Genomic DNA, 288,358 nt, shown 5'->3' with positions numbered 1-288,358 from the left:
TATTGCAAGCATCGATGGTCTAAGTGCATGTTTGACTGATCAGGACAAAGAAACTGCATTGCCTGCCGCAACATTAAAGCAGATTGCCTATCTCTACCTTCCCACTCAGATACCATTAAAGGAATTTACTATTCACGGATTTTTAATAACAAAATTAAATGAATAAACTAAAATATTAAAATATCAAATGAATATCACAGGATTATTGCTATAAAAAGACTTGCTGTGTTGTATTGATATAAGCTTATGAATGTAGACTTCCAACAACTATTTTTGAACTAGTGTTACAGGTAACCAATACATTCACCATTTTCCCAGAAAAGTAATCAATTTTCTAATTTCATTGCATCAGAAGATACATTGTCAGGAAAAGTTGCCATAGTTTTGAGAAGCTTGCCAAATTCTCTGCTGTATTTGATAGCTGCCCTGTTCACATTGATTATCATGAAATTGCTTATTATATTCAAGGCACATGAAGTACTGGGAAGACTATGAATTTAGTAGACCTTTCCATCCAGCAGTCAACTAATCTGTCAATATTCTGCTGGGTGGGAACTGAAATAAAATAGATATTCTAATAAAGTTCTATTGTTAAATTTGGCAGGAGCTTACTTACTGGCATTCCCTATTTTGCTGGACTCTGATTCCTCTTCCTCCCTATAAATAATGGTCCCACTATATGACATGTTATCATCGACTCAAGTGCAAATGTTTGCCAATGGTTACTGTGCAAACACAACTAAAGAAGCTGGCATTTGTGTAATTGTACTCAAGCATGAGTTAATATCTTCAGGTGGGGAGAGAAGGGATTTACAAGAAACATCATGATAAGTACTAGGAATAATTTAGGGATCTGGTGTTCCCACAGCCCCCAAGTCCTTACAATGGGCAATGGGTGAGCCTAGTTAGGATGACAAATATGGTGAGCTTTCCCCCAATTGCTTTGGTAGCTTGTCATGAATCTTGAAATGGATAAAACTGGACAGACCATCTTGCATTGCCTTAGGTACCGAATTTGTACACAACAAAATCACTCTCAGTCCAATCAACCTCACAAATTCCTCCTCACAAACACCTCGGCATTGGTGTCTAAATTGGAAAAGTTGTCCCATAAACAAGTGAAGCAACCACCTAACAAAGTTGTGCTCACAGTGTCACACCTTACAGATAATATTCCAGAATCCTCCATCAGAATCTCTGGACACATCCTATTCCACAAGCGGGAAAGACTACAAGAAGGGCAGCACAGTGCTATACAGAGATGAGGGAGTGGCCCCTAGAGCTCACAACTTTGACCTCAGAACTCACGAAATCTCATGTCATCAGGTCAAACACGGAGAAGGAAAGCTCCTCCTGATTACTGCCTACCATCCTCCTTCAGATGATGAATCAGTGCTTCCCCCATATTGAACAACACTTGGAAGTGGTGCTACAAGTACAAAGGGCATAGAAATTACTCTTGAGTGGAAGTCTTCAACGTCCATCATCAAGATTGGCATGGAGGCAACATCACCAAGTGACCTGGCCAAGTCCTGAAGGATATACCTACCAGACTGCGTCTGCAGCAGTTAATTATCAAACCAACATGAGGGATAAACCTACTTAATCTGATTTGTGGCAAGTAACATTTGCACCATGAAGGTACCAGGCACTGAGCCCCTTCAACAAGCGAGAGTCTAACCAACTAATCTTGAAATTCGTTGATGCACATGCAGATGTAGAGTACTTGGATTTCTAGAAGACATTTGATAAGATGCCACATTAAAGGCTACTGCACATGATTAGAGTGCACAGGATTGGGGGTAATATATTGGCATGAAAAGGGTATGTCTAACTACCAGAAAACAGAGAGTTGGCCAAGGTGTTTTTGGATTGGAAGTCAGTGGGGTGCCACAGGAATAAGTGCTCCAATAGAGACTCCAGTGGAGTCATATTCAGTGAGGCTGACCAGAAAGGAATCAGCAGATTTTGTCTTCTCAAATGTCAATACTCAGATTGAGTGTAGATGCATAGTCCCAGAATTTTTTATGATTCCCTGTCTAAATTGAGATTTGTAACCAAATGCAAAGACGTTTTAAAATATATTTGCTTGTAAATTACTTGGCTTGACCACATAGGGATATTTATGCTGGGAAATTAATCACTTCTATTCATTGCATATGCAGAATCAATAGCAAGTGTAGTTAAGTTACATGTGGTCTAACCAAACCCCAGTTTGAAGCTTTGCCTAATTGGGTATGAAAAGATCTCTCTTGTAACTTTCTACTTATTAAGCATCCATTTCATTGTTATTGACCTCACTGCTCCATAATTTAGCAACAATATTACATAGTATAAAAAAACCTAATAGAACAAAGCATTTCTACACAGCAAAACAAACTACTTAAATGCATAAACATGCATCATTTACTTACTTGGTATTTGCAAGCCTGATTTAAAAAAAACAAACCAAACAACATATCCTCATTTTAAGACCACATTTATACCTGTCATTTACTGAAGCCAGTGACTCATGCAAGTATAGTATCAAGTGTACAGCTATTCCTTCTTACTATTCATTCCTTTTGTACAAGTAACAGGCTTGATTTTAATTGAGGGCTAATTTTGGATTGGTAAATTTTGGCATCAAATCAAAACTTACTGAATGTAGCAAAAGAGAAGCATGGGTTATCTTAGCTCCAAGCTTCTTTTAATTGTGGATTATTCCATGTGAAATATGTCTTGCATCCCAGAAATCGGCATGGGCAAACTTGTTTGCACTCCCTATATGACAACTATATCCTTCCTTAGGTAAGGAAATCAAAACTGCACACACTACTTTAGGTGTGTTCTCATTACAGCCCAATAGATTTGTAATAAGACATTCTTGTTCCTGTACTCAAAACCTCTTGCAATGTAGGCCCACATACCATTTACCTTCCTAACTGCTTGTTACAACTGCACGTTTGCTCTCAGTGACTGGTGTACAAGGACACCCAGATCCCATTGTACATCAATATTTCCCAACCTCTTGCTATTTAAGTAACAATCTGCCAAAATGGATAGTTTCAGATTTATCCACATTAAGCTACATCACATGCATTTGCCTACTCATTCAACATGGCTTAATCACCTTCAAACCACTTTTCATCTTCCTCACAACTCACTGTTCCACCTAGTTTTGTGTGGTCAACAACCTTGGAAATATTACATTTGGTCCCTCATTTGAATCATTTATACATATTATGAGTAGCTGAGTCCTTGATCCCTGTAGTACACCACTAGTCACTGCCTGCCACCACAAAGGCAACCATTTATTCCTACTCCGTTTCTTGTCTGTCAACCAATTTGCAATGCATGCCAATATATTACCTCCAATCACAAATGCATTACTATTGCACACTAACCTCTGACATGGGGTTTATCAAAGTTGTTTTGAAAATCCAAATATATGGGTGACCATCCCTTGCACCCCCAGCGGGTTAGCCTTTCAGCTGACTTACTGCATTAACTTACTAGTTTTCATGTCATGCCCACCGTAGCATCAGCTGGCCTCTGATGCCAACAAATATAAATGAGATCCAGTAGTTAAAATGCCCCAAGCTTACTCAGGAAATCCACTGGGCACCTAGTCTACCCAGCCACCATCCGCCTGAAACATGCCCTGATTTAAAAGTGATTCTAAAATCACAGCAGTTTATAAATGAGCACCCTGCTTTGTTAGCAATGGAGCAGCCCAAAGTAAAAGTGCTCACAAGAAAATCTCTGAAGAAAAAGGCAAAAGTGTTTTCCAAATTAAAGCAATAACAAGTGCAATTCACTCATGTAATAATATTTGTTCTTGGCTATATAAGTATTTTTAAATACAATTTAGTTTATGGGAGTTTTAAACAGTTTTTTTCCATTATTGTGCACTGCCCAGTCCATCACAGGCTTCTCACTTTCTTCCATTCAGTCCATTTTGTGGTGTGTTGCTTCATGAAGGCTAATAGTATCGTAAAGGATGCCTGCAGCCCTGGCCATTGTCTTTTCTCTCTTGTACCTTCTGGGAGAAGATACAGGAGCTTGAAAGCCTGGACGACCAGACTTAAGAATAACTTCTTCCCCACTGCTCTCAGACTTCCGAACCATTCACGTCTTTCACATCCCCTTCCTGTGGTGCTGCCATGTTCTCGGACTCTTAATTCTACCTCCATTATTAATTCCGTTACTGTCACTTCAGCATTCATTTTTGCACTGCTTCAGATTGCACTACGATCTTTGCACCATTCTGTTGTTCTGCACTTATTGCTGTATTTATTGTTGGATTTATTATTACCATCTATGGTGTTTATTCTTTAAGCTTCATGCAAGCAGGGAATTTTATTGCACCTTGGTGTATATGGCAATAAACTAACCTGAATCTGAATCTGAATCTGGTACTTATCTGACTCTTCCTGATTTGTTTCCCTGCATGATATAAAATCTGTCTGAATTTAATTAAACAAAAGTGAATGGATTCTGTAACTGGTCAGCTAGGTTACTGGACTGTGACCAAAAGCAAATCCTTTATTTTTCCTGTTGTGTTGTTAACAGTTTGCCTGTATTCTAAGAAGCTCTTTCGACCTTTCAGGGTAACATTGGCCTGCAGTGTTGCTGTAACAGGAGGCAGCATGATATTCCCAGACTTTCCCAAGCTTCCCCAGTGATCTCTGCTATCTATGTTGTATTTTTCTAACAGACCTAATCAAGTTAACTGACAGCTCATGGTTCTGGAGAACCATCAGTCATCATTTGTCCATGGCTTAGCTTGTCTCAAACTGATTCATCTGACCTCCTGCCCTGCCACTGGATTTCGCAGCACTGATGTGCTGGAGAGGGGGAATTGATACACATGGCATCTGCTTCCTCAGCTTTATGCAACCCCATTCATTTGAGTGGAGTCGCTGATCCTGTGGAAAGGGGTAAGTGAAGGTAAGCGTTTGAGTTATTTTACTTCATTTTAATAACTTTAATTATTTGTTAGTATTTTAAGGTGTTTTTAATAGATGTTATTTTTTAAAATTATTCCTATCTATTCAAATAGTTTTTGAATTCTCTGACTTTTTGGTTGTAGAAGGTTAGCTTATTTGGCCCTTTGTAACCAGAAAGGGATAGTCTAGGAGAGTGGGCTCAGTGGGCGGTGAGTCTGAGTGGTGAGCCAAGTCCAGTATGACCTGGCTCAATCCCAAATGTGCATTGTTTGACTATCCTTATGTCTAAACCAGACATGGAACTTCTTCTGTGCTCAGTTGTGAGGTTCTGTCAGTGAGTATACAGTCATATTTCCAAACTATAAATTCAGACTCACGAGAGAGAATGGCAACAGAAAAGGTATGTTGCAAATAATTCCTCATCTGCTACCTGAAGTAAAATAACTTTCCTGAAAATCTCCTGGCTAATTTTAAGTCACAGGATGTGGCACTGCCACAGGCATTTGTGAATATTTTCCTGGCATAAGATTACACCTGTGATTTGATGGATTGGGCTTCTTCTTGTTGAAGTTTTGTTTCTCAACAATGAACAAGTATAGGAACGAGAAAGCTCACAAAACATTTGATTAAATCTCTGAATCGGCAAACAATTCAGCAAGTACAAATAACTTAAATAAAGTAAATAAGGTAATTGGAATGGAGCTTATTAAAATTAATATAAACAATGTGAAATCCTGATTGTGGAAGAAAAAATGGATGACATAAATACACCATGAGTGATGTTTGAAGTGATTAAAAATAAAATTAAGAGATCTGGAGATTTTAGTCGACTACCTGGTTGAACATAATCAACGCAAAGCATCCATGGCCAGAAAATCAAGGGAAGATGAAGTTAATCTGTGTGGTGCACTGATTCGCAAGACATGAGAGACTCATTCAAGTGCTGGAGAAGTTCTGTAAGGAGACATGAGACTTCTTGAGATCAAATGACTTACTGATAAGAATAGTTGTGCTTTTCAGTTGTGAAAAGAGGTGACTTTATACCAGGCAGTAAAATAATTGAAGCAAATAAATCCAGAGCAAAACTTCAAATAAAATCATGATAGTAGGAAGAGTGAACTTGGATTTGAAAGGCAAATTAAATGACAGTATCTGGAATTTCATATAGAATGGTGTTGCTGTTAGTAAAGAGGAAGCAGGACGATTAGATGCTGTGATTTAAGGCTGGAGAGATGACTGAGAATCCTCCTGGATAGTTGAGTGGGATGAACCACATAGCTTTCCTATCTTGTAATCTCATGCTGCTGCAGAGACAGAACTAAACTTGTCTAACAATTTATCCTTCTGGACAAAGCACAAGTAATTAGATTTTTTTTTGGAGCTGCAGACTGCTCAGCCTGGATTCTGTGGAAGTGAAGTGAACAGGTGTCACCAGAGAATGACAAACCAAGTACCTTTTAAGACCTCACTGATGGCCATGAGGCAGTTAATTGTTGAACTGAAATACCTAAAAACACTTGATGTCAAAACAATTTATAAAGTCAAGGTGATTTGTGGAAATGGTGAGGAATGACTCTTATTCTCCATTTTGGCTGCACTGGGGCCAGCCATTTCAGTGTAATGCTGGAGTCTTGAATGAAAAATTGCAAAGAGCAATAGCTTTACATTGTATTGATATAGAATTCCAATTCATGCAATTTTGCAAAGAAATTTACATACAAATACGTGCATATATCAGTCTACCACCTGACTTTTGAACATTATATGCATTTAAAAAATAATAATACCTTAAAATGGTTACCACCTGGAATTTTGAATGACATGGTGGGGTGAATTTTACCTCTCAAAGAACAGATGAATTGGTGATAGCTGAGTTGTAGAAATTTTAAAAATCTCAATTCTGGCCTATAGCCACCAGCCAGATAGTGGCATCTGGAAAAAAAAGTAGAGGCAGATCAAGGGTTAGGGGTGGCTTCCTAATTCTCTACTCTCCCACTGCTTCTGAAGGTTTCTTAGCATTGGATGCTGTCTGGCCTGAAGTGCTTCATGCCTGACTGGAAGTTAAGCTAGTCAGTCATGCTAACCTCCTGTATGGGAGGCCTAGCTAAAAATTAGCATGGCATAGAACCATAGAACACTACAACACAGAAAACAGGCCATTCAGCCCTTCTAGTCTGTGCCGAAACGTTATTCCACTAGTCCCATTGACCTGCACCCAGTCCATAACCCTCCAGACCTCTCCCATCCATGTATTTATCCAATTTATTCTTAAAACTTAAGAATGTGCCTGCATTTACCACGTCAGATGGCAGCTTGTTCCACCAGTGTCTGAGTGAAAAGGTTCCCCCTAATGTTCCCCCTAAAACTTTCCCCTTTCACCCTAAAGCCATGTCCTCTCATACTTATCCCACCTAATCTAGGTGGAAAGAGCCTATTCGCATTTACTCTGTCTATACCCCTCATAATTTTGTAAACCTCTATCAAATCTCCCCTCGTTCTTCTGCGCTCCAAGGAATAAAGTCCTAACCTGTTCAACCTTTCCCTGTTACTCAACTCCTGAAGACCCGGCAACATTCTAGTAAATCTTCTCTGCACTCTTTCAATCTTACTGATATCCTTCCTACAGTTAGATGAGCAGAACTGCACACAATACTCCAAATTTAGCCTCACCAATGTCTTATACAACCTCACCATAACATCCCAACTCTTATACTCAATACTTTGATTTATGAATGCCAGGATGCCAAAAGCCTTCTTTACAACCCTGTCTACCTGTGACACCACTTTCAGGGAATTATGTATCTGAACTCCCAGATCCCTTTGTTCCTCCGCACTCCTCAGTGCTCTACCATTTACTGTGTCTGTCCTACCTTGATTTGTCCTTCCAAAATGCAACACCTCACACTTGTCTGCATTAAATTCCATCTTCCATTTTCTGGCCCATTTTTCCAGTTGGTCTAGATCCCTCTGCAAGCTTTGAAAGCCTTCCTCGCTGTCCACAACACCTCCAATCTTAGTGTCATCAGCAAACTTGCTGATCCAATTTACCACATTATCATCTAGATCATTGATATAGACAACAAACAACAATGGTCCCAGTACAGATCCCTGAGGCACACCACTAGTCACAGGCCAGTAGTCTGAGAAACAACCATGGATTAAGATACAGGAAAACTCTGTTCTGAAACTGTACTCTCTCTGCTCCTGCTCAGAAAACAACCCCTGTTAGTATCACAGCAACTTGTTTCTCTCATTTTGTGTATTTTCCTCAGATTTCCAGCTTTTGCATTTTATAATTATTTTTATTTACATTTTATGCTTGGAAGAAGACCTTGGGAGAGTTGTGCAATAGGCTATTGATGTCGTCATACTCGATGCTTTGCATTATTTTCCTTGGTCAAATTGCTTTGTCATCTGTTATCAATAGCTTTGAACTTAACACCAATTCTGGAACTTCTGACTCCCATGTAGTTCATGATCTTTCATCTTTCCTGTATTTCTTATGGTGAAAGAAGCTGAATTTATGTTAAGAACGTTTGGCTCTGGAGCTTCTTTAATGGATTCCCTTGGCATCTTGTTAGAATATCTTTCAATCTGAACGTCAATAGTTAGCTTAAAAATACCATTAGTACTGTGAGTCATACAGTTCATTTTTGCCTTGTGCTGAATGCTGATATCAGGTGTACATGCAATGCAGAGGCTGGTATGGTTTTGTTGCCATGGTGACTGGGAGCAGGAAACTTAATGTGGTTGTGTTATTCATTTTGGACTGTGTGTGCAGCCTTTGAAAAGCTGCTGTTAAGATTCATATTGTTAATGATAATATCCACATATTAAGCTTAACAAGCTCTCTTCTCTCCTTTCCTTGCTATAACCATTGCAGGGGAAACATAAGGGCAAATACTTTGAAAGCAAAGTGATTGGTCATCCCCAGGGACACAGGAGTGTTATCTGTTCCTTCTCTTTCAGTAACAGGTTTTAAAAATGGTGCACATGTTAAAGGTGAAAGCAATTAAGTATTCTGATTTGAAACTATTATCCCTAAGATTACTCTTCTGTGTTACAATTGTGATGGAACCAAATAGTTCCTTGAGGAGCATTTGACTACTATTCAAAGACTTTATAACTACCAGGTTGTAGAATTTCATTTTTACCCTTGTGGATGAACAAAATTTATTGTCCAATTTTGCCTTCAAGGCAAGGGGAAGTACTTCCATCTGATTATTTTGATATTTATGATAGATTCTCAAGTATCATTGGTATCACTACCACACATTGAATCCACCAATAAATCATAACAATATAGTATAAGGGCTAGCCGCTTCCAACGTCATGTAAAAGGAGTATTGGATGCATCTAGGAAAATTGAAGGCTTTTAAATCCTTGAGCCTGAATACTCAATTATTTGTCAACTCCTTGCTTCAGGTGCATACTTTAAACCTTTCTATGATACTCATGGCTTACAGGGAAGTAGCCTGATCTTGCAACAAACTAGCTTGAGCTCAATGTCAGAATTTACCATCCTTACAAACCAATCTTTATTCCATGCTAACACTTTTCCCCCATATCATCTTCTATTATACACCACCCTTTTATGTGGCACATTGTTAAATGCCTTTTAAAAATCCAAATACCTTACATCTACAGGTTCCCACCTATTGACATTGCTTGTTACGTTTTAAAATTTGTCAAACATGATTTACCTTTCATGTTTCCTTGGTTTGATTACATTGAGCTTGTCTAAATGATTAGCTATTACTTACTTGATTATAAACTCCAGCATCTTGCCAACAATAGATACTAAGCTAACAGTTCTATAATTACCTGTTTTTTTGTTGTCTTCTTCCCTTCTTGAAAATGGAGTCACGTTTGCAGTTTTCCAATCCGCTGTCACTTTACCAGAACTCAAGCGTCAACCAATGACTCCACAACATCTGCAGCTGTTTCCTTTAATCCCTTGGGTGTTGGCCATTGGGACCGGGTGAGTAGTCTGCTTTGAGTCCCATTACTTTTTCCAATACTTTGTTTTTTCTGATAGTGATATAAGTTTTGCCATACTGTTTGAAGCTAGTTCATTAGATAACTTTGAGGTATTTTCAGTGTCCTCCACCATGAAGATTGATGCAAAGTATTGATTTAACTTATCTGTTATTAATTCCCCAGTCTTGCTAGGGGTCCCACACTTACCCCTCTTCTATTTCTTATACCCATAGAAACCCTTGATGTTTATTTTGATATTATCCAAGTGTTCCCCTCCACTATTCTTTCCAGACCTGTCAACTGATCCTTTTCCCACCTTTCCTTTCCCTCGCAGAACTGGGACAGGATTCCCATTGTCCTCAATTTCCACACCAGCAGCCTTCACGTTCAGTGGGTTATCCACCACCTCCACTACGATGCCACCATCAATTTCCTTCCCTTTCCTTTCTCAGCATTCTGAGGGACCTTTCTCTCCATTACAGTCTGATCCATTTCTTAGTCACAAGACCATTCTGCCCCACCATGGCTTCCTCCAGCAACTTCCAGTGCACTTATTATGGACATTATACATACAAACACATGAATTGTGTGCAATACTAAGCTAAGTGGCCCTTCGAACCTGTTCCACTATTCAATGGGATCATGGCTGATCTGATTTTAATCTCAGCTCCACATTCCCACTTCTCCCTGGTAACCTTTCACTCCCATGCCTATAAGAATTTATCTACCTCTGCCTTAAAAATATTTAAAGATTCTGTTTCCACCATCTGTGGAAGAAGTGAGTTCCAAAGATTTGATCTCTGAGGAGAATAAAAAAATCTCCTCACCCCTTTCTTGAATGGTGACCCCCTTTTTTAAACAATGACACCAAATTCTAGATTCTTCCATAAGAGAAAACATTCTCTTCATATCTACCTTCTAAGATTCCTCAGAACCTTATACGTTTAAATTAATTCTCTTCTCACTCTTCAATTCCAGCAGGATCAAGCCTTGCCATCCAATGTTTCATCATAAGGATAGCTGCCCATCTGGGTATCAGTCTATTAAACCTATCAACAGTTTTCAACACATTTCTCCTCTTCCCCCACTGTCCAGGGTCTCAGCCAGAAACAGTGATCTGTGCTTCTTGCAACTCAGTATAAAATTTTTGTTGCTCATGATGAAATTTCCCTTACATTGGACAGGACAAATGCAGATTGGATGACTACTTTATGTTATACCTTCATCCATCGCAATTAAGGCTCAGAGAATTGATTTTATTCGAGCAGAGTAACTTGATTTCTCAGGTCTCAAGCTACTTAGATTTTGCAGACACAAGAGACTGCAGCTGCTGAAATCTGGAGCAAAAAAAAACAAACTGCTGGAGGAACTCAGCAGGTCAGGTGGCATCTGACAGGGAAATGGACCGTCAATGTTTTGGGTCGAGACCCTTCATCTGGACTGGAAGATAGAGGGAGATACCCAGTATAAAAAGGTGAGGTGAAGGGGTGGAGCAAGAGCTGGCAAGTGATAAGTGGATTCATGTGAGGAGGGCTGATAGGCAGATAGAAGAAGAAAAAGTGGAAGTAACGACAGAGGCTGGGAAGCGATAGGTGGAGGCAACAAAGGGCTGCTGATGATGGAATCTGATAGGAAAGGAAGGTGGAGCATGGAACCAAATAAATGAGGTGGGGTGGGCAGATGGGAATAGTAGGAGAAGGGGACCCATTGGGAGGAATGTGTGAGTGATGGGCAGATGGTGTGGATGGAGGGGTGGAAAGAAACAGAGATAGACACTCTTGTGTTTCCTTTCACCTGTCTTAAGCCTTGGGACAACGGTTGAGGAGGGAGGGAGGGAGGGCGTTTGCCCTCTTATTGTCATTAGCTGAGGTGTGATTTCTCCAGTATGGTTAACTTGTTCCACTTAACACATTCAGAGACCAGCTATTAAGATAAACTGACAGAGATTTATTTTCTAATCATGTGTGGATATAACATTTAAGTTAGCAGCATGGCTCTAACAATGAGGAACAGTCATCTGGGTACTAAACCATTTTGGCCAGGTGGTAGGTGCAGAACCACTGTTAATTCTTCAGCTTGTTTTTGTTCGACTTCTATTTGACTTCTTGTCTACTTTGAGCTAATCAGAATGTTAGACCACAGTCAGTATTGATTTGTTCCAAAAATCTCCTCTTCTTCCCAACTGTGCTGACTGAAATCAGCTGCTTTATATAGAGCCCTACCTGCATCACATGGGAGAGGGTCAGCAGATTCTTATCCTGGGCTTCACTCAGAAAGGTGGGTCAACCTCTGCCATTCATTTCTTTGTTTCCTCAGCAGATCTGTTTAGTTTTGTGCTAATTCCAGCTCTGTTACTTGTTCTGCAAAACTTATCTTTCGTTGTCTCAGCTGTTTCCTTCCATTACAAGTCTTCTTGTTACAGTCTGTAATTAAACAGCACATCCACATTTTACTGCATTCCCGCAAGAATGATAATGTATGCACAAAAAGTATTTTTAACCTCCTGTTCTAAAGAAAATGCCCCCCCAACACCATCAAAAGTAAAGAAAGATTGGCTGGGAAATTGAGCAAAGGTTCAGATTGCAGAAAAAGCGGAACTGGAAGTGGATGGCAGAAAAGTTAATGAGAATTTAGAATTAGACAAAACAAAAGGAAGATGGAGAAAAAAAGCTGAACTGCACTAATGCAAGGAATATAGTGAATAAGGTAGGCATTTGATATTGTGGCTATGATAGAAACAGGGCTTAAAGAAAGGCAGTACTGGAAGCTTCATGTCCCTGGTAACTGAGTTTTCAGATGAGGTAGAAAGGAGGGTGGGGGACACAATTGTTTAAAGAGACATTAATGGGTGCATGCAGTGATGAAATGTAAGAAGAATTACTAAATGACACAATATGGGTTGAAATAAAGAACAAAAAGGGGCAATCACATGGTTGGGATTGAGGCTGAGGGAGATGGGCGACTAAATTTGTAAGCAAATTTCAGATCAGAGGTTTAAATTTAGTAGTGGTGGTATATTTCAATTACCCTAATTTAACTTGATCAATGTGAATGATATATAGAGCACAGAATTCCTAAACTGCATTCAGGAATACTTTTTAATCTGGATGTAGCAAGCTCAGGAAGAGGGGGAAAATTCTGGATTTTACTTCAACAAATGAAGCTGGACACGTGGAAGCATTTTCAGTGGGAGAGGTTTTTTTTGTAGCATTAATCAATTTAAATTAACATATCAAGGAAAAGAACAAATATAAGATTGGTATTGGTATTGGTATATTATTGTCACTTGTACCAAGTACAATGAAAAAACTTGTCTTGCATACCGTTTGTACAGATCAATTCATTACACAGTGCATTGAGGTAGTACAGGGTGAAAACAATAACAGAATACAGAGTAAAAACGTCACAGCTACAGAGAAGTGCATTAGAAGTAAACATTCTAAACTGGAGTAAGACCAAATATATTGTTGAACAAAAGTGGATCAGAAAAAGCTATTTGAAGATAAATCAGTTTTGGAGCAATGGGAGGCATTTAAGAAGGGAGATTCAATGAGTTCAGGATGAACATGTTCCACTGAAGAAAAAAGGCAGGACTTCCAAATCCCAGACCACCCTGGCTGCAAGGATAAAAAAGGAAGTGTATGTTGGACACCAAGGGCTTAATATAGGAGAAAGCCCTGGAAGAGTGTATTAAGTGTAGGAATGAAATTGAAAGGGAAATTAAGAATGTAAAGAGGGGATATGAAAAGTACTCGTAAGTAAAATCAAAGAAATCTGAAGATGCATTGGAAGAACAAAAAACATAACATGATAATGAAAGAAAGAGTAGGGCTTATTGGGGACCAAAAAAGATAACCTGTTGTGGGGGTAGAGGATATGGATCAGGTTCTTCATGAATATTTTGTGACTGCCTTCCTTTGGGTCTGGGCAGGTAGTGAATGAATCAATACATGGGATAGTCCTACTTGATCTCATCCTTGCCAATCTACCTGCAGCAGTTTCTTCTTTCCATGATGGCACTGGTAGAAGGAATCACCACACAGTGATTACGGTACAAAATTCTGTATTCATATCAAGGATATGCCCCATCATCTTGTGTGGCACCACAATCATATTAAATGGGATAGACTCAGAACAGATATGGCAGCTAAAAACTGGGTCCCCGTGAGCTGCTGTGCATCGCCATCAGCAGCAGAAATGTACACCAGTACAATCTGTAACCTTGTTTCCCCGCGTATCCCTTGCTCCACCATTAGTACCAAGCCACGGTACTGATCCTTGTCCAATGAGGAGAGCAGATGGGTATGCTGGGAGTAGTATGAGACATACCTAAAAATGAGGCACCAACACCAATGTCTCATGAATTTGATTGTATTTTTTGAAGAAGTAACCAAGAAGGTCGATGAGGGAAGGGCAGTAGCTGTAGACTATACAGACTTCAGTAAGGCCTTTGATAACGTTCCACATGGTAGGCTGCTATGGAAAGTTAGGTCACATGGGATCCGGGGAGATTGGATACACAATTGGTTTGATGGTAGGAAGCAGAGGATGATAGTGGAAGATTGTTTTTTGGACTGGAGGCCTGTGACTAGTGGTGTGCCTCAAGGGTGGGTGGTAGGCCCATTGCTATTTATCATCTACATCAATGATTTGGATGAGAATGTACAAAGCATTGTTAGTAAATTTGCAGATAACACTAAAATAGGTGGTGTTGTAGACAGTGAAGAAGGTTATCAGGAAATACAGCGGGATCTTGATCTGCTGGATAAGCGGACCGAAGAATGGCAAATGGAGTTTAACTCAGAAAAGTATGAGATGTTGCATTTTGAGAAAACAAATCAGGATAGGACTTTCACAGTGAATGGGAGGGCCCTGGGGAGTGTTGTAGAATGGAGGGACCTAGGAGTATAAGTACGTGGTTCCCTGAAAGTGGGGTAACAGGATGGTGAAGAAAGCTTTTGCCACACTGGCCTTCATCAGTCAGGGCATTGAGTATAGAAGTTGGGATGTTATGTTGCAGTTGTACAAGATGTTGATGAGGCAAAATTTGGAATATTGGTGTCAGTTTTGGTCACCCTGCTATAGGAAAGATGCCATTAAACTGGAAAGAGTGCGGAAAAGATTTACAAGGACAATGCCAGGATTTGAGGGACTGAGTTATTGAAAGACGTTGAGCAGGTTGGGACTTCATTCATTGGAGTGTAGGAGAGTACAGAGTGATCTTATAGAGGTGTATAAAATCATAAGGGACATGCAGTCTTTTCCCCAGAACTGGGGAATCAAGAATTAGAGGACATAGGTTTAAGGTGAGAGGGGAGATATTTAATAGGAATCCAAAGGTCAACTTTCTCACCCAGTGGGTGGTCTGTATATGCAATGAGCTACCAGAGGAAGTGGCTGAGGAAGGTACATTAACAACATTTAAAAGACACTCAGACCAGTACACGGATAGGAAATGTTTAGAGGGATATGGGCCAAACATGGGCAAATGGGACTAACTTAGGTGGCATCTTGGTCAGCATGGATGAGTTGGGCCAAAGGGCTGCATGAAAAACTCTATGACTTTCTGACATGCTTAAGCTTCAACACAGAACTGCATGTGTGCTAAACAGTGTTAGGGATTATTCTGGAGTTATGAAATTATGGATAGCAGATATTAATTAAAGTGAGAACACGAGACACTACAGAAGCAGTTTTTGGGAAGTAAACCTTGTTCACAATTTAACTTTAACTGTTGCTTTGGGGTGATTGAAACCAATCACTGGGTATGGAACACTCTGATTCTATACCATTGAAACTATGCAGGGGAAGACAATAGATGAATGTTCATGTTAACTGGTGCTCATTGAAAACTACAGGACGAGATCAAGGAAGGCATTAAGTGGCCATCTCCCATATTAACGCATTGTTAAAGGCATATCCCTGCCACTTAATGCACAATTCAGGATAGGTCTGTTTTGTCACTTAATATTCTGGCTAGTTGTATATTCATGGCGCCATCCCTCAACACTGTAACAAATTAGGTACATTTTGGGTGTCTGGAGTTTGTGCTTAGAAGCCCTTGGACCAGCTACTAGTATTTGAATATTCAAAGGGGTTCTGCTAGTAAGGAAGTGCTCCCATTGTAAATATGTAATTCTGCACAGTTACCTGTCTACATTCAAAATGTTAAAGTTAAGTAGGTGATTATAGCCATTGAAACTGTAGTTAATTGTTTATTATTGCATTCATAAAGTATAAAACATTGTGTTGGGAGAGCTGGATTCTCTCTCTCCAGTAGATCTGTTGTGTGAATAAAGACTTTTATATTTCCCAGTTACAGGTTCCATGTGGCTCAGTTTTGTCAGTCACAACAAACAGCAAACACAGCATGTCATAGACAGAGCTAGGTGATCCCACAACCACTGGATCAGATCAGAGCTCCGAGATCCTGCCGAATCCAGTATGGACAATTTTGAACAGTGATTGGGAGGAAGAAGCACCAAGTATATTCCCATTTTCAATGATGGCAGGGCCCAGCAACCATCTTTGGCCAGAAGTGCCAAGTGAGTGATACATCTCAGTTTCCTTCTGAGGTCTGGAGCCATCCCTCAACACTGTTACAAAGTAGGTATATTTTGGGTGTCTGGAGTTTCTGCTTAGAAGCTCTTGGACCAGCTACTAATATTTGAATATTCAAAGGGGTTCTGCTAGTTAGGAAGTGCTCCCGTTGAAAACATGTAATTCTGCCCAGTTACATAAACTACCATCACATAAACTAACTTTCAGCCAATTTGATTCACTGCATGTAATCCCAAAAAAATGCCTGAGATTGCTGTTGGGACTAGATAACATCCCAGGTATAGTGTGGAAAACCAATGTTCCAAAACTAGCTGTGCCTATACCAAGCCATCTCAATGTTGCAAATACACTGGCACCTATTGGACAATGAAGAAGATTACTCAGCTATGTTCTAGTTGCAAAAGGCAGGACAAATTCAACCTAGCTAATTAGCACTCAATTAGTTTACTCTCAATCATCAGCAAAGTGAAGACAGCACTATCAACCTCTCCAATAACCAACTCTTGATGGCCAGTTTGGGTTTCTTAAGGACCCCAACAGAGCCTGGTACACGCTTCGATAAAGAGCTGAATTCCAGAGATGAGGTGAGAGCGATTGCCATTGACATCTTTTTGACTGAATATGGTATCAAGGAGCTCCAGTAATACTGAAGTCTCTGGGCATCAAGATGAATATACTCCAATGATTGGTCATACTTCACACAAAAAAAAAGATGACTGTGGTTGTTGGACAGTGTTCTTGGCCCAACCAAACACTTCATCAATAACCTTTTTAAAATAAGTTTCGAAGTGGGAATGTTAACTGGTGATTGCACTTTGCTCAATTCCATTTGCAATTCTTCAGCAAAAGAAGCAGTCCATGCCTACATGTAGCAAGTCCTAGACAAAATATAACAAGTAACATTCATGTCACAAAAGTGTCAGTCATGAGAGAGAGATAGTGAGTCTAACCAACTCAACCATTGTTATGCAGTGAATGGTTAAGGTCTGGGGTGTATTACCAGTGGTAGCTGAGCATGGTATGGAGGGCTGATTCACTTCTAGTGTTCAAAAGGACCTGGATGGGTGTCTCAAAGGAAGAAAATAGTAGCACTATGGTGTGAGGGCAAGTGAATGGAGCTAGGTGGATTGTTTTGTTGCATTGAGCTGGCATGGGCTGGATGGCTTGAATGGACAGCTTGAATCACCAATCACTGTTGGGTGATTCTGTGATTCCTCTTTAGTTTGGTCATAATCTCTCCTGGCATCCCATCATAGGTCTTGCCTTTTGTTGCATTTTATTTTTTGGCATTTGTAGTACTTTCTAACTGTCCATTATTTCCATGGTGGTTCCCTAATTACTGGAATCACTAAGGAACTTTAGGATCCTTTTTGAGTTTTTGACTGAAACTTCCTCTCTGTTGCATTGAAAGGACAACCATTGCTAATAGTCGTTTTTGCTCAGTGCTCATCCAATATTGCAGCCTTCTCAATGCTCCTGTTCGACCACTGACAGAAAAGTATTCAAAACAACTGCACTAACAAGTGACATCAGTTTACACACTTCAGAAGAGCATTGGCAGTACTCAGCCCAATGTGAAGCTGGATAAGGTTCCTTACAGAAGAATAGTTAAGGAAGGAGATATAGTAAGAAGTAGGATATCCATGAAAACATTCAAAGGAGATGATAACCAAAAATATTATACTTATATTTAGTGGGATACATTATCAAAAGTTCAGGAAAATGTGATTAAATGTACAATAGTATGTGTCAAAATGTTCACTGCACTTGAACTATATATTAAAATGTGCAAGTTAGAGTTATTTAGAACTTGACATATTCTAAACCCTTTGTGAAACAGACAATAACTGAAAGTATAAATGCTTGAAAAAAAAAGCCTTGGGGTGTTCTTTTGTGAGTGTTTTAAAAGGGTATTCTGGTGACAGTTATTGTTATAGCAATAATGAATAATTCTCTGGAAACAAGTTAGATTCTTTCAAAGGGTCTGTGATTGCAAAATTGTAATAAAAGAAACATAGTTGGTGCACTGATGAAATTTTTGAATCTTTACAATATAAAACACTCTGAGATCTGCTGGGTTATCATTTAGTCATTCAGGCTTCAGCCAGTAGGAAATATACAAAAAGTATAATTGTACATTTTGGAATTTAAAAGCACTAAAGTTACTTTATTTCATTTGTCACAGCAGCAATTTAGTTTAAGGTACTCTGGAGATAATTTCAAATGAAAAGAAAATTGGATAGAATATGAAATGGACTGCCAATTCACCATGGTGTATTTTATACTACCAGAAATAACAAATTTCAGCAATTCTGTGTGTTATTTTATGTTATTGTACATTGTGCCTTTTACATCATGAGTACACTCCGAAGTGCTTTACAACCAACAAAGATATTTTGAAGGGCTGTCTCTGTTTCAATGCAGTGAATTTTAAAGAAATAATTCATACTGTTCAGGTTGATCCATCCATGGCTGACTGAACAGGTCATGGATAGTACTGGATTAAAATAAGGGGCTTAAATAATGTTACCAAAATTAGTAAACCTGAAGATTGGGAGAGCTTTAGGGAATAGCAATTAACCCCAAATAATCATAAATTTGAAGAAAAAGTAGAATATAAGATAAATCACCAAGAAATATTGAAAAAAAAGATTGTAAGAACTTCTACAACTATGTGAGAGCGATGTGATGAGCAGAACTAAATGCATGTTCTTTAGGGACAATGTCAAGAGAAATAATAACGGGAAATAAATAAATATTTTATATTTGCCCTCAGTGCAAAAGAATGAAAAGGATGAACTTGAAGTAATTAATATCAACAAAGAGAAAGTACTGGATAAATTTGGAAAACTGCAACCAAATAAATCCTCTGGATCTGCTAGCCCTTATCTCAGCGTCCTATAAATGGAGACTACAGAAGAAAACAGATGCATTTAGTGAAGATCTTTCAAAATTCCTCAGTTTATGGAATAGACCCAGAAGCTTTTAATGTATGTGGAACATGTAGCTATTTAAATAAGTAAGGTGACAGAATTTAGGGACCTGCAGATCTGTTAGATTGGCATCAGATATCAGCACTAAAATCAGATATCATTAAGGATTTGGTTATAAGGTGTGTAGAAAATATTTTGATTAGGCAGGATCAACATGAATTACTGAAAGAAAATTTGAGTTTGATAAACCTAGGGGTAGTTTTTGAAGGTGTAAAGGGTAGAGGAGGAAGAACCAGTAGAACATAGAACATAGAACATTACAGCACAGTACAGGCCCTTTGGCCCACAATGTTGTGCCAACATTTTATCCTGCTCTAAGATCTATCTAACCCTTCCCTCTCACATAGCCCTCCATTTCTCTTATCATTCATGTGTCTAAGAATCTCTTAAATGTCCCTAATGTATCTACCCCCACAACCTCTGCTGGCACTGCGTTCCATGCACCCACCACTCTCTGTGTAAAAAAACTTACCGCTGACATCCCCCTTGTATCTTCCTCCAATCACCTTAAAATTATGTCCCTTGTGTTAGCCATTGTCCCACTAGGAAAAAGCCTCTGACTGTCCTCTCGATCTATGCCTCTTATCATCTTGTATGTCTCTATCAAGTCACCTCTCATCCTCCTTCTCTCCAAAGAGAAAAGCCCTAGCTCACTCAACCTATCCTCATAAGACATTCACTCCAATCCAGGCAACATCCTGGTAAATCTCCTCTGCACCCTCTCTAAAGCTTCCACATCCTTCCCATAATGAGGCAACCATAACTGACCACAATACTCTCAAGTGTGGTCTAACCAAAGTACTATAGAACTGCAACATTACCTCGCGACTCTTGAACTCAATACCTCGACTAATGAAGGCTAACACACCATGCGCCTTCTTAACAACCCTATCGACCTGCGCGGCAACCTTGAGGGATCTATGGACGTGGACCTCAAAATCTCTCTGTTCCTCCACACTGCTAAGAGTCCTGCCATTAACCTTGCATTCTGCCTTCAAATTCGATCTCCTGAAGTGTATCACTTCACACTTTACCGGGTTGAACTCCATCTGCCACTTCTCAGCTCATCTCTGCATTCTATCAATTTCCTGTTGTAATCTACAGCAACCTTCTATACTATCCACAACACCACCAACCTTTGTATCATCAGCAAACTTACAAACCCACCCTTCCACATCCTCATCCAAGTCATTTATAAAGATCACAAAGAGCAGGGGTCCCAGAAAAGATCCCTGCCGAACACCATTAGTCACCGACCTCCAGGCAGAATACGTTCCATCTACCACCACCCTCTGTCTTCTATGGGCGAGCCAATTCTGAATCCACACAGCTAAGTTTCCCTGGATCCCATATCTCCTGACTTTCTGAATTAGCCTTCCATGAGGAACCTTATCAAATGCCTTACTAAAATCCATGTACACCACATCCACTGCTCTACCTTCATCAATGTGTTTTGTCACATCCTCAAAGAATTCAATCAGGCTCGTGGGGCACGACCTTCCCCTCACAAAGCCATGCTGACTGTCCCTAATCAGCCTATGTTTCTCCAAATGCCCATAAATCCTGTCTCTAAGAATCTTCTCCAATAATTTGCCCACCACTGAAGTAAAACTCATTGGTCTGTAATTCCCAGGGTTATCCGTACTCCTTTTCTTAAACAAAGGAACATTTGCAACCCTCCAATCATCTGGCACTACTCCAGTGGCCAGTGAGGATGCAAAGATCATCACCGAAAAACAGGAATCTCTTCCCTCGCTTCGTGTAATAACCTTGGATATATTGCGTCTGACCCCAGTGACTTACCATTCCTAATGTTTTTCAAAAGTTCCAGCACATCCTCTTCCCTCACGTCGACATGCCCTAGCGTATCAGCCTGTCATATGCCATCCTCACAAACATCAAGGTCTCTCTCTCTCTGGTGAATATTGAAGCAAAGTATTCATTAAGGACCTCCCCTACCTCTTCCAACTCCAGGCATGTTTTCTCTTTTATGCTGGTCCTAACCTCACTCTTGTCATCCTCCTATTCTTCACATACGTGTAGAATGCCTTGGGGTTTTCCTTGATCCTACTCACCAAGGACTTCTCATGCCCCCTTCTAGCTCTTCTAAGTCCATTCGTAAGCTCCCTCCTGGCTACCTTGTAACTATCCAGAGCCCTGTCTGATCCATGCTTTCTAAACCTCAGGTAAGATTCTTTCTTCCTCTTGACAAGATATTCTACATCTCTCATCAACCACGGTTCCTCCACTCTACCATCCTTACCCTGCCTCAATGGGACAAACCTATCCAGAACCCCATGCAAGTATTCCTTAAACAACCTCCACATTTCCGCTGTGCATTTACCCAAGAACATCTTTTCCCAATTTACGCTCCCAAGTTCCTGCCTAATAGCATCATAATTCCCCCTCCCCCAGTTAAATACTTTCCCATATCGTCTGCTCCTATCCATCTCCAAGGCGATGGTAAAGGTCAAGGAGTTATGATCACTGTCTCCAAGATGCTTTCCCACTGAGAGATCTGAAACCTGATCAGGTTCATTGCCTAGTACCAGCTCCAGTACAACCTGTCCACATACTGTGTCAGGAATCCTTCCTGGACACACCGAACAAACTCCATCCCATCTATCCCCTTTACACTAAGGAAATGCCAATCAATATTAGGGAAGTTGAAATCACCCATGACAACAACCCTGTTATTTTTGCACCTCTCCAAAACCTGCCTCCCGATCTGCTCCTCGGCATCTCTGCTGGGGGGTCTGTAGAATACTCCCAATAGAGTGATCACTCCCTTCCTGTTTCTGACTTCCACCCACACTGACTTACTGGATGATCCCACCAGGACATCCTCCCTTTCTACAGCTGTGACACTGTCCCTGATCAGCAAAGCCACTCCCCCACCTCTTTTACCTCCATCCCTGTCCCTTTTGAAGAATCTAAACCCCAGAATATCCAGCAGCCATTCCTGCCCCTGTGACAGCCAAATCTCTGTAGCGGCTACCACATCATAGTTCCACGTACTTACCCTTGTTCTAAGTTTATCAGCCTTGTTCCTGATACTTCTTGCATTAAAGTAGACCTACTTCAGCCCATCCAACTCATTGCAGTTTTGCCCTTTCAAATGCCCATCCTTCCTCACAGTCTTTCTACACTCTGCATCTACTTGTACACTAAACACACCAACCTCTGACCTATCTCTCTGATTCCCATCCCCCTGCCAAACTAGTTTAAAGTAGATGTAGTAAAATCATTATTTCGAACAAGACAAAGTCTAACCGCCTTCCCTTGACATTCAATGCCATTACTATCACCACTAACCCTGAATCAACATTCTGGGGCTGCAGGGTGGGGCAGGCCAGACATAAATAATAGGGTTCCTACTGTGGATCAGAGGCTGAGCATGAAATGAATGACTTACCCCCTGGCACTCCAAAGTCTTTCCACCATTCACAAGTCAGGAGTGCAATGGAATATTCCCCTCTTGTTTGGATAAATGCAATTCCAACAACATTGAAGAAGCTTGATATTATTGAAAACAAAACTGCCAGTTTAATTGCTACTGTACCTCATTCCTGCTAAGCATTCATTCCTTCCACCATTAGTGCACTGTGGTTGCAACATAGACTCTCTACAAAATGCACTTACATTACTCACCAAGGCAACATCAGCACCTTTCAAAGCCTCAGCCTTTGCCACCAAGAAGTACAAGGGCAGCAGGTGCACACCATCACCTGCAGGCTCCTCTTCAAGTCATTTTGTGAATCTATGATTTGTTTAGATTCTCCTGAAGGCACACCATCTTGACCTAGAAAAATCATTCCTTCATGGTCACTGGGTCAAAATCATGGAACTATCTACTCAAAAGCACTTTGCAAGTATGTTTACCAGACGGACTAAGGCAGTTCAAGCTGGTGGCTCACTGCAGCTTTCTCAAGGGCAATAAGTACTGGACTTGCCAATGATGTTGACATCCTGAAAAATAAATATACTAGAAAAATGCATGGAGCACCTGGACCATATTGTGCAATGACTCCTGTCCTGTTGAGGCATTTAAACTTTTGTGTGGGCATTTGCACTGTGAAGTGGTCCTGCTTCTCTGCTGTTTTTGATTGAATTGTGTTGCTTGGTGAGCTGTTGTGAGTTGGGTTTTGCAGAAGATGCCCATGTTTGCAAGGGATGCCTCTTGTTCCTCCGCAACCACTTACAAGTTGGGAAGTTATCCACCAGCATTTAACTGAAGCCTGGGAGTTATTGTAGATTACACCTGATTTATAGCATTTCCAACTCAGCTCCCTTCCTGACCCACTAGGAATTAAAATTATACCCTTCTGTCTAGTTAGCAATGCACAATGTTCTTAATAAACCTGTATAATGATATACAACATACCAAACAGCTTGAAATGTAGCAATCCTTACTGATGCTTGAACTTCCTTAGAGCAATAAACCAACAAACTCATCATTCATGTGAACATCAGAGAGATTGTTTTTTTTCAGAGGCTGAGTTCAGCATTTTTCTCTTATATCTCTGAGCCACTTAATCATCGCAAGAAGTACCATTGTAGATGTACACTAAGCAAAATGTTTAGGGCTTGAGGACGTTTTATATTTAATCAATGAGTATCAATAGAAAACTAATGTTCCATATCAATTACTTTGTTTTATTCTCCATTCTGTTCTATATTGCTGACTTTAATCAGCAGCACTTGATCAATTAAATTAACACGCAAAAGTCCAGTCAACCTACACTCTGTGATTTTGTACCTGTGATTCCGCAATTACAACAGTAGCTTCAAGAGATTCTAACCAAACATACAGTGACTCCACACAATGAGCGAGATGCAACCATAGATTCACAGAATGGTTACCTCACAGAAGGGGTCATTCAGCCTACTGAGTTCATAATGCATCTATGCAAGTGAAATTTGACTAGTCCCGTTCAACTGCTCTTTCCTTACGGCAAATGCTTCCATTGATGAGTGATTTTGGTAAAGTGGATGGATTGGAGAGGCATGAAGTTGTTTTCCTTGGAATGTTCCAAATCTTATCCAGATCCCTGTTGATTGCTCAAATCTGCCTCCATTATCCCTGACAATGCATCTTAGACCATAATCCATTGGTTGTGTGAAACAATTTATCTCCTTGCCACTTTTGGTTATTCTGCTAATCATCTTCATTCTATGTTCCCCAGTTCTTGATTCCTCCACCAATGGGAACAGTTTCTTCCTATCTACTCTGCCTATAGCCTTCATAGTTTTAAAGTCCTCTATCAAATCCCCTTGCAACCTCCTCTATTTCAAGGTGAACAACCCCACTTAACCACATAATTAAAGTCCCCCAACCTTGTAAATATCCTGGTAGATCTCTTCTGCATCCTTTCTAAAGACCATACAACTTTTTAAAAGTATGGTGTCCAGAAGTGAACACAATACTCATATTGTGGCTTAAAAAGTGTTTTATAAAGGTTCATCAAGACGTCCTTGCTCTTATGCTGTATGCATCTATTTATGAGGATCCCAATATATTTTTAATCACTTTCTCAACCAACCCAGTCCACTTACAATGAACTATACATATATACCCCAGATCCTTGTGTTCTTGTCTCCCTTTTAAAATTATAAATTCTAGTTTATATTGCCTCTTTTCATTCTTCCTACCAAAATGTAACAGTTCACCCTTCTCAGCATTAAATTTTATCTGCCTCCTATGTGGCCATTCCAGCAGTGTATCTCTGTCTCCTAAGTTTATCACTATCTTCCCCACAGTTCATTAGGTCTCCACGATTTTTGTCTTCTATAAATTTGGAAATTGTGTTCTGAACATCCAAGAAAATCAGTGGTCCTCATTTAGACTCCAGAAACAATCTCTCACTATCAATCTTTGAGGGAAAGTATTGAAAGTGAGGGAATAAGATCCAGAATAATATTAGTAGAGAGTCTGGGAAAGGACTTATCCTTCTTAACTGTGGTTTGCCTCAAGGCACAGAGAGAAACAAAAGGCAAGAAGAACATTTTTAAATGGAAATCTACAAAATTCATATGTATAATATCTGTTAACTTCTGCCTTTAGTAATCATTATTTGATGAGAAAACTGAATGTACAATGAATTCATAAATGCAAACCATAATGAATTCAGAGTTTATATAATTAAATCTTTTGCATTAAAATCTTTAAATGTCAAAGTTTTTCACCTTGCTTAGATGTGTTCCACATTTTTCAATTGAGCTTTTTTTTGTGTTTTTGTTTAGTCTTTGTTAAAATGATTCTTTTTATTAACTCCAACAAGGCATCTGTTCTTCTGCCTAAATGCCATTCTTTAGCAAACACACACACACACACACACACACACGTATTCATCCCCACACATGCCATGCTTTACTACACAATCCCCTTCCTCACACTACCATTTCTGTTCAACCCCGCCTTCCTCATAGAGAGGTCAAGCATGCAAAGATAGCCTAATGTAAAGCTCATGCAGAATCCTTCATTTGGGTTAAAAAAGCCACTTCCACAAGAGGGGTCCTTTGTGAGAGCAAGGCTTCTTCAGTGCTCTCTTCCACATGGGCAGAAGGATCACTGAGATGCAAACCTCTTCTTGAGCAGAGGTTGTACCTGATCAGCCAGATGTACTCACTAAACATTATGAATTGCAATTACTACATTGCCTTTGGATTGATCAAAGGTAGATATCCTTGCTAACATCTGTGCTGCTTCATTTCCATAAAGCACCTTACAAATGCAACTATCTTCTGTATTGTTATTATTTTGTTGCAAAGAATTCTCATTAGCACTGTTTAAATGTGCTCTTATTTAAGACAAATAACACAGTTCAGTGTGCAGAGATAAGTCACATTGGTGTGGCAGCTGCTGGGATTGCTGCATATCCTACAAAGTCTCATCTAGAAAGATTGCTGATGTTATGTGTGTCATATGAAGGTGTTTGAGCTATATCTTAATTATGACTCAACACGGAGTGTGGCTTTCCCCTTAAATATTATACCCTCACAACAGTGGAGCACATGATTGTGAAATAATTGGATGCATGCCGTAACTGCCCTGCCACTTTGGCAATGAATACTTATGATCTCCCATTCAAAGTTGATTAGAATCTCACAATTCTTCTTCACTGCTTGTTCTGCTCTTAAAATATTTATCATTGCCATGCTGAGGGAGATGCTCCTCTGAGAGGAAGGCAGGTATGGGGGAAGTCACATGGTGAGATAAACCATCTGCTCTACATGCCCCCATATGTGGGGATCAAAAGCAACAGGATTTGAGCAGCACAGTGGTGCAGTCACTGGAGCCGCTGCTTCGCAGTCCGAAGGGCCTGAGTTCAGTCCTAATCTTGGGGCTGTCTGTGTGGAGTTTTCACGCTTCCCTGTGACCTCGTGGGCTTCCTCCAAGAGCTCCAGTTTCCTCCCTCATCCCAAGGACGTGTGGGTTGGTAGGTTAATTTGCCACTGTAAATTGATTGCCCCTAGTATGGAGGTTAATGGTAGAATCTGGGGAGAGTTGATGAGAATGTGGGGTGAATCAAAAAAAGGATTAATGTAGGATTAGTGTAAATGGGTGTTTGATGATCAGTGCAGACTCAGATAGCCAAAGAGTCTGTTTCTGTTCTGTAGGTCTATGTGATTCTATGACTCTGGGATTAGGTGAGATAGTGTTAAGGAACAGTGACTGCTTGTGCAGAAAAGGATGACACCATATTGAACACATGCAATAGTGAACTGACTGCAATGAGGAACTAATAAAACTTATATTTCATTACTTATGCCCCAATGTGAATCTTCAAATGGTCAGTTAGTGCAATGGTTTAAAATTAATTCATTTGGAGTTTCATAAGGGATTTCTGACTGCTAATGTCTGTGTGTGGTCTTGAAATTTTAGCCCTTCAATCCATCTTCCTACTCCTTCAAAACCAACCTGATCAACATGTTCTGTGCATTATCCTCAGCTGTTGTGGTTACAATGCTGACTAGCCTTCAATGATGTTGAGTAGCATTCTAAAGGGTTCAAGATGTGTAGTGCTGACCTGGGGAAAGTCTATCTTGGATAGAACTTGTTGCTTAAGCAAGGATCCTCTCATTAGAAAATACAGAGGTTGTGTATCAAGACATTTATGTTATACGGTTGGGAAGCATTTCTTGACACGTTAAGTTCAGTATATGTGGTCCGGCACAGCAGGATGTAAGGTGAGTTCTGCAATCATCTGTGTCCTTGAGCTGATTTTTAATATATTTTGTAATAGCTAAGGCTGTAGGGTAGAGAGGGTTATTTGGTTTGCATTAAGGACTATGACTTTTTTTGCAGACTCCATATGAGAATTGTCTCCGTGTTAGGGAGCCCCTTATATACTGTGCAGGTAATGCCAGCCTCTTCTGCTCAGCTGGGAGATGAGGCTGAGCAGGTTACCTCTCTGGGAGCTTTCTCCTTCTCTTGCTCCTGCTGCTCTCTAGGCTCTTCTTCTGAGCCCTCAGGCTCTGGGTCTCCTTGTACTTCTTCCTTCAATCGTGGCTCCTGTCTTTGAGTGGCAAGGTTCTACAGTCTGCAGCACAGGATAATGAGGTCTCCACACCTGCTTGGTGTGTGCTAGAACTCTCGCTTAATCTTTTTGCCACCACCATCACCGCCCCGTTCTTCCTCCCTGGACAGATGCAATCAACAAACTTATGGTACTTTCCATTCCTAATACTTTGGTGGCCCTTGTTATAACTGCGCTCAGATGCTGTAGTTGGAAAGCATACTGATACGAGTCAACAGGGAGTTGGGGTAACCTTTGGTTCCATGATCCGTCCCTCTTCACAGTGCCAGCAAAAGAAGGTATCCTGGGAGATGGACACCCTCATGATGAATGGGTCACTTATGCTTCCCAGAGTTATAATGTTTACCATCAGGTAATTCTTCTCATGATCCACAATGACAGTGTGTGGAAATCTTTCCTCTTCATAAAAATGTTTGGGATATCAAGGGAACCTTATTGGCAATCTGGCTGCCTGTACTCATGAGAAGCTGGCAATTTTTGGGAATCTTAGCGCTTGCCACATGTTCCTCACTGAAAGCAAAGTAGATGAAATCATTTCTGCATAAGATAGGATAGGTTAAGATAGGATATCCTTATTAGTCACATGTACATCCAAACACACAGTGAAATGCATCTTTGCGTAGAATGTTCTGGGGGCAGCCCACAAGTGTCGCCACACTTCTGGCGCCAACATAGCATGCCCACAACTTCCTAACCCATACGTCTTTGGAATGTGGGAGAAAACCGGAGCACCTGGAGGAAACCCATGCAGACACAGGGAGAACGTACAAACTCCTTACAGACAACAGCCGGAATTGAACCCGGGTCACTGGCGCTGTAATAGCGTTACACTAACTGCTACACTACTGTGCCTGCATGAAGCATGAAGCTGTTCCTGGGTGACCTCTCTGATGCAGAGGTGAGCAGCAAGTTGGGGGGGATGGCTGAATCTGATCGCTTGGAAAGATACTGTGGTGATGATGTTGAGAGTAACAGTGACCTTGACCTCCACGGAGAAGGCAGTCCAAGCATGAGAGCTTGGTTAATGTCTTCCTGTGAAATGTCTTACAATCAAGCCATGAGCTTGTTCATCAGAGAGGACCAAATAAGATGTGGTATCTCTGTAGCTCCCCAGGAGTAGGCTCTTCATAGATGGCCTCTGGTCCTAGATCCACCCTACGTGGCCGGTCATTGCCAATCCATTGCTCTCAGAAATGGATTACTACCTGTTATGTCACTGAGGCACCAAATGAGTGATTACCTCGGCAGCTCTCAATGTTGCAGGAGTCACTGGAGTAACTGGTGGATATGAAGGTCTTTATTCATCACAACAAGCAGACATTCTCTTAGAGACCCTCTCAGCAGAGTCTCCCAAACTCAAAATCCATCAAGTTTTTATACTTTTAAGATCAATGCTAACAGTAGGTGATTCAATACAATCTCAATAACTACAATGACATTGTTTACTTCAATATTTTGTGTGTGACAAATAGTTCCATTGAAATTGATGTTTACAGTGGGAGCACATTGTAACTGATAAGATGCCCTGAAGGTTCAAACACCTTTGTTGGGACAAACTAATTCACACAGAAGGTCTAAAGGCTTTTGAGGACAGAGAACCAGACGCCCAAGATTCATGTTGTGAGGGCTGACTCTTTGAGTACACAAATATCTCCATTATTGATAGAGCAGATATACCTTTGACCATGTTTGGTATGCTAACTGACAAAACTTAGTCTGGTCTCCCAGCCCTCCTTGACCTCTGGAAGAAGATTGCTAAATAACTTAGCTGTAGGTGCCTTAGGTTGATGTAGGCCAATTAAAATAGACCCATTGTCTTATGTTTGGCTGGTGCAGACAAGAACTTCTCATGGCCCCATCACTTTACAAACCATATCTTGAGCAGCCAGCCCCCTGCTGTGGGCCAGCAGCCTGTGCTCTGTAACCCTCCTTTAATGTCAAAACTGATTACTGCTTTTCAGATAAGATATCTTTATTAGTCACATGTACATCCAAACACACAGTGAAATGCATCTTTTGCGTAGAGTGTTCTGGGGGCAGCCCACAAGTATCACCACACTTCCGGCACCAACATAGCATGCCCACAACTTCCTAACCCGTTCATCTTTGGAATGTGGGAGGAAACCGGAGCACCTGGAGGAAACCCATGCAGACACAGGGAGAACGTACAAACTCCTTACAGACAACAGCCGGAATTGAACCTGTGTCGCCGGCACTGTAAAGCGTTATGCTAACCGCTACACTACTGTGCCTGCCCTACTTTACATTTAAACAGGTTTTTTTTTGAAGTCTGTTTGGTTCTTGTTTGTGTTAATACCTGCTATCCCTATTCTGTAACCCCTAAAAGATGTCCCATGTCAGACAATTCCCTAACAGCACTCTATAGGAGATGTCAGAACAACCTGAGGCTATCTTTTCAGGTCACCCAACGTCAGTAGATTGTCCCTATAACAGTGAAAAATACAACAAATCACCATGATTTTCTCCAACTTCAAGTAAGACATCTCCACGAGGGTTGTGGTGTGGAGTTACAGTTTATTACCGTGTGAATAGTGACATCATTAGATGCGTCTGATGCCAGAAAATGTCAGACGCACGAGTGTCAACTGCAGCTGAAAGTGCCCAGCCCAGTTTCATGATTTCATCCAAAAAGTATTGATAGCTCAGATTACACAGTTGGACAGATTTTTGACTGCAGAGTGCTGAGGAAAAGAGTATCGAACTATTTTCCAGGCTATAGAATTACATTAGTTTTATAGCACCGACAAAGCCATTTCACCTAAACAGTCTTTCCCCACTACTTTTGTTCCAGATGAGTCTCCTTCCTTCCTATTTTGAATTTAAAACACTGAAAGGAAATGCAAATAGGAACATGTGACTATTCAGCTATTGATATTCTGTATGCCTGTAGTTCTATTTAGTTGTTCCTGGCTTCAAAATGGAAAAGAATACATCCACAACATTGTCTTCCTCAGTAGCTGTTTAGTGCACCATTAATTTATAATGATGTCCTTCTTCCTCTCTTCTTTAGTCTTGGGACTAGAACATGAAGGAATCAAAGAAGCTGCCTCCAGGTTTTAAAGATTGGCTTGGATTTAATAGTTGGTGGTAAAAGGATGGTGCTCAGTGCTGACCTTGAAATATTTAGTAGGCTCTGATCCACTGATTTCCAATATTCCAACTTGACTTTCAGACATAAACCTAGAGGGGATTTGTGTTGTCCAGGAGCAGTGAATCCATCAATCAGACTGAGCAGATCATCAGTGCAAAATATCTCAGAGATAACAAACCAGTAAATAAAATATTTTGATCATGCTCAGTCTGAACTGTCACTTGCATGTGCCCCTACCATAACAAACCACACTGATACCCACCTTTCTATCTTCAGCAGACTTGGATGTATTGCACTTGGCCCCCTTAACTAAGTTATTGATATAAATTGTGAACAGCTGGTAATCCAGTGCTGATCTCCGTGGCACCCCCTCAGACATAGCTTCCTACTCTCTGTCTTCTGTTCATTAACCAATCCACTATCTATGCCAGTCTTATACCCCCATCCCATGTGTTCTAACTTTGTTTCATAACATGTGTGAACCCTTATCAAAAGCCCTCTGAAAGTGTAAACACACCCCATCCACTGACTCGCCGTGATCTCTTCTGCTAGTTGCAATCTCAAAATCTTCGCATATTTGCCAGGCATTGATCTACCTTTCATGACCCTTGACTCTGCCTAACCTTCTTATTTTTAAGTGCTATGTATCACATCCATAATATCATGGTGTCTTCGAACTAAAGAGTGGAAGGTGTAAACAAAAATAGTAGGCAAATCTCAGAGAAGGGCTTGTGATGGGACCTTGTGATGGGCTGTAAATCAGAAGGTTGATCAGGACATAAGCTGGGAGTTTGAAGTTTGTTTGGGGCTTGTGTCAAGGGTTGGAGGTACATTTGGATTGCTGCATAAACAATGCTACATGGCTTAAATTCTAGGCTACTATATTTAAATATCATTTCTGAATATCTGTAGGGAATTTCAAACAAAAATAGAAATGCTGGAAGAATTCAGGGATATCCATATAGGGAATTTCTTCTGGTTTACTCCTGCATTAGGTTCATTACTTTGCAGAAACCCTGATAATATGCATGATAAAATGCCAGCAGAAAGAGAACAGCTCTAAGAGTTTTCCTGACCACAATCTCTATTCCACACCTGTCAGCTTTAAGAAAATAATACCTTCATCTTCAACAATAATAAAAAAAATCCCTCACTATCAGTTTGATTTTGTTCTCCTTGAATACCGCTTTCTGATGTTATTATGTTTCTTTCCTAACATGATATCTGCTACAGTGTGATTTGCATATTACTGAATCTGAAACCTTATTTTGTGGAGCTTTTCAGTGCAATTTCAGAGTACATCAAAAATACAAAACAAACAAGCTGCACAAATTATTGCTGAAGAGCACTAAATATTGTTAAGCTGGGATCAATTTTGCTTGGCTAATAAAAATAGAAATGCCATTAGTGCACTTAATGTATTGTGCAAAGCAATCTGCTGCTTAATCAGCCGTCCCGGAGTTTGATGCATGGAGACCACTAATAAATTGTCATATTGCACCTGAAATCAAAAATGTGCAGGGCTAGGCATCATTGTATGGAATCACTTGATATTTCACCCTGCTGCAGTGTGGACTTCAAGTGAATCACAGAATCACATTGTACAGAGAGGGATCATTCAACCTATAATGTTTGAACAAGCTGTTCGATTGGAGTCAGAGTCATACAGCATGGAAACAAACCCTTTGGCCCATTGAGTCTGTGTTGACCATCAAGCACTCATTTACACATTTTCTACGCTAATCCTATTTTGTTCTCCTCAGATTCCAATCAACTCCCCCCCAGATTCTACCACTCACCTACACACTAGGGACAACTTACAGCGGCCAATTAACCTCCCAACCTGGGATGTGGGAGGAAGAAGCACCTGGAAGAAAACCCACGCGGTCACAGGGAGAAGGTGCAGGCTCCACATAGACAGCACCAGAGGTCAGGATTGAACCTGGGTCTCTGGAGCTGTGTAGCAGCAGCCACTGTGCACAGTTTTGTTCCCCAGGTCCTTCTCTATATCCCCGCAAATTTCACTGCTTCAAGTGTAGGTACAATTTTACTGCAAAAGCTATGAATGAACCTGCATCCTCAACCATTTTTAGCAGGACATTTCGGATCATACAACCTGCTGCATAAAAATGCAGCTCTGCTGGGTGTGCTGCACAGGACCTCAGGAGCCCTTGGACTCCAGACCGCCTTTGGATGGCCGCCCCACGTAAAACAACAAATTACTAGATTAAGTAACAACTGAGGATCAGAGGGATCTTGGGGTCCGAGTCCATAGGACACTCAAAGTGGCGGCGCAGGTTGACTCTGTGGTTAAGAAGGCATATGGTGTATTGTCCTTCATCAATCAGGGAATTGAATTTAGGAGCCGGGAGGTATTGTTGCAGCTATATAGGTCCCTGGTCAGACCCTACTTGGAGTACTGTGCTCAGTTCTGGTCGCCTCACTACAGGAAAGATGTGGAAGCCATAGAGAGGGTGCAGAGGAGATTTATAAGGATGCTGCCTGGAATGCGGAGCATGCCTTATGAAAGCAGGTTGAGGGAACTCAGCCTTTTCTCCTTGGAGAGACGGAGGATGAGGGGGGACCTGATAGAGGAGTATAAGATGATGAGAGGTATTGATAGGGTAGATAGTCAAGAGGCTTTTCCCCAGGGCTGAATTGGTGGCCACAGGAGGACCTAGGTTTAAGGTGCTGGGGAGTAGATATAGAGGAGATGTCAGGGGTAAGTTTTTTACTCAGAGAGTGGTGAGTGCGTGGAATGGGCTGCCGGAAATTGTGGTGGAGGCTGATACGATAGGGTCTTTCGAGAGACTGTTAGATAGGTATATGGAGCTGAGTAGAATAGAGGACTGTGGGTAAGCCTAGTAATTTCTAGGGTAGGGACATGTTCGGTGCAGCTTTGTGGGCTGAAGGGCCTGAATTGTGCTGCAATTGTTCTATGTTCTATGTTCTAACTGGCAGTCTGTATGACAAGCTTCAGGACATTTGGTTGAGCTTATTCTAAACCCTGAGGTTAGAGTTCATTTATTCTCAGCAGAAAGTGTGACTGCCTATTTGGGTGATTCTGGGCTCCTGTGAAGCACACCCAGCGGGGCTGGATTTTTATGCAGCAGGTTGTATGATCCAAAATGTCCTGCTGAAAATGGTTGAGGATGCAGATTCATTCATGGCTTTGACAGAAAAATTGTGAATTAATTGGGTGAGACTATGGCAAATATATTTCAGTGAAGTCATCAACTTTGTATCTTAACAAGAAGTAATAATTCCTAAATGATAAAATGCTTGGAACAGTGGAGGTTCAGGAGACTCACTGCCTGTGCAATAGATCACTGATATTTGATGGACAGAACGATAATCAAAAAGACTATTGAAATACTGGCTTTTCTTATCTAGAGGATTGAAATGCGAAGAAATGTTATCGATACAATCATTCAAAGCCTTGATAGGACCATTCCTTGATTAGAGTTAGTTGTTTTGAGCTCCAAAGCTTTGGAGGCAGCTATTGGCCATGGATGGAGTGCAGCATACCATTACCATTCTAAAATCAAGGTTCATATTTAAAAATTTAGAGCTGAGTTTTCAACAGTGAAGTTTGAAAACATTTCTACACAGAAAAGGTGATGGATGTTTGGAACTCTTTTTTAAAATCATAAATTATTGCTGGGTCAAATTTAATCTTTTTGTCAACCGAAGGGAATGAATCATGGGGCGAAGTAGAGTCTTATTGAATGGTAGTGTAGAACTAAGGCCCACTCCTGTAGTTAAATTCTGTAGGACATTCGGGAACTTCTGGTCTCTTAATAGCTGCCTGCACTAAATTTGTCTCCAGGCTAATATCCACTTCAGTTTTAGCTAGGTTCAGTCCAGGAAATAAGTGACAATTAGAATAAAAAAAATAACAGAACAGGTGAAGCATACACCTGGGTAAGGAAGTGGTATTGAAACAATGGGGCAACAATAAGGAAAAGATACCAGTCTGAGATCTCATGTAATCCAAATTTCAACTTCAAATGTCTCCAGGAAGCCATTGGATAAACAACAAAATCTCTCACACTTTTTTTTGATATGGAAGTTGTACTGGATGAATAGAGGACTGTTAATTGTCTGTTCAAGGAGCGGTAAAGTGATATGTTAGGTAACCATAAGTGAGCCAATAGTTAAAATGTAGGAGGTCATAAACGCCTCCATGACATCCTCTTCAATTTTCTGAAGAGGAGAGTGTGCAATCATTTTAATCTGCAACTTTATGCCTACAATGCTGGAAGCTGTCATGATAGTATTGTTGGGCTGATATTGTGGATAGCATCTATCCACAATAACAGCCCCGATGTCTCAAAACTGTGTAGCAGGATGGCTGGTTAAAGATTAGTGTTAATCCTCACAGTATTGCTTTATGTCTCTAGTATGGCATTTGTAGAAAAGCAGAACAAATTTATTGATGTCTACAGAAATATAAGAACTGTGAAAAGACAAGACGTAAACAAGTTGATAGTTCATTCATCTCATTAATGTTCGTATGGCATGACTAACTAAATAATACCAACAACAGCTTTTCAAAAATAATTCATTGTCTGTGAAACCACTTGGAGTATGCTTTAATCCAAGTTCTTTCTTTGCCTGTAGGTTGCTATAATTTCTGATTCAACAAACAGAAACCTATGCATTATTGCCATTGGATTTTTTTCCTGGTTTCTTACTGCTGCTTTTCTACCGTTGAGCAGGCATCAGGAATATATTTCCATCAGCTCCACTCTAGCTGTGTTAAAAGCTCCTGAAACTACTGACTAGAAAACTACTTTCCGTATCTCCCCTATGGCACAAGTTTAATCCTTCTGAGAAAGAGAAAGGGATCAGTGATGGCATTAAGTGTGCAATCAAAAATTCTGGATACTATAGCAAAACATCATGCTGTCCAAAAATGGGGGTTGGTGGTGGGGGAGCGGTTCTAACCGATCATCATTCACTATTTGAGTGTTTGGTGCTAACAAATGAAGTTTAAGTAAATCTTTACATTAAACTGTACCTTCGAAAGTCAACAACTTGCATTTGATAACAAGCTCAGTTCTAATACTAGAGAAACAAAGGACTGCAGATGCTGGAATCTAGATGAAAAACACGATGATGCTGGAGGAACTCGGCAGGCCAGGCAGCATCCATGCAGAAAAGCAGGCAGTCAATGTTTTAGGTCAGGACCCATCTTCAGGACTGAAGATAGGAGAAGGGGAAGCCCAATATATAGGATGGAAAAGCAGAGCAGTGATAGGTGGACAAAAGAGAGGAGGCGGGGTGGACACAGGGTGGTGATAGGTAGATGTAGGTAAGAAATAGTGATAGGGAGGTGTGGAGGAGGAGGGGAGAGCAGATCCACTCTTGCTAGGATGCTATCCCTTTTTCTCAATTTCTCCACCTCCGCCACATCTGCTCTCATGATGAGGCTTTCCACTCTAGGACATCTGAGATGTCCAACTTCTTTTCTAACCAGGGCTTCTCCCGACTGTGGTCAAGAGAGCTCGCACCTGTATCGCTGCCATTTCCCATACCTCCGGTCTTATCCCCACGCCTCCCAGACCCAACAGGGATAAGGTCCCCCTTGTCCTCATACTTCATCCCACCAGCTTACGTATCCAACACATCATTCTCCGTCACTTCCGCCATCTTCAACTGGACCCCACCACCAAGCATATCTTCCCCTCCCCACCCCTTTCTGCCTTTCACAGGGACCGCTCTCTCCGCAACTCTCTCGTTCACTCCTTGCCCCCCAACCCATCCTGCTCCCACCCCGGGAACTTTCACTGCCCCTGCCACAGGTGCAACACTTGTCCCTACACCACCTACACCACCTCCATCCAGGGACCCAAACAGTCCTTTCAGGTGAGACAGAGATTCACCTGCACCTCCCTTAATATCATCTACTGCATTCGGTGCTCCAAGTGTGGCCTCCTCTACATTGGTGAGACCAAACGCAGATGAGGTGACCATTTTGCAGAACACCTGCGCTCTGTCCTTAACCGCGACCTGCATCTCCCTGTTACCAGTCACTTCAAGCCCCACTCCCACACTATCACAGATACGTCTGTCTTCGGCCTCCTCCACTGCCAGGAGAATTCCAAGCACAAACTGGAGGAACAGCACCTCATTTACCATCTTGGAACCTTGCAGCCTATCGGCATGAATATTGAATTCTCCCACTTTAGGTAATCCCCACCCCCTTCCCCACAAACCGCCCCCACCCCCCCACCATGCTTCTTCTCTTCTTCCCTTTCCTAGCCTCTTTTGTTTTCTCTCTCTTCTTACCTATTACCCATGCCACGGTGGATCTGCTCTCCCTTCCCCCCCTCCTCTGCACCTGCCTTTCACTGTCTCTTACCTGCATCTACCTATCACCACCTTGTGCCCACCCTGTCTCCCCTCTTTTGTCCACCTATCACTGCTCTGCTTTTCTCTCCTATATATAGGACTTTTCCTATCTTCAGTCCTGAAGAAGGGTCCTGACCCGAAATGTTGACCGCCTGCTTTTCTCCACAGATGCTCCTGGCCTGCTGAGTTCCTCCAGCATCATCATGTTTTTCAGCTCAACTCTAATAACTTGAAATGATTGCTCCTCACATGAGCTGAGGTATCACAGGTTATCCAGTTAGCTAGATGTGCAGTCACCCAATGGATTGATATGTACAATCCTCTTCTTTGGAAAGAGTACAATATGACCCTTGGAGTCAAAAGCAAAATACTACAGATGCTCCAAATCTGAAATAAAACAGACCGATAAGAGGTCATTAAGCTAAAACATTAACTAATTTTCTCCTTCCATGGATGCTGACTGACCTGCTGAGTATTTCCAGCATTTTTTGTTTTATTTCATTATCATCTAGAGGCAAAAAAATTGGTCATCCCAAGAGCCATAAGCAAAACATCTTAAATGGATGCTGTGAGCATGCATTAACTTCATGGTTCCACCTAATAAGATGGCAAGTTGTAGTCATAAAAGAGGCCTATCCCTTTACAAACAGAGCAGCAATTTTAGAATCCTTATCCTTGTTTCCATTGTGGCCTTACCCATCCCTGTCACTCTAACTTTCTGAGATGCCAAAAAAAGATACTACAGATGCTGGGAATCTGAAATAAGAACAAAAATATATCAGAAATTATTAGCAGTTGCTCAACATTTGCGGAGAATCAAAGTCAACACTTCAGGCTCATGACCTTTCAGTTTTGATGAAAATTTATTGGCATAAATGTTTATACTGTTTCTCCCTCCACTGCTAACTCTCTAAGGTAACTGCACTCCTCCAATTCTGGCCTCTTGGTCATCTTTAAATGGAAGCATCCATCATTGGCAGACATACTTTCAACTGCCCAGGCCCTAAGCTCTTGTAACTTCATCCCTAGATTTCTTGACATCTACACATTTAAATGGCCATCTATCGTGGAACATGCCTAACAATCTTCTCACCACCATATTTTATATGTAAGTTAACATTTTTAGTATATCTTGGACCACCTGAAATCTCACTATCACAATTACAATCATATTTCCTTTCTTTTGCTCTCTGCCTCCTTCAAGATACTTAAAAGCAAGATTTGTCATCTGCTCAGTTTCTCCCTATATGACATGATTTTAGGTTGTGTTCGATAATGTTCATGTGAAATGTCTTGTACTCCTTTACAATGTGAAAGATATAATAATTGCAAGTTGTTGTTGGCAGCTATCAAATTATGTGTGACTTTAGGTTATTATGAGTGGTCTAGTGCTTTGCAGACTGCATTTCAAATCTGGCAAAATAATGAGGGCTTGACACATGCACAGCACAGTTTTTTTAATGGGCATATATTATGTTAGTAGATAGGTACAGGAATATGTGAGAGAATACATTTTTGGAAGAAAAGCCCATAAAAATATGTCCAGAATTTATTGATATTAAGGATGATGAGAATTAAATATTCAAGTATATAATTCCTTAAACTGTTCTGAAGTAAAAAAAAACAAATTAAGTGAAAGAATGGCAATCTGATCATAACGCTGTGATAGTGAGATTCCTTGTGGTCGTAGATCTTCAAAAATGCTAATTAAATAGCAAAGGGGAACCTATACATATAAATATGGTCATTAGACCATAGTTTGGAATGTCCCATCACAGAAGGAAATTTAAAGGTATAAATGGGAAGAAATCTACGTCAATTAGGTTCAATGGAACCAACTTACAGAAGAGGAATAGAACATGCTGCCATTACTATATGGTGCAGTTAGCTCTTTAAACTGGGGATGAATTTCTATGTCAAGTACTGTACATCCTCAGCTTGATTTCTTTGCTGAGAAATTGGTTATGAAGAAATACTTGATGTAGTGGAACTATTTCACTTGAGGAAAAAAGGTTAAGAATAGTATTGATTGAAGATTTTGTTGAAATTATGAAGTGCTTTGATTGATTACTACTGAAAAAATATTTCCTCTGACTACGGAATATTGAGGGAATTGCAAAGTTAAAATTCTCAACGGTATAGACTGATTTGAGAGAAATATCTTAACCCAGTTAGTGTTAGCATGAGATGTCTGATACCACATAGAGCAATTGTGGTGATTGGCATGGGGGAAGCTGGGAAAAATTATTATGTACAGAAGAAAGAAATTGGAGAGATTATGCTAATAGTTTTAGATGATAATAGGAGAAGGTCATGTGCAGAATAAACACCTGGTCAAGTCAGACAGTCCAAATAGTATCCTTCAGTGCTGCAAATTCTTGTACTTCTATATTAGCTCTCATTTTCCAATGCGGGATGAACTAAGTTAATGACATTCACTGAATTAGTCACTGTGTAACTAATATAGTTGCTGTACCTGACACTCTTTGGAGGATTTCCATCAACCATAAAAATGAGCATGCTCCTCAAGGCAACTTGCTTCAATAAAATCAGGCAGCTCTGTCTAATCCTCCAGTCATGCTGTACAGAAATACGTGTTTAATGAAAATACTGTTTCGTTTCAAAATTGCAAGAGCTCATTAAGAACTTATATGCATTGGACTGGAGAAACCTCTTGCAGGTAAAGATTTGAAATTATGTCAATTAGTCAAAAAGCATGGAGTCAGCTGCCATTGAACTACTACAGCCGCCTACAGGTGTGACAGAAGAATGAGAAATTTTGAGCATAGTGGCAAAATTTGCCAAATTGTGTTCATTTTTGGGAATGTCAAAGTCTAGGGTACAATTTGCCACACAGCTCCAGGGATCCAGGTTTGATTCTGACCATTGCTGTTATCTGTGTATCAAGTTAACTGTAAATTGTCCCTGGTGTAGGTGGGTGTCAGGAGAATTGGGGTAGTTGATGGGCATGTGAGAGAGAACGGTTTACAGGGATACAAGTGGGGGAATGGGATTGATGGTATTGCTCTGAAAGTAGCATTGACTTAATGGGCTAAATGGCCTCCTTCTATGTCATGAGAAACATGAAATCATTAAAGCCATTTACTAAGATGCTCTCAGAAAAATTTGGTTAAGAAAAGAGTCTGGAGAAATGGGATTTAAATTCAATAGTGAAATTTGATAGAGATCTGATAATGAACTAAATTGTGAAATAGTAGCTGGAACACGCAGCAGGTCAAGCAGCACCTGTGGAAAGAGAATTAATATTTCAGGTCAGAGAATCTTTGTCAGATGAAGGGTCTTCGACCTGAAACTATTTATTTTCCCACAGATGCAGCCTGACCTGCTGAGTATTTCCAACATTTTCTGTTTTTATTTTAGATTTCCATCATTGGCAATTTTTTCTTTTCTCTTTCCGTATATGTTGTTTCACCCACCATGTGTTTCTAGGATTTTCTGTTTTAATTTCATATTTCCAGCATCTGCATTATTGTTCATGATTTTCACTTGTGAACAATTTGCATTAAAATACAAAATGTTCATCTCATAAAGAAACTTCATTGTTTTGTAGGAAATATCTCCACATGTCCACTGTTCATTTCCTGTATAGTAAAAAAATATTCCATTCAGATATTCAAGGGACTTTCATGAGTTCAATTGTAATTTGGGCTTGAAATGTCAGGAGTAATTTTATGAGTTGTTCTTGCTGGAAAGATCATCATATAACCTTTGCCCCAACCCCAAACCAATAATGGGGGTTCAAAATTGTGTCCGAAGTTTTCCAACTGTTGATGGCAGCATTTACTTGGATTTCTGTCTTGTAACACTGACTGGCAAGGCTTCCTGCAGATTGAGGAAATTCCCTATAATATTTCATCAAAGAACATAATTGGTATTTCCAAAATTCACCTTGTGCTTTCATTCATACTATCTGCAAGTATATTCTTATTTGGACAATGTAGCTTAAATCATGCTCTTTTCAATTACATATATAGTTGGAAGCCACCACTTCACCAACTGAACTCACACCAGTGTGATTTCTGTCTGGTTGGAGTCAGATATCAAGTTCTTTTCAAGCATCTATGACATAATGAGGACCTGACTGCTATTTTTAGACTAACCTGGCTGGAATGCATAGTATCAGCTGGTGACATGGCTGAAATAAAGCTAAAAGGTGAGAAAATCAAAAGAATTGCATGTGCTGGAAATCAAACAAAAACAAAAATTGTTGGAAGCTCTTAGCAGCATCTGTAGAAGGAGAGACATTTAATATTCCAGGCCTTGGGACCCTTTGTTAAAATGTTTTTCCTTCCATAGATGTTGCCTGACCAGCCAAAAGGTGAGGCCTGTTCCCTTCTGGGTGGCTGGAAGCACTCCAACCCTATAGAGTAGCCTGGGAAACCACTGCTGGCATTGATTTGTCTACGGATAGTACATACCCAGCATTCTCTGGTCTTATACTATGGCAGAAGCTGGAGTTGGCATGCTGACCCAGAGCACTTGCTGACTCGATGGGCAACCAGGTCACCAAGTGCTGGATCTACATGAGGCTGTTGTGATCTCCCAATGTAATTATAGTGGAATCCCAAATATTTTAACTCTGTTTTTCCAGGTTCTCTGCCAATCTTTAGCTGAAGTCATAGTGGGAGATGAAAATCTCTTTAGATATTTTAGTCTGATATGAGGACTGTGGAGTTCAGGAACCTTGATCGTTTGAGAATAGGAAGCCTGCATTGTGATCCTTCATTTTTGAAATGTATTCAACTTTAACAAATCCTCTGAAATTTGTTTTCAGACATCTTTTATTGAGATATAATACAGCATGCTGATGAAAGCAATTTTAAGATCTAACTGTGATTAGAAGAAAATTATCTACCATAACTTCCATCCTTTGTCAGGTTAGTGATGTTCATTAAATTCCACACAATTCTCTGCAGCATATATTGCTTTTGTGACCTTTTTGATTAATGAATTCAATTCATTTTCATATCACTTGAGTCCTTGGAATCAATTTTATTTTGAAGGAGAGGAAAAAATGTCAAGCATGAATTTCATCCAGAGGTAAAATAACTTTATATACAAAATACAGATGGGTACTCAACCTTTGCAATTGGTTAAAAAAAGGAATATGACAACAAAAAAACTGCACATGCTGGAAATCTGATATAAAACCAGAAAACCGGCCATATAGAGTCTCAGAGTAATAGAGTCATACAGCACAGTACAGGCCCGTCAGCCCACAATGTTGTGCTGACATTTTATCCTGCTCTAACATCTATCTAACCCTTCCCTCCCACATAGCCAACTATTTTTCTATCATTCATGTGTCTAAGAGTCTCTTAAATGTTCCTAATGTATCTGCCCCCACAACCTCCGCAGGCAGTGCGTTCCATGCACCCACCACCCTCTGTGTAAAATACTTACTTCTGACATCCCCCTTATACTTTCCTCCAATCACCTTAAAATTATGTCCTCTTGTGTTAGCCATTGTCGCACTGGGAAAAAGTCTCTGACTGTCTACAGTAACGCTGAGTAAATTCCAACACAATATTGAAAAGTGGTCCACAATCCTAAGCAAAATGGATAAGTTTAAACTTTGATGGTAGGCCATTTCAACCACAAGTGGTCAATGTGAAATTGTGAGATCTCCCACTGAAATCCCAGTTGCATGGCAATTGAACCCTTATGGTAGTGAAGGCTTTATATCAACTTGTGCAAGTAAGCACTGAGCCCGGTGGGTCTTCCAGGCTGAGGGTCATTTGCATGCTGGCAGTGAACTCCTTACGATATTTGTATGTTCACTGGCAGAAGGCAAAGTGCACAGGAAGATTAATGAAATCAATGTGGCCAGCTAGCTTATTAGATATTAGTGATCTACTAAGAAGGAAAGAGCTTCTTCTCCATCTGTGTTAAACCGATCAGCAGCCAATGACATCATACCATATCGGTCAAAGAGGCCAAGCCAAGGTTTGAAACCTGATTATCTATTTATTTATTTTTGCATTGGAAAATGACCTTGAAATATTGCCTGTCACTGATAATGGACAATTGGATTGTAAGAACATAGGTTTTTACTTTTCTCTAACATCTCATCCTAGGTTTAGAACGACAGGAAATGCAACAGCAATATCATACATTTATATAGCATCTTTAAGTTAGTAAAAATCCAAAGGCTCTACTGCCTTATCTGTATATTACCTTGTATTCCTCTGTGTGAACCCATGATCGTTACCTCATCATTCCTTCTTTTGCACTATTTCTTTATTTTGTAATTTATAGTAATTTTTGTTTTTGCACTGTACTACTGTTGCAAAACAACAAATTTCATGTCATATAAGTCAGTGATAATAAACCTGATTCTGATTCTGACATTAGAGTCCTTCCCACTGATACCAAGCTGCAGTATGGTCCCTGGGAAGAGTGGAACACCATTCACTCTGCAATGAAACATAGGATTTTTTTACATGCACACCGGGAGGGCAAAGCAGACTTCTGTCTGCTGCCCCAACCCCAGAATTGCAAGGGCCTGGTTCTCTCCATGAGCCTCACTAAATATGTGGAAAGGGGTGCTGGCAGGATATATTCCACCAAGAAGGGAGTTGATTCCACAGAGGAAGACAATTGGCTGATACTGTTTGGAGCATCTACTGTAGAAATGAAAGCCCTCTGAAGGAGCCTTAAGCCTGCTGTACAGCTTTCACTGATGGTCTTTGGTTAAGGGAAGGTTCTACCATCTAGGTACTTGGTCTATGTAAGAAAGATCTCCTAAACAGCAGCTGGAAGTACTCTCCCCAGGAAATGCTTTCAGGTTGATTCCAGCCGTCTGTTGGGTGGTCCATCCGAACTACACTTTCCCTAGCCTGCCTAAAGTATTTTTGTTTATCCTTTGAAATAGATTGTCTCTTAAGTGTTAACTGTTAAAGTAGTGCTGCCATTCATTGACATCTAGTCAGTAAGCTATGGTGGCTTATTGCTGGATTGAATTTTCAGTACTGAACCAATGTTACTGGCAGGGTTGGTTGTGTGAGTAGAATCATGGTTCTGAAGCCTGAGGCCCCGGGGTTGTAGACTGCCAGATTGCTTGGACTCATCTGTGGTCTAAAGAGCTGAATTCCAGAGCTGACATGAGAGGAATTGCCTTTGACGTCAAAGCAGCATCTGACCAAGTGTGGAATCGAGACACCCTGGTAAAGCAGACATAGATGGGCATCTGAGAAAAACATTCCAGTGGTTGAAGTCAGACCTCGCATAAAGAAAGATGATCGTGATTTTTGGAGGTCAATCATTGCAACCCCAGGACATCACTGCAGGAATTCTCCAGGATAGTGTCCCAGGCTCAAACATCTTTAGCTGCTTCATCAATGATCTTTCTTCCACCATCAGGTCAAAAATGCAGATGTTCGCTGATGATTGCACGATGTTTAATTCCATTCAGAATTCCTTCAAATATAAAGGTCCATGCCAGCATACAGCAAGACATAGACAGCATTCAGGCATGGGATGATAAGTGGCAAATAATGTTCACTTCATGCCAATACAATGACCACTTCTAACAAATAGTCTAACTACATACCCTCAACATTCAATGGCAATACCACTCAACACCAACATCCTGGGGGTGTCATCTCTGGCCTGATGCCTAATTAGATTGGTTATATAAATACCATAGCATAAATATGAAAGCATGGACTGAGTAATCTGTTGAGTAATCCACCTCTTTATAGTCCAAAGGCATTCCACCATATACAAGGTACAAAACAGGATTGTGATGGAATATTTCACTTTTCTGGGTGAATGCAACTCTCAAGAGGTTCAACATCATTCTGGACAAAGCAGCCCACTTGATTGGTGCCTTATGCACCTAAACATTCATCTTTTCTACTACTAGCATATTGCAATAACTGATCTAGACAATGAGGATACTCCGTCAGCACCTTCCAACCATATGACCCTTACCACTAAGCATCCTGGCTCTCATCTCTACACAGCATCCTGACTTGGAAGTAGATCAATATTCCTTCACATAAATCCTGGAGCTCACTAATCCAATTATGCTGTTGAAGTATATTCCCCAGAAGGACAGATGGCAGCAATTAGAGAAGGGCAATAAATTCTGACCATGCCAGAAATGCTTTCATCCCCAAAATATATATCATTTTTAAGAAAATTACACCTCCTACTCCGAGGGCCACAAAAATTAATTCAACACCTACACTAGTTGTTCCTATTGACCTGTGTAATGCAGAATCTCACCAGTTCCAACCTAAAATTGCAATTATACAGTATTTGTTTATACTGTAGAACCCGAATTTCCATATTAAATGAGCCTATCACCTGGAATAAGTGGGCGTCTGCAAGTCATGGTGGTAGGCCTTTTATAAAATAGATCCAGCTCACAGCACTGATGTTAATAGGATGGTAAGGCACCTAAACCCATTTTGATGTAATTGCTACTCTATGAACTCTCATGCCCATAATAATGTATTGAGCTACACTTCATGTTCTGTGAAAACTTCCAAACACTGCAAAATTTATAGTTATCAAGTAGATTTTTTTTGGGGGGGGAGCGACTTCAGATATGAATGTTATCAAAAATTCTATCTGTTTTAAATTGAGTCATAAGGAGAACAGTGCTGTTTGGATGTTGAATTAAATGAGAATTTATGTGTGTAGCTTCATAAACTTTATTAGATGCATATTGCTGAGTAAAGTGACTAAAACAAACAGTGCAGAACATTCTTGGGGAGAAATATAATTTAAGTCATCGTAGCTTTTATGACAAAGGTGAAGTCCTTTGATCTTTTGGACATTACTTAACGCATACTTTCCTCTTTGATAATTGTGGTTAAGCAAGAAAGATGAGCTGTCAGAATTAATAATTTCCAAACACCAGAGGAAGTCAAAGTGCCTCATTTGTCTGTCATGTGCTTGCTCTGCTTCTCTTTCCATCCAGATTTCTTTGTGACAGATTCTTTAGGCTTAGTCTATTTCTATTTCAATGTACTTGGTAATCTTTACTAAATTCAAGACCACACTTGTGATTTAATCTCAGAGTCACGCAAGGTTTTTGACAAAGGGAATTAACCACGAAACTGGAATATAGTCAAAAGGAACTAATGTGTTCAGGTGGAGTATAAAAGCCTCTGTGACTTCCACTCCATTACTCTACTTTTTCTTAAAGAAGTATGATTTTTTTTACAACTTTTATTGATACATTCATTTATATATATATTTCATTTTCTAAATTAACCCCAAAGCTTCGAACATGGGAAATGAACTCACACTCTCCTGATTATTAGATTAAATCCCTGAAATAATTTGGCCAGTTATGTAATCACTGCATTACTGCACATCCTGTCTCTATAATCTGGTACCCGTGAGTTGTCATTCTGTATTTATCCCTTTTATCTGTCCCATGGCTAGGTTCAATTGGGATATTCCCTCAAGTAACAATAATCTGTTACAGACATGTAACATGAGTCCAGATCAAGGGTCTCGACCTGAAATGTCGACTGTCTATTTCCCCCCACAGATACTGTCTGATCCGCTGCGTTCCTCCAGCAGTTTTTGTGTTGCTCCAGCTTCCAGCATCTGCAGTTTCTTGTGTCTCCATTGTAAATCATATGTTATTTGCACTTTAATGGGTTTTATGTCTGAGAAATAGCTTCTCAACCTCCTTCTCATGTTGTTACCTCTAGAGTCCTTAAGGACCTAATTTTACGCCTTTCCTATTTCTCATCACCCCTCACTGACATCATTGGAAAATATGTCAGGTTCTGTACACAAACTGAATGACTCCCAGCTCGACCTCACAAGCACCTTCCTTCACCTCCCTTTGCCTCTAATCTATTAAACTGTTTGTCCGACATATGGCACTGAATGAGCAGAAATTTCCTCCAACCAAGTTTTAGGAAGATTGAAGCCATAACTTTTTGCCCCTGTCAAAAATTCCATTTCCATCTGCATCTTATTCTACAACTTGGGAGTGAATTAACCTTCCTGAACATGAACTCAGGTTTGGAACCCACATGTTTTCAATCAGATGGGCTGTTGTAATGCCACTTGTTTCTCCCTGTGCTTCAGCATACCTACTACTGAAAATCTCATTCACACCTTTGTTCCATCCCAATAACCTCCTGGCTGGCCTTACAATTATAATTCTCTGCAAACTGGAGCTCAATCAAAAGTTTGCTGCCTGCTTCTTAACTCACAAAAGTCCTCTTCACCTATCACCCCCATGTTTGTTAGTTTACATGGCTCCCAGTCTAACAGAGCTACACATAAAAATTTCCATCCCCATGGACTTCCCCTTCCCTGTCTCTGTAACCTCCATTCCCATCATCCTCCGAGGCCTAGAGGATGATGGAATGGAGGTATGTTCCTCCAATTCACCCTGGAGGTTTGTTCTGCCGATTCTGGCCTCCTGCATATGCCCAGGTTTTTCCACCATGGGCGGATGCGCCTTCATCTCCCTACACTTATTATATGAAATTTCCTCCCTACACTTATTATATGAAATTTCCTTCTTAAATCTCTTCATTTAATACTTCTTTAAAATGCTCCATGGAGCATACTTTGATTAAATTCCATCTTAATATCTCCCCCGTAGCCTAATGTTAAATTTTGCCTGATTATGCTCTTGGGAAGAACATTGGGATGTTTTAGTATGTTAACTGCACTTTAAAAGTATTACAATAACAGGTTTAGGTCTTCGAGGACATTCTGCTTGATACTAAAACTTTGGTGGAAGAGTTTGAGTACAATAGATAAGTAGCCAAAATTAATTAATCTGAGTCATTAGATAATTAGCAGGAGAACTCTTGTGGTAATTTTACCTTCTATTAAATTCTAACAAAAGCTTTAGGTGAATAAAACAAGGATAGAGTATAAAAAAGCCAACAATTTTTAAGGGATATTTCTACCTATCGCAAAGACATGATTCTGTAAAACTCTTGTCAAATTGAGGAAACTGCCTCATATGACCCATTGATATAGTATTGCTCCTACCAAAGCAATCCCATTAGTCCATTTGTCTAGTTGTTTCCCTATACCATATTTTTTTGAAGAGCCTGTCCAATTTCTTCTTGAAACCCCGTTTTACTTCATTTCCACCACCATTAGAGTAAGTAAGTTTCATATCATAACCACTCTGTTTAAAAAAAAGTTTTTTCACATCTCCCCTTATATCTTTTGAACTATGATCCTTGAGCCATTTTGGCGATGAGAATATTTTCCCTCTACTGAATCTGGTCATGAAGGTATACACCTCAGTCAAATCTCCTCCCAAATGTCTTTACTCCAAGGAGAACAATCCCAGCTTCTCTATTTGAAACTATAGCTGAAATCATTCATCCTTGAAACTATTCTAGTAAATCTTTTCTGCTATGTTCTAATGGCTCTAGTGAGGCTTAATGCAAACTTTGAAACACTATAATATTGGTTCAAGAGCTTAATTGAAATTGAAGTTTGTATAATGACTTTGTGTTTTCATGTAATAATCTGAGAGAGGACGAATTACTCTGCATCCTGATAGGGAAGTCTCAGAATTAGATGCCATTTGTGTTAAACATGTTCAAGATTGTGCTGTTTGTTGGCACTTGATATGAGGAGTATGAGGAGTCAAAGTCAAAGTCGAGTTTATTGTCATATGCACAAGTACATGTATGCTGCACAGGTGCAATGAAAAACTTACTTGCAGGAGCATCACAGGCACATGATATCATATAAGCAGCATTCTTAAGAAAAACATAAATTAGACATATTTTTACAAGAAAAAGCACAATTAGAACAAATAAAACAAAGTCCATTTTAGTGTAAAGTGATCTTAGTGGTCATAGTGTTGCATAACTGTAGTGATTAGGGTTGTGCCAGATGGTTCAAGAACTGAATGGTTTAAGGGAAGTAGCTGTTCTTGAACCTGGTGATGTGGGACTTCAGGCTTCTGTAGCTCCTGCCCAGCAGTAGCTGCAAGAAGATGGCATGAACCTGGATGGTGGGAATCTTCGAAGATGGAAGTTGCCTTCTTGAGGAGCGCCTCCTGTAGATACTACCGATGGTGGGGAGGGATGTACTTGCGATGTATTGGGCAGAGTCCACTACACTCTGCAGCTTCTTGTATTCCTGTGCATTAGAATTGCTGTACCAGACCATGATGCAACCAATCGGGACACTTTTAACAGTACATCTGTAGCAGTTTGTTAGAGTGGTTGGAGACAAGATGGACCTTCTTAACCTCCTAAGAAAGTAAAGGCGCTCGAGTGCTTTCCTTGTGACTGCATCTATGTACAGGGCCCAGAACAGGTCATCTGATATTTAATGCCCAGGAGTTACCTATTTGATAGTAGGGGAGCAGTCTATTTCAAAGACGTAAACCATTTCAAAGCAGTCTAACAATATAACAGAGTTAACAAAGGAATCTTGCCCACATAGAGTTGTGACATTCAAAAAATAAAAATTAAATAATTGTGCAAAACATAGCAGAAAAGTAGATGGCTTCCATTTTGTACATTCTAGTTCTTGTGCAGGCCAGGCATATCCACCAGTCTATGGTTTCAGACACTCACATCCTTAAAGTGATTTTCTCATTTGTTACAGCGTTTTGCATTTTCTCATTCTTACATCTCTCAGTGTTGACAGCCATTTTCAATTAATTGAGATTGAATTTTGAGCACTTGGCTCCTTGTGTTTGTCTACCCATCGTTTTGCTTAAATATTTAAAAATAGTCCATTCCAGTTTCATCTTTGCTTTCAATGTTTGCTTTCATTTCCTTTGTATCCCTATGTGTTTATGATAAAATAAAATTTCATTCTGTCTTATTCTCAAATGTATCAATCTTGTCAGGCTGATGCATTTATTAGCGTTCTTTGAAATTGTTCAGCTGTTCTCTATATCTTATTCTCACTTTTATGCTCTTCAGCCTATTACCCCTTTGCCTGAGTATTAATTGGTATTTTCACACTGTTTCTCTTTGTAACGAGCTTCAAAGCTTTCAAGGTTTCCCTTATTAGATTCACAAAAATGGTGTCTCGTCATTTATACCTGACAGCTGCAGATAAGAGCTAGGCTGTGCTGCACCAGTGAGTTACAAATAGTTCTCTAACTTCCTTCTGCTGCCTCAAGGCGTCAGCCTAGGTTATAGAAATACACAGCAATATTCATGAGAGACAGCAGTTATGTTAACTCAGTATTTTTGCAATTTCTGAAAATAGGTCCTCAGCTTAATTAATTTTGAGCTATCATTGTCAATGGTTGCAGAACATGTAAAGTCAACTTTTTTCATTGAGCTATTCAATGTTAGCTATTTTTATTGTCCAAAAGGATTTTCACCCAGTTGGCTAGATTATATTTCTTTTATTAACTGATCTTTTATCTTGTCCATTTTGCACTCATGCCATCAAACCTGCAGGCAATTCAAAAGAGCCTTGAGGCAGCTCCCTGGGGTCTGAGGAGTGAGTTATGGGGAAAGACTGGAGATTAGGCTTTGCAGTCTTGTAAAAGGCGAGAGAAGGGAATGTGTTATTACCTATTATGTAAGCAAAAGGGGAATTCAAATCTGCAGCAAAAGTAAACCAGACAGTAGGGCAGAGAGCCTCAGGTTTAAATGAATAAAAAAAAATACAGTTTTATACTTAATATCAGCAAGTTATTTCACATAAAAGGAAACTAAACCGAGGAATTGCTTTCGGGTCATGGGGGAGAAAATATCTCTCTGACTTCAGAGCTCAGCCTTGTTACTGTGGTGGAGCAGACAGAGCTCTGTTCTGCATCTGTGCTATACTTGGTCAGGGACTACTTGAGGCTGAAATCTGAAGATTTGTATTCCCCAGTGAAACACTACTCACCTTGCAGAAAACACAGACCATGAAAGCACACTATAATTTACTTGCTAACATTACAAAATATCAATTGGAAGATTCTGGCCTCAGGCTTTTCTACACTGTAATGTTTACTGCTTCCACACTATGCTTTAGCCTATAGCAGTATATATAATATAACAACCCAGAATTTGCAGCAAGCAGTGAAGTGATGGTGATTTTCACTGACCTGAAATGAAGATCCTTCAAAGATCTAGCAATGTCTTGTGATGAGAACTTCTCCCACTCCAACACCTCCCTCTGTCAGGCATCAGTTCATCAGAATCCCTGGTGCCCAGCAGCTGTAACATTGTCAAGCTGGCTGAGCAGTCAATCACATTAAGTAATTCCCATAGTCAGCAAACACAGGAGCAATGGTTAAAACATCATACAAAGTGCTAAATAAATCTGAAAAATACATGTTTGATTCAAGTTGAATCTGTAATATAAATAAAAGTCATTTTTTTCTTCTCTTTCGTAGTTCTTCATATTTTAAAGGACTCATGAATAGAAATTATATTCTGCATTCATACAATTAGTTATTCTCCAGATAATTTGATAAGATAAGTTCAGATATCTTTATTGATCACATGTACATCAAAACACACAGTGAAATGCATCTTTTTGCATAGTATTCTGGGAGCAGCCCGCAAGTGTCGCCACGCTTCTGGCGCCAACATAGTATGCCCACAACTTCCTAACCCATATGTCTTTGGAATGTGGGAGGAAACCAGTGCACCTGGAGTAAACCCACGCAGTCACGGGGAGAACATACAAACTCCTTACAGACAGTGGCCAGAATTGAACCTGGGTTGCTGGCACTGTAAAGCATTACGCTAACTGTTACACTACCATGCCTGCAATGACTTAGAATGCCATGGGTCTTATGCAGTTAAGTTTCAGAGGGATGCATAAAAAATCACATCAGTTCAAGTGACTTCTGTTTAATTGTCCTAAGGAAGGCTGCAGGGTGATGTACTTTGTGAAGGCACACGAGGTTACCAACAGTAGCTTCAGGATTTTCAGCTTTAAACTATACATGGTTCAAAAAAGTTGCCATTAGTTCCACAACATAAAGATGTTGAACAAATGTAGTTTTGTCATCGTTACTGGTTCAAAGCCAATGGGATAGGTGGAGTTGTGGAGTTTGAGGGGAAGGTGGGCTCATCCTGGCCTATAGTCATTGGGTTTGTTCCAACTGCCCAAACACTCCTAAAGTATAATTTGTATAATTTTCTCCCCAGGCATGAGAAATTGGCTCCAGCACTGTTGCAAATAAAAGCCTTTGGAAATTAGTTATACCCTTAAGAGTGCTCTGTAAATCTATAAATAAACTTGACTCTTTAAATCAATGTGTGTAATGAAGATTTTCCACACAAGAACTGATGATCTGTATTGGACATACCATTGGTGTGCAGCGCACCAGAGTGTTTCATATGTGTTGGTAGCTATGCGGAAGACCTGGCCTGTGCTCTCAGTAAGGCATACATTCCCTCTTGTGAGGAAAGAAGAGATGAAGACTTTTGTTCATTGATTTTAATAGCCAATTGAATTGGTGGAAGAAAATTTTGCTCTGAAATCTTTGTACAATGAGACTTTCATGGCAGAAGTTACAAAGAGAACATTTTCAAAATAATTATTCTCTCACATTTCTTGAGCAAGAAATCAATCTGCTCGTTCTTTGATTAATCCAGTTGTGGAGTTACTTAAATTCTTATAACATTGGTTCAACAGGAAATTCCTCAAACTAATTTTTAGGACTGGGTCAATGGTTTCTGTGACATTCCAACAGCTTTGTGGTTACAATCTCCAACACCAGGATTTTATGTCTAGTTATTTCTTTGGATAACTCTATACAAATTTTCTACTTTTTGAACTCTGATTCTCTTGATTATTAAGCCAGGCCCCTTCATTTCAAGCTCATAACTGCAACACCACCATATCTGTGATGAAATATAGAGAAAGCAAGTTAATTCAAGGTCAGTAGATATCTTCAAACAATGTTGGACTTATGCCAAGTAACTAATTACTTCCCATGAGCTGATTTATTTTGTGCTTAAAGGCAATAGTCACAGAGGGTGATAAGTGGGTTGGGAGACATGTTTTCTCTAAAAATGTCTCTAACTGAACAGGAATGTACAATTGTAGAATTAATTGTGAGATGGGATACTCTTGGGGGCACAGGATCCAATAAGGTTGGAAGAATTCACAGGTTAATGATAATATTTATACTGTTGAAGTAGCTTGTTCAATTCTAATAACCATTTCAAGCAATAAATTGCTTTTAGAATGCAGTTGCTCTTACTTATGCAGTCCAGAAGCTTATTCTGTTCATACGTGGCTCAATTCACTGTAGAATAATTTAGGAATTACATTTTTCCTGTGGCCACTGTTGGTTGAAGGAAAAGTATTAGCTAGGTCACTAGGCCAACAAGCTGTTCTTCTTACTGGAGCAACCTTTAGACACCTGGATCAGGAGCTCAATCCCATAATAATCTGATCCAGAGCACTATCAACTGAGCCAAGAAGACATTCAACCTGTATATTTGTTACACCCATGTATCCACATGTTCACACATTTATTATTCTTAATAACTGTATGTTCAGGGGGAGTGTTTGCATTTGTGGTGCACCTTGTGGTTGTGATTTATTTCAAAGGTAATCCCTTGCTCCAGCAATAAGCCAATAATTTTAGTCTTTTCACAACTATGTATTTAAGAAAACAGAAAATAAACTCTATCTAGGTCTATATTAAATTATAAACATGAAATAAGATATTGGTTCTATCTGAAAAATATCTTCAGGCAACAGTTTAATTTTTGGGTTGCTCTGACTCTTGGTGTTATCACAGGAATTTAATAAGTAAATGTGCAAAAATGGTGTTCAGAATATGACAGAACACTTAAGAACTCCATCAAACAAACTATTCCTAGCCAATACCAGTGAAAGCAAGGACCGCTTTCATGTCACATAGCACTATTGCCTTCATAAACAACAAAGAAAAACATGATGTTCAGTACAAATCTGCCTCAGTATGCCTCAGTATTTAATTAACTAGTGACAATCAAAAGTTATAATTTTGCAAGGAGTTCTAGAAATAATTACCATTTCTACTCAGTAAAAGTTCAATGTATGATAGATGTAATATTACATCGAATAATTAAAAACATCATGACAAGTATTGAGGAAATCAGTGGACCTTTTAATTTGTGCTTCGAATGAACTTTGAATCAATTATTATTTCAATATTCTCAACAAATGAATCAGATCATGTGACTTTCGTCTTTTGTTCTTTCTTGGACATTCCTGTAGAAGAGATGAGTGTAAAAGCTGTTAAAGACCTTGCCATGTGTAAAATCAATAGCTGCAGAAAATAAAATACAGCAAAATATATCAAAGTTATTGAATGACATATGCTATCTCCAGCCAAGGGGACAAGTGAACCTTTCCTTTGCAGAGATGTATACAGTCCCTAGACACAAAGCAGAGGAAAGAGGTGGTAACCTGCTGTGTTGGGTCTTTGCTCCCTTTCTGTTGTCCCGGGATATTCTCAGGCTCACCCTAGAATGGGTGAAGCAGTTATCCTCGAAGACAATGCAGCATGAAGCCAACAGAATGTACCAGAGTCCCATCTAATCCCACAATATTTATTGCAATGTTTATCATCCTCCTGAACATTCATTGCCCTCTTAACCTTTTCCATTTGTTTTATTACCTCCCCAACACCCCCATACAATCTCTGCTGGTGGTTTTATAATTCCATTTACCCTGTGGAAGTAAATTTGTTTAAACCCCCTAATAAAGTACATAACTTACAGTCACATATTCACTTGAAAGCTGTTTCAATTCATCATATGCTGATTCCAGTCTGCCAGGACATTGAGGTCCCCAGGCAGATTTAACTATCATTCTCAAAGAAATTTTTGAAAATTCCACAACTTTCCCTTGCGAAATATTTCCATGTTTTATTGATTTTTTTAAAAATCACATTTGTACAATATATGAGATTTCTAAAGATTGTATTCACTGTGTTTAAAAATGACTTAGGCGATGGGATCGAAAGCCACATATTCAATTTTACAAATGACACAAAAAGGTTGCATTGTAATCAATGTAGATGAAAGCATAAAATTACTGAATGGTATTAATAGATTAATCTCTTAGACAAAACTATTACAAATAGATTTCATTGCAGATAAATATGAGGTCATCCACCTTGGGTCTAAAAAGGATTAAACAGGGTACTTTCTAAATGGTGAGGAAATAAAGGTTCAAGCTCAAAGCAGTGGAGATCCATGTGTATAGAGCATTAAAGTGTCATGGACAGATAAGGAAAAATATCAAATCAGCTAATGGAATGTCCTTTATGTCTGGAGTACAAGTGACTAGAAGTTACGCTATGGCTGCACACACCCCCGGTCATCCATTACTCTGAGCAGTTTTGGGCACCTTATATTGGGACGGACATAAGGACCTCAGAGGAGAGTTTACAGGATTATACTTGAACTTCACTTGTAAAATTACAAAGAGAGAATACAGAAAAAAGGGAATCTGAAAGATTAGGTAATTGTTATGTTTGTTCTTCATCAAGACACAAACTTCACGTGGGTTTAACATCCGAACATTTTATTAACCAACACCAGACTGGTTAATGCTTTTCCCTCTCTTTTTACAGCCACTTCCTGTTCCCCCCATGAGACCACTTGCATTGCCTACTGGGAACTGTAGTTCTTTATTATAGCTATGTAATAACACAGTAATTTCATTTTGATTTTCCAAAAAAATATAAGTGGGGGCACCGATAGGAGTGGAAAGAAACAAATTTTGCTGAGAGGGGAGTGTAGGACCAGGGATCCTAATCTTAAAAGGAGAGCCAGGTCTTTCAGGAATGAAGTGAGAAAACATTTCTACATGATAAGAGCAGTGGAAACTTGGAATTCTATTTCACAAACTTGAATTGATGCTGGGTTAATTGTTAACTTTAAATTTGAGGTTGAGAGATTTTTGATAACCAAGATATATTAAAGAAAGCAGGGGTAAAATGTATGTGGATTTAGGTCAAAAAGCAGCCAAGATTTACATTGATTGACAGCCTAGGCAGTACCATTCTCATGTTACTCTGCTCCTGAGTCTAGATAACAGGAAATTCATGGAATAGGGAAACTTGGAATTATTGAATACAGTGTTGTAAATAAGGTAGGTGAGCTGTTGACACAACACTGATGTAGACATTACATACTGGCTTCCACAATGGACATCCGGGTGATAAGACATCATCTATCACTCCAGATATGATGGCCCAGAAATCCAAATGCACAGTGCATGTTTTTTATTTTATGTGGTATGTGATTGAATTGAAGTGTAAAATCAATCATAGGTTGAAATTCTCTTCCTAGATTACACTGCCTGCACCTAACAGGACATTGAATTGCGTACACAATTGTGCCTGCACATTGTGGATGATGAGCAAACAGCAGTAATGTCGTAGAATGCATGTTTGATTCTGCTGCTGCAACACTGGAGCATGAATTTGTGACACAGAACAATGTATGCCTTGACCAATTAAAAGTGGCATGCTCCCGCAGTCTTTAAAGGGATAGATCTCATCTGCATTCTTGTTAGAGAGTTGGTAACTGATGTAAATCGTGAATTCAGCTCCAGAACGAGATCACTCAGCACTATTTTTAGTTGTTTGGAACCTGGGACCAACTTGATCCTCTCCAGAAACTCCCACCCAGGCATTCATCTCTGCCACAGCACCCTATGACCAACTGTTGAAGAAGCAGGGTTGCTTCCTCCATCATCTATCCTAACAAAGTGCAAGTAAGATTTATGAGTGTGTAGCCAGGACTCGAGGGCCTGAGTTATAGGAAGACATTGGGCAGGCTAAGACTTTACTCATTGGAGCATAGGAGGCGGAGGAATTACCTTATAGAGGTGTATAAAATCATGAGGGGCATAGACAATGTGAATGCACACAGTCTTTTTTCTATTGAAAGGGAATCAACAACTAGAGGGTATAGGTTTAAGGTGAGAGGGGAAAGATTTAAAAGGGACCTGAGGGGCAACTTCTTTGTGTAGAAGATGGTGTGCATATGGAATGAGCTGCCAGAGGAAGTGGTTGACACAGGTATAATGACAACATTTAAAAGGCACTTGGATGGGAATGGTTTTGAGGGATATGGACCAAACACGGGCAAAAGGGACTAGCTTAGATGGGCATCAAGGATGGCATGAATGAGTTGGACTGAAGGGCGTGTTTCTGTACTGCATTACTCTATGACTCTATGACTCAATAATATCACACCACAACAAATCAGTTCATTAGAGGAACAAAGGACTGCAGATGCTGGAATCTAGATGAAAAACACTATGATGCTGGAGGAACTCAGCAGGCCAGGCAGCATCCGTGGAGAAAAGCAGGCGGTCAATGTTTCGGGTCAGAGCTTCTTCAGTCCTGAAGAAGGGTCCTGACCCGAAACATTGACCACCTGCTTTTCTCCACGGATGCTGCCTGGCCTGCTGGGTTCCTCCAGCATCATAGTGTTTTTCAAATCAGTTCATTACTTCTAGCAGCTATTTCTCTTGAGTAATGCCATTTTGGGAGTTCCAGCCATGGTAGGACATGGTCAGGTATGCTCCTGTTCCACGCACGATTCCTGAAATCATACGTAGTCAACATGCATCACTTTCCAAAAGTCCTGAAATCCACACTGGCTCAGCATGTGAAGCAGGGCAAATGCACAGGCATAAAAATCAAACTACTGAAGCCTGGATGAAATGGGCTGTAGGGCTCTTGCACAGTCCCTTATGTAGCCTGTGCTTCTATAACTGTCTAGTTTTACAGTTTTATCTGATGTTGTTGAAGGATCTAAAACCTAGAGAAAAAGGGTGCACTGATAACCTGAGTTCAAGAGAAATATTGTAGATTACATTAAGAATCGATAGCTAGTGGTCTGCGCAAGAGAGAGGAGACATGAATGCAGACACAGGCAGCATCATTGTCCATTACCTCAAGATGACTATTAGCCCTGGGCATTTTACTCTCATCAGATGCTTCCATAAGCTTCCCTTCAAATGGGTCTTTTTTTCTGCCCACCCCTTTCCCTTTCTCTAACTATAAAAATTGAATTTAACTATTTTTTATATAACTGAGCACCCTTTCTAACTATACTTGCTCACTCGAAAGGGGTGGTGGGTAGAGCACTCCAGATATTTATACCGCCACTGAGTTTCAACAAAAGAAAGCAAGATGGATAAGAAGAGCAATTGGTTAGTTTGAGTGACAGCCTAATAGCAAATCTGATTAATATCCATTTCAGGGTATGCACTGAGGGGCCAGCAGAGGCAAAGGCCTCCCAATAGGTACGTCAAGGGTGCATGCAAATAGGCATATGTTTCTATTTAAAGTGCCTCTCTAAAAGCAATCAAATTTAAATTCCTGCACATGACTTTAATGCAATTGGTTTTTGAAACAGGGAGGTGTTTACTGCATGTAGGAGACAGACCAGACTTTACTTTTCCAGTTTTTCTCAGTCCATCCTTCTTGTGTCTCTGTTTTTGTTTGGCAGAGAACCTGGATGAAAATAACCACGAGCTTACATGTGAAGGTTATAACCTTGTAGTTATTTGATTCAAATTACCTTGTTTAACTGTGTATGAAGTGAAGGTTGCTGAAACAGGCCTAATGACGTGTATTAGTAAAGTTACTTCTTTCTCAGCATCTTGTCTTGATTGATAACTTGTACTTCCATGTCTGTTTCCATTTTATATTTAATGTACCATACCCTCTTTTTAAATTTGGTAACATTTTTGAGTGTCATGGTAAGACTGATGGAAAATCCCAACATCTAATTATACTCCCATCAGCACCTACTTTGAACTTCCAGGTTGAAAATCAAAAACATTGCAGATACTGGAAATCTGAAATAAAAACTGAAGATGCTGCAAGCAGCCCCCAGGTCAGGCAGCACTGTTGGGAAGAGAAACAGAGTTAAAGTTTCAGGTGAAGACCTTTCAACAGAACTGGGAAAGAGAGAAAACAAGTTAATGTGCAGTGTGATCACTAAATTCTAATACAGGAGACATGGATAATCTCAAATTTTAATTATCCTCTTGCTCTAATCCTAATACACAAAGGAGCCACAATATCAGTAGGCACCCACAGCTGAAACCTCAGCATCTTTTGGATCTTTTGGATTTGTTTTTAAATATTGATTAACTTTCAATGCATGGGCATCACCAACAGGATCAGCATGTACTGTGCCTGCGAAGTTGGCCTTTTTCTTGAAATGTTGCAAATTACTTACAGTATAATGGTTTTGATACATCTGAGAGGCTTGCCTTTGAACTGAAGGGCAATTTAAATTGAGATACGTTAATGAAGGATTACTGCTGAATTTTTGACAACCTCAAATATATTACAATAACTCCTAACAAAATAAGAAAATGATGTATAACTAGTTAAGCCATTGTACTAGTCAACACACTACTTCTACAAACTCCCGGGTTACTAACACTACCAGTGAATTGATTTTCAGTGTCCACTTCAGTTAAATAGAGTCAATTAGAGAGTTACAGCATGGAAACAGGCCCATTGGCCAACCAACCTTTCACCGACCATCAAGCACTCATTTTAAATATTTCTCATTAAGTATTTGCGCAAAAATGTATGATTCAGGTAAGTTGGGAAGAGAATTTCTCTATGCACTTGCAATCAGAGTTGATTTAAATAACACTGAAACAATCTACTTAAATCTATTTAAAAACATATCTCTTTATAACTACAGCAACAGAAGTCATAACCAAAACTATTGCTGTCTTAAAATAAAAGAAGGGTAATTTCTCCAGCAAAGTGGACTGAGTGGATAATAATTTCATATATATTGTGCCCAAAACTACTCTTAGTCATTTATAGCAGGGCAGTCTCTAGGCATAACTGATAAGAAAATTCCTCCACCAGCTTCCTTCTGGCCAGGAATAATGTTTTTGTTATATCCAGCTGATAATTCATTCCACGTATTTAACTTTACAATAAAGTAACAAGATGTGTGCACCTGAATTCATGCCTTCTAATTGGAAAATAGTCTGCAGTAATTGGGAAGAAGAGAATAAAATATAGTATGGAATTATGTCAAAAAGTACAAAATAAAATTTATAAACATCTCTATTGAATCATGGGTGATATTATCACTGGAAAGTAAGATAATTGGGTCCAGTTGTTAGGATGTAAAGTCATTTGATATTGTCTGAAACAATCAACTTTGATGCATCCAATTCAGTGACCATACTGATGTAATACCAGGCTTTTTAGGAAATATAGTCTCTTCAGTGATCTATTTCTGACTACAGCATAGTTAAATCAAATATTTATGTTTATTTTCTTGTCATTGTTAAAGTAAATCAAATATCACTGGAGTTAACATTGAATGTTAATAATTCTTTGCCAAACATTCTTTTGTTTTTTCCATTACATGAAAGCTAAATTGAACAGGTTCCTATCAAAAGTAATTGCTGCTGTATTGACTCATTCAACCTTGAACTAGTCAAATATCTTGTAAAAAACAGGATTGAATGGCTAGGTATAGACTCCAAAAATCAAATACTTAGCAACACATTTTTCTCTGTGAAGAATGGTAGGTTGTAAGTGGAGATGTAAGATCAGAAGATTGTTCTGAAGTGTTAATCAATGAAAGTAGATTCAATAGGTGGAGGTGAATCTTTGAATGGATATAATCAGTCTTTCTGTGGATAGGCTGAATGGCTTCTACTTGTTTTGTGATTTCCTATGTTTCCACTGTTGCCAATAATTAAACACTTCTTTAGTCAATAAGAACATACACACAGCAAGTTCCATTTCACATCAATGCTAATGGAAAGCATGTATGGGGAACACAAGGATAAAGATAACAGTGGTGTATTCCTATTTGTTAACAATCAGAATTCTTAGTTTGTCTGCCTCACAACCTTGTGAGCACAGTGAGGGTTAGATTTTGTGGGGAACTACCAGGTACAGCAAATCTAACATTATCCCGCAATATCTGGCTCATTGTGTACTCACAAGCTTGTGTTACAGACAGATCAGACATTTTGTGTGCAGGATAAGCAGAAATACAATTTTGTTATCTTCAGTTAGTGTCAGATAGTTTGGGGGTCCGGAGGCAGAGCACAATATTGTGTCACTTCTTTAGTACTTGTGGTGGGGAATTTATGCAGACAGTTCAGGCTAGGTTTCCAGTAGCTTAGGAACACCAATTCCATTCACTTGAATATAGAATAGCTGGAAGGGACAAAGGTGAGTTTTGGTTAATTTACATTTGTTTTACTCGTTTTAGCTTATTTGAAATGTTTTAGCTATTTTTAAGTGTTTTGGTTTTTTAATCATGTTTACATTTTTTATTTTAATAGCTTGTTTAAATTTTAATTGTTCTGGAATGCTTTGGAAGGTTTCCCAATGTCAGAAACAAAAATGACAAGCTTTGATAGCTTTGACGGCCAGTTAAGCCGAAGATGTGAGTTAGCTGGCTGTCGAAGCTGCCATCAGCAGTCTTGTGGGTAGGATACATTCTGCAACCCCACCACCTACCTCTTCCCAAATTCACTAACCCTTCCCCACTCCACCCAATTACACAGATATGGTAGATATACAATGCAGAAGGTTCTGTCATGTCTCAGGACCCTGGAGCTGAGAATGGAAACACCTTCATCCAGTAGGTTGTTCTTGGGAGACACCGGTATGGACTTCAGGGTTCTGGTCAGTGTGTAATGGGCAGCTTGCCAATGTGCAGGAACTCGGGACATATCTTTCCATTGAGTTAATTTGAGATAAAATGAAGGTGACAACTTTTTATTTTATCAGTCCATTTTATACTTTGAGTTTATGAACAATTCCATAATTCTCTGCAACCAGTGGAGAAGACGTACACACAAGGATAACCAGCCTGAAAGGTAGAATAAGAATGTAGTCCTCATTTTTCAATGTGACAGCTCCCTGCCGAGAGTACAGAATTATCTCTTATGTTTCTACCAAAGAAGAAGCATTATTATAATTAGAACAAAACTGTGACATGCTGGTGTACACTGAAGACTCTGTAATTTGCTTTATAATCACTTCTGTGATTGTAATATTTTGAAGAGCACATGAAATTCAGGAGTTATTAAAACCTATTACCTGAACATAAATTGTGGAATTAGCAAACACAATTGTGTTTGTTTTTATATGTTTAAAATTCTGTAACTAATGGATGGGAAATTACAAACTGGTGTGTGACAGCCTGGTGACGTGCGTTGAAAGCATACATCAGGCATGCAGGCAGATCATTGCTATCAGCATATGTGTTTCTGTCCGTACACAGCTAACGTTGTATTCCAGGGACCTTTTGGAGGGTTTATAAACCATTTTCAAGAAAATGCCTTTCTCCATGAAGTTATTCATTTTCATAGGTGTGTTAGGGTGGATCTTGATTTAGTGCAACTTTAGAAAATATGGGACAGCAAATTGGCAGCCTAACTTATATCCCTGCCCTTTGCATCTTGATGAAGTTGGTGGAATTAAAAGTTGAGAAAGTTATAAAATCTGCTTTACAATATCAAACAAAAAATCAAGATCTGCCCAATGTACTCTCCAAAATCTATTCACTGACTTCAGAGGCAGATCATAACGCATTAATGCTACTGACTGGGAATAATTTTCCTGATGGAGAAGATTGTGGTTGACAAAAGAATGAACACAAGAAGAATTACTTTGTAAAGCATCATTTTGCTGATTTAAAAAAAATAGTGTAATCTTAGGGAGAACTTTTAGCTGCAGTTGGATTTGACAGTCATAAATTTATTAAACTCATTTCTATTAACTCAGAATTGGCATTTAGCTGTTGTCAAAATGCATTGCACTCTTTACATATTTTACATTAATTCCATTAACATTTTCAAATTTCTTGGCTCATTAGCAGTTTTGAATTAAATTCAGCATAGTTATATCCTTGTTCGAAATCTTTTTGAAGTTCTGTTGTGATAGAGGTTTGTTGTGATAGTTTATATATCGCTCAGTGTCAATTAAGTAAATTGGCTGGGCTTGGTTCTTTTGAGTAAGTCTTGCTTTAATTTGTAGTGTGTCATTTGGTTTGATTTATAATGACTCACAATCAGTATATTAATGGTACTGATGCAGGGTCTTGACCCAAAATGATGATCATTTCCTTGTCTACACAAGTGCTGCTTGACCCGCTCAGTTCCTCCATCAGTTTATTTTTTGCTCCAGATTCCAGCATCTGTAGTCTCTTGGGTCTCCATCCATGGAACATGTCTTTATACATACACTCATGAAATGGATTCATCCCCAGTTGGTGGTACTAAATGTCCAATATAGAAGCTTTTACTGAATCAAAACATGAAGAACAACAATTCATATTGATGTAGTACTATGAAAGTAGTAAACTACTTCAAACTACACTTCAAGTGAGGGTTATCAAACATATTGCAGTGGACGATAGCTGAAAATTTGGTCAATAAACTGGGTATTTAAAGGGAGAAGGAGATACAGAGAGATCAAAAGGCTTAGAGAAGACAGTTACAATTCATAAGACTTGGCAGGTATCTCTGAAGGACCATATGGAGTATGGAGATACTGAGGGTCAAGACATAGGGGGATTTGGAAATGAGAGTGAGAATGTTAAGATCAAGATATTCATTAACTGAGAGCCAAAAAGGATAAGTGAGTATGAGAAATTTTTTGTCTCAGAAGATGTTTAGCAGAAATTTAATGACTTCAAATTTACTGAGGGTATATAAAGGTGGAGTTGGGTAGCCTGGAATGAGATGATTTCATCTAGTCCAGAGGTACAAAATGTAAAGATGGGGGTTTAGGTATATAATACATGGAGCTAGTTGGTGGAAGTGGGTGATGTTGTAAAGGTGGAAGTCTGTGGCCTTCATTACAGCATCGATATATGACTGGAACCAAGGTTGTGAGCAGTCCAACTTAGTGTCAGATGGATTTCAAGTATGGACTTGGTGGCTAGGGAACAAAGTCTATGGTGCTGCATGAAGACTCTGGTTTTGTTTTCCCAATGTTAGGTTGGAGATAGTTTTTAAGTAGCCAGCTCTGAACGCTGGACAAGCAATATAACAATTTGGAAGTAGCAGTGAGTTTGGGGGGGGGGGGGGTGGCAATGAGGTGGAGCTGGTGTCCCACTTTTGTGGCAACTGATTCTGTTTTTTGGAATCAGTTGCCACAACAGTGGGACACCAGCTCAGGGAAAGAATTTAGAAGAGGAATTGAGCCTTTGGGGAATATCCAAGGCAACAATGAGCAATCAGGAAGATCAATCCAAAATATGACGCATGGTTCTCATTGCAAGTTGGCAGGTTGGCACCGCCTACAAGATGTATCCATCCCACATCTTCCTTGAACCAATAATCCAGAGGACCAGAGACCTGAGTTCAAATCCCACTATGACAGTTGTGGCATTTAAATTCAGTAAATGATCTGAATTTATTTTAAAAAAATGGTCATTTGGAATGATGATCACAAAATTATTGAAATGTTGTAAACAACAGCCTGATTCATTAATATCCTTCAGGGAGGAAATATGCCATGGTTACCTGGATCTGTCCTACTTGTGGCTCCAGCCCACCACTGGTGTTGACTCTGATATGCCATCTGTAATGGACAATGAGCCGCTCAGTTCAAGGACAATCAGGGATGGGCAATACATACCGGTTTTGCCATCCATGCCCAGATCTGGATAGATAGATAAATAAATAAATAAATAAATAGGTTCTGAAGCTCTGAAAGAAGAGCCAGGGAAGTTTTGTTCCCATCAACTGGATAACTGTGGAAAGACATTACAAAGATGTACGGGTAGGTTAATTTGGGTTTAAAATGGGCGGCGCGGACTTGTTGGGCCGGAAGGGCCTGTTACCACACTGTAAATAAAATTTAAACTTAAAATTTAAAAATTTAAAGATTTAAAAGTTTGGTGCAGTCTTTCACATCAAAGGCTGCAGACAGACAAAGGCTGTAAGGATTGACTTGGAGGTTGATGGTGGTGGAGGGATAGATTAAATTTATTGCAGCTATTGAGTATGTTTGTGACCTTGGTGAAAGCTATTTAGGCTCAAAGGAAGAGGCAGAGTCTAATTGGAGAAACTGAATCAAGGATTTTGGAAAACAGACATGAATTTGGGTTGACCAAATTCTTAATGTTATCATTTGACAAAGTATAAAAGATTCAATAGTTGGTGATATATGCACTTATGGAAATAAAAAAATGGAGCACTCTGTCATAGATGTTAATATTATAATTGGAGAAGAAATATTTCTCTGGTCTGTCTACATTTCCTTAAATATGCTATGAATAAACTGCATCTGAGCAAAGCACAAGGTTTCATTAAGGCAAATGATCCACACCAGGTAAAAACAATTTATTAAGATAATGGATTTCATAGAAATAAATCTTCTTATTAAAATAAACCTGCAGCAGTGACTCAGACTGAGCAAACTCCAGTGTATAATTCAACTTCCAATTTCTTAGTTGATGGAAATTGGTTTCACAAAAACATACAAAAAAAAGTCACTATTTTTTTCAAACAGTGGAAGCAACTTGCATTTTGAAGGTAACTTGCCAAGTAGTTTTTTTTGCTTTTTTTTTTAATTTCAGAAGGCTCTGAACAGGTTCTTGCATTTCACATGACATTTTTCCATCTGTCTGAGTTAAAAAAAACAGCACGTCAATACCGTACTATTTTAACAGCTTTTCTTCTGCATAATTTTAAGTGTTAATTTATTCCCAAGGGGCCTAGCTGGCCCACAAATTGCAAAATGATGTGTTGTCATTGGCTGATAAATACTATCAAAATTCCACGGACCGGAAGGAACATGCCCTCACATTAACATTCAGATGAAGAGCAGAGTAACTGGGTATTAATAGAACTCGATCTGATTTATTGCACAATGTTTGCAAGTTGTATGAGAAGTGTGACTGTGCGTTTTAACTCTTGCACCATCTAAAACAATGAAGAGACAGAGTGCAGGAAGGAGATAGAGAGTCTAGTGGCATGCTGTCAAGACAACAACCTTTCTCTCAATGTCAGCAAAACGAAGGAACTGGTCATTGACTTCAGGAGGCAGGGTGAGGCACCCGCCCCTGACTGTAGCAAATGTGCTTTGGTGGAGGTGGTTGAGAAATTCAAGTTTCTAGGTGTAAATATCACCAACAATTTGTCCAGGTCCAGCCACATGGACGCTACAGCCAAAAGAGCACACCAATGCCTCTACCTCAGAAGGCTAAGGAAATTTGGCACGTGCCCGATGACTCTTACCAATGCACCAAAGAAAGCATCTGATCCGGATTCATCACAGCTTGGTATGGTAACTGCTCTGTCCAAGACAGCAAGAAATTGCAGAGAGTTGTGAACACAGCCCAGTCCATCATGCAAACCAACCTTCTCTCAACTGTCTCTGTCTTCACTTCCTGCTGCCTTGGGAAAACAGCTAGTGTAATCAGAGAACCCCTCCAACCCCGGTCATTCTCTCTTCTCCTCCTTATGTCAGGCAGAAGATACAAGAGCCTGAGAGCACAAACACCAGACTCAAGGTCAGCTTCTATCCCACTGTTATCAGATTCTTGAACAGACATAGAACAATGCAGCACAGTATGGGCCCTTCTCATACGTTACCTCTCATACATTAGAGGATGAACTCTTGATTTCCCAATCTACCTCAATATGGCCTTTGCACTTTATTTGTCTACCTGCACTGCACTTTTCCTGTAACTGCAATGAACCATTGTTTAAAAGTGTTGCTTGTAAAAAGGAGAAACCTCTTTGACAATATTCTGCATTCTGTTTCCTTTATACCACCTCGATGCAATTACATATGGCATGATCTGTCCTGATGTCACACAAAACAAAAGCTTTTCACTGTATCTTGTTTCTTATTGTCACTGTGACAATAATAAACAAACACCACTGCCTTAATACTCTGTTTCTTTGAATGATTGGATAATATCTTTAACAAAAGTTACCTCTTTTAATTTAGCAACTAGAATTATAATGCAGATATTTACCTATGATTGCAATGTTATGAACTAATTTCCCATTCTGAGTGATCCACTAGTGACAGAACAACTTCCAAGTAAAAATCGAATCTGGGCATGTGGTCCTGTATTACTTAAATCTTCATTTCAGACCAAGCTAAATGTTGAACCAACCAGCATTATTTTTTGGGATTCCATGCAGAGAGTTAGAAGTTCAAAAGGGAGAGCAGGAAGTACACTCACATCTCTTGCTGGAAATGTGCTGAGTGAATGCTGTGTATGGTGAAGATAAGCAGGAGGTGTCCTCAAGTACATTCTGAATAATAGTGTGGTATCTTGACAAAATTGGGGATGGGTGGTGGAGTGCAACGGCTACAGCCTTCTTGAGGTACCACTCCAAGACTAGTTTGCCCTAAGGACGCCAAAGTTATTATGGCCACATTCAAACAAATCAGTCCCAGGAATTGTTTGCTATAAAGTATAGAACTTAGATGAACAGCTAACACCTCTTCCTAAAATGCATTTAAGCACACTCTCGGTTGCCAACTTCCTAAACTGTAATTCTCCCTGCTGGCATCTGACGACCTAAACATTGACCTTCAACTCCTACCCATGTTAGTCCACAGTTACTGCCTTGATTTTTCACCCTTGGCTGCTAATACTCTTGACCTGACCTCTGATCAGCCATGCTCCCAACCCCCTTATCGCCAAAGTTTCTAGCCTTCATAATCGATCTGCGAAGTTCCTACCAGTGTGTTAGTACAGGTGGTCACAGGCATTTTTAAGAGAATAGAAAAAAATTCTCACTAAGTAACATTATGGTTCAGTGACCCATTGTTTAGAGGTGTTGCTTATTAAAAAGAGAAGCTTCTTTGACAATAAGGACACTTAATTTAGACTACAGTAGTTGTTATTTAAGAATGTAAGAAAAGAAATAGAGACAGAAATAGGTCATTTGGCCCTTTGAGTTGGCTCCACCATTTGACAAGGTCATGACTGATCTTTTGCCTCAATGTCAAGAGTCTGCACTATCCCAATATCCTTTATATATGAACAGAAAGTACTGGAGAGAGTCAGCAGGTCCAGCAGCATCTGAGGAAGGAGAAACAGAGTTGGATTTCAGACCCTCAGGATGTATATCTCTTGATTTCCTGAATATCTAAGAAAAGATATCTTTGATTGAATTCTATTTTGAATGAAGTCAACTATGGAAACTCCACAGTCCTCCAGTGCAGAGAATTCCAAAGATTCGCCATCCTCTGAGTGAAGAAATTTCTCATCAGCTCAGTCCTAAACTGCCTAGCCCCTACTCTGAGACTTCTCAGTTGGAGAAAGCATCCTTCCTGTATTCAGCATGTCAAGCCCTGTAAGAATTTTGTAACTGGAATTTGAGACTGATTTGGTTTTCTTCCAGATACTTTTTCAATTTAACCTCTCACATAACCTCAATTTACTGATTTAGTGAATTAAGTTTTAGCATGTGGTGTAAGAAAATACTACAGAGGAAAAAATTGAATATTTTTTTGACATTTAACATCTGCTGTGGGAACCTTTTTCAACACCCTTGTGACATCAAGATAACAATTCTCTCCACTTGCACCCTTTGTACACATGGGCTCAAATAAAACTCATCTGCAACTGTCTCAATTTACATCATGTACCAGTCACACATCACTCAACAATGCCTTGTTTCTATATTTTTCATTTATTTTTACCCCTCTCTAATCTCTATAAACTCTTCCAGATATAGCACCCTCCAAATCTACACCCTTGCCCCCCTCCCATTGTTAGCTCTTGATCAGCCCTGAGTTTAATCTTGGATATCTTGCCCTTGGGTCTGGAATCCCTGACTTCCAATCTCTCTCTACTGCTTTAAAAGCTTCTTAAAATTAATCTATTTGATGAAGCTTTTGGAAACCTGTCCTCATAGCTCTTTATGGATGTTAGTGTAATATTTTGTCTGATAATGATGTTGCAGAGTGCCCTGGGATATTTTGCAATGTTAAAATTGTTATATAATTGCAGTTGCTGTTGTTGTTGACCTTTCAATGAAATGGGCCTTTCACAAGTCCCAATCAGCAAAATCATTAGCATGTAATTGAAATGCAATCAGAAGGTAGCTGTAGTGGAAGCACAGTCTAAATGATTGCATAATCTGTTTACATTCATTTACATTAAGTTAATTCTGTCACCTCTTCCTGAACAAAGACTATTGAAAATGTGCACTGCATATCTGATCTGACGTCACATCATGGGGAAAGAACAGGACATTAGTGGAGAATGAGTACTGGGATCAGGATGCATGATGCATCTTTGTTCCTTTGTTCTGGTGCAGAATGCACACAAAATTTATGCTTCCACCTCTTATCCTGATTTCTGCAGCCAATTGATTCCAACAACCCCATTTTCTGTCTTGGGTCCAAATGTAAACTGGAAGAACAGCACTTCATTTTCCGTCTTGGGGCGTCACAGCCTATCGGCATGAACATTGAATTCTCCCACTTTAAGTAAACCAATCCCTCCCCCCCCCCAACTTGGCCCTTCTTTTCTCATCTCGGCCCAAGCTCTCTTTTCCTCCTCACCATTTTCATCTCTCTCCCTTTTCCTCTCCAGCCCTCCCCCCATGCCGCCTGCCTCCTTACCTTTGACCTATCCCCTGTTGGATCTGCTCTCCCATCCTTCCCCTCACCTGCCTATCACTATCTCTTGCCTGCATCTACCTATCACCACCTTGTGCCCATCCCGCCTCCCCTCTTTTGTCCACCTATCACTGCTCTGTTTTTCCCTCCTATATATTGGGCTTCCCCTTTTCCTATCTTCAGTCCCAAAGAAGGGTCCTGACCCAAAACGTTGACTGTCTGTTTTTCTCCATGGATACTGCCTGACCTGCTGAGCTCCTCCAGCATCTTGTTGTTTTTTTTCATCTAGTTTCCAGCATCTGCTGTCCTTTGTTTCTCTAACAATGTTTACTGCCTTATGACATGTCCCTGGGCTTGGCTTCCTGAACTGTCAGCAATAGGTGAAGTTAGCTGGCACTGACCGATACCTTGACCTCCTAAAGGAGAGATGCCCAGTGCCTGTAAAGAGTGATAAATGTCAGCTCAGAGTTCTGGGGAGGTTGCTATGGCAGATTATGAACAAGAGTGGGATCACTGACTTTCAGATGTGGTATTGGTATTGGTTTATTATTGTCACTTGTACCAAGGTACACTGAAAAACTTGTTTTGTATACCAATCGTACAGGTCAATTCATTACACAGTACAGTTACAGTGGTGATGGACTCCCTGGTTGATGAGGTGGAAAGGAGGAGAGAGGTCTTTTTTTTAGCAGGGTCCCAGGAAGTCCCCCAGATGGATGGTCAAGCAACAACTTGGAGAAAGTTGCAAACACTCAAGATCAGAAGAGAAGCCACAAGGACATGAGTCAATGGCTCCAAAAGATCATTAAACACCTAACTGTGTTCAAGATAAGTGAAGATATCAACAAGTTCCTAATCCTGCAATAATGTCCTTACGCACAGCTTCATGTTATATGCAGCCAGAACCAGTATGACAGTCAGGACTCCCACATGACATTGACATTTTTCATCTCACCCTCACACATTTGATATTACTCCAAACCTTGTGCCCTCATTTTGCAGCTTTGTTCACTGTAATATATTTCAACCATGAAATGCATATCACACCAACAAATGATAACACACTCACTAATACACTTCCTTTTCCCTTGCTGGAGAAGATGCTATATAAGCAGTCCCAACAGCAACAGATCAAAGTTCACATGGACACAAGACAATAGCAGCAGGAGTAGGCCACCTCGCCCTTCAAGCCTGCCCCATCATTCAATACAATCATGACTGATCTACTCCTTCTCTGTGCCAGATCAACAGAGCTTTCAATACCCCAGTTTTTCAAAAATGCATCGACCTCCACTTTAAACAATTCAAATGGGCCGGCTCACACCCTGGAGCACAGAGTGCTGGCTACTACTGGAGCAGCTGCAACACAGTCCAGCAAGCATCATTGCAAAACCAAAATAGATGCCAGTATGCTCATTCCTTATCTTCTTTTTTACAATTTAATTCCCCTCCTCCTCTAATTTACAAGCTGCTGACAGTATTTGGTATTTGTTTCTAATGACGTTCACTATTACCTTGTCCTTTACTTTTCTTCTTTCCAAGAATGCTTATCTTGCCAGGCAGCAGCAGAGTAGCAAAAGTAAAGATAAAGGAAGCAGTTGCCCTCCCTCCCCAACATCCCCTCACTCTCCCTCAGCTTGCCATTCTTAGCCACCCTGCCGAAATGCCGAAGTGGTTCAGAGACTAGTTTAGAGGCAGGGTCTGTGCACAGTGAATCAAGGGGATAACGGTGCTGGCTCCTTGAAATTTAATCTCACGTAATTGGCAAGCACAGTAGTGTGGCAGTTAGCATCACATTATTACAGCGCCAGCGACCCGGGTTCGATTCTGGCCGCTGTCTGTAAGGAGTTTGTACGTTCTACGTGTCTGCGTGGGTTTCCTCCAGGTGCTCCTGTTCCAAGTCAGGTTGCTATTTGGTGAATGTCCCTTTAAGGCACCTGGACAGTAGAGTAGTAGTGTGTGTGTGGTGTCATCAATACAGCAAGACTAATACGACATGCTGGCTGTTTTGCTCAGTGAGAGTCGAAGTGAGTCGAAGAGAGAGAGAGAGAGAGAGAGAGAGAGAGAGAGAGAGAGAGACTGACTGCTGGTCTCCCTAACAATGGATGAAGAACAATAGCTGTGTCTGTCACTACAATCCATGTATGGATTTTTGGAGCAAACGTCAAACCCTGTGGGGACCTTTTTTGAATTATTTTCAAAATCTTTGATTTGGTGACTAAAATACAGACATTGGCTGACATTGTTACATTTCAAGGGTTTTTCCTTGTTTTTTTTATCAAACAGCTTCGGTTTTTGGTAGTGGGAGTAGATTTTTTTTATTTTTAAAATATTTCAATTTTTCCTTTATTAACTAACTATTACATGTGATTATTAATTTAGAGTATTGAGATCTTAAGTTTGATTTAACACAATGTATTCAGTAGTATTTTTACTCTTTTTTGATGCATATACTCTGTATTTTTTTCATGGATTTAAAAAAAATATTGTAAAAGATTTTTGGAGCAAACAAGTGGAGTCCACTTTGTCGTTAACCTGTAGTGGGAAACAGGTATTTCTGTGGATGGCCACGTATTGAATGCCTTCGGGGTGGCAGGCACTTGGAACAAAGCAATGGAGATCATCGGAGATTGAGATGTCGTATGGGTTCCATCGTGAAACATGTGGATTTCGTAATTTCTCTCTACGTTCTCTCTACATATTCTCTTCAGTCAATGGTGGTTTTGCAAAAGCCTTTGCTCATGTTTCACCTGATGACTTGCTGAACTGAACTTTGAGAACTATTCCTAGACTTGGAGTTTGGGAATTTGCCACACACACACTTTGGGTTTAGTTTTGGGGATTATGTTTGATATCTGACGTTTTTACTTTTCTTACTATTACAAGTGGTTATTAATAAAATAGTTTTTAACACTTGTACATGGCTCGCTGTGTTTCTATTGTTGCTGGTACGTAACACTCCGGTTTTCTCCCACATTCCAAAGATGTATGGGTTAGGAAATTGTGGGCATGCTATGTTAGCGCCAGAAACGTGGCGACACTTGCGGGCTGCCCCCAGGACATTCTAGGCAAAAGATGCATTTCACTGTGTGTTTCAATGTGCATGTGACTAATAAAGATATCTTATCTCAATACAAGTGCTCCCGAGGACTCAGATGAGGACTTCAGGGAGGCAGCCTGTGGAAGTCTGACAGGCATGCACAATAAATTGTGCATTTGCAAGCTTGCCTGAATGCATGGATGGAATGTCCAGGGGTGTGGTAGTACTTTGCTCCTGCCTGTATATGGTGTTGTGTGGAGTCTGCAGCCCATTCCTCCTGACGTGGAAGTGATGACCAGCTCCGTTTTACCCGCGTGGACCTAGTCACCAGAGAGTATCTGATGGCCAATGTCTCCACTTCCATTGTAGCATGAGCTGCCACTCAGCATCGAGTGTAGAGGTGAACACTTTGATTGATGCTGCCAAGGGTCAGGGTACAAAGGCTGAGGGTGTCATTGGGCCTCCAGCAATTTGTCCCCTAACTGGCAAAACTGAGCATTAATCCATAAAGCATGTATCAGCTGGAGCAGAACTTGGTCACCAACCCACTGAAGCAGAGTCCCTATAGGCATTGCTGCTGGCTCAAATGGCTCCCCCTGGACAGAGCTCTTACCTCCTTCCTCCTCCTCCTCCTCCCTCTCTTTCTCTTTGGGCTTTCTTCTCCTTGGTGGCCTCAGTGAACAGACACTCTAATACATCCATTTTTGCCAATATGGATAAGGTAGAGAGAACTATTTAGAACATAAAACATAGAACAGTACAGCACAGGAACAGGCCCTTTGGACCACAATGTCTGTGCTGACCATGATGTCAAATTAAACTAATGCCACCTGCCTGTTCACGATCCATATCCCGCCATTCCTTGCATGTTCATATGCCTGTCTAACTGCCTCTAACACCACCCAGCAGTGCATTTCAGGCATCTACTACTCTCTGTGTAAAATCTTACCAAGTATACAGTGGCATGCAAAAGTTTGGGCACCCCTGGTCAAAACTTCTGTTACTGTGAATAGCTAAGCGAGTAAAAGATGACCTGATTTCCAAAAGGCATAAGGTTAAAGATGACACATTTCATTAATATTTTAAGCAAGATTACTTTTTTATTTCCATCTTTTACAGTTTCAAAATAACAAAAAAGGAAAAGGGCCAGAAGCAAAAGTTTGGGCACCCTGCATGGTCAGTACTTAGTAACACCCATTTGGCAAGTATCACAGCTTGTAAACACTTTCTATAGCCAGCTAAGAGTCTTTCAATTCTTGTTTGGGGGATTTTCGCCCATTCTTCCTTGCAAAAGGCTTCTAGTTCTGTGAGATTCTTGGGCCGTCTTGCATGCTCTGCTCTTCTGAGGTCTATCCACAAAAGCTATCCTCTTTTCATCTTCAGCTTTTTTACAAACGGTGTGATGTTTGCTTCCGGAATTTGCTGGTATTTAATCGAATTCATTCTTCCCTCTACCAGTGAAATGTTCCCCGCGCCACTGGCTGCAACACAAGCCCAAAGCATGATCGATCCACCCCTGTGCTTAACAGTTGGAGAGGTGTTCTTTTCATGGAATTCTGCACCCTTTTTTCTCCTTTAAACCTTTCCCCTCTCACTTTAAAGCTATGCCCTCTATTTGACATTTCTACCCTGGGAAAAAGACTCTGACTATTTATCTTACCTATGCCTCTCATAATTTTATAAACTTCTATCAGTTCTCCGTTCAGCCTCTGACACTCCAGAGAAAACAATCCCAGTTTGTCTCTCTTGATAGCTGGTACTCTCTAATCCAGACAGCATCCCGGTGACTGTCTCCTGCACCCTCTCCACATCCTTCCTGTAAAGGGATGATCAGAACTACATGCAATAATATGATCTTAAAACATCATCTTAACTTCAGGTAGAGTCCTTGCTAAAGTTGGAACTATTTTACCTCGAGAGACAAAGCAACTAGTACAATTCTCGCTAACCAACTTTACTTCCAATTAAACAATAAGCTTGTATTTCACTGAGGATACCTTTGACACCACAGGTGGCTGGGAAGGGATGGGATAGGAATGACTAACAGAAGCTTTAGTTCAATTGCAGTGGTCCAATTTGCAGCACGAGAGCCAAATCAGCCTTGCACAAAAGTTTACATCACTGGCTGCCAGCCCCACATACACCTGACCTGGGTGTGTGATAATTGTGCTACTGTGCTGACTAGTTGGTCAAGCACTGTGAGTTGTGCTGTAGCAGGGTGTTGCAATTCAGTTGAGCAAATGGAACCAAATTGGCACTTTTAGCTAGGGCAAACTCATTATCATGGAGCCTACTTTCGAGTAGCAAGAAATTTGACAATACTGCATCATCAGATACAAATATAAATTTAAATATTATAACTATATCTATCTTTTTCTCATGTTTTCATACATCGAAATATTTGACCTTGTTGGATATTTGTCTGCATCTCTACAAAAATATTCTACACCATGTATTTTGCTGGGATTTTGCCAATACATTAACATTCAATTTTTGCTATAGCTCTTACACAGCCTAATGGCGTTTTCAGATGAGTCTGCTACTTAGTAGGGGAGCTACTTACAATGTTGATCTTTACAAGAGATGAGACGGTTTCATTTATCATCATGTAAACTCAATCATGGTGATATATGTGTTGAGGTATCCCTTCAGCTGGAAATAATCCTTCATATGCCTCAGAATTCTGTTTTAATTAGTTGAGACAGAAACATATTTTGTAGATTTTTTTGGGACAGCTGTAATGACTACAAATACACTGATGTCAAGCAACATCCAATACAAATTGTCTGATTGTGATGAATGCCATGCACAAAGCCTGGCGTGAAAAATTCTGAAATTAATGTGCAATAAAGTTAACATATGCAAGAGCACATGCAGTCAATTTTGAAAACAGAAACAGAAGATACTTTAGATGCTCAGCAGGTAAGTCTGCATCCCAAAGGTAAAGATTGATTAACCTTTCATTTAGGTTCTTGTCTGGACAGAATTAGTTAGTTTGGAAATTTAACTCTTTTGTAGTTTTTAGATGCTGATTTATCTGAAGGGAAGATTTCCTTTCCCTGCTTTGTGTAACAAGTTTATAATTTGTCACACATATTGTCCAAAGGGAATCCATGTCACATTATATATTCCATTTTTTATATGTTGTGTTTCAGATTCCTAGCTTTAGCATTTTTTTTTCTCTCATGAAGTAACAACTATATTCATTTCCTGAATTCTTTCCTTTGTTTTACACACCATGACAATCTTCAGTTTATGTAAGTGTTCTTGCTTAACCATTCACAGGTGGCTCTCCCAATCACCTGGTGTAACTTCAGTTGGAGATTGCCAAAATCCCTGGAGAAAAAAGAGGAACTTCAACAGATCAGGAAAAAACCTTGGATAAATTGATAGCACAGATACTGATGGAGTGCATTAATAGATGCTAATTCAGAACTTTCAAGTGGTGAATTATTTATAATCATATAAAGAGGATAATCAAAGGAGAGCCACTTAGATTGATCACACTTTCAAGCTCTTTGTCGTCTTGTTGGTTATGGTACTTCAAGAACTCATCATGTTATCTTTTAATAAGATGGGGTCTTTAGCCTCCATTATCATTTCAGGCAATGAGTTTCTGATGCTCACCACTCCTTGAATGAAAAGATTTCTCCTTAACTCTCCTTTATTCCATCTGACCTTAAACTTACATCCCCTGGTCATTGACTGCCCTGTTAAGGGAAATAAGGAAAATAAACCCTTCCTGTTGGATCCACTGAGATTCTTATAATTTTGGATATGTTCCTCTAGGTCTCCTTTGTTCCGAAGAAAACAAAATCAGCCTCACGAGTCTCTCCTTGTAACTAACATTCTCCAGGCTTTGAAGTTTCTAATTAAAATGTGCACACCAAAGTTGCTTTCTACTTTCATATTAAATTCTCCTAGCAATAAACAGTATTGCTCCATTACCTTTCCCGATTATTTGCTGTACCTGCATGCTAGCCTTTTGTGAATCATGCACTAGTGCACCCAGATCCCTCAGCACCTCACACCTCTGCAGTCTCTCACCATTTAGATAATATGCTTCCTTTTTTATTTTTCCTCTCAATATCACATGTTCCCACATAATGTTTAATTTACCAGATCTTTGCCAACCCATTTCACCAATCCGTATCCCTTTGAAGGCTCCTGATATCCTCTTCACAACTTACTTACCTGCCTGTCTCGTGCTGGAAAAAGTGTGCTGAAATCATGTTGTGCCATTTACCTCTGTCAGTCTGACCTAGTGTAGGTTGCATAGCGGGAGTTGTTGTATAATCATTATGTAATGAGACCAGTAATCCAAAGGACTTGTCTAATGATCTGGTGACTTAAGTTCAAATCCTACCACAGCAGCTGGGCAATTTAAATTCAGTTAATTAAATAAATTTGGAATAAAAAAAAGCTGTTATCAGTAATGATGACAATGAATCTGTTACTTGTTAAAACCGGGTTTGCCAACGTCCTGGTTTGTCAACGTCCTTCAAATATTGTTCTGGATGTCTTGTCCTACATGAAGTTAGAGGTCATTTGTCATGAATTACAAATAGGAATAGGTTGCTAACAAGGTCACTGACAAGGGTGAAGTTTAATGAACCATCCCTTGTAAAAGCATGAACAAATCCCAGCAATTAGTTTCACATACCTCTCCATGCTGTACATCCTTATTGCTCACTAAACAATAATCTCTGTCAATCACAAGTAAGCTGTGTCCCAATTCACCCTCAAATACTTCCCAGATACTCAACTAAAAAAGCACAGGCTTGCTCACTTGCTCACTTGCACACTTGCACACTTGCACACTTTCCTCGCTCTTGCAGAAGAAGATTTCATACAGTCAGCAGCAACTGACTGGAAGCATTTAACACAAATTTCAATGACTCATTTGCCTAATAGAACATTGCTGGCCACTACTGGACGAACTAGCACAGAGTGTCTGGCCAATGGCAGCACAGAGATCATTAAGGATAACAGTGGGCTCATGTCTAAGTTAACTTCTCATATCATACTTTTCCATGTCTCACAGTCTCATCTGATTTACAAGATACTTGCTCCTCTCCTCACCACCACTCTACCCTATAACCAGGAACTCCTAGAACAGAAAACAGAAGGCAGGAAAAGATGAACAGGTCAAGCAGTGTCTATGCTGGCAAAAGGTGACTTCAAATGCATCATCAATGTGGCTGGACAATCTGGCAGTGCAGACAGTAGACTGGACAGCAGCTCCAGACTCCTAATAGAGACGATTAAAGATGCAAAGTTGTGTGACACCTTCAGCACTCCTGCAGGTGGAGCTCAGCCACAACAAACTTGGACTGGACCGGACAGCCCGGTACGGTCCCAGATAGACTCCCTCTTCGTGTTGAAGGCAATCTGGTCCAATCCATCGATGTTAGGCCACTGACTCCAGAGAACATCAAGGAACTAAAGAGGGATTACACAGGTTGGAGAAGCCCCTCTTTGACTCTCTGATTTACTGGTGGGATGCAACTAAGGAGAACATCAAGAGGTTCTTCATCCTCAAAGGTGTTCGGAAAGCAAGACAGAGTCAGAGGGAATTGTGCCAACTCCAGACAGACATGCAGCATCTTCTCCTTCTGCAGTAGAGGGAGCTGGATGTGAGAGAGGAACTCTGAGAGTTGAAGCCAACAAGCTGCGCTCTTTGTCTCTGAATCCTCCAAGATCATCTTCAGATCCAGAGTCTGATTTGTGCTCACACCTCTTCTTCCGAAAGGTTCACAGAGGGAGCTCTGTGATCCACAGCCTTAAGGAATAGGATGGCTCAATAACATCCTCACAGACAGACATATTGAGGATCTGCAGATCCTTCTATGCTGGTCTGTATGACGGGTAGGTCACAGACAGCACATCCTCCTAGAACTTCCTGTCCTCGATCATGGAAATGTTAGATGATAGCAAGCGGGAGAGTCTGGATCAGCAGCTGTGCCTGGAGGAGCTGACTGGCTCCATCCTTTCCCTTGGCATGAATAAAACTCATAGAAGCAACTGCTTACCGGCAGAGTTGTACATAACTCTGTGTGCTTGGCTCAACTTGGATGGGCCTGGAACTGCTGCAAGTATAGAATGCTATGCTTCTGGCTGGCAGCATGTCAGAATCCATGAGAAAGGGCATCATTACCCTCATCAACAAGCAGAAGGGGGAGAGGGAGGACATCAGGAATTGGAGACCCATTTCATGATTAAATGTGGATTATAAAATCCTGTCCCAGGCCTGTGCTAACTGGGTCAAGTCCTAGAGCAGACAGGTGATCCACCCAGACCAAACCTGTGCTGTACCAGGCAGGAAAATGTTTGACAGCCTTGCATTGCTCAGGGATACCATTGCCTGCACGCAGGACAGAGGGGTGGGTGCCTGCTTGGTCAGCTTTGACCAGGAGAATGCCTTCATCAGGATATCCCACACATACATGATGGACGTGCTCTCCAAAATGGGGTGTGGGGAGGGGATCAGAAATTGGATCCAACTGCTCTATAAAGGTATCGGTAGTGCAGTCCAAATCAACTGCGTGGGTGACAGATGGCTTCCCCATCAAGTCTGGAGTCAGGCAAGGTTGTCCGCTCTCTCCTGTCTCATTTGTGTGTTGCACAGAACCCTTTGCCAAATCCATCAGGAAGGACAAGATCATAAGAGGGGCGATGTTGTCAGGCAGTGGAGGCACACAATTAAAATCCTCCCTGTACATGGACAATGTCACTGTCTTCTGCTCAGATTCATGGTCAGCTCACAGACTGATTAGCGTTTGCGACTAGTCTGAGTTGGCACTGGGGACCGGAGTCAATCGCAGTAAGAGCGAGGCCATGCTCTTCAGTAACTGGCCCGACCGATCTGATGTCCCCTTCACCGTCAGGTCTGATTACCTAAATGTGCTGGGGATCTGGTTTGGAGGGGCTGAGGCATGTAACAAGAACTGGCTGGAGCAGATTGGGAAGGTCAAACAAAAATTTGGTTTGTGGGAACAGCACACTCTGTCAATAACTGGGAAGAACTTGGTCATCAGGTGCGATATGCTCCCAGGACTGCTGTACTTGGCGCAGGTGTGGCCTGTTCCTCGCTCCTCTGCCTCAGCAATCATCCGGGATGTCTTCCAGTTTATCTGGGGGTCCAGGATGGAGTGAGTCTGAGGGGTCACGATGCACAAGTCCACTGAGAATGGGGTCAAAAGTGTACCCAATGTTGCCCTCATCCTGATGACCACTTTCATGTGTGGCTTTGTCAGTCGGTGTGTGGATCCAAAGTACATGGGCACTAAGTGTCACTACATGCAGAGGTTCAACCTGTCCCTGGTGTTGGAGAAGAGAGGCCTGGCCCCATTACTGCGGAACATCCCAGTCGGCTGGATGTTGCTGCACTCCCTGTCCTTTGTGGAAGAGTTCTTCCAAGTAAACACCTTTGACCATGTCCATCAGGCAGCGGTCAGCATGGAACGTCCTGCAGACACTGCGGGACAGGGACTCTATTGATACTATATGGCGGTTCCCTGAACAAACTGTCTAAACCATCTGGCAGAATGCCTCATTGCCAGATGTCACCAACAAGCACTAAGATCTCGCTTGACTGGCAGTGAAAGGAGCCCTCACAGTCAGATTGGTCCTGTACAGATGACATGTCATCCCCAACGCACTCTCCCCTTGGGACGGTTGCGGTGAGGAAGAGATGGTCACCCACTTCTTTGCAGACTGTAGATTTGCCAAGAGGGTGTGGAGATGGATGTAAGGGTCTGTGTCTCGGTTCATCCCCAGCAGCTGTGTAACAGAGGACTCTCTGATCTACAGGCTGTTCCCGGGGACACACACTGAGACAGTCATCAAGTGCTGCTGGAAGGTCATCAACTTGGCGAGAGACACTCTTTGGTCTGCTTGAAACTTGCTGGTCTTCCAGCACAGCGAGATGTCCATAAGGGAAAGCTGACGACTGGCAGAGTCCAGGCTGCAGGAGTATATGCTGAGGGACGCACTGAAGCTCAGTGCAGCCAATGTTAAGGTTCTGTGGGGAAGGACTGCAGTCTAGGCTCCTTCCACTACCGCACATGGAGGGGCTGAGGTGGGTGGGGAAGTCCTTCAAACAATGAAAGGGTGTATCACCCGGGGGCCACAGAAGTGGTTATGGTGCTATAGTTTTTTACTTTTGGAAAGTTTACACTACTGAATGTAATGACCATGAAAGTCAACCATCCCTTTGCCTCCGCTGATGCTGTTTGACCCGCTGAATTCCTTCAGAAGTTTACTCTTTGCTCCAGCTTCCAGTGTCTGCAATCTCCTGTGTATCCATTGCTGAAACATCTGTGGATGCCACCGCAGATTGGAAAGATAAATCTATGGAGTGAAGTGTTAGGCAAAGCAGAAAAGTAGACAAGGGAATTGGAATTGGTTGGAATTGGTTTATTATTGAGATACAGTGAAAAACTTAGTTCTGCAAGCCATCCATACAGATCATTTCAAAACATAAGTACATCAGCATAGTACAAGGGGCAAGCAAAAACAGAATGCAGAATATAGTGTTAAGGTTACAGCTACAGAGAAAGTGTAGTGCAGATGGACAAAAAGGTGCAAGGGCCATGACAAGGTAGATGGTGAGGTCAAGAGTTCATCTTCAATATACAAGAGGTCCGTTCAAAAGTCTTATAACAGCAGGATAGAAGCTGCCATTGAGTCTGGTGGTGCGTGTTTTGAAGCCCGATGGAAGAGAGGAGAAGAGAGTATGTCCAGGGTGAGAGGGGTCCTTGATTATGCTGGCTGCTTTTCCAGGGCAGTGTGACATGGTTACACCTTTGATTTGTGGGAAGTGAAAGGAGTCAAAAGAGAAGTTGTTCAGGGTAAGAACAAGGTCAGCCAGGCAGATGAGAGTGTTTGTGGAGCGGAACTGGTTGGATCTTTGTTGCAGAAAGAAGCAGAGAACTCTGAGACCCTTCTGAATGGGTATGAAGGCGTATAAAGACTGGATGTCTATCATGAAGATGAGGTGGTGGACGTCAAGGAATCAGGTAGAGGGCATATGAGGTGTCCTGGATGTAGTTGGGAAGGTACTGGACAAGGACAGTCAGGATAGAGTCAAGGTAAGAAGTAGGCAAAAACAATGGGCCTACCAAGACAGACCTGCTTGTGGATCTTGGTTCTCTTAAAATATTGTTCCTTTCTGAGGTGCACATCAGAAAAATCATTCCCAAATATTCTTGTTAATAGGTCCTCCTGTCTAGGACCCTTATCCCCCTTTTCCTCCCATTTTGAGCATGTTGCCCTTCACTGCTTGCCCTTGCTCATTCCCCCTATTCTGGACTCCTAGGGAATTGCCACCAGTTCACCCATGTCTGAGAGTATTTTCTCTACTTTTCCTCTGCTAAACCAGTTCATGAGACTACTAATCGGCCCTGAGGACTTAGAAAAGACTAACCTGCAACTCACACCAACCAACACTCTGTAAATCAATTTACACCTAACCCAAATTAATTTGTTCCTTCAAATGGCACAGCCATGGGCTTTTTCCTGCTGCCAAACACTGAATGCTGATTGACATCACAATCCATCCAATCCACACAGAGGATTATTCTTACAACATGTAAGAGCATTGCATGAGGCAATGTCCTTCCCAACATGGCTGGTGGCATGAGGTAAGCTAAAAATGTGTGCACATGCCCCATACAAGAGGTGGGATGAAATATGGCAGCACCCGTACAACTGGGGCTATGGAGCTGAGTTTCAAACCCAGCCAACCATTTTTGGATGGTGCTAAAGCTTTGCTCAGTGGTGGACCTATTCTAAGGGCAGTAATTTTACTGGAATCAGACAAGGATCAAAACTAATCAGTTTCTCAGCAGATGATGGCCTGGGATTGAGCCAGGCAGGTTAAATTTATTAACCTTAATGACAAATGAATAATGATCCTGTTCTGTGCACCACAATGGCTTCCAGCCTGCTGCAACCTTTACTGATTTCTACAAAATGCGTGCCTATCGTCCCACGGATTTCAGGTTTCATGACACTGCAGGTACATGTTGTGGTCGGTGTAAACCCTTTCTTGCACCATGAAGCTCAGACCATTTTGAATCCAATTCTCATTGGTGACCTACAGACCTTAATTTATAATTTAAATCTGTGTTAAAAAAATCATTCACATGTTGGTAAGAAAGTAGATTAGTCACTTACCAACCTGGCAATGAATTTCCACAAACTCCTTGCGACCCGGGTTCAATTCTGGCCACTGTCTGTAAGGAGTTTGTACGTTCTCCCCACGTCTGCGTGGGTTTCCTCCGGGATTTTTTTAACACAGATTTAAATTATAAATTAAGGTCTGTAGGTCACCAATGAGAATTGGATTCAAAATGGTCTGAGCTTCATGGTGCAAGAAAGGGTTTACACCGACCACAACATGTACCTGCAGTGTCATGAAACCTGAAATCCGTGGGGCGATAGGCACGCATTTTGTAGAAATCAGTAAAGGTTGCAGCAGGCTGGAAGCCATTGTGGTGCACAGAACAGGATCATTATTCATTTGTCATTAAGGTTAACATAGCATGCCCCCCACATTCCAAAGATGTACGGGTTAGGAAGTTGTGGGCATGCTATGTTGGCGCCGGAAGCGTGGCGAGACCTGCCGGCTGCCCCTAGAACACTCTACGCAAATGATGTATTTCACTGTGTGTTTCGATGTACATGTGACTAACCTTATCCTCTCACCTGAAACCTATGTCCTCTGTTTTTGATACCTCTGCTCTGCGAAAAAGATTCTGACCATCTACCCTATCTTTCTCTCTTGTGATTTTATTTATTTCTATCTTGTTATCCTTCAGCCTCCTTTGCTCCAGGGAAAACAAGCCCAGCCTATCAATCTCTCTCCATAACAAATATCATCCAATCCAGGCAACGTCCTGGTGAATTTCCTCTGCACAATCTCCAGCGCAACCACATCCTTCCTACAGTGTGGCGACTACAACTGCACACAATACTCCAAGTGTAGCCTAACCAGTATTTTGTAAAGTTGAACATAATGTCCCAACTTTTATATTCTATGCCCTGGGAAACAATATTAAAGCAGAAACGTAATGTCAGGACTTTCAAAAGGCATGAGGGCAGTTTATGTTATTGTGTAAGGCCTTAAGGGATCATCTAGTCCCAGCAGATTGGGTGAGGTTACATATTTGTATCTGTTTAATGAATCGACAAGCAGGTGAACCCCATGGTGAAAATGGGATTCCGCCCGCATGAAATTTTTCACTGCAGAGTACAGAGGTGGTGCTTTGTATCCTAGTATAACGAATGAAGAATCTACCCCATTATGTCTGTGTTCACTTGCTGTGCTACAGACACCACTGCATTGGGTTTTATGATCACTCCCCGGTGCTTATTGCTGTGAAAAATAAATGGATGCTTGAAATATCGCTGGTGATATAAAAGCATGAATAAAATTGCTATTTTGTTTTTGTTAGTTGCACTTACATTATCCTGCATGTTCTCCAGAGGTTTTCCTTTGGTCTGCCTTAACCCAGCAAACCTCAGTGAGCCATTATGATGGTTTGCAGGATGAGCTGGAACTGCTGTGTTCTGCCAATTAACCAGCTGTTTTAGAGCTGATTGGCATATATCCTGGGAAATCATTTCCAGCTGTAGTCAGAGCACTTCTCAGATTGCCAGTGCAAGTTTCCACTTCTGCACCTTTTCCATAAAATTGTTATAATCTACTGTATAGTTCTTTTTTTACTCAAAATGCTCATTAACCATAGGTGCATTTGGTAGGCTAAAGTTCACTAATCTTGTCTGCTGAATTCTGGTGCTTTTACTGCAGTGGGAGGAGCCCCATGCTGGGGCAGCATGTTTGCATTTCATAAATCTCATGACTACAAAAGAACTAATTCAGTTTATTATTACAAATTCATAAAATTCATAATAAACATAAAAGAGAGCAGAAGTAATTTTCTTATGAGAGGTTACTGTTAAGCTTAGAAATTTACTGTCAATGATATTGCAAGTGAGGCACTTGGGTTTAGAACTTCTTTGGGTAACTCCAACTTTGCCATTGTAAATTCAACAGAAGAATGGAAGAAACACATGTAAATGGGAAGCCCATTGTACACCTGGTGAAATCACAGTGGTTGAATAAGGAATTCTAGGATTTAATAGCCTGGTATTAGAAATGAATGGCAAAGTGTTTGCACTCACCACCACATTTGGATAAAAAACTACCCACATTGATCTACCAATCCATTTTCCTGAATCCTCTTGCCCTCAGCTGTCAGTCAAATTGAACTCTGATATGCAGCCTCAGTGAAGCCATCAAATTGGCTGAGCAACCAACAGTATTAAGAAATTCTCACAAACCACATACCAAGAAAAAATACACAATGTTTATTTAATACTCCAAACATTTTATATAGCTATAACAGCATCACATTGCATAATGAACTCTCTTAGAGCTACAGGTACACAAATAATACAGCATGGAATAAATATTAGAAGAATGTGTGATTAAAACAACATATATGCATATAAGAAATATATATATAAACTTTAAAATGAAATTTTGTTTTTATTATTTTGAGATCCACCTTTGTAAAATCTATCTGAGGAAATTATAATCCATGTGCAATTGACTGACTGCTTACCATTACTTATAGATTAATATGCCATTAAAAACTCACTATACCATGCAATAAAGGGTAACATTTTCAGGGTATCCTACAGTGAGAGTAGTTTGTAAAGACTTAATATTCTCACCTATACACTAATTACTATTGATTGCGTTGGAGACAGCTGAAGAACAGTTTGGCCTCTGAAGCAGTATAATGGAAGCACTGATAGCAGCCTCTGGGATTTTGGCATTATACACATGCCTGTAAATTTTGATATCGGTGTCATTGAGTGCTGAGAGTTTTGTTGTTGTTACAATCACTACATCCTGTCATTGAGTTTGCATTCTGGGTCTCATTGTACTGATATTAACGTCGGCACTGTATGTATATTTTTACATGGGTACAGTCCTCCACGAGAAAAGCAGAAAATCATTAATGTGTTAACATGGGTAACCTTTTGCCCATGACTTTTAACATATTTACTGTTCCCAGCATCTCCTGGATTTTTATAGTACATATTCCTTTTAGAAAAATGTTCAGCCATTAAGTAATTGTATAAATCATAATGGATTTTCTATGTATCAGGGAAGCCAAGAGCTCAGTGATTACCAGTATTAGCATCTAAAGGCTATCCAGCTAACTGACCTTTAAAATTCCATTACATAAAAATACAATTAGCGCCTCTTCTGAAGTAGGTGAACTTCAAGTGAATTTTTTCTGAATTAAATTTGCCAAGAAGTTAAAGAGGTAATTTAACAAACTTTTTTTGTGTGTTTATCAATGACAAATTATTGGGCACCCAAACACCACCATGTAATTTCTGATGAATTCACACAAATAGATTGAAATAATAATAAATAATAGTAACATGAAGTGAAAGCATAAATATCAGCTCTGCTTCTGATCTAAGGAGACTGGGAATTATTTACTTTAACAACATGAGATATAGAGCAGGAATCGCCCTTCTGTCCCTCATGCTTGCTTTACCATTCAGTTAGATTACAGCTGATCTTTTACTCCAGTTGCTACTTTCCTACACCATCCCCATGTCCCTTCATTGACTAATTATCCAAAAATCTATCAGTCTTTATCTTGAATACACTCCGCTGCCCACTTGGATACTCTAAGTTATAAATAGCCTCTGAGGTTGCCAGGACATGTTGGGTTACCCTGTCTTTACTGCAGGATGTCAGCTTAGAACTAAAGTTGAAGGTTCCTCTGGCAATGGCTGCCCAGAGGACTGTGAAACAGCTGATTTGCATTTCATTTGTGCAAAGCTGTACAGAAGTTTTGTAGTCAGCCCATAGCTTAACACTTTCTCCTGCCAATGACCAATAAATGGAAGTAAACTAATCACCACAGAGAATTTACTGTGTTACTTAATGGTATATCACATTTGCAGTTCATGTGCTATTGCAGGACTTTTAAATATATTAGGACCAATCTCAGAATAGATTGCCAAGTATTCAACAACATTTATTCTGAAAATTCTCTGAGGACTACATCTGTGCCATATGGACATTTGCAACATTGGTTCTGAACAACAATTGTGACTTTAAGGCTCTCATCCCTTTAAGGATTGTGTCATGTGATCAATTGCTCACTTGGCTGCACCAAGGTTTATAGATGTTCCAGACAGTCTGTGAAGTGTCCTACAGGTATCTGTCTGCAGATTCTGCAATGAACTTCATTAAGGTTATGAACTCTAAGTACAAATATTTTGCAGAAATGTCATATAAATCATCTGGACAAAGGAGGTGCTTGGCCATTAGGATTCTGTTGAAGGTCCCCGTTATCTGCAGGAAGAGTGGGAGGAGGCCACAGGAGCTGATGCAGGAGAGAAGGACATGAGGATGAAGAGATGGTGTAGCATTTTTTCACTCTCCAGGTATAGTACATCTGTACTTCCCTGGACTGCTTCTTCCAGGCCCTTCATTGCTATGTCTGAGAACCCATGTGGTCTCCCTAAAGGAGAGAAAGATTTACCTTTGTCTGTGTTGAATGAAATTAGAGGGCATAAGGGTAGGAGGTTTCAAGGGGATCTGAGGAAGAATGTTTTTCACTCAGAGGATAGTTGCAATTTGGAACACATTGTTTGAAAGGGTAGTGGAGCCCGGTACTCTCACAACACTTAAAAAGTATCTGGATGAGCAATTGAATCACCAAGGCATAGTTTATAGATGGGACTAGTATAGATAGGTACTTCATGGATGGGGTGGGCGGAAGGGCCTGTGTCTGTGCTCTATGTGCACTATGATGTTATTTGCATAATACTTCTTGGTGCAGGCCATTCCCAAGTGCTGTACAGACAATATGATATCATTGTCGTAAAGTAATAAACAAGGGAAGCAATCGGCACACAGCAAGCTCCCACAAAGAGTAATGCAGGAATAACTAGATTTTTTTTGTGTTATGTTGATTGAGAGATAACTAACAGCCAGCACACCAGGGTTAACTCACCCACACGCCTTCAAAATAGAACCACGGTGTATTTCATGCCCACCCAATAGAGAAGATAGGTTCTCATTTTAGTGTCTGTTTAGAAAGCTAGCACCTCTGTTAGGACAGTAGTCCTTCTAAGCTTCATTGATGTGTCCAGCTGGATATCCACATTCAAGTCTGTGGACTTCTGAAGCTATCCTGCAGTGTGCCACTGGCACCAGTCATTTTGTTTACACAAATCAAAGGCCACAAACCTTGACAAAGGCCCCATTTATGAAACATTCTGTGCAGAATGCATTCAGCTGCTTCAAGGAAAACAGGATCTTCATGCAGTCTCAACTTGAATGCTGCAATAAGAAGGGGAAGTTTAAAAATTATATTCCACTGAACCTGGAACCAGGAAGTCCAGGAATGCTCATCCTAGACCACTGCAGTGGCAAAGACCATTGTTCCTTGCTCAGGTACATGTAAGTGCTCTCCCCATTCCTAGTCACTGCACCTGCCTCCCCCTTCCTCTCAATCACTTGGGATTCTTGTTTGAATCTCTCCAGTGTTTCAACCCTTCCAAAGTACAAAAACAACTCTTATGATCGTTATCATTGCCACATTACGTAATTGTGGCAGATGCAATCTGTCTTTCCTCGTTCTTCTCAACCCATTTTCCATCTTTGATATGGTTCCCCACAACATCCATTATCCTGGTGGGCAGGGCTGCACACACTGGATTTCTTTCTTATCATCCATTTGTGGCCAGATAATCGAAGGCTTCTCTGTAATGCAGCGAAACCACCTCAGGGATCTGTCTTTGGCCAACTCTGTTTCTCTTCTGTGTTGTGCTCCTTAGCAACATCATCTGAATACAGTATCAGCTTTCACGTGTAAATTGGGACACCATCTTAACCAAAAGCAGAAAATTCACTCAACAGGTCAGGCAGCATCTGTAGAAAGAAAAAGAGTTCATACATTAGATCAAACACCTCTCATTTCTGTTTTTTCTTTACGGATTTCCAGCATCTGCAGTTTTTATTTTCAGCGCTATTTTACTTGGCCCTTACACAGTGTTTATCAATGACAAATTGACAGTTGTCCAAACTACACCGCTAAATGAGCAAAAACATCCTTCAGTTAAACATTGGGAAGACCATATCTATTGACATTGATTTCTTTGTGCCTCAAATCCCCTGCCATCAACTTCATTCACTTCCTGGATATCTACCAGAAACTGAGCCAAACTGGAACCTTTGTTCTATGTTTGACGTGAGCTCTCAACTGCATATTCCTGTCATGGGTATCGGTTTATTATTGTCACTTGTACCGAGGTACAGTGAAAAACTTGTCTTGCATACCGTTCATACAGATCAATTCATTACACAGTGCATTGAGGTGGTACAGGGTAAAAACAGTTACCACCTATTTCCATCTCTGTAACATTGTTTGACATTGCTCTTACCTCAGCTTGTCTACTGCTGAAATCCATGCCTTTACTTCCTCTAGTGTGGACAGTTCTAAGGTTCTTCTGCATTGCTTTCCTCCTCCTACCCTCCACAAACACGAGTTCAGCCAACACTCTGCTGCCCATGTCTTGCACACTCCATCCACTCATTCTTCCACTACTTGCTCACCTACATATGCTTCCAGTCAAGAAAACACTGCATTTTAAAATTATGCTAGTTTTCCACTACCTCCATAGGGCTCTCTCCTTCCCTCCTAATCTCCTCTAACCGCTAACCTTTCAAAAAGTTTGCATCTTCCAATTCTGGCCTTTTGATTATCCCTGATTTTAATCACTCCACACGGGTGCCTGTTCCTTCTGGTACCAAGGCCCTTAACACTGGAATTCCCTTCAAGTCTGCCTCTATTTCTTCCTTTAAAATGTTTCTTAAAACTTATCTTTTTGATCAGGTTTAGGGTTAACTGGCTGTATATATCACTTTATAACTCAGTGACTTGCGATATTAAAAGATAGTGTACGGATTGTCAACCCTTGACCCTGACAATCACCTCTCCTTTCTGAGGCTGGCCACATCAACCCGAGGCCTGTCATTGAGATCTGAGTCGCTGAGGTGCCAGAGGCGTCAGTAGGTGTCTGCAGCTTGCCAGCCTGCAGTATCTCATTCCTGCACCCTACACATGCCAAATGGCTGCTGTCAGCCAATTTCCAGGCAGCCTTCTCCTTGCTGATAGATTCCTGTAACACCCTTAACCACAGTTCTGGGATCAATCTCACAACTCTGGGATAAGTGCCATTTTACCCCGAGGATTTATCCATTTATTCTGAACTCTTTTTAGCTCTTTTTTTTTGTTTTCACTTATTCAGGTTTAGTCCCCCAGCCTCCAAATGCCCTCAGTTATAGAGTGGTGGGAGGATCCATGCTTTGCCATTAAATTTGTACTGAGCACAAAGGCGTTGAGAATTGTAATATGACAGCTGGAAAGGAAGTTGTATTGTGTGAGCCAACAGACAGGAGACCTGTCTTCTGATTGAATATCACATCCACACCGTGAGCAGAATCAAGTGAGAGTTTCCCTATGCATTGCTTCCTGGTTATCTGATCAAATACAAAAGCATGCTTTAAATGTGCCAAGTGGGCAGTGGATAATCCATGTCACACGGATACATTGAATTCATTTTAAAGGAAAAATGTATACGAATCTTGACCCATTTCTTTATGATTACCCGGGAAAGGATTTTACAGAAAGCTTGCTTCTACTATCAGTAATGGTAGAATAAGTTTAGGTGTTTTTCAGTGAGATCTAATTCAATCAGTTCATAGGAGAGCTGCAAAAGTCAGCCTCCAATTTGATTTAATGCTTCACAAAGTCTTAACTGTTCAAATGGAGCTCCATGGAAACAAGTTTATTTTTTAGATTAGACTATTATTGAGAAACATTAATTTTACATGACACAAATATTGATGATTAATTACCATATTATCAAGCCTGTTGTGTGGGAACGTACATAATGCCTTTTCATTTTAGTTCTTCACATCCTGCTCAGGTGTAATTATGGGAAGAATAAATAGAGAAAATACATTTTCTTGTTTGACACTTTGTATTTGTGATGTGCAGTGGCGGAAAATGAATATGATGTCCATAAACCTGAAATGCAAGAAACATTTACACCAAGAGCTGTGCCATGTTTTGCACTGGCTTTTTCCAAATGAATATTCAATAAATTATCTCAGTACTCAACAGTTTATTCAACTACTTGATCAAGATATTCAAGTGCTAACCTAGAATATTGTCTAGTGTCTTAAATTATATCTTCTTTGTATTTTAAAAGCCAAACTTTTAACAGCTGTGGATTACAGTGTAGTAATTAATAATTTTTATCTTTCCTGGTGTGGAAGTGACCAGATAAGAGGGATTAGCCACCACTTACACTCAAACAAATTAAAATTATAAATGTTGAGTTATAAAAGGAACCAGAGAAACAAAGGACTGCAGATGTTGGAATCTAGATGAAAAACACTATGGTGCTGGAGGAACTCAGCAGGCCAGGAAGCATCCGTGGAGAAAAGCAGGCGGTCAACGTTTCAGGTCAGGGCCCTTCTTCAGAACTGAAGATAGGGGAAGCCCAATATATAGGGGGGGAAAAGCAGAGCAGTGATAGGTGGACAAAAGAGGGGAGGCGAGGTGGGAACAGGTTGGTGATAGGTAGATGCAGGTAAGAGATAGTGATAGGCAGGTGTGGGGGAGGAGGGGAGAGCAGATCCACCGGGGGATGGGTCAAAGGTAAGGAGGGAAAAAAGAGGGTAGATAAAAGGGGGAGAGGCTAGGAAAGGGAATAAAAGGAGGTATGGGTGTGAGGTGGAGGGGTTTGTGGGGATTACTTAAAGTGGGAGGATTCAGTGTACATGCCGTCAAGCTGCAAGGTTCCAAGACGGAAAATGGCATGCTTTTTCTCCAGTTTGCGCTTGGAATTCTCCTGGCAGTAGAGGAGGCAGAGGACTGACATATCTATGATGGAGGAGGAGTTGAAGTGACTGGTAATGGGGAGATGCAGATCGCAGTTATGAATGGAGAACGTCTATTCTGCGAAATGGTCACCTAGTCTGCGTTTGGTCTCACCAATATCATTTTAAATTATTAAAGGAACCATATAATTTTAAATTGTTGGATCCGTAAATATATTGTCCATTTACTAAATGTATGTTGTAATTGAAATTTTTGCAACCTGACCATTGATAATGTTGCCTTGAATGTCTGTAAACAGTAAGCATTTCACGCAAGTATTTAACTGGCAGTACTTTTGTGATGGTGCACATGGGATATTAGCCTCTATCCTGTGGTTATCTTCCCAAATGTCTCCCTTTGAGCCAAGTGATTGGAGCCTTCATTCAGGACTCCTGATAATGTGAAATAGCAGATACCAAGAGGGAAGTTCTCTGGCAGTTCTTGCCATAACTAACTGGTCAATATTTTGCAACTCACTGACATCCATCACTCAACCACATTCATTTTTGCCCAGCGACAAATTCTTGATATGAAGATATTATGTTAATATTTCTTAGTTTGCATAAAACTACCAGTTAAATTTGTAAGGGAAATGCATATTAAAATTGTGTTCCAGTTACTTAAACAGCAAATTATGTTTAAAATTCCTCAAATACATTTCCATCTTTAAAAGATAAGCTTTCATTTTATAAGCTTAATGTTTGAAGAATATCCGGCCATGAGTTTGTATTTAACATTGTAATAAAACATCTTAATAGCATTATTTTTGGTTATTTAGCTCTAATTTGTTTTTATTTAGTTTTCTTTTCCTTTTTATTCTTCATCCCTTTAGTTACTCTCCTTTCAACCTGAGTCCAAGGTACATACTGCTGAGCAGTCTGTAAGGATGTTCTAATGATGGCTGGGGAAATGAATTACAGGAACATAGAGGGTTTATGGCAAAAAAAAGGCCATTTGGGTCATCATGTTCATGCTGCCCAATGGTAGAGCTTTTCAGGTTACTCCCACCTCCTAGCTCTCAGTCTGTACCCTTAAAGTGACCCTTCGAGGTACCTTTTAAATGTGATGCAGTCATCTGCCTCCACCACCCTTACAGGCAGTGTGTTCCAATCCACTGCTGCTCCGGTTAGAATTTTGTTTCCTCAATTCTGCTGTAATTCTTCTACGAATTAACTGAAAACTAACACCCCTAAATATCAACCTCTCTGCCAAGGAAAATCGGCCCATAATTTTCATCCTGTTATAAGCTTTTATAATTTTGTAGATTTCAAATAAATCTTCTCTCAGTCTCCTTTATTACAAAGGAAATAACTGCAGCCTAGACAGTCTTTTCTCATTACTTCAATTCTTCAGTCACAAGAACACCCCCCCCCCCCCAACAAGGATAGAGTTCCTAATTCTGGTGAGATGCAATCTGCACAGATCTTATCTCCATCAGGAACATGGAGCTCTCCCTCTGGCACTACTTCATCTGCCATGTCTTCATTTGCACCATAATCTTATTTCTGTACTCACACAAGAAGACACAGTAAGAATCCTCAAATCCTGGACCCTCAAACCTTCAACATGATCATGGCTGATCTGCCCCAAGCCTCAATTCCTCCACTATGCCAGATCCACATAGCACTCAATTCCCTGATTTTTTTCCCCAAAAATGTATCTATTCTCTCTTGGGTTCCCTTACCTAAAATGTGAATGTTGACCTTGAGCTGTTCACTATCGTTGCTCAGTAAACTTTGCAGTTGTTCAGTGACATACTTGACCCTGGTATCAGGGAGGCGACCCTGAATCAGATTGGTGGGTTTTCTCCAAGATGTCTGATTAAAAATTCAAAACATTGTTATTTGTAAGAAAGCTCATGAATGAGTGCCTAAGAACCTAAGAAATGAGAGCCATTTGGTCCTTTGGGCTTGCTCTACCATTCCTCCACTTAGACACCCTTTTCCTGCACTATCCCCATATCCCTTATATCCACTGGTATCCAGGAATCTATCTATCTCTGTTTTGACTGAACTGAACGACAGAGCCTCCACACTCCACTGGAGTATAGAATTCAGAAAATTCATCATCCTCTGCATGAAAAAGTCTCTCCTCCTGTCAGTACTAAATGGCCAACTCCTGATTCTGAGACTGGTTTCACACTCCTCAGCCAAGGGAATCAGCCTCTCTGGCTCCCTGTTGAGCCCTGTAAGAATTTTGTGAATTTCAATGAGATTTCCTTTTGCTCTTCTAAACTCTAAAGAAAACGGCCTAATTTTCTCAATCACTCTTTACACAGCAAATCCAACGACCTTAGAACTGGTCTAAAGAATCTTTGCTGCACTCTTCCTCTGACATCAATTTTTCTTTCAGGTGAGGAGACCAAGATGGTAATACAATGCTCCAGATGTAGTCACGTCACATAATTGCAGTAAGACATCTTTGCTCAGAAATGTTCTTGTACTCAAAACCTCTTGCAATATAGGCCAAGGTACCATAAGTGTTCCTAATCACTTGCTGCACCTGCACATTGACCTTTAGTGATATGTGGACAGTACCAGTTCCCTTTGTATTCAACAATACTCAATCTCTCACCATTTAAAAAAAATACTCTGCTTTTTTGTACTGTACACAAAAGTAGAAAACTTCACATTATATTTTCCCACGTTACGTTTCCTCTAACATGTTCTTAACTATTCACTTAGCTTGTCTATGTCTTCTCGAAGTCTGTACTCACAATCCCACCTAATTTAATATCTTTAGTAAACTTGGAAATCTAATATTTGGTCTCCTCAGCCAAATCATTGAAACAGATTGTGAATAGCTGGGGTTCAATCGATACCCCACTGGTCATAGCCTGTCGATGTGAGAAAGATCTCTTTATTTGCACCCTTTGCTTTCTGTCTGACAATCTATTCTCGATGCATGTTTGTATTATCACCCCCAATTCCACGTGCTGTAAGCTTGTTGACCAACCTCCTGGGTGTGCCCTTATCTATTCTACTCGTCACATACTCAATGAACTCTAGAAGATTAGGAAAGCATGATCTTCCTTTCATAAATCCACTCTGACTCTATTCAATCCTATTATTCTTTTCAAGGTGTTCTGCCATTAGATCATTTTCAGAATAAACAGTGATTGGTGGAATATGCAGCACTCTGGCCTTGATTTTGAACAAGCTGTATGTCTGGAACAGGGAGGGGTGATAAGGAAGATTCAAAAATTACAATACATTTAATATTTCTCAGCAATTACCTTGCCAGTCTGATGGATGATCTGCGGCCCTGCTCAGAGAGCTTCACCAGAGGATCATGTCTGAATTAGAGCAACCAAGGATGCAGGTAAGCAGAGCTGAGGTGCAGATCAACTTTGGCTCAATAGAATTGCTGGTTTATTATTATTGGTTTATTATTCTTTTCATGCGTACTGAGATGCAGTGAATATCTTTTGTTTGCGTGCCATCCAAGCAGATCATGCTTTACATGAGTACACTGAGGTAACGAAAAGCAAGACGGAATGTAGAATATAGTGTACAGCTACAGAGAACGTGCAGTGCAGGTAAACAAATAAAGTGCAAGGGCTATGACAAGGTAGGTTGGGAGATCAAGAATTCACCTTCAGCATGCGAGAGGTCTGTTCAGGAGTCTGATAACAGCAGGATATTTGGAATTGGGAATTACTGGAAAGGCTCAGGGGCTGATTGACCTGGCCCTGTTCCAGTCACAAAGGTGACCAACCAAGAACAACAAGAGGATTGCAATAGTAAGGGAGCATCCTACAGGGAAATTGTCAGTTCTAACTGGCCATGTCATCAAATCTCACTTCAGCTTGCAATGTAAGGCCCAGGAAGCTGTTACCCTGGGAATCTGATTAGCTCATCTTGAATGATGCTATTGAACTTTTACTTGTTTCAGTTTTTAAATATTTAATTTTATTGCCAGTTTAAAAAATAACTTGAAAGGAAAGAGGTAATTATGAATGTTTTTTAGCTGAGACATCAAACCAAGTTCCATTCTGCTCCCTCAGGTGAATACGAATTCATTCCCTTGTTTCCCTGGTGAACTCTGCAATTTTTTGTCAAAACACAGCTAGCAAAGGACTTTTTTTCAAAGAATATGTTCTAAATGTTTTCTGTATTTCTGCAGTGTCCTTCTGATTTCTCTACATCTTGGGAAAGTGATGATTTATACCCAGTTTAGGCTCCAGGGGCTCTGGCAGAACTTTGTATTTTGGCTCAGCAAAGAGTCATCTTCGAATTAAAGACAAAATTTGTTCCTCAGAGTTCTCTTTATCCACCACTGCAGTTTTAAGGAGTATATTCTTCCCTAGAGAAGTAACTTTCTGCTCAATTTAAACTTTTTTTTAGTTCAATTCTAGGTGCAGAAGAGCTATGGTAAACAGAAATGTATTAATAAAATGCCTTTCATATCCCTTCCAAAGGATATCAAAGTGCTTTATATCCTTTAAAATAATTCTGTAGTGAAGTCACTTTTCTAGGAAACACGTCAACTAATTTCTGCATGCCAATTTCTCATAAATAGCGATGATCAGTTAATCATTTTTTTAAGAAATGTTGGTTGATGGAAAACATTGGCCTATCATTTCTTTTGAAGTAGTGCAATGGGATCTTGTGTATCACCCTGAGGGAAAAGACAGGGCCCTGATTGAATGTCTTATGTGAAAATCAACACATCCAACAATGGAACAGCTCTTCACCACTGTAGTGGAGGAACAGGCTGGTCCTTTGTGCTTTCATTGGACTTCAACCTGGAACATGCTACAGCCTTCAGTAGTGTTCTTCTGAAGCTGTCCTGCTAAAGTCGTGGAACTCTTAGTGGGTTATTGGAAGAATTCACCATCATCTTTGTACCTTTCCCCACCCCTCCACTGTGACTACACCCCCCCCACCCCCACCATCTCCATTGTCCATCCACATCATCCTATTGAAGTTTAATTCTTGTATGTCCCTTTTACTGACCAGGATGAGTTCATCTAACTCAGGACAGACTGAGGATTGAATGATGCCTAAAAACTTGTGTACACAACAAACACGGCTTAGTCTATGCATCCATATGGACAGATTGCCGATTCAACAGTAGTTAATGTATGGGTTGAAAAAAGGGAAGGCTGAATAATGATTGGGCTATACGCTGAAGCAGGGTTGAATTGATATGGCAAATGAACAGGTTAATTATCCTGTTATCCTATTAAATATAGCTTTAACAGGAGAAAGAATGGACCGCAGGCACTTCTGATATAATGTACTTCGATTATTCAAGAACTAAAATCTGAAAAATTTAAAACCCAGTTGTATGATTAAATGTGCAGTATTTTTTTTCTTATTCCAATAATGTTTAAATTTAGTTCCAGATAAGCTTGCAGAAATCTGCATTTAGATTGGTTCATCTATTTATTACAATCATTATGCTTATTTTTCTGCCTAAAAATAGATGTTCTGTGGGATTGTTTGAAGCTGAATCACTTACTTATTATGCAGTCCCTACTGTTGCTCTGACTCCCTACACAGAATTTGGCTGATAAGTAATGAGCATTGATTCACCTAGGGAGAAATATAACTTCAAAAATAGCTGTGAGGTGCTGTCAGGTTGCTAGTTATAGAACAATTGCTGATTTATAGGGTACCGTGAGGGAGAAATTGGACCATGCCAGAAGATGTGACAGTAAAGGAACAGTGATATACGTCTAGGTCAGACTGGTGTTTGACTTGGAAGGAACTTGTGTGTGGTAAGGTTCCTATGTGACTATTGCTCTTGATCTTATAGGCTGAAAAGGTCACAGGCTTAGGAGGTGCTGTAGTGAAAGTCTTGGTGAGTTCCAGCAGTGCATTTTGTAGAATGGTGATGGAGAGGGTAGCTGATTCAGATCCCACTACTTGACCTGATCAGGACCGAGGAGCACATGCTGTCAAATCTGGAAGCCATGGACTTGCTGACTATTCAGACAGCTGGCATCCTATCCCATGCCAAATCTGGTGCAGAATCCACCCCTTTTATTTCAATGGGGATTCTTGGGCTCTGGGTGAGAGACAAACAGGAAGGTAAGGAACAGTTTAATAAATCCTTTTGCTTCAGTTTAAGATTGTAATTATTTCTAAGCATTCTAATTTAATGTTACTACTTCTGTTCTTTTTAATAAATAACTTTTAATGTAGTTCTTTTATTCAGTTGTAACACTTTTTAAAAGTCTCAATGAGATATAAAAACCTATTGAATAATACATCTAGCTTTTACAGCTTGCAGAGGTGAGCTTTGTTGTCTCCTCAGTGCACCATTGGAGGTGGTGCTGCTGCTCAGACAAGACAGCTGTTCAGTCCAGTGAGACTGGGCCTTCATACCACATCAGACAAGACTGGGGTTGGGGCACTGGATTAGCACCATCTGGCCCAGTGCTTAAGGCAGAAAGTTAGGCGCTGACTAAGTGGGCTGATTCATCCTGGTTGAATCAAATCCTTCATGCGCTTTTGAAGTTACACGAATCTGAGACTATAAGCATACCTTTGGCACTGTACTGAAGTGTCAGCTCGGAGACTTGGGTTCAATCCTGAACTCCGGTGCTGTCTGTGTGGAGGTTTCACATTCTGTCTGTGACCATGTCGGTTTCTTCCGGATGCTCCAGTTTCCTCCCACATCCAAAGATAAGTGGATGGTAGGTTAATTGGTTGCTGTAAATTGCACCTAGTGTGTAGGAGAGTGATTAGAATCTGGGGAGAGTTGATGAGAATGTGGGAAGATTTAATGTAGGATAAGTGTAAATGGGTGTTTGATGGTCGGCACAGACTCAATGGGCTGCAGGGACTGTTTCTGTGCTGTATCTCTTTATGACACTATGACTATTTTGTGTTCAAGTCTCTGGAATGGGACTTGAACTCACAACTTTCTACCTCAGTGGGAGGAGTGCTATCTTGTTTCATCAGAGCGGTAAGCACAAGATCACATGGTAACAACCCCAGTCCAAGCACTAGCACTTGTTAGATGATATAATTGGTCAAGTGAGGGATCACAAAGATATCTGCTCACCCATGCCATGAAAGCCACCACTGCTGGACACTTCACTGCCTAACCTATTATCTCCATCAGCCTGATCCCCAAATCTCAGTGACTTTAGAAACGTTACCACAAGAAAATCAATGTCAAAGCTCACAAGGCAGCTTTTCTCAGACAACCTCTCAACTCCCAGCTTAAAGGAGCTGTAAAGTGTTGTTAGTCTAAGAGCTGTCTTGAAGTCCATCATTATTGGTACCTGTGAAGATACTCTTGGCTTCTCTAAGAAGATAAACCAGGACTGGTTTGGTGACAATGCCCAGGAGATTCAAGGAACAAATTATCCACAAACATAAGGTGTTGGTGGATTGGAAGCTCTATCACCCTTCAGGGCAGAGGTCCAGCAGAAAAATCCTGACCTAAAGAACAGTTCAGGGTCAGAATCAGGTTTATTATTACTGACATATGTCGTGAAATTTGTTGTTTTGTGGCAGCAGTACAGTGCAAGACGTAAAAATTACTGTTACAAAAATAAATAAATAGTGCAAAAGAGGAATAACAAGGTAGTTTCCATGGGTTTATGGACCGTTCAGAAATCTGATGGTGGAGGGGAAGAAGTTGTTCCTGAAATGTTGAATGTGGGTCTTCAGGCTCCTGTACCTCTTCCCAATGGTAATAATGTGAAGAAGGCATGTCCTGGATGGTGAGGGTCCTTAATGATGGATGCCACCTTCTTGGGACACTGCCTCTTGAAGATGTCCTTGATGGTGGGGGGGGGGGGAGGTGAGGGTTGTGCCTGTGATGGAGCTGGATGAGTCTACAACCCTCTGCAGCCTCTTTTGATCCTGCGCATTGGAGCCTCCATACCGGGTGGTGATGTAACCAGTCAGAATGCTCTCCACCGTACATCTGTAGAAATTTGCAAGAGTCTTTGGTGACATACCAAATCTCCTCAAACTCCTAATGAAGTAGAGCCACTGTCATTCCTTCTTCATGATTGCATCAATGTGTTGGGCCCAAGATAGATCCTCTGAGATGTTGACACCTAGGAACTTGAAGCTGCTCACCCTTTCCACTGCTGACCCCTCAATGAATACAAATGTGTGTTCTCCCGACTTCCCCTGCCTGAAGTCCACAATCAATTCCTTGGTCTTGCTGACGTTGAGTGTGAGGTTGTTGCGACACCACTCAACCAGCCAAAGTATCTCACTCCTGTATGCCTCCTCATCGCCATCTGAGATTCTGCTAACCACAGTGGTGTCCTTAGTGAATTTATAGATGGAGTTTGAGCTGTGCCTAGCCACAGTCTTGAGTGTAGAGAGAGTAGAGCAGTGGGCTAAGCACGCATCCTTGAGGTGCGCCTGTGTTGATTCTCAGCGAGGAGGAGATGTTACTACCGATCGGCATTGACTGTGGTCTCCCAATAAGAAAGTTGAGGATCCAGTTGCAGAGGGAGGTACAGAGGCCCAAGTCTTGAAGCTTGTTGATTAGTACTGAGGGGATGATGGCGTTAAACGCCGAGCTGTAATCGATCAAACAGCAGCCTGACCTATGTATTGCTGTTGTCTAGGTGCTCCAAAGCCGAGTGGAGAGTCAGTGAGATTGAGTCCGCTGTAGACCTGTTGTTTCAGTGGGCAAATTGCAGGCAGGATTTAATTCTAGCCTTTACCAACCTCTCGAAGTACTTCATCACACTAGATGTGGGTGCTACTGGGCAATAGTTGTTGAGGCAGCTCACCCTGCTTTTCTTGGGCACCGGTATGATTAATGCCCTTTTGAAACAGATGGAAACCTCCAACTGCAGCAGTGAGAGGTTGAATATGTCCTTGATGTTCTGACGTCGGCCTCTGAGCCAGAGATCACAGGGTCGCCAGGTGCTGTGGGGATTCGCACAGGTGTAGTGTTGTTCTCCCTTTCAAAGCGCGCATGAAGGGCATTGAGCTCATCAGGGAGTGAAGTGTCACTGCCATTTACGCTGTTAGGTTTCGCCTTACAGGAAGTAATGGCATGCAAACCCTGCCACAGCTGTCGTGTATCCAATTGTGTCTCTAACTTCACACAGAATTGCCTTTTCGCTCTTATGATGGCCTTCCCTAGGTCGTACCTGGACTTCTTGTAGGATTTTGGATCACTGGTCTTGAACGCCACAGATCTAGCCCTCAGCAGACTCTGAATCTCCTGGTTCATCCAGGGATTCTGGTTTGGGAAAACTCAGTATGTTCTCGATGGCGCATACTCATCCACACAGTTGGTGAATGGAAAGAGGGCAGGGGGCTCGGCAGCTTGTTGTCAAGGCCATCCATGGCCCAAACACCCAAGGTCTCACTTGACTCAGAGTCAAGAACAATCAATGCTCATTGGTAAGAACTCTTCAAAGACCTTCTCAGTCATAACCCTGTTCTTGATGTGAACACATGCAACTGTCCCACAGCGGTTTATCCAGCCAAACCTACTGCTGTTCCTGACCAACAACATGGAAAAAGTGATATCCCAACCAAAAAAAGTAATAAGCCTGTGGGAACAGAGGGTACTTCCACTGAAGTTTTAAAACTTGGCAGTGAAGAGCTTCAGTCTTGCATCCTCAATCTCATCGTTCACATGTGGCAAGAGCAGGGTATACCAGGTGACCTCCGAGATGCTGTAATTGTGACCATCCTCAAGAAAGGAGACAAGCCTGTATGTGGGAACTATAGAGAGGTGACTAGCACAAGGAAAGTCTCTGCCAGGGCCCACCTCAACTGCTTCCTCCAGTGGACCAAGAGCTGCTCCCTGAAATGCAGTGTGGTTTCTGTCCACTTAGAGACACCGTAGATATCATCTTCACCATGGGACAACATGAAGAAAAATGCAGGAATTAGGACCAGCTACTGGTCTTCTGCCACCTCACCAAAACCTTTAATTCCATTAATTTGTCTTGTGTTCTGGTGGAAAAATGGGAAATTTGTCTGCCCACTGAAATTCATCTTCACCTTATGTTTGCTCCTTGATGCTGTACAAGCTGCAGTATTAACCAACGGGTCTACAACAGATCCAATCACAGTGAAAACTGATGTCAAACAAGGAGGCATCATTGCTCAGACACTTTGCTCAATCTTTCTCACTGCAACATTGCACCACACCTCCAACACACTGGGAGTGGAACTAATCTTCAGAACTAATGGGAAACTGTTCAATCCATGGTGATTAAACTTCAGAACCAAGAACATCAAGGGGGCATCTTGTCATTTGCCTTGATTCTCCACTGATCATGTAGCCATGGATATAAGGGCAAGATTGTGTTGGAAGCAGCAAGTGATGATGATTGAAGGTTCTGTTTCAGGAATCCATTGACGGTGTCCATTACTTAATGAGTGATTCTGTGGCCCCTTTTCTAAGAGCGCTCTGCTCTGGTTGTTGGAGCCCTGATTCCTGGGGCAGGATTCAGTTGTAGAGAGGATTGCCTGCATTCCCCATTGGTCTTGTGCTGCGGTGGGAATGTAACAGAAGTAGCTGACTGCCTCAAAATGAACCAATCTGGTGACCTCCCTGGGTACAGAGCAGTGACTGTCCTGGAATATTTGGCAGGACCAGCCCTCTTGGCCCTAGACCTTCTCAGCCTCGACCTCCAGCTGCCTCTTTAGTTGAGGTATCCTTGCCTTTGGGCCTTCCACACCACCTCCCAGTCAAGTGGGATTTCCACCTCAGGAGATCCCTTGTGTCTCAGCATTCAAAAAAAGACGTCTTAACTTCTATGAAATAATCACTCATCTTTAAGTCTAATGAATCTGCAGACCTCCCAATCACACTCAAAGAAACCTGCAAATAATTGAGGTTCCCCTTAAATGCAGGACTAGTGATGGTGTTTATGGCACGATCTTCCAGCTGTTGAGACCAGGATCCTCGTGCAGATTACTAGGTTGACACAGTGAAGGAGTCCAATTAGCATCATATGGGAAGTGACTTCATCAGTGACTTCCTCTGCTTTGGAGACCTGATACACGTGATACCATATTGTTCAAGGTGAATGAATTTGGTGGTGAGTCACCTTCTTGATTGGAATTGGTTTATTATTGTCACATGTTACGAGATACAGTGAAAAACTTTTGTTTGTATGCCATCCAGACAGATCATTCCCTATAAGTACATCAAGGTAGTGAAAAGGAAAACAATGCAGAATATAGTATTACAGTTACAGAGAAAGAGCAGTGCAGGGTGACAAATAAAGTACCATGCCCACATCAAGATAGATTGAGAGATCAAAAGTTCATCTTTAGCACATGAGAGATCTGTTCAAGAGTCTGATGACAGCAGGATAGAAACTGTCCTTGAGCCTGGTGGTTCCTGCTCTCAGGCTTTTGTATCTTCTGCCCAATGGGAGGGGGGAGTCTTTGATTATGTTGGCTGCTTTCCTGAGGCAGTGGGAAGTATGGACGGAGTCAGTGGAGGGGAGGCAGTCTTTGTCATAAGGGCATGGTTTCGGATAGTGACTTCTATTAATTTGACCCATTAATAAAGAATGATCAATGACATTTTTTCAAGTTGGAATAATGTAGAATTTAAAAATGAACATGCAGATGACAGTAGTGTCAAATGTGCCTGCTATCCTCCTTTTACATGATGTAGTCACAGAAGATGGTGCTTAAGTCCTAAACCTATATTATGACAATGGAAGAAAAATCAGCTGGAAATCAGCATGGTCCTCTCACTTGCTTTACTCTTTCCTGTCTAGAATGATGAGAGTTTTCAGTCCTGGTGATAATGTCAAGAAGCCAGCACAAATAATGCAAAAGTTAAATATATCTTGCAAATATGTGGCAAGAAATTTGTGCTTCTAAGCTTAATCCTTTCATGACTTCAATGTTAAGGAATATTGCTGCTGAATATCTGTGCTTTTTCATCTGTAGATCATCAGTGGACTCCCAAAACTGAGGAAAAATGCTTTTGTGATGTGATCGTTTCCCAAATTAACTCCTACACATTGCAGATTTTTGGCATGCAGACCTATACGTGCACTCAGCTCTGTAATAATGGAAGTCTAGATAATAGTATGATGCTAATCTTGCTCTGTCTGCTTACCCATGTTGAGAGAGCTGGGAAAAGAAACATGAATATTTCAACACAGCAATATTGTTGAGAGCTTTTCCCTTAATTTGTGCTTTGTTTTCGGAAATATCCCTAGTGGTTTCAAATAAAAAGCAACTATTAAGATGTGTTGGTCTTAATAGTTTATTGGTCATTTCCATCTTTATTTTAAATTTGTTTTTAAGAAGTGAATGCACAGAAGAGAATGACTTCAGTGAATCGCTCAGTTTAGTCATTTGGTGGGCTGGATTAAACTGAGCAAATATATAATCAATAGCTGGGGTGCTTCATTGAATTTAGTTTTTTTTTAACAGTGTTTGTGCTAATCCAATTTCCATTCACTGCTTGGTTCAGTAACTCCTTCATGATACTTTCTGCAATGAGGTTATCCGTAAAGCAGAATAAGAAAATGTTATAAATCATTACCAATTTTTCAGGAGCATGATTGCTTCCAGAGCTTGTCAGTGCAAGACACCATCTTTGATAATTGCATTTGGTTGAGAAAAATACAATAGTTAAAAGTAAAAGCTCATGTCCCCTTAAGAAATCAATATAACCTTGACAGTTAGGTCACTCATGAAGACTACACTACCATGCCTGCCTAGGACCACAAGAAACTACAGAGAGTTGTAGATGCAACCCAGCACATCACAGAAACCAGCCTCCCTCCATGGACTCTGTCTATACACCTCACTGCCATGGTGAAGCAGCCTGCATAACCAAAGACCTCATCTCCCTGGGTCATTCTCCCTTCTCCCCTCTCCCATCAGGCAGAAGATACAGGATCCTGAGGGCACATACCACCAGGCTCAAGGATAGCTAGTCTACCTCACTGTGATAAGACTATTGAATGGTTCCCTTGTACGATGAAATGGACTCTTGACCTCACAATCTACTTTGTTGTGACCTTGCACCTTATTGTCTACCTGCACTGCACTTCCTCTGTAGCTGTGACACTTTACTCTGTACTGTTACTGTTTTTACCTGTACTACCTCAATGCACTCTGTACTAACTCAATGTAACTGCACTGTGTAATGAATTGACCTGTATGATTGGTATGCAAGATAAGTTTTTCACTGTACCTCGGTACAAGTGACAATATTAATACCAACATATGCTGGATTTTGAGCCTCACGTCACCTTCATTGCTAAGATCACCTTCAGCTCTCACCAGAGAACTGCCCAGGTTTATCTCCACACTGACTCTCCCAAAAGGTTTAGAGATTTTCAGAGAAAATGAGAAGTACCATAATGAAGCCCAATCTATTCATTCATGGGGCAGTTGAGAGAAATGCGCTGGTTCTCCATTTGATCGAAACACTTTGCCTCCACCTGACTCCTGCAGTGAACAGTATTACCAGTAGTCTCTTGCCATCTAGATACAACCCCCGACACATGCACACTTACACACACTCTCACACTCACACATACAACACATACATGCACACATAAACACACTAACACACACACACACACACACACACACACAATGATTGGAAGAGGAATAGGCTTCGGCTCCTTAAGTACATATATGAGCAGTACTTAATGTCCTTGCTCCGTATACCTTGATACTTTATCTAATTAAAGCCTGTCAACCTCATGTTGAGAACTTCCTGTGACCCGGCATCCTTAAACTTTGTGTGAGAACTTTTCTCTGATTTAATTATTCAATGGCTTAGCTCTAATTTTGCTCACAAGTTGGGCACACATCACATATAACTAAACCTTTGCTTCTCCCCATTCCTGAAAAAAAATATACGCAAGCACACAATGTGTCAATATGAGCTCTCCAAGGACATTCTAAACCTCACATAGGATTCCACTGGTAACCATCCCCTCACATTGAATTTCTGAATTTACAATAACTATCCTTGTTTTTATGAAAACCTACAATGTGATAAGAACAAATGGATGACTGTTGGCCTTTCTAAAATTAAGTAAAATTAATTTGGGCATATGCCAATTGACTGAAATTTGATTATTTCTTATCATAATTTGTAATGTGATTAAACCAAGAACCTTACCTGCTTTTATTAGCAAAGAACCAATTAGCATTTATCTTAAAAAAAAAACTCCTGAATGTGAGCAGTCAGCAAAAATATATGATTAAACCTGTCAAGTGAAAATATGTTGACTATAATTTTAATTTTGTTACTTCAATTTACTTTTGCTTATGACAGCACAGTGGTGTGATAGGCATATACATCTGTTGAACAAAGCAATGTGCTCATGAGGTTATTATAGCATATTGTGTTTGTGAAGCAATTTATTAATTTTGTTCCTATAGCAAAGTTTGCACACCCCAGTAAACTATGCTTAAAGATTAGTTTATTTTAATGTCTTAAAGGAGCTCTTCATGGCTAACTTCGTTTGTGCATGGCGTTCTTCTCTGACTAACATGATAAAGTCAAGCTCTGACATTTTACTGGTACTCCTGTTCTTTTTTAAATATACATACACCAGTTGACAGTGCCACAGTTTTAATTAATGGCTTGTTGCCAGCTGAAGGCTGGAAGCCACATAAGCTGGTGGCACAGCTGCCTGAAGTCAGCCAGCAAAGGAAATAAGTGAAAACATTGCCATCACCAAACATGCCACCTGGTTCAGAACCATGTCCACTGTCCTCAGCAGATAGTCAAACCAAGTCTAAACACTATGACAAAATGTTGCTCAACATTTCAACATCAAAAGCAACCTCTTGAAAAGTGGAAACAACTTTTTACTTAAAACTTTTTTTACATATTTCAATCTTGACAGATATTTTATCAGCATAATGCATCTCGCATCTCATAATCATGACATACATTTAAGGCAAAGATGGCCTAATTCTAAAAACAAAAGAAGGGGCAAGAAAGACTTGCAACTATATAATACTTTTCTTGAACTTAGGCCATCCTAAAGTACTTAATAGTCTATGAAGTAGCTTTGAAATCTTGTTATGATTATAATATAGGAAAGAGTTCATAGGCAGTTCTGTGATATTGGCCAGATAATTTGTTGTTAATAATGTTGGTTAAGAGGTAAATATTGTCCAAGACACAATGGAGAATGTGCCTGTTCTTATTAAAAATATTTCCAAAGCATTTTTTTGAATCCAACTGAGTATGCAGACAGTGAAGTGGCATATTGAAAAGATGGCATAGCCTATGGTCCCACCATGCTGCTCAGTGGGGTTTGCTTAGATTTGGTATGATCATGGCTGGCACCTAAGCAAAGGATTAAAATTGGAGGGAGTCAGGAGTGCAGAAACCCTAACCATATATGTAATAGGGCCTGCAAGCCATCAGCAGATAGAAGTGTATGGAGAAGAGGAGAGGATGGGGGTGAACTAATAATAGCATGTTAAAGTCTTACACAATTACATCAAGAGTTCCTTGCTGTTGTACTTCACTGAAGGACAGTATACCCTTTGCATTTCTCACTGGTATTTTATGTTAACTTCTGTGCATCAGTGCAAGCAGACACACATCCTTTCTGCATAGTAATATTTACTATTTTCTCATCTTATATAAAAATTATTTTAAACTTTTCATTCCAAAATAAATATGCTCAGATTTCATCACAGTATAACAGCAAAGCTACCTTCTTTCTCACCAACTTAATTAGAGTAATTTCTTTGTAGAGTCTTTGTGCCCTGGTGGGCGACTTCCTCATTTACCTTTGTGAGAGGGGCAGTCATTAAGTGAGCCACCAATTCCTGCTCAAAATGACCACCACAGAGTGAAAGAGGAGAATATTATTCCATCATAAAGGTCAGAAAGATGACCTGCATCTCTGCTAAAGACCCAAAGCAAAAAGAAACTTAAGGGATTAAATTAGGGTGACCAATCTAATGGCAGTGAAAAGGGTTTCATGTGTCTGGTGGAAATTATGAATAAGTGCGAGGAGTCCATAGCTTGAGACTGTATGCTATTACATGACAAGCTTACCCTGGGAAAATAAAGGTAAATTTGTATAAATGTATATAATTGACAGTGGGAAAAATGTAAAGTAAGAACATACAAATGATGCAGATAGTAAGAGAGAGCTGCTTTCCTCTGCCTTTAGCTGACACCAATGAGCAGAAAATACTCTTAATATGTCTCAGAAGCTTTCCTTCTCCTCTGACATGATGGACTCCTGACTTCATAATCTACTTCGACATGGCATTGCACCATATTGTCTGCCTGCGCTACACTTTCTCTGTAACTGTAACACTTTATTCTGCACTCTGTTATTGCTTTTCCCTTGTACTATCTTAATGGAAATGATCTGTATGGATGTCCATTGTACCTTGGTACATGTGACAATAATAAACCAATTAACTAATTTAAAGGCTTTGTCTTCATTCAGAAATAGCCCCTCCATCAGGTATCCAAAACACTACTCCACACCTCCCCCCCCCCCCCCCCCCCCCCATTAATGTCATCAGGGTCCCAAACCACTATTTTAACTTGATAATCAGTGCATTCTAGGTTGTGACCAGTTCCACGGACAAGGGGAGTGGTGGGTCCTGCTCTGGGGTCCATCAAAGTACACCAAAGTGAGAGCTAGCTCAACATCGCCAGCATCTTTTTGCAGTTAATGAACTGGTTCCTGGGCTTATATCTAGCAAGTTGCACCTGAATATGACTTTGATACCCAGCAGCTTGCTAGTATTCATGAGGCCAGTTTGCCATTGAACTGGACAACTGGCCATTTCTGTTTGCTAACAAGTCACCTAAAATTCAAAACATGGCTTATAGGAGAGTAGTTCTACAGTGACTTCCCAATATCCTGTGGTAACTTTAGTGGAAATTGCAGAAAATTGACACGGATCGTTATTTACATTTCCTCACGAGTGTTTCTGCCAACCTCCAGCTGAAGACAAGAAAATAGGTTGAGAAACCTCTGTGGAAATATGTATTGACCTGACCTTTCATTAACCTGACCTTTATTGACCTGACCTTTATTGATGAAATGTTTGGTACAATCAGCAGGGAAGACCTTTGAAAGGTCAGAGCAAAATGTAAGTGAAAATAAAAAATACTGCAGATGCTGGAAATCTAAAACAAAAACTGAAAATGCAGGAGTTACTCAGCAGGTCAGGCCACATCTGTGGGAAGAGAAACTGTTAATGTTTCAGGTCGAAGACCTTTCGTCAAAACTGAAAAGGGTGACCAGGGAAATAAACTGTAAACACGAATACCTGGTCGATGAGTGAATGGGAGCAGTTTAGAGAATGTGAACAGGGACAAAGGACACAGACACCAGTCTTGTTGAAGTCCTGATGCAGAGTTTCGACCCAAAATGTTGACAATTCCTTTCCTCCCACAGATGCTGCTTGACCTGCTGAGTTCCTCCAGCAGATTGTTTGTTGCACGTAGACAAAAGAACCTGGACAAAAGAATGTAGAAATTGCAAAATGCAGCACAGGAGGACATGGCCAGCTTTGATGCTTTCCCACAATAGCTGCCTGCACTTGTGGAACAGTGACAGCACTGGCCTATCCCTGTGCCTGAGATGTCTCTTTCTCTTTCATGACTGCTATGTGGAACGTGAATAGAAATGTTACGATTGGCATGATTTTACCCAGAAATGGTGACTAGCTTGATTTACTCCAGGTAAAATTACTCTTTTTTTAAAAAAATGCAATGCCAAACACTCCAATTTCCAAGCTAATGAATAAATTACCCATGGAATTGTCTACTGTTGTTAACAATCCTTGGAATCATTTTGAGCTTTGTTATTTGGGTGAAAACCTAATGGTTTGATTCACTTGCTAAAGTGCTCACTTAATTATTGAATAGTAGGTTTTATTGGAATGAAAATTCCTGGGTCCTATGTCTACTGGGTGGCATGTTCCGGCCATGTGGCATGGCCTACATTAACTCCACACAAAACAACACAGATGCTCATCCTCAAAACTCATCAAGATTTATAATCATACACAAAAGCACTACAATATATGAGCTGTACATTGCTTGAAATCAATGGAACAAAACTTTTGGAAGCCTGTGATAAAGTGCAGCTGCTGTAGGTATTCCTCAGTTTTTGAATATTAAACTTATGAAATTTTGCTATAATGCCATTTACTCTCTGGAGTAGATATCTTTGCTGCAACTTTATGTTTACAATATACGGTATATTTTTCACTATAACAAATGGCACATCTTCCTCTGCCCAAAGCAATATATTGTACCAGATATCCACCCACATGCTTGGACAAGATCTTGCTTAATAAATCATTTTACAGAAATGCACCAAGGTTGAAATTCTATCCCAATTTGTTTTACTTCCAAGTTACATGGTTAAGCACTTGAGTTCTGCAGCTGTACTGCTTATAATGCTGAGCATGCTACAGAGAGATGCAATGACTTCTTTCATTGTGAATGCAAGCTTATTGAAATCTGACTGGAAGCACAAGATTGCTGATTGAGTTTATCATGTGTGAAGTAAACAATGGAGGTAGAATACTGATGAAAAATTTAGCAGAGGGATAAAAGTAGTATGGTGGAAGAAAAAGTAAGATTTGATGGAAATTTGTGTAAATTTTAGTTGTAAATTTTTGACAATATTATTTATTTCAATTTAACATAGGTGGCATATGTCAAACACAATATACAATTTCTACCTTGCTTCTTTTGTAATTATCAGTCATTCTGGTGTCTAATCCGTTTCAATCCAGAAATTTCAAGGATTTCTAGTGCTTTCCTTGAGAATTAACTGACTTTTTGAACAAATAAAGAAAAATAGAAGTAACATTTTGAAAATGCTGGAAATCTTAAATAAAAACATGTAATGCAGAAACACTCGCTAGATCAGTCATCATCAGCAGAGAAAGAAATAGTTAGTTTCTTAGTAGCTAATGCTTAATCAGAACTGAATTGGAATTAAAGGGTTTAAAACAAAATCACACAGTGGGTGGGATTTTTCCCATCAATCTGCTAGGCATACTTTGTAAGCATATATCAACAAATTGCTTAAACTCTTTTGTCCACTCAGATGACTTAGCTGAGAATGCTGAAGTAAAGAATATACCTCTGTTATTTCTCAAATATTTAATATTGAATCCACTAGTAATGAGCTTGCAGTAAAGATTTTAATGGCTGGATGATCATGGCGGTGTCTTCAAAGATGGCAAAGTTCCATGCTGGGACCATAAATGCAAAACATTAAACCCATATTAAGTGATTTCATTATAATCTACTTTAAATAGCAAAACAGGTTTTGCTGCATATTTACTGCAGAGGAAAGCAATTTCTGTAGCATAAGACAGGAAATATTTATTTGAAACAAAAAATCTTATTGAATCTTAGTGATATTACTTCAGATGGTTAGTTTTTTTGTTCCGATGGATTCATTATTAGTGGGTACTATTACTGAGTTGTCAACAATTATGCCAGTGAGATTAACCTGACAACTGACTTTTTTCTCATGACCAAGAGCTGCAAAGAGTTTGAGATATTCCTTGACATTATTACACCCCAGTACTGACTTTGGGGCATAACTTTTGAATGTCTGCCTTCAGGGTGAACCTTATTGAAAACTTAATTTGCTGTCAAAACATGTCAACAGTCATAAGTGTGGCGAGTATGACCCAAGAGTTAGTTTATTAAAGTTTTACACCATTTTATGCAGTTCTTACTGGATAAGGGAGGTTAAAATCCTAGTGACACAAGATACTGCACTGGAATCTGGAGCAAAAAAACTGCTGGAGGAACTCAATGGACCAGGCAGCATCTGCGGGGAGGCAGAGGGATGGTCTGAGAGCGTAGAGGGGAGATGGCCAGTATAAAGAGGTGAGAGGGACGGGTGAAGCAGGGGCCGGTAAGCGATGAGTGGAACCAGGTGAGGAGGAAGATGAGGGGCAGATGGAGCCACGTGTGGGTGTCAGGAGGGCTGGAGTCAGGGAACAGTGGCTAGTGGGTAGTAGGTAGAGACAGAAGAAGAAAGAATAACACAGAAAAAAATTACACATTCTCGCAAGATCATTAGGTAGGTCAGGGCAAGCTACAGACCACTGAATACACTATTCTTTAATAGACACACACGCTAACCTTTTACTCCATATTTGCCCTCTCTTACACTATGTCCTGCTTTCACCCCACTATTTACATTCCACCGTCTCCATCCTCCATTCTGTCAAGCCTCAGAATACCTGAAAATGACATATTTCAGTATCTGGGCGAAGGCTCTGTGGTCTGCCAGCTTATTGGTATTGCTGGCATTCTCTGCAATGTCTCATGTAGAAAGGCTGCTGACATCATGCATTTCCTGCCAACTAGCCTGAGGTCAGCCATAATTGCCATTAGCCAGTGATGGATGTTTTTCAAATAAAATGGTTCACTTCACTGCAGTGGAGCACATGATTGTGGATTAGTGTGAGTGATGCCGCAGCTGTCATGTAATCCAGGCAAAGAATGAGTATGACCTTCAACGTGGCATTGATTCCCACCTTGGGAATCTTCTTTCCTGCTTGGTCTGTTCTTACAATGTTTATCACGGCGATCTCTGAGGGAGGAATCCCACAGAAGGCTGAGGAAAATGAGCATGGTGAGATGGAACATATGCTCACTCTCATCTGTTCTCCGGGAGCCTTCCTTTGTGCGCAGAGTTGAATCTGACAGAAAGAGGTGAGAGAGAGCATTAGAGAAAAGTGATTGCTTGCACAGGAAAGAGAAGCACTGCATTGATCACATCCAATTGTGATGCTTCTACTACTGACATTCATCAGTTGTTTGCCATTCCATGCCTTGAAATGGTCACTGGGAGCTCTGTGAGGGATTTCTCATCACTGAGTGAGTGTGAACTTCATTTGCTTGAAGTGGTAGCCCCGCAGTGCATCTCCCTATCCAACGCATGCCAGTCTTACTAATTTATCACTTCACATTACATTGGCTACAATGATAGGGAGCCAACATCAATGTTGGAGGTTGGCAGAACTACTAGAGAGGAAATGTAAATAATGATCCGTGTCATTTTTTGTGATTTCCACTTAAGTTACAACAGGATATCGGGAAGTCACTGTAGAAATACTCTGCCGATAAGCCATGTTCTGAATTTTAGGTTACTTATTAGCAAACAGAAATGGCCAGTTGTCCAATTCAATGTCAAGCTGCCCTCATGAACGCTAGCAAGCTGCTGGGCATCAAAGTCGTGTTCAAGTTTTAACAACTGATCGCACTTGCAGAGGGGAGATGCACCAAAGAAAGCGTATTTTGCTCTGAGATCAAAATTCTTTAATCAAAGTGCTACTCATCAAGAAAGACAGTAATGTTGAAGCAAACCATTTCAGTAATTAGATCAAGCATTCATTCATTCATGTGGTGTTGAACCTACAAAGTAGCAAGTGAGGGAATGTTATGTGCCTGATTATTGGTGTAATATGCTTTTCTTAATGAGTAATGTGTGGAAAAGTTTGCATTTAGATCTATATTTTTGCAGTTTCCTTGCATATAGTGTTGGTCTATCACAGAGTTCCTTATATCCTGTGAAGCCAATGCCTGCCTGCTTTGCTGGGTAATGCTATGTTGAGTCGTTTGCTCTGGTACACTTTGCCTTCTTGCTCCTTGCTCCTACTTCTCATGGTCCCCAAGCTCTCAGTCTCCTTGCTTTTCTTCCCTTGGAGAGATTATATAGCACACAACAGACAATAGTGAAGTCTGCACACATCTGCTTGGCATTTACTGCAAGGTGCCCTGGATTGATATGTATATATCAAAGTTTAATTTAGAAGAGGCTTGTGCCACTTTCCACTGCCATCCTGGCATCTTTATGTCTCTTGTTGTATCTACGCTCAGCTATGTATGTAGTTGGAGAACACACTGGTTGTCCTTATCCCCAAGTGTCCAAATCCAAGACAGGGCTGATGGAAAGGTCTGACAGTGCAGAATCCCTCAGGATGAATGAATCATCCATGCTTCCCAGAGACATTGCATTCATCATCAGGAAATTCCTCTTGTGACCCACAATTACCTACACATTGAGGGAATGGAATACTCTCCTGATTGTAAAAAGATCTGCGTTATTATTGGGATCACTTACGAGCACATGACTGCCATTAATGGTGGGAAGTGTAGGACAAAGATTTCCCTGCTGACCTACATTTGCCCCGGCGATTGAACTACTTCTGACTGTGCAAGAATCCAACCCAAGGATTTAGGAAGTGGCAACAAACCCGAGTTTCTTAATCTGTTTTGATAGACCTATAGATGAGAGTGACAGATTGTAGTGATCTTATAATGGCTGAGACTACTATAAACCGAGATCATCACTCAGAAACATTTTCAGGACCAAACTTCTTTATTTCTCTGCAGAGATAGAGAACTCTGTTGTTATCCCGACTTGCTGTTGGCTACAGCTGGTCAGAGACCAAGGGAGCCTGTCTGTACATTGATTAGCTAACAGTTTTATACAGTTCGAGTACGTGAGAGATGGGGGTGTTCACATTTCGTGGCGGTCCACAATGTCTACGGCAGTTACTCCTTAATCTGTACTTCTTGTTATCCTCAGCTACAAGGATATCTGCAACGGCTTGCTGACAAGTTCTTATCAAACAAGGACTTGTTATTCTTTCTGTACACATCCTGTTATCCTTACATTGTGTGTCCATACCCTTACTTCTGTACACCATCTTTTTCAGCACTTTTTAAGCTTCTTGTGGCTCTAACCCTGAATTCTTAACCCTTTGAGCCCTTTATTTTACAAAAATCTCATCACACCGTCTGGGGGGGGGGGGGGGGGGGGGGGGGGGGGGAGGTCAGTCCAGTGATGAGGCATGACTTCTGGTGACTGACCAGGTCACTCTTCCCGACTGCAATACTCTAGTGGCTGAGAGATCTTACTTTTAAGGTGATGCCTTGCTAGCTGTTATTAGCTGTAATTGCAGCTTCTTTGATTTTTCATTAGAAGTACACACTCCCTCCTCCCTTGGCTTGAGCAAACAGGAATTCACCCCAAATTACCCACCCCACTAAATCTTCCTGATATTTTCTGTTATTTTTTGATCTGATTTCAATTCATTACATTGTCACAATTGGGTTACATATTAAGTAGAAAAATAGAATTTTAGTTCTTCCCATGGTTACAATAGAATTATATTTCGGGTGGGAAAATACAATTTCTGTTTCCCTCCTTCCCCCCACCCCACTCCTGATTGTACTCTCTTTATTTTGTTAGTTTGTAGTAAAAGCAATGAAATTTCATTCTGTGAACAGACAGAAGAGCTGTTTAATGAGTTTTATCTCAACAAAGATCTAATCATTAATACTTCCAATAATTATAGAGATGAATTTAGATTTTTTGGAGCTCAAGATTATTATTGTGTTTTGGATGTCAAAATCTTTTTGGCAGTAAAATCCTGCAGGGATTGAAGGTAGAAAAAAGAGGGTTGATTTGAGCAAATGAACGTGACCTACCTCTGGTCTCTTTCATCCCACGGGCCATACAGTTTGAGTGCCCCTTGGCTTCCTCATGACATGTTGAGATATTAGCTTTTGGATGCTTTCTGCATATGTGGGCCACAAACAACTGTTTTCGTACACCTGCCTGGCCCCATGAATGTACAATTAGCAATGCAGATATAGTCACAAAAGACAATTATGTTAGCAAATCCCAGTGCCCAAGGTGCCACCCAATCTCACTGAAACCAAAGTAGATGAAATAATTGAACATGGTGCCTTTGTGACCTTTCCGGTACTGTGGTGAGCAGCAAATTGGGAAAGATCTGTTGCAGCTGCTTGGAATGTTTCAGTGGTGAGGAGGTGGAGAATCAATGTGACCTTGACCTCCACTGAGTAAGCAGCCCAGAGACAAGAGCATTGCTGAAGGTCTTCCCACAGAATGCTGCTGATGTAAGTGATGGCAGCCTGCAAATACATTGGACTCAGCCCAATACATCACTGGCACATCCCTTCCCAGCGTCAGAAGTATCTACATGAGGCGTTGCCTCAAGAAGGCAACATCTATCATCAAAGATCCCTGCCATCTGGGCCATGCCATTTCTCGCAGCTACCATTGGACAGGAGGTACAGAAGCCTGAAATCCCACACCACCAGGTTCAAGAATAGTTATTTCCCTTCAACCACTTGGTTCCTTAACCAACTCACACAATCCTAATCACTAGCTCAGTATAGCAACACTGTGACAACTTTGCACTACAATGGACTTTTTATTGTTCCAATTGTATTTTTTCTTGTATAATTTTGTATAATTTATATTTAATTTAGATTTTTCTTGTCAATGCTGTGTATCTGACACCATGTGCTTGTGATGCTCCTGCAAGCAAGTTTTTCATTGCACCTGTGCATACATGTACTTGTGCATATGACAATAAACTTGACTTTGAGTTTGTTAAAGAGTCATAGAGGCACAGAGAAATACAGCATGGAAATAGGCCCCACGGCCCACAGAGTCTGCTCTAACTATTAAACACCCATTGTTTTTAAACTAATTCTACTCTAGCCCAATTTATTCTTCGCATATTCCCATCAACTCCCCCCAGACTCTACCACTCATTTACACACTCGGGTTAATTTACAGCAGCCCATTAACCTACCATTCCGCACGTCATTGGGATGTGGGATGAAACCAAGGCACCTGAGGGAAACCTCCATGGTGCCAGGGAGAACTTGCAGACTCCACACAGGCAGACTGGATCCCTGGAGATTGAGGCAACAGCTCCACCAGTGGTGCCTCTGTGCCCATTCATCAGAAAAGCCCCTTTCTTTGACCTGGGTTTCTCTACAGGCTGTCTGGGAGTAGGATCTTCAGAGGTTGCCTCTTGTTCTGAGGTTGCTGACTCACACCGAGTATGCATACATAAACATAACAACATACCCCATCATGGAATGCTGCAATGGAATGAGTATCGCAACAGTTAAGTTCTGGAGAAAATATTCTCTTTGAGTCTAAGCACACTCTATGGTGGTGCCTGAGCAGCTTGAAGTCAGTTCTAGAGTTGCCCAGTTAAATTTCCCAATGTTAGCAAGAAAAGCAACAAACTATCATTGTTTCCTCCTAATTCGGATGAGACTGGTCTATGTAATGGGAAACTTTAAGCTTTGGTCTATGACAGGACAGAAGTGGGTATTGTATACTGAGGTCATTTGATTTGCATATGTTTCTTGGAAATCTCCTCTTTGCGTCATTGTGAGCAGTTGTGTCCTCAGCATACAGTGCCTTGAATTCCATTGCTGAGCCCTTTCACCTCTCCTTCTTTAACACAACCTGTGAAACCATCTTTTTGAGCATGCCTTTGGTCAACCTAATAGTTTCTAAGCTTTATTCTTTCCTCATGACTCTTTGAAATATGTTAATTTTTTTTTTCTATTTTTAAAGGCACCACAACTTGCTGCTGGAGGTGAAACCTCAGGGCTGTGTATGCATAGATACAGTTTGTTTTATAGGTGGAAACCATATGCGTGTTTCAATGCAGTAATTGTAATGGCACTTAAGGAAATGAAGGGAAATAAAATAATGTATATGCACCTGCGTTAATGTTAGAGATTCTTGAGATAAGAATGCACCTGAATTTGAGCGTGATCTGAAACCACAGCAAGGCCCTAATAGTCTCGCGACTAGTTGATGAAGCATCAGCTCTCTGACCCCACTTGTACATTACTAGCGAGCTGTAGCTGAAAATCAAAGATTTGCAGGAAGTCTATGGCCGGACTACCAATGTTGGGGATAGTGGGGAGGGTGGTGACATGATGATTGGATGGCTTAAACACAGGCTGTAAGGCTTAAGGTTATTCCAGTGGGAGAGGCAAGTGGTAAAGTGGTGAGTTCTGTCTGGCCACGTCTTGCAATTTCCACATGGAGCCAGGATTATCTATGATCGAAGTGAGCTGAAACTTAGTGAAGTCGTAAAAAATATTGTTTAAATCAAGAGGCTAGAAATTAATTTAACATTCAGATTTATTCAGAGTTCAGCAAATGGTGGTGGTATTCATTTTCATCAGGAGTACTTGTGATAAACATTGATCTTTTACTGGGAAAGGTCTGTGAAATAAACTAATCTGCTGAGAAATCTCAAATAGCATGAGATCGAAATGTATTTATAAAAATCACTTGAACTCAGTGAGTCAATATGAGATGGTCAAGATCCCATGTGATGTCTAACAAAGAGGGAAAATGGAATTGGAAGAGACAGTTCACAAATTAAAAATAAATTGGACAAATTTAATGTCAACAAATGTAAAGAACTGTTTATTGGTAGAAAGAATGGGTTATAGATTTCTCAAATGAACTGGCAGCCTGTTTAGTCTTTTCTTCATTGAAATCATTGCCTGTTCAGAGCTGGTTATCTCATTTTACTGTTCAGATGCATTTATACTTCAGGTAAAACACCCTAATGATGAAGCCAAACTAAACCTTTAAAATTTAGAAATCTCATTGATAACGAACACACACCATCATCAGTAAAGCCACTAGAAAGTTGGATAAATCAGTAGAATACAGATAAAACAGTGGTCAAGTTATGTAGTGCTCGAGTTAGACCTCAGCTATACTGTTACATTCTAGTTCTTGAGGTGACAGGTGATACATTCCAGGGTTGAAGGCAGTGAAACGAATAATCAAAAGATCGATCTCCTGTCAAAAAATTGAGGAAAAGTTAGGATACTAATGGGACTCACTCCATACTTTTTCAATTTACTGACACAGTTTATTTGCAATATGTATGTTGGTGGCATAAGTTGAGCATAAATATGGTTGTTCCTTTTAAACATAAATTCATTCTCCTTAAAGGGCAGCTGTATGCCATTCCTAGCAAAAGGAGAGGATCTGAATCAATGGTCTATACAACTATTTACAACTCTCATTTTCAGACTCATCTGGCATGTTGAAATTATATTGGAATTAAACTTTGCACAGATCTTTGTGGCAGCACCATGAAATGCTCCAGGACAGACTATGTATGCTATGGAAATGTTTACTGAAATCATTTCTGGAGCCAGTGGGAAGTATTCAATGCTCAAGACTGGACACACAAGGAAGGAATGGATGACATCTGAACAGAGCAGAAAAGGACGTTAGGCTAAATGGCCTCTCAATTTCAAGTCTGTACATGAATTGATCCATCTGCAAAGATCTAAAGTGTGGATGGGAAGAGAAGGTTCACTGCCTCAAATGTTCACTTTAAATACCAAATAAAGTTTGCTCTTTTGGAAAATAATTGTGGAGAGACGTTTGGTTATTAGTGCTGGGAGCATATGTGACTATTGGACATTGGTTGCACTCAACTCCTGAGAAGCTGGCTGAAGCAATATTACATATGGATGACCTAGGCCATTCTGCTACAGTAGGAGAAAAAAGTTACCTGAAGTTATAGAATTCGACATTGAGCTCAGAAGGCTGTGACGTGTCCAGATGGAAGATGAAGTGTTGTTCCTCAAGCTTGCACTAGGCCTCATTATAACAGCACAGGGGGACACAGACATGTCAGATTGGGAGTGGAATGGAGTATGTAAAGTGGCATATGTTTTCCTTAGCTCCATGAATACAAATATCACATTTTATCTGTCTGCACCAAGCATCAAATCATTGTTTCCCTCACCATGGCCTCTAACCTCATGTTTTCCTACTTCACAATTACTTCTTTACCAAAATGCATAGGACAATTCTGACAAACTATTAATTCAGATTTTTGCATCCCATAGAACTTCTATCGTCTTATTTCAAAACTGTTTTTTCTTCACTCTACACCTATGGCTCTTCCAACACATTGCTCTACCTTTAACCATTTTCATTTTCCTGATCGTAACTGTTTTCTTTTCACCATTTCCAACAGTCACCTCTGAACCTCCATCACTAGGAAAACTTATGCACCCTCACGTTCTTTCTTGAACTAGAATTCAACTAATCTCCTGTCACGATTCTGTGCAACTGAACTTGAGCCTACTTAGAACAACTTCTCCTTTGAAACTTCCCACAAATAGAATGTGTTGATATGGAAATGCCTAATGATCCTAGCTAAGCCTACCAGTCCTTGGAGATACTTGGGAAATTGTTACTTCCAATCTTGTACAGGTTTCTTCACTGATATCTTTTGGAAACTGTTGGTGCCATTTTCTTCTCTTGATCTGAACTGGTGACTGTATGTTTAGTTGCCTCCTTTGCTATTTTTCTTATAATCCATCTGTGACTCTTCCCTTTCCTTCCTCAACAGTCCCATCTTTATTTCTGGAGACCAGCTGCCCATAAATGCAACCCTTGCCATTTTATATCCTCTCTTAATTCTACTACTAATTTAGCATAATGTCTTTGCTGCTCTTACTGCATCCTTCGATACATTGAGGACAACAATTGGAGATTAAATGATCCCGTTGGTGAATTTATAGAATTGTTCTGGCACAAAGGAGAGAACAGCACCACCTTCAGTCAAGATGAAGGGTCTCGACCTGAAATGTCAACTGTCCATTTCCCTCCACAGATGCTGCCTGACCCGTTGAGTTCCTCCAGTGCTTTCTGTGTTACACTACCATCTGCAGCTTCATCCTCAAGTCATGCAGCATCCTTACATGGAAATATATGACTGTTGTTTCATTGCTGCTAGGTTTAAATCCTGTAACCACCACCCCCCCCCACTCCAAAGCACTGTGGGAGCACCTTCACCAGAAGAACTGGTGCAGTCCAAGAAAATCACTCACCATTACCTTCTGAAGGGCAATTAAGGATGGGTAATACATGTTGCCCTTTATAGTGATGCCACATCTGAAAAAAATGAATAAATAAAAATAAAATTTGAGGTCCCATTCTCCTAGGCTTTCTGAACTGTCCTGGAATTAATTTATCTCATTTTCCCGTCCAACACCCTTTTGAAAGTCCTAGTTGTTTCCACCAGTCTTTCAGACAGTGAGTTCCAAATGATGACCACTTTGCATAATGTGGCATTTCCAAAAGAATCGTGACCCTGAGCTAGCCACTTTAATTCTCCATCTCACTTTTCTTTGAAGAGAGCCTCCAACACAGTTCCAATTAATCTTAATGCAAGTTTGAGGAAGAGTTTCTCATTTTACTGCAACATGCTCCCTAAGCCTTGTTATCTTTGCCATGCATGATCCCTTCCCTGCTATAGCCTTTTGTTCTTCTGTATCTCATAATCACTTAATTTTTTCCTGTTCTAGCATTATTTCTGTCATTTAATCTCTACTATCCTCCCATTTGCAGATCTCTCTCCTTTCCTCATTTCCTATCTCATTTCCCATATTCTTGATTAAATCCTGTTCAGCTCTGACACCTTCCCATCAGCAGCCTAAAATGACAGGGGACTTTTAATTTGTGTGCAATCAGAATTCACATATATATCCCATCAAATATTGTTCTCCATTGACTTTAATGGAGAGTAGAATTGGGCTATATTTAAAACTAGCTTTGAATCCAATCATGTCAGCAACCCAACCAGAAAGTTGGTTTTTGGCTGGCATGCATTGTGGTTCCCAATCATGTATAGACTGTTATTCAAAGTATTAATGCTGACTGAAAAATATTTATGCATGTTTACATTCTAGTGTACACATTTTGACTGAGATTACCTTCTGCCTAATGGATTATTTCTATTGTGTTCTTCTCCTGGTGGGTAATCTTGCTTTTATTGAAAGATTTCTAATGTAAACCCTTGATCATTGTTTCTGGTTCATAATGGATTAATCCCATAAAGCTGTTACGGTCTAAACCTCACCAGTTGTCTATAGTTAAAATGGAGAATATCTCTTTGGTCTTAAATCATGTTATTTTAGTCAGCCAGCAAAGCAGAAAATTAGCATTTGTGGGAGAGGTACTTTTTAACAACATCAGTTATGTAGATGACATGTAAATCTGTAACCTGTGAAACATTTATACTTTTCAGTTATTGCATTTAATAAAATAAAGCTTCAGTATTTTTGATGCAGTACCAGCCACCAAGGATATCAAAGATAGGAGCTCTGTTCTAATTGATGAGTGGCTAAAGAATGCTTTGTTCATGGGTTAACTGAGCATTACATGGGACTTTTCAAAGTTATAAGGCAAGGCACTTAATGTATGATTTTATTGATGATAATGTGTTTTATTGCTGCATGGATTTCATTTGGGGAATTACATTAATTAATGGAAAATGGCACTTACAGATAAATGGTACAGAGTAGTCAAACCAGCAGTTCTTCCAGAAGTTTTGCTGAGGAATGCAGAAATCTATGCTGGAGGTGAACAGGATCTAAAGATACGACTACAGAATTCAAGTAAAGTACCGTGAATGGTAGAAATCTGAAATAAAGTAGAATATACTGGAAATAGTTAGCAGATCTGAAGGGAGTTACTGTTTCAGTTCAAGAAACTTTGTCAAGACCAGAAAAAAATAAAGATAAATAAGTTTTAAGATGCAAAGTTGAAGGAGAGGAAAGAATAGCTAGTAAGTATAAGGTTGGAAGAAAGGAGAGATTAACAGGTTAAAGGGTAAGAGTACAAGCTAAAATATATAATAAATAGGAGGAGGTAATGAGATAAATAAAGCAGATGTAAATGGGAATAGCTAAATTATTACCTGAAATAATTGAACTCAAAATGCAGCCCATGCCAACTCCATTTTCCTACTGCTTGTGTATAGAACGTCAGAACAGACATGTGTTTGTTGTGGGCTCCAATCAGTGCAGATTCCCGACCATTTCAAGAACCACAACAGATAGGGTTGATTAGTAGAAGAACCATTGCAAATAAACATCGGTTGGAATTCAAAGTACAATATTTCCAGCAGCTAACTGTGAAACCACATAACCACATACTTTTGCTACCTGCTCCTCTTCCATGTTACTGTATTGTTTGCTAGGCCATTCCTACAGACTCTTTCTACATAATTCCTTTGGTGAGCTTAATTGATGGGCCTGCTTACTGCCTATTCATGTTTCCATTCATGCCATCTTGGGACATTGTCACACATTTTGGTGGCACAGTAGCGTAGTTGTTAGCATAACACTATCACAGCGCCAGTGATCGGGGTTCAATTCTAGCTGCTGTCTGTAAGGAGTTTGTATATTCTCCCCATGACTGCATGGGTTTCCTCCGGGTGCTCCGGTTTCCCCCCACATTCCAAAGATGTACAGGTTAGTAGGTTAACATGGGTGTAATTTGGCAGCGCAGGCTCGTTGGGCCAGAAGGGCCTGTTACCATGCTGTATAAATACATTTTTTTAAAAAAGGAGAAAATATTTTTGAAAATGCTTTTGCAAAAAGATACTGCCATTCTGTTTAGAGATAGATATGCAAGCATATTAAACAATATGTATGTTTGATGCACTTGTGAAAACTTAACATTAAAATATTGTTCTTGCTCAAAGCCATCATTTTTATAGTTTCCACATCCATGATTTCTGGAAGTGTGAATGACTGATGAGAGAAGGTGTAGACTGGGATAATGACTTGAACACATCTTAATTCATTCCCCTTAAAACAGACAAAATATAAACAAAAATTCCAAATGTCAAAAGCATACATTCTAATGAGAAAATATCCTGGTCCACTGGTCATTTATAATTAGGCTTTCTATGGACCCACTTAAACTTCTCAAGGCCCTTGCCTGACTGTAGGTTAAAATAAAAGCTCTGAGAAAGCTCTGAGACAGTCTGAAGGCAGTCAAGTAAAACACTAAACCTCAATTTCTAACCACAAACATTTCATGTTAGCTCAGTAAAGCATGCATTATTATGTCCAATTGGCTGAAATTGTAGCCACTTGGTAAAAGTTAGTATGACCCAAGGATGGTTGAAAACACTTCAGAGCTGCTGAACAGCAAAGTCACTGACGTTTATGAACAAATGTAGCAGCCAATTTGAGACTATAAGGAGAAAGTTACCAGGTCACCACTTTACCAATGTTGATTAAGGGATAAAATGTTGGGCTGGATATTAAAAGAATTGCTCTCCTTTAAACAACCACCTTAGCAGCAGTGGCCTTGATTTAAATCCATTAATGAAACGTCAGCTTAAATTATGTCGTGGGGTCTTGTAATGGGACTGTGGATTGACACCTCATTCCAATTCTAAGAACTTCCTTAGGGTTTATCACACTGCACTGGTGAAACTTCGGACACTGGTAGAAGTGGGATTTCTACTGAAGTTGCAGAACGACAAAAGCTTTGAAGATATAAAGTAAATTACTGATGTTGCTGCAAAACATAGCATAAACAGAAAATGCTGGAAGCATCCAGCAGATAAGAAAACATCTGCAGAGACGAAGCTCAGGCTAACGTTCCAGGGCCATAACCTTCCTTCAGAACCAAGAGATCTTCCAAATGAGTAGGTTTTCTCTTGATTATCTGTTCATCTGTAATAGCCCCAAGCTCTGCCAAAAGTTCAAGTAACTGAAATGCTGAATGTACCTTACCCTCTCCACTGGTGCTGCATGATGTGCAGAGTGCTTCTTACTTATTATCTGGTTGCCTAAGAACATAATTAAGGTTCCTGGCTCCATTATTCAAGATGCTATTTCAAATCTGATATTAAAACAAAACCTCTGCTATTACCTGTTCTCATAGCTCGGCTGACGTTAACCACCCCTTGATATTATTTTGAAATAACCACAGTGTCCTCATGCAGCCCAGGGAAGTAATACCCCTTCCACCATGATTTGTTATCTCTTAGGTCTTCAAGAGGGCTGGCGTTGAAACGCCACGTTTGTTGACAATGCAGCAGAACTGTTTTCAAAAGCATTATGTATATCAGCTTTGGCACATCTGATGAACGTGCTTATGTCTTTTATTTGGTGATAATAATGATTAAATATTTATTTGGTGTTTATTAGTAATGTGTAATGCTCAGGTCACTTTTTGAGAATGCAAATCATCCTAACCAGTAAAATTATTGCAAAGGTACATTTTAGTACTTTGCTTTTTGTTATTGAACATGATGCGATGCACTCCAAATACATGAAAATGACCACAGTGGATATTTGGGGTCAGCACATAGAACGATGAAAGATTAGGGCTTATAATTTAGAACAGCTCAGACCCTTGAGTTTCAATGGAAGAAAGACAAAAGCAACATGCTTGTAAGACATTCTAAATAATGAAAGAGGTGGAGGAGCTTTTAAAATCTGCTTATTGTATTTTTTTTGCTTGGAGAGTGCTGGTCTAAGCAATGAACTGAGGCCGTTCTGTACATCCTTTTCAGCCTGTCTCGATGGAAGTACTTCACATGGCTATTACAAACATTAATGTAATGTATTTGTATCTAAATTTCTTCAGAATAGAACTGAGTAGGCATTAAAGTGGAGATCAGAAAGTGAGCTACCAGAAAAGCAGGAACACCAGAGCATATAATGATGGGATTGATGTTGATAATGTCAAATGGCAGTTAATGCACAGATGTGAGTCAGCATAATCACATTAAATAAATCTAGCCTTTGGAGAGCAAAGGCAATTAAAGGAAGCAGCTGTATGCAGTGTAAAATGCAATCTGTGCCCAATGTGCAATGTTACAGAACTTTAACAATGATTATTAGTTGGAAGGTTTATCGTGCTTTTCTCCTTTATTGGTGAAAGAATATAACTGCTTAATCTTTCTGTGGATGAGAAGAGAAAATTATAAATTTACACAATGTTTAGTGACAATTTATTTTCATAAAAAGCAGGATACCCGCTTCCTTAAATTTACTTTATTTAAATAACTGTTGGAGTGCAATGAAAATAACATTGCTGCCCAGTTGCACACATTGTCCAGATGAGTCTGAACTTACTTAGAAAATAATGAAATCTTGTGCACTGTTTGGGTGAATTTTTTTGCAGGATATCCTTTAGAGGCTAGAATTTTCATATATTCTCATAAAATGATAGAATCTAAAATAGTTGAAACACCAGTCAGAGGCAATATAACCTGTCAAGTCTGTCACTCATTATAGAATAATCCAGTCAGTCCTATTCCCCTGCTCCTTCCACATAGCCTTGAAAATCTTGTCTTTCCTTCAAACATTTGTGCAGTTTCCTTTTGAAAACCTCAATTGAACCTGCATTCAGCACATTTTCAGGCAATTCATTCCAATCTTAACTTTTTAAATCTGTGGCCACTTCTCCCTCTTCTTGTCATCCCCAGATCTTTTGTCAGCCTCTTTCTTTCTTACTTATTATGCCATTCAGCCCATGCCAGATCCCAGGTGAGTAATCCTATCAGTCCCATTTCCCCTACTCTTATTGTCCTCTAACTGGGCAATTTATTCACTCTCACGTACTTATCAGCTCTCCCTTATGATACCCTCATTTACTTAACCCAAGGATTATTTACAATGGCCATTTAATCCAGCAGCACATCTTTGGGGTATGAGAGTAAACTGGAGCACCCAGTGAAATCCCATGTGGTCACAGGGAGAATGCGAAAACTTCACACAGTCAGCACCAGAGATCGGGATCAAATGCAAGTTACTGGTTCTGTGAGACAGCAACATAATCTGCTGCACCTCTGTGCACTCTGTGTCCTTTAGTTTTCAGCCTTTCTCTCAATGGGAACAGATTCTCTCTACCCTATCTGAACACGTCTTGAGTTTGTACAACTCTGTATCCTTTCAGTCTTCTCTGCTTCAAAGTGAATGATAGTAGATTCTGCAATTTACCTTCCTAACTGAAACCTCTTTCCCGTGAGCTTTGCAGTAAATGATTTTGCATTCAGAAAATTTCTTGCTGTTTTTGCAGTTCCTCTGTTAAAGTTAGAGCAGATGAACAGGAGAACTCCCACTCAAATGTGGTATTTGAGCTTGACATCTAAATCCACATTTCCATAGAGGACAACATAAGAAAATTCAAAAGTAAGAACAAAATAGTGTTGGAAGCTCATTGCTCCAAATAAATTATTGTAGATTGTCAAGATTAGGAAAGAATTAGAACATAGAACACAGAACAGTACAGCACTGTACGGGCCCTTCGACCCCCGATGTTGTGCCAATCCATATAAACCTACTCCACGATCAGTCAAACCCTTCCCTCCTACACAGCCCATAATCCTCCATTTTTCTTACATCCATGTGCTTATCTAAGAGACATTTAAATGTCCCTATTGTATCAGCCTCTATCACCACCCCCGCAGTGCGTTCCAGGCACCCACCACTCTCTGTGTAAAAAAACTTACCTCTGACATCTCCCCTAAACTTTTCCTCCAATCACCTTAAACAGATGTCCTCTGGTATTGACCATTGCTGCCCTGGGAAAAAGATGCTAGCTGTCCACTCTGTTTATGCCTCTCATAATCATATATACCTCTGTCAAGTCGCCTCTCATCCGCCTGTGCTCCAGAGAGAAAAGCCCTGGCTCACTCAACCTTTCCTCATAAGACATGTTCTCTAATCCAGGCAGCATCCTGGTAAGTCTCCTCTGCACTATCTCTAAAGCTTCCACATCCTTCCTATAATGAGGCAACCAGAACCCAGCACACCATACGCCTTCTTAACCACCCTATCAATTTGCACAGCAGCTTTGAGGGATCTATGGACGTGGACCCCAAGATCCCTCTGTTCCTCCACACTGCTAAGATTCCTGCCATTACTTGTACTCCACCTTCAAGTTCGATCTTCCAAAGTGTATCACTTCACATTTCCGGATAGAACTCCATCTGCCACTTCTCCACCCAGCTCTGCATCCTGTCTGTATCCTATTGTAACCTACGACAACCTTCTACACTATCCACAACACCACCAATCTTCATGTCATCTGCAAACTTACTAACCCACTCTTCCACTTTCTCATCCAACTCATTTATAAAAATCACAAAGAGTAAGGGTCCCAGAACAGATCCCTGCGGAACACACTAGTTACTGACCTCCAGGCAGAATACGTTCCATCTACTACCACCCTCTGCCTTCTGTGGGCAAGCCAATTCTGAATCTACACAGCCAAGTTTCCATAGATCCAATGCCTCATGACTTTCTGGATGAGCCCACCATTGGGGAACTTGGTCAAATGCCTTACTAAAATCCATATACACCACATCCACCGCTCTACCTTCATCAATTTGTTTTGTCACCTCCTCGAAAAACTCAGTTAGGCTTGTGAGGCACGACCTGCCCCTCACAAAGCCATGCTGACCGTCCCTAATAAGAATATGCCTCTTCAAATGCTCATAAGTCCTGTCACTAAGAATCTTCTCCAATAGTTTGCCCATCACTGATACAAGACTCGCTGGTCTATAATTTCCTGGATTATCCCTATTACCTTTCTTGAACAACATTTACGATCCTCCAATCCTCTGGTATTAGTCCTGTGGCCAGGAAGGACGCAAAGATCATCGTCAACACCCCAGCAATCTCTTCCCTCGCTTCCTGTAGTAACCTGGGTATATCCCATCTGGCCCCAGTGACTTATCTATTCTAATGTTTCTCAGAAGCTGCAACACTGCCTCTTTCTTAACCTCAGCGTGCTCCAGCACATTAGCCTGTTCTATGCTGACCTCACATTCATCTAATCCCTCTCCCTAGTGAACACTGAAGCAAAATTTTCATTAAGGACTTCCCCTACCTCCTCTGCCTCCAGGCACATGTTTCGCCCTTTATTCCTGAGTGGTCCTGTCCTCACTCTTGTCATCCTCCTGTTCTTCATGTACATGTAGAATGCTTTGGTTTTCCTTAATTCTACTCGCCAAGGCCTTCTCATGTCCCCTTCTAGCTCTCCTAAGCTCCTTCTCAAGCTCCTTCCTGGCTACCTTATAATTCTCAAGAGCCCTATCTGATTTTTTCTTTCTGAACCTTAAGTATGCTTCCTTTTTCCTCTTGACTGAATGTTCCACATCTCTTGTCAACCATGGTTCCTTCACCCTACCATCCTTTCCCTGTCTCAGTGGGACAAACCTATCCAGAACCCCATGCAAATGGTCGCTAAACAACGTCCACATTTCTGCTGTTCATTTCCCTGAGAACATCTGTTCCCAATTTACACTCGGAAGATCCTGCCTAATACCACCATAATTAACCCTCCCCAAATTAAATACTTTCCCATATTGTCTGCTCCCATCCCTGTCTATGGCTATGCTAAAGGTCAAGGAGTTGTGGTCACTATCTCCGAAATGCTCGCCCACCGAGAGATCTGAAACCTGACCAGGTTCATTGCCCAGTACTAGATCCAGTATGGCCTCTCCTCTACTCGGCCTGTCCACATACTGTGTCAGGAATCCTTCCTGGACACACCTAACAAATTCTGCCACATCTAAACCTTTTGCACTAGGGAGGTGCCAATCAATATTAGGGAAGTTGAAGTCACCCATGACAACAACCCTGTTATTTTTGCACCTTTCCAAAATCTGCTTACTTATCTGCTCCTCAGTGACCCGGTTGCTACTGTGGGGGCCTATAGAATGCTCGCAATAGAGTGATTGCTCCCTTCCTGTTTCTGACATCCACCCACACTGGCTCAGTAAACGATCCCTCCATGATGTCCTCCCTTTCTGCAGCTGTGATACTATCCCTGATCAGCAATGCCACTCCCCTCCCTCTTTTACCTCCCTTCCTATCCCTTTTGAAACATCTAAACCCCGGAACATCAAGCAGCCAATCCTGCCCTTGCAACAGCCAAGTCTGTAATGGCCACAACGTTGTAATTCCATGTACTAATCTATGCTTTAAGTTCATCACCTTTATTCTTAATACTTCTCGCATTAAAGTAAACACATTTCAACCCATCCAACTGACTGTGTTTATGACCTACCCACTGTCAATCCTTCGTCACAGTCTCTGCACAATTTTTAAATTTTAAATTTAAATTTTATTTACAGCGTGGTAACAGGCCCTTCCGGCCCAATGAGTCCGCGCTGCCCATTTTAAACCTAAATTAACCTACCCGTACGTCTTTACAATGTGGGAGGAAACCGGAGCACCTGGAGGAAACCCACACAGACAAGGGAGAACGTACAAACTCCTTACAGACAGCGATGGGAATCGAACCCTGATCGCTGGTGCTGTAATAGCATTGCGCTAACTGCTACACTACCGTGCTGCCAAACAGTTACAAAAATTTACAATGCATCTACCTTTACACCAACTGCTCCATCATCTGACCTAACACTCTGGTTCCCATCCCCCTGCCAACCTAGTTTAAACCCTCCCCAACAGCTCTAGCAAACATGCCCGCATGGACATTGGTTCCTCTCGAGTTCAGGTGTAACTAGTCTCTTTTGTAGATGTCATACATTCCCCAGAAGAGATCCGAGTGATCCACAAATCTGAAACCCTGCCCCCTGCACCAACTCTTCAGCCATGTATTCGTCTGCCATATCTTCCCATTCTTACCCTCTCTAGTGCATGGCACAGGCAGCAATCCAGAGATTACTACTCAAGGAGTCCTGCTGTTTAGCTTCTTCCCTAACTCCCTATATTCCTTCTTGAGGAGTCATCCCTTATCCCAGCTATGTCATTGGTATCAATGTGTACCACAACTTCTGGCTGCGCACCCTCCCCCTTAAGAATGCTGTGGACTTGATCCGAGACATTTCTGACCCTGGCACCTAGGAGACAACATACCATCTAGGAGTCTTGTTCTCGCCACAGAATTTCGTGTCTGTTCCCCTAACCAGTGAATCCCCTATCACTATCGCTCTCCTCTTCTCTCCCCTTCCCTTCTGAGCCACAGAGCCAGACTCAGTGCCAGAGACCCGGCTGCTATGGCTTTCCCCAGGTAGGTCCCCCGCCCCTCCCACCTCCCCCTCTCCCCTCCCCACTCAGTATCTGAAGCAGTATACTTGTTATTAAGGGGAACAGCCACAAAGGTATCACCTTTTTGAGGCACCACCTCTTAAAGAAGTCCTTGATGGCAGGGAGGGTTGTGCCCATGATGGAGCTGGCTGAGTCTATAACCCTCTGCAGCCTCTTTCAATCCTACGCATTGGAGCAACCATACCAGACTGTGATGCAAACAGTCAGAATGCTCTCCGCCATGTGTCTGCCATTTGGTGACATACCAGATCTCCTCAAACTCCTAATGAAGTAGAGCTGCTGGCGTGCCTTCTTTGTGATTGCATCAATGTGTTGGTCAACGTTTTGGGTCGAGACCCTGCATCAGGACTCTTAGTTGTGACCAAAGTTTGATTTGGAAGCAAAAATGCCTCCTGGAAAAGAAAGACCAAAATGAGTTCATCCACTTTCCAAGATCTGCTGATAAAGTTAATCTTAAAGGAGAAATTCATCTTCTTGAGAAGACTTTGAATGGTATCTACTGCCTTAAGCTTGAATGGTTCTGGATATAGTTTGTTGGTCATTGATGAGCTATTGTTTGATGCTGTTAATCCATTATTCCTATGGGAATTATTAATAATTATTTTAAACACACCAAAGCTCATAGTTGGCATTATTTCTGAGCCTCCCACTAGGATCTGCACATATCACTCTATGCTCATAATCACATGGGCTGTAAAATCAGGCTCAAGGACAGCTCCACTCAACCTCCTGGCTAATTTATTACATTACTACAAAGCTTTTATCTTTGCAAAGGTGCATTCTTTCCACACTTTTCGAACTTCACAGCAAGGGAAGTGGGAGTCTATTTTTGCACGGTCCAGTGCACAGAACTCTGTTCTCCCAAGATATGTGGGACTTTTGTAGCCCTGCAGGATAATGTTTATGTGAGCAGTTGCACTTTACAATCGACACATTACCACTGTGGTGTGACTGTAAGCAAAGGCAATAACAAACTAAATCACTTCTCCGTGGAAATCAGGTAGTCTTTATTAGTTTTCTTTTTTCCAGAATTTTCAGCTTGACGCATTTTGTGTTAATCAGTTTTACCAAATCCTTGGGACAGATCCCATTTGCCTCTTATGACATATCCCACTAATGTTTTCTGTCCACTCAATGCAGGCAAATTAGTCAGCCAGCAGTGTCTACATCACAAGGAACAGAAAATGAAGGCCTGTCCACAGACCTAGACATTTGCTGGCAGAAGGTATTCGCACTATTTCCAAATGTCTTCAACGATCAGAGACATTTGGAGAATATTTAAATATTCATATTAATAAAAAAACTAAAATAATGTTTTCATTTAAGAACATTCAGCTTTTGTGAATTAATTAAAAATGATAATAATTAAAATAGAATGTAAAAAGCCATTTATAAACTTCATTTATGTAGTATATTTGAAGACTAATGTAACCTTAAGAGCTGAATACACTAAGAGATATGACTTTCGATAAATTGTTGTGCTACAACTAATAGTTGGCACTTGACTGGGCTTCAGGAAAGCATATTTTGTTTGCAGCTCTACTTCTGTCATTTACCTTAATAAACAGCATTACTAAAGAGTTTACAGACACTACAGTGGGGAGGAGGATGGGGTGCTACTGCTTGTGGGAGTAGGACAATGATCCTTTGCAAGGTAAATATGGAAAGAGGTTCTCTCAGTAGAGCAGGGATAATAGTAGGCAGTGGATGTGGAAGATTTGTTGGCAGACTCGAGAAATGAGCAGACTCAGCAATTTGTCCTGTATATAGAACAAGAGGAAGTATTGCTGGAGGGCAAAAATATCTTCAAAATTCTGGTGAGGAAGCACAACAGAGCAACACGGCCACACCAAAAAAAAAGGTGTTATTGTTGCTGGTATTACGGCCAGAGGCAGGAGAGAGATTGATGAGTTCATTAGTATCACAAACCATAAAAGAGGTCTCTTATGCGGGCATTGTAAAGACACTGAACTAATATTTTAATCCAGTGCTTTCAGAGATTCTTGTAAGTTACAAGTTTGGTGCACGCAAGCAAGTACCAGAGAAAATACTTGGTGAATGTGCAGTCAGGCTAAAGACACTGACAAAAAGGTGAAGTTTCCTGACCATTTTAGTGTGAGGGCTGTGGGCCCACGTAGTGTGTGGACTGACAAATGATAGAGTTTAGGCAAACCTATTTGACACGCTGGACTTTAATGTTCAAGGGAACGTGTAGGATTACTACCTTAATGGAGACGGGCTGTAAAATTATGAGGTAGTTTCACTCAGTGCATGATTCCAAGGAACACACAGAATAAGCCCACAGAGATGGGGATGGCGTGGTGTTCTTTAATGCAGCCAGGTTTTACAGGTGCTACAAGCGGGTCAGCAGTAAACCAGTCGGTCACTTGACTGCCAAAGGTGAGAGGGCTCCAAATCATGTGGGCGCAAAAGGTGAGAGGCTATGCCATGGGATAGGAGCCACTGGCCTCAGAACACCTATTTAATAAGGTCTGGGGCTATAATTGTCACAGAGTTGGGAAAATTGCATAGGGGAGTAAATCCCTGAAAAAACTGCCTGTTGGTAAAGATTAGGTGTTTGAGGAGATTTGATATGTCACCAAAGACTCTTGAAAATTTCTACAGATGTATGGTGGAGAGCATTCTGACTGGTTGCATCACTGCCTGGGATGGAGACTCCAATGTGCAGGATCGAAGGATGCTGCAGAGGGCTATAGACTCAGCCAGCTCCATCACGGGCACAACCCTCCCCACCATCAAGGACATCTTCAAGAGGTTTTGCCTCAAGAAGGTGGCATCCATCACTAACAACCCTCACCACCCCGGACATGCCCTCTTCACGTTACTACCATCAGGGAGGAGGTACGGGAGCCTGAGGCCCCACACTCAACTTTTAAGGAACATCTTCTTCCCCTCCACCATCAGATTTCTGAATGGTCCATGAACTCATGAACACTACCTCATTGCCATGAACCTATGAACTCTATCTCATTATTCCTCTTTTGCCCTATTTATTTATTTTTGTAACTTATAGTAATTTTTATGCCTTGCACTGTACTGCTGCCGCAAAACAACATATTTCACGATATACGTCACTGGTAATAAACCTGATTCTGATTCTGGTAGTCTCTTTTTAACAGGAATGCAAAAAGGCAAGGATATGGAACAGTCCCACTGGGGAGTGATTAATAAACAAGGAGGTAGAGGTAGAAATGGCCATGCCTCATAACAAGAAGAGTACAATTAAAGCCACCTTATTGATTGAAAAGCAATAATATTGATATTGTGTCAAATTGGTTGTCATAGAGCAGGCCGTCTATCAGAAACACCTGAACCACTTTCCACTCAGGCAGAAGCAAATTGTGTTGGGAACCTACACACGAAGGGTTCTCTGAGTTATGGGAAAGCTGGGGTTGCTTATAGAGACAGATAAGTTGAGTTATTTATTGTAAGTAATGGGCTAAGAGCATACACCAGTGATAGATGGGACATAGACTGGATTGAGTCAGTCAACCAGAGGGGCAATGTGCTTGAAGGGATCATTACATTGGGCAGTAAAGAGATCTAGGAGCCACACATGCTTTGGAAGACAAAATAGAAAGGGAAAGTGAGAGGACTTGACTTGGTAACTTCAAAGGATACTGGGAAAGAAGGAAGGTCTGGCCTCTACAGGGAGTTAAGGTGGAAGTCAGAATGTGAGACAGACAGAAAGCAGAGTCACAGAGTCATAAGAAAGAGTCAAAGAAGAAGTTGTTGTAATTGAGTTCATGGTTTCTAATAATGTGTCAAAGACAACACATAATTGTAGCTATTATAGGAGTTATTAATAATTTCAATAAGACTTATTAATTGGTATTTAATGTTAACAGGTGATGCTTAAAGGTAAGTAATATAGTGTACTTGTAGCTAAGCATAAATATGAATCAATTATGTCAAGGTAACAAGCACATTACAGGATGTGAGATCAGGTGTTTATTATACCTATCTGAAGATGTGATCCACTGGAATTACTGGTGCTTGGAATGGATATTTCCGAGATGCTAAGTACTGCTTGTGTGTAAAAAGCTTTGTAATTGAAAGGATTTAGAGACTGAGTAGTTGCATTTGTGGTTAGATTGGTAACATATGGGCGGCACAATAGCACAGCTGGTTCAGCTGCTGCCTCACAGCACCAGAGACCTGAATTCAACCTGGGTGCTTCTGTGTGAAATTTGCACATTGACTGCATGGGTTTCCTCCGGGTGCTCTTGTTTCCTGCCACATCCCAAAGACATAGGTTAATTGGTCATTGCAAACCGCCCCGAGTGTGCAGGTTGAATCTGGAAGAAGTTGATAAGAATGTGGGGAGAATGTAGGATTAGTGCAAGTAGGTGGTTGATGGACGGCGTAGACTCAGTGGGCTGAAGGGCCTGCTTCCATGCTTTATGACTCTATGACACTCCAGGTAAATATATAACTTGATATTCCCAATGATTTTTAACTATAGGCATCCCTGGGTTATGTATGGGTTTCGTTTTACAAATGTCCATAAGTCAGTTTTATCCATAAATCTGAAAATATGTCTGTATGTACACCAAATTACCCAATATGGTAACAATATCTCTACAGTATTGAGGTAGATGCAACTGGTTCTGGAGATACTGCTGAGGTGGAGGTGACTGGTTCTGATTTCTTTTCAAACTTTTAAAAAATCTTAACAAGCCAAGATTGAACTGTGAATTTTTTTCTTTTCTTCTAACATTTCTTTATAGCATCAAATACGCTCATTGACACGCCTACAAGCCTTGGTATATCTTGCTAAGTGAGGGTCTTGCTCTTCTAGCATGCCAAACCTTCTTCATATTTCTTCAAAGCTCCAGCCAATCCTTTTGTAGTGAATCTCTTTTCAGCTTCTGGGATTTCAACTTCTTGTTCTTTTTCTTCTTCTAACAGCTGCTTTTCCAGTTTCATAAAGTCTTCATCGCTTCACTCTTCAGCATGAGAATCAAGCAAGTCAGTAACATCATCCTCCTTAATCGCAAAATGAAGTTGATTACCAAGGGCCATCACTTTCTCCTTCACATCTTCTATTGTCTTGGAAAAACCTCCAAAACCATGAACTAAGTTAGGGGAAAGTTTCTTCCATACACCATTCATATTTGTTTTCTTTATCTTAGCCCACACATCTGCAATATTCTTCACTGCATCATAGATGTGACATCCACCATCATGAAGTGCTTTGAGAGGCCGGTCATGGCATGCATCAACTCCAGCCTCCCAGACAACCTCGACCCACTGCAATTCGTCTACCACTGAAACAGGTCCACAGCAGATGCCATCTTCCTGGCCCTACACTCATCTCTGGAACATCTGGACAGTAAAGGCACCTAATTTAGACTATTGTTAATTGACTACTGCTTTGCCTTCAGTATTATAATTCCAAGCAAACTCATCTCCAAACTCCTCGACCTGGGACTCAACACCTCCCTTTGCAACTGGATCCTTGACTTGCTGCCTAACAGACCGCAATCAGTAAGGATGGGCAGCAACACCTCTGCCACGATTATCCTCAACACTGGTGCCCCACAAGGCTGCGTCCTCAGCCCTCTACTCTACTCCCTATACACTCACAACTGTGTGGCCAGATTCTGCTCTGACTCCATCTACAAGTTTGCAGATGACACCACTGTAGTGGGCCAAATCTCAAATAACAATTAGTCAGAGTACAGGAAGGAGATAGAGAGCATAGTGGCATGGTGTCATGACAACAGCCTTTCATTCAGTGTCAGCAAAACAAAAGAACTGGTCATTGACTTCAGGAAGGGTAGTGACGCACACGCTCCAGTTTACATCAACCGTGCTGAGGTTGGGAGAGTTGAGAGCTTCTAGTTCCTAGGAGTGAACATCACCAATAGCCTGTCCTAGTTTAACCATGTAGATGCCGTGGTCAAGAAAGCACACTAGCACCTCTACTTCCTCAGGAGGCTAAAGAAATTTGGCATGTCCCCATTAACCCTCACTAATTTCTATTGATGCACCATAGAAAGCATCCTATCCAGAAGCATCACAGCTTGGTAGAGCAACTGCTCTGCCCGTGATTGCAAGAAACTGCAGAGAGTTGTGGACACAGCTCAGCACATCATGGAAACCAGCCTCCCCTCCATGGACTCTGTCCACACTTCTCGCTGCTTCAGTGAAGCAGCCAACAGAATCAAAGACCCCACTTACCCTGGACATTCTCTCTTCTCCTCCCTCATTGGGCAGAAGATACAAAAGCCTGAGAGCTTGTATCACCAGGCTCAAGGACAGCTTCTATCCTGCTGTATTGAGACTATTAAATGGTCCCCAGTACGATAAGGTGGATTCTTGACCTCACAATCTACCTCGTTATGGCCCTGACCTTATTGTCTGCCTGGACTGCACTTTCTCTGCAATCTAACAGTTTATTCTGCATTCTATTATTGTTTTCCCTTGTACTAGCTCAATGCACTGATGTGATGAAATGATCTGTATGGATGGATGGAAAACGAAGTTTTTCATTGTACCTCGATACATGTGACTATAATAAACCAATTTACCAACATTGTATGACTTCCCAAATTCCCTTAAATTCTTGCCTTCTGCTGCACTGATTACTTTAATAGCTGGAGAAAATGTCTTAAGGAGGTAGTATGTTTTAAAACATGCAATTACACCTTGATCCATTGGTTGGAGAATAGCTGTTGTGTTCAGTGGCTTACATAACCTTGACATTTGGCTGAAAATCATCCAAAAATGCAGGATGCCCAGTGGCACTATCGAGAACCAATAAAATCTTGAATGACAAGTTCTTGGAAGGGCAGTATCTCTGCACCTCAAGAGCAAAATGATTCACAAATCAGTTTTTAAAAAGGCCAACGTCACACAAGTTATTTTGTTGGATTTCCAAATGAGAGGAAGAGATGCCTTCTGAAGTCCTTTCAGAGTCCAAGGGTCCTTGGACAGATATGTCCTTGGACAGACACAAGGGTCCTTACGGACATCTCGCTATGCTGGAAGACCAACAAGTTTTGGGCTGACCAAAGGTCGTCCTTCACCAAGTTGATGACCTTCCAGCAGCACTTGATGTCTGTCTTGGTAAGTGTCCCTGGGAAACAGCCTGTAGATCACAGAGTCTTCTGTCACACAACTGCTGGAGGTGAATCAAGACACGGACCCTTGCATCCGTCTCCACACCCTCTTAGCAAATCCAGAGGTTGTCGGTGCCAGCTCCCCCTCTTATTGCCTGTGCATAGGTACAGGCACATTTTAGACAGGCCTTGTAGAGATGGCCTGCCTCCCCACACAGGTTGCAACTTTTACTTTCTCTGCATGTGCGTTAAACGTGCCGTGTTATCTCACGCTCCTTCTGGCTGGGGAGGGTGAAGAGTGGCTGCGCCTTCAGCAATGACAGCGGAGCCTCACTCCCCCTCTCCTGAAAGTTCTGTAGCATCTTCTGCCAACCCGCCAGGTACTTGAAGTAACGTCAAAGTACCTGTTACCTGGGAAGTCCTGGAGGCAGTAGATGTCCTTCAGCTCAAACTTTCAGCACTCCAGTAGGACCTTCTTGATGAAGAGGTCCCTGGTGAAGGGATTCCCCTCGCTGAGGTCCTTCACTGCCACCCTGACAGTGTTTCAGATCCCATGTCCTCCTCCTGAGGCACTCATCCCTGCAGCCATCCTGATGGAGCTGATTGGTTATAGCATGTAATTTACTGGAAAAGGGTGTTAGAATGGTTTCTCAATCAGCATTAGGATCCATCCCTATATCAGCAGGTTAAGCTCTCATCAGGCAGCCACTTGATTGTGAAGAATCACCTTTGTCTTCCTTCTTCAACGTCAATGTTCGAGTTCACCCACGAATCTATCTCCGTGATTACCGTCCTGGGACCTCGGCCCTCCTGATCACTGATGATTCCCTGCCAGGTAAACATTTTATCTTCCATTATGAAGGTTTTCCTTTGTTTACATGCACTACCATCACAATAATCTTTTTTGCTTTTGGGAGGCATGGTAATGGCAAAACACTGTAATAATTATACAGTACAGTGTCTGTAAAGATATCCAATATGACGCTTTAGAGATGACTGGTGTTCGTGCTGGAGCTCAAGTTGCATTGCCGTCAAGCGTTCTCATTCTCCCAGCGCGCAAACAAAACTGCTTCTGCTGTTCGTAGGAATGTCGGACTTTTGAATTTCTGGGAGCTCATTTGTATGTAGGGGTTTCCATAAATCGGGCGTTCATAACCCAGGGGCAGCCTGTAAATGGCAAAACCGTAACTGGAAATAGTTAAATTCTTTGAATGATGTCTTCTTTTTTAGTTTCTTTCTGTACTCCAAGCTGGGAAGAAATACAATGACCTAAATGCACTCTCATTTTCTGACAGATACCTTAGAGAACTGAAAATTCCCATCGACACAAATCTTTGATCCTGTTCCTTGGATGACAAAGATGTTCCATTGTATCACTTTGCTACTGTGACCTAGGTATAAAATGTTGCCTTGGTCCAGATGGCGAGGGCCAGTTGTTAATTGAGGCTGCTAAGCAAAAATAAATTAACACAGCATCTGTGATCCTCTTGGACTGGAGCCCATGCTCTCAACAACAAAGCAGATCCCCACTCACTCACACACTTCCTGATATAATTTAAAGCATCAAAAGACAAACTTACTTACTTTGTTTGATAAAACATACTGAAAATGTGAGGGGTAATTTTCAACTTACATCAATGCACAAAACTGCCATCACGGGAAAGGAAAATCAGGTAATTTTTTATAAAGTATGTCCGACCACAGTGCTGATTGTATGCTCTGGTGGTAAATTGAAAATTACTTCCCACCCCTCCACTCCTGTCTCAGCCCAGCATTCATTTGTATCTGTTATAATCAGTTTAGATGGATTTCCTTGAAAGTATAAATATTGATTAGCTTTACTGATTACAAAAAGAATGATTCTTTTATTTGGTCAACACTGGTCATTCCTACTCCTGGCTACAATCTTGTACCTCCGGTCACTGTAATTGCCAATGGGTGCCATCAATGCCACTGAGCATCTTCCACCTCCTGCCCCCTTCCTTTCCTGCTTATTTTTTTAATGAAAAAATTTCAGCACTTTTGTCCGTTGATGGCCATAAATATGTTGGCATTGTCCTTCCATTATGCAATGAAGGAAGCAGTATGTTTGTACAAACTATGACAAAGGAGGAGTTATCAGTTGCATCCAATGCACTTGCTGGAAAAGAAGATCTCGTTTCGTTGATCTGATTGAACTCTTTGAAGGAGTCATTAGTGAATGACGAGAGCCAACTTAAACCAGTCTTCCTGGATTTTTGGAGAGCTTTTGATCAACTACCTCTCAATGAAATTGCAACCTAATAAAATATGTCAGTGCATGCCTCAAGGAGAAGGTTATCATTATCGCCCATGGATCTATTTAAAGACTGGTTACTGCTTGACCCATTGAGATCAGTGTTGAGCTTTTCCTTATCTTCATTTAATAATATAAATGAAGTGCTGAGGGAATGATCTGGGATGACACAATTCATTCCTGAATTTTCATGAGGCTTCTGCCAACTTCCTCCTTTATTACTGATACAATTTCTCCGCAGGTTTCACTGATATCCTGAGAACCTCTAGATATTCCAGGCACCTGACTCATCCCTTACTTGTGAAACAACTCAATGGAACAAGGTAACAATATTGATTAAATTAACTTTTATTTCATAGAATTAAAATTGAATCCAACTGAAGAAGGATTTAGTGTAAATATATTAAACATGCATAGGAAAACTTCAACTACATAATATTTATCACAGAGGAAATCCTTAAAAAATTTTGTTTAAGGATTCACTGGGATAACAATTTTTCCTCAATCACTTGCATTGAATGTGTAACACAAGGTTCAAAATGTAGTTCACATAAAAAACACGGTTTCAATGAAGTCAATGGGTTGCCAACTGAGAAGCTTATAGCTCACTTACTGATGTTAATGGCTCCCGGGCCAGTGATAGGAGCAGAAAAGCGTACAGGAAGGAATTCTACTCTGTTGTTGCATCAACCTGCCTTCCTTATATGAAATATGATTCAAGTGTCCTTGTGACAGAACCTGAAGATCCGATGTTTACTGCTATAAGTTCTCTGAGGCTCTACTGAGGGTTGCTTCCAGAAATGTGGAAAAAAAGCATGCTCAATTATTCATTCTTTTGGAATAAAAGCAGAAAGTGCTAAAACAGTTAAACAGGTCAGGCAGCATTATGTGAATAAAGAAACAGAATTAACATTTCAATTTCTTCAGAGCCTGAAAATGAGTCCAAAGTCAAACCCAGCATATGAAACAGTTTCTTTGTTAATCAGTTCTGCAATTTCAAAAGCAATGGAACTAACAAGATCATATATCCATTCATGAAGAAATGGTTTATGACATTTGATATACTTAACAGAAAATTCTGTATTCAGAAATGCAAATGTCTGTGTTTAAAAGATTATACACCATGTGTAACAAAACTTGACCAATTGTTGATAAATTAATTTTTGTTTGCCTTCAATTTACCTTACTATTATTCACAGAATAACACTGGAAATAAAATACTACTTAACTTTTTAAAGTTTAATTTTTTGTATTGTATCAGGATGTACCTTTGCTTACCTAGAATGAATAATTTGATTACTCACTCATAAATTAAATAGAAAATAATAATATCTCATATCTTGCTTTCTCTTGGAAAATGCTGGACTACTTGGAATAGAACTTATGATTACTACTAAATTAACTTTGAAATTGCCTGATTCAATGGCAGAAAATATTCCAAGCCGTTACAGTGATCTAAGGTTATAGAACCATAGAACCATAGAACAATACAGCACAATACAGGCCCTTCGGCCCACCATGTTGTGCCACCCTTCAAATCACACCTAAGACTATCTAACCCCTTCCTCCCACATATCCCTCTATCTTAAATTCCTCCATATGCTTATCTAACAATCTCTTGAACTTGTCCAATGTATCAGCCTCCACCACCACACCAGGCAGCGCATTCCATGCACCAACCACTCTCTGGGTGAAAAACCTCCCTCTGACATCTCCCTTGAATTTCCCACCCAATACCTTAAAGCCATGTCCTCTTGGTTTGAGCATTGGCGCCCTGGGAAAGAGGCACTGGCTGTCCACTCTATCTATTCCTCTCAATATCTTGTATACCTCTATCATGTCTCCCTGTGAGCAATTAGGAATCTGCATTCAGAGGCAAGGAAGGCTCCTCCTTGTGATTAGTGTGTCTGGGAGCAGCAGAGTTATTTATCAAGTCTCCTGCAGTCAGGAGTCAGATCCCCAGTAGCAATCAATCCTGAATTAGTCAGTCCCTTGCACAGGGCTCTCTGTGTGCACAATGTCACACTGATCCATAGGGAGCAATCTTTCACAGGTAGAGTTAAGGTGAGTATTTGGACCAGAGTAGAGAATGCTTTTATGTGGAACTTGGCCGAGGTTCACATCACCTGAGAGTGCTGGATGCACTCTGGCTGCTACCCTTGCAGGAACAAGTCACACGCCATCCCCAAAGTCCGAAGACTGCTGAAGCTGGAGATCTGAAGTAAGAACAAAAACTGCTGGAAACCCTCAGTGGGTCAGGCAGCATCTGTGGATGGAGAAAGGGAGTCAACGTTTCAAGTCAAAGACCCTTCATCAGGTAGGTCTTTGTTGTCTGGTTCCTCAAGCTGGAGCATCTGAGACTGCAGGACATTCTCTCCAGATGTGGGCTGACCACAGACACATGGATAAGGAGGAGCAGCAGGTCATTCAGCTCTGTGAGACTGCTCCTGTTCAGTACAATCATGGCTGATCCTCTAACTCAGTACATATTCCTACTCCCTCTCCACATCTCTCGATGTTCCTTGTGTCTAGAAATTTATCTTCCTCCTTCTTAAATATATTCAGCCCGGCCTTCATATTTCCGGAGAATTCCACAGGGTCACCAACATCTGAGGGAAGAAATGTCCCCTCAATGCTAAATGACACCCTGGGGGGAAATCCCTCCCTATGACCAGCCGTTGAGCCCTGTCAGAACTTTGTACATTTCAATGCGATCCACCCTGATTCTTCTCAACTCTGCTAAATACTGGGCTAGTCGGTTTATGCAAGAGTCTCACCATTCCAGGAATCACTCTGGAGAACTTTTGTTGTTCTCCCTCTATGGTCGCTCTATGTCAAAATGTAAGGCCTCGACCTGAAACATCAACTGTCCATTTCCCTCCATAGATGCTGCCTGAACCATTGAGTTCCTCCAGCGCCTTTTTTGTGTTGCTCTATGGCAGGTATACCTTGTCCCAGGTGAGATGAGGTGAGAACGTCTTTTACTGAGAGCTTTACAAACTCTTTGAATGCTCTCCCTCACTGCCAGTGGATGCTCAGGGTGCTCAAGACCAAGACTGGTGGACTTTGCACTGTAAGGGAAACGGGATGTGGGGATCAGAAAGGAGAGGGCGTCAGATGCAGGGTCAGGCTGAAGGGGCTCAGTGTTCTCCAGACGTCCCGCCTCAGCCTTTATGTTAATAACACGAACAACATTGTCCATCCACACAGTAAGTTTTGGGGATGAGAGCAGGGAGGAATAAAGGAAGAAGAACAGGTGCATTCTATGGCAGGTGCAGTCCGTACGCACTGAGTGCAAGAAAGGCTGACTGGAATATTTTTGACAAGGGAATGTGGAGGAGTAACTGCATTTACACCAATCTCTGGCAGCTGGTGAGCAGACACGTTTCACCAAAAAAGCTAATGGACAGTTGTCCTTTGAAAGGGGTTGGGATACAAAAGTGAGGGATTTAAGATTCACTTGTCAGAATCCATGTGGAGAAATGCACTGAATCCTGGGCACCGATCCTGAAGGAACATTCTGGGACCCAATATAACACACCTGGACTTAAAGAGTCACATGGTCGGGTCACTTAAAGTTGGTGTGTGCTCTCTCGAGTTTAGGAAGTTATGTGGAGATCTGATCAAAGTGTTTGAAATGATAAGGGGATTTGTCAGAGAGAAGTAGTTGCCCTGCTGAAAGTGACAAGGAAATGGGGTTGTGGTGTTAAAATTAGGCTGAGGGAGAGACATCAGTGTCTCTGGGAACTCCTGAAAGACCTTCCCTTCACTACCTGAGCTCGACAGCGGACAGCCCCATTCCCCACTAATTTTCCCTGTAAACTTTTCTCCCCACACTCCCATCACTTGGCCCTGGATTCTACCACTCACCTACACAAGGGGCAAATAACCTACCAACCTGCTCATCTCTGGGACATGGGAGAAATCCAAAACACCCAGGGGAAACCCACGGTCACAGGGAGAATGTGCAAACTCCACACAGACAGCGCCGGAGGTCGGGATCGAACCCTAGTCTCTGGAGCAGACGCACTACCTGCTGCACCCCTATGCCTTCAAATCCACTCCGGGGACTTGAGCACAAAACAAGCACACACTTGCTGCCTGTTTGATCTTTCAAGTATTGGTATTGGTATTGGTTTATTATTGTCACTTGTACCGAGGTACAGTGAAAAGCTTGTCTTACAACCGGATCGTACAGGTCAGTTCATTACACAGTGCAGTTACATTGAGTTAGTACAAAGTGCATTGATGTAGTACAGGTAACCCCTGCATTACGGCCGATCAGGTTATGGAAATTTGCCTTTAGAGAATTCACAAATCACGACCCAAAATCCAAGATACAGAATAACATTCACTCACACAGAATTTATGAGAAAATAATAAATAAACAAACATAACATTTATTTATTTTCAGCTCACGGTTCTTGACACGTGCGCAGATTACATGTTATGGAAAATCATGATACCGACTTTTTCGAGGAACAGAACGCCCCATAATGCAGAGGTCACCTGCATGATAAACCAAGGTCCTGCACATCCTCATTGGTTGTTACAAAAGATCAAGAAAGGTGATTCCCCATCTCCTGGTCAATTACTGAGGCAGAGATATCTGCAATGGGCATTGAGTACAATAGACAATAGACAATAGACAATAGGAGCAGAAGTAGACCATTCGGCCCTTTGAGTCTGCACCGCCATTTTGAGATCATGGCTGATCCTCAACAATCAATATCCTGTTCCTGCCTTGTCCCCATATCCCCTGACTCCCCTATCTATAAGAAACCTATCTAGCTCCTTCTTGAAAGTGCCCAGAGAATTGGCCTCCACTGCCCTCTGAGGCAGTGCATTCCACAAATTCACAACCCTCTGGGAGAAGAAGTTTTTCCTCACCTCTGTCCTAAATGGCCTAGCCCTTATTCTTAAATCATGCCCCCTGGTCCTGGACTTCCCCAACATCTGGAACATATTTCCTGTCTCTATCTTGTCCAATCCCTTAATAATCCTGTATGTTTCAATCAGATCCCCTCTCAATCTTCTCAATTCCAGCGTGTACAATCCCAGTCTCTCCAACCTCTCAGCATAAGACAGTCCCGACATCCCCGGAATTAATCTCGTAAACCTACACTGCACGCCCTCTATAGCCAGGATATCCTTCCTTAACCCTGGAGACCAAAACTGTACACAATACTCCAGGAGTGGTCTCACCAGGGCCCTGTACAAATGCAAAAGAATCTCTTTGCTTTTGTACTCAATTCCCCTTGTAATACAGGCCAACATTCCATTAGCCTTCATCACTGCCTGCTGCACTTGCTCATTCACTTTCAGTGATTGATGAACAAGGACTCCTAGATCCCTTTGTATTTCCCCCTTACCTAACTCCACACCATTCAGATAATAATCTGCCTTCCTGTTCCTGCTCCCAAAGTGGATAACCTCACACTTATCCACATTAAACTTCATCTGCCAAGTATCTGCCCACCTACCCAACCTATCCAAATCACCCTGAATTCTCCTAACTTCCTCTACACATGTCGCACTGCCACCCAACTTTGTATCATCAGCAAACTTGCTAATGTTATTCACAATTCCTTCATCTAAATCATCAACATAGATCGTAAACAGCTGCGGTCGCAACAGCGAGCCCGGTGGCACCCCACTGGTCACGGCCTGCCATTCTGAGAAACATCCATTCACCCCTACCCTTTGTTTCCTATCCGCCAACCAGTTTTCTATCGATGTTAATACCCACCCCCCCAATTCCATGAGCCCTAATTTTACCCATCAATCTCCTGTGCGGCACTTTATCAAATGCCTTCTGAAAGTCGAGGTATACAACATCCACTGAATCTCCCTCATCTATTTTCCTGGTTACATCCTCAAAAAACTCCAGTAGATTAGTCAAGTATGATTTGCCCTTGGTAAATCCATGTTGACTTGACCCAATCCTATCATTGCTATCCAAATATGCTGCTATTTCATCCTTAATAATGGACTCTAGCATCTTCCCCACCACAGATGTCAGGCTAACTGGACGATAGTTCCCCGTTTTCTCCCTCCCTCCTTTCTTAAAAAGTGGGATAACATTAGCCATTCTCGAATCCTCAGGAACTGACCCCAAATCTAACGGACATCGGAAAATGATCACCAGTGCCTCCACAATTTCTAGAGCCACCTCCTTTAGTACCCTGGGATGCAGACCATCTGGACCTGGGGATTTGTCAGTCTTCAGCCCCATTAGTCTACCCATCACCATTTCTTTCCTAATGTCAATCCACTTCAGTTCCTCTGTCACCCTTTGCCTTTTGTCCATCCTTACTTCTGGGAGATTTCTTACGTCTTCCCCCGTGAAGACAGATCCAAAGTACTTATTAAATTCGACTGCCATCTCCCTGTTTCCCGTAATAATTTCACCCGATTCGGTCTTCAAGGGCCCAACATTGTTCCTAACTAACTTCTTTCCCTTCACATACCTAAAAAAGCTTTAGCTATCCTCCTTAATGTTCCTGGCTAGCTTGCCTTCATACCTCATTTTTTCTTCCCGAATTACCTTTTTAGTTAAATTCTGCTGCACCTTAAAAATTTCCCAATCTTCTATCTTCCCACTCAGCTTGGCTCTGCCATACTTCTTCCTTTTTAACACAATGCTATCTCTGACTTCCTTTGTCAGCCACGGTGGCCCCTTTCCCCTCTTTGAGTCTTTCCTTCTCTGGGGAATAAACTGATCCTGCACCTTGTGCATTATTCCCAAGAATACCTGCCATTGCTGTTCCACTGACAATTCTGCTAGGATGCCCGCCCAGTCAACTTTAGCCAGCTCCTCCCTCATGGCTCCATAGTCTCCTTTGTTCAACTGCAAAATTGACCCTTCTGATTTGCCCTTTTCCCTCTCCAATTGCAGATAAAAACTTATCATGTTATGGTCACTACCTCCCAATGGCTCCTTTACTTTGAGTTCTCTTATTAAATCCTGCTCATTACACAGCACTAAATCCAGAATAGCACTCTCCCTGGTCGGCTCTCGTACCAGCTGCTCCAAGAATGCATCCCGGAGGCACTCTATAAACTCCCTTTCCTGAGGTCCAGTACCAGCCTGATTTTCCCAGTCCACTTGCATATTGAAATCCCCCATAACTACTGTGACATTACCCTTGCCACATGCCAACATTAACTCACTATTCAGCTTGCACCCAATATCCATGCCACCGTTCGGAGGCCTGTAGATAACACCCATTAGGGTCTTCTTGCCCTTACAGTTCCTCAGTTCTATCCACACTGACTCTACTTCTCCTGATTCAATGTCCCCCCTTGCAAGGGACTGAATCTCATTCCTCACTAACAGGGCCACCCCACCCCCTCTGCCCACCTTCCTGTCCTTACGATAGCATGTATACCCTTGAAAATTCACTACCCAGGTCTGACCTCCCTGCAGCCATGTCTCCGTTATCCCAACAACATCATACTTACCCATTCGTATCTGAGCTTCAAGCTCCCCTACCTTATTCCTGACACTCTGTGCATTCAGATATAGGATTTTTAACCCATTTCTCCTCTCTCCATTCGTATTAATGTTCCGAAATTGTGTAGTTCCTACCTGTCCTCTACCCTCCATCTCGCTATCCTCTCTCTCATTCTGGATCCCCTCCCCCTGCAAATTTAGTTTAAACCCCCCCGAGCAGCATTAGCAAACCTTCCTGCAAGAATGTCAGTACCCCTCCAGTTCAGGTGTAAACTGTCCCGTTGGAACAGATCCCATCTTCCCTGGAACAAATCCCAATTATCCATAAACCTGAAGCCCTCCCTCTCGCACCATCCCCTCAGCCACGTATTAATCTGCCTAATCAAAGCAGGGAGGTCTTGCTCCAACTGTACAGGGTATTGGTCAGAACAGTTTTGGTTTCCTTATTTAAAGAAGGATTGGAGGCAATTCAGAGGACATTGACGAGGATGTTGTGACAAAATATTGAGCGGTTTGCTTGTAGTGAAAAGATTCAGAGATGATCTTATTGAAATGTATAAGATTCTGAGGGGACCAGACAGAGTAGATGCTGGGAGGAGGTTTCCCTTCTTGGGGGCATCTGGAATCAGAATGTCCCAGTTAAGACAGAGATGAGGAGGAATTTTCTTCTCTCGGGGGGCTGTAAGTACTGGGAATTCTCTGAGAACTATAGAGATAGAGTGATTGAAGACATTCACGGCTGAGATAGGTTCTTGGACTGTTGGGAAATCCAAAGCTATGGGAAACAAGCGGGAAAGTGGAGCTGACACCAAGATCAGATCCTTCAGGATGTTATTGAATGAGCAGGTTTGAGGGGCTGAATGGCCAACTCCACTCCTGTTCCTAACATCTTAAAGCAGATTATCTGGTCATTGTCACATTGATTATCTGGTCATTGTCACATTGTCACCTATGTTGATAAGAAATACCAAAGTACTTACATACTAAGACAAATAGATTCAGAAAAACATGAAGTACTGAGGAGGAGGCAGAAAGCTTAATGTAGAAGAAACAGTGGCAAATTGGAAAATTCAAATAGAAGCCTAAGCCTCTGTAATATTGAGATTTTGCAGAGAGTAATTATCATTGTAGATTACTGAAAAAGAAAGAGGATGTCATATTGATTAATCCCTTTAAAAAGGAGTTGGTGAATATGTAGATCAGAAACACTAAAAGCACGGTAATGATGGGCACTTTTCTTCATCCAGACATAAATTCATCCAGACAGCCATCACCTTTCTCCTCTCTAATTGCCTTAAGCAGGGAGTGGGGAACTGCCACCTTGAACTACCACAGTTCACATGGTGAAGATTCTTCTTCCAGTGATCATGGGTATGGACATTCAGGATTTTGACCTGACCAATGACAAACAATATATTTCTTTGTCAAGATGATGCGTGATCTGGTGGGTTGGAAGGGGGTGTGGTAATGAGGGAGGAACAAATCTTGGATGTGATGTTTCCATTCATTTGAGATATTTAACAGATCTGGATAGAGAATGACCAATATTTGCTGCTGACATGATCAAAATTTGTTGTAAGTCTTTAACAATCAAATAACAAATGTTTAATATGGATCCATAAATAATCTAATACTCTGCCATTTATATGCAAATATTACATGATTCTGCCTTTTTCTCTTTATTTAAATTAGACTCAAATATATCATTTAATCATTGGGAAATTAAATAATGCTGAGAACTACTATGCAGGCTAAATTAACCTTAACAGCTATGAGAACTTAATAGGAGCAATTAAAGTAATTACATAAAAGGGATAGATTTCTCCTAATGCTAAACTGCATTAGTCATCCCTATCCAGCTGTTTTGTCTTATTCCACTAACACATCTATTACTTAAAAAATATAATACATTTAAACAGTAGGTCACTGCCATTAATATAAATTCAGTTGAGAAGATGTGATCATTTGAGTTGTAAACCTTTGCTCCTTCCAGAGATTGGAGGACACAAGATGATTGGTATGCTCAGAGGTCCTGCATAACAATGAGTTATGTATGAGTTATCCTCCTGTTTGAATATCCTGATATTCAAACAGGAGGAGTAATTGCAGGAATTTGAACACACCTTCCTCACCATTTTACAGTGTTAGATGACTGGACAGCATTTTACACAATGCTGTAAATGCTCATTCTAAGCACACACAAAAACCATCAGGAATAGTTGGCATGAGTTTAGAAACAATAGATCATGTTTTACTAATCTGCTAGTATTCTTTAAGGATGTCACTAAATTAGTGGATGTGGGCTATCCAGTGGATATAAATCACTTGGTTTTTCTGAAGGCATTTAAAGAAGATTAAAGGTAATGGTATTAATGCAAATCAAGCTTGCTGGACTGAAACCTGGTGCAACAGCTGAAAGCAATAACTAAAATGAACAAAGGTGCTATGAAACACTGATTTGTGGATTTACAAGTGGATCTTTTCTGATTGCCCTGCTACTAATTTATTCCTGAAGAATGTGACATTCATTTAGCCCTACAAAACATTACCAAGCCTTGTGGCTACTTGATGAGGGTGAAGTTAATAGCACTGAAAAGAGCTGACCATATTTAATATTGGCATAACAAAACTCAAAGAGTGAAGAGGTAATCCGATAATCTAACATAGCAGTAATGTGGCAAGTGTATCCTACCTAGATAGGTAATTTTATATTGTTATAAATAGAAAACCAGAAGACTCATTTGTGTTGTGTTGATTAATGCTTTATAAAAGGAGTTGGGTGAATGCATGGTTTTGATCAGGAGTGAAGATACTATTGACAAGCACAGCAATGAAATAAAAATACTCTACAGAACGTTGTCATGGTAAAGAAATCCCTCCATTTCCTAAATGCTGCAGGGTTGTCGATTCCTTTATAAGGAGCAGATTCCTAATCTTGCTACCAATAAGGAGCAGAGGAAATTTTCTCCTTTGTGAGTATGTTTCCCATTGTGACTGATGAGGTTGAAATCTCTGGAATGTCTCTATTTAAGATTGAATAAAGTGTCCTTTAATGATAGTTTTGTGAAATCTTTACTATATTATTTTCTTATACATTGAATTATTACTTAAACTGCTACTGATGAAAATGTTGAAAACTTGCAGTCTATTGGAATCATCTTCAAACCAATTTGTAATTATAGAGCAGGGTATCTCAGGATGGGGGAACTGTGGAATAGTTCTGTGGATGAGGTCAGTCATGATCCTCATGCCTGTGGAAATGATTGGTGTATTTGCTGCACATTCTTCAGGTGATTTCAATCTTAATGAGTATCTGAGGTAATGGAACACCTACTTGCACATTAAAATGAACAAAAATAAGCCAATCTTTTCTCTTGGCTTGTTTGGCCATTCCTTTAGGTTATAAGTGCATTGCATCTTAACTCTGCTTATCTTTTTCTGTGATGCATCCATACAGTCTTAGAAATTTCAACTGATACAGTTTTTAATGTCTTTTGAGAAGATAATTCTGGACTTCCTCTTCCCTATTGCTTCGAAGAAATGTTTCCAGGTGCCTCTCCTAATCTCGCTAAATAAAGATTATGGGCCTGGAAATTCTGTTGTGCTGTGCGGTGTTTCTGTGAGTGATGTAATCAAATTTCTTTGTTTTAAGGTGATAGTTACCTAACTCACTCCATCCATGAAACACAAAACATTCCAGTGCACTGCGTGTATGTCGTTTCTGGAATGCGATGTGAATGGAATCAATGCTAACTTGTTCATGGCATTAGCACCTGTGACTGGATTGTGCTTTCCCCCAAGCACAAACATCCCTGGGGACACACACTGGGAAGCTGGTTTCCATATGAGGTATGGTGGGTACAGCAGACTGGCTGAGAATAAATGAGTTGTGTGAACTCTCCAGATGCATGACATTGATCAAGAGAAATCATTTCTCATGGTCCCACATGAGTTGACAGGGAATTACAAAACTGCATTCACGCATCAAGTTGATCACAGCCCCGGCTTCAAGTAAAAACTAGGAGTGCAAAAATAAGGAGTGCAAGCTGCTGTAATGACTACTAGTGAGGCACTTTGGTGACTTCACTATGTGTTATCTCCTGGCAGTGGATGCTCTGTGGTCTCACTGGAAGTGCAGGTCTGGTATCAGGAGCTCGCCAGACATGGTTGAGTTCACCAGAAAAGAGAAAGACCTTACTTCAGAAGAGTTTGTGGAAGTTATGCTCTTATCTCTTGCTCTTTGAGGAGCACCATATGCAGAGGCTAGTGTTCTCAAAATATTAGATCTCTGTGACCTTCAGCCAAAGACTTATGACTACACTGCACTTCCTGTAAAGGTCAAAGTCCTCATCCCCCAAGTTGTCTTGACACCAGTCTATTCCAGGCTGTTCTATGTCACCAAGCTTCCCAATTTGCTGCTGACAAGAGAAGTGCGAAGGTGGATTTTTGAGGCTTGCAGTCTTCTCCAAGTTACAGGGAATAATTGACTGCTCATCTGACAGGCCAGGTCCCCCAGAGAACCTATTGTTCTGCTAAGTCAGGAGAAGATTTTCTCTTGGTCAATGCCATATGTTTGGAGACTGCTTGTGGCTCCTTTTATTCATTCAAGGGATGTGGGCTTCGCAGGCTGAGTCAGTATTTGATTGCCCATCCTTAATTGCCCTTGAGAAGGTGGTGGTGAGCTGCTGCCTTGAACCGCTACAGTCCTTGAGGTGCATGTATACCCACACCACGAAGACTGCAGCAGATTGAAGGCCAACCCTTCATCAGAACTGGGAAAGGGAGAAAACGGGTCAGGTTGGAGTTGTAGAAAGGGAGGAGGTGGGATGGCTAGGACAAAGGAATTATATCTGAGGCTAGAACTGTCATGGTGATAAGATATTGATAAGGCCATTTGATTAATATGTTAATGAGGGCTATGTGTGAGAGAGAGAGAGAACAAAGAAACATACAAAAGCTGTGAAGTTAAGGTCAAGGGTATAGTAAGTGACCAGCAGATCGGGTAGTGTTAGTGGTGAGACAAAAATTGGTTACTATTACAGAAGAATAACCTACAACAGACCTGGCTAGATGTACTTTTTTATCTGTTTTGTTTCCACTATCCAGGTACCCAAATAGTACTTAGTGATGAAGCAACAATTCATCTAGATTTCTTCCAATCAGCAGTCAATGTTCACCACGTGGTCCCCTCGACAATGGAGAAACCAAACGATTGGGAGAATGCTTTGAGGAGCACTTACATTCAGTCTGCAGGGATGAACCTGAACTTATGGTTGCCTGTCACTTTAATTCTCTATCCACTCCCACTCTGACCTATCTGTCTATGGCCTCCTGCATTGAACTAAAAAGGCCAGCCTAAGCCTGAAGAACAACATCTCGTCTTTCATCTGCACATGTTGTCGCCTTCTGGGCTCAAAATCAAATTCACCAATTTCAGTTAATTTGTTTCCTCTGTAAGAGAACTGGCCAGTTTTGTTGCAGGTTATCCATCTGTAATGGTACCTCAGCTTTCTCTCTCCACTAACACTGTCTGATCTGCTGGGCATTTCCTACAGTTCTGACCTGGTACTTCACAGCTTTTAATTGGTTTTCTCTCTTTCTCTAGCTCTCCAATGAAATAGAGATACAAGAGATTACAGATGCAGGAATCTGGAGCAAAAAACAAACTGCTGGAGGAACTTGGCAATGCCAACTGTCCATTTCCCTATACACCTACTGCCTGAACTGTTGAGTTCCTCCAGCAGCTTGTTTTTTACCCCCAGTAAGAAATTTGATAGTGTTCTCCTGGTAAGATTAAGTTATGTCAATTTGAACCAGTGGTGGTCATGCTCAAGAGTTGTGCTTCAGTTTCAATATCATGTTCGGAGCAGACAACCAGTGCTAACCATTGTGTTGCATGCCTTAATGTTCAGCTGTATACTTCAATCTACAGCGTGTCCAGCAAACAGCTGCAACAAACCGGCAATAACGACAGGCAGGCCTGCACCACTTAAAGGAGAGATGGGGTTTCAATGCAAGTAGTGGTGGAAGTTATTCCACAGATCAGGTATCAGTCCAAAAATTTGACCATTATGGAGTGAACCCCACATTTCTCCAACATGGAATCTGAGGCACTGGTGGACAAGGTGGAGAGGAAGCCGTCCTTTATCCAGGTTGCTGCATGATTCCCCCAAGGCTTGTAATCAAGCACCCAAGAACAGCAGAGAGAGTGAATGTCAGAGGTCGGACTGCACTTTCTCTGCAGCTGTGACACTTTACTCTGTACTGTTGTTGATTTTACCTGTACTACCTCAATGCACTCTGTACTAACTCAGTGTAACTGCACTGTGTAATGAATTGACCTGTATGATCGGTTTGCAAGACAAGTTTTTCACTGTACCTCGGTACAAGTGACAATAATAAACCAATACCAATACCAAGGACATGAAATCCAGTGCAGGAAAGACCTCACATGGGTGATCAAAGTTAGTGAAACCACTTCATCTCCTATCCCTTAAATGTATCATTGGTCCCATGCACTACACAAAGTAATATACTCCATCATTCCCTGCCAATCAGGACTCTGGCAAAGTATTCAGATCCTCGGCCTCTTCTACCTATTGCCTCTTCCACCTATCACCTCGCAGCTTATTACATCTTCTTCCCTTCCCCCAACCACTACCTTCCCCCTCTCACCTGGACTCACCTATCAAGTGATATCATCTATCACCTGCCTGTGTGTGCTCCTCCCCCTACCCCCACCTTCTTATTCTGGCTTCTGCCCTCTTCCCTTCCAGTCCTGATGAAGGGTCTCGACCCGAAACGTCGACTGTTTATTTCCCTCCATGGATGGTGCCTGACCTGCTGAGTTCCTCCAGCACTTCTTGTGTATTGCTTCAGATACATCCAGCATCTGCAGAATTTCTTGGGTCTCTAGTATTTAGATTACTCATCCAACACTACTTCAACCCTTCCACCCACATCTCTCAGCTTCCACAAACACTAACCATACTTTTCTCTATTACCCATGGCAGGTACATTACTGAGACGCATTTGATTGCATTCACTGACACATCTCCCTCTCTCTTTTGGGAAAAGGCATCAAACAATCCCAGCAAAGACCAGTATGTCCTCAAGAATTCACCACCCTGTAGGAGAGAGAGAGCGTCCATCATAAATCGTGCTACAATTGCAGAATTAATAACCATGGACGTCATTGAGAACACAGTAGACAAGGATGCCTCTAACTCACTCCAACATTCCACCTTTCCCTTATCCTACAATCTCTTCTGGTTTACAAGCCATCACATGTTGGAAGCATGTATCTCCTACTTCTCCACTTCCTGCTCAGCTAACCTCCCAACCCTGAAAATAAACCCACCCTTGTGCTCTTCTCCTTCAGAGAACCAAGAACTCCCACATAACCAAACAAAAACGGTCAAGTAGCAAACAGTGGAAGAGTGGACACTGCCACTTGATGTAGCACTGTCAGACTCACCGGATGTAATTTGGAAATTATCTTAGACGTAGGATGTGGATGTGACGAATCACTGAGCACAAGCACATTGCAGCCAGGCCAGGGGATAGGATAACCCAGGTGCCATCGCTCTGGAAGAAGAGATACGTTTGCCATCTAAATTAGTAAAAGCTGTTCTATACCAACAGACAAAATGTAAAGCAAAATCAATATGTGGACTGGACCAATGTTAGATAACAGGCAACTGTGTAGATAAGCTGTCCTTCTCATTCACAGTCACAGGAAAAAGCACATGGGACAAGGGAAATCACAGGAATCAAAATTATACATTTCTAATTATGCAACATGGTTGATAACTCTTTTCCAAAACAGTTATAGACATTTCATTTAAAAATAAAGCTGATTTTACATCATTCAGGTGGTGCAGTCTTTGAAGAGAAATATGAACTTGGGAAGGACAGCAGCAGCATGGGACAGGTATTTTCTATTTTGTTTTAGGCAACAAAATTGAGGACATAGAAATCACATTACTGCCTCATGTTCAAAGAAGGGGCCCGGATATTCTTCAGCACTGAGAAAAGAGTTAACATGAATGAGTTAATAGCTTATACAAGAATAATGAAGAAAGCAGCCTCCTACAGATGATGCGAAGCCACAGCAGGAGGAGTAGGGACACAGAAAGCCAAGTTGGAAACCTATCCTTAAGGGTAACTATGGTGGTGACCGGTGAATAAAATGGAGCATTTGTTAGATTTTCGTCGCCTGAGCTTATAGTAATAGTTATATTCATTAAAATGTTCAAGTTGAATGCAGAATCTTTTTTGAAAAGATCAGGGGATGAAGACACGTGGGTGGAGTAGGGTATGCTACGACCTACAAGTCATCCCTGGGTTACAAATGCCCGACTTATGAACACACCAACACACAAACAGGCTCCTATAATATTATATTATAGGGGAGGACACCAGCCTCCCCTCCTTGGACTCTGTCTTTACCTCTCGTTGTCTTGGTGAAGCAGCCAGCATAATCAAAGACCCCACCCACCTGGGACATTCTCTCTTCTCTCCTCTTCCATCGAGTAGAAGATACAGGAGCCTGAGGGCACATACCACCAGACTTAAGGACAGTTTCTACCCCACTGTGATAAGACTATTGAACGGTTCCTTTATACAATGAGATGGACTCTGACCTCACGATCTACCTTGTTGTGATCTTGCACCTTATTGCACTGCACTTTCTCTGTAGCTGTGACACTTTACTCTGTACTGTTATTGTTTTTACCTGTACTACATCAATGCACTTTGTACTAACTTGATGTAACTGCACTGTGTAATGAATTGACCTGTACAATCGGTTTGTAAGACAAGCTTTTCACTGTACCTTGGTACAAGTGACAATAATAAACCAATACCAATAACAATATTGTTAAATTCAGAAGTCTGACATATGTACTAATGTCTGTTCCTATGAACTGCAGAACTCTCTCCACTTATAGTAATTGTTCTTTCTTATCAGTTTTATAGGCTGTTGATGCCATTCATTATAACACCATAGAGGTATGGTCACTATATCAAGTGATTTTTGTGTATTTTCTGACTCACGGACAAAATCAACTTCTGGACGTCTGTAAGAGTGGAACCCGTTCATTATCTGGGAACGGCCTGTATAGCCTTAACAGTTGATTTATTGTGGGCAATTTCTGCACATAAATTGCTGGTGACACTGGGATTATTATTGTGAGTATGCTACATAAATACTCTCAGGATAATAGGTGTCCAGCTGAATTTTGAAATGAGTTATCTCACCCTGTTTTCATTACTGTGCTGTGACCTATACACTGCTTCTGGAGTCATTGCACTGAGAACATATTGTGGCTAGCCATCTTCCTCTATTTCAAGGCAAGGTATGTCTGCAGTCAGACAGATAAGTTTGGAAGTACCATGTGGACCATTGATGGATCGTCAGCTGTAGATAAAACTTCTCCAAGAATGCCATATAAAAGGTAACATATATCTTTGTAGATCATGTTAACCCAAGGCTTTGTCTGAAGTAATTGTCAACCTGTGCAAAGAACACAAATATCAAATAATCTTTGTGGTATCTTCCAGCGGTAATCTGATCTGATCTATATGTGAAGATCTTCGGACAATTCCATTTATTGTGGTCCATTTTTTTTCTCCCATCCACTTGGAATTGATCTTTGAACTCATCCATGGAAGTCATTAATTGAGGCACATGCAAAGTGACTGCCTGTCTCATACAAGGAACCCTCTTGAGGATTAGGGGTTTATTCTTTTTATAGGTACCTTGCAACTGAGGTGCAGGTAAATAGTTTGCCAAATATCTTCTCATGCAATGCACACCATTCTTTTCATTCTGTGCTCCAACCACTGTGGCAATACTGTTTGCTTGAGAATGGACATTGAGGTACCTTAAATTTGAATACAATGATACAACACCACTGGTATTGTTCAACCAATAAATTTTGCTGAAGAAATGTGAAGAGGAAATGTTCTCATCACAGTCAGCTGTTGTCCCAATTTTTGCCAACTTGCCTGGCGAGAAGCTGGTAGAATGGAACACTCAAAGAAGTCCTGTAGGTGATGATGTGTTTGTAACAGCTTGCAAAGGGAGAGTTTCCCTTAATTTCTCTCTGACTGTATGCTGATCCTCTCCTACCTGTTGTTGCTGTGGTTCTAACTCCTTCCATGCCAGAAAGCCCTCAAGCAAAGGCCGCACCCTCCTAACGCAGACCAGGACTTATCCAACCTCCTCTGAAGAAATAAAGGCAGGTAATATCAGAAACACTCAGCAGGTCAGGCAACATCTGTGGAAAGTGAAACAGAATCAACATTTCAAGTTGAAGGCCCTTCAATGGAACTGGGGAAAGAAAAGAACAAGTTAGTTTTAAGTTGTAGAGAGGGTATAGGAGGGATAGGTAGGGACCTCCACTAGGGCAAGGACAGGATTGTCATGGTTATAAACTGTTGGTGAAGCCATTTGGTTGAGAGGTTAATGAGAACATGCTCTCCCATCCTTTTCAGATGACAGCTGCGGAGATATTGCCTTTTTCCTTTTTCTAGGTTCACCTTTTCTGTCTTGGTGTTTTTTTTAATTTGTGCTTGGCATCATCATCCTTTTTGTCATTAATCTCTCGTTACAGAACATAATTGTTTCTTCCTTCCTTCTCCATTTTTCCTGCCTCTGTACTTTCTTCAAATCTTTGTTGTCTTTTGGCTGAAACCTGGACCTGCAATCCAAGGAATTTTAGGTAGCTGGGTGACTGTCAGGAGAAGGAAGGAGATAGGCAGGTAATGCAGAGTGCCCCTGTGGCTGATCCCTGAATAAGAGGTATACCGCTTTGGATACTATTGTGGGGTGTGACCTACCAGGGAAAAGCCATGGTGACCAAGTCTCTGGCACTGACCCTGGATGTGTGGCACAGAGGAAGGGGAGAGAAGAGCAGAAGTAGTGATAAGGAATTCCATAGTAAGAGGTGCAGACAGGAGATTCCATGGACGTGAAAGAGACCCCTGGATGGTATGTTGCCTCCCGGGTGCCAGGTCAAGGATGTCTCGGATCGGGTCCACAGCATTCTGAAGGGGGAGGGCAAACAGCCAGAGGTCGTGGTACATATTGGTACCAATGACATAGGTAGGAAAAGAGATGAGGTCCTGAAAAGGGAATATAGGGAGCTAGGTAAGAAACTGAAAAGCAGGACCTCAAGGGTAGTAATCTCTGGATTGCTGCCTGTGCCACGCACCAGTGAGGGTAAGAATAGGTTGATTTGGCAAATGAATGTGCGGCTGAGGAGTTGGTGCAGGAGGCAGGGTTTCAGATTTGTTGATCATTGGGATCTCTTCTGGGGAAGGTATGACCTGTATAAAGGGCCAGGTTGCACCTGAACTGGAGGGGGACCAATATTCTTGTGGGCAAGTTTGCTAGAACTGTTGGGGAGGGTTTAAACTAGTTTGGCTGGGGGATGGGAACCAGAGTGATAGGTCAGAGGTTGGTGCATTTAGTGTACAAGTAGATGCAGAGTGTAGAAAGACTGTGAGGAAGGATAGGTATTTGAAAGGGCAAAATTGCAGTCAGTTGGATGGGCTGAAGTGTGTCTACTTTAATGCGAGAAGTATCAAGAACAAGGGTGAAGAACGTGGAGCGTGGGTAAGTACATGGAACTACTACGTTGTGGCCATTACAGAGACTCGGCTGTTACAAGGGCAGGAATGGCTGCTGGATATTCCAGGGTTTAGATATTTCAAAAAGGACAGGGACGGAGGTAAAAGAGGCCGGGGAGTGGCTTTGCTGATCAGGGACAGTGTCACAGCTGTAGAAAGGGAGGATGTCCTGGAGGGATTGTCTACTGAGTCACTGTGGGTGGAAGTCAGAAACATGAAGAGAGTGATCACTCTATTGGGTGTATTCTACAGACCCCTCAATAGCAGCAGAGACACTGAGGAGCAGATAGGGAGGCAAATTTTGGAGAAGTGCAAAATAACAGGGTTGTTGTTGTGGGTGATTTCAACTTCCTTAATATTGATTGGCACCTCCTTAGTGTAAAGGAGATAGATGAGGCAGAGTTTGTTAGGTGTGTCCAGGAAGGATTCCTGACATAGTATGTGGGCAGGCCGACTAGAGGAGAGACCATACTGGTCCTGGTACTAGGCAATGAGCCTGATCAGGTGTCAGAATCTCTCAGTGAGAGAGAATTTTGGGGAAAGTGAACATAACTCCTTGACCTTTACCATAGCCTTGGAGAGGGATAGGAACAGATGATATGGGAAAGTATTTAATTGGGGGGAGGGGGAAAATTATAATGCTATTAGGCAGGAACTTGGGACCGTAAATTGGGAACAGATGTTCTTGGGGAAGTGCACAACGGAAATGTGGAGGTTGTTTAGGGAGTACTCACATGGGGTTCTGGATAGGTTTGTCCCGTTGAGGCAGGGTAAGGATGGTAGAGTGAAGGAACCATGGTTGACGAGAGATGTAGGACATCTTGTCAAGTGGAAGAAAGAAGCTTACCTAAGGTTTAGAAAGCAAGGATCAGACAGGGCCCTGGAGAGTTACAAGGTAGGCAGGAGGGAGCTTAAGAATGGACTTAGGAGAGCTAGAAGGGGGCATGAGAAGTCCTTGGTGAGTCAGATTAAGGAAACCCCAAGGTGTTCTACATGTATGTGAAGAATAGGAGGATGACTAGAGTGAGGGTAGGACCAATCAGGATAAAAAGGGAAACATGTTCCTGGAGTCAGAAGAGGTAACATGTGCCTGGAGGTCCTTAATGAATACTTTGCTTCAATATTCACCAGTGAGAGAGACCTTGACGTTTGTGAGGATGGTGTACAACAGGCTGCTATGCTAGGACATGTTGATGTGAGGAAAGTGGATGTGCTGGAACTTTTGAAAAGCATTAGGATAGATCAGTCACCAGGGCCAGATGGTATATATGCAAGGTTATTATGGGAAGGGAGGGAAGAGATTATTGCACCTTTGGCGATGATCTTTGTGTCCTTACTGGCCACAGGAGTAGTGCCAGATGATTGGAGGGTGGCAAATATTGTTCCTTTGTTTAAGAAAGGGAGTAGGGATAACCCTGGGAATTACAGACCAGTGAGTCTTACTTCAGTGGTGGGCAAGTTACTGGAGAAGATTCTTAGAGACTGGATTTATGGGCATTTGAAGAAGTATAGGCTGATTAGGGACAGTCAGCATGGCTTTGTGAGGGGCAGGTCGTGCCTCACGAGCCTGATTGAATTCTTTGAGGATGTGACACAGCACATTGATGAAGGTAGAGCAGTGGATGTGGTGTACTTGGATTTCAGTAAGGCATTTGATAAGGTTCCTCATGGAGGCTCATTTAGGAAGTCAGGAGGCATAGGATCCAGGGAAACTTGGCTGTGTGGATTCAGAATTGCTCACCCATAGAAGACAGAGATGGAGCGTATTCTGCCTGGAGATCTGTTCTGGGATCCTTGCGCTTTGTGATTTTTATAAATGACTTGGATGAGGATGTGGAAGGGTGGTTAGTAAGTTTGCAGATGACATGAAAGTTTGTGGTGTGGATAGTGTAGAAGGTTGCTGTAGGTTACAACAGGATATTGATAGAATGTAGAGCGGGGCTGAGAAGTGGCAGATGGAGTTCAACCCGGAAAAGTGTAAAGTGATACACTTTGAACGATTGAATTAGAAGACAGAATACAAGGCTAATGCAGGACTCTTAGCAGTGTGGAGGAACAGAGGGATCTTGGGGTCCACGTCCATAGATCCCTCAAGGTTGACTGCGCAGGTTGATAGGGTTGTTAAGAATGCATATGGTGTGTTGACCTTCATTATCAGGGTATTGGTTCAAGAGCTGTGAGATAATGTTGCAGCTCCACAAAACTCTGGTTAGACCACACTTGGAGTATTGTGTTCAGTTCTGGGTCGCCTCATTATAGGAAGGATGCGGAAGCTTTAGAGAGGATGCAGAGGAGATTTACCAGGATGCTGCCTGGAATGGAGAGCACGCCTTATGGGATTAGGCTGAGTGAGCTAGGGCTTTTCTCTTTGGAGCGAAGAGGATAAGAGGTGAGTTGATTGAGGTGTACAAGATGATAAGAGGTATAGATCGAGAGGGACAGTCAGAGACTTTTTCCCAGGGTGAAAATGGCTCTCATGAAGCAGCACAATTTTAAGGTGATTGGAGGATGGTGTGGTGGGGATGTTTTTTTACACAGAAAGTGGAGGGTGCGTGGAACACACTGCCAACAGTGGTAGTGGAGGCAGACACATCTTAGATAGACACATGAATAATAGAAAAATGGAGGGCTATGTGGAGGGAAGGGTTAGATAGATTTTAGAGCAGGATAAAATGTCAGCAAACATTGTGGGCCAAAGGGCCTGTATTGTGCTGTAATGTTCTATGTTCTATGAATGACCTACAGCTGCGTCTCCCAGCTGATTATATCCAAGACCTTATGTCAGCATTGGTGAAAATCTAGACCAGTGTATTCCCTTCCTGGCTGTGCCCGTTGGAGACAAGTGGTTGGACAAGGCAGAAATTCCACATTAGAACGCAGACTCATGAAATGATGCTCTCGATGTAATGTGGTTTGATTTTTCCACCATATTTTTTCCAACTCCATCAGGAGTTTCAATTGATTGGTTCACAATAGACTACGTAACATTTGGGCTGAGAAGAGTGGGGTCTGCAACTCCTTGCTTCCTTCTACGTTTGGCAGACATAGTTCTCATAACAGGAACAGTGCCACTCAGAAAGTAGAACTCCAGTATCACTGATCAGGGCTTTGTGTCTCACATGGTTGTTGCCTCATTATTTCTCCCAGATGCAGTAGTGATTTATTCTAGGAGCCGGATACAGGGAAAACATAAGCTGTGTCATGCAGTGTTAAGTTCACTTTTATAATAATCATGGAGTAAGTGCAGTTCCTTTTAACTAATGCTCATGGAATGGAAAAAAAAACTTGTGGAATATAACACCCCATTTATTAAAATTTCTTCATAGGGAGAAAAATAGCCTAAGTGTTTGACAAGTGTCATTGAAATTCATTTCCTTCAATGATCGTCAAGGATCCTCTTCAACAAAAACAAAAGATTTCATGAAATAAAGGCAATTATTCTGTTCAATGGCTCAAACCAAGTGTTATGTGTCACTAAATGAAACAGACAAAGGAATACCTACAGGAGCTGAGAAACGCTTCCATCCATTTCTCAAAGAGAACTGAGTTTGTGCCAATCATTGTACAGAGGAACAAGGCAACAATTTGCATTTTACTGCTGCTGTTGACGTCTACCAGAATAATTGGACGATAAAGTTGTTACAATGTATTTAACTCAGAAAGTTTTGGAAATGACACCAGCTCATGGAAATTAATTGTGTGCTTCATGGTGGCTGCAGAGTGCACCATCCACAAAATGCATTGCAGTTACTCATTCTCAACCTGTGACCTCTACCATCAAGAAAGACAAGGTATCTGACACCTGGAAACATCAATACTTGTTAGTTCCCCTCCAATTCCCTTTGACTCTCACCAACTTTTACTGACGCACCATAGAAAGCATCCTATCAGGATGTATCACGGCTTGGTATGGCAACTGCTCTGCCCAGGACCGCAAGAAGCTGCAGAGAGTTGTGGAAACAGCCCAGCGCATTATGGACACCAGTCACCCTCCTTGGACTCTGTCTTTACCTCTCGCTGTCTTAGTGTAGCAGCCAGCATAATCAAAGACCCCACCCACCCAGGACATTCTCTCTTCTCTCCTCTTCCATCGGGTAGAAGATACAGAAGCCTGAGGGCATGTACCACCAGACTTAAGGACAGCGTCTACCCCACTGTGATAAGACTATTGAACAGTTCCCTTATACAATGAGATGGACTATGACCTCACGATCTACCTTGTTGTGACCTTGCACCTTATTGCACTGCACTTTCTCTGTAGCTGTGACACTTTACTCTGTACTGTTATTTTTTTTACCTGTACTACATCAATGCACTCCGTACTAACTTGATGTAACTACACTGTGTAATGAACTGACCTGTAAGATCGGTTTGTAAGACAAGCTTTTCACTGTACCTCGGTACAAGTGACAATAATAAACCGATACCAATACCAATACCAATTCGCACACCATCCTAACATGCTGATTCTTCATTGCTCTCAGGTCTAAATTCTGAAACATCATCACCAACAGCATTGTGGGAGTACTTTTCCTGGAAGGTCTATAGTGGATCACCACTGTATTCCCAAGAGCAGCTATGGATGGGCAATAAGAAGCTGGCCTTTTCTGGGATGTCCACATCTTGTAAATGAACGAAAAGAAAGATCAGGTTAAATTTCAGTTTGTAAACTCTCCAGTTTAGGGTAGCAGTGAGAGATAAGAATGAAAAGCAACAAACAATCTGCAGGAGGAACTCAGCGGGTCGAGTAACATCTGTGCGAGGAACGGAATTGTTGACGTTTCGGGTTGAAACCCTGCATCAAGAATGAAAATCTTGTGGAATTCCATTCTGTTCAGATACAGTCAAGCTTAACATTTTAGAGAAACAACAAAATGCTTGGGGAACTCAATGGGTCAAGCAGCAGCTGTGGAGGGAAATGGACAGTCGACATTTTGTGTTGAGACCTTTCATCTGGATTGATGATGGGTCTTGACCCGAAACATCACCTTCCCATTTACCCTCACAGATGGTGCTCGACCCATTGAGTTCCTCTAGCATTTTGTTTGTTGCTCCAGATTCCAGCATCTGTAGTCTCTTGTGTCTCCTTAATATTTTAGTCTCCAAAGCTCAGTTAGGAACAGATGGGAATCTCATTATCATATTGTCTGGAATCAAATGAACAGCTCCAACCCAATTGGTATCATGGACATGCTGTTCATCAGGCCAGAGAAATCTGGCTTCAGACAATGGAGACAGAAGGGGCCGCAGATGCTGGAATCTGGAGCAACAAACAATCTGCTGGAAGATCTAGTGGGTTGAGCAGCACCTGTGGGAGGAAAGGAATTGTCGATGTTTTGGCATGAAGCCTTGCATTAGGACTCAACAAGGTTAACTGATGTCCTGATGCAGGGTTTCATCCCAAAACATCAACAATTCCTTTCCCACCACTGAGTTCCTCAAGCAGATTGTTTGTTGCTCTGGCTTCAGACCATATCTTTGGGCAAACCTCTCGAATGTAGGCCATTTAAAGGCCTACCTGGTTTCATTAGACCTGTTAAATTTTCTTTGTGTAAGTTTAATTTGTTTCCTTTTTGTTCCCGGCAGACTCTTGCTATTAAAATGAATTACTATTACTATTCCTTCTATTCTGAGACTGTGTCCTTTAGTCCTAGACTCTCCAACTACTGGAAATGTCCTCTCCATGTCCACTCTATCCAGGCCTTTCAATATCTGGTAGGTTCAATGAGATGTCCCTTCATCTTTCTGAACTCCATCGAGTACAGGCCCAGAGACATCAAATGCTCCTCGTAGGTTAAGCCTTTCATTCCTGCGATCATTCTTGTAAACCTCTTCTGGACCTCTCCAGGGCCAGCACATCTTTCCTTAGATATGGGGCCCAAAACTGCTCACAATATTCCAAATGTGGTCTGACCAACACCTTATAAAGCCTCAGTATTACATCCTTGCATTTATGTTCCAGTCCTCTTGAAACGAATGCTAACATTGCATTTGCCTTCATTACTATTGACTCAACCTGCAAGTTAACCTTAAGGGAATCCTGAACAAGGACTTTCAAGCCCCTTTGGCTGCAGAAAGCAGCACTTGTAATTGTAGGTTAGTTGTCAATTGATTCCTTCTGGTTGTTGCTACGAAGCCATGATTCTGGAGCCTTTAAATTTGTTGAAGTTTTTAGGGACAGGAATGGCAAGTGCTAATTGTCTTCAAGTCCTTTGCACAAACTGGCTTCTTCAACTCACGGGGCATTAGCAGGTACTCCCCCTTAGCAAGCAACATGACTGGCACACAGAGCAGGACAAGCCGCTGCCACAGGTTAGAGGAGGAGTGGGGGAAGGCTTTGTGCAGGAAGTTTGATCCACCCAGGACACTTGGGGAGCAATTCTCACACATGAACGTCTTTCGTCAAAGGTTCACCGAGGTGCACCAAGACCATACTGGTTGCGACCTGCTGCCTGTAAAGTCAATGACACCTGAGACCCAGGCAGCAGACACTGCCACACCAACCTTTACCTGATGAAACCTTTCTTTTGTATATTGCATCAATGCAGAGAGCAGAAGGGTAATTGGTTAAGGCCAGGGCAGAGATGTGGGAGTGGGCTGTGTGTTTGGAGGGTAGAGAGTGATCAGGAGATCAGTGGTTGGAAGAAACAGGTCAACTGCAAGTGCTGAGTTGGGGAGTGAGGTACTGTGGAGGGGAAGTTGGAGTAAAGGAGAACTGGTAAGTAAATAACTCAAAGGCACTGTAGTGTAGCGGTTAGCATAACGCTATTACAGTGCCGGCAACCTGGGTTCAATTCCGGCCATGTCTGTAAGGAGTTTGTACGTTCTTCCCATGTCTGCGTGGGTTTCCTCCGGGTGCTCCGGTTTCCTCCCACATTCCAAAGCCGTACTGGTTAGGAAGTTGTGGACATGCTATGTTGGTGCCGGAAGAGTGCCGATACTTGCAGGCTGCCCCAGAACACTCTACGCAAAAATATGTATTTCACTGTGTGTTTCGATGTACATGTGACTAATAAAGATATCTTATAAAGAGGACCTTCCTGAGTCAGGATACCAGTGCTGTCCTGCGGCCTGCTTCACGATGTGTCCCCTTAATTCACACAGAAGCAGTTTGCATAGATGCTATTAAGGCCTACTTTCATCATTGGTACTGTGCCAGCTAACAGGGGTCACTCCATTTCAAATGAAAATCCTGAAAGTTTCACGCAGGACATGCACTTCACCTCACTGGATGTTTGCTCGTCTGTGGATCCCCCCAGTTTCTTTGAGTTAAGTGGCAGATGCACAGGGGAACTGAGAACAGTCACAGTATGCATCCAATTTTTAATCATGTTTTAATTTTCGTGGAAATTGAATCTCAATCTAATCTGAGGCAAGTTTGCACCCTGAGCTTCACTGCAATCTGCCTCCTTCTCCAGTCACAGCTGCATCTTCAGAGCAAGGTAACAGCTGTTGTTGCCTGTATTGGTTAAGGTTACCATGGCCATAGATTTCAATGCTTTAAACTCCTGATATCCTAACAGTTCACATGATGCCTTTCATCCAAGGCAAGTCCATCTGAACTATAACAACAAGCCAAATGGCAGCCATTAGGTGACAGATGGTTATATAGAGATACCCCGGCTCATCGCTGTGGTGAAATGCCTTTCATTATAAGTATGGGTGACATACTTATAATGAAAGACACGTTGCTTTGCCAGTTTAGTAGAATGCAGGCTCCCGCCATGCTGCAACAACAATTTCATAGCCCGGACTGCTCTGGACGTCCTTGTGATACTCAGCACTGTCTGTTGACATTTGTGGCAGTCTGCTGCTTGCTGCACCACCTTGTCACCACAAGGACTTAACTCTTGCCACCTGTTAACTGCGAGCATCTCCAGAGGAGGAGGAGGTTAAGGACCAAGAGGTGGTAGGAATTCAAGAGGCAACAGAAACAGTCTGGTCACGTTCTCTGCAATCAACTCATCTGAATGCTAAACCAGCAAATACAAACATCATTCCCCATTCATTAACAGTTCCTCATCTCTGCTGCATTGCAGCATCAGCTTCTTCACAATGCCAAAATAAGAGCCAAATGTTCATGAGAATCCCAGAAATAATTTATGAATCAAGACCTGTCAACGTGCAGAAAATGTCAACTAATCAACCTTTAGCATTCATGAATGCCTGTTTCCTCTGTGCCTTTCTCTGTCCTACTCCGTTATACAATGTTGCCTTCAGTGTCTGCAGTATGGCTTGTGGAACGGTGCTGATTTTCAATGCAGAGACTGCAGCTGACTCAGAAGGCATGTGTCGTGTGGATGTCCGGGTTTCTTTGAGTTGAGTGGCAGATGCACAGAGGAGCTGAGAACAGTCATGGTATGCATCCAATTTTTAATCGTAAAAGGCCCAGCTTGAATGGCACTTTCTTGGAATGAAAGTTTGGTTTGTTGATGCGCAGGCCCTAGCAGAGTGGCAGATATTGGAGAATTCCTGAGAAACAGTGCAGCCAGTGCCATTCCCTCACTGGTTTTACAGGTATTTTAGCAATCCTGTTCGAGGACAGATTGCTGGACTGATGTAACCGGTCCAAAGCCCTGACTGTTATTGGTGTTCAAATGCATAATGGGAGTAGGCTGAGCTTCAATTACAGAACTTGGATATTGGGTAATGTTAGCTGCAATGGAGACTGAGGCAATGGTCTTCAGCAGCTGCAGGATGGTTGGGCTTGCTCGTGTTGAAATGGAGCTGGCCAATTCTTCTTGCTTGGTGGCTCAGATTTTGAACAAAGGTATGTACAAGCATGGAACTGGACTCCCCCATGCTCCTCAACATTGCACACAGTCAGGCTTGCCAATACATTAACTATTTCACTGTGTTTCTCCATCAAGATAGTCATCTGAATCTTTGCTGACGGAAGTTGTGTTCAACCTTGTTTTCGTTGGAGGTGGTATCTTGACTGTCCGTTTTCACTTTCTGGCTGCAACTCGCTATCCCTAGTAACCCACCGCATAGCTATTTCTTCTTGAGCTTATCTCTGTTGAATCCAGAGTGTCTGTTTCTGAGTTAGTGGCTCAGTATGTTAGATAATGCAACTGAGTACCTTCTTCCTCCTCATTATCTTGGTGCTTGGCTGGATTTGCTTGGCCAGATGAGAATTCTTAGATATCTGGAAAGAGAAAGGACAAAAGTCGAGTTATAGTAAGAGGATGGGGTGAGAGATTGTGCATTGTGAGGGAAAGAAGTATCTGGTCTTGCTGACAACTGGATCTATTGATTCTGCAATGGCCACCAGTTGTAGTGAGCACTTTCTTCCAGGGCAAAGAGTTGTTTCAGGCACATTTAATCCCTGCCAGACTATTGCAAATGTCAGAAATTGTGCCCAATCTTGTTCTGGTGGGGGTTTTAAGAATTAAGTCCACAGTTAAATCCACAGTTGCTGAATACTCACTGTTCTGAGAATTAAACTGGGATCTCACTATTTGGTGTTCCCTTTCAAATACATACAAACATAATTAAACATGTGGTGGATTATGATTTCTTCCTTATTATGTAGATGCATCTGCCCATAATTATAAGCCATTGATATTATTATCAGATACCAGATTATCTTTAATAATTTTCCCTCATTTGAGGCCCTCCTATAAAGAGATCTCATTCAAACTGATTGCTATGACACAACAATTAATGATCCATTGGACAAACTGTTATAAAGGCAATCTGATCCAAGTGTAGAACCCATGCATCTCAAATGTTGCATGTTGAATCGTTTAGTATGGAACATTATCTGAACACAATGTGATTAACTAATTGAATAGGTGTGGATGTCATTTGTTGAATTTGGAAATGTCAAGCATAACACAGTTGCAGAAATGTGAAAACAATTCTTATTTGGAATTAATGAAAAAAAAAACACATTTCATTTTATAGGACCACGTAGTGCAGGCCTGTTGCCATCACTCAAGTGGATATTAAGAAGAATTTCATGTCTTTTCCATAAGAACTGCCCATGTGATGTACCTTTCTATCCTGAGTGCAGTAGTTGAAAGAACAATATTCCTCATTATGAAATGATGGATTTCTTCATAATACGTCAGAGAGTTTGAAAAAACTTGGCTTAACAGAGCAAATAAAATGTTGATAATTTGTTATCTTTAGCTTGTATACAGCTTGGAGCTTACAAGATTTAGCTTCATTAATAAACTTATGTAATTAAATATAAATTAATCAGACACATTATGATTTTAAAACTCAGCGAATTATATAATTATCAGTTATGATATCATCAATATCAACTAATTTGGTAATTTGATTTGTATAAATTATTTTTGCCCCAAGTATCTATTATCCTGCATATAAAACAAATTACAGAGCCATAATATGTTTGTTGAATAGATAAGTAGGGAACTTCAAACATCTTTTGTCATCTGACTTAAGTCAGATGATTAAATTGGTGACTGGAGTAAAGCTTGGTTGCAATTTATCAAATTTGTGCATAACATGGGATAAATCTTAATCATATTGCTGAGACAGTGCTTTAATTAATCAGTGGGAGACAAACGTAGTAATAGTAAAAGCTGAGCCTTAAAAATAAAATTAAGGTGTGCTCACATTCATTAACCAGTGGACTGCCGTACCACACAATTAGGTGATAGACAGAGTGACAAGTAAATATAAAAGTTATGATAGGCACACTTCCCCTTCATGCAAGCTGGAGAGCTCTAAAAAGCAGTTTCTGTGAAGCACATCGTGTTAAACTGAAATTTTCCACAAGCTTCTGATTCCTGATAGATATATGTCAAGCAGTCCCAAAGCCATTTATTGGAAAGTTATATGAATAAAGTGATCACATGTTCAGGTTAAGGAATAAGATAGAGAAGAAAAGAAGAACAGGAGACATAATTGTGCAAACCCAGATCCCAACAGCAACAAGCTCATTCAGGTAGCAATACAACACAGCCACACCATGCTTCAAGCTGCCACTTCCTGCACTCCACTGTTGAGTTTGCACACTTGCTCTTAATCTCAAACCAGAAAAAGACAAATAGGAATGTGAAATAAAACAGATAATAAGAGTAGATTCTTTGACTCTAAATCCAGAGGAGTATTACTCAGATTCAATTATTCCAAATCTTTCATATTAGTTTACCATGTATTCACATCTATGTAAAATTCAGAACATCCCGAGCCTTGATGTCTGTATCATTTAAACTGTACCATCCCACTCATCTATCACGCTTGTTAAGGTACAATGGCTCCCAGTCCCAATGACATCAAATTTATGTTCCCATCCTTGTAATCAAATCCCTCCATAAACTATTTTTAGCCTTACAACCCTCAGTGCTCCATATTCCTCCACCTCTGTGATCACCCATTCCCCTACCTTATTTCCTTCACAGACGTACATTCAGTCACTACGTGGGCTAAACTGGACAGTGATGGGAACTTTCCCCAGAATTATGTTGCAAGATTTACCTGTGCTTGCTTGACTTGGTTCAGGTCAGGCATGAAATCTGTGCTGCCTTCTCAACAGTATGATTTTGATGACCAGCCTGCATCAACCAGGCTATTGATTGCTCCGGTACATCATCAAGGCACTCAGATTCACAAGTGGCTAGCCTCATTTCAAATTGGTTAGTATTGAATAAGGCCATCATGTGCCTAATTTTGTTAAGCTCAACAATTTCAGATAAGGATCTTGGCATTCCCATTTACATGTCTCTGCACTTCATTTTTCATTTTTAACTTCTCCTGTAATCATCTTCTTTTCTCATGTACCTTTGGCCTTATTGTCTTCAATCTTTCCTGAAATTCAATGTATCCGACATATGAAGATACATATTAGCAGGAGGAGTAGCCCACTTGGCCTCGTGAGCCTGTTCTGCTATTTAATGACATCATGGCTGATCTGACTGTAACCTCAACTCCACGTTCCCATCCAGCTGTAGTAACCGCCACCCCCTCCCCTCACGTTTATCAAGTATCTAACAGTCTCTGCCTTAAAGGTATTTAAAGACTCACTGTCCTTTGAGGAAGAGAGTTCCAAACACTCATGAATCTCGAGAGAAAATTTTCATCCCATCTCTGTCTTATATTGGCGACCCCTTATTTTTGAAGTGACTCCTAGTTCTATTTTCACCAACGAGAGCAAACACCTTCACCATTTCCACGCTGTCAAGATCTTTCCTTGTGTTCTGTCCATCCCTTCCCCTTCCTTCACATCTTCAACCAATGGTATTTCTTTAACTATTTCTGATGCTAACTGGTTGTCATCAACCTTTGTTTTTTTTCTCTCTCTCTGCTGAGGGTCTAAGGCACTAACTGTTTTTCATTCTGATTTCCAACATCCATCAAAATTTTGCTTTTGCTGATTAAGGTCGTATTTACTTCCAAATTTGGCACTGAGAAATAATTCAGCTGTCAAAAAAATAATTTCATAGAATATTACAACATGCACAACATGAGGTCTTAAATATTCAGCTGAAACAATATTGATGGAGTATTTTACATTTAATTGTCCAGACCAGAGCTATTATTTTACCCATATAAACATAAGTTGCTGACTCAGAAATGCAATACTTTTAATTTTGTACTTAACTGGTCTTTAGGTTCTAATCTGAACCACCTGATAAACTTTTACAGCAAAAGTCTCAGACAAATGTTGAACTGTGGACAACAATTTTCTTCACTATATAATTGTCTATTCCACAGCTCTAATGTATTAACTTGGTAGCTTTTTTATTACTCTGTTAATGTGATTGGTACTTTTGGCACTAACCTCATTCTGATGCTGCTCTCATTAATGCTACAACAATAAATCTTGCTCAATCAATAGGAATTACCATTATGAAGCACCATATATTCCAGAAGCAATTATTCATCATTTCTGTAAATCAGACTTAATTTCAGCAAAAGCTTGCATAGAATGATAAATTATCTCAGATAATTTTGAACAAGGGAAATGATAAGATACAACTTTATCTACCCAAGTCCTCATTTGTCATTGACTGCTGCATTTATCGTTCATGATTCAGATTCTGGCCTTTATCCCTTGGCTAGAGAATGTTCTCACATCCTGTCCTCAATAAAAAAAATCATAAAACTTTGTGCTAGATTAAGTTTTTATGCTTATTCAGAATTTATGAATCAGGGATTAAGTGGCCGGCCATAACTCCTGATTAAATGTGCCTGAGAGTTAAAGAACAATTTTATGAAATCAAGTTGCCAATGGCAGCCTCCTGGTCTGACAGCACAGACTTGTAAAATTAGTCTTCAGGCTCAGCTTTGAGAACATTTAAATTTTAAATTCAGTTGTCCCATATCTTTTTCCCCCAAAGTTCTGGAAAATTTAGTTGATTAGCACCAATCCAATACCATATATAATTGGTGGAATCCAGAACATCTGGGACAGACCTCCTGCTAGAAATTCTTCTACTGCTTTTTAATGGTATTAAAATATCATCGCAGGTCATCCTGTTGTTGTTTATGGATGTCACATAAAGATCATCAATTGCAGCATAAGTTTCAGCCTGGCATTTTGCTTTGAACCCTAATGATCCATTGCAAGTTCTCACAGTTTCTGGCTGGCACCCAGCTTTATAGGTGCAATCTTTAGAATTGGCTCTTAAATAAACCTAGCACAATACAAGAGACATTCTTCCAACTGCAGGTGGGTGTTGTTACTGAACGAATAGATGCTGTGGTGATGGAAAGAGGTTGGGTGAGTGCTTCTGGAGGGTCAGAAGATCCTGGAAAGACTGATGAAAAATAGTGCTTGGAGTGGTTTTTCTTTGTGTGTGAGCCATGGAGATACGCTGGGACTACCAAGCAGGTGCTTCTGACAGGAAATTGTCAAGGAAGTCCTTAAGACTATGAGTGCAGTTCATAAAGGCCTACACTTTGGGGAAGCCTGCTATGGAAGTAAGTGCCCCTCCTCATTCCACCTGGTCCTGTTGCCTAAAGGAAAAGTAGGTTAAATCTTCTTGGGAACAGTGCCTGGGTGGCTTTCCTAATGCGGCGGAGAGCAGCAAACTGTAAAATGTCATTTGAGTCTTTGCCCGTTAAGTAGCACTCTATCAGGTGAGACAGCGTGAAAACCTCGTTGTTCGATGAGTAAATTAGATCTATCATTTATCAGAGCAATGAGGTCGAAAACCTCACTGGTGACTAATTTTGCATGCTGTGCCACTGTTGTCATCATTTCCGTGAGTGTGGCAATGGAATACCTATCACGTACCTGTTCCAAATCTGGCGGCTCACTGTGAGGAAAAACAAGTGGAGATATCAGGTATGAAGAACCAAGATCCTTGTGTGGCTGCATGGTTCCACATGTCAAATGCAAGAGCAATGGATTGCTGTCTTACTGGATTTGCCTGCAGGAAGCAGTGTCGGTGGAAGCAAAGACAATTGCTTTATCACTCAAATGGTCGTTGGCGGAGAATATACTTTAATGCACCACAGTCCTAAAAAATTGTAAATGGTACCTTTGTGCTTGTTTTTAAATGCCCATTCTAAAATATCAGACATCATTTGCTTCTTTTGCTTCCTGTTCAAAGACTTTCAGGATGAAAATACATGTAGGGTGAAAAGCAGTACTTGGTCAGAGAGAAAACAAAATCTTCAGTCTCAAAGAAAGAAATATGTAGTTGAGCCATCTGTATGACAGAGGAACAAGTGGATTTGTACAAGCTACAAGTTAGAATAATTTATCTGTTTTGAGTCTTACCCTAGTCTGCGAAGAGGTAATACCCAGGGATAATGCCCCAGTATCTAAAGGCCAATGAAGAGACATGAAAGAAAATGGCAGAATTTAAACCTGCCAGCATAGTACAACTACTATACAGAGACTCGTGCCAGGTCAAGGCCCCAAGTAAAATGCTGGCAAGCTTTTCCATCAAGCTGACACCAAAGTACTACCAGCAAATATTAAGCCCTCTGGCTTTTCCAAAAAACAAATAATGCAGGGATTGAAAATCTGAAACAAAATGCTGAGACGCTTCAAACACTCAGCAGATCAGGAGCAGCATTTGTGAAAAGAACTGACAAGTTAACTTTTCTGCATAAACCTTTCTCAAAACCTTTTTGTATCAAAGGTTATGCCTTAAAGTTCTTTAAATGTTTGCGGAGTATGTTTAAATAATTCAGCAGTGCATGCATTCAGCTGCAAGTGTCCTCAGAACACTTTTGCTGAGTTTATCCTATGATGTGGGAAACTGCATTGACCTTGTTAGCTACCTTTCATCGTGTCCACACCATCCTTTAGAAGAGCTCCACTCAGGGCTAAGGTTATTGGATATCCTCCAGCGGCATCTCGTCTTTCTTCAGTTCTCAGTTCCGTCATAAGGATGACCAGCCTCCACCAAAGTGAAGTAAAAGTAAAAAAAACCTTCAGAAGCTGGAAATCTGAAATAAAAACAGAAAATAAAACAGAAAATTTTCAGGATATTCAGCAGTTCAGGCAGCATCTGTGGAGAGAGAAATGGTTCTGATGAAGGGTCACTGGCCTGAAATGGTGACTCTGTTTCTCTCTCCACAGTTACTGCCTGATCTGCTTAGAATTGCCAGCACTTTCCGTTTTTGTTTCACCAAAGTGAAGGTTCTGCCTCCCTTTAGTAGATCAGCTTTTGAAGGATTACTTCCCTTTCTATTCACTGGTGTTTATCACAAAGAAGTCAACATGCTGCAAAGACTGTTCATTGTTTTTCAGCTTTTTTCTGGCAATTATTTCTACAGTTCTATGTTCTATGTTCTAATTTACTACTACACATTAATGTCTGTAGTATATGTAAAAGCCATTGAATAACTTCAATACATTCAGTATCCAGTTGTGACCAACCCATTACTCTTGACTGAGGTTTATTGTCAAAGAAATGTACAGTACATTTCATATTTCCTAATGACATAAAGGAGGCCATTCAGCCCATCAAGTCTATGCCAGCTCTCAGTGAACAATCTCATCAATCCCACTCCCCCATTTACTTCCCTCTAACCTATTCTCTCATTATAAATCCACTAACACACCCCTGATCTTCCTGCCATCCACCCACACTCAGGGAAGTTTACAAAGGCCAATTTACCTAATAGCCTGCATGTCTTTGGGATATGAGCAGAAACTGGAGAACCTGGGGGAAACCCAATTGGGAGAAATTACAAACTCCACACAGACAGTACCTGAAGTCAAATCGAATCAGGGTCACCAGAGTTGTGAGACAGCTGTACTACTTGCAATTCCACCGTGCTGCTCAAAAATTAGCAATAGATCCATCATTTGTAGTGAGATTATGATTATGGCTGATCATTGTAATCTGATGATTTCCAAAAAACTTTGGCAACGCAATTCGAGAAATTGGAAGGATAGACAGAAGAGGAAGTATCATTTGTGCAATAGTGATTGATGTCTTGCAATATAATCTTCATATTATAACTGGAATGAAGATAAGAAAAATAATAATAAACAAGGGATTTAACAAAAAATGTTAGGTTGTACTGATCATAGTTTCTAATCTTTATTGGTATTGGTATTGGTTTATTATTGTCACTTGTACCGAGGTACAGTGAAAAGCTTGTCTTACAAACCAATCTTACAGGTCAATTCATTACACAGTGCAGTTACATCAAGTTAGTACAGAGTGCATTGATGCAGTACAGGTAAAAAAAACAATAACAGTACAGAGTAAAGTGTCACAGCTACAGAGAAAGTGCAGTGTAATAAGGTGCAAGGTCACAACAAAGTAGATCATGAGGTCATGAGGTCATAGGTCATAGTCCATCTCATTGTATAAGGGAACTGTTCAATAGTCTTATCACAGTGGGGTAGAAACTGTCCTTAAGTCTGGTGGTACGTGCCCTCAGGCTCCTGAATCTTCTACCCAATGGAAGAGTAGAGAGAATGTCCTGGGTGGGTGGGGTCTTTGATTATGCTGGCTGCTACACCAAGACAGCGAGAAGTAAAGCAGGAGCTCTGGAACAATCCCTTCAGTAAGTCAGCTTTTACGATGCAAGGTGAAAATGTACTTCCATGATTAAATTTAGTTTAAGGAAGTTGTAAGCAGATCGTATCCTGAAATTGTCTAATTACGTGTTTTTTTTTAAACTTGTTTCCAGCGTGCCATTTGACCTGCTTGTTGTGTTCATGATAACTATTGCTTTTTGTGCCTCATTGGCTCTTAGCTGGCAGTGTTCTGGATTTCATCCAAATTTGGTAGTTAAAAGTAGTGTCAAGCTCTGTCCTGAGTGAGCTGGTTTATGAGATTCTCAAGATCACTGTTACACTCAGCACCAGGCCTAATTACAACCTTGTTTTAGGCATGTATACAAGGGTGAATGTCAGACAAGGGGGAAAAGCATTTGTTCTCATTGTCAAGGCAGCATTTGGCATGAGTTGGCCTGAAAAACTGAGGTTAAAGAAAGTTAAAGAACAAGCCTTTCAGCAGCTCCAGTCATACTTGACCATCGGTTTAATGCAGTGCCCTTGACCAAATTTTTTTCCATTGGATCATTCCAAAGAAAGGGAATGGGACTGTGATGATTCCATACTGTTCAGTTCCAGTCGCCATTCCTTCGAATACTATCACATGATGGGAAGTATACAGAGACACTGGGAAAAATACAGTAAAGATGTATCAAGACTGAGGTATAAAGATGGACTGAATGTTGTTGGGCTCTTTTCTCTGGAAAAGAGAAGACTACCAGGTTACATCATGGCAGGAGGGCATTCACCCATTGGGTCCATGTTGCTTTCCAGCAGGACAATTACATCAGTTCCATTCCCCCTCCTCATTTCCATGTAGTCCTACAACTTGGAGTCATAGAACAGCACAGAAACGGGCCCTCAGCCCAACTGGTCCACGCTGAAGAAGAGTCCCATCTAAGCTAGTCTCATTTGCCCACGTTTGGCCCATATCACTCTAAACCTTTCCTATCCATGTATTTGTCCAAGTACCTCTTAAATGTTCCTAATGTACTTGCCAGCCACTTCCTCTGGCAGCTCATTCCATATACTGACCACTGTCTGGGTGAAAAAGTTGCCCCTCAGTTTCCTATCCCCTCTTATCATAAATCTATGCCCTCTAGTTCTTGATTCCCCAACCCCGCGAAAAAGACTGTGCACATTGACCCCACTTATGCCACTTGTAATTTTTATACATCTCTATAAGATCACCCCTCATTCTCCTACACTCCAGTGAAAAAAGTCCCAACCTGCTCAACCTCATTCTCTCTCTCACATGCCATCAACTCCTCTGAAACTTTTGCCACTTACCTACACTAAGGGAGAATTTGCAGTAGCCAATTCACCTTCCAGCACACCTTTGGGAGGAACCCAGAGTTGCTGGTGAAAACCCACACAGTCAACATGCGAACTCCACACAGGCAGCATCTGAGGTGAGGGTCAAATCTTAGTCCTGGAATGGTGAGGTAGCAATGTTAACTGCTGTGCCATCATATTGCCCTTGATAATGGTTTCTGAGTGAATATGAACAATTATGTGAAAAGTTGCAAAGATTCGAGATTGAGAGGATATTTCAGTTTATGGAGAAAAAATAAACTGGGCACAATAAAAATGAGTTCGTCATTTAAAATCCAATCACAATCCAATCATAATTAAGTGAGCTAGTTGCTTAAATTCCAGTCGGATCCAAGTTGAATGTCTTTACTTGGATTGGTTAGAAGGCAAAACTTGTTACCAATAGGACTGGTTGAGGTAAGTAATAGAGCTACAATTAAGAAGAAGCTGGATGATAACATGAGAGAGACAGGAATACAGCACATTATGGTGAGGAGAGAAGGGGCCTTGTGGGGAGGATGGCAACAGTTGTGCAGAGCGGTTTGTTTCTGTGCCGTACGTTCAGTGTAATCTGCAGGATACTGTGCTGTAGTTCAGGAAGATTACATTAGCAGTACCTGGTCCTGCCATGATCCCACTCACTGAATGGACATAGCCACCAATATGGAACCTCCAAGTTTCCCTACAAATTACATGCTAATATGACATGGATATAATAACACACTGTATTTTATATAATTCCCTTAATTTCCAGTAACCAAAGGCACTTCATTGAAGTATAAAGACCACAATGGAAACAAAGCATGAAGCTGAATCATTAGGAGATATTATGGCAGTCTACCAGACACTTGGTCAAAGACATACATTCTCTATCTAGTGATGCAACCTCATCAATGTCCCTGGAATACCCTACCTAACTCTATTGTGGCAGCAGCATTTTAAGGCTTCCCACCAGCTTCTCAGGGGAATCAGTATAAATGTTGAACAGGAGTATTTATTGATGTTACAGGAATAATAAAAAAATGTAATTCTGCCATGATGCACCTTCACACTTGAAGCTCAGTGGAGGAGAGGTTGCTGAAATGTCTTGTTTTCCCAATGGAAAAGCAACAGTAAAAACAAATGAGTAACAATGTAGGAAATTAACTTAATTTAATCTAAAGGCACCAGCTGCAAAAGCAGTGACCCAGAAGACCACCTTCTGTTGAATTAGCTCATGTACGGAAAAAGTTCATGGTAGATTTCAGTATTTGAGAGCTCAGTTCTCAGGACCTTATTTTTTTTCTGTCATGTAAAGTTTTTAAAATAGTTTTGGGTCTCTTGGATTAGGAAGAGGAAATTTCATTCAAGTTTCCTACTCTTAATTGCTGACAATTGCTGGGTTTAGGTGGTGGAGTTGAGGTACAGGAGATGCTATCATGAATTAGAAGGAGCAAGAGGAGTGTTACATCTAACTGATGGATGTGAGGGGGAAAGAGAGAGAGAGAGAGCCAAATTTGGGAGGGGATGACAGATACCTCTGTGGACAGATACACAAAATTGCAGAAAATTCACTGCCTCCACATGTTCTGGGAGTAGAATGCCTCGGTGGGTGAGGAGGAGGAAATTGGATAAGGACAGTATTTTAAAACAACAGATACCACTTTTTATTTTCTCTTTTATTTCTTGATTAAAATCCAACAGTTGTAACTATTAAATTATTATAAATTTGCAATATATTTTCTGGAGCTGTCTGCTTGGTGATCTTGCTCTTGCTATGCACCATTTGGTGTCACTAGAGATAGGTGTTTGTGTCTGTGCGTGTGGGGGGGGGGAGGGTGGGGAAGATGGGCTCTGATAAAGAGCACTTAAAGAAGTAACTCTATAATTCTAGCTTTCTTGTTTTCCTTCTGGCTGAGAAGATCCAAAGAACAAAAAGAAAAGGTATAAGGATCCTATATATTCATATAATTCTAAGACAAAATAGTTAATTATATTTTCCTGATGAGAGAATATGTGGTGCAATTAGGAGAAAGTGGTTTTAAACTACAAAGCAAATCACTCATTCCCAAATAGCAAGGAGAGAGCAATTTTATTAAAAGTGACTTTCATTTGCTAGGCATGTCTCAGACCCCTGTAGGTATTTAATCTTGTAATTTTATCACTCATATCTCCCTCAGACATTTATTTGTGTGTTTTATTTCTTTCAATGGATTGAAGGAACGTTCCCCGCTTAAGTGATTCTGACAATGTGGCGTGTATTGCACCAGTGATTGGGAAAGTATGAACCAGCAGTCACTGGCATTCCACTTCTCAATTTAAATGAATGATAAGTCACGCATTGCATGCCTGTCGTTTCTGGAATCAGCACTTACTGTAAACATTGCCCCTTAGCTACGGCACTAACCCACTGCGACATCAGGGTATTCCCAGTCAGTATGGGAATAATTATTTGTTTTTGCATTAGGACCACTTTTGAGTTGGTTGATTTTTGCATCTAGTTTGCTGCCTTATATCAATAGCCACCAATTCTCACTGCTTTAGCTTGAAGAGAATGACCATTTGATTGAGGTCTACTGGAACAGTGGAACTAGACCCCATTAACTCCTCAAGAGGGAATTAGATACATATGATGAAAAAACTGTCTTAAATTATTTTAACTATAATTAACATGGTAGACATTAACATTCGAATTATTTGGTAAGTGCAAGAATATATTCTGTACCATTTATTATGGAGTATAAATGGAGTTTAATCCAGATAAGTGTGAGGTACTGCACTTTGGGAGGCCAAATGTAAGAGGAAAGTATAGGGTAAACGGCAGGACCTTTTGGAGCATTGACGTACAGAAGGATCTTGGGATACATGTCCAATCACTCTGTGAAAGTGATAACACAAGTAAATAGGGTGGTAAGGAAGGCATACGGCATACTTGCCTTCTTCCGTTGTGATATTGAGTATAAAATTCGGGAAGTCACCTTGCAGGTGCATAAATCTTTGGTTAGGTCACACTTGGAGTATTATGTGCAGTTCTGGTCGCCCCATTGCAGGACAGATGTGAAGGCTTTGGAGGCGGTGCAGAAGAGGTTCACCAGGATGTTGCCTGGATTAGAGAATATTAGCAATAAGGAGAGATTAGACAAACTTGAATTGTCCTCTCTGGAGCGACAGAGACTGAGGGGTGACCTAATAGAAGTATATAAAATTATGAGGGGAATAGATAGGGTAGACGGTCAGATTCTTTCTCCCCAGGGTGGAAATATCAATTACTAGAGGGCATAGAATTAAAGTGAGAGGGGGAATGTTTGAAGGAGATAGGCAAGGCAAGTTTTTTTTAAACACAGAAGGTGGCAAGTGCCTGGAAGATGCTGCCAGGGGAAGTCGTGGAAGCACATACAATAGCAAAGTTTAAGAGGCATTTAGACAGGTACATGGACAGGCAGGAAATGGGAGGGTATACACAATGTGCAGGGATTAGTTTAAATTAGCTTGATTGTCAGCACAGACATCATGGGCCGAAGAACCCGTTCCTGTGCTGTACTGTTCTGTCATTATGGATCCTTCTTTAAATTATTCTCAAAGATGATATTTCTGTTTATATAAGTATTATCATTACTGTTGTAATTTGAAACCTCTCCTGTCCTCTGTGACTTAACTAACCTTATCCTCAAAAGGATGTGTCTTATAATAAGTAGTTGACTGAATAAAGAAGTGATGTTTCCTCCTTATCAGGTGATTTGAGGTCTGCATTGCTTCATGTTAAGTGTGAAATGACAATCATTTTGAACATCTGTTTCACTTACTATCAATAACCTAAAATTCTTCAGTGATATCACATTGATGAGCAGAATAAAGTTATATATATTTTATCACCTTGAATAATTGTTCGAGTAAAGTGAGCAGAAATATCTTTCACCCTGTTTGAAATCTTTATTTATCTTTCATTTTCTCTCCCCCCCCTCTCCTGAGGACATTGATTATCTAATGAGTATAACAGTTTGCTATTTAATATCTTGCTAATTAGCTATTATTTCTGCATGAAAGGCTAAAAAAAAGGTCGATGCACTCAAATTGCAGGCAGTTAATAGATTTCTTCATATATAGAAGGCAGATGTAATTGATAATGACAGGGTTAACTCAAAGTCACCAGGTAATTGTTTACATCATCTTAAAATTTTGAAGGAACCTTTCTGTGTGCAACTCATATTTTGGAATGTTTTTCTCTTGACAAATTCACTGTTATTCTTGCTTCTGATCAGATTGAATAAATATTGAGCAAACATTGAAATAAAAATGACTGCCTAATTCTTCCTACCAGTACTAAACGTCATGAGTCAATGATCTGTTCCAGTAACTTCTCAGTTTACTTTATCTCAGGATGTTGCTTTGTTTCCTTGCTGGCTTCAGTTGTTTCCATCCAGTTCTGCTTTGACAATTCACATCAAGCTGACATATAACAGAATAAACTTCTAAATATTATTCACTTGATTGACTATCTTGCTCTCAAACTCCCCCTTTTTCTTTCTATAAAGTCACCGTTGCTTCCGATCTGCAATTGATTGCAATGTATTTACATAATATTCTAATGCAAGGTACTTTATTTGTGGTTAAACCTGTCTGAAGGAAAAGATTTTGCAATATATGTAATTATGAGCAATAATTATTGCTTTAAAGCTGTAAACCCCTTAAGGATTGTGTTCTGCGACTAATAGCTCTCTGGACTCAATAATATCTGCAGAAAGTCTGTGAAAAAACCCTTGAGTAAACTGCACATACCTTGCTTGAGCTCCCTGTGTCTCCTGTGTATTAGTGTATACTCCTTGATCATCTTTTGTTAGAGATTAAGATCTCCCTAAGAACATACATCAAGGACAGATAGCCGAGAGTTACAGCCATCGAAAGTGACAAAGGCATCAAGGATGATGAGTGACCACACGATCATTGATAGAATGAGCCTGACAAGCTCTTGATTGATTGTGGCAAGAGAGATGCAGATTTCAGCATGGGGGGAAAATAACGTAGTGTCTGCCAAACTTGTTATGAAACAGAAGGTGGAAGTGAAAATTGAAGTGGAAGTCAGTTTTAAATGGCAGTCCAACCCTATACTGATTATATTCAAAATCTTGGTAGTTGCAATAAAGGAACCCTTTAATTTATACATTGAACGGATGGAGAATTTTTTTAGGGCAAACAACATGTTGAAATGGAGGGCGAAGGCAAAAATGCTCAGAATGAGGCATACGTGAATGCAAGAATATGATCCTGTTCATAGAACTAGGGTCAGGCACTTATGTGATATTGGCAAGCTCACTGGCGCTGCACAGAATGATCAATGTCCCATTTAACAAATTAATAGGAACAAGCTGCCAAACTATTTGAACCCAGTGTCACTGGTGATTCTGGAAATGTGTAAGTTTGGAACCCATAACCAGAGGTCAGGGCAAACAATTAGCGATTATATAGTCATTGCAAGAATCCTGTTACAACATTGCAACTTTGGTACATTTCTGAATCATGTGCTGCAAGGTAAGTTTGTGTGTAGACTTAATGATGAGCTTATTCAGTTTCTAAACACACAAGCTCTTAACACTGAAACTGACGTACCAAAGAGCTAGCACAAAAAGTAAACTGCTGGAAGAATTCAGCAGGTCAAGCCGCATCCGTGGAGGCAAAGGGAAGGTCGACGTTTCAGGTCGAGGCCCTGCATCAGGGCTAAGACTATAGAGGGAAGATAGCCAGTGTGTGCAAGTGAGGAGGAGGTGTGAGAAAGAGGCTGGTAGGTGATAGGTGGAGCCAGATAAGGGAGGGGTGATAGGCAGATGGAACCAGAAAGAGGAGGGGATAGGAAAGGTGAACCAAGGGAGAAGAAACCCAGGTGAATAGGTAGTGGGCATTGAGCAGACTGAACCAGGAGAGTAACGACTCTTGGTAATGAGGGGGAGGAATGGAAAAGGCGGTGAGAGAGAGAGAGAGAGAGAGAGAGAGAGAGACACACACACACACACCCTGGGTGGACTGGTAGGAGTGGAAAGGAGCAAAGGTGTTGTGGTTTACCTGAAATTGGAAAATTCAATGTTCATACCATTGGGCTGTTGGCTACCCAAGTGGTATATGAGGCATTGTTTGTTTAGTTTGTGTTTGACCTCACTGTGGCAGTGAAGAGGGCTGAGGACAGATAGGTTGATGTGGGAATGGGAAGGGGAGTTGAAATGAAATGCAACCAGAAGCTTAAGATGGTTGTGGATGGAGTGCATGTGATCTGCAAAAGGGTCTCCTAGTCTCCTAGGCCACATCTTGAGCCCTGATTGCAGGTTGGAGGAGATACATGTGGATCTCTGCCTCACTTAGAAGGGCTGTTTAGGTCCCTGAATGGTGATGAGGGAGGAAGTGTAGGGACGGTGTTGCATCTCCTACGGTCGCAGAGGGAAGTGCCAGAGGGTGGGTTAGGGTGGGTGGTAAAGGGATGAATGGACCAGGGAATCATGGAGAGAGTGGTCCCTGCAGAAAGCAGGGGAGAGGGTCAGATATGACTGCAGGTGGGATCCCGTTGGAGCTGGTGGAAATGGTGAAGGATGAAGTGCTGGATGCAGAGGATAGTGGGGTGTAAGATGAGGTCCACCTGGTTATAATTGCCTAATCCCTACCCTCCCCCCCCATCATTACCTGTTTCCAGCTATTACCTACCAGCCTCTGTCTCAACGCTCTCCCTCCCTCACCTAGCTCCATCTGCCCATCACTACCCCACCCTCTGCCACCATCTGGTTCCACCTATCACCTACCAGCCTCTGTCTCACCCCTCCTTCTCACGTCTATATATTGGCCATCTTCCTTCTACATTCTCAGTCCTGATGCAGGGCCTCGACCCAAAATGTCAACCATTCCTTTGCCTCCACAGATGCTGCTTGACCTGCTGAGTTTTTCCAGCAGTTTACATTTTGCTCCAGGTCCCAACAACTGCAGTCTCGTGTCTAAATAGCTATGTGGAAAGCTTTTGAGCATGTGGTTAGTTATTGACAGAACGTCAGTGTAAATGTGGTAAAGAGAACAATCTCAGGAGCAATGGCAGGAGCTCTGAGGTTGGGTCCAAGTCACATGAATGAATGGTGCGAAAAGTAGTTTTGGCGGGAAATCCTGTTACCGTTGCAATGGGAATCATTCAGTACAGATGTATCAGTTCAGACAGACCAGATGCTATAGTGCTAGAAAAAAAGGACACATAGACTCTGCTGTGGCTATCAAGAAGTGTATCATTGGGAGGAAACAGTCACAGTAGGAAACCACTTTAAGGATTGTTTCCTGTAACTAACTGTTCTCTGGGCTGCAACCATGTGTGTAGAAAGTCCCAGAGGCAGTAAGAACCTTTGAATAAACTATATAGACTTTGAGCTCCTCTTGTCTCATATATACTAGTCTGTACACTCCACAAAAAACTTCGTTAAAACTCACCAAGTGCATATATTATAAAGATTTACTGCAATATCCTTACTAAATTAGTTTATGGCATTTTAATTTATGGAGAGGTTTATTTGTTTTTTCCTCTCTGTAATGGTGTATTTTTCTCTTTTAAGCATCATTACTCTTTTGTGCGTGGTGTATAATAGGGCCGATATTATAAATGTGTGTTCCGAGCAGATGAGGTTCAACACTTTGAGAATAAATTCAAATTTTTTTCTCAAATGCAGCATCACATTTTCACAGTGTACTCTGATATTTGGGATTTTTATTCTGGGATAGCCTCTAGGGAATTTGACCAGCATGTGATCTCAGAATAGTATCTTCCGAAAACTCTCTTTCTTTGCTCTAACCTCTTTTTTTTATTTCCTCTTTCTGCCTTTTCCAAATATTTTTTATTAACTAACTTTGGTAGAAAATCTAATTATGAATAAACTTATTAACAGAAATATAAATATCAAAGTTTGAGAACAAAAGGCTTTTTGTCTAAAGGGCACAGCTATCAAAGTAAATAATTTGTTACTGACCTTAAATTATCCTCACTATATATCTTGAAACATTGGACTTGTGACCCAAGCTTGAAGTGAGATAATTTTAAAATGGAAAGAAACAACTGCTGAAAATCTGAAATAAACACACCGATTATCAGCCAAATCTGTGCAGAGAGAAACAGATATAAAGCTTGAGAATGATGGCTACCCTTGGTAAGAGATGAACTTTCATAAGAAAAGTTATTGATTTAAAAGGTTAATTGTTTCTCTTTCCACAACTGTTGCCTGGCTTGTCGAGCCTTTCCAACAATTTCCATTCTTATTTCTGAAAGGGGTCAGACACCGTGCAGCCAACCAGAACCTTCTGCCTGGTTGGAATTGAGGTAACATAGAGGAGTGATAAAGGATGATTGTGTTATGCCTACTGTCAGGAAACAGGCAAAGGTTGGCATAATGCACTGTTTGTGGTCCCAAGTAAGCTGAAGTACTTCTGATTGTTGAAGGACTCAGTCTGTAGTGAATAATCCCGGGCACATACCATAATGACAAAAAAATATTAGTTCATTTGTTTAAATGAGGGTCTTAATATTAACTCTTGAGAATATGATTGCTGTCTGTGCTCCAGAGATTTTGGTTCCCTTCTCTACATTAGTTACTACAGGATGGTCTTGCAGGGTTGTCCCAGTCTGAACGAATAGGAGAGCACCAAAGAAAGAAAATTAAATGTGGGTTCTTCTGTACTGCTGTGAAGCTGAGTGTTACTCTAATTTATATGACAACTTTTATTTGTGGAAATTGGTCTTTAAATGAGTCTAAAGGAGTTTGCAATGAAATCAGTATTTAACCATATGAATGAATCAATGGTTAACCACATGGAGTCATAGAGTCACACAGCATGGAAACAGGCCTTTGGCCCAAACACCATGCCAACCAAGAATCCTATCTAGGCTAGTCCCATTTGCCCACATTTGGCCCATATCCCTCTAAACCTTTCCTATCCATGTACCTGTCCAAGTGCTCTTAAATGTTGTTAATGTACCTGCCTCAGCCACTTCCTCTGGCAGCTCATTCTATATACAGAGAACCCTCTGGGTAAAAAAGTTGCCTCTCAAGTTCCAATTAAATCTCTCCTCTCTTACCCTAAACCTGTGTCCTATAGATCTTAGTTCTCCAACCCTGGGAAAAAGACTGTGCGTGTTCACCCTATCTATGCCTCTCATGATTTTATACACCTCAATAATATCACCCCTCATTCTCCGATGCTCCAATGAATGAAGTCCCAACCTGAATACCTCAGTCCCTTGAGTCCTGGCAACATCTTCGTAAATCTCCTTTGCACTCTTTCCAGCTTAATGGCATCTTTCATAGAGCAAGGTGACCAAAACTGAACACAATATTCCAAATGCAGCCTCAACAACATTTTGTACAACTGCAACATAACATCCTAACTTCTATACGCAGTGCCTGACTAATGAAGGCTAGCGTGCCAAAAGCCTTCTTCACCACCCAGTCTACCTGAGATGCCACTTTCAGAGGACCATATACTTTTACTCCTAGGTCCCTCTGTTTTACAATGCTCCCCAGGGTTCAACTGTTCACTGTGAAAGTCCTACCCTGATTTATCTTCCCGAAATGCAACACCTGGCACTTATCCAAAGTAAACTACAGTTGCTATTCCTTGGCCCACTTACCCAGCTGATCCATCTGGGCCACACCATCTTCTCGCAGCTGTCATTGAGCAGGAGGTACAGGAGCCTAAAGTCCCACACCACCAGGTTCAAGAGCAGCTATTTCCTTTCAACCATTCAGTTCTTGAACCAACTGGCACAACCCTAATCACTAGAGTTTAGCAACACTGTGACAACTTTGATCACTTTTCGCTAAAATGGACTTCATTTATTTTGTTCTAGTTGTGTTCTTTCTTGTAAAAATTGTGTTTGGTTTATATTTTATTTACGTTTTTCTTGTGAATGCTGCTTATATGATGCTATGTGCCTGTGATGCTGCTGCAAGTAAGTTTTTCACTGTACCTGTGCATACATGTACTTGTGCATACGAAAATAAACACAAAGATCCCACTGTAACTCCTGATAACGATCTTCACTGTCTACAACACCACCTATTTTAGTGTCACCTGCATACTTGCTAATCATGCCTTGTACATTCTCATCCAAATCATTGATATAGATGACAAACAGCAATGGGCCTACCACCCACCCTTGGGAACATCACTAGTCACAGGCCTCCAGTCCAAAAATCAACCTTCCAATATCACCCTCTGCTTCCTACCATTAAGCCAGTTGTATATCTAGTCATCTAGCTATCTCTCTGGATCCAATGTGATCTAACTTTCCATAGCAGCCTCCCATGTGGAACTCCATCAAAGGCCTTACTGAAGTCCATATAGAACATGTACACCTCCTGCCCTCATCGACCTTCTTGGTTATTTCTTCAAAAATCTCAAATTCGTGAGACATGATCTCCCACGCACAAAGCCTTGATGACTATCCCTGATCAACCCCTGTCTTTCCAAATACATGTATATCTTGTCCCTCAGAATCTCCTCTAGTAACTTACCTACTACAGATGTTAAACTTATTGGTCTATAGTTCCCAAGTTTTTCTTTGCAGACCTTCTTAAATAAAGGCATAGAATTAACCACCCTCCAGTCTTCCAGCACTTTACCTGTTGCTAATGATAGTGTATATATCTCAACCAGGCTCCCGGAATTTCTTCTCCAGCTTCCCACAGTGTTCTTGGATATACCTGATCAGGCCCTGGAGATTTATATACCTTCATACATTTTAAAACATCCAGCATCTCCTCTGCTGTAATGTGGACTATCCGCAAGGCATCCCCATTAACTATCTAAAGTTTCAAAATCTTCATGTCTTTCTCCACAGTAAAAACAGAGGAGGAATATTAATTACCCATCTCCTGCGGCTCTGCACAACAACGTCTGCTTTGGTCTTTGAGGGGCCCTATTCCCTCTCTAGTAACTTTACTTGTAAAATTTCTTTGGATTCTCCTTAATCTTCCCTGCTGAAGCAATCTCATGCCCACCTTTTGTCCTTCTGATTTCCTTCTTAAGTGTACGCCTGCATCCACTAGGCTCCTCCAGGGATTCCCTTGATCCCAGCTGCCTGTACCTGACCCACGACTCCTTCTTCCCAACTAAAGCCTCAATATCCCTCAATATAACTCGTCATCCAGGGTTCCCTACTCCTGCCAGCCTTGCCCTTCACTCTGACAGGACCATGCAGACCTTTAACTCTCATTACTTCACTTTTAAAAGCCTTCCATTTGCCAGATGACCCTTTACCTGCAAACAACCTACTCCAATGAACTGATACAATCTCTTGTGGTAACATCATCCCCACCTACATTAAACTAACCATTATAAACATTAATATACATATACAACTGAAGACTTGTGAGAGTAGGCAAAAGGGGAGATGGAGGTTATTGTGCTGGTGACCACATCACAGCAGCTCTTCAGAGATCACTCCTTGTAAATCAGCTCTTGGTGAAGCAATATCTAAGATACCTCTCCATCACAGAGAAGATGGTTTCTTTCATCTGCAGTCAAGCTCAAGCCTCGTAATAGTCTGTAGGAACACTTGAACTTGGATTCTCTGGCCCTAAACTTTAATTTGACAGCTTTCTCCCAAACTGCTGGAGGTGGCATAAACAACATCATAGTTTGCCATCCTGGGAGCTGTGCTTCGGAGGTCAAATCCATAAAATTGTGTTTATGCTGCTTATAACTATAGTGAGAAATCAATATTCCTGAAGGCAAGAAACTATGAATTGTTCCATGATTTACCTGTAATCTTAATGGGACGGTGAGGTGTATGATTTACTGAACATAGAATGGAAAAGCTAGGATGATGAGTGAGGCAAGTCATGGATATGGATAAGGAATGATGGGAGAGAATAGTCCACTCTCAAGTCCTTGAACATTGTCTTAGAAAAGCACAACATAGGAAATAAATAAATAAAACAGAAAATACCGGAATTACTCAGCAGTTAGGGCAACATGTGTGGAAAGGGAAATAGAGTTAATGTTTTAGACCAATGACTTTTTATTAAAACTGGGAAAAGTCAGAATTAATCTGATTTTAAGATGCAGAGAAAGGAATAAAAAGGAGAACAAAACAAAAGGAAAGGTCAATAACAGAACTGAATGCAGGAGAGATTAAGTGACAAAATGGGTAAATGTGAAAGATTAAAGGAATAAGTAGATTGTTACAGATTTCTATTTGATGGGAACTCAAATGATGGCAATTAATTTGGAAGTCTCAAAAGCTTTAGAAATAATTAAGTAGGTTACAAAGAAACATCAAACAAAATCTTAAACTGCATTGCCTAGGGAAGATGATTACCAGCAGAATGATCAAGCTGATAGCTAGCAATAGCAGCTTTCATGGATTTAGCAATGAACTGATGTATATTGTAAAAGAGCTGTAGAGCTATTACAATGTTAGTGAGTAAGAATGGAACGGGAAAAAAGGGTGAATTGGTAAAGCAACATTTGGAGAAGCCGTTTTTGATCCCCTGAATTATTAAGAACAGAAATATTGCTCCCTTTTCCTATAAAATGGTTTATTAACTAATGCAAACATTTTTGACTGGGTTATATTTTTAGTGGATTTTCTGGAATACTTAAAGAGCATATTTGACATAAAAAGGAATGAACTGTACCCACTGGTTACATCAAGCAGTAACCGTCAGATTGTGATTCGTTTACTTTTAACATTGTACTATTTCTACAACATAGACATCAATGGAAAGAAGTATCAAAGTGGTTTACAGAGATGGTAGTGTGATTGCATTTTTCAAAATTTTTGTCCGAAGTATATTGTCCTATTGCAATGTTAACAGAGCTATAGAATTACTTAAAATTAAGCATTCATAGCATGTATCATAATCTTGATTCCCATTTAATGAATTTTGCAAAAAAATTGTAAGAAAACAAGAATTGTTGTTATTCATGCAGAGTGGCCTGGATTTTGCAGTCAGTGGTAAAATAACAATGCTTGCCCTTGAGCTTAAAGAAATGTGCCCATCAATACCTGGCAATTTCTGTGACGTGGACTTTCCATTTTCCATTGACTATTGCTGTTAAGCTTCAATTTTACACAACTGCAACAATGAGGTCATCAAGCTGGCCGGAATGCCAATCACTGAACAGAGTTTTCAAAGACAGTATAATAGAAAGGAAAATGTATCATATTTGGTCAATATTTAAGGCAAAACATAGATTTTAACCTACAGAAGATTAAGGTAGAATCTGCAATACCATAAATGTCTTATAAAGAAAAAAATTGTTATCTTTTGTAAGATTGATGTGTGACAATTGCAAATCACAAATCAGTTCTTTTGGGTCCAGAGATTTACCAGGATGCTGCCTGGTTTAGAGAGTATGCATTATGAGGAGAGACTAAGGGAGCTAGGGCTTTACTCTTTGGAGAGAAGGAGGATGAGAGGAGACATGATGGAAGTGCACAAAATATTAAGAGGAATAGATAGAGTGGACAGCCAGCACCTCTTTCCCAGGGCAACAATGCTCAATACAAGAGGGCATGGCTTTAAAGTAATGGGTGGGAAGTTCAAGGGAGTTTTTTACGCAGAGAGTGGTTGGGGCATGGAATGCGCTGCCTGGGGCAGTAGTGGAGGCAGGCACATTGGTCAAATTCAAGCTATTACTAGATAAGCATATGGAGGAATTTAAAATAGAGGGATATGTGGGAGGAAGGGGTTTGATAGTTTTAGGCGAGGTTTAAAGGTCAGCACAACATTGTGGGCCGAAGGGCCTGTATTGTGTTGTACTGTTCTATGTTCTATGTAATTCAGAAGTATCTTAAATTTAGTCAGTTTGGCGATTCCCTGAGATTCCAGGATATAAATTGATAGGACAGTGCAAACAGTGGAGAAATACTGGACATCTGGCAACAACTTCATGATTTCCACGTTAAGCTCAAGCTTGTGCAAAAATTCCCTAAGTTTCTGTCGCTTTCCTGGTGCAATTGACAGCAATTGTCATTACTGACCCAAAATCTGTTCCCTTCCTCACAGTGTACCATCTATAAACTTGACCATAAAACTGTACATCTGCAGACTGGAATGGTCATCCTCCACGAGAAATCAGCAGTGCAGGCTGCTGTAATTTCACTTGTCAGCTTTGATTGCACTTCACCCAGCATAGTATTTTACTGGAAATCTGGGAACTTCATCTTCAACTAAATGTATTAATAACATACAATGAATCTGCTCAAGTTACCAGGTGCAGCTTTTTTGAGGTAATGTGTCACCAGTAGACTGCTTAAAGATTGAATTATGTGTCCTAAGTAAAGAAGAATACTAGTTACATAACGTTTTCTCTAAGAAATGTTCTCAATCTGTTCTCTTTAACTCAGGGAAAATGACTCATTATTGTGAACTATAGCTATAAGGATGTGTGAAAGAAAGGAAGATTTGCATCTTTCTTTTCCCTTTCAGTTTATTGAAAAGAACTTCACAGTCGTTGAAGTACTTCTAGTGTAGCAGTTAGAGTAATGCTATTACAGCGCCAGTGACCCGGGTTCAATTCTGGCCGCTGTCTGTAAGGAGTTTGTACATTTTCCCCATGTCTGCATGGGTTTCCTCCAGGCGCTCCGGTTTCCTCCCACATTCCAAAGACGTACAGGTTAGGAAGTTGTGGGCGTGTTATGTTGGCGTCGGAAGCGTGGTGACACTTGCGGGCTGCCCCCAGAACTCTCTACGCAAAAGATGCACTTCACTGTGTGTTTTGATGTACATGTGACTAATAAAGCTATCTTAAATTTTAACTTTTATTTACAGCGTGGTAACAGGCCCTTCCGGCTCAGCGAGTCCGCGCCGCCCATTTTAAACCCATATTAACCTACCCATACGTCTTTAGAATGTGGGAGGAAACCGGAGCACCCAGAGGAAACCCACGCAGACACGGGAGAACATACAAACTTCTTACAGACAGCGACAGGAATTGAACCCCGATCGCTGGTGCTGTAATAGCGTTGCGCTAACCGCTACGCTACCGTCTTATCTTATCTTGTAACGTAGGAACTGTGGCATTCAACTTGTCCAAAACAAGATCCCACAACAGCATTGTGACAATAATCAAATAATCAATACTATAATAAATAAAACCTTTGAAGGTTTTATTTATTACTAACTGCTTTGCATGCTTAAAGTAAACAGAAAGGAAAGAAAGCGAAAGTTCAGAAGGAAACAAACTACAATACTTGACAATATTGTACCCAAGTGTAAATTTCCATGTGAGCTTGTGATTATACTGAAAAATAATAACATCATAAATAGACAGATCTGTTGATGAAGTATGTGAAGCCGTTTTATATATGTTAACTAGAAATTGTATACATTGTGAAGTTATACAAAGTCTGGGTTCTATAATAATATATATTAAGTTAATGAAGATGACTAAAGACACTTGATAAAAATAAAGTAAAAGCTTGAAGCTGTACAACCACGTGAAAAGTACTTGATTCTAGTAGTAGTGATCCTATCAGGTCCGGATGTGAGTAAAGAAAGTGGAGAAAGTGTGGAAGAAGTAAATTGCAGAAACTTTGGATTTCAGACTATCAGCCCAGTATCAGAGTTCAAAAACAGAGGATGCAGTTCACTATCTACATTATTCAATATACTATCTTGGCAAAGGTCTCTTTAAGATTACTGAAATTATCAACCTCAATCACCTCCCAAGCAGTCCATTCTAAATTGTTAAATCTGAAGTTGTTATTCCTGATCTATCCTGGCAATTTCACTCTACTGAGCTTCAGCATGTATCCCTTCTGGGTCCTCACTTGATTCTTGACCTTCCCTTCCTCATTGTATTCTCAGGACCTGAGCAAAATGTTTCTCAGAGTTCAATTTGCAAAGATGCTGAAGGAAAATGAGCCCTTCTGGTTCCTCGCTGCTGCAAGCTTAGCTTTATAATCTCTTCTTGTAGCTCCCTCGATCTCAGCCACAAAATTTCTCTGGCCATATTGGGAATACCTTATTATAACCGAACATCCTAATTGATAACTAATTGCATCACTTATGATGTTTACCACTAACAGCCCTCTTGAGTTTAAACTTGCACTTCTACAAATTGCAGATTGAGTTTTTAAACCATTTTGTTAAATTAGGTCATTACATGTGGCTTCTTCCAATCATCACAAACTTCCTGATGAAAACATTTAAATATTTGCCAGGGCATCACTCAAAATCACTGCCACTTTCTTCAAAATCCTGCAAGAAATTAATTCTGTCTGTGGAGCTACAGTACCTGGATCTGGAGTCCTACTAATTTAGCCTGCACCATTTCCTTTGAGCCATGCAAGCAATCTATTGGAGTATCAATTTTGTCTGCAATGGAAAGCAAAGATCCAAACAGCTCACAGTTAAAAATAGATACAAAAGTACCTGTGCCCTTCTCATCTTTCCCAAAATCACCCAAAACGGATTCCAATATCACAGTCATTCTGGCTCTTTTAACAAAAATTTCAAAAGCATTTTATTATTTTGTGGCTCTTCTCTCCTACTCTCCAGAATCATTTTAGTTTCCCAAAAACCTCATTTCGTTTGCACTAATTGTTGTTATATTTTCCCTTGCTTGAAAAAAAATTATGACTAATTTTATAAGCTTTAGGATATACCATTTTGAGTGCAGATTGCCAAACTGATCTTGCATGGTCAATGAAGTTCTCCTTCATTATATGCAGCATTCCTCCTTAATGGGGCACATGAGGTTTCATAGATGGCTAACCTGCCAGCATTGAAAGATGAGCTTTAGGATTGTGATAAGTGATTAAATCGCATCTGTTTGATTTGTACAGTAACTGGCAACTGACTAGTCAATGGAACAAAATGTCTTGAGGGTGTCCAATAGGCAGCCGTCAGTAGCGCCATTTAACTCCAGCAATCGAGGCAAGTTTCTACCCCAATGTCTTACCTTGAGTTTCCTGTGGCTTATATTGCATATATGATCTATTCTGGTCCTAGCATTTACATGCAGAATTAGGAAGGATTCATTGTTTGCCTCATTAAATGTCTTTCAGCTCGTGTTTGTCTACATTATGCAGAAATAATTGAACTCTCCCATCACCCCTACCTTTTTATTCAATGGCTGCTTCAGCGATTTAATTATACAGCTGCTGATCCTTATCCTTCCCTTGGATTGTTGATAGTATGCTCAGAATCTCTGATGAACTCCAGCTGGAGCCAAAATATATCCCAATTGCTTCCTCCATTGAGATTTAACTCACATGACCACTTTCATATCTTTTTACAACTCATCTCCCGACATATCTATTCCATTCTCAGTAACATATTATAAGGCCTCAGTGGAGGCGCTTTTGCCTCCGAATCAGAATGTGGTGTGTTTAAAATCTGATTCACGTAATCAGGGCTGACACTTTACTGTGGAACTCAGAAACCTCTACTGCCACAAATGCTGTGCTTTGGACAAGATGTTAAATTGCAACCCCAAGAGACCCTTTTGGTAGATGTAAAGGACTTAATGGAACCACTTAAAGTCAAGTCAAGTTTTCTGGTGTCTTGTCAAATATTTAGCTCTCTATTATCATTATAAATCAGTTTATTTATCTTATTATTGATAAACTGGAAATGCTCAGCAACTCAGGAATCATCTAAAGAGAGAAAGAAAAGATGATCGTTCATCTCACTGCTCTATGTGGGATCTTGATGTAAACAAAATGGCTATTGCATTTACCTACAAACTTTTCTACATTTCAAAGTACTTTACCAGCTATGAAAGGCTTTTGAATATCATAACATTGTAAAAGAGTACCATCTCTTCATATCAACATGTATTAAATTCAGATCTATCAACAAGAAATCACGTCTTTGTGACTGGAGACACAAGAGACTGCAGATGCTGGAATCTGGAGCAACAAACAATCTGATGGAGGAGCTCAGTGGGTCAGGCAGCGTCCTCCCCCAGATGCTGCTCCACCTGCTGAGTTCCTCCAGCAGTTTGCTTGCTGTTACATCTTTGTGATTGTCTGATCTGGATGAAAGACTCTCAACATGTGATGTTAATTCTTTTTCTCTCTTCACGGATACCACCTAACCTGCTGGGTATTTCCATCATTCTTGTCTTCATTTCAGATCCGCAGTATCTGCAGTTGTTTGCTTCGACAGTCTGAATGTCACAGACCCCATACCGCTTTCCCCTCCCTCCTTTTATTTTTCTTCCTATTTACACATTCACTCATGATTAACAAGCTTCTACTACCTCTCCTAATTGGCCATCACTTTTTATGCCATTCAACAGCCCTTAGTCTCCAAATTGTTCTCAATTGTTCCCAATTGTTCTCTCCTTGCCCACTCCATGTCACTGCAGCAAAAATATATTTGATTCCTAACTTTCCTCAGGAAATGTTAGTACTGCTTCTCTCTTCATAGATGCTGCCTGAAAAGCTGTGTATTTTTTGCCTTTCATCACTTCTTTGTGAAGAGCTTGAGTTTAAGGGTTTTAGTAGGAGCATAAAGTTTTAATTCATTTAATTGATTTTAAATGTGTGAGGGACTTGATAAATATTTCTCCCAGCCTTCTAACAGCCTATAGCATTCAACTGGTTCAGGAAAGTTCACGTATCCAATATATTATTGTTATTAATTCAATAATTCCTGGAATCATTACGAGCTATCTAGAAGTGAAAAGGATATGTATGCTGAATTTAAATTTGTAGGATGCTATTTATGAATATAAACATAAAAAATTCAGTTTCCACAATTTGCACTACTTGTGCAGTTTCCTCATCAGTGCATGTCCACAGAACAGGTCAAAAGTCCTGTGATGCTTCAGAGAATAGTCTGGTAAAATATAGATGCCTCCAGCACAGGCCTGAACAGTCAAATGACTGTTGGTGGTGCTGTGATTTCTATGATTTTGCATTTGTGCCAAGTTTAACAGTCAATTTTTTATTGGCAGTACAAAGTCATTCTGGAGCTTGGTTATGTATTGCATCAGATGCTTTTGCCACATTGGAAAATGGTTTCTTTGGAGGAGTGTAAAATATGCTGCCTATCTACCTTTAAACATGTCTATACCTCATGATGATGAAGTCATTATGAGTTTCATCAGATAGAAATATAGCATTGTTTTAATGCATAAGAACAGACTAATGCAAATAACACAATTAATTTGTTTTTAATTATATCCAAAGAGTAGTCCAAATTGAGTTTTAATGTTAATGATACTCATTACTATATTTGTGACACAAATTACACTTTGATTTACCTGAACAACCAATTGAAAAGCAATTCTTTGTTGATCCAAGCATGGTGCCAAGTCCAGCTGAGGGCAGACAAGATCCATGAGAGTTAGCAAAATGCCAGCACTTTACAGAATGAAAATCCTCTATATAGATAGCTCTTTCGTGGAAATATAACAAAATGCAACATGATTTAAATCTTGTGAAGCGTGTGGAGGGTGAGCATTCCTCTTGTCTCCGTGTAGCCATGTGGTAAATGAAATTGTGATGTTTCCTCTGGTGATGTATTTGAAGCTAAATTGTAAATGTAAAAGAATATGTTCATGATTTCACCACAATTTCATTTTTTTTCAGTTTACTTCACTGCCTAAAGGTGCTGGGCAATGAGTTCATAATTAATTGTTTAAACCAGCTGTATTTTCCATTCTATTATTTTTCTTCTACAAACTGAAGAGAATCCAAATCCATGCAAATGTGTTCAGTCTGAAAAAGGAGTACCAAAGTGTGGCCGATGTTATGGGTTTTGGGTGATGTATGTGTTCATCACTGCAGCTTTCTGAAATGCGTTTCACGAAGGAAATATATCCCGGAGATTTTGTTTCTAAATTAGTCTGAGTTTTTTTTTAACATATAGCCTCTCCCGGAGATTCTTGTTGAAAGAGGTTCCTGTAAAAATCTGGAAATGAAGGAGAAGCCCCAGGGCATCTTTTTCACAACCCAGTTTCTGGCTAGTGTGCTACACTTCTGGCAGACTAATGTCAGAGAAACCTGCCGAGGGTGTGGATTTTCAGACTGTCTTTAATACATCTACCACTTTACAAATCAAGTTAATGCTTAACATATCTTGCAGTCTGACATTCCTACAGAGTGCTCAAAGTGAAGAATCAGTTACTCCAAAACAAAACATATCCAACATATATAGACTGAGATGGCAGTAGAATGTGTGGTTCAAACATATTCCAAACAGTATTAGAGAAGCAAGGTAAGGGAGAAATCTTACCTCATATATTTTTCCAGCTTGCATTAGATACAGTCCCACATGTCTTGTAGCTGCATTCAATTAATGATAATGGTGAGTTTCCTGAACGCAGTAGGACTTCCATTGGCCATGAAGTAAGGCCCATACTTATCTTCACCCCCTGCACCCCTGCTGCCCAACTGGTTCAAAACAATACTTTAGTAACCCAAGGGTTATATGTCCACTTCAATGATCCTGGCCCAGTATCCTTGGTCACACATTTGAAAGAAGTTTAAAAAAAACTTGAAAATCAGGAAAGAGATTTTATTTAGGCTTCAAACTCAGCTGATGGATAGTCAGAGGTTAAACATCTGAAGGGAGGTTAAGGATGTCTTCAAATGGGCCCTTTCACTCTAGCATTGGTTCTCTGGTATATTAATTCAAAGGTTTGGACTGAGTGCAAATCACATCAGGGCAGCTGGGGAAATTAAACTCATTTAATTAAACAAATTACAAACTTTGAAAAAAAAAGCTAACATCAGTAATGAAATGACTGTATTGTTATAAAAGTCCATCTGGTTCACTAATGTCCTTTTGGGAAGGAAATCTGGTGACCTTACCGGAGCTGGTCTTGATGTGACTCAAAACTTGCAGCAATATTGTTAACGTTTAATTATCCAGTGGAATGAGAGAACAAGTCATTCTGTTCAAGGGACATAAAGGATGGGCAATAAATACTGGGGCCAGTGATGTCCACATCCGAGGATTGATAAAAAAAGTGTTCCAATCCAAAAAAAAGGGCTATTAATATTTGGTTGTCAGTATATTCCACCAGAATATGTTTAATAATGTTCCATACCCATTTTCTCAGTGAAAGTTATGCAGCAACATTTACTACTATTGTTACTTATTATTGCTTGCTATAAGTAACAATTGTAGTGAATGCGCTGCTGCTACTAATACATGAATAACTATCAGAGCAGACAGATCATCACAAATTTTATTATGTAATGGGATTTGACAAATTAAGTTTAATGTCATTTGATAAACAGATGCAGGAATTGAAGGGAAAGGTCAGCTCTTATTGCTTTCAGGAAAATATCTTTTAACTTGCTTGATCAATCTTTGTAGTGTGTGAAAATTAGATGCAGTTTATTGGCCGTTGGTCAGGAAAAAAAATATGATATCTGAATATTACAGCAATTAGAATACCTAGGGAAGACTTTCTAATTACTATTCAACAGTCAGGATGGTAGTCACTGTGTAGATGAGTCCAAATGGAGAATTCTATTTTTTTATTTTCCAAGTATGATGTATCAGACTTGAAATAAGAGCCAACAGCTTCAGTAAATGAGAGAGAATTCAGGTATAATTATAGTTTTAAGTATAAGGCTTAGTTTTTAATAGGGTTGTATTTTATTAGGGTTAGTGTTTTTATAAGGTACTTTTATAAGGGTGTAAAAGTTTTAAGTGGTAGAGTGGGGGCTGGACTGCGCAGGCGTGGCACGGGCAGTTTAAAAAGCCAACCGCCATATCCAGCGGGCAGCGTCGGAGCGGGCAGTGGAGTGAGAGGTAGCAGAGCGTTCTGGGCTTTGGCTCAAGGGGCTTGGGCATAAAGGGGCGAGGAAAAGTAGGTAACTTGAGTTAAGGAAGGAGTATGAGTGCAGTTTCCTGTACTCAGTGTCAGATGTGGGAGTTCCCGGAGTCTCCCTGCCTCTGGGAGGGCTACGTCTGCGCCCAGTGTGTCGAGATGCAGCTCCTGAGGGACCGTGTTAGGGAACTGGAGATGCAGCTCGATGACCTACGTCCGGTCAGGGAGAGTGAGAAGGTGATAGAGAGGAGTTATAGGCAGGTGGTCACACCGGGAACATAGGAATCAGGCAATTGGGTCACAGTCAGGAGGGGGAAGAGAAAGGGGAAGGGGAGGAGTCAGGTACTAGAGAGTACCCCTGTGGCTGTATCCCTTGACAATAAGTACTCCTGCTTGAGTACTGTTGGGGGAGACAGCCTACCTGGGGGAAGCAACAGTGACAGTGTCTCTGGCACAGAGCCTGGCCCTGTGGCTCAGATGGGTAGGGAAGGAGTGAGGAGGGCACTCGTGATAGGGGATTCTATAGTTAGGTGGGCAGACAAGCGATTCTGTGGATGCAGGAAAGAAACTTGGAAGGTAGTTTGCCTCCCAGGTGCCAGGGTCCAGGATGTTTCTGATCGCGTCCAAGATATCCTGAAGGGGGAGGGAGAACAGCCAGAAGTTGTGGTACATATTGGTACCAACGACATAAGTAAGGAAAGGAATGAGGTCCTGAAAAGAGACTATAGAGAATTAGGAAGGAAGTTGAGAAGCAGGACCTCAAAGGTAGTAATTTCCAGATTACTGCCTGTGCTAAGCGACAGTACGTACAGGAACAGAATGAGGAGGAGGTTAAGTGCGTGGTTGAGGGATTGGAGTAAGGAGCAGGGATTCAGTTTTCTGGATCATTGGGGCCTCTTTTGGGGCAGGTATGACCTGTTCAAAGAGGACGGGTTGCACTTGAATCCCAGGGGGACCAACATACTGGCAGGGAGGTTTGCTAAGGCTACTGGGGAGAGCTTAAACTAGAATTGTTGGGGGGTGGGATCCGTACTGGAGAGACTGGGGAAGAGGTGTTTGGCTCTCAAATAGAGGAGGCTAGGAGTAAGTACCATAGGCAGGTGATAGAGAAGGGATGTGTTCAGACAGGCTTGAGATGTGTCTACTTTAACGCAAGGAGTGTTGTGAACAAGGCGGATGAGCTTAGAGCTTAGATCGATATTTGGAGCTATGATGTGGTGGCCATTACGGAGACTTGGATGGCTCCAGGGCTGGAATCGTTGATTCAAGTGCCGGGTCTTAGATGTTTCAGGAAGGACAGGGAGGGAGGCAAGAGAGGTGGGGGAGTAGCACTGTTGATCAGAGATAGTGTCACGGCTGCGGAAAAGGTGGACGTTGTGGAAGGATTGTCTACGGAGTCTCTGTGGGTGGAGGTTAGGAATAGGAAGGGGTCGATAACGGCGCTGGGTGTTTTTTATAGGCCGCCCAATAGTGACAGGGTTATTGAGGAGCAGATAGGGAAGCAGATCCGAGAAAGGTGTGAGAATAACAGAGTTGTTGTGATGGGGGATTTTAATTTCCCAAACATCGATTGGCATCTCCAGATAGTGAGGGGTTTAGATGGGGTTGAGTTTGTTAGGTGTGTTCAGGAAGGGTTCTTGACACAGTATGTAGATAGGCCTACAAGAGGAGAGGCTGTGCTTGATTTGATATTGGGTAATGAACCTGGTCAGGTGTCAGATCTCTCAGTGGGTGAACATTTTGGTGATAGTGATCATAATTCTATCTCCTTTACGTTAGCACTGGAGAGGGATAGGAACAGATAGGCTAGAAAGGTGTTTACTTGGAGTAAAGGGAATTATGAGGCTCTCAGGCAGGAAATTGGAAGATTAAATTGAGAACAGATGTTCTCTGGGAAAAGTACGGGAGATATGTAGCAAATATTCAGGGGATATTTGTGTGGAGCTCTGCATAGACATATTCCGATGAGACAGGGGAGTCATGATAGGATACAGGAACCGTGGTGTACGAAGGCTATAATAAATCTAGTCAAAAGGAAAAGAAAAGCATACAAAAGGTACAGAGAGCTAGGTAATGTTAGAGATCTGGAGGAGTACAAGGCTAAAAGGAAGGAACTTAAGAAAGAGATTAGGGGAGCCAGAAGGGGACATGAGAAGGCCTTGGTGGGCAGGATTAAGGAAAACCCCAAGGCATTCTACAAGTATGTGAAGAGCAAGAGGATAAGATATGAAAGAATAAGGCCTATCAAGTGCAGCAGTGGGAAAGTATGTATGGATCCGGAAGAAATAGAGGAGGTACTTAATGAATACTTTACGTCAGTATTCACCACAGATAAAGATCTGGGGGATTGTAGTGGGGACTTGCAGTGGCCTGAAAAGCTTGAGCATGTAGATATTAGCAAAGAGGTGGTGCTGAAACTTTTGGAAAGCATCAAGTTAGATAAGTCGCCGGGACCGGATGAGATGTACCCCAGATTGCTGTGGGAGGCGAGGGAGGAGATTGCGGAGCCTCTGACAATGATCTTTGTGTTGTCCATGGAGACGGGAGAGGTTCTGGAAGATTGGAGGGTTGCAGATGTTGTTCCCTTATTCAAGAAGGGGAGTAGGGATAGCCCAGGAAATTATAGACCGGTAAGTCTTACCTCAGTGGTTGGTAAGCTGATGGAGAAGATCCTGAGAGGCAGGATTTATGAACATTTGGAGAGGTATAATATGATTAGGAATAGTCAGCATGGCTTTGTTAAGGGCAGGTCCTGCCTTACGAGCCTGATTGAATTTTTTGAGGATGTGACTAAGCACATCAATGAAGGGAGAGCAGTAGGTGTAGTGTATATGGATTTCAGCAAGGCGTTTGATAAGGTACCCCATGTGAGGCTTATGGAGAAGGTGAGGAGACATGGGATCCAAGGGGACATTGCAGTGTGGATCCAGAACTGGCTGGCCCACAGAAGGCAAAGAGTGGTTGTTGAAGGGTCGTATTCTGAGTGGAGGTCGGTGACCAGTGGTGTACCTCAGGGATCTGTACTGGGACCCTTACTCTTTCTGATTTTTATAAACGACCTGGATGAGGAAGTGGAAGGGTGGGTTAGTAAGTTTGCGGATGACACTAAGGTTGGGGGTGTTGTGGATAGTTTGGAGGGCTGTCAGAGGTTACTGAGGGACATAGATAGGATGCAGAGTTGGGCTGAGAAGTGGCAGATGCAGTTCAACCCAGATAAGTGTGAAATGGTTCATTTTGGTAGGTCAAATATGTTGGTGGAATATAGTATTAATGGTAGGACTCTTGGCAGTGTGGAGGATCAGAGGGATCTTGGGGTCTGAGTCCATAGGACGCTCAAAGCAGCTGTACAAGTTGACTCTGTGGTTAAGAAGGCATATGGTGTATTGTCCTTCATCAATCAGGGAATTGAAGTTAGGAGCCGTGAGGTATTGTTGCAGCTATATAGGTTCCTGGTCAGACCCCACTTGGAGTATTGTGCTCAGTTCTGGTCGCCTCACTACAGGAAAGATGTGGAAGCCATAGAAAGGGTGCAGAGGAGATTTACAAGGATGCTGCCTGGAATGCGGAGCATGCCTTATGAAAGCAGGTTGAGGGGACTCGGCCTTTTCTCCTTGGAGAGACGGAGGATGAGGGGGGACCTGATAGAGGTGTATAAGATGATGAGAGGTATTGATAGGGTAGATAGTCAGAGGCTTTTCCCCAGGGCTGAATTGGTGGCCACAAGAGGACATAGGTTTAAGGTGCTGGGGAGTAGATATAGAGGAGATGTCAGGGGTAAGTTTTTTACTCAGAGTGGTGAGTGCGTGGAATGGGCTGCCAGAAACAGTGGTGGAGGCTGATACGATAGGGTCTTTCAAGAGACTGTTAGATAGGTACATGGAGCTGAGTAAAATAGAGGGCTATGGGTAAGCCTAGTAATTTCTAGGGTAGGGACATGTTTGGCACAGCTTTGTGGGCCGAAGGGCCTGAATTGTGCTGTAGTTGTTCTATGTTCTATGTTCTATACTAGTGGATTAGAATATTGTTCTTTTCTTGGAATTGTATTAACTGCAAGAATAACTCAGAATGAAATGCTTCTTAGTGCTTTTCAGCCCAGGGTATAATACTGCCTATTTCTGGTTATGTGTTAATGTTCTGTCCTGGGACAGAAATACCAGATCTTGTAGGGGTAAAGAGTTATGCAGACCTGTTACTGATATTTTCCTTACTATTCCACCTGATTTAGAGAATTATAGTTTTATTCTTTGTTCTTTGACTGAAGATTGTAAAGGAACATTACTTCCAAAGAGCAGATGGTAGATGTTTTGCTTCAATGTCAAGAGTACACATAAGGGGGCAATTTTCTCTGTGTGCAGTATGTCACAAAATCATGAACATATTCTCATTACATTTAATGTGTGATGTAAAACTACCCTGAATATCTAGGGAAAGGGTTTCTTGTTCCTGGACTTGGATGCATTGGATGTCATTTTGACCTTGTATCTTACAGCTGATAAATGGCAGCTTATGTTACATCAGTACTAATTTTTATGTCCATTGAAGACATGCCATTGAAGAGGGAAGACATTCTGCATAAAGTCAGTAATTCACATGGTGCAGCCAAAGACAGATGTTCAAGTAGAGAAGACTATAGGCTTTGCAAGAGAACCTATCCAGGTTTGTCCTGGCAATCTGATAAGCCTTGGAACAGCACCATCTATCCTGCAGAATCCTATGTCTAAATGACCAAGTGTTGTTCCAATGATGAAACAAGATAGTTAAATTATATGATCAATAGTGGTGTCAGCTCACACTCTAGGTTACAGAAACCACAATTCATGCATAACTACTATTAGGGTTAACTGCAAACATAGACAGCAATTTGCAGAGGAATACAAAGTTTATTTCATATACTGTATCTCCGAGCCAGGTCCTACAGGGAAATCCTGGCATTTCCCTAATAAGTGTCAACATTTGGGATACCAGTCATGTGTGGGTGAATGTAGCTGGCAGCAGTTTGCCAGCGATTGCCCATTGTGGCTCTAAATTAGTATCCAAGGGGAATCCAGTGATGGGGAATGAAGTTGTGACAATTCCACACCATTTACTTCGGACGATCTGCTCCAAGAACCTGTGACAGGTTAGGCTTGGTGCAGAGTGTACTGTTCCACTAATTTAATGGAGGCAAACAGTGAAATATAAGTATTATTAAATTTTAATGTTTATTTATATGTTATTGTGCTTAATCTATTTAATATATTGAACTTTCTTTATTTCTTTTATATATTTCATTAGTTTTTAATAGCTTTGGAATGTCTTTCAATTAAAAATGCTTCATGCATTAAAGGGTTGTCACTCAGCATTGGCTCATAGCATTAAGATTTATGAGGCCCAGGCTTTAGGTATTTTTATGTGTTGCAGCAGCACAGGTTCCATAAGCTCAGGACCTTGAACAGTTCCAGAAGTCTGTAGGAAGAGAAGCTCTGGGGTCGGGATGAGTGTTGTGGATCAGAGTAGAATCAGGATTGGGGTATGGGGAAGGTGTGTGGGTTGGCCAACAGCAATCAATACTGCTGGTGGTGAGGGGAAGCCTGTGAGCACTTGTTAGAGGGTTTCATAGCTGGGGACTTATTGGTAGTCAGGTGGTGTTCAGGCGTTTAGTGGATGGAAGGGAGCAAGGTTTGAGTGATTGGTGGATGGGGATAGTTTGGGTGCTTCATGAAGTGTTGGAGCAGGCCAGGAGATGTTGAGTGGGTGAAGCTATTCACGAGCTGTGGGGACTGGTTTGGGCATTTGATGAGGGAAGAGTTGGACTGTTTGCTGGATGGAGAGTTAGGTCGAGTGATAGGTGAATGGAGAGTCGGGTTCGATGAGTGATGAGTGGACGGCTGGATTGGGTGGTGGGTGGAGGGTCGGGTTGGGTGATTGGTAGATGGAGGGTCGGGTTATGCAATTGATAGGTGGAAAGTCAGGTTAAAGGATTGGAGGGCGGAGAGTTGGGTTGAGTGATAGGTGGGTGGACACTTGCGTAATTGGTAGGTGGAGAGACAGATTAGGTGATTGACGGGTATACTGGTGGGTTTGGGCATTTGGTGGGTGGAAGGTCAGTTTCAATGATTGATGAGTTGGGCAGATCAGTCTGGTGTTTGGTGGATGAAGGGCTGAGTCAGTTGATTGGCGAGCATGGTGAGGTATCAGCATTTGGTGGGTAAATTCACATCATTTGAATGTGAAATAATTGCCTTAAAATGATCATTAATTATGTCTGTAGTAACTATTAAAATAAAAATCAAATTCTATGTAAAACAGGTCATGTGTTATTAATTTTAAATTCACTTATTTATCTCTGAATACATGACTAAAATAGATGATACTGCCCTTCATGTTTCCATTGAAGCATAGTTCCTTTGATCCATGAAGATTTCAGCCCAGCACAACACACTGCGGCTGCTTACTGTGGCAACTCCTGCTCTGCAACATCCGCATACATCTTCCAACTGAAGGCAACTGAATAAAAAACATCAATCCAGGTTAAAGAGCCACTGAATAGCTAAAAGCTGCAGGTGCTGGAAATCTGAAATCAAACCAGGAAATACTGGCAATACTCAACAAATATGGCAACGTCTGTGGAGATTTTATTTCAATGGAGTACATATTTAGATTTTCCTCATAGAATGAAATGGTTGCCTTTGATGTAAAATGTATTTAACATCCCTCCAGTTTAGAAGATAAAAATAAAAACAGTGCAAAATTCTGTGCATGCATAAAAACTCAATGAGAGCTGTTTTAGCTAATGGCAGTGGTCAAAAGTGAGGTCACATGTCTGGGGATGATGGCACATAATTTCAATTTGTATTAAAATAACTTGCAACATGAAATTTATTCAGATTCAGAATTTTTGTTACAGATAAGCTTAAAATGTACCAAACTTTGCCAAAGCCAACAAATGTTTTTCATTTGTTTATTACAAAAGGGCTGATATAAAAGTACTTAATATCTTAGTTTAGAAGGGGAAACATTTTCAGCTTCCCTTCTCTGGACTAGTTATCTTCAGCCAGAGTCCACCTGCCCAAGATGTGGCCCTGGTGTCATTGGCACTCACCTACAGGAGGAAAATGCACCAGCCCTAAACCCACTAATTCAAAGATGCCAGGAATGCTTGACATTGGGAAAATAGACACTGTTCAATGTTTTCTGTCTAATTTGGGGGCACTTCTGAGAATAAGTTCAGTGGGAGTTGTAAGTTTGGAGGCAGCTTGTTTTTCTCAAGGGCTGCCTTAATACACAGCTATTCTGCTGCACCTCCCCTTGTCAGGCAATGAGTTGACTCTGAGAGCACCTTAACCACTGCACAGGTTGGTGACTCATATCCAATGCCTATTCAGCCCTTTGACAGCACTGTTTGTAGTAAGTGGATGTGATATTAACCAGAGAGGTAGCTGCCTTATCCAGGCCTCTTCTTGCAACCACATCTGCTGTTTCTCTTGATCAGAGGACCTGCTCAGAAATCTGCTTAACCTGGAATCTTGAAGCATCTCTTTAAAAGTTGTCTCTTTATCCACTGCTCTTTTCCATTCATTGGAATTCTTGCACATATATAGATCAGGTGACCTGAATTTGATCTGAACCTGAACTGATGAGGTAAAAATTGCTCTAAGCAACAGACCTCATTGTCCTTTTAATTGTTTATTGTATTTCCAAACAGTAGTATCTTTTCCTCTTCAACACCAACATTTCCTCTAACTTTGAACATATCTGCAGTTGTCTTTAATTCTACTTGATTTTGAATAATCCTTGTCCCAGTGATTACTCAGATGAATCTTTTCCTGTATGTATAGGTGATCATTCCTAAACACAGTTCCTTCACAAGATTCTTCGGTTTGCTCTGAACATTCCTTCTTCAGAAAATAAAAATCACACCGGGGACAACTCAATTGATATGAAACCTCACTATTAATTCCCACCCTTTAATCATCTTTATTTCATCTGTTGATTGTAAGTCCATGAATTAGTCCACTGTTATCATATAGTATATAAAATTATGTGAGGCATAGATAGGATAGATGGTGAGAAGTCTTTTTCCCAGGGTGGAAATGTCAGATACTAGAGGGCATAGCTTTAAAGTGAGAGGGGGAATGTTTGAAGAAGATTTGTGAAGCAAGCTTTTTACACAGAGGGTGGTAGGTGCCTGGAATGTACTGCCAGGTGAGGTGGTAGAGGCAGATATGGTAGCAATATTTAAGAGGCATTTAGACAGACACATGAACAGGCAGGGAATAGAGGGACACAGACCATGTGCAGGCAGATGGGATTAGTTATATTGGCATCAGCGTCAGCATCCGTGAGGTGAGGAGCTGTTCCTGTGCTGTACTGTTCTATGTTCTATGTTATATGTCATCCTTTTGATGTTTTATTATTATCCACAATGACATTGCTTTAATGGTGAAAAGCTGTGGGGTTTATCAGCATTCTGAAAGATTGGCAAATTGGTTTTAATCAAGGAATGATTCAAATATTAACACTTTCAAAGGCTGCCTTGGGGAAAATCCATATGTAAAACAACCATAGTAAAAACAGAAAGTGCTGGAAAAACTCAGCAGGTTAGGTAGCATCTGTGGAAAGATGACCAGTTCAAGTTTCAGGCTGAAGACCCTTCATCAGAATGTTCTGAGAAAGAGTTTTTGACCTGAAATGTTAACTGTTCCTCTTTCCACATAGGCTGCCTAACTTGCTGAGTTTTTCTGGCATATTTTGTTTTTATTGCAGATTTCCAGCACCTGCAGGTTTTCATTTAATAGAGTCATGACTGTTACTTGTACGTTGACTTGTAAAACTCGTTCCAACACACACAAAATACTGGAGGAACTCAGCAGGTCAGGCAGCATCTATGGAGGGAAATAAACAGTCGACGTTTCAGGTCGAGACCCTTCATCAGGACTGGAAAGGAGGAGAGCAGAAGCCAGAATACGAAGGTTGGGGGAAGGGGGGAGGAGCACAAGCTGGCAGGTGAGTCCAGGTGAGAGGTGGGAAGGTAGGTGTGTGGGGGAGGGGGGGTGAAAGGGAATGATGTAAGAAGCTGAGGAGTGATAGGTAGAAGAGGCAAAGGGCTGAAGAAGAAGGAATCCGGTAGGAGAGGGCAGTAAACCGTGGAGAAAAGGGAAGCAGGTGGGGAATAGATGGGCAGGTCATGAGTGTGGGGGGAGGGGAAAGAGAAGGGGTGAGTGGGCCACAGGAATAAGGGAGCTAGATTGCAGTTTAATGAAGGAAAAGACAGTAAAACTCCAACAAACAGATGCCATTGTGTGATCCGATTACTGTGTTTGTTTCCTTGGATTAGTGTGCAGTAGATTCTGTTTGTATCTTGCATGAATAATTCCTCCCACATTACCTTCAGCCCACAGTTCATTTTAAGTCAAAAAACAATCCGTTGGAGGAAATCAGTGGGTCGAGCAGCAACTGTGGGGGGAAAGGGAATTGTCAACATTTTGGGTCAAAATGCTGCAACAGGACTGTGTGAGGAGGGAGGATGGCCAGCACAAAGAAGAGAGGCGTAGGAGGGATAGTGGTGAGAGAGGGGCCCGCAGATGATTGGTAGAGCGAGGACGGGTGAAGGATGATGGGCAGGTGAAGCAGGGGAGGGGGAGGGGTGGTGTGGGGGAGACAGAGGTAGGTGGATGAAAGGTCGGCAGACAAGGAGAGAAAGAAAAGGCAAATGGAGCCAGGTGGGGGAAGGGGAAGGTGAAGGCAGAGACAGCAATTCCTTTCTCCACACAGATGCTGCTCGACCTGCTGAGTTCCTCCAATGGATTGGTTTTTGACCCAAAATGAACTTAAATGAACTGAAAATGACTTTAAATGAAAATTTAAAGTGGGCGGCAGTCTTTTGTGTCCCTACCCATTTTAAATTTTCATTTGAAGTCCCATTGGTGCCTCACAACATGCTGGGATGGATATGTATGGTGGCTGCAAAATTGGCCTTTACAATACATCCATCTGACCCTTATAACGTCAGTTTTCCTTGAGTTCAGTGCATTCTTATTGCAGATCTGGCTACATATGTTAGAAATGATGGAGAGAGCACATTTTAATTAAGAAGGGCAGGCACGATAGCATAGCGGTTAGCATAACACTATTACAACGCCAATGACCTGGGTTCAATTCCGGCCACTGTCTGTCAGGAGTTTGTACATTCTCCTCGTGTCTGTGTGGGTTTCCTCCGGGTGCTCCGGTTTCCTCCCACATTCCAAAGACATACGGGTTAGGAAGTTGTGGGCATGCTATGTTGGTGCCGGAAGAGTGGTGACACTTGCGGGCTGCCCCAGAACACTCTAGGCAAAAGATGCATTTCACTGTGTGTTTCGATGTACATGTGATTAATAAAGAAATCTTATATCTTATAATAAACTAACATTTCTGGATCTAGCAAAGTCAGTACCATTCTCTAGTAGCGCAAAGGTTCACAACAACACTGCAATTCCAACTCTATTTTTATTGGGATAACTAGCCCTGTAGAGAACAAAGTTGCAAAATGATTTAAAGTCAATCGGAGAGTGATACAATAGAGGGAACTTGGCTTTTTTTAATGGTTACCCTGTATCAGCTTCACCAGATTTATCATTAACCATGACATGAATAAATGCTGTGAGCCTTTCCTGTAATAGTGCTATTGTTCTTTAAATCCCAATATCTAATGTCCGATGTAGATACTGTCCAAAAATAATCAATAATAGGTTCTAAGTACTGGTTGAATTATAAGATGCAATAATGTCTTCCTTCCTCACTTTATTTCTAAATAACATTGTCAGCTTAGTTAATTTAACATACCACAAATGTACATTTAAAGCTAATACACTTTACTATAAGCCGCTTCACTTTACTAGATTAAGTCATAGTGTGACCACAAATATGTTGCAAAAGCTTATTTGTCTCTTTTTTAATTTTAAGATGCATTTTGTTTGATTCTAAGTAGGGAAGTCCCATGCCAGATCATCAGTAATGAAGCAAAACTATGTGTTGGTCACGAAAAAGCTGAATGCAAACTGAAACTGGCTTGATTATTGAGAAAGCTAATGGTAATGAATGATTTTGGAAAGCTTGCCAATGCTTGCTTATGCAGGAAACTGGGCAAGTAAGGCGCAAGATACAGCTGCATGAATGTTGGATTCTAACAGGCTGAATAGGAACCAAAACATAATGAGGAGATGTAACCACATTTACAGGAACTGACTGCATATGTCATGAAAATAAACCTGTTTAGATTACTAAAGTTGTTTGGCATTACTGTCCAATTAAATCTTGATCAAAGAAACATAGCTGAGAAATTAATATGTTTTAGTACTGCTGAGGGGTTAATTGATTATTATTTACTTTTTGCCAACCTGGTTGATCAGTTCTTTATTTCACTGTTTCTGGCTGCTGTGCTAATTTTCTTTTGATTTAATGCCCACAGTGTAGACCATCCAATGAATTGGCAGAAAACTATAATAATGCAAATTAGATTCAAATTGCAAGGAGGAATTATATATTCATTTTATGGAGTAGTGGGAAAGCTGAGGCAGATGCTCATAATTAAAGAAAGGAGGACAAACAGGGGGCTAGAAAACCTATTGGAAAGACTGAGAGGAGAAGGCACCTACTTTATGAGACTGCCACCCATTCTGCCGCCAGCAATACTTGAAGCAATAGGCTTAAGAGTTGGTGACAAAACATGGGGGCTTCCAAGATGCACAAGGTTTGCTGAAAGATGTTAACACTCAACTTTAGCTGCCAGATACAGCTCCACAGCTATTGCTGTTGCCACAGGTACAGATGTAAGATAAGATAAGATAGCTTTATTAGTCACATGTACATCAAGACACACAGTGAAATGCATCTTTTTGCATAGAGTGTTCTGGGGGCAGCCTGCAAGTGTTGCCACGCTTCCAGCACCAACATAGCATGCCCACAACTTCCTAACCCGTACGTTTTTGGAATGTGGGAGGAAAGTGGAGCACCTGGAGGAAACCCACATAGACACAGTGAGAACGTACAAACTCCTTACAGACAGCAGCTGGAATTGAACCCGGGTCGCTGTCACTGTAAAGAAATGTCCTGGCAAATGACAAGCAATGTGATGCAATCATGTAATTTTTTTTTAAAAAAGGCAAGAAGTACTTTTTTGGAATGAGGGTAGTTAAAACTATTAGTTGCGTCCCAATTAGAAAATGTACATGACAAACTACCAACACATAATAATTCCTATATTGTTCACCAGATTGATTTCTGGGGATGTGCAGGGTGGGGTGGTTGGAAGGGGTGTTGGGGGAGTAGTGGTGTGGTTGATGGTGGGTGGGATTGAACTAGAAGGAGAGATTAAGCAGACTAGGTCTGTCGCCTTCTGAGTTTAGAGGAATGAGAGGTGATCTCATTCAAATATACAAAATTCTTGTGGGTCTTGATAGGGCAGATGTGAATGTTTCCCCTGTTGGATCATCTAAGATCAGAGGCCACAGTTGCTTGTTCAGGACTGAGATGAAAATAGATTTTGTCGTCCGGGGGTAGTGAACCTTTGGAATCTTCTACCCAAGAGGGCTGTGGAGGCTCATTCACTGAAGATATTCAATTTAGAGATCAATAGAATTTTCAGATATTATGAGAATCAGGGGTTGTGGAACCAGTGCAGGGAAGTAGCATGGATTTAAAAGATCAACTATGATTAACCTGAATGGCAGATTAGGCATAAAGGGCCAAATGTGCTCCTCCAGCATCAATTCTGAATGTTCCTACAAGAAGGAAAGTACCCAAATCAGATGCTCAATGAGTGGTTAAAATTGCCCAAGCAAGTTATCCACTAAGGTCATTCAACTGAGCAGGCAGCAAGAACTCAAACATCCACCCACTCACCTCCTCTTCCCTACCTGGTCCAGGAACTTTTTCCTGCCAAATCCTGAGGTCTTGAAGGAGTTTAATAATGTCATCCAATCTTAAGGACTGGGATGCAGTGTTTCCTTAAGGCCTTGGAGCATGCAACCTGTTTTCTTTACAAGACATCATGGGCCATTAAGGGAAAAGCAGACACAAACAATTCTGCAGATGCTGGAATCTGGAGCAATACACAGAAGATGCTGGAGGAACTCAGCAGGTCAGGCAGCATCGATGGAGGGAAATAAACAGTCGATGTTTCGGGCCAAGACCCTTCATCAGGACTGGAAAGGAAGAGGGCAGAGGTCAGAATAAGAAGGTGGGGGGAGGGGGAGGAGCACACGCAGGCATGGGATAGGTGAGTCCAGGTGAGAGGGGGAAGGTAGGTGGGTGGGGGAGGGGGGGGAAGATGCAAGAAGCTGAGAGGTGATATATAAAAGAGACAAAAGGCTGAAGGAGAAGGAATCCGGTAGGAGAGGACAGAGGTGGTGTCACTGCAAATGAATATAATAGACATCTTCCATTGCATACCTGTGGGAAAAGACCCCACATGTTTGTTTGAAGTTCGGCATTTATAACTTTTTTCACAGCTCGGCTATTGAAGTATGACTCTGTTGTCTCTTCATCTCTATTGTCTTCCTCGTGAATTGTTAAGTTCTCAATCTTCCTCCATCTATCCACTTCCTCAATGCTTTGTGAGACCTCAAGTGAAATATTTTCATTTGCATTATCTTAAACCATCCCTTCCCTTGTGACAGACTGCAAGCTGGTTTAGAAAAGGCGGGTTACAAATCAAGATAATAGAGAGGAAGGATATGAGGCATTCATGGCCAATAGAATGAGATGTATGTTATCAAAGTCACTGTCAATATCATTACCATCATCATGAAGACATCAACATCCTCTTTAACATTATCATCATCTTCATCAACCAAGAGTCGTCAATGACCTTCCTCTTCCTCCTCCTAATCACCGAATACCTTCCTCCCCCTGCTGTGAGTCTGGGGGAGGGGAGTGGGGGGGAAGGGATGCGAAATAGATAGAATCAAAGAATATCGGGTGTTCTGCACCACACAGGATGACAAGATAAATATAGTTGTGCAATTCAAATAGAGGTTGACGTTGCATCTGCTAACCTGTGGCTGACGCTGCTTTGCCAAGCCTGGAGTGGCCCACAGCCAGCGCAGCTTCCCTTCACGGCAGCTCCAATTAACATTCTTCAAAAGCCGCAGGCCCTCCGAAACCTGCAGTCTCTTTGCCCATGTCCACCTTCTCCTAACCAATGTATGTCAGTTTCATTGATACCATATTAAATATTTCAGATATTGCCCCAAATTGCAGCAGAAGCTGAGCCAACACAACCCTTTAATGGAAGTGGTTTGCAATGTAACGCTACACTTAAGAAAGGATTGTAAGTGGAGGTCAAGGTAAAATGATATAAAATGATAAAGTTTTGTACCACAGTGCATTGCAGGTAAAGACAGGTAAGAAGTGGAAGTCAAAGGGGAAGACTGCCCTTCTCTTACTTTACCTGACTTAGTCCAGTCAATGAAGTTGTTGTGAGATTTCTGTCATCCTGGGTATGAAAGAGGTGGTCCCTAGTGCCACTGCCACTGCTCTCTATGTTTTTCTGGTAACAGCCGATTAGTGTCTTATTTTCTGGGTCCAGCAAGTTTTACCCAAGAGGATATCAAAATCCAAATCAAAAAATTTTCTGCAATTGTGCAAGTCTTCTTTGCACAATTGACGATAGAACAGGGAATGAGGGCAGACAAGGGAACCACACCAGAACTGAACACGGGGAGGTACTCCAATGAATACAATGAACAATACTCTTGTTCCTACCATAACATAATCACTTACACTGCAAAGCCATGAAGTTCTACCCATTGCAACTTAAATGGAAGGTGACTATAATCCCAAGGGGAAAGGTATAAATGGCTCCTTATGCCATTCCTCTGGGGTTCCTGCTAGAATTACAGAGCCAAATATTAAAAACTTAATAGAATTTCAAGACTCAGATATTGACATCAAAGCACAAGCCCAAAGGAGAATGACTGTAACAAACAGTATTAAAGACCATAAAGGATGAAATAAATGTGGTATGCTTGATTAGAATATTGAACTGAGAAATTGTGTATCATTTGCTCAAGATAAAGCAGGTGGCCGTGGAAAATATGTGCAGAGGCAATATTCATAGAATTGAGCAGAATACCATGTAGGAGCATAAAAACAATGAAAATTTAGCAGGTGTTTTTGATGTTTCAAGAGAAGGAACAATAGAAACCTTTTGCAATTGACAGGCATTTAGTATTTTATTGTTGAGGAAGTACAATAGCTTTTAACGAGTGTTGAAAGGAATTATGAGAAGCAATGGCTGACAATAACCAAACCACTGAATGGCATCAGACTGCTGCAGTACACCGGACTGCAGCAAGCACATGGATTGATAGTCATGTAAATTAGTCCTGTCTGTTTTTATTTATGATGAACTTTATATCTAACAAATCAAATGGTCTGACAGAGAGTCTTTCACCTAATATGTTAACTCTTCCAATAGATGTAACTGGAAAGTAGGTCATGAAATCAGTTGCAGAATGAATTCACAAGGACATTATCAGTTAATTTCTTTGCACCTTGAACTAGTAAAATGGAGGAGAGACCACACCACTCTAAGGTTCCCTTATTATTAGACAAATGGAACAGACTGCTGGGAAGGGGAGGAGGTAGAGGAGGAGGAGTGTAAACACCAGTACGGTATCATACTGCTCACCAACCAAGACACATTTCTACCTCAATTACTGCCAAACTGTAAATACAAATATTGGTTATTAATATAATATTTTAAGGGACTCACTGAAACGTGCAAAGTTCTAATGATGCTTGGCAGGGTGGAGTTGATCTTTCCTCATAATGGGTGTCTGGAACCAGGGGTCACTGTCTCTAAATAAGGGTCAGATTCAGGATGGAGGTAAGAAGAAATTTCTTCACACAGAGGGTAGTAAATCTTTGGAATTCTCTACCTAAGAGGTCTGTGCAAGCTCAATTGCTGAATGTACTTAAGACGAGTTAGGTAGATTTTCGGATATTAAATGAATCAAAGGACATGGGGTTTGTGCAGAAAAGCAGCACTAACATGAAAGATCAGCCATAATCTTATTGAATAGCATAGCAGGCATGAAGGACTGAATAATATATTCCTTTTTTTAATGTTCTTATGTTCAGTTAAAAAATATTCCTAGGTAATTGTAATTTTACAGCAACGTATTCTTGAACAGAAAGGATTAGCCTGTTCAAAGGATAGCTTTGCCATGGACAGACTTGTAAAATTAAAAATAAATTGTGATGTTACTTTCTATCCACCTAATTGCAGGAAAGAATATTATATAATAAAATGACTTGTATCCAATAAGTAAAGCAGAGACTTGCTGAAATTGTTTATTTTAATTATTCTGCAAAAGTAAGCCAGATGTAGAAATGACAGTATGGGATGTTGACTAAAAACTGATGAGTGCAAATCAAGGCCAAAAGGTAATGACAAAATTTACTCTGCAAGTTGTGTTAGCCCAGAGGAAATTTTTTCAAAAGAATGAACAATTCCATTACCTTGCAAGGTCATTGGAGCGAAAGCCTCCCTCTTGTCACGATGTATCAGAATAAAAAAGCAGATAAAATAGAAAGGCATAGGTTTCTTTCAGGCCACAGATTAAAAGGATTTACCAAATAAATTAGGAGCATCTATCTTCTGGACTCAATGCACACAGCTATAGGAAATTAGCCGTTGGGCAAAGCTGCAGAATGTGTCTGGGGAATTAGTGAGCAGAAAAATTGATAACAATGAACTCTAGAATTGTACTCAAGGAAACTTGGAATTTGGAGCACTTTCACTGAATTTGGATGGTTTCAGGATTTACCTTAACATGCCTCTGTATTGAAAACCAACAGCGTTGGTTATTATAGGATTGGTCGGCCAAGTGAGTACAAACAACGTGAGCAGTGGGTGAATGGGGTCAGAACAAAATGGGCTCAGAATCAGAATCAGAATCAGGTTTATTATCATTGACTTATATAACTTGAAATGTTTTGTTTTGCGGCAGCAGTACAGTGTAAAGACATTAAAATTACAAAATAAATAAACAGTGCAAAAATAAAGGAATAACGAGGTAGTGTTCTTGGGTTCATGGACTGTCCAGAAATCCAATGGCAGAGGGGAAGAAGCTGTTCCTAAATCATTGAGTGTGGGTCTTCAGGCCCCTGTACCTCCCCCCTGATGGTAGTAACAAGAAGAGGGCATGTCCTGGATGGTGAGAATCCTTAGTGATGGATGCTGCCTTCTTGAATCACCACCTCTTGAAGATGTCCTCAAAGGTGGGGATGGTTGTGCCTATGACGTAGCTGGCTGAGTTTACAACCCTCTGAAGCCTCTTGTGATCCTGTGCATTGGAGCCTCCATACCAGGCTGCGATGCAACCAATCAGAATGCTATCCACTGTACCTCTATAGAAATCTGCAAGGATCTTTGGTGACATACCAAATCTCCTCAAACTCCTGACAAAGTAGAGCCGCTAGCGTACCTTCTTTGTGATTTCATCAATGTGTTGGGCCCAGGAAAGATCCTCTGAGATGTTGACACCCAGGATCTTGAAGCTGCTCTCCCTTTCCACTGCTGACCCCTCAATGAGGACTGGTGTGTGTTCTCCCGACTTCCCCTTCCTGAAGTCCACAATCAAATCCTTGGTCTTGTTGATGTTCGGTGCGAGGTTGTTGAGGACTAGGATTCATTGCCATGAAACTCTGTCCAACTTGATGAATGGATAGTTTGGTACTCTCTTGATTTCAATATTGCATGATTCTATCCAGGGTAACTGGGGAAGTAGGTAGGACTGGAGCATTATCAACTAATGCAGGAAATATTTTGCATGAGGAGTGTTTCCTTTTGCATATAGTGGTATAGCCATTAATGTATTTTCCACAGTAGACCTAATTATTGTTGCTAATTAATTGCTTCACATTCTACAAAAAAAGGCTAAATTTGTAGAAAGGAAGAGTGTGGGTTGCCTATTATTCTCCTAATAGGATAAAAAGACTGACAGGGAAGAACTGATAACAACCAAACTGTATGCTAGTCACATCTTATATTTTTCTCTGAGGATTCTCACAGCAGCTGTGTTTAATCTCTGGACTTCAAGAGGTTTGTTTTGATCTCTTGCTTCGTTGTGTTCATGTGATGTTTGGTAGAGGTCCACTAATTAATGCTGCACAACATATGGGGCAACTCTTCTTTTTGCCTTTGTTATTGAAGAATCAAATTTTCATTTGTTTTTCCCAGAATTAAAATGAATATTCTTGACAATGTTTCATGTGAGGCTTTTGGGCAATGAATTACTTATTTGAAGGAATAAGCAGATTGTCTTAATAAAGATATAAACGTGCAATGTGTTGACCATAAGGTGAACCTTTTCCACTGTTAAAATAATCACAGCTATATCATTATGAGAAACATGTTTATTTTGAACCTCTACACACTTTGTGCTCTTGAAGATTAGGGATAGTGATATAAAAGAACCGTGTTGTAGATGTGTATCAAAAAATCCCTTATATCTTAACAAGGGGATAGAAAAAGCATACTTTCCAAGGCAACATAAATATTGCTACTCCTAATAATTGTTACCCACTTTATTCCTATCATTTCTGTACATTAAGTAAACTGTGCATGGCATCTATATCACTGCTGTGCAGGAGGACACAATTTCTGCAGTTTCATTCCTGGCGTGGGGGAAATGTCTGAAAATCATGCTGCTCACACACTCGGCCCTTGATTGTTTAAAGTGTGATCCCGATGGGTAAAATGATTTGGATGACAGGATGTCATTTACTAATAGAAATTAAAACTCTGAATTCTGGAAATCTGAAATAAAAACAAGAAATATTGAATCTTTGAGGCTGAGACATCAACTGTGGGGGAAAATGGATAATTTATGGTCTTAAGAAGTGTCTTCCTTCAGTAATCTGCTGGTTTCTTTTAATGGAAGGAAAACAAAGGGGAGAGGAAGATACTGATGGAATGGTGTCCTTTGCAGGTTAATGAATGCGTTTCCAATGTATGCAGGAGCACATAGGGTATCATCAACAAACCTCAGGAGATTCCTATAATTTGGAATAAACCCAACTCTCTCTCTCTCTTCTCTTTTTGCCAGTTGTCCAGAGGGAAAGTGATAAAGTTGCCTGCTCTGGCAAACTCTATGTCAGCCACCTGTTTAATACATCTGTGCTTTACACTTTGCCGCTCTGGAAGTCTGGAATAAGCCTGCAAAAAAAAAGTTAATGGATGAACTGACCTTGACAGGCATACCTACTCAGAAGCTTGGCTACAGATCAGCTTTCAGCATGTGCTGTAGTTTTTTTTACAGTCTTACCCTTAAAATATTGCCTTCACTTTCATTGTTCCCAGAGGGTGACTTGGTTAGTCTAATCTTTTCTTTATGTAGCAATCTGATGTTTCCCCATGGTTCAATCTGATCCCATCATAATTTCTACAAATCAGCCTAATTTTATTTAATTGTGTAAGCTCCAGGTGTTTGGTAGACTTCTGATTGGAGCATTGCCATCCACATGCAGGAAATAATGTACTGCTGTGGGCTTTAAAGGAAAGGAATCTATTTAACTGGTATAACGTAAGAAGATAAGAAATGGGATAAAGAGTAGGTCATATGACCTAGAGAAATAAAGGACTGCAGATGCTGGAATCTAGATGAAAAACACGATGATGCTGGAGGAACTCAGCAGGCCAGGCAGCATCCATGGAGAAAAGCAGGCGGTCAATGTTTTGGGTCAGGACCCTTCTTCAGGACTGAAGATAGGAAAAGGGGAAGCGATAGGTGGATAAAAGAGGGCAGGTGGGGTCCGCACAAGGTGGTGATAGGTAGATGCAGGTAAAAGATAGTGATAGGCAGGTGTGGGGGGGAGGTGGGGAGAGCAGATCCACCGGGGGATGGGTCAAAGGTAAGGAGAAAAAGGGAAAAAAAAGATAGGCTAGGAAAGGGAAGAAGAAGCATGTCGGGGGAGAGGTGTTGTGGGGATGGGGGTGGGGATTACTTAAAGTGGGAGAATTCAATATTCATGCCGTTAGGCTGCAACGTTCCAAGATGGAAAATGAGGTGCTGTTCCTCCGGTTTGCACTTGGAATTCTCCTGGCAGTGGAGGAGGCCGAGGACTGATATATCAGTGATAGTGTGGGAGGGGGAGTTGAAGTGACTAGCAATGGGGAGATGCAAATCGCATATGGCCTCTTGAGCCTGCTCTATGATTTAATAAGATCATCACCTATCTGGTCTTTGGCTTCAACTTAACTCTTCTACCTGGTTCCATAACCCTTGATCCCCCGGTAGTATAAAAATCTATTTACCTCAGACTTAAATATACTTCTGTTATAAGGAATTCCAAAGAATCACAACACTCTATGAGAAGAAATTCCTCCTCATTTCAGTCCTAAGTGATCGACTCCTTCTCCTAAATCAATGCCCTCCACCCCTGTGCTAGACTTCTGACCAGCGGAAACCCACATCATCTGCCAAGCACTTATGAATCTAATATACTTCAATGGGATCAACTCTCTTCTAAACTCCAGTGAGTACCTCAGTAAAACAAATCTTTCCTCATAAGAAAAACATGTCATTATAGAAATCAACATGGTGAATCTTTGCTGCGTTGCCTGTAAGACCATAAGACATAGGAGCAGAATTAGGCCATTCGACCCTTCAAGTCTGCTCTGCCATTCGATCCTGGCTGATTTATTTTTCCCTCTCAACCCCATTCTCCTGCCTTCTACCTGTAACCTTTGATACTCTTACTAATCAAGAACCTATCAAACTCTGCTTTAAATATACCCAATGACTTGGCCTCCACAGCCGACTGTGGCAATGAATTCCACAGAGTCACCATCCTCTGGCTAAATAAATTCTTCCTCATCTCTGTTCTAAAGGGACATACTTTTATTCTGAGTCTGTGCCCTCTGGACCTAGACTCTCCCACTACTGGAAACATCCTCTCCACATCCACTCTATCCAGACCTTCCAATATTCAGTAGGTTTTAATGAGATTCCCCTCTCATCCTTCCAAACCCCAGTGAGTAGAGGCCCAGAGCCATCAAATGCTCCTCAAACATTAACCCTTTCATCCCTGGGATCATTCTTGTAAAGCTCCTCTGGACCTTCTCCAACGCTAGAACATCCTTCTTTGGATACGGGGCCCAAAACTGCTCACAATACTCCAAATGTGGTCTGATGAACATCTCATAAAGCCTCAGCATTACATCCTTGCTTTTATATTCTAGTCTTCTCGAAATGAATGCTAACATTGTATTTGCTTTCCTTACTATCGACTCAACCTACAAGTTATCCTTTAAGGAATCCTGCACTAGGACTCCCAAGTCCCTTTGCACCTCCGATTTCCAAATTCTCTCCCTGTTTAGAAAATAGTCTACGCCTTTATTCCTTCTACCAAAGTGCATGACCGTACATTCCCCTATGCTGTATTCCATCTGCCACTTCTTTGCCCATTCTCCCAACCTGTCTAAGTCTTTCTGCAGACTCCTTGCTTCTTCAACACTACCTTCCCCTCCAACTTGTCTTTGTATCATCCACAAACTTGGCCACAAAGCCATCAATTCCATCATCCAGAACATTAACATACAATGCAAAAAGTAGCAGACCCAACACCGGCCCCTGCAGAACACCACTAGTCACCGGCAGCCAAACAGAAAAGGCCCCCTTTATTCCCACTCTTTGCCTTCTGCCAGTCAGCCAATCTTCTATCCATGCTAATACCTTTCCTGTAATACCATGGGCTCCTGAGTTGTTTAGCAGCCTCATGTGTGGCATCTTGTCAAAGACCTTCTGAAAATCCGAGTAAACAGCATCCACTGACTCTCCTTTGTCTATTCTTCTTGTTACTTCCTCAAAGAATTCCAGCAGATTTTTCAGACAAGATCTCCCCTTAAGGAAACCTCCAAGACAAGTACAACCTTCCTTAGGCAAGGAGACCAGAATTGTACACAGTACTCCAGGTGTGGCTTGTCAATGTCTTGTAAGCCATATCAAAACCTTTCACCTTTTATATTCCATCATCTTTGCAATGAAGGCCAACATTCCATTTGCCTTGATGTACCTGCATGTTAACTTTCTGTTTTTCTTGCACAAGGACAGTAGATCTTTTGCACATGAATATTTAATATCTGTTAACATTTAAATAATACTTTGCTTTACCAAAATGAATAGCTTTGCACATTCCCTCATTATACTCTGCCCATTCACTTAACCAGTCCAAATCCCTTTGCAGACTCTGTGTTATGTCCACACATTTTACTTTCCCATTTTTTTTTACTTATCATTAGTGGATTTATATACATTCCAAGGGACACCAATGGTTATCGCTTGCCAAGTTAAAAGTTACGCTTTTATTCCTGTCCTTGGTTTTATCCATTAACCAGGCCTCTAACCATGGTACGTTATCCTGAGCCCCATGACTCCTTGATCTTGGAGTAACCTTTTATGGGGCAGGCACGGCAGTGTAGCGGTTAGCGTAACGCTATTGCAGCGCCAGCGACTCGGGTTCAATTCCAGCCGCTGTCTGCAAGGAGTTTGTATGTTCTCCCTGTGTCTGCATGGATTTCCTCCAGGTGCTCCGATTTCCTCCCACATTCCAAAAACATACAGGTTAGGAAGTTGTGGGCATGCTATGTTGGTGCCAGAAGCGTGGCGACACTTGCTGGCTACGCCCAGAACACTCTACGCAAAAGATGCATTTCACTGTGTGTTTCAATATACATGTGACTAATGAAGATATCTTATCTTATATTATTAAATATCTTTGAGGAAACCAAATATACTGCAACTATATCCTAACCTTTACCTGTGCTGCTGGTTATATCCTCAGAGAACTCTATCGGATTTTATATTTCTTGCTACTTTATATTTGTATTCTGTTTTCTTTTTATCATTTTTTTAGTTATCCTTTGATGATTTCTGAAATTCTCCAATCCTCAAAGCTACCACAATTCTTTGTAACTTGATAACCCAATGCTTCAAATTAAAGGGGTGGGTTACTTTGGTAATTCGGAATTGGTTTATTGTTATCACATGTACCTAGATACAGTGAAAAGCTTTGTTTTGCATGCCATCCAGACAGATCATTTCAAACATAAATACATCAAGGTAGTACAAAGGGAAAAGCAATAATAGAATGCAGAATATAGTGTTACTGTTACAGACAAAGTGCAGTGCAGGTAGACAAATAAGGTGCAAGGACCATGACGAGGTAGATTGAGAGATCTAGAGTTAACCTTTCTCGTACAAGAGGTCCAATTCAAGAATCTTCTAACAATGGGATAGAAGCTATTCTTGAGCCTGGTGGTGCATGTATTCGAGCTTTTATATCTTCTCCCCAATAGAAAGGGGGAGAAGAGAGAATAACCAGGGTGGGAGGGGTCTCTGATTACGTTGGCTGCTTTCCTGGGGCAGTGGGAAGTGCAGACAGAGTCCATGGAGGGGAGGCTAGTTTTCTTGATAGACTTTTCCCATGGAGTTCTTTTCCCAGGAACTGAAAGAATAATGCATGAAAATCAAAACAAAAAAAAATAGTGGATGCTGGAAACTTCTTCTTTTTCTGCAGAAAATGAGTGGAGTTGAAAGAATTTGTTCAATCTGAGAATGATTTCAGCCATGTGAATGCATGTGTTGATGGAGGGGAACTGGTGGTCTCTACTGAAGGATTTTTGTTCTGGAAAAGTGAATGGAGTTAAAGGAGAAGATCTTTAATGCAAGAACTAGTTCAGTCCTGCTCGGACCCCTCCCTCAATTGCTTTTCTGGTATATTGACAACTGTTTTGGTTCTGCTTCCTGCACTCATAAGGAACTTGAAAATTTCAATTCCACCCTGGCCTCAATTTCACAGTCTGACTTCCCTTACTGAATTTCTTTGTCTCCAACTCAGGGGATAAGTTGATGACAAATGTCCATCAAAAGCCCACAGATTCCAACAGCTATCTCAACTAAACCTTCTCCCATCCTGTCTCCTGTAAGGACTCCATTCCATTCTCCCAGTTCTTCTGTCTTTGCCTTATCTTCTCCAATGGTGAGACTTTCCACACAAGTGCCTCTGAGAATCTTTCTTCTTCCTTAATCCTGGCTTCTCTTCTAGATTAGTTGACAGAGTCCTTGAATGCATCTCATCCATACACATCTGTTCTCATCCCCTTTCCGCTTCGACACAGCAAGAACAGAGTTCCACTGGCTCTTATTTCGAACCCCAAGAGCCTCTGCATTTAACAGATCATCCTTCGCAATTTCTGCCATCTTCAATGAAGACAATCTTTCTTCTTCTTTTCAGCATTCCAAAGGGATTGTTCTTTTCATGAGATCTTGATCTGCTCATCCAGTTCCATCACCACTCCCCTTCTCAAGGCACTTTCCTATGTAACTGCAGCACCTACTCTTTTACCTCATTCTTTCCTACTATCCAGGGACCCAAACGGTCCTTCCAGATGAAGCAGCAATTCACTTGAACTCCTTCCAAACTACTGCACTGTATTTAGTGTCCATGATGTGGTTTCCTCTACAAAGGAGAAAGGAAATGCAGAATGGTTGACTGCTTTGTGAAGCACCTGTGATCAATCTGCAAGAGCTTCCTGTTGCCTATCATTTTAAGTTTCCATCCTACTCCCAATCTGACCTATCTGTCTGTAGCCTCTTGGCTGTTTGATATAATCCTGAGAAACATTACCTTATCTTCTGTCAGGGCATATTGCTGCCTCCTGGATCCAACATTAAATCACAAAACCTCAAGTAGCTCACTTTTTCTATTTATAATGGAAGTTTTGCTGCAGATTATCCATCGGCAATACTTTTCTCTCTCCAATGACACTGCCCAATATGCATTTCATCCATCTCTGACCTGTGTTGTACAGCTTTTACATATCATTTTACTTGTTACCTCTCTCTCTAAATCCCCCCCTCATTAACATATCGACCAGATGGCTTCATTATCAAGCTTATTACCACGGCAACCATGGCCTCACCCTTTCAGAGATGTTCCTTTTGTCCTATCTGTCCCTCTCCCATCCTCTTTGCAATTCAAAATTAATTTCCTTTCTCTGTTTCCCGGTTCTGAGTAAGTGTCTTTGACTCGTAAAGATACAATCAGAGAAAGCAAGTTACCTGAAGTTGTGTAATTTGATATTGAGTCTGCAAGGCTGCAATGTGCCTAGACAGAAGATGAGGTACCGCTTCTGAAGCTTATATTGAGCCTCATTAGAACAGCCCAAGAGGCCATAAACAGATAAGTCAGAGAGGGAATGGAGTAGAGTATTAAAGTGAAAGCCAGCTGGAAGCTCAGGGTCACTTCTGCAGAAGGAATTCAGGTGTGCTGTCATCTGTGTTTGGTTTCCCCAGTGTAGAAGAGACCACAATGTGAACATTGAACATACACTAGATTGAAAGAAGAGCAAGTGAATCACTGTTTCTATTTTCACAGATGCAGACTGACCAGGTGAGTGTTTCTTGCACTTTCTGTTTTTATAACTAAAATAAAACATCTTAAATATTTTTCAAATCCCTGCAAGATTTGTTGTATGGTGTGAAACAATTGACTTTCCAAGTTTAGACGGTGAAGTTCTTTCAGAAAGTTAGGCTAAGAAGATAAACCCTTCATGAAATGGATAGAAATGAAGCCTCCAAGATGAGTTGCTCATGAAGAGTGGAAAAAGATAATGAGATCAATAGCAACACAATTAATCCAAGCATATCCATTCAACACTGTAAGATATTACAGACAGCGTCTTTCCTAAATTACACAGTCCTGAATCATGTCTGGTCCTTATAGTGACTTTCTTCAAACTCTGTAAAAGAATTTGAATTGCTTATCAGGACTTCCCATAAGGTTACATGGTGCCACTTACAACCTCGTTTTTGTTAATATGCATTCTAGTTCCCAATCTTTACATGCATTCACAGTGGTAAGGTTTCAAACTAACCTATTATTATGATCTACAAGCTGGTAGGGCCTGTCTATCACATGTCTGGGAACAAAAGGCAAATCTCTGTTATTTGCAGTTTGTAGATTGTCGTTCATAAGGCAGGACATTCCTTCCCACATTAATGCTAGGCGTCCATGTACAACTATCATATTGGCTCCAGGTTCTCAGTGCTATCTTGAATGTCCCTTCTCCACTCTGAGAATTCCCAGTCTGGGGATCTTCAGGAGTCAGTGGGAATATTGAATTTTTTTTCAAGGAGGTTTTGAGGATATCCTTGAATATTTTAGTTTGGTCTACCTGGTATTCTTTTCCTGTGTCAAAACTCTGATTTGGGAGTTTGTTGTTTGGGCATGCAAAACACGTGGACTGCCCAACACAGCTGACCAAATTTAACTTGAGCCTGAATATTGAGAATGTTTGCCCATGAACCTCCAGTGATTCCCATTCTAATCCTGTCCAGGGTGACATCAACTACAAAGCATCTATGGACATTTTGTTAAGACAGCTGTAAGTTGGTTGTTGGGGTGGATAACATCTTTTGCCTTTTCTGCTATTGATTGTTTCTTGTTGTAATAAACTTGAAATAAAAAAGTAAAGAAATAAATTAAATAATCATAGTACATTTTTAATTAAATAGACTCAGCCATAATGGCCATGAATATAACAGTTATTTACTGATGTTAATTTAATTCTTTTTATTAACTAAACTTCCCGTGTTTCTTTAACCCACCTTGAGTTGGAATTGTACTGCACAGTATAAGTAATAAATCTGATTTGCATATTGATGGTAAGTCATTTATCTCCACAGCACACTGAACACATTAACATGTTTGATACCAGTATCATAAGGTAGGATTTACAGGGTAGTTTTATGCATGTGACTTCCAGAGTATGTATAATGAAGAGTGTAACTCTTTTTATTAAATAGTAACATTAACATTATCAAATATATTTAAATATTTAAGTGCAGATGTAAGCAAAACTGGATCATTGAAGATGTTCCTTTGATTGTCCATCAGGTATTATCTCATATCAATAAATTGAAAAATAATTTTGTTAAATTTTTATGCATAGCAAGAACGAAGGTATTAGAAGTGTACGTTCTTGTTGCCGCAGAAACAGTAGCAATCAATGACCTTTTTAATACTGTGTTTTGTTTTACTTTTTGTCTGAAAGCTGTTACATAATTTTACGTACATGACTTATATTGAAATACTTAACGTAAATCACCATTACAATGGGAGTCTGCAACTATGCTTTGGTAACTCTTGTAGATATAGAAATAGTTGTCAAAAAGAAAACATAATTTTGCCAACACTAGGTATTTTGAGTAAGGGAATGGGGAAAGGTTGGGGGATATGGAGGAAATAGCAGGAGAGTATTTTGATCTACATCCAAAACAGATGAAAATTCGGATAGTCCAAGGCTGGGAATAAATTTTGCCCCAAGCTTATTTGAATGGAAGCACCAAGCAGCAGAATTTCATTGAAACTCAGAGCATGGTGAATTCTGTCTGGATTTGTAGCCTTGTTGCCCAACTTGTAGGTCTTTATGAAAAAGACAAAGCCAGAGAAAATGCGTCTGTGGTGCCTGCAGCCTGGAGTATTCTTCTGGAGACAGAAATTTCGTTGCTGATTTATGAATGGCCTCTAGCAATTACTTTGGGCACCACTGGTCAGGTGACTGAAGGAACAATTAAACAGCCTGTGGGCACAAGCTCTGCCTGACTACACAATTTTTTTCTTCAGGATCCTCTATTCAGCATGGGGGCATGATTTGTGTAACAAAACAGCCTTTTACCTCTTTGGGGCAGGGAGGCATTCCTCCCATTTGCAGTTTTTTTTATCCAAAATAAACTTTATTGATAATAAAAGACAAACTATATACAATAATAAAACAGTGCAAACTTTTACATTTGTGTACAGATCAATCATTAGTGTTACGTTTTATGAAAACCACAGCACCGATGCCACCCGTGTGGCTCCCTGGGGTGATACCCCAATCCCATATTTACAATCTTTAAGGGGCTTCCTTGCCTGACCCTGCCCCTCCCTCTCCAGTGGCAGAAGAACCCTAAACTGTTGTCCTTCCCACAGTCCCAGTTTCTGCTTCACCTTCCCAATCCACTCCTGCCAATTTTTGTTGCACACCTCGGCCCCTCCGAACCAGATCCCCAGCATCTTCATGTAGTCAGACCTGACGGCGAAGGAGATGTTAGATCGGTTAGGCCAGTTGCTGAAGAGCATGGCCTTACTCTTCGCGCGGTTAACTCTGGCCCCTGATGCCAACTCAAACTGCTCGCAGATGCTGATCAATCTGCGAACTAACCTTGGGTCTGAGCAGAAGACAGCCATGTCGTCCATGTACAGGGAGGTTTTCACCTGGGTGACCTCACTGCCTGGCAACGTCATCCCTCTGATGCTCTCGTCCTTCCTGATGGATTCAGCAAAGGGTTCTATACAGCACACAAACAAGACAGGGGAGAATGACGTCCTTTCTGTCTGTTTAGAAGCAGGGTAAATTCTGTCTGTCCAGAAGTAGGGCAGGCACAGTAGTGTAGCGTATAGCGTAACGCTTTACAGCGCCAGAGACCCAGGTTCAATTCCGGCTGCTATCTGTAAGGAGTTTGTACGTTCTCCCTGTGTCTGCGTGGGTTTCCTCCAGGTGCTCTGGTTTCCTCCCACATTCCAAAAGACATACAGGTTAGGAAGTTGTGGGCATGCTATGTTGGCGCCAGAATCGTGGCGACACCTGTGGGTTGCCCCCAGAACACTCTACCCAAAAGATGTATTTCACTGTGTGTTTCGATGTACATGTGACTAATAAAAGATATCTTATCTATAGTCAAGTTCAGGATATTACCAGATAAGGGAAAGCTAGAACAGATAAGAAGGTTTAAGATTTGTCATGCTGAGAACACAACTCTTTTTAAACAATTTGAAACAACACTGAAGTCAAAATAATAAGTATCATGTAAGTTTACCTTTGGTTATGAACAAAAATTTACATTTTCACAATCAATCTCGTGAAAAGAATAGGTATTAAACATGAATCATTAAAGTATAGAATTGTTACATCAGAGAAGGAGGTCATTTGGCCCACTGGGTTTATACTATCTCCAGGTGGAGAATTCATCAATAGCCTCTTCCTGATTTATCAGAATCATAGAACCATTGAAATGTACAGCACAGGTATGGGCTCTATTGGCCCACCTCGTCCATGCTGAATGTGATGCCTATCTATGTCAATTCCATTTGCTTACATTAGGCTGGTCTCCTTCTATGCCTTTCTGATTTAAGTATCTGTCCAAATGCCAAATGCCTTGTATTTGTATCTGCCTCCACCACCTCCTATAGAAGCTTGTTCCAGACTTTCACTCTCCTCTGTGTGAAAAACTTTGCCTCAGATCTTCTTTATATTTCTCCCCTCTTATCTTCAACCTGTGCCTTCTAGTTGTAGATTGTGCCCTCTAGTTCCTGATCAACATTGTTTTAATTCTGGTTTTCATTCATTTACCTAAATTGTTTAACTTTGTTATTAAAATAATATTTACTGGAAAACCCAGGTTTCTGTGCTTGCTGTATCATAGAAAGGTAAAATTAATATGAAAATGTAGCAGTTGCTACCGCGGAATGAACACAAGAGGCGAGTCGTAGAGTTTCAGAACAGAACTGGTTTATTTTCCCGCCTTGCGCAGGCCTTTTAAGGGAGACTGTTCCCGCCCAATGCAACTGGCAATGACGTATATGCTACGTCATCAAGTCTTTCCCGCACGCAGGTTCTCCCCGTCGCTCAGGGAAGACGAAGGCCCGCTGCCATCTTGGGCCTCGCCACTCCGACGCCGTGTGACCCAACCCCCCCCGCCCCCCCCCCCCCCCCCCCCCCCCCCCCGCAGAACCGGTGATACAGTCCCCAAGGTCTGCGGGCTGTGCCAGCCACCGCTTCGGGGGTCGGCCTCTGCGTCGCGGCGTTGAAACCTTGACCGGTTGTTGCAGATCTGAATGGGCCGGTTTGAGGCGGTCCGTCGTGAAAACCTGTTCCCTGCCCCCAACGTCCAAAATAAAGGTGGATCTATTATTCCTGATGACTCGGAACGGTCCCTCATATGGTCGTTGCAACGGCGCCCGAGGTGTGCCCCTGCGAACGAAAACAAACTTACAGTCTCGTAGTTCTTTGGGCTGACAGGATGGGGCTTGACCATGCCGCGAGGTGGGGATCGGGGCCAAGTTGCCGAGCTTCTCGCGCAGTCTTTGTAGGACTGCTGGGGGTTGTTCCCCTTGGTCTCGAAGGGCAGGTATGAAATCCCCTGGGACAACTAGGGGCGCCCCGTACACAAGCTCGGCTGACGAAGCGCGGAGGTCTTCTTTGGGGGCAGTGCGTATGCCGAGCAGGACCCAAGGCAGTTCGTCAACCCAGGTAGGACCCCTCAGGCGGGCCATCAAGGCTGATTTCAGATGGCGGTGAAAACGTTCCACTAACCCGTTTGATTGAGGGTGGTAGGCCGCGGTGGTGTGCAGCTGCGTCCCCAGCATGGTTGCTAATGCAGACCAGAGGCTGGAGGTAAATTGTGTGCCTCTGTCTGAAGTGATGTGAGCTGGAACACCAAAATGTGAGATCCAAGTTGTGAGCAGCGCCCGGGCACAGGAATCAGTCGTGATGTCAGATAGAGGGGTTGCCTCTGGCCACCTCGTGAACCGGTCCACGATGGTAAGGAGGTACCGAGCCCCTCTTGAAACCAGCAGAGGGCCTACGAGGTCGACGTGGATGTGGTCGAACCTTCTACGGGTAGGCTCGAATTGCTGTAGCAGAACCTTGGTGTGTCGTTGGATTTTCGATGTCTGGCAGTGCTGACAATTCCTGGCCCACTCTCTGACCTGTTTGCGCAGGCCATGCCAGATGAACTTGCTGGCAACCAGCCGGACAATGGATCTGATGGACGGGTGCGCCAACCCATGTATCGAATCGAAAACGCGTTTCTGCCAGGCTGCAGGAACTATAGGGCGGGGTTGACCTGCTGCGATGTCGCAAAGGATGGTCTGCTGACCAGGACCAACCGAGAAATCTTGGAGCTGCAGGCCCGAGATTGCGGTTTTGTAGCTGGGCAGTTCGTCGTCGGCTTGCTGTGCGTCAGCCAGGGCCTTGTAGTCGATACCCAGGGACAAGCCGTGGATGGTTGGTCTGGAAAGTGCGTCAGCAACGACATTGTCCTTCCCAGAGACATGTTGGACATCTGTTGTGAATTTGGAAATATAGGACAAATGTCTCTGCTGACGAGCTGACCAGGGATCAGAGGCTTTGGAGAAGGCAAAGGACAAAGGCTTATGGTCGGTGAAGGCGGTGAAAGGCCTGCCTTCCAAAAAGTACCGGAAATGCTGGACCGCTAGGTACGGCGCTAGAAGTTCCCGATCAAAAGCGCTGTATTTCAGCTTGGGTGGTCTAAGGTGCCAGCTGAAAAATGCTAAGGGTTGCCAACTGCCTTTGATTAGTTGTTCCAGTACCTCACCAACCGCGGTGTTGGATGCATCCACCGTGAGGGCGGTTGGGACGTCTGTCCTAGGGTGCACAAGCATCGTGGTGTGTGCTAGGGCATCCTTGGCCTTAACAAAGGCAGCTGCAGCCTTGTTGTTCCAGGTGATGTCCTTGCCCTTACCAGCCATCAGTGCGAACAAAGGGCGCAGGATACGGGCTGCTGCAGGGATGAACCGATGGTAAAAGTTGACCATCCCCAGGAATTCCTGTAGGCCTTTGACCGTGCTGGGGCGGGCAAAATGGCGGACAGCGTCCACCTTGGCAGGTAGGGGTGTTGCTCCGTCGCCGGTAATTCTGTGGCCGAAGAAATCGATAGAGTCAAGCCTGAATTGGCACTTGGCTGGGTTGATTGTGAGGCCGAAATCACGGAGATGGGAATACAGCTGGTGGAGGTGGGAAAGGTGTTCTTGGCGGTCATGGCTGGCGATTAGTATGTCATCTAAGTAAATGAACACGAAGTCCAGGTCCCGGCCTACCGCTTCCATCAGCCGCTGGAAGGTCTGTGCGGCGTTCTTAAGGCCGAACGGCATTCGAAGGAATTCGAAAAGGCCGAATGGGGTGATAATTGCAGTTTTGGGGACGTCATCCGGATGGACCGGGATTTGGTGGTATCCCCGAACGAGGTCCACTTTCGAAAAGATGCGGGCCCCATGTAGGTTCGCTGCGAAGTCCTGGATGTGAGGGATGGGATAGCGGTCCGGGGTGGTGGCATCATTCAGCCTGCGATAGTCGCCGCAGGGCCTCCACCCACCGGTGGCTTTGGGGACCATGTGCAGGGGGGAGGCCCAGGGGTTGTCTGACCTGCGAACAATCCCCAGCTCCTCTGTGTGACAGAACTCTTCCTTTGCCAGGCGGAGCTTGTCTGGAGGTAGGCGTCGAGCTCGGGCATGAAGTGGTGGCCCTGTGATAATGATGTGGTGTTGGACCCCGTGTTTGGGCATAGAATTCGTAAACTGAGGTGCTAAAACTGATGGGAATTCAGCTAGGAGCTTGGTGAACTCGTTGCCGGACAGGAAAATGGAGCCCAAGTGCAGGGCTGGTAGGCTGGTTTCTCCCAGGGGGTAGGTCTGGAAGGTTGTGGAGTGGACTAGCCGTTTCCCTCGCAGGTCGACTAACAGGTTGTGGGCCCGAAGGAAATCGGCTCCTAGGAGTGGTTGGGCGACGGTGGAAAGGGTGAAGAAGGTCCAGTTGAAACGGCTGCCGCTGAATTGTAACTGAAGTGTACGGGTACCAAAAGTCCGTATCGTTGTGCCGTTTGCGGCATTGAGTACCGGACCTTGTTGCCTGTTACGAGTGTCGCGGCCAGTTGAGGGCAAAATACTGACCTCTGCTCCAGTATCGACGAGGAAACGCCGCCCGGACTGCTTGTCCCGAACGAATAGGAGGCTTTGTTGGTGGCCAGCTGCCGTAGCTGTTAGCTGCGGCTGGTGCTGGTGTTTCCCTGACTTGCAGGGTGGGCTGCATCGACGGGCCTCTGCGCCCCACCTCTGATGGTAGAAACACAGTTGGTTGGCAGTGTCATCGTCTGTGTTTCTGGGGTGTGGTTGCCCGGTTGCTAGGACTGGTTCAGGCGGGCGTTGGGCTCGCGGTCTGGCGATTTGGCCGACGGACGAACTGTGCTCGTGTTTGACCTTCCACAGGACGTCTGCCTGGGCAGCCACCTCACGCGGGTTGCTGAAATCAGCGTCGGCCAACAGCAGGTGAATGTCATCGGGTCGTCATTCAAGGAAGGCCTGTTTGAACATTAGGCAGGGCTTGTGCCCCTCGGCCAATGCCAGCATCTCATTCATTAGCGCAGATGGGGATCTGTCCCTCAGGCCGCCGAGATGAAGCAGGCGGGTGGCGCGCTCACGACGGGAGAGGCCAAAGGTCTGAATCAGAAGGTCTTTGAAAGCCGGGTACTTATGTTCCTCTGGGGGGGACTGGATGAAATCACTGACCTGGGCGGCTGTCTCCTGGTCCAGAGAGCTCACCACATGGTAGTACTTTGTGGAGTCGGAGGTGATCCGCCGAAGGTGGAATTGCGCTTCGGCCTGGTGAAACCAGACGCTGGGACGAAGCGTCCAAAAGGTGGGCAGCTTGAGTGCCACTGCGTTGGATGCTGCATTGCCGTTCATTGTGCAGGTCCAAAATCCGTTTGGACGGTCGGGGTCACCAATGTAGCAGTTGCTACTGCGGAATGAACACAAGATGTGAGTCGTAGAGTTTCAGAACAGAACTGGTTTCTTTTCCTGCCTTGCGCGGGCCTTTTAAGGGAGACTGTTCCTGCCCAATGCAACCGGCAATGATGTATATGCTACGTCATCAAGTCCTTCCCGTGCGTGGGTTCTCCCTGTCGCTCGGGGAAGACGAAGGCCCGCCGCCATCTTGGGCCTCGCCGCTCTGACACCGTGCGACCCGACTGCCAAGCCGGTTTGCTTACCCGGACGGTGAGTCGCTACAAAAACATGAAAAATTTGTTAAGAGTCGGGGACCATGAAGATCTTGTTCAAAGATAAGCATATACGTTACAGAGTGGAATAAAATCCGAATAGTTTTCGCAACTCCCACTTAAGTGTGCGATTAGCCATATGAGAGAAGTTCATTTGGATGTTTCAGTTAATACATGTTGCTATAAGACTGAGGTTGTGAGAGAAAGGTTGAGACAACATCAACCTTATTAACTGCACCCCTGCTGGCAGACTTGCCTTGAGCAAATTCCTGCTGGGATTGCTGATATAGTCAGGTTCCCACTTGCACAGTCAATTTTTACTGTCAGTTCAGGAATATTAATGCAGCTTGGTGTTATTTAACTGTTTGATTCATGTCTTTAAAACCTAATAACCCCTGGCAGAAAAGCTGCCACAGTTAAAATTGCACTTAAGTCCTGATGATGTCATCAGAGTCCAATCTTTTTAATCAGGGATTTCCGAAATTGGAAAAGTACAAAAATATTGGAAGGTTGTAGAGCAAGAAGAAGTAAGAGCGATAAGGAGGTTTAAGCCATGGAGTGTATTGAATGTACTGCTGAGATTTTTAAAATCAAAGCATCACCAGACCATGAGCCAATACAGATTAGTAATTAAAAAATAAAACTACTGGAAGATCTCAACCGGTCAAACAGCATCTGTGGAGGCAAAGGCATGGTCAATATTTTGGGTGAAAACCTTGCATCAATAATCAGATGTGATAGGTAAAGAAGATTTATGGTGGAATACTGACCATTGAATTTTATATTGTTTCAATTAGTAAATAGGCTTCATTGGACTATTTCAGCAGTACCTTTCCATACAGGTTCATTACTATTTGCCTTTGTTAAATATTTCCAGCTTTTTATTTGATTGAAAACTGACTAAAATCACAGTTGGGGTGTCACCATTATAATTAGTGCCTCTGTTTGCTCATCATAACACTAATGGTTAGTGAAAAACTCCAGAGAGGAAACTATCTACATTCTTCACCTATCAGTTTTTATCATTAGGTAAAATTACCTAGAAAAGAATAATGAAGCATTCTTGTCACAAACGATATCACTTTGCATTCAAGGCACTGCTTTGCTCTAGTTTAAAAAAAATCAGCAATGTCAAAGCAAAATATTAATAAAATTACAATAATGTCAATATAAAATCATTATTTATTGTGATGGATACATTTCAAGTAGTGTGCTGGTTAGTCTTTTTGAATATTGTCTATCCTGTGGTGTTCATTCTTGTTGATATTGGGGGAAAAATACAACATTTAAGTAATCTTTTTTTGCAGATTATCTTCATGGATTCACCTGTCATGAACAATGGAAGTTATTATGACAAATATTAGCAATATAGGGGATCACAATAGTGCTTCATGTTTTGAAATAATCATTAATCTCAGCATAGAAGGATACTTGAAGAGACTATATGGTATACAGAAAATAAATAACCAAATGGAATCAGCATTGATAATTCAGCATAAAAGAGCTAGATAAATAAACTACTTGCTCCTAAGATTTTCTATTGCTGAGTATTATTTTTCATTTCCTGGTTTACTGGGGTTCAGGATGAAACTTTAAGTAGTCAGGATTGGGGAATAAGGTGGTTTGACCTTTATAATGATCAGTACCTTATTTGATTAGAAATGCAAAAAAAAAAGGGATCCAAAATCAGTGCCTGTACTTCAACATGTGATTCTGGGATGCCCAAGAACTTAAAAGAAAAAAAACTTAAGAGTATAAATGGAAGTTCTTATCCATTTCCATTCTTTCCAATCTCCATTCCAAGAGTATAAAGGAGGTGGATCTTGGGACTTGTGTGAGTTTCACTGAGCAGGATCCTGAAAGAGGCACACTTGTAAACTGTTAGAAATAATTAATTGGCTAATTAACAGCAGCCAATAAAGAGAAGTTAGGGTCAAGTGGAGTAGCTATTGTTGGAGTGGGGGAAAGCTGAGGCTTTGGAGGGAAGAGGTGGTGTGAGTGCTAAAGTGAGGTTCTGTAAGGTCTCTTTCTTTGTTATTGTACAGTCAGGGCAGTGGTATGTTCCACTTGCAGGATGTGAGAGGTCAGGAAGGCCTCCAGTGTCCCTAATGACTATACCTGTGAGAGGTGCATCTGGCTGCAGCTCCTTGTAGACTGTGTTAAGGAACTAGAGCTGGATGAACTCTGGATTATTTGTGAGGCTGAGGGGTTGATAGAGAGGATTTACAGGGAGGCAGTTACACCTAAGATGTAGGTAGCTGGGTGACTGTCAGGAAAGGGAATAGGCAGTCAGTACAAGGTACACCTGTGGCTGTTCCCCTTAGTCATGTATACTGCTTTGGATACTGTATGGGTGGGGGATGTCCTACCTGGGGGAAGCTACAGTGGCTAGGTCTCTGGCACTGATTCTGGTTCTGTGGCTCAGAAAGGATGTGGGGAGAGGAGAGTGATAATGATTAGGGATTAATTGGTTAGGGGACCCCACATGAGATTCTGTGGGTAAGAATGATACTCCTGAATGGTATGTTGGCTCCCAGGTGCCAGGGTCAGATGTCTTGGATTGAGTCCATTAAACCCTCTTAAGGGGGAGGGTGAGCAGCTGGAACTTGTAGTACACATGGGTGCCAATGACATAGTTAGGATAAGGGATGAGGTCCTGAATATTAGGAAGGAAGCTAAAAAGCAGGACCTCAAGGGTGCTAATCTCTGGGTTGTTGCCTGTGCCAGTGAGGGTAAGAATAGGCAGACAAGTATGTGGCTGAAGAGTTTGTGCGGGGGAGGCTGGGTTTCAGATTTTTGGAGCATTGGGATCCCTTCTGGGGAAGGTATGACCTCCTACAAAAGGGATGAGTTACACCTGAACTTGAGAGATCGATGTCCTTGCAGGCAAGTTTACTAGAGCTATTGGGGAGGGTTTAAACTGGGTTGGCAGGGGGATGGGAGCCAGAGTGTTGGGTCAGATGATGGAGCAGTTGGTCTGAAGGTAAATGCATTGTGTAGAGAGACTGAGGAAAAATAGGCAGTGGATAGGTGCAAAAATGGTTGTTGTCATGGGTGACTTCAACTTCCCTCATTTTGATTGGCACCTCCTTGGTGCGAAAGGTTTAGATGGGGCAGAATTTGTTAGGTGTGTCCAGGAAGGATTCCCGACACAGTATGTGGACAGGCTCTCTGGAGGAGAGGCCATACTGGATCTAGTACTAGGCAATGAATCTGGTCAGGTGACAGACCTCTTGGTGGGCAAGCATTTTGGAGATAATGACTACAACTCACTGGCCTTTAGCATAGCCTTGGATAGGGATAGGAGCAGATGATATGGGGAAGTAATTGGGGGAGGGCTAATTATGGTGGTATTAGGCAGAAACTTGGGAGTGTAAATTGGGAACAGATTTTCTCAGAAACATGGAGGTTGTTTAGAGACCACTTGCACGGGGTTCTGGGTAGGTTTGTCCCACTGAGACAAGGGAAGGATGGTAGGGTGAAGGAACCATGGTTGACAAGAGGTAGAATATTTCTTCAAGAGGAAGAAGGAAGCATACTTAAGCTTTGGGAAGCAAAAATCAGATGGGGGTTCTTGAGTTATAAGGTAGCCAGGAAGGAGTTTGAGAAGGGACTTGGAGCTAGAAGAGGACATGAGAAGGCTTTGGCCAGTAGGATTAAGGAAAACCCAAGGTGTTTACATGTGTGTGAAGAACAGGAGGATGGATAGGACTGCTTGGGGACAAAGGGGGAAATGTGTGCCTGACAGTGTGGGAGGTACTTAATGAATACTTTGCTTCAGTGCTTGCTAGGGAGGGACTTGGATGAATGTGAGGTCAGTGTAGAATGGGTTAATTTGAGGTTAAGAAAGAGGCAGTGTTGGAGCTTTTGAGAAATGTTAGGATAGATAAGTTCCTGGGGCTGGATGAGATGTGCCCCAGGTTACGACAGGAAATGAGGGAAAAGATTGGTGGTGTTGATGATCTTTGTGTCCTCCCTGGCTATGAGTGGTATCAGAGGATTTAAGGATGGCAAATCTTGTTCCATTGTTCAAGAAAGGTAATAGGGATAATCCAGAGAATTGTAGACCAGTGAGTCTTGTATCAGTGGTGGGCAAACTATTGGAGAGGATTCTTAGTGACAGGATTTATGAGCATTTGGAAAAGCATTATTAGGGATAGTCAGCATAGCTTTGAGAGGGGTGGATCATGTCTCATGAGCCTAACTGAATTTTTCGAGGAGGCAACAAAAGAAATTGAAGGTAGAGCAGTGGATGTGGATTTCAGTAAGGTATTTGACGAGGTTCCCCATGTAGGAAAATCGTGAGGCATGGGATCAATGGAAACTTGGCTGCGTGGATTTGGAATTGGCTTGCCCACAGAAGACGGTGGTAGCAGATGGAACATTCTGCCTGGAGGTCAGTGACTAGTGGTGTTCTGCGGGGATCTGTTCTGGGACCCTGACTTTATGATTTTTATACATACACTGTATATATAATGGAGGGGTGGCTTAGTAAATTTGCAGATGAGACAAAGGTTGGTGGTGGTGTGGATAGTGTAGAAGGCTGTCGTAGGTTACAACAGGATATACAGGATGCAGAGCTGGGTGGAGAAGTGGCAGATGGTTTTATCTTTGGAGCATAGGCAGATGAGTGGTGATTTGATAGATTGAGAGGCAAAGATAGTGGACAGCCAGCACACTTATCCCAGGGTGGCAATGGCCAATACAGGGGACATATGTTTGTGAGTGGGGAAAAATTTAGGGGAGATGTCAGAGGTAGGTTTTTAAGAGTGGTGGGTGCTTGGAACAATGCTGGGGGTGGTTGTAGAAGCTGATACAACAAGAACACTTAAAAGACTTAGGCACATGGATGTAAGAAAAATGGAGGGTTATGGGCTGTTTTGGAGGGAGGGGTCAGTTTGATCATGGAGTAGGTTGACATAACATTGTAGGCTGAAGAGCCTATACTGATGCTTTCTTTTCTGAAGTATTGTCCACATGTAACATCAAATCCACAAATGAGTAAACTGGTGAAATAATTCAGATGTGGTCAACTTTTGTATTGTAATCAGTTTACTAATGCTCATTCCACTTCTAAAATTATTAATTGTACTAAACATGTTTGATTTCAGTTGTTACTGGAGAATATAGCTTTGGTAACAATATTTATAAGAAGGGCCTGAGGTCAGAAATGATGTTGTCCTGATGTTCATTTTATTTAAAATTTACCTTTAATTACTCCAGGGAAATTTTGAGATTATTATACAGTCAGCATTGTGGCATCCTTCACTATGCATCTGGGACCTGTGTAAACAGGATAGGCAACCTGTATCTCAACCACTTACTGAAGAATTCTTTCTAAGGCACGTATAGAACATAAGTCAGGAAGTGTGGGTTACTATATTTAATTCTGTGTAAAATTCCTTGGAGGATGGAATAAAGTAAGAGAAAGATGGAATTAAAAGATAATTAAAATTTATAAGTATCTCTTAGTTTTAATCTCCAGTAATGTGTAAAATCTGAAAATGTTACATCTTTGGTATCAGGATGATTTTTAGGGTCAGAAAGATTGTCAGTAATTGAGACTTGAAAAGTTTCTTAACCCTTGCAGTTTAGTGGATATCTAATAGATAAGTCCAGTGATTTATTTCTTATTATAAATCTATCTGCTTCAATACTGAGCATCTTGGAAAAATGTTAGTCTTGCAAAGCCTGCTGCAAAACAAGGTAACACAAAAACATTGTTCTGATTTCTGCATTTAATTGTACATTGGAGGTGGCCAGAAGTTGCTAGTTGATTTAGTTAATAATGGCGAGACCTGTTTGTCTCGCTATTATACTATCTGCAATATCCAGGATATTGTACTTCTGGCTGCACATCCTTATTTCTTCTATTTCCATACTTCATCTTTACTCAGCTTTGATTTATTTGGTGCTTGTTTTATGCCACTTACCTGGAATTCCTAAAGGATTCCCCTGAGTTCTTCCTGAAACTGACTGTTGAAAGCTTTGGAAAACAGCACAAATTCTCATTTATTTCTCTCTGGTTTCTACCAATCTTCTACCAAAATTACAAACAGCATTTGGGAGAAGCCCTGTAGAATTACTGTCTATGGTCTGTGCAACTTTGCTGGTGTTTGTCATGCCCAATGAGAGCATCACAATCATGAGAGGGCCTCGTAGGTTCAGGAACAACTACTTTCCTACAGCCATCAGGTCCTTGAACTGACCTGCATTATCCTAACCTTACCTGGATAACCTTTGTTAATGCTGCATGATTAAATAGAAAGTGGTGTCAGCCATTTACAGCTGATCTCAATGGGTGGAAAGCAACAACAGAATTGGTGCTAACTAAGAAGAGGCAGAAAAGTGACCTTTATTTAAGGTTACGTGACATGCAGGGCACGGTAGATTAATTTAGTAAGGTGAACTTTGCATACAGGAGATCAAAAACCTGTAATTTAAGAATTAAAAAGAATGAATTGAATGACAGTCATCTCCTGGACTGCCAATACGTGTCCTGTGAAAAGCTAGTGTTAGGACATTGCACAATCAGGTTTTTGATGAAGAATAATAAAAATGGAAACTACAGTAGGAAGTCAATGGATAGGGGGAAAAAAGCAAGCTTCATGAGCACGCTACCAAATGTTACAAAAGTGTAAGTGAGTTACAGAACTGGAAATATGCAACACAGGAAGTGCCTTTTATCCCAATTTTAAGTTCCCACTCCTGCCTGCTGCAAAATCAGTGCCACAGATTAATTCTGTAAAAATGTGTTTATTAGCAGTATACTGCCAGGGAGAATTCTCCTGATTCTCATGTAGAGTCCTTATTGGAGGTCTCCCCAATACAGAGGGGCAGACATCAATTTATACAGACATTGTCATGCACACTTAATGTGGCTCCGGGTTTTGATCAGGCTCCGGGGATTCGAAGACAGACATCGCACTCATGGTTTAGGACAAACCTCACACTTACTGTTTAATATAACCATCGTAGCCGAACACGACGCATTCCCGAAAGGGAAACTCGGACGTTGTGGCTGAATCAGAACACACTTTACCGAGTGAAGCAAAACGTGCGCACGCGCAAAGCTACCCGAGGGCCTCTCTGGCAGACATCACGTCAGGATCCCACTGGAAGGCCCACCCCATGGTTAGCCCGTGACACACTATCGCGTGTCTGCCTGTGGCTGCTGATGGTAGTTTGAGTCCCGTAAGTACAGGCCACTACACCAATCCCCCTCCCCCAGAAGCATCCATTGGGGGAGTGGGACCTCCAGTCTGTGTGTCCCTCTTGAGTGGCCTGCCCCGCCAGTGCAGTGAGGGTACCTTCACCGGCTGTTCAATGTCCAAATGCGCCGGTTTGAGGCAGTCCACTGTAAAAGTCTCTTCGCAGCCACCCACCTCCACGACACACGTAGATCCATTGTGTCGGAGCACCCTGAAGCGTCCCTCGTATGGCCTCTGCAGCAGTGACTTGTGCATGCCCCTGCTGATGAAAATGTACTCAGTCCCAGAGGTCCTTGGGGATAAAGGATGGTGTAGTGCCATGTCTGGAGGTGGGAACCAGTGCCAGGATCCCTACCTTGTCCTGTAGCCTCGTAAGCACTTCTGCCAGTGTCCCTGCTGGACCTTGGGCCTCTGGCACGAACTCGCCTGGGACCGTCAGGGGAGTGCTGTAGACCAACTCCATCGAGGAGGTGCCCAGGTCCTCCTTGGGGGCCGTGCAGATGCCCAGTAAAACTCAGGGGAGCTCGTCTGTCCAGTTGGGCCTCCTGAAGCGTGCCATCAGGGCTGATTTGAGATGTCTGTAGAACCGCTTGACCAAACTGTTGGACTGGGGATGGTACGCTGTGGTGTGATGTAACCAGGTGCCCAAGAGTTAAGCCAGTGCTATCCACAGGCCTGACGTGAAATGTGCCCCTCTGTCAGAGGTGACGTCCACTGGAAGTCCGAACCTGGCGAACCAGTTTGTGATGAGCGTCCTGGTGCAGGATTTGGTGGACGTGACTGTTAGCGGCACGGCCTCCGGCCATCTGGTGAACCTGTCAACCATGGTAAAGATATACCTGGCGCCCCAGGAGATGGGCAGGGGGGCTGACGGTGTCCACATGGATGTGCTGAAACCTCTCGAGCATTGGCTGGAACTGCTGGAGGGGGGCCTTCACATACTGCAGGACTTTGGCGGTCTGGCAGTGTATGCAGGTCCTGGCCCAGTGTCTGACCTTGTGCAAACCGTGCCAAATGAATTTGTCCGCTACCAATTTGATAGACGCCTGGATGGACGGGTGGGCCAGGCCATGTAGCATGTCGAAAACCTGTCGCCTCCATGCTGCTGGTACCACAGGCCAGGGTCTACCGGTAGACGTGTCGCACAGGAGCCGAACTGCAGTTGGGCCGACGGGGACATACTCCAACTGGAGTCCCGAAATGGCGGTGCGGTAGGCCAGGATCTCTGTGTCCGCCTGTGCCAGCGCCGTGTAGTCGACTCCTGGGGATGAGGTGGTCACTGAGTGGATGTGGGGACGGGACAGTGTGTCAGCGACCACGTTGTTCTTCCCTGCGATGTGGCGGACATCCGTGGTGAACTCTGAAATAAAGGAGAGGTGCCTCTGCTGCCGAGCTGACCATGGGTCCAATACTTTTGCAAGGGTGAAGGTGAGGGGCTTGTGGTAGGTATATACGGTGAAATCCCTTCCTTCGAGGAAATACCAGAAGTGCCAGATAGCCAGGTAGAGCACCAGCAACTCCCTGTCGAAAGCACTGTACTTCACCTCCGGTGGTCGCAGGTGCCGGCTGAAAAAGGCGAGCAGTCGCCACTGGCTGTCGAAGAGCTGCTCCAGGACTCCGCCGACCGCTGTGTCAGAAGTGTCGACTGTGAGTGCCATGGGCACGTCGATTCTCGGGTGTACCAGGAGGGTCGCTTTCGCCAACGCTTCTTTGGTCCGCTCGAAAGCCTCCGTGGACTCTGTGCCCCATGCCACCTCTTTGGCTTTGCTGGCCATCAGACCAAACAACGACCTCATGATGCACACTGCCGCCGGCACGAACTGATGATGGAAATTTACCATCCCCACAAATTCTTGCAGGCCCTTGACTGTGTTGGGTCTGGGGAACTGGTGGATAGCCTGGACCTTGTCCGGTAGTGGGGTGTCACCATGCTGGCTGACTGGCCCAAGAATTCGATTTCTGTCAGCCCGAATTGGCACTTTGCTGGGTTGATTGCCAGTCCATGGTTGCTCAGGTGCTGGCAGAGTTGGCGCAAATGTGCCACGTGCTCTTGGCATGACTTGCTGGCCACCAGGATATCATCTAGGTAGATGAAGATGAAATCCAGGCCTCGCCCTACTGAGTCCATAAGCCTCTGGAAAGTCTGGGCGGCATTCTTGAGGCCGAAAGGCATCCTTAGGAATTTGAACAACCCAAAAGTGGTGATGAGGTCTGTCTTGGGCACATCGTCGGGGTGTACAGGGATCTGATGGTACCCCCGGACCACGTCCATTTTCGAAAAGATGGTCGCCCCATGCAGGTTCTCTGAGAAATCTTGGATGTGAGGCACCGGGTATTGGTCGGCGGTTGTGGCGTCATTGAGTCTCCTGTAGTCCCTGCAGGGTCTCCACCCTCCTGCAGCAGCGGAGATGCCCATGGGCTGTCCGAGTGACGGATGATCCCCAACTGCTCCATCTTCCAAAACTCCTCCTTGGTGAGGTGGAGCTTGTCAGGTGGGAGCCTACGGGCTCGGGCATGCAGCTGTGCTTGGGACTGGTAGTGGAGAACTGCGGGGTGATGATGGAGGGGGAAATCCGCCAGCACCCTGGCGAACTCATTGCCTGAAAGTGTGACTGAGTCCAGGTGGAGGGCTGGGAAGTGGGCTTCTCTGAGCTGGAAGGTCTCGGCGTGGAACAAACGGCAGCACTTCAGGTCGACCAGGAGGCGGTTGGCCCATAAGAAATCCGCCCCTAGTAATGGCTGCTACCGTGAGGGTTCAGGTGAAGGAGCTGGGTCCAAAGCGCAGCGGGATGGTTCGCTTGCCGTATGTTCGGATGGTGGTGCCGTTTGCAGCGGTGAGGTCGGGGCCTGGGGCCGCGTTATGGGTGTCCACGTTGGAGGGGGGAAGAACGCTGATTTCAGCCCCGATGTCCACTAGGAAACATCGCCTGGAGTGTCGGTCCCAGAGGAATAGGAGGCCATTGTGATGGCTAGCTGTTGAAGCCACTAGCGATGGCCGGCCCCGGCGTTTCCTGGAAAGGCACATGGTGGTGGGCAGCAGCAGCGTGCATTTGACCCCCATCTATGATGGTAAAAACACCATTGGTCTGAACCTTCATCCTTATCCCCTGAGAGTCTCGGTGGCTTTGGTTGTGGGGTTTTGGCCTTGGGCTGCGCGATCATGGTTAGTTAGATGGAAGCCACTCCCCGCTGCTTACTCTGCCACAGAATGTCCACCCTGGCCGCAAATCTGCATGGGTTGCTGAAATCCTCACCCACAAGGAGGAGGTGAATGTCCTCCGGCAGTTGCTCGAGGAACAACTGCTTGAATAAAAGGCACGGCTTATTGCCATCCATGAGTGCCAGCACGTTGTTCATCAGCTCGGATGGCTTGCGGTTGCCCAGGCCGTCCATATGCAGAAGCCGTGTGGCTCGCTCGCGGCGGGAGAGTCCGAAAGTACGGATTAGGAGCGCCTTGATGCTAGCGCACCTGTCCTCCGTTGGTGGTTTGTGTAGGAAGTCAATGATCTGGCCTGCCGTGTCTTGGTCGAGCGCGCTGACCACGTAGTGATACCGCATGGCATCGGCTGTAATGCCTCTGATGCTGAACTGGGCCTCAGCCTGCTCGAACCAGATGTGGGGCTGAGCAGCCCAGGAAGTCAGGGTCACCAAATGTAGCCGAACGCGATGCATTCCCGAAAGGAAAACTCAGACGTTGTGGCTGAATCAGAGCACACTTTACTGAGTGAAGCAGAACGCCCGCCCAAAGCTACCGGAGAGCCTCTGGCGGACGTGATGTCAGGATCCCGCCGGAAGGCTCGCCCTGCAGTTAGCTTGTGACACGTGGCCGCCGATGGCAGTTTAAGTCCTGTAAGTACAGGCCGCTACACCATCACCCTTATTGTTTAGTATAATTGGCTTGCAATCAAGTTCTGGACACAGTAATTACCACCTAGCCCTGAGTCGGGTTTGCTTGCATGGTATTTTTTCATTAGTTATATATACAGTCACAATTTCTTAACCCTTTACTTCCTCATTTGGACCAATGTACCTGTATGAATTTCTTTCATGGAATAACACCAACTAAAATGTCAGAATGCCCTGCTCTTTTCCTATTACCCACTATATTTCTCTTCTAAAGTGTGGATTCAGTTCAGTACTGGAAGCTGCATGTGAATCTATTTCCATTAACCTTTTTTAGGTAAAACATTCTAGATTGTGCATCACTGCATAAAAATATCTCAACGTCTTCCCTCTTGGCCTCTTTGTCAAGTTTCTTAAATTTGTCCTTTTGTTACTGGCCCTTGTGGTTCCTGTTATCAAAATCCTGCATCATTTTGAACAGCTTTAAACATTTTTCATTAAATAAAACTGAACAAATTTATTGGTAATTGGTTTTATACTAACTTGTTAATTGTAATTAAGTTTAAACTAAGTGAAGAGCACAGGTGTTTTGGCTGAAGTGTAAATATCTCAGGCACCTTTCTATATTGAATATCTTAAGGTTATTAGTAATAATTTTAGCTTCAAATACTACACTTGCCATCATGAATTTCTTCTCTAATTAGATCGGTATCAATGATATTCACTTCTAAGTGAAGAAATAGTCTGGAATAGTTGTACATTTTGGGTGAAGGAGTTATAAAGTCATGTAATGATTCAACAGACAACTAGATTTTTATTGAACTAATAGCTAAGGTGAATGGATGGAGTGACCTCCCTCACATCCATTGATTTCTATGATCTTTTGAAAGGAAGATATTGTGGATAAATGAGCAACTAATCCAGAGCAGGATAGCAAAACCAATGGACCAAAGGCCTCAGTGATGTAACTTGAATGGTAAGTGTGTTCTTGTGGGGAAAAGATTAAATACATTAAAATTGGTAAAGGCAAACTGTGAAACTGTAAGAATATTTTCAGACACTAAATAAAGACTTGAAGCTTTACACATTTCTCTGCCCTTATTTTGCCCAGGGAGGGGAGATGATCAGTGAGCTGATCCCTTGTAGCTCTCCCAATGCAACCATTCTACCCTCTGGTTTCCCTGAAGCAAGGCATTATCATTGTTCCCCTCCACAGATATCTCCTCTGCATCATCAAGAGACTCTTCTGCAGAATGAAGATGTGCAATGCACTGTACTTGAGGAAATATTTGCAGGCATGTACAGCAAAGTTTCTGCCTTACCTATTCAGTCATTGGAATTGGAACTATAGCACCTCACTTGTCCTGTCCATGATTGGCTATGATGTTTGGGTGTGGCTGTAGCTTCCCTGAACTAGGGTATTATTTGAGGAAGAGTGTGGGGTGTCAAGGTTTAAGGAGGTAGACCATGTCTCTTTGAATGCAACCTGTTCTTGGGTGCATTCTGTAAGTTCATCATGCAGGTTTAAATACAGAAGACCAGGTAGTGTGAGTACTTCCCAGCAGTGTGCATTCAAACAGTGGATTTGAAGATCATTATAATAGAACATAAAGCACAGGGACAGGCCCTTCAGCCCACAATGTTGTGCCAAACTAATTAAACGCCTAACTGATCATTTCTGTCTACACAATGTCCATATCCCTCCATTCTCTGAATCTCCATGTGCCTATCTAAGAGCCTCTTAAACACCTCTGCCATTTTTTCCTCCACCACCACCACCACTGGCAGCGCATTCCAGGCACCCATCAATCTGTCGTTTTTAAAAAAAACTTGCCCTGCACATCCTTGAACTTTACCCCTCTCTCCTTAAATGCATGCCCTCTAGTATTAGACATTTTGACCCTGGGGGAGAAAAAGATACTGGCTGTCTACTCTATCTATGCCTCTCATAAATCTCTGGCAAGTCTCCTTTCTGCCTCTGCCACTCCAGAGAAAACAACCCAAGGTTGTCTAACCTCTCCTCATAGCACATGCCCTCTAATCCAGGCAGCATCCTGGTAAATGTCTTCTGCACCCTTTCCAAAGCCTCCACATCTTTCCTATAATGGGGCAACCAGAACTGAATGCAATACTCCAGATGTGGCTTAACCAGAGTTTTATAAAGTTGCAGTGTAACTTCCTGACTCTTGACTTCAATGCCTCGACTGATAAAGCATGTCATATGCCAATACACCACCTTTTCCACCCTATCAACCTGTGCAGCTACTTCTGGGGAGCTATAGGCTTGGACCCCCACGATCCCTCTCTACATCAACACTTGAGGATCTTGCCATTACCCTTTGTCTTCTATGGGCAAGCCAATTCTGAATCCATACAGCCAAGTTACCATGGATCCAATGCATCTTAATCTTCTGGATGAGCCTCTCATGAGGGACCTTGTCAAATGCCTTACTAAAATCCATGTAGAGAACACCCACAGCTCTACCGTCATCAATTACCTTCGTCACCACCTCAAATTCAACCAAATTAGTAAGACGTGACTTGCCCCACACAAAGCCATACTGTCTATCCCTAATTAGACCATGGCTTTCCAAATGCTTGTAAATCCTATCCCTAAGAATTCTCTCTAATAGCTTCCCTACCACTGACATGAGACTCACTGGTCCATAGTTTCCAGGATTATCATTTCCTTTCTTGTTTAATAGAACAACATTAGCTACTTGCCAGTCTTCTGGGACCTCTCCTCTGGCTAAAGAGGACATGAAGATCTTGTCAAGGCCCCAGCAATCTGAGCTCTTGCCTCTCAATAACCTGGGCTATATCACATCGGGGCCTTTGGGACTTATTCACCTTAATGTTCTTTGAGAGACCCAACGCTACCTCTTTCTTTATGTCAAATCCCTTAGCACATGATCACATTCTACACTGTTCTCATTATCCTCCATGTCCTTCTTGATAAATACAGATGCAAAGTACTCATTTGGGACATTGCCCACATCCTCTGCCTCCAAGTACATATTCCCTCTTTTATCCTTGAGTGGTCCTATTCTCTTTCTAGTTATCTTCTTGCTCTTGATGTATGTATAGAATGTCTTGCTTCTTTAATCCTAATTGCCAAGGACTTTTCATGGTCCCTCCTGACTCTCCCAATTCCCCTCTGGAATTTCCTAGCTGTTATATAATCCTCGAGAGCTCCATTTGATTCCAGCTTCCAAAACCTTGCATGCACTTTTTCTCTTAACTAATTTCACCACCTCTCCCGACAAGGATGGCAAGGTTACCTTGCCATCCTTGTCTGTCTTACTGGAACATGCCTGTCCTGTACTCTGTACAGTTGGTTTTGAAACTCTCCACATGTCAGATGTAGACTTGCCCTATCAGTTGTTCCTATTGTATGCAGCCAGTTGGATTGTGAGCAATAGAGGCAGCCAGTTGAATTAGAGAGCAGAACTGTAGCAGTAGTAACAAACAATCTGCTGGAGGAACTCAGCAGGTTGAGCAGCATCTGTGTGGGAAGGGAGGAATGTCGATATTTCAGGTGGAAACCCTGCATCAGGTTTCCGTGGTATTGAGACAGAATGAAGATGTGCAATGAACTGTACTGATGCACTGAAGGTGTGCAATGCACTGAAATAATTGCAGGCATGCTGCTCAACCCATTGAGTGCCTCCAACAGATTGCTTGTTGCTCCAGATCCCAGCATCTGCAGTCTCTTGTCTCTACTATATCGTAGTGGTGGTGAACAGAACATCCAACCAGAAGGGTTGGAGAGCAGAACCTACAGCCAGTGGGGTTACATAGCACAACATGCAGCCAGCTGGTTAGGGAACAATACCTGCAGCTAGAGGGGGTTGGAGAGCCAATTATTCAGTCAGAGGGTTAGGCTGCAGGTTACAGGGCTTGGGCCTTGGCTGTTCGTAACAATGAGTTGGATAAGGAAACTGAATGTAACATTTCAAAGATTGGGGTTTCAAGGATGGGGGGGAAAAACAAAGGACATGCATTTTATTGGTGATAGTTTGGCAAGTGATGTTGAAGGGGGCTTTGTTATTCTTGTACACGAGTCAGTGAAAGCAAACGCAGGTACAGCAAGCAGGAAGGTAAATGGTATGTTGGTTTTCATTATAAGAATAGTTGAATACAGGAGCAAGGATGTCATGCTACAATTTTGCAGGGCCTTGGTGAGACTGCACTTGGAATACTGTGTGCAGTTTTGAGCTCCTTGCTCAAAGGACTGCTGTACAATAAGTGATTAGGTCAACTGGGTTTGTATTCACTTGAGCTTAGCAAAATAAGGGAAGATGTAATTGAAACTTGCAAAATTTTGACATGGTGAGACTGTGTGGGGAAGGATGTTTACCTTGGTTGAGGTGTCTGTAGAGGTTGCTATCTCCCATCTCTCTTCACTGCACTCCCTCCACGACAAAAACATCCTCCTTCAAATAGAGACCAAATTGCTCATAATACTCAAGGTTTGGTCTCACCAAGGCCCTGTACAATTGTAGTAGTGCATCTCTGCTCCAGTATTTAATTCCTCTTGCTATGAAGGCCAGTATTCCATCTGCCTTCTTGCCCACCTGCTGCACCTGCATGCTTAACTTCATGTCTGATGCACAAGGCCATCCAGGCCTCACTGGTATTGGTTTATTATTGTCACTTGTACTGAGGTACAGTGGGAAAAACTTATCTTGCATATGGTTTGTACAGGTTAATTCCCCCTTTCCTAATCTGTTGTCATTCAGTTACTAATCTGCCTTCCTGTTTTTTTTTGCCACCAGTAAATAACCTCACATTTACCCACATTATATTGCATTTGCCTGGCATTTTGCCACTGTCCAAATCACTCTGGAATCTTTGTATCGTCCCACCCAGCTCGCACTCCTACCCAGCTTAGTTTTTTGCAGGCTTGGAGATATTATATTTAGTTCCCTGATCTAACTAATGTATTGTGAATAGATGGGTTTGAGGCACTGAACCTTATGGTATCCCACTAGTCCTCAGAAAAGGATCTGTTAATTCCTACTGTTTCCTGTCTGCTAGCTCTCAATCTGTAAGATTGCATTACTCTCAACCCCAAAAATCTTTGCATTTCATTCCATGATGTGTTGGCAACCAGTACTTTTGTCAGTTTGGTCTAATGTCAGTTCTACACAGTAATTTCTGAATGCAGGCTTTGCTAACTAGCATAGGTAGTGAGCAAATAATGTTGGGAAATGTGTAAATTTAGGAAGGTAATCAAATAGTTCATTGTCTTAAATTAAACAGGTTAGGCTCAGTTGAAAATGCTGGAAATGTTGGAAGGTTAGGTAATGTGTGGATAAATACAAGTAAAAATTGCTTCAACCTGAAATGATTTGTATTAATACATTAGATAACAAGGAAAGCAAATACATCCAGGGAAGAATCATGAGTGGAATGTTATCTCAGCCAAATAGGGCATGGAACTATTAATGATAAAAACAAAAGATATGAAAGGGGCATCTCATTGAAACCTACTAGATACTAAAGGGCTTGGATAGAATAGATGTGGAGAGGATGTTTCCATTAGTAGGAGAGTCTACGATCCAAGGGCACAGCCTCAGAATAAAGGGATGACCCTTCAAAACTGAGATGAGGAGGAATTACTTCCACCAGAGGGTGGTGAATCTGTGGCATTTGTTGCCACAGTGTTGTTGAGCCCAAGTCATTGGGTGCATTTAAGGTAGAGATTAGGTTCTTAATTGGTAAGGGGGGGGGGGGGGTGTTGAGGGTTATGGTGAAGGCAGGAGAATGGAGTTGTAAAAGAAATTCTGCTATGGTTGAATGGTGGCAAAGACTTAATGGGCCAAATGGCCTAATTCTGCTCCTATATCTTGTGGTCTTTGAAGGGAAGTGCCTTTTTGAAGAGATCAGAACAAGTATGTGAAAGTGCCAGAAACTCCTGGCACTTGTAACCTGCTCACACACTCCATTCATCAAACTGCTAAATCCACATTTAAGCCTCAGTCAATCTTCCAATGGTAACTTCTTCCAACTTGGCAGGTGACATCCTGGACTTAAAGGGTATCACACGGCAGGCGCTGAATAAGCTCCACTTACAGAAATGCTGAAAAAAGCTGATGGCTGATCAAGCTGTACTCCCAGGCTTGGATGTTTGGCAAAATTGCTAAAACAATTTGAATGCTTACAAATGTGACATTCAGAAGCATACAAAAGCAAGTATTAAACTATTAACCTTTCATCAAACTATTTAAAACTATCAAACCACATTTTAAAATAACATCTCGGGGTGGGGGGGGGGGAAGAGACACTTAAATAATTTGTAAGCTCTTAAGAACAATTAAAATAATTTAAATTAATGCAAAAAAAATTGTACGTTACCTGAAACTTGTTCTTCTGGCAGTCTCCATTGAAATGAATGGAATTGGTCTACCAGAAGGGAAGTGTTTGGGTAAAACCCTGATGAACACCAAGCAGAAAGTTGGGGCCTTCCATGTTCATGCATGCTTGTCTGGAAGTCCACGACTTCTTGACTTGTCGGGAAACACCAATGCTTCCACAGAGTGACGGCATTTCTCAAGGTCTGGCCCAACATGTCTGTATGAATGTGCCTGTGTGAAAATGTGTTAAGAGTAAGAATACTTTAGCATAAGGACAAGATATGGTCAACTGAGTTATGGTTTGTGCAGTGTTGCTCTGGTGAGAAAGGCATTGGAACAGTCAGGCATAAATGACAATTTTAGCTCGATAGACGGGTTATGATTATGGATTGATTTGTGGTCTTTGGAAATTAAAGATTAATTTCCAAACAGTTGGAAGGAATGAGAGAAAGATAATGGGGCATTAAGAAAATTAAAAATAGAAGAAAGGCATTCTTGACTTGTATCATCCATTTGAGTTAACAAAGTATCTGTTTGTATTACAAATGGAGATGAGCATCATGAGAATGAACCTGTTAGATCACCATTGGTAGAAGGGATGGTTTGAAGAAATTGTGCAACAAAATGTGCGCACAGAATTGTCACCCCTGACGAGGATGAAAATGTGACCCTTAACCAAGCTTGGGTTTGAACCCTACTTTGACAGATTTAACCTCGGCAGGCAGGAACACGATGAGATCAAAGGCTAATTTTTATAGCGTCAGCAGGATTGCTCTTCCCAGTGTGTTATGGCCAATTTATACAGCATAATGCTATGTTTCCTAATCCTAAAGATGATGCATCATTGTGTATTTATTCATATTGAGAACACATTAAATCATTTGAATTTGCTCAGTTCAAAGCCATTTAATTCAAATTATCTGTTAATTATTTTTCTGAGCAACATCCTGTTTCATATCATTTAAATATCTTGTTTTAAATTAATGGATAATTACATCACAAAAAATGAGAACTTTGAATAATCAGGTAAAGAATGCAGATTACAGTTTACCATTACAGAAATATGAATGCATTTCTAAGTGTAATGAGCTATTTACAACTAAAAATTGTTCCTACACAAACTTTTCTATTAAGTGTTTGTACTCTTTGATACAAACCTTTTGAAATTAATATTCAAAGATGTACATTACATTTAAAGTTCAGGCTTTTGATGGAAAATTCTTTTCACTTGCAAAAAATGTATAAATGTTTTTTGGGCCATTGTATTTTTAAATTGAAAAGCCATTTAGCATACCTAACACTTGAAACAGACTGAGGTGTCCATGTATCATATTATATATTATTTGCCATGTCTTTTGAAAACAGTACATTGTGTATTAATTTACCCCTGCATATTCAAGAATAAATCAACCAAATGAATTTTCTACTTTTTATGCTATTCACATGTATCTTTGTAACAAGTAACCTTAAAAAGCCAGAACCAATTTCCATATATCAATTAGCATGCAGCCTTATCATTCTAACCATGGCATTGAAGTGCTTGTCTCCCTGACAAAAAGAAAATCATAAATATGCAAAGCAGTCTCATTTTGTCAGCTGATGATGAGAGCATAATGTGTAATTTATCAAAGCTTAAACTTTATGATTGTAAGCTTTGCAGTGAACCTCATTGACCTCACCAAGCAGAGTTCAGCTTTCTAAATAGTGGTTGAGCATTAACATGCTATGAATAATGTTTAGGCAAAACAATTCAAGAATAGCATCAGTGAAGATAAGTGTCCAGCTAGCCTTTTTATTTCCAATCACTGACTAATGTTAACATTAATTGGGAAACAGCAACATTTGTGGGGTGTCAAATCTTAATAACCATGCCAAGTTTTGTGCTTAAACCTCTGGGATATTCAGCTGGCACAAATAATGGAATTAATGATATTAAGAATGAATATGTAACGCTTATCCTGTTTATTTTGGAAACACCTTGAGCCATACCCAACTTTTTCAGGGGTATAATTTCAACCTCTCTCCTTCAATCCACAGTATTTTGGAACATTAATATATTATCATTTAATTATTTATTTTTTCCTAATTTACTTTTTTCAGGTTTGATCTCATGTTTTGTAGTTTATTTTTAATCTGAAAAATGTTTCTTTTAAAATAAATTAAATTTGTGCATCTTTCATTATTGAAGTTATGTAAGCAGTTTTCTGATTTTTTTTGTTTATTTGTTTAATTGTTATTAAGTGCCACTAGAAGTCTAAACTGTTGTTGATCCAAGAACATAATGTAATAGGTTAGCATATTTACAAAATTTGCTTACTGTGACCAGAGCACATCTGTTCTTGTACAAGGACTTCCACCCCCACAATAATCTGATAAATGGAAAGAGCTCTGTGAACTGAGTTTATACTTTAATATTGTACACCAGCATCACTCATGGCAAACTCATTTATAACAGATGACAAATTATTTTAAATAACATTTTTCTCTTGCAAAATTCTCATTTCAATATTTCCCACTCCATTGTAAGATGTTTATGTATTGCTTAAAAAAATGTATTTGGTGTATTGTCAGACATTACACAACTGATGGAAAGAACTTCTCTCATGTAACAATATCAACCATGATGCTATATTGTGTAAAGCAGATGGCTATTAGTAATGAAAGATTAAGGGTGGTAGAATTTTATCCCATTCAGCCATAACTACCACAGGAATACAAAGGAGTGTAAAGTGTTTTTGAGAATGGTATTCTACCACTAAAAAGGTATTATTTTTTATATTCATCAGAAGAGTGTCCTGACTTTGCAACACAAGTAGCTCCATCTTATGCAGCAGCTCCATCTTATGCAGCAGAAACTATGTAAATATGCTTTCCCAAGCAGCTACCATTAAGCATTAGTGTCTGTGTGATTAATGCAAATATTCATTAATAAAGAAAAACTTATCTGGACAGTTTTATTCTCTCTAATATTGATTCCAAATATATAATTGAAATACTATGGTGCCATTTTGAAGAAGTCATATTCTGCTACTGAAGGTTAAAATACATTGAGCCCTTAAAATGAGAATGGATGGTGCAGATAATTAAAAACCAAGTTCTCAGTGTATCATTTCTATAGAACATAGAACAGTACAGGCCATTCAGCCCACAATGTTGTGCCGGCACTTTATCCTGCTCTAAGATCTATCTAACCCTTCCCTCCCACATAGACACATGAATGATAGAAAAATGGGGGTCTATCTAAGAGTCTCTTAAATGTCCCCCAGTGTATCTACCCCCACAACCTCTGCTGGCAGTGCGTTCCATGCACCCACCACTGTGTGTGAGTGTGTTTTAAAAAAAAACACAAACACAACAACTTACCCCTGACATCCCCTTTATACCTTTCTCCAATCACCTTAATATTATGTCCCCTCACGTTAGCCATTGTCACACTGGGAAAAAGTCTCTGACTGTTCACTCGATCTATGCCTCTTATCACCTTGTACACCTCTATCAAGTCGCCTCTCATCCTCTCCAAAGAGAAAAGCCCTAGATTGCTCAACCTATCCTCAAAGACATGCTCTCCAATCCAGACAACATCCTGGTAAATCTCCTCTGCACCCTCTCTAAAGCTTCCACATCCTTCCTATAATGAGGTGACTAGAACTGAACACAATACTCCAAGTGTGGCCTAACCAGAGTTCTATAGAGCTGCACCATCACCTCGCGGCTCTTGAAATCAATACCCCGACTAATGAAGGCCAACACTCCATACGCCTTCTTAACAACCCTATCCACCTGCGTGGTAACCTTGAGGGATTTATGGATGTGGACCCCAAGATCCCTCTGTTCCTCCACACTGCTAAGAGTCCTGCCATTAACCTTGCATTCTGCCTTCAAATTCGATCTCCTGAAGTGTATCACTTCACTCTTATCCTGGTTGAACTCCATCTGCCACTTCTCAGCCCAGCTCTGCATTCTATCAATATCCTATTGTAATCTACAGCAACCTTCTACACTATTCACAACAACACCACCAACCTTTGTATCATCAGCAAACTTACTAACCCACCCTTCCACATCGTCCTCCAAGTCATTTATAAAAATCACAAAGAGCAGGGGTCCCAGAACAGATCCCTGCGGAACACCACTGGTCACTGACCTCTAGGCAGAACATGCTCCATCTACCACCACCCTTTGTCTTCTATAGGTGAGCTAATTCTGAATCCACACAGCCAGGTTTCCCTGGACCCCATGGCTCCTGACTTTCTGAATAAACCTTCCATGAGGAACCTTATCAAATGCGTTACTAAAATCCATTTACACCACATCCACTGCTCTACCTTCATCAATGTGATTTGTCACACCCTCAAAGAATTCAATCAGGTTCGTGAGGCACGACTTGCCCCTCACAAAGCCATGCTGACTGTCCCTAATCAGCCTATGCTTCTCTAAATGCCCATAAATCCTGTCTCTAAGAATCTTCTCCAATAATTTGCCCATCACTGAAGTAAGACTCACTGGTCTGTAATTCCTAGGGTTATCCCTACGTCTTTTCTTAAACAAAGGAACAGCATTTGCCACCCTCCAATCATCTGGCACTACTCCTGTGGCCATTGAGGATGCAAAGATCGTCGCCAAAGGTGCAGCAATCTCTTCCCTAACTTCCCGTAATAACCTTGTATATATCCTGTCCGGCCCTGGTGACTTATCTATCCTAATGTTTTTCAATAGTTCCAGCACATCCTCTTTCCTCACATCGACAATGCCCTAGCATAGCAGTCTGTCGTACGCCATCCTCACAAACGTCAAGGTCTCTCTTTCTCTGGTGAACACCAAAGCAAAGTATTCATTAAGGACCTCCCATACCTCTTCCGACTCCTGACATGTTTCCTCTTTTATCCCTGATTGGTCCTACCCTCACTCTAGTCATCCTCTTATTCTTCACATACGTGTCGAATGCCTTGGGGTTTTCCTCGATCCTACTCACCAAGGACTTCTTAAGCCCCCTTCTAGCTCTCCTAAGTCCATTCTTAAGCTCCCTCCAGGCTACCTTGTAACTCTCCAGAGCCATGTCTGATCCATGCTTTCTAAACCTTAGGTAAGCTTCTCTCTTCCTCTTGACAAGATATTCTACATCTCGTGTTAACCACGGTTCCTTCACTCTACCATCCTTACCCTGTCTCAATGGGACAAACTTATCCAAAGCCCCATGCAAGCATTCCTTAAACAACCTCCACATTTCCGCTGTGCACTTCCCCAAGAACATCTGTTCTGTAGAAACACAGAAACATAGAAAACCTACAATACAATACAGGCCTTTCGGCCCACAAATTTGTGCCGAACATGTCCCTACCTTAGAAATTACTAGGCTTACCCATAGCCCTCTATTTTTCTAAGCACCATGTACCTATCCAAAAGTCTCTTAAACGACCCTATCATATCCGCCTCCACCAACGTTGCCGGCAGCCCATTCCACGCACTCACCGCTCTCTGAGTAAAAAAACTTACCCCTGACATCTCCTCTGTTCTCTTTTTATGTTGCAGCTTGTGTTTGTTGTGAGGATTCTGGATTTGACAAATTTCCTTTATGCATAAATACCAGGTGTTATTTTAAATTACAAAAACAATGATTGTTCAAGATAAATGGACAGTGAAGAGACAAGCTTAGAACCAAAAGATGAATCTTGAGGTGCTGTAAATGGGAACACTCAATCTGTTGCCAGCAGCTGTAGTGTAGAGAGAATGGAACTGATGGTTTTAATCTTATGTGGTTGAACTCAAAATCGAGGCCAGAATGTTGTAAAGTGCCTACTTGACAGATGAGGTTGTACTCCTCAACATTATGTTGAACTTCACTGTAATAATGGAGGTGCCAGTGTCAGGTAGGTCAATTCTAATAATAGGATTTCAGTCTCAAATATTAGGGCAGAAATGTATCACCCAGGATTGAGGAGGATGGGGGAAGCTATTTTGAAAATATAAAATAAAAAGTCAGACCTCCATTGAAAATTTTAAAGTAGGATTGGAGATTAGGTGGAGGAGGCATCAGATGACTGACATGCTTTCTGGAGGAGAATCCCAGATTTAAATATCCTGCTAAGACTTGCATGCTGCACATCTTAGCTATTGTAAATTTAACAGTATCCATTGGATTTCCTGTGCTTCAGGAAACCTGGTGCTGAAAGGAGGAAAAAAAGTGGATGGATTCATTTTCCATTGCCTGATGTCCCCGCTCATAATTGGACCATTTCCATATACACCACCTGCATCTCCCCTCTGCACCCCACCAAATGACTGTCCTTCCAGCAATGTGCACTTTACATGTGAACATTGACCTTCTCCTGAAGTCTGCATTCCCAAGTGCTGAGTTGAGTCCTGAAACCAATACCAATTAATCCATTCAATAAGATCATGATTGTTCATCCAAATTCAATACCCTGCTTTTTTGCAATATCCATTCATCTTTTTAGTATCGTCTCAATACTTGCTATATATCACGACTTGAATATATTTAATGATTTGGCTTTAGTTGCTTTCTGTGGTAGAGAATTCCACAGATTTACCAGCTTTGTGTGAAGAAATTTCTCCTCCTCTCAGTCCTTTTATGGCTTACCTTTTATCTCTGTTCCTGGACTTCCTGGCTATTGGGAACATCCCTCCTGCATCTAATTGGTCCAATCCTGTTAAAACTTTGTAGAGTTCCATGAGATTCCCACTCATTCTTCTAAACTCTAGTGAAGGAAAGCTTGATTGCCCCAATCTCCTGTCATACATCAGTCCTGCATTCCCAGGGTTTCGTCTGGTGAACTTGCAATACACTCCCTCCAAAACATGAATATCCTTCCTTGGATAAGATCAAAACCACTCACTACAGAAGGTGTAGTATCACTAAGGCCCTGTATGACTGCCGTAGGACATCCCAGTTCCTTTATTCAATTCTTCTCACCCTGAAGGCCAACACACTATTTGCCGTCTTAACTGCCTGCAGCACCTGATTGCTTGCTTTCACTGACTGGTGAACAAGAACATCCAGGTCTCATTGCACTGCAGCTCTTTCCCAATCCATTAGCATTCAGATAATTTCTCTCTCTGTGTCACCAAAGTCGGTAACTTCATATTATAATGCAAACTGCCATCCATTTGTCCACTCATAACCACAATGGAGTTTCTCTGCATCCTCACAGCTCACAATCCCATCCAACTTTGTTCCATCTGCAAACTTGGATATATTACATCTAATTCTATCAGCTAAATCATTAAGGTTTGGTGGATCAATCAGATAAAGGACTTGAGGATAATGTAGTTATCAGATCTGATGAGCGAAGTATTTAAGAGATGTTGCCCATCTCTTTGTATGTTTACTCTGCTGTAATTGACTTGCAATTAAATATTTATGATCATGCATATAAATGTATGCAAAGGGCAATGCTGAACCTGCCAAGCTTCAGTTTACTTGTAATTACTGAGACCTGTCAGACTTTGAATATCATTACAGTGATTTTTGTGCTGCTTTTTCATATTCTAATGATTTGCAGTATGCTGAAATTATTTGACTCTTGTGTGGGTGAACTGAAAGATCCCATGTCGAGTTGTTAAAACAAAATTGGTCCTGTTGGAGATTAATGCCAATTGTTTATGTTGTATGTGCCATACTATATAAAAAGTGTTAATATAGTTTATAACTGGCTTTCATTAATGATAATTTAAAAAGCTGGCTACCATCCACTTTATATTAGAGGGTTGATGGTCATCTGAAATTGGACTTCATGCACCATTTTAATAGTGATGAAATGTGTCTCCAGAAGGGGGCTTACCTGAGGTTGAAAATAAAATTTGACCTACCTTCCATGCCTTATTTCCATTATTACATCTTGAATAGTTTGCTGGTCAGGGAAGGATGAAAATCCAACTGTTCCCAGTGTAGTAAATTATGGAGAGGAGAGCAGATAATCCTGTTACAGGGCAGGAGAGGATCAAACATTGCAGGCAGTTTTAATGTACTTTCTGAACCCACAAGAATCAATCCTGGTGTTTGAATAGCCTGCTATGGGCCCTTTTAAAGAAAATGTGGGCTAGGTTGCTCAAAGCAATAATGGTGAGAAGACTATACTGAGTCAGCCCATTGCTATATGAAAGTTGCATAAACATCCCATTGTTGTCATCGGGTGCAGGCTCACCAGGATAATAACCCACCAACCTCTCTCCTTCAAGCACCTGGAACAACCATTTCACTAACTCATCCAAAATGGTCGTGTAGTGGTTAACTCTGTTTCTATTTTCCTTACACTACTGCCATCCCTGCCCCATGAATTCAATAGGTAAGTATGTACATAACAAGTTAATATAACCCTGCCTTCTGATAAGCTGCTGGCCTACCAAATTTAAATATGAAGTTCAAATATTTATCCAGGAAGATTGGTTTCTGCTTTTTTTTTGCAATGATTCCAATCAAAATGGTGCCTCTCCCTTCTCTACAGAGACTGCTTGCTGCCCAGTATTTGGTCTTTGTTAATTCACATTGTGGAAATCCGGATCCAGTGGTGTAAGGTGCAAAATAAATATTGGTTGGTGCTGACGTCATTAACAAACAATCTGTTGGGGGAACTCAGCAGCATCTGTGGGAGGAAAGGAATTGTTGCCCGTGTCAGGACTGCAACAATCTGTTGGAGGAACTCTGCATGTAGCTAAAGATTCCAGCATCTGTAGTCTCTTGTCTCCATCGTAATTCCTTTCCTCCCTATTCAATTTTCACTGTCTCACATTTTGCTTTCCAAGGAATTATAAGGCAGTGTGCGCTGCAAACATTTTGTCTGTCAGTGGTGTCAATTTACTGTCAGTGACCAACCTACTAACTTAGGCTTCCTGTTCCCCATCCAAGATGATAGGTTTCATGCCCATAAGGCATTTTCTAAGTTCCTTTGATTTCTTTCTATAACACCAAAAACAAAAGTCTCATCACACTTCACTTTGTAAAAACTCTAGTGTTGTTTATAGGGACTGATAGCCCATGGATTTAAGTGCCAGGATTACTCCACTGGCAACCTTTATCACAATTTAATAAGCTCGGTGGGAGCCCGCAAGACCAAAGCCACAGCTTGAGAGCCCAGCTGATGGGGAATGCCACAAAATGCAATGGAAACTACCTACTTAGTGGAATGTTTGCATACCACTGTCTTCCTCCAGAAGCTATCTTCAAAGCTGCTCATTAACTGACTCATTGAGCCAATTCACTGTTCAACAGCCAACAGAGAGAGTAATTGAACTAACAGGAGCATTCACACTTTTTTGAAAATGTTGACATGCATTACTGAGTTTCCTCTAGAGGCAGCATTGTTTAATTTAAAGATCATCATTGATCCTGGTGAATGCCGATTAGTAGACAATGGTACTCAGACTGAGCAAAACTTTCTTAAGTTTTAAATAGGTCAAGTATTAATCTATTTCAAAAACGTAACATTAATATGATACAGTAGTTTATAAAATCCTGAAGGGGGAGAAAGACTGTGTCTAGCTACCCTAAGTTAGGGGAATCTAAAACTAGAAGGCATAGGTTTGGGTGAGAGGGGAAAGATTTAAAGGGGATTTGAGGGGCAAGTTTTTTCACACAGAGGGTGGTGGGTATATGGATGGAGCTGCCAGATGAGGCGGTAGAGGCAGGTAAAAATTACAATGCTTTTAAAAACAAAAAACACTTGGACAGGCACATTGATGGGAAAGGTTTAGAGGGAAATGGGTCAAACACAGGCAAATGGGACTAGCTTGAGTAGGCACTTTGGTTAGCATGAATGAGTTGGGCCAAATGGATTGTTTCCATGCTGTATACCTTTAATATTCTATGATTAAAGCATTTAAAAATATATACTGTACTTATAAAGCATATCTGTGTGTGAATATTGAACAGTAAAAGCCATTAAACCAATTAAATGGGTTAACATCTCGGCAAAGTGCAGAGATAGAAATTTGATGCAAGTGCATTAAGGAATTATAAAATATATATTACAGTAATTTCAAGCCCGGTGTTTCTGTGACATTTATGGTTATATTAGCTGTAGTCCACCTCCAAAGCTTTGGTAATTGATATATTTATGGAAACCTCTGCAGAATGAATAATTTTCCTGTGCTTTGTTCACCATATATTTTATGTATTTTTGATTATTTTATTGTTGCTCGAGTTGATTTATTTGCATCAAAAGAAGTTTTAATTTTATATCCTGTTGCTTTAGAATAAGCAGCTTCCATATGACATTGTTGCCTTTCCACCCTTTGCTGTTAGGGCTCCTTAAAAGCATATAACGTTTTTCCTTTCAGCAACAACAATAACCACCTCCTCCTACTTGACCTTTAACATTGAGGAAAAAGACCAAAGGAGCTTTATAGGTGAGTTATCATACAAAATTTGTTGCTGAGCTTGTTCAAAGAAGTAAGGAATGTTTTGAAGGAGTTACTAGAAGAGGAAGGGTCGAGAGGATTAAGGGGGGAATTTCAGAGCTTAGGCCCTTCTCAGCTGAAGGCATGGTCAGCAGTGGTCAGGCTAGTAAACTTAGGGTTGAGCAACAGGTCAGATTTAGAGATGTATTAAGCAATTAATAGGCTTGAAAACATATTTATGTAAGCAATATAAGCTCTTTCTATTCCTTTGTTTTCTCTTCAATTAAAATGGAATAAAGTAACCTCTAAAATCATCTTTATTAGGGCATAACTTTATACAGTATTGTAGCTGTTCAAGTAAGCTTGGTTCAGCTACACTTTGTTTTGACGGAACTTGGATGTATGCATTCTTTCTGTATTGTAACCCAATGGGATACTTAAAGATGGAATCATGCATTTGTTTACAGGGAGTTTACCACATTCATTTATTGCCTCATAGCAAAGCACATGCGAGTGTGAGATGGAGACTAGAACTGTTTGGAGGCAGACATCATGGTGCAAAGGATTTTTCCTTTCACTTTCAGGCCAGTGGCAGGACATCGTTAACCTGCCCCTTTCCCAAGCTACAGAACTGATTTTCTTCAGACTTCTTAACTTATCTCAAACATGGATAATGCTGTACTGCTTATGAGATAAATGTACTGTTTTATGTGGTAGTTGATGACATGATTCCAAAAGCGGTAGCATCATTTAATTTATTCCAGGATGGGAGAAAGTGTGGGGTATCAGAATTGGCAGCAGTGGCTCAGGTTTCCTGCTTCTGTGTGCCAGCTGGTGATCCCTGCTGAGTATTGGGTGTTGATGAGAAGAGGATCTGACTACTTAATGCCCTTCATAGTCTTGGTAAATGGTTGAAACTATTCAAAACAAAACCAGCCAGGCTGATAGATAGTCCTGCCAGGTGAGGCTCCATACAATGAATGTGCATTAATAATTTTAAAAATGTATCTGTTGTAACATAATATACATATTTTATGGTGTAAGCTTGCCAATGATGCATGAGCACTAGAAGGAGAAAGAAAATGAATGACTTGTCAAAATTAGGTCAGTTGAAATGTGTGGCTTGGATATACACTATTCATTATTTAGCACTCGGCTTGCATTGTCATTTTACCCCCTGCTACAGCAAACCACGGATGCCTCTTCCATTCCATCAAACAGAATAATTATGAGGCAGATATCATGTCTGTTTAAATAACTAGGTAAATAAATTTACTATTAAAATGATGGATGTTCATGTTTTAGTTGAAGATGTGATGCTAGTTGGTTATGTGACTGAAATTCTGCACTTTGACCAGACATTAAGCAACTCATCATCTCAAAGATCTTGTGTTAGTCTGTTTTATATTAAAACTTCATTGAGATGTAATTGTCAGCTTCTTCTGGTCTCACCAGCAAATTGATTGCGTGTGGGTTGTCATCACTTTCACAGGAAATAAATTTCCTCTCAGCTTGAATGGCAAGCCCAGGGGTCAGATAGCTGAGACACCTCACTGATAACAGCTTTACAGTAGCTTTTTGTGAAGAAAGGTTTCACAATAAATCCTTGTCCTTTCAAACAAATAAGAGGAGAAAAAATGAGATGCTGACTAGATCAATAGAAGTAGAAGTGGCAGGAATATTCATCATATCTGACAGGACAACACAGAAGCAGAGACGTGAAACAATGGCACAATCCAACCAGAAGTTGGAAGAAAATTGAACAGTGCTGATAGAATAATAATGGAGGAAAACATTTCTGTAAGCTTCGTTTAGATTTTCAACATCAACTCTGCTATTTTTTCTGCACAATTCACTAAACATTGCAATTTTTGTACGCAGTAGCCCATGATGGTTTATAAACTTGGCAATTTAGATTGCATTTCAGGAACCTAGGCATTATTTCATGCAGTTGTTCTTCAGAATGTCACTTGTGAGGTAATCAATTTCATTTTTGTTATAATATGGACTAACATTACATTTTGAAATTTCTCCTAAAGCGGTGTTATATTGAGAGCAATAGGAAAATAAATTATTCTTAACTTCAGAAGATTTTGTAACTTAGTGTTCAAATTCTTAAGATAAAGTAGATTACCCACTTTCATTTCCTTAATTTCTTAGGTTTAATTTTTGATCTTTTCTGATGACATTAAGTATTTTTTATACAAATAGCACTGCAAGATTTAAAGAAAATGATTATTGAGAAATTTACTAGAGTAGTCAGGTTCTTTGTCTGCCAAGTGGACAAATACATGATCAAAATACCAGAGTAAAACCTACAAAATCTCACACCAAATATTTGCTCATGAAAATCAAAACAAAATGGCAGATGCTGAAAATCTGAAATAAAAACAGAAAATGCTGGAAAAAACCCAGCAGGTCAGGCAGCATCTGTGAAAAGAGAAGCAGTCAATGTTTCAGGTCCGTCAGACAGCATTTTAAGATATCTTTATTAGTCACAAATACATCTTTTGCGTAGGGTGTTCTGGGGGCAGTGACCTGATTTGCTGAGTTTTCCCAGCATTTTTTGTTTTAAAGATGTGCTAAGATTGGTTTAATAGTTTACATTTTCATATTGATAATGTTTATAATTTAGGATGAATGTAACAAATCACTGTGCCTACTGCACTTAATGATCAAATTGCCACATGAATGTGACATCTTGATCATTGCAGATATTTCCTTTGTATTTGAAGCTGTGAATCTTGCCAATTTCAAACTGAATTGAAACAATTCCCACCTTACTATCAGAAAGGCAGCATTTGTTTTACACTGCACTACTCAGTAATTACACTGAAATATCTGTGAACCCTCTTCTCATAATGCAGAATTCCAGCAAAAGTGAATGTGAGGTTACAACTCACTAATTTACTGCCTTTGCCAACCAAAGACAACAAGCTTGGATTCCAACTTCCCCAAAACTAAGCAACCAAACTTGGGCAAACACCTAACAGGAGGTCCCATCTATTTTGAAATCTTGCAGGATAAGCTGTTACTGAAGATCACCTGCTGTAGTCCAAACCACTGGATCCAGGCCACCTCATTATCAGGTGCCAGATTCCCAAATAGGACAGTATCTGGGGGTTGGGCCCTGACGCCTGGATGGGAGTGGGAATTGGGACAGCAACTTGAGCCAGCATTGTGGAGCCTTACTCCTCCAACCTTCACAGAACTAAGGAGCAATTTCCCTCAAGAACCTGCTCCAGCTGCCAACTTTTGCTGCTACACATGTGTATATGTGCACTGTCTGTTTAACTGAGTCAAGGACTGGCATCTAGGTTTCTGTAACATACATCCACATTTTAAAAGATCCCACTGCATGACTCAAGCTTGCGGATACCCTGACCACCCAAAATAGGCCCAGAAAGAAAATTGCCAAGTTCACAGCAACAATAGAATTGGGGTGGTAGGGCAAGCTCCACCATTTTCAGGTAGCTGCTTCCTTGTTTCCTTTAAGCAAGTTTCTTCAGACGCATAGCAGAATGGAATAATGCTGCGGATGATACCAGAAAATGTTGGAAATACTCGGAGAAATACTCATATCTGTGGAGAAAGAAACAGAGGTCACCTTTTGGGTCAAAAACCTTTCAATGGGTCTCTGCCTGATAAGTGAAAAATACTGAAACAAAATATTTTTAGCAACTTTTGCACCAAACATGCTTTCTAAGTACATTATTCTGTTTATTAATAGTTAATACTTCTGTAGTTCACATATCTTATTTATGCTACAGACATAAATACTTGAAAGTACAAGAGTTCCATTCACAAATATATTTCGCATGTATTTTAAGTGACATTCAACTTGAACTATAAGTTGCCCTCTGAATTAGTTCTGAAACTTCTTGTACTTATTGGGAATGCAAAATGAAATTAGACCGTGTGTTAAATGGGTTATTGACTTGTCATTGCTTATTTTTTTGTTACCACCCAAGACAGGTTTCACTTGCTATATCTTTTCTCAGATTTTCCAGTTTCTTCTTCCATGTAACTTGGCTCTTTCCGGATTGCTTTTTCAAATTCTACATTTAATGAGTCACATGAGGCTTGGGAGAGTACTGAGTTAAAGCTGCAGTTGGAAAGGTTACCTTTCTTCTCTGGAAACCAGATTCAATTTCCTTATATCAGAAAGAGATAACATTCTTCTCATGCTGATCATTGTTGACAGTCATAAAAAAACTCAGTTGTGTTATTTTCATTCCACTGCCTGTTGAATGTGAAATCTTAAAACTAATGTACATTTCTTGGCTCCTAATGTGATGCCGGATTGAATGAAAAAAGATCTCCTGCTGTTTCAGAATCTGTCTATTTACCAGAGAACCTGGGAACAGAACTGAAATTCCTAAAGGTATTAATAACAATTATTCAATGCAAGTGATAGTGAACGCATTACACATGCAAGCTTCATCACAACTAGTGTCGCCAGATATTAGAGAAAGTAAAGCCATAGGAATTTTATTTGTAATAGCCAAAAAGGAAAAAGCTAATTGTGCCCCACAGCACTGCAGGTTTGTATGTACAGTAGGTGCAATTTTCTACATAGAGTTGTGTGCAACAGCTTTGAGCCAACAATGAGGCATATACATTTGATTAACACCAAAGATAAACCACAGCCATCATGTAGCAATGGGAAATTTAGTCTGGGCTTTAAAATGGCCTTCTGTAATAAGGAATCCTCTGAAGATATATTCATAAGTTGGATGAATTTTTGAATATGCTAGAAATGCTCAACAGCTCAAGGAGCTTCTGTTGAGCGAGAACCAGAGTTAACATTTCAGGTTAATTGGGATCATCAGAATCCAAATCTTGAAATATTAACTCTGCTTCACTCTTCATGGATGCTGCACATTGTTTCTGTCATTTTCTGTTTACTTCAGATTTCCTGCACTTGCAGTATTTTTCTATGGGCATAATCACTTCAACAATATGCAAATAAGAAAACAAATTGGGAGGATTATACATCCGTAACTGAATTCACTTAAATTCTTGTCTATTAATTGAAATTGCTGGGAAATTAGGTGACTGATTTTACTCCTTGCTAGATTGTGGGTTAATGTTCTTCGAGAAAGGCAATCCTCTACCCCTAGATTTGATGGATACTTTGTAGCTGGTGACTAATATCTTTCAAAGTATCCTGCCAAGTTAACTTATTAAGCAGGATAAAATTTGACTATCCACCATTATGCGTATTAGAATTCAAACCATGCAGAGGAGCGGAGTTGACGACATAGCAATGCTCTTTGTTCATTGAGAAATATCAGTCCAGTTTTTTTTTCTTTTGACATTTTTTTTAGTTTGTTTCGATTTATTACTTACAATTTTTCTTTTCGATTTGGGTTTTTTTAATATGATAAATCTGTTTCATTTTCCTTTTGATTTTTTTTGTAATATATTTGTTTACCAAGAAACCATGGGGCCTAGAATATATTTTTTATTCTTTATGACTATATATGTCATGATTGTCCTCTCGATCTCTTTGTATTACGTGTATAATTACCGATGTTATATGTATTAATCTGTACTAATTTGAAAATTAATAAAAAGATTGAGAAAGAAAGAAAAGTATTGAAACCATGCAGCTATACAAAGTACTAATTCTAGTTTCTGACAACTATCTCCCACTACGTTAGTTGTAATCAGTATAAATTAAAAGCAAGAGGTAATAGATTGAATTTGTTCTCAATACTAAACTATTAGATGTATTGGAACAAATAAGTTCTATCAAATTCAACCTATTGATTTCTAGTATCTGTTTATGCCATGTAATACACCAGGAAATATTCTGCCTTAAAAGGCTGAGGTAAGTGGAAATACATTTTAAAAATTCTTATTTCTAATTATTGTCAGTCAGCATAGTTTGATGTTGGCATGTTTAATTAACATTTGAGAGGAAAAAAAATGTAGATTGGGACATGTTTATAAATCTGCAGACCATAAATAGTAGCAAAGAGTAAAGGATTTTAGCTTGTTCAGATCATATTTTAATAGCTTGTTCAGACCACAGCAATTCCCAATTCTATATCCTCATCTCCACATTCGACTTGAATGGCATGTACTATATTCAGCAGCTGAGCCAGGGTGACAAGATTGTGATTGTGTGTACCTCAAAGAACAGAAGACCAAGCATGCAAAATTTGGATCTATTGACTCGTGAAGGTGTAAGCATACATGTAGCTGACCCCAGCTGGCACCTTCACGGAGCAGGATCATCATGATATCAATGAACATGTGATGCTGATTTTGTGACAGCAGCAGTGCTGCTATTAGTGTTTTCATTACAGTGCTGCCATTTTGAAGTGTACCATTCCAGGTAACCTTTTCAGTAAATCACCCATACTAGATCTTGCATTCAACACCATGAAAAATCCACTTGCAGTCTGTTCCCCTGAGAACACAGAAAAACTGAGAACACATTCCGAAGAGTGACTGGTTTGCACAGAAATCTTGGTCAGGATAAAGTTCTTTAGTTCTCCAGAGTTAGAGAAAGCAGTAAATACTTGTACAATCATAGCAACACCTAGTGGGAATCAATCAGTATCTAGGCTGAAAGTAATTGATGATCCTTGGGTTGAATAGCTACTTCTATTCCTTTGTTCCAATCTTCTTCCTCCCTGTGTGTCCTGTTGTGGATTCTCTTTATAGATGGGCCTCAGGGGTCCTTATATTACCAGTAACAGAATCCAATCTTTTACCTGAACTTAGTCAAAAAAAAGAAAGTCAGTTCATCAGTTGTTCAATTCTTGTATTTTGCACAGTTCACTCTATTGTGAGCTTTATCCAAACTATTTGATTGCCCAGAAAATTCTACAAAGTTGCTCCTGACTGACACAAAGTTAAACTGAACAGTTAATATGAAGGTCAGATAAGATAGACCAGCATTATTTAAAGTGAGCTGGGGGTAGAGACAGGGGATAGTCCAGAAGTGGTAATAAAGCAACGAAGTAACAGTGTGGATGTAAGCCTCAAAGCTCATTTCAGAGTCAAATACACAGGACAGAGCCAAAACTTCTGTCCTGATAAGAATCAGGCAAGAAGATGGATTAAGTTGGTGTCCTGGTGTAATGGGAACTAAAAGCAACTGACTTCATTTTTCCCAATTTTGTTCACAGGTTTTGAAGACTGTTAATTTTATTAGCTTCATGTCAAGGAGGCAAGAATTTCATTACATATTTGAATCTTAGTCCAATTATGTAAACCTGTCTGCTGAAATCAGTGATTCTCTTTCATCTATAGCACGGATACTGCTGGGATTTCTCACACCAGACATTCAATTCTTCAAAATGGAATTGAAAGCTTAGAATTGCTTTTAAAAATCTCTTGATTTTTCATCCAGCTAATACCACCTGACTTCCTTGGTACAGTTGTGAGCTACTTTTGTGCACATCGCTCTTTGTAATAAAGCAGTTGCTATTAACGGCAGCTCTTACTCCCAAAAATTCAACTGAGTATTCTCAGGATGGACCCAGATTGGAGTCAAATATCTGGACTCTCACGTGGACTCTTTCCAGGTGCTTAGGCTGCTGTATTGGGGGGCACCTGCATGGGAATATCTCAAGCAACCTACCATCATCATCAATGGAAGTATATTGTTTGGCTAGTGTTTAAATCCATTATGCAATTGGTTTGTTCCAAGCCATGAATGATAATATTGGCTACATTAAGTCATCCATCCAACTAGACACAATGGTAGTTCAAAGATACTTGATGGTCCATGTATATAGATGGTTAAAATGTCATGGACAGGTACAGAAAATAACTAGAAAGATGAATTAGAATTGATCAATATCATGGAATAATAGAATCATAGAATTATTTCAACACAGAAGGGGGTTTTCAGTCCATCAAATCTATCTCAGAGCCTAGTAGAGCAATCCAGTCAGTCTCATTCCTCCTCTCTTTCCCCATTCCTCAAATTATTTTCCCTCAAATACCTATTTAATTCCCTTTCAAAATCCTTGATTGATTCTGTTTCCACTTTCCTTACAGTGAGTTCCAGATTGTAATTACCTCTGCATTAAAAAAGAGCTTTTCTTTAACTATTCCTTGTATCATTTGCTCCAAACTTTAAATCTGTGCCCTCAACCTTGAACTAATAAGAAATATCGCACTTATTTGCACCATAGAAACAACAAATCTTCGTAGGGTTTAAGTATAAGGAGATAAAATTTATTATACACCTAAGTAAAGCTCTGGTTAGGCCACTCCTGCAGATTCATAAGCATTTCTGGGCAAGATACCTTTATGAAGGATAGGTTAATTGATGTGATACCTGGACCCAAAGGGTTAAGTGAAAAAAATACATAAGCCAGAATTTTTCTCTTGTTACTTAGGAGGTTAAAAGATGAATTGTTCATAGTTCAAGACATCAATGAAATTTGATGGGACAATCAGAAATAAACCACTTCTGCTGGTTAGACTAATAGTTAAAACCAGTTACTCCAATAATGAATTTAAGAAATACCTCCATACCAATGGATAGTGGAAGTTTGGAGCTCTCTTCCTCAAACAGCAGTTGATGTCAAGCTAATTGTGAATCTTTTATCTCAGACTGATAGTTTTATTTTCCTAAAGATATTAAATGCTATGGGTTATTGGCAGTCACATGGAAAAAGGTCACAGATCCGCCTCCTGTTCCAATACTTCTACAGGTGCCCAAACGTATTCCAAAAATTCATGTCAGCAACATTTCTCTTGAGCTTGAGGAGTAATAGGAATAGTAATGCTGTGAAGCATGAGTCCATCAAGACAGCTCAAAGGTGAAATATTTTTCATGAAGGATTAAAATGATCAAAAGAAAATCCACCTTTAGCTTATAGCTTCATAGGCCTCTGATCAAAGGCCAGATCATGTGAAAGGAGTTTAGACAATCAGTCTGGAATATATTATTCCTTATCCAAATTGTCTTAGATAGAAGCAACCTAATACAAAAATTTATTTGATATTTCTGACAAAAGTGAACTTAAAAGCAACAGCATGTACACAAATAGGATTTCAGCTACATTTCCAGTAAATTTATAGCAGCAAAGCAGGAATAGCTGAGGAAGTTCAACCTCTAGAGATTCTATGTATTGGTTAGGTTGGTAGATTGTGTTAAAATGATACATCTGTGTGAACAGCTGCAAATTTTGTCTACCCTTTATTAATCAACAACTTTTTATCAGATGCCTGGTCTGTTTCCTATAATTTATATACACTAATGACAGATTAAATCTACTTTTTAAAAAGGTTTTCTGCACATTAGTAAACTATCTGTTTTGAAATTGCATTTGTTATTACTTCAAAAAATAGAAGTGGGAAGATTTGGGCCACTTTCCTTCCTTTGGACTAGATTTGAATTCAGCAAAAGCTGTTGGGTTGAGTGTCATATAACTGATATATGCAACTTCTAAGGGATGAACTTCTTCAGCATCTCCAGGATCCTATTAGAGCAAAACTATATGGCTAGAAATTGGGTTACAGACCATCACGGATGACACCACAATCCAATTCCCAGTGATCATAATGGAGAATTGTGAATATACCGTGAATTGCACTTCATTTGTGATTTACCTTCTGAGTGGTCTGTGCTGTAAACCCCCTTCATGTCTGGGGGAGCCTGGATATTTGCATTGCTGTAAAACAGCATACAGCACATGCCTAGAATCTATCCTCATGAATTTTGTTTGTAAACATGATGGCTGCTGATGGTGTGGGTCACTCGTGTAGAAACAAGGCTTTATACCACTCTCAGATAACTTAGAGGGGACCCACCTACTCGGTGTTTGCCCATTGAGTCCATCTCTGGGCCCAAGTGCAAATTCCTTTTCTCTAGTGATCCCTGACTGCTGTCCATTATGGAACCCCCAACTGATCTTCTATCATCAACCACAGCCAATCGCAGACCACAACTTACCTTAGCGCCTTTGTGCACTCTTTACTCAGAGTGTTAGACCTGTTCGGTGGGCTCAAACACAATCAACTTTTCAGCAGTGTGGCTTTGAACACAACTTTCATTAACATATGGTGCACCATCCTTTACCAGCAGAGTTCCTCTTCTAGCCCATGTGGGCACATGTCATATTGTCAACTAAAACTGAGATTTCTTTCAGGCATATTCCATGTCAAAGAGTCATACAGCATGGAAACAGGACCTTTGGACTGAGTCCACACTGACCATCAAGCACTCGTTTACACTAATCCTACACTAATCTAATTTTATTGGTATTGGTTTATTATTGTCACTTGTACCGAGGTACAGTGAAAAACTTGTCTTGCATACCATTCATACAGATCCATTCATTACATAGTGCATTGAGGTAGTACAGGGTAAAACATTAACAGAATGCAGAATAAAGTGTCACAGCTACAGAGAAAATGCAGTGCAGGCAGACAATAAGGTGCAAGGACATAACAAGGTAGATTGTGAGGTCAAGAGTCCATCTTATTGTACAAGGGAACCGTTCAATAGTCTTATAATAGCAGGATAGAAGCTGTCCTTGAGCTTGGTGATATGTGCCCTCAGGCTCCTGTATCTTCTGCCTGATGGGAGAGGGGAGAAAAGAAAATGTCTGGGGTGGGTGGGGTCTTTGATTATGCTGGCTGTTTCACCAAGGCAGCGAGAGGTATAGACAGAGTCCATGGAGGGGAAGCTGGTATCTGTGATATGCTGGGTTGTGTCCGCAACTCTCTGCAGTTTCTTGCGGTCCTGGGCATAGCAGTTGCCATACCAAGCTGTGATGCATCCAGATAGGATGCTTTCTATGGTGTATCGATAAAAGTTGGTGAGTGTCAAAGGGGGACATGCAAAATTTCTTTAGCCTCCTGAGAAAGTAGAAGTGCTGGTGAGTTTTCTTGACTGTGGCATCTACATGGATGGACTATTGGTGATGTTCACTCCTAGGAACTTGAAGCTCTCAACCCTCCCGACCTCAGCACCATTGATGTAGACAGTTGCATGTGCACCACCCCCCTTCCTGAAGTCAATGACCAGCTCTTTTGTTTTGCTGACATTGAGAGAAAGTTTGTTGTCATGACACCATGTCACTAAACTCTCTATCTCCTTCCTGTACTCTGATCATCGTTATTTGAGATATGGCCCACTATGGTGGTATCATCTGCAAACTTGTAGATAGAGTTAGAGCAGAATCTGATCACACAGTCATGAGTATATAAGGAGTAGAGTAGAGGGTTGAGGACACAGCCTTGTGGGGAACCAGTGTTGAGAATAATCGTGCTGGAGGTGTTGCTGCCTATCCTCACTGATTGCGGTCTGTTGGTCAGAAAGTCAAGGATCCAGTTACAGAGGGAGGTGTTGAGTCCCAGGTCTCGGAGTTTGGTTATGAGTTTGCTTTGAGTTATAGTATTGAAGGCGGAGCTGTAGTCAATAAACAGTAGTCAAACGTGGGTGTCTTTATTGTCCAGATGCTCCAGAGATGAGTGTAGGGCCAGGGAGATGGCATCCACTGTAGACCTATTTCGGCTGTAGGCGAATTGCAGTGGGTCGAGGTTGTCTGGGAGGCTGAAGTTAGTGCGTGCCATGACCAGCCTCTTGAAGCACTTCATGATGGTGGATGTCAGAGCCACTGGTCGGTAGTCATTGCAGCATGTTACCTTCCTCTCAACTCTCTCAAATTCCTACCACCCTCTACACTAGGGGCAATTAACAGTGGCTAATTAACCCAACCCAACCTGCATGGCTATGGGATGTGGACGGAAACTCAGAGCACCCAGAGGAAACTCCTGTGTTCTGGGGAGTACGTGAAAACTCCACATGCACACAGCACTGGAAGTCAGGATTAATCCGGGTAATTGAAGCTGTGAGGCAGCAGCCCTGCCAGCTTCACCACTGTGCCACCCCATTATATCCTATCATTTCCAATCAATGTTGCTGATCCTTGGAGCTTTCCTGGAATACTTCAACAAACCTACCACAGAAATGATGAGATTAGCAGTCATGATATTAGTAAAGCAAATCATGCTCTGCATCACATCAGGCCAAGCTCCATCCAGTCAGAAGGTTGAAAGCTCATGCTTTAATTTTATTGCATTACTTTGCTGATCACAGACATGCTGCAGATGTATTCTATGTACATTGTGTTCATAGTTTGACTAGACTTCAGAGTTTTGACTGACTTTAACTAGTGTGGTGATGGGCCAGAAACTAATTTTGTCATCTCATAAAATGAACTCAAAGAGACCAATAGAGTTTGAAGCCAGGCCAATGCTTTGGCCTAGAATGACTGAGGTGACATTAACTTTCATTAGATTTCTGCATGTAATTCTCCAGTTGGCATAGACAGCAGGTAAAGTATTGCAGCACTGGTGCTGGCTCAGACAATTATACAATTATCAAAGGCTACTGAAACTCATTGGACCCAGGAACACAGGGACAGAGTGTGCTTATGAATCAGAATCAGGTTTATTATCACTGAAAAATGTTGCGAAATTTGTTGTTTTGCAGCAGCAGTACAGTGCAAGATGTAAAAATTACTGCAAGTTACAAAAATAAATAAATAATACAAAAGAGGAATAACAAGGTAATGTTCGTGGATTCATGGAACATTCAGAAATCTGATGGCATCTGATGGCGAGGGGGAAGAAGCTGTTCCTGAAACGTTGAATGTGGTTCTTCAGGCTCATGTACCTCCTCCCCGATGGTAGTAATGTGAAGAGGGCATGTCCCAGATGGGGGCGTGCCTCTTCACAGTACTACCATTGGGATGTGTATTGGGAACCTGGAGTTCCTTCTGGATTTAATGGCAGGATGCTCAGTACAGGATGGTATAAAGTTTGCAGGAGGAGTGGGAGAGGACTCCTACTCCTCTTGGTCCTTAAGAAATGCTTCAAAGTTATTTGTTCATTGGAGACAGCAATTGCAGCCTTCATTTAGCCATTGAGTTCCAAAACCCAGGGAAAAATCTCTAGAATGCATTAGTATCAGCACTTCACTTTTCTTTTACCAGAATTGTTTCTCCAGAGTGGGTTAGTAGGATGCTCTTATGGTTAAATCTGAAACAAGTGCATTGGCAAAAGGTTTCTTGAATTTTTCAGCTTAAGCCCCTTTCCCACCTAACTCACTTTCCAGTTATTATTGAAGGGAATAGAATCAACATTCTCACCATTGCAGATATTATTTAAATGCTTACATTGAACAATAAAGACGTAATTAATGATATTTTCAATTGTAAAGAAACTATATCTCAAACCGTAACTCTACCCCTTCTGTTTCAGGTCATGTATTGTAAGTCAGCTTGGGGGGTGCATGGCTTCCAAGGACACTATGCATTGGTCATTGTAATAACTGCACTGCAGTTTGTAATGCTTTATATCTTCATTTTTGTTAATAGGAAAGTAATAAATCCAGGGACTCCATTATAGGGATAAGTGAATCATTTTCTAAGAAAGAAACATTTTTGTATCAGATGTATCAGCTAACGTTGGAAGTGAGGGCAGATGCATGACTTATGACCAAGAATCTATTGCACAGCAAAGTCAATTTACCCCAAAACCAGAGTCTGTTTAAAGGGTGCAAGAAACAAACTCTACAGCAACTTTCCTTAATAAAAGCAAAATGATTTTCCAAGAAAAATATATTGAGTGAAGCATAGTTACACATAAACAATGTTTATAAAATCAACCTTTATGATTCACAGTGGTGAGATCAATCCTGATTGATAGACGTCTCTTTCTGTGATCCACGAAACCCCATATTCATCCCCATTCTCATATTCTTCCCTTGGTAATTCACAATAACCTTCTATTTGTGATGGGAAGTAGGAGATCCCACAGCATTTGTAAACTTTGTTCAGTTTTCTGTTTTGCATTTCCAAGGGTACAGTGAAAAAATATGCAACTATAATGGACGGCCATGGTTGTGCAAAAGAGATGAAATCTTTCCAAATTATAATCTGCTTGAAAGTCAGAAGGTCCATCAAATGTGAAAAGGAGACTCAGCAGGTTGAGTACTGGCCTAACCCTGATTGATGAATAATTAGGATCAATTGACCCTATCATCGGATGCTGACATCAGCATTTATAAAATTCTCTACAGTTAGCTGTCTAGGCTAATCCAACAATACCACCCGAACTCACCACCTCTACCACCAAACGCTTCACGCATATGGGTACCACTTGCAGGTTCCCTTTGTGTCACACACAATCCTGACATGGACATATATTGCCTTTTCTTTATCGTCACTCGGTGTAAATCTTTGAATTCTCTACCTAACAGCACTTTAAGAGTACTTTCATCAGGACTGCCGTGGTACAAGAAGATGGCTCACACCACCTTCTCAAGTGCAACTAGGGACAGACAGTAAATACTGGCCTTGCCAGTGATGCCCACATCCCAAGAAATAAATATGAAAAAATTACCTAATGATCTCCATTCCTTCTGACGAGTGCATCATCACCACATGCAGCATTTCGGGATAAATGCAACAAAGAAAAGCATGATAATTTTAACTCAATATGAAACCTTAACAGATAACATTTTATAATAATTATATAAAAAATAGCTGTTTACTTTTATAAGAAATATATCTTCCATGAACATAGCTGTATTTATGCAATTATGAAATGTACAGGATGTGCTTATTTTGTGAATTACTTTAATGACTGAGAAAATAACCATTTCATCCATTTATCCCTAAAAAGTGCCATGGATGATTTACAATCCCCAGAGGAATATGTTGTATTTAAATACAAGCAATACAAAATGAAGTGCACATAGTACAAAAAAAATCCTGAGAGACTCAGGTTTCCTAGGAAAAATATCTACTGGATTTTGTTTCTCAAGAATGTCAATCAAAAGTCATACTTATTGACCCTGAGCACACATTTATTTCTATGATTCATTCCTGCATAACCCCTTCTGCCATCCGCTCCCCAAACAATCCACCAGTTCTCCATCCCACATCCTAACATCACGACAACATAACCTCCAACTTACCATGAGAAATGTGGTAGGACAGGTGGCAGCACTGATAAAGTTTGCTCACATACCTATTTCACATTTGATCTATAATGAGGATCAAGGGCACAGTGAATTATTATAAAATGGAAGACAATTAACGTGCATGGAAGGTCATGGTTATGCAAAAAGTGGGTGGCAGTTGCTAGCTTATGATACGCTTTGATGTCAGAAGGTACATCAAATACTGAAAGGAGACTTAATCCAATTTTACAGCAGATTGAGCACTGGTCTAACCCTGACGGATGAATAATTAGGATCAATTGGCACTATCATCAGATGCTGATATCAGCAGCAAATGAGAAAAAGCCTCAAGGACAAAATGGTTTTCCAAAAGTAGCCCTGAGCTTGCTTAGGGTTCGGACAACAGAGCTGACCCTGGATGTTGTTGCTGCATGATTCAAATGTTGACATATGGAGCATTATAAATGTGGTCTATCCTGAAAATATATGGACATGATAAAAGACATCTTGCACAGGAGCTGACTGTTGTTCTTAAATTGTACCACTTGTTGTTTTATTTTTAAACACATTGGTTTGATTTTGCCGGGAGCAGAGAGTAACCTGTTTGTTGTTCAATAGACTTAACAGCTGCCTACACACATGAGAAGTAACCATTGTTCAAGACCCTTTTCAGCACAGCATCCTCCACTGTGAGATGAGGGGCAGCAATAACATGTCTCTTCAATCAATCATACTGAAGAGTCCTCAATGAGACACTCAAATGTTTATTCTGGTGAGCAAATGAGAATTGGCCTCACGTTGGTGCAGTGGTAACCTCTATTCACTCCTGATTGTCCATTGCCATAACTTGAATTAGCCTGGAGGTTTTAAAATAGGTAATTAATTCACACATACAACCATTTGAACTTGGAGCAGGAGTAGGCCACTCAGACCCTCAATTGTTCTCCACCATTCAATGATATTATGGCCCTACATACTGCCTGCCCCTTGTAACTTTTCACCCTCTTGTTTATCAAGAATTTTTCTACCTTTGCCTGAAAAGTGTTGAAAGACTCAGCTTCCACCAGAGTTCCAAAGACTTACAACCCTCAGAGAAAAGAAAATCATCTGATTCCTATCTTCAATTGGTGATCCCTTATTTTTGAACAGTAATCCTAGTTCCAGATTCTCTCACAAGGAGAAACATTCTCTCCATGTCAAGATCTCTCAGGCACAAATAAGACATAATTTTCATGGAAGACACATGGTCTTCACTCAGCAACTTCAACAGGGAGTGTGTAGCATATGGGTTGTTGACAATGGAGATCCTGTTAGATGAAATCTAGAGGAGGAGGAATGTCCTCTTCCTGGAGCAGCTGGGCTCCTCTTTACCAATCAGTTTTAATCAGTAAGAATCATAAGAAAACAGAGCTGGTATGCAAGTTTTAAAAGAGAAACTTTACTCTGAATATTTAAATTAGTGACAAAATGTATGGCACATTGGCCCATATGGGTTAAAGAAGAGAATAACAACAGGTTGATATACTGACAGTAATTAAAACATTGAATAATATGTGTCATTGAAAGCAAGTTCCTTTTCAATAGACTGTATGGAAGTACTGTGGAAATTGTAATAAATGTCAAAGTGCATTTCTCTCTGAAGGTGACAATTAATACTGAAGTATGATTTTATGGGTAAGCACCTTTCCTCCAGGGGTCAATGTTATGAACCAATGGGTTGCAGCATTCACAATTTCCAGCAATAAACATCAACTCTGTTTCACTCTCCCCAGATGCTGCCTGACTGCTGAGTATTTCCTACATTTCTGTCTTTATTTTCGAAGTTCGACACAATCATAATACTTTGCCTTTTGCTTTGCTCATTTTTATTTGGCTTAGCATTGTTGGGACAAGGGAAGAGAATGCTCTTCCATCATATAAAAGCCTGTGGCTAGTTAAATAAACTTAACTTTTTACAGGATCTAGAAGAAATACAAAACAAAGGAATGGATTAAGATTCTGCCACACCTGTGAAGCTATTGCTGATTGATACAAATATAATTAGGAATTGAAGCTGAGGGCAAGATTTGAATTTTGAGTACAAGAGAGAGAGGATCTGCTAAATCCATGTTTTGTTCCAACAGCAGAGACATCAGTCATTTCCTCATTTCATATTCTGTTCATGTCCCAAGAAATGTTGCTTATGGAAAGGATAACTGCTGGTCTATCTTACTTCAGAACTAATGTCAACTCACAAAGCTGGTCAAAAGGGAATTTTGTCAATCTTGAAGAAATGTTTGTTTAAGGCAACAATATGCATGCATCCCTTAACCTGGCATGTCTATATTCTTATGGAGAAGAGAGTTGCCCATATTTAACATCATAATTCTGCAGAGGAGTATATAACACAGAAGCACTGACGTTGCATGGCAAATTGGGGAGAAGCATTGAGAATATATAAACAAGAAGCTCTATGATTTTATGCCCTTTCTCAAATCTTGCAATGCCCTTGAACACAGCCACCACTTCATGGTAAAACTTCATCTTGTTCACAGCTAGACAGACTCCTGCATTTCACAGACTTGAAGCCTTGGAAAAAGAAGCAGGTCATTGTCAGTCAGCTGGGCACATCCAGAAGGATAGTCACCGCTTCACCTGAAATTTCTGCAGTTTCCATGCCAGTTTAGCTGTGGCATCTCACACAGCTCAGATGTAGACTATTTTAATGAGGACATCTTTCTTACACATCCCAATTTTCCTTCAGGAGGTGTTGCATCCTGTTCTTGAGCACTAATATCCATGTGTTGATTGTGTTTCCACAATGGTGACAGGTAGTAATATCAGGGATAGTGTTAAGATATTCGGGCCAATGATGCTGTCAGTAATTTTTTTCACATATAAGTTATACAGAGTTCACAGCAATTATCATTTCTGACATATGAGACAATAGGCCAGACATTCATCACTTGCATGATAATCTACTAACCTGCTCCTGCTGGACAACTCCATCCTCCAACAACAAAGATTCAAGGTGAGACCTTGGAAAATGTGCACAACTTTCCATACTTTGGGAACTACCTCTCGGTGAAGACAGACATCAATGATGAAACTCACCATCACCTTCAGTGAAGCAGCACAGCCTTTGGATGATTGAGGAAAGGAATAGTTGAAGATTAAGACCTTGGTCTCAAGTTCCTGGGCGTCAATATCTCAGAGGATCTAGCTTGGGCCCAACACATGGATGCAATCACGAAGAAGACATACCAACGGCTCCACTTCATTAGGAGTTTGAGGAGATTTGGTATGTCACCAAAGACTCTTGCATTCTGACTGGCTGCATCACTGCCTGGTACAGAGGCTCCAATGCATTGGATCAAAAGAGGCTGCAGAGGGTTGTAGACTCAGCCAGCTCCATCAAGGGCACAACCCTCCCCACCATCAAGGACATCTTCAAGAGGCGGTGCCTCAAGAAGGTGGCATCCATTATTAAGGACCACCCCGGATATACCCTCTTCATGTTACTATTTCCCTCTACTATCAGATTTCTGAATGATCCATAAATCCATGAACACTACCTCATTATTCGTCTTTTGCACTATTTATTTATTTTCATAACTTGTAGTAGTTTTTATGTCTTTATATTTTGCACTGTACTGCTGCCGCAAAACAACAAATTTCACGACATATGTCAGTGATAATAAACCCGATTCTGATTTTGATTCTGATTCTCAGTCCTGCACAAAACTTATGGTTTACCAGGCAGCAGTGATCCCTGCCTTCTGAGACCCGGACTATCTCGAGCAGGTACCTCAAGGCACTGGAAAGATACCAGCAACAAGGTCTCAGCAAAATTCTCTAAGTTCACTGGAAGGAAAAGAAGACTAACATCAGTATCCACTTCCAGTCCCTATCACGTGCTACACCCAGTTGATTCTGTTGGGTAAATGTCTCATAAATTTGAAGAGGATAGATGAGGGCAGGGCAGTAGACCTTGTCTAGCTGGACTTTAGCAAGGCCTTTGACAAGATCCTGTATGATAGGCTGATCCAAAAGGCTAGAGCACGTGATCCAGGGTGAGCTAGTCAGTTGGATACAAAATTGGCTTCATGGAAAGAGTCAGAGGGTGGCAATGGAGGGTTGGAGGCTGGTGACCAGAGGTGTGCCACAGGGATCGGAACTGCATCCTCTGTTGCTTGTCATATACAGAACCATAGAACCATGGAACATTATAGCACAGAAAACAGACCATTCGACCCTTCTAGTCTGTGCTGAAACGTTATTCCACTAGTCCCACTTACCTGTACCCAGTCCATAACCCTCCAGACCTTTCCCGTCCATGTATCTATCCAATTTATTCTTAAAACTTAAGAGTGAGCCTGCATTTACTACATCAGATGGCAGCCCGTTCCACACTCCCACCACTCTCTGAGTGAAGAAGTTCCCCCTAATGTTCCCCCTAAACCTTTCCCCTTTCACCCTAAAGCCGTGTCCTCTCGTACTTATCTCTCCTAATCTAGGTGGAAAGAGCCTACTTGCATTAACTCTGTCAATGCCCCTCATAATTTTGTAAACCTCTATCAAATCTCCCCTCATTCTTCTATGCTTCAAGGAATAAAGTTCTAACCTGTTCAATCTTTCCCTGTAACTCAACTCCTGAAGACCTGGCAACATTCTAGTAAATCTCCTCTGCACTCTTTCAATCTTACTGATATCCTTCCTATAGTTAGGTGACCAGAACTGCACATAATACTCCAAATTTGGCCTCACCAATGACTTATACAACCTCACCATAACATCCCAACTCCTATACTCAATACTTTGATTTATGAATGCCAGGATGCCAAAAACCTTATTTACAACCCTGTCTACCTGTGACGCCACTTTCAGGGAATTATGTATCTGAACTCCCAGATCCCTTTGTTCCTCCGCACTCCTCAGTGCCTTACCATTTACTGTGTATGTCCTACCTTGATTTGTCCTTCCAAAATGCAACACCTCACTCTTGTCTGCATTAAATTCCATCTTCCATTTTCTGGCCCATTTTTCCAGTTCGTTCAGATCCCTCTGCAAGCTTTGAAAGCCTTCCTCGCTGTCTACTACGCCTCCAATCTTAGTGTCATCAGCAAACTTGCTGATCCAATTTACCACATTATCATCTAGATCATTGATATAGACAACAAACAACAATGGCCCCAGCACAGATCCCTGAGGCACACCACTAGTCACAGGCCTCCAGTCTGAGAAACAATCATCCACCACCACTCTCTGTCTTCTCCCACACAGCCAATTTTGAATCCAGTTTACAACCTTTCCATGGATACCTAGTGACTGAACCTTATGAACTAACCTCCCATGCGGGACCTTGTCAAAGGCCTTACTAAAGTCCACGTAGACAACATCCACTGCCTTTCCTTCATCTACTTTCTTAGTAACCTCCTCAAAAAACTCTACAAGATTCGTTAAACACAATCTACCACGCACAAAGCCATGCCGACTATCCTTAATCAGCCCTTGGCTGTCCAAATACTTGTATATCCGATCTCTCAGAACACCTTCCAATACTTTACCTACTACTGATGTCAGGCTCACTGGCCTGTAATTACCTGGTTTACTTTTAGAGCTTTTTTTAAACAACGGAACAACATGAGCTACCCTCCAGTCCTCCGGCACCGCACCTGTGGCTAAGGACATTTTAAATATATCTGCCAGGGCTCCTGCAATTTCTACACCAGTCTCTCTCAAGGTCCGAGGAAATATCTTGTCAGGCCCGGGGGATTTATCTACCTTTATTCGCTGTAAAGCAGCAAGCACCTCCTCCTCTTTAATCTCTATGTGTTCCATAACACTTGTGTTTCCCTTCCTACCATATCCTCTATGCCCGTTTCCTGAGTAAATACTGATGCAAAAAAACTGTTTAAGATCTCCCCCATCTCCTGAGGCTCCACACATAGACGTCCACTCTGATCTTCTAGGGGGGACCAATTTTGTCCCTTACTATCCTTTTACTCTTAATATACTTGTAGAAACCCTTTGGGTTTACCTTTATCTGCATTATCTGCCAAAGCAGCCTCATGTCGTCTTTTTGCCTTCCTGATTTCCTTTTTTAGTATTTTCTTACATTTTCTATACTCTTCAAGTACCTCATTTGTTCCTAGTTGCCTATACCTGCTATACACCTCTCTCTTTTTCTTAATATTCCTTGAAAACCTAGGTTCCCTATGCTTGTTAACTTTGTCTTTAATCCTGGCAGGAACATGCAAACTCTGCACTCTCAAAATTTCACCTCTGAAGGTCTACCACTTGCTGAACACATCCTGAACTTGCTGAACATGGAACATAGTACAGCACAGGAACAGGCCCTTCAGCCCACAATGTTGTGCTGAACCAATTACATTAGTAATAAAATGCCCAACTAAACTAATCCCTTCTGCCTACACAATGTCCATATCCAACCATTTCCCTCACATTCATGTGCCTATGTAAAAGCTTCTTGAATGCCCCTACCATATTTGCCTCCACCACCACCCCAGGCAGCGCATCCCAGGCACCCACCACTCTCTGTGTAAAAGTATTGCCCTGCACATCTCCTTTGAACTTACCCCCCTCACCTTAAATGCATGCCCTCTGGTATTAGACATCTCAAACCTGGAGAAAAGATACTGGCTGTCTACTCTGTATATGCCTCTCATAATCTCATAAACCGCTATCAGATCTCCCGTCAGTTTCCGCCGCTCCAGAGAGAACAACACAAGTTTGTCCAACCTATCCTGATAGCACATGCCCTCTAATCTAGGCTGCATCTTGGTAAACCTCTTCTGCACCTTCTCCAAAGCTTCGACATCCTTCCTATAATGGGGTGACCAGAACTGAAGGCAATACTCCAGATGCAGCCTAACTAAAGTTTTATAAAGCTGCAGCATAACTTCCTGACTCTTGAACTCAGTGCCTTGACTAATGAAGGCAAGCATGCCATATGCCTTCTTTACCACCCTATCAACCTATGTAGCCACTTTCAGGGAGCTATGAACTTGGACCCCAAGGCCCCTCTGCTCATCAACACTGTTAAGGGTCTTGCCATTAACAGTGTACTGTCTTTTTACATTTGATCCCCAAGGTGCAACACTTCACAATTCAGGTTAAGCTCCATCTGCAATTTCTCTGCCCATATCTGCAACTGATCTATACCCCCTGTATCCTTTGCCAGTCTTCAACTTTATCCACAGCACCACCAATCTTCAAATCATCTGCAAATTTACTAACCCACCCATGTACATTTTCATCCAGTTCATTTATATTCATCACGAACAGCAGAGGTCCCAGTGAGGATCCCTGAAGAACACCACTTGTCACAGACTTCCAGCTCGAATAAGTCCCCTCGACCACAACCCTCTGACTTCTACGGGCAAGCCAGTTCTGAATCCAAACGGCCAATTCACCATGAATCCCATACATCTTGATCTTCTAGATGAGCCTCCCTGGAGGGACCTTGTCAAACGCCTTACTAAAATCCATGTAGACAACATCCACAACTCGACCTTCGTCAAAAATACTCAATCAAGGCAACTCATTCAATATATTGATTTGGATGAAAATATTGGTAGCATGGTTAGTAAGTTTGCAGATAATACCAAAATTGGTGGTATAGTAACATTAGTGACAGTCTAATGTTACAACAGGAATTTGATCAACTGGGAAAGTGGGCAAAGGAATGCAAATGGAATTTAACCCAGACAAGTGCAACAAAGTGATGAATTTTGGTAAGTTAAACCAGGGCAGAAGTACACATTGAATGGTAAGGCCCTGGGGGGAGGGCGGGGAGGTGGTTGTAGAGCAGAGAGATCGTGGGGGGCAAGTACATAATTCCCTGAAACTGGCAACACAGGTAACAGGGTGGTGAGGAATGCATATAGCATTCTTGCCTTCATTGGCGAGCCATTGAAAACAACAGTTGGGATATCATGTTACAATTGTCGAAAATTAGGTCACACTTGGAGTATTGTGTACAATTCTGGTTGACATATGACAGGAAAGGTTTGATTAAGCTGGAGAGGGTACAGAAAAATTCACAAGGATGATGCCTGGATTGGAGGGCTTGAGTTATAAGGAGATATTAAATAGACTGGATCTGTTTTCCCTGGAGCAAGGGAAGCTGAGAGGTGGCATGATAGATGTATGTAAAATTATGAGAGGCATAGAGAGAATAGATAGCCAAAGTTAACTTCCCATGGTTGGGGAGACTAAAACCAGAGGGCATAGGTTTAAGGAGAGAGGGAGGAGATTCAAAGGGGACCTGAGGGGTACATTTTTCACACAAAGAGTGTTGGTATCTGGAGTGAGCTGCCAGAGAAGATGGCAGAGGCAAGAACAATAAAACATTTAAGAGGCATCTGGACAGGTTCTTGAATGAGCAGGGCACAGAGGGATATGGAATTAAAGCAGGCAAATAGAAATAGTATGGGTAGGCATGATGGTCAGCATAGACACGATGGGCTGAAGGGCCTCTGTATGTTCTATACAACATGAGTCTATGACATGTTACTCACATGTCCAACATCAGACTGCTGAAACAGACACTCTATTCCAATCTTTGTCCCAGCAAGAGTTTACCAGGTGGACAGAGGAAATATTTCATGAATGTGCTCAAAGCCTCCTTGAAAAGATTTAACATCTTCACTGGCTCTTGGAAGTCCCTGACTCGGATCCCTGATCCTTGAAGGCAGAATACAAAGTTAATGGCAGGACTCCTAACAGTGTGGAGGAACAAAGGGATCTTGGTGTCCATGTCCATAGATCCCTCAAGGTTGTCGTGCAGGTCGATTGTTAAGAAGGCGTATGGTGTGTTGGCCTTCATTAGTCGGGATATTGAGTTCAAGAGCCATGAGGTAATGTTGCAGCTCTATAGAACTCTGGTTAGATTGCACTTGGAGTACCTTGCTCAGTTCTGGTCGCCTCATTGTGGGAAGGATGTGGAAGCTTTAGAGAGGATGCAGAGGAAATTTACCAGGATGCTGCCTGGATTGGAGAACATGTCTTATGAGGATAGGTTGAGTGAGCTAGGCCTTTTCTCTTTGGAGAGAAGGAGGATGAGAGGTGACTTGATAGAGGTGTACAAACATAGATCAAGTGGATAGTGAGAGACATCTTCCCAGGGCGAAAATGGCTAACACAAGGGGGCATAATTTTAAGGTGATTGGAGGAAAGTATAAGGGGGATGTCAGAAGTAAGTTTTTTACACAGAGAGTGATGGGTGTGTGGAACGCACTGCCGGCAGAGGTTGTGGGGACAGATACATAAGGGACATTTAAGAGACTCTTAGATAGCCACATGAATGATAGAGAAATGGAGGGCTAAGTGGGAGGGAAGGGTTAGATAGATCTTAGAGCAGGATAAGACATCGGCACAAGATCGTGGGCCGAAGGGCCTGTACTGTGCTGTAGTGTTCTATGTTCTATGTTCAATGTTCTACGATAGATCGAAATGGAGAAGGAACATTTGGAAGGATATTGAGACCTTCAAGTTCATGCATTGGGAACCCAAGGAAGCCTAGTGTTAACAGCAGAAGGAGGACACCACCTCACAGCCCACCCAGCCACCCTGTCAGGCACCTGCTTTATGAGTCCAAGAGTCTGTGTTTAACACATTGATCTCATCAGCCACCTGAGAACCCACAAAACCATAATGGAAACAAGTCATCCTTAATCCTAGGAAGATCATGACTGGAGGGAAGAGAGGAACTGCCCAGACTTTCTTCTTTGTGAACCTTTGTTCTCTGATGTTTTATGTCTCCCAGAGGAATAAATAGCTGCTGTAAGGTTTTGCAGATAATGACATGTTTTGGTATCATGGTAAGGGTCAATAGACCAGCTGTTATGCACCATGTATTATGCACTCTTCAAACTATTAGTAATTATTAAAGACTAATTGGAGTTACTCTTTTTTTTTAAAGAGATCTGCCATTATTCTATCTTTCAGTCCTCTGGGATAATTTCCCTTACCGAAAAAAAAGAAGAAAATCAGTTGGAGGCTCCGTTAATTCTTTTCTGCTTCTGTCAAGGTCTTCAGAAGTTCGTGATTTTTCTATACTAGGTTTGTGTAATTTCCTTAAGGAAAGAACTTTCATTAATCTACAATCTTTTGTGAATGCAGATCTTCCTGAATTGTTTAAAAGATAATAAAGTATTTTTATGGTGTAGTCACAGTCATAATTTAGAAAACTATAAACTTTCACAAACAGCAATGAAGTGAATAGATATATAATAACCTGTAGATTATGTCTGATATTTCTGTGCCATCTGCCAAAGGTTAACCCTTTGTCTTTTTTATAATCTCACTCTTCATTAATCTGGATTTCTGGAAAATTTGACCCTGGTGTGCCACTGGGGCTCTACTGGTACTCCAGCAGGATACCAGCAATAGAAGATTTGGCAAAATAGCCAATAGTGCCATTTCTCTGGAATGTAAAATGCTCTTCCACAAAATTACAGCAAAATATTGGTAAAATACACATAATTTTCCAGGTTTTTATTTACTGAAAATTTCCTTACATACTTCCTCTGCTCTCTTTTACTGACTTTCCTGTTCTTCATAATTCCCTGGGTTTAATTTGTTAATTTTCCCTTTGCACTTAGAATTTCAAATTTTATTTCCTGTCTATATTCATCTGTGAAAACCAGACTTCAATCTTTATTCTTTTCTCAAATGTAGGTGACCTATAGACGTTCAGTCATATGTTTTAATTATTTCTTACTGTTGAATAATGGTTAGAGATGCTAGTTTATCCATCCATTTGAGAAGAGAATTTTCTTACATCTCATGCTAAAGAAGAAAATATTCCAATCCTGTATCCTTGAGTCAAATCGATACTCTGTTCCCTTTAGGTTCACAACACTGATGCTAATTATAATATTGTGGCAACTCACCTTACCGGTATTGACCCGGCTCCCGAGGTCGTGAGCATCGTCGGAGGCCCCGACCCAAGATGGCGCGGGGCCCTCTTTCTTCTCCATCGTTGGGCTAGGAAAGCCCGCACGCGTGAAGGTCACATGACCGGCGCGTAATGTCAGCATGGGGACGGAAGCGCAGGAAGAGTTTGAGTATTAAAAGGCGCACCGCACCCCTGTCGGTCAGTCGACTTCTGATTCCAAGCAACAGACTCAGTGTCTTTATTCTTTAGTGTGTAGCTAGTCGCTACATTGGTGACCCCAACAGGCCCAAACATTTTTGGACCCACGATGTCTGCGCAACAGGAGGTACAGGCAGTAGCCCTTAAACTGCCCATCTTTTGGACCCTCTGGCCCCGTATCTGGTTCAACTAGGCCAAGGCCCAGTTCCAGATTCGCCAGATCACCAGGGACGACACCAAGTACTACTACGTGGTGAGTGCCCTTGATCAAGACACCACAGCCCAGGTCGAGGACTTCATCCAGGCACCCTCGGAGGAGGAGAAGTATTATAAGTTCAAGAACCTCCTTCTTGAGACTTTCGGCCTTTCCCGACGCGACCAGGCCTCCCGCCTCCTCCACCTCGATGGGTTGGGTGACAGACCCCCCTCTGTGCTCATGAACGAGGTGTTGACCCTGACAGACAGCCACAGACCCTGCCTGATGTTCGAGCAGGCCTTTCTGGAGCAGTTACCCGACGACATCCACCTGCTCCTGCGGATGCCAACTTCAGCGAACCCCGGAAAGTGGCCGCCCGTGCAGATGTCCTTTGGCGGGCGAAGAAGGAGAGCAGGGCGTCTGTCGAGGGCATTGCCACGCCACGTACCTAGCGGCCCAGCAGACCAGACCCGGCAATCAACCGCACCCCACCCGCCACCAGGTCTGAGACACCGACTGACCAATGGTGTTTCTACCACCAGCGGTGGGGTGCAGACGCCTGCAGGTGCCGGCCACCATGCAAGTTTCCAGGAAACGCCAGGGCCAGCCGCCGCTCATGGCTATGACGGTTGGCCACCCAGATAGCCTCTTGCATGTGTGGGACAGGTGTTCTGGCCGTCGTTTCCTGGTGGATTCCGGGGCCGAGGTCAGCGCCATGCCTCCCAACAGCCACGAGACTCACAACTGCACACCAGGACCCACCCTCCGAGCCGCCAACGGCAGCGCCATCTGGACCTTTGGCACCCGTTTGGTGCTACTCCAGTTTGGCTCCAGCAACTTTACCTGGACATGCACCCTGGCCGCCATTGCGCAACCACTCCTCAAGGCAGACTTCCTTTGCGCTGCTGGTTGATCTGCGGGGTAAGCGTTTGGTACATGCCAGGACCTTCCAAATGTTCTTGTTGGGTGAGGCCAAGCTACCGGCCCCACACCTCGACTCTGTCACCATGTTGACCAACGAGTTCGCCAGGTTCCTGGCAGAGTTCCCGTCTGTGCTCACTCCCCAGTTCTCCACCACCTTGCCCAAGCACGGCGTCCAGCATCACATCCCCACCCAGGGCCCACCCCTCCATGCCTGCGCCCGACGGCTACCCCCGGACAAGCTCCGCCTCGCGAAGGAGGAATTCAGGAAGATAGAGGAGTTGGAGATCATCCGCAGGTCGGACAGCCCATGGGCCTCTCCGTGATAAAAGTTTACCATACCGAGAAATTCCTGCAGGCCCTTGATGGAGGTGGGTCTGGCGAAGTGGCGGATGGCGTCGACCT

This window comes from Pristis pectinata, chromosome 2 (assembly GCF_009764475.1).
Source record: "Pristis pectinata isolate sPriPec2 chromosome 2, sPriPec2.1.pri, whole genome shotgun sequence".
Taxonomy (NCBI): Eukaryota; Metazoa; Chordata; class Chondrichthyes; order Rhinopristiformes; family Pristidae; genus Pristis; species Pristis pectinata.
This window is presented reverse-complemented; position numbering follows the sequence as displayed.